Below are 279,876 nucleotides of genomic sequence, written 5' to 3'. Positions count from 1 at the left end.
GGATTCGTGGGAAAAGGGTGGAAAAGGGTGGAAAGTGTCTCGCTGTGCTCAGCACCCACCCAGCACCACCTCCTGGGCGCTGCAGCCTCAGAGGTGGCAGGAGAAAATTCCGCATGTGTGGATGAGGGATGGACAGAGGGACTGGCTCCTGGTACAGACAAGAGGAAATGGCCTCAAGTTACACCAGGGGAGGTTTAGATGGGATATTCCGAAAGGTTTCTTGACTGAAAGGGTGTTCAGGCATTGGAACAGGCTGCCCAGGGAAGTGGTAGAGCCACAGTCTCTGGAACTGTTCAAGAAATGTGTGGATGTGGCACCTGGGGACATGGTTTAGTGGCAAACACAGCGGTGCTGGGTTAACATTTGGACACCATGATCTTAGGGGGCTTTGCCAACCCTACTAATTCCATGACTCTATGCTTTTCCAGCACCAGCTCCCAACCACCCTATTTTGGAGCTGGGTTGGCTGCTGGGAAGGTGCTCCCATGTCTCTGTCCAGCCCCACCTGACCTCATCTCCAGCACACCCCAATGGCACCATGAACAGAGGCTTCATTCTCCATCTGCATTGGTTTTTGCTGCCCCTTAAATTTGCTGATGGTCCTGAATCAAAACATCCTGGAGAGAGAACTCAGGCATCCTGGGAAGCTGCAAAATCACATCTGCTCCCATGGGATGTCCCTCCTGCAAGCCCAGTCACACAGGGCAGGTTTCTGTGTCACAGTTAGGTGACTGAACACCTTTATAGCCAGGAGACCATGAGAAGTATCAAGGTGGGATCAGGGCATCATTTTGTACTTGCACAGATTTAGGTGAGTGTTCACCCTCTCCTCTCCCACCAGCCAACACCAGGCAGGGCTGCAGGCTCAGCCCATCACTCCCAAACTCTCCTCCTTGCTGCACCTAAGGCTTTAAAAACCAATCAAACAAAAAACAAAAGGCAAAACCCAAGAGATTTGATATATCACAGTTTGTGTCCAGCACTTCAGCTGGCGGCTCCCATGAGCTGCACCCGTGGGTGCAGCGCAGGCTCTGCCGTGGCCACCTGACCTTCCCGGTCCACCCATTCCTGTATCACATTCCTGCCCACTAGTCAACATGGAAATGTTTTGAAAGTGTCTTAGAAACCTGCCTGGCTGCCAAATCAGTCGAAAAATGAAGCCACAAAGGGAAACGTGGGGCTGCTTTCCAGGTCGGCTCGCTGGGTATTGCCTCCGTCTTCTGTGCTGCAGCTGCACAAATCATTTGCTTTTCAACAGGATTTAAAACATCTGCCTCTTCCTTGGGCTTGATTGAGCTGCTGTGGAGCTTGGGAAATGGAGATGTGGGGTGAGGGAGGCTCTTGTTTTGGGTCCCCAGGGTGATCGGTGACCTGCGTGAAGGACAGAAGTGAGTAAGGTGGGTTAGGGTTGACACCCTCCTTCCATCTCCCTCACGCCCAAACGAGTGGAGAAAAGTGAGAAAAAGCAAAAGACAGGAAAGGAAAGGTTTTGCCTTGCAGTGGGCAGTGAAGCTGGGAAGTTCCTGCTTTCTGGAAGCTGCTGAGACTTCAATCAGGCTTGGAAAATGTCTGATGGGAAGAGGACTCTCCAGGGGACCACTTCCCTGCTCCAAAGAAGCTTTTAGAAAAACATGTCCTCTGGCCTGCTGAAGCATCCAGCACCGAGCCGCCACGCAGACCTCTCAGCCGGCCTGGCCATAATTAATCACCCCTGGAGATGAGGAAGGCGCCTGCCTCTTGTTTTTGAGTTGTTTGGCTTTATCTGGCAGAGGAAGAGCTGCGGGTGTTCAGACCTTGGAGGACCAGGCTGGGGGAGATGGCGCCAGGCAAGGGCTGCAGAGCAGCAGCGATCACCCCACGGGTCACAGCTCATGCAAGGACGGCAACAACTCCCTGGACATCATCCACATGTCCATCCATCACCTCTGGACACCATCTCTCCTTGGGAGGGTGAAGGATTTGGAGGATGAAACCAAGGTGCTGCGGTTGGATGAACCCAACCTTTGCCCAAGAAGTGTTTCCAAATCCAGGAGAGATGGGCTGAACTCGGCACCCAGGGCACTGCTGGGCAGCTTCACCCGGCTGAGCCTCACTCACCAGCTCTGTCCCGGCATCTCCCTCCCTCTGTGCAAGCAGCAAGCCTGTCCTTCCTCCCTTATCAGCCCCAAATAGCTGTGATGTGATGTATTGTTTTCCCTCCTCAAACAAATTACATCAGAAGAAGGAAACAGGAATATTTTTTTTTGCTCTTTTCTGGCATGGAGGCCCATGACCAAGATCTCTGCAGCACTGTGTCCATGCCAGGAGTTCATATCCTCTAAATGCCTCCTTAGCCAGCTGCCACTTTCTGCTGTTGAATAATAGATGCCATCAGTGTCCTTCCCCTTCTCCATCAGGGGCATCATGGTCCCCCCCCCCCCAGCCATATCCAGGGGGCCCAAGGACCCCCACACAAAATCAGATCCAGCTGGATCTGGAGGATCTGGCTTTCACCCAGGGACACAGATGGGGAATACTCGGGGGAGCGCTGGGGCTCGCTCCGTGCTCGCAGCAGTGGAAAACAACTGGGCCACCTGCACATGATCCAGTGGGGCTGCTCCTGTCCAGGAACCCTCGAGCCCCCCCAAATCTGAAGGTTTTTTGCCCAGGCGAATGAACCCCACTGGGGAGGTTGCGCTGAACCTGGCTCCTGCTTCCCTTGGGCAGCAAGCACCTGTGGGAGAGGGCAGGCTGTGAAAGGGGTGGCAGCCTTCCACAGCTTCCTGCAGCTTCCTGGGAGGCTGTGCTGTGCCAGGACTCTGTGGGGACAGCAGTTCAAAGAAGACGCAGCAAGGAGAAAACCTCGGGGAAACCTTCTGCCGTGTCCTCCTGGTTCCAGCAACAATGAAAAGTCCCTACATCTCAATCCTGGCATCAATCCCGATCCTAGCACCCGTGGGAGTGAGTCCGAACTCAGCCCCAGCTCCATTCCCATCCATGGTCCCATTCACAGGGCAGAGAGGTGGGAGGGGTCCTGTCCTAGTTCTAACTCCTGCCCCATCCCCGGTCCCATAGCCGGGAGAGGATTTGGGGAGCAATCATCTGTCTCCAATGTCAGTCCCAATTCTGATGCCATCCACGCACCTATTTCTGGAGGATAGGGGGCGGGTCTCCTGTCCCAGCTCTTATCCTGGTCCCATTCCCGGAGGAGAAAGGGGAGAGCGGTCTGTCTCCGGTCCCGATCCCATCCCCAATCCCATCCATACTCCCACCTCCGAGGCAGGGAGAGGGGGGGTCCGGCTCTAGCCCTAATCCCGATCCCATCCATAGTGCCATCCCGGAGGGGGAAAGAGAGGGGGCGGTCGGACTCCTGTCCCCGTCCCAGCGCCGACCCCACGCACGTTCCCATGCAGGGAGGAGAACTCCTGTCCCGTCCCCGGGGGAAGGGGCGGTCCCAGCCCCGGGCGGGGCAGTTCTGGCCCGGGTCCTGCCCCGTTCCAGCCCCGTTCCCCGCGCCGGGAGGGCGGTGCAGCCCCACGCCCGCTCCGGCCCGGCTCACACGCGGCGGCCGCGCCGGGAGCGGCGGCACCGGGGCGGGGGAAGGACCAGAGCCGGGCATGGCACGGCCTCCGCCGCCCTCCTGAGCGGGGCGATCGGCGCTGATCCCCCGGCACCGAGCCCGGCACGGAGCCCCCGGCTCGGCATCGCCCGGTGAGCGCGGCCGCAGCGGGCGGGGGACCACGGGGGGAGCACGGAGGGACAGTGGGGGGACCACGGGGGGACCAGAGGTGGATGTGGGGGTGCTTGTCTTGCCCACGACAGGGAGGGACAGGGGACGACACCCGGAGTCCTGTGGGAAACTCGTGCATAGGTGGCAGTGGGGACACGGGTGGGGGAACACGCACATGGGGGGGACACGACACGCCCAGGGGTGAAGGGGACATGCACACACATGAACAGGGGACGCACACACGGGTGGGACACGCCTCCCGCCGTGCGCACACACGCACATACTCATGGTGGTGGCACTTGTTGCTGCCCGGGTGACACGGGTGAGACGGGTGGCACAGGGTCCCAGAGCACCCAAAGCAGGGAGTGGGGCAGTGCACGGACAGAGCTGAACCCCGGCTCTCCTGCTCTCCTCCTCTCCACCCCACAGACTGCCCGTACTGCCACTAAAACTGCCCCAAAAGCCCCAAAGTGCCCCAAGAGAGGGCAGTGGGACCAGCAGCCAGCAGGGAGTCACTGGCATGGGCTGGTGCTGGCACAAATGGTTCAAACTGGGCACTCAGGGAAGCTTCCTGCTCCTTTTGCTCCTCTTTGCCTGAATTATTGGATTTTTAATGCATTAATTCACAATATGATCTTTGCTGCTCATTTCTCCCTTCCCTGGGGAATTCACTTGCTGTTTATCCGGAATTTCCCGTACACACCTCTGGTTAAAGCTGTGGAACTGACTCCCTGCTTTGCTCCGCATGTTTTTCCACCTCTTTGCGTGCTGGGCTCCCTGTGTAATTTCTTTGGGAGTGTTTTAATTTACACTGCAATGGGTGATACTCTGATTTCAAACCGTTTGACTCCTTCTAGCAGCTCCTAACCCCCAAAACACCCTTCATCCCAGAGATGGGCACTGGCTGACATGCAGGAACAACTTTAGGGGAAAAACATCTTATTTCTCTTTCTGTTGCAGTTTTCTTATCAGTTTATTGCAAAAGCCATTTGGCAACCCACTGCCTTCCTGTGCACGAGGTGAGGAGCAGCAAACCTGGCTCTGGAGGGCCACCAGCTCTGGGGGATGGTGGCCCTGGCTCGTGGTCGCTGCTGCCAAAATTGGGCCCTTTCATTACCACCAAATTCCTGTTGTTTTCCCTCAAGTGAAGGGTGGCTGATGGGTTAAGGGGCTCCAGTGCAAAGGGAGAGACCCCAAAAAGTGCTGAGCCCTGAAGCATGGCTGTGTCCCAGGGCTTAGTGGGTTATAAAAGGCCCAGAAGGGTTTCTGACTGTCATGGCACAGAGTGACTTTGTCCTGTCTCTGCCCAGTGCGATTTTTATCTCGGGTTGTTGACACAAAGCCAAAGCCATGAATAGTTCTCTGGCAGCGGAGCGTGCTGCCGGCCACGCCGGGCTCCCTCCTCAGTGCTGAGCAGCCCCCACTGACAACTGAGTGGGAACCACCCATGAAGCAAAGGCCCTATTGCCTCCATGGGATGTTCCTTGTGGAGCAAAACATTATCCCCCAAAGCCCAGCCCGTGTGGGGTTTGCTGGTGGTGCCATGCTGGAGCCTGATAATTGTGTTACCCTGACTGTCCCCCAGAGTGCCTTTGGTTTTCCCAGGGTGGTTGTGCTCGTGGTGGGTGACTCCCTTGATGTGGGCAGGAGGCTGGGAGGTGTCCCTGGAAATGTTCTTTCCCCCAGATACAGAGCTTGTAGGGTTACCAAATTGACCAGAAACTGGTCCCACACTTCTCCCCCACTCTGACTGTTGCTTCCTCCAGTGAGCACCAAAAGGTCATGGAGGGCAAAACCAAAGTCAAACTCCTGACAGAAACACCACCTTTCTGTCTCCAGGAAACCTAAAGGATTCAAATGCCCTGTTTCCCCCATGGCATAAGCAGAACTCGAGGTCTGAGGGCTCAAGTAGGTCCACCCCAATCCCATGGGATGCTGCAGGGCAAAAACAGGCAGGGAGCATCACCTCTGCTGAAGCAGGAAGGAAAGTGTTGGTGAAGGGATTAAATATTGGCCAGGGTTGATGTTTGCTTCCAGGAGGATCCATGGCCAGAGCCCTGCCAGGCTGGGAATTGAGTCAGGTTCAACTGAATGAAGGTGGCCTTCATTACCATTGTCACCAATGGTTTTAATGCTTTTTTAATTCACTTGAAAGCCACAGATTTGGTTAATCCCAATTGATTTCCCATGGTGTGGAGCAAGGCAGGAGGTTTTGGTACCCCTTGGGAAGCGAGGGCTGGAAGGGGGATTGATTCAGGGAGGAATTCAGGGAGTTTCTTGGGGAAAACCAGAAATTCCCAGAAGTCATTTGTCTCAAAGCAAAACATTTTGACCTCCAAACAAAGTCATAAGGTTCTTTTAAACTCATTATATCTTTTGTCCAGACTCTCTCTCCCCTTTTTAGCTTGGATCAAGTTACTGACAAACCCTCTAGGAAACCAAAACACCCCCAGAAAAATATTTTTCGTGGAGAAAACAACTTGAACTCTGCTATTTCTCAGCCTAGCAACAGGAAGGGAAACTGAGGCATGTGGCTGCTTCAGTGGGGAAGCTCCATTTCTGGAGTGGAGCTGCCCTCCAAAGGTGCATTTTTGTAGGGACAGAAGCATGGATTCTTTGCAAGGTTTTGGTTTAAATGAGGTGTTCTGGCTGTTTTGGGGATGGAGGAAGGGGTAGATCACACCCATCAGGGATAAAGGAGGGATGTTGCCTGGCAGGAAGATGGATAAAGCCCCTTAAGCTGCTTGGGTATCCTGGAAATGAACCTTGGAGGTGTCTTGCCTTGGGATTGCTGGAGAGAAGCGCTGGGGATGGTGGAGATGGGACAGCTGGGGATGTCCTCAGCCCACGCTGGTGGCTGGGGCCAGCCCGGAGGAGAAAGGCTCTGAAGGTCACCGTGGCAGAAAGGATCCAAAGGGAAAGGGCAGATGCAAACCAGGCAGTTTGGGCAGGCTCAGATTTCGGCCGGATCCTGTCTCGTGGCTCCGAGCGGCCAGGCGCGGGAGCATCCGAACGCACCGCCTGTTTGCTTTTGCTCACAGAGGGTTTGAACCACAGTCTCAGAGCAGTGAAAAACGATTCCAGGTCGTTTGCTTCCCAGAGTGTCGAGTAGCTCCTGATCCCGAGCGAGGATTTTGATGAGTCTACTAAATGCCTCCGAATTAGGGCAGGGAAAACACCCACGTTCTCCGTGTGTCCTTTGGAAGGGAGTCAGGGAGAAGATGCGGTGAGTGGATCGTGGTTTCAGCCCCCAGCATAAAACAACGGGAGCTGTGGCAGAACCAGGGGCCGCCTCTGTGAAGTCCTGCTGGTAAATTAATCGACATTAATTATTTGGGAAGGCCAATTAAACCTCATCAGCCCGCTGTGAAAACGTATTCATCGCAGCCGTGGTTTGGTTGTGCTTTGTTGTCTTCAGTGACTTTGCTGCTGCTGGCAAATTGCCGAGCACGAAACACGTCTGGGAGGGCACTGGGAATGCTGAAAAATGGAGCAGGAATCAGGAGTCAAGGCCTTTACTTGGCAATTCAGTGCCCATCCTGTGGTCTCCCTATGGAGTGCTGGCCATCCCTCAAGTGCCCGTGACCTTCTCCCGTGACAGCCCCCTCCTTTCCCATATTGGCTGATCTAAATATCCCTGGCAGATACAGTTACAGGAGCATTTTGGGATGCTGACTTCACATGCACATGCCTGTGGGCACTTTATTTGAGGGCACTAATCTGCCCAGGCTCCTCTCATCACCAGGCTCCTCTCCCGTGCTGCCTTCATCCACTGGCACTGATGGTACCTGTTTTCTGGGAAAAAACTCCCATGTCCCATGGGATAAACAGGTCCAAGGCCACACTGCAGAGAGAGAGAGATGGTCCAGCCATTGCAACCTGCACATGGTTCATCATGGAGGAAACTGCATGTGGATAGCTGGAGGGCACACAAAAAGCTGTGCATAGTCACCTGCATCCAATGCCAGAGAAAAAACTTCCCACTGTGACCTCGGAAAAAGGCCAGGAGATGAAGTGATGAGACAGGTGCAGGTGGTTCTCACCACAGCATCGTGGTTTGTTTGCTTTCGGTGATCACAGAAGTCTTTATCCCGCTTGGCACCCTCAGGGATCGCTGCTGCTTTCGCCCTCCCCTCGTCCCTGCCGGGGGCTCAGGGTGTCACAACTGGAGCAAAGGGCAGTGCCAGCTGCCAGCCCTTGTGCCTTCTCATGCCTTGGCTGGCCCTGGCCTCTCCAGCTCGCTCCCTGCGGATGCAGCGGGACTGGAGTGAGGGGGTGGCCTGCAGCCACAGGGCCGGCACACACAGCAGGTTTTGTCCTAGGGATTCTGGGCAAAACTAGGGTAAAAAAGGAAAAAGAAAGGCTTTTGCATTCCCAGAAGGAAAAGACGGGAGAGCACGACAGCAAGGACAAGGCTCCATTCAAACCAGCCAGCAAACACTGTTTGTTCCTTGTCCTGAAGGTGGAGATGAGGAACTTGGCACCTCGCTGGGCAGCTGGAGGAGATTCCCCACCTTGGCTTAGGGATGGGTTTCAAACCCTCTTTTGGGTTTTCTTGCTGGTGTCTCAGGAGCCTGTGGGGAGATGGGCTGGAGTTTGGGGTGATCTCCCCCCATCAGTGGTGGATTGTCTGCAGGGGAGAGAGGGAATGCAGATGGAGAAATCCCATGCCAGGCTGAAGCCTCTGGAACTCTGTAACCCTTCCCTGTGCCTTTTAGGGCATCTTGTGTGGCTTCCCTCGGTCACGGTGGCCTGTCCAACCCTTTTCATCAGCTGCCAGGTCTGCGGGCAACCTCTCTCTGGTTGGCCCCAGATCTGCAAAGCTCACAGGGAAGGAAGAAACTGCAGAGAACAGCAGCTGGAAAATGTTCTCCCATCTGCCAGAGCTCTGTTAACCCTCTCCATCCATGCCGCTGAGGACTTGGGGGCAAAGCTGAACTGAGTGCAGGAAAAGCAAAACCTCGAGGCCAGGACAGAGCAAGATCAGTGCTGGCTCCGATTTTCATCACAGAGTGGTTCCCAAAGTGATATTGGGGTTTTTGCAGATGTTGCAGGTTAGTCGGGGTGCGAGTGTGCGTGTGGCTTCCACCCCCTGTCCTCAGGGAACTGAGCCTCAGCCAGCACTGTTCCTGCTCTGCTCCAAGGGGAAAGCAGCAGGATGGGGGAAGCATCATCAGGGATCGTGTCAGTGCACATCTGGACAGGTTGTGTGATCCAGCCCCTGGAGCAAGGACTGGAGTTATCCCCTTGTGATGGGCTGGAAGCATCACTCATCCCTTCTCTCTCAGCAATGAGTTGTCAAGGTGCTTTTCAGTACCAAAGTGCTTCACTTTGGTGAGAGATCATCCAGGCTGGCAGCTTCGAGGAGACTGTCATGGCCTCCTTCCCTACAGGATCTGAGTTGGAGGCAGGGGCAGCACAGCTCTGGATCAGGCGCTTGTTTTGCAAGAAGGGGCACGGTCACACTGTCCCTCAGCATGGTGGCACCAGGTTAGAGCTGAGCCCTTTACCTGAGAAGGCTGGGATTGCTTTTTTCCACCTAAAATCCTGGTGAGGTTTGGGTCAGGGTACATCCCACACGCTCATTCCAAGGGTGCCTTTCCTCAGACCTTTTGTCATGCAGGAGCTCCCGGTCCTGAGTTCCTGCGCTGGATTCATCTCCCTGGAACCCCCATTTCCGCAGGCTTCCCGTAAGGCAGGGAGCAGCAGGGACATCAAACCGGCTCCTCTTACGGGAAGGGAGGAAATGCATTTTAATTTGATTCCTGACCCATGGACTCACTCAGAGATCAAGTGTCAGCAGGGCCCAGGGCACAAAAGGGCCCTTGTCCCTCCTCACAGACAGGCCAGGCTCTGTGTGTCTGCAGAGACCCTTTCAAGGCCCTTTTTCTCCTCTCAGCTGATCAGTCCCATGCAGAAACCAGCCTTGCACAAGCAGAGATCAGGGCCAGGGAGCAGGACTGCGACCTGGCCACCATCAGCCCAGCACTAAACCCATTAAAGACCCCTCATCCTCATCAACAGCCAGCCCAGGCAGAGTCCCTGTGGTGGAGAACACACTCCTTTTGGCTAGGTTTGATTACAGGGCCTCCAGCTGTGGTGAGGTTTGCCCTACCAGAAGGAGCTGAAGACTTCTGAAATGGGGGCCAATCATGAGGACTGCTTGCTGAAATTCCACTTTCTAATCCTTTCTGCCTGGGATTTAGCAAGATTTCTTAATGGTGCTCAGCTGAGTCACTTCTTGTGGCTGGTTAAACACAGAATGGAGCATCTTTGCTGTTCTGTGATGCAGGAGACCAAGTTTCTGTGTGAACCTGGTGGGAAGGGTGGTTTGGGACATTGAACTGGGCTGCAGGACACCTGAGGTGGACTCTGACATGTGGCCTGGGGTTTGTTGGTGACTTTAGAGCAGCTCAGTTCTTCCTCTGTGCCCCAGATGCAAAACGAGGTTAAATAAGACTCACTTCATCCGCGTAACCATAATTCCTCTATGCCAGGGACCGCTCAGTTGTGTCACCAACGCCATGAGGGCACGGTGTCTGTGGTCAGTGATGTGCTGCCCTCTTGAGCCATTGTCCTTACAGCCTCTTTGCTTTCCCCACAGGGTGATGGAGAACCTCATGACTCCTCCAGCCTGGACCAGAGTCACCAACAGCTCCTTGGACCCTGGTGGCACAGATGACAACCCCTACAAGTGCGTATTTGATGAGGACTTCAAATACGTCCTGCTGCCCGTCTCCTATGGCATCGTGTGTGTGGTGGGGCTCTTTCTCAACCTGCTGGCCCTCTACTCCTTCATCTTCAGGATCAAGACCTGGAACGCCTCCACCACCTACATGTTCAACCTGGCCATATCCGACACGCTCTACGTGGTCTCCCTGCCCCTCCTGGTGTATTATTACGCCATGGGGGACAACTGGCCCTTCAGCGTGGGGCTGTGTAAGATCGTCCGCTTCTTGTTCTACACCAACCTCTACTGCAGCATCCTCTTCCTGCTGTGCATCAGCATCCATCGATTCCTGGGCATCTGCTTCCCGCTGAAGTCGCTGCAGTGGGGCCACGTGCGCCACGCCCGCAGGGTGTCGGTCGTGGTGTGGGTGGTGACCGTGGTGTGCCAGTCCCCCGTGCTCTTCTTCGTCACCACCAGCATCAAGGGTGACACCATCACCTGCCACGACACGTCCAGCAAGGACCTCTTTGGCCAGTTTGTCATTTACAGCTCGGTGATGCTGGTGCTGCTCTTCTGCATCCCTTTCCTCATCATCATCGTCTGCTACTGCCTGATGGCCCGGCGGCTGCTGCAGCCCACCCGGGGCATTTCCCGCCTGTCCCGCTCCAAAAAGAAGTCGGTGAAGATGATCATCATCGTCTTGGTGGTCTTCATTGTTTGTTTTCTTCCCTTCCATGTCACTCGTACCTTGTACTACTCCTTCCGGAGCTGGGACCTGAGCTGTGAGACCCTCAATGCCATCAATTTAGCCTACAAGGTGACTCGTCCCCTCGCCAGCACCAACAGCTGCTTGGATCCCATTTTGTATTTCTTAGCAGGGCAGCGATTTATGAAGTTTGCGGGCAACAAAATGCTAGGGAAGCCTCAGAACGAGGTGGCACTGGGCATCGTGCCCAACAGTCACCTGGGAACCAGCAGTGACACGGACACGCTCTCCAAGGATCTGAAATCCTAGGCCTGCTCTGCAGCAGAAGGGTTTATCCCAGGTGTGAAGGCAGGTCAGGATGCTCTGGGGCCTGAGGCTTTGGGTGTTTGGGGTGCCTGGGCTTGCACCCACTCCAGCATGGTCTGTGTCAAACGTGCTTCTCTGCTTGTTTTGTTGTATTTTTTTCAGGAAGATGCAGCTGTGGTTGCACACACAGACCCTGATCTCTGGCTCTGCATCCCAGCCGGCCCCTCTGATCAACGCTGAGGTGACCAAATCTGTGAAAAAAATCATGCCCTGAGTGCCTTGAATCGTCTTCCAAAGTGAAAACGCTGTAGGCGAAAGGTGCCCCTAAAGAATTCCATCTGCAGATTGCCTGGCACAGGGGGAGCTGGAGTTCGTCCGTGCCTTGTCAAGGCAGGAAAGGCTTTGGGTGGATGAGGAGAGTCAGCTGCAGTTCTGCTGAACAGCTTGATGAAAACGTCAAGGACAAGTATCACCCACAGCGGGAAAGGGTCTCCCACAGCTCTGCATCCCTGAAGAAATGCTCTCCCAGCTTCAAGCTGGCAGAGCAGAGATGGGATTCCCAGCTCCTGTCCGAGGGCTGGCTTCCCATTAACCAGGGTGCTGATGGACATTCCATCCCACCGGAGTACACTGGTAGCAGCCCACCGGAGTTTACTGGTACCATCAAGCAAGTCCCCTGTAGGTTTCTCCAGTGGGGCCAACATCTTCCAAAAAACCCATTAGTGCTTCCCAACAGCAACAGTCACCCTTTAAAAGCTTTTAGGGACCTACAGCTTCCAGCTGCTGGCTTTAATAATCATCTCCAGCTCATTAAAATTTAAGGTGAGCTCTTCATGTCTTGTTTTTAACCCCCTTCCTGGTGACTCATGTTTCCAGCCCAGCAGCAAAGACCAGTGTTCATCCCTTGGCTGAGCTCTGCCACGTCCCCACTGCTGTCCCTCAGAGGTGACAACATTTGCCAGCGCTACACCCTGGGTTGAGGAGCTGCAAGTGGTGCTGAGCTTAACCCCATTCTGGGATCCTGGATTTGGAAAAAATATCCACAAAACATTTCACCAGAAGGTGCTCTTGGTGTTTCTCTCTGTGGCTGTTGGGTTGGAGAGCCCAGAGTCCAGGTCCATGGTCTCCCTGCCAGGAGGATGCTGATTCCTCCCCCCAAAAACGAAAATTGCTTGGGCTGCAGCACTGGACGAGTCATATTCTGTAAAAGCTCTATTTCAGGACTAGGCAAACACGTTTGATGTTGGCTTAGACCAAGACCTCAGAACACTCCTTAGTTTCTCCCATCCTTCCTTCTTGTGAAGTGGTTTGGTGGAGACAAAGCCACGTCGCAATGTCACCGGTTGTGTTCAGTCACAGGTGACTGGGACCATTTAGGGTTAACTGGGAGGTTCCTGTGGTCCCACGCCCAATGGAGAGCTCTTGTTCCAACCAACAATGTCGCAACCACAGGAGGCAAAGAAAGGCACCATCAGCAAAGACAAATAGGACATTTGTAGGGTGGTTCATCCCACCCTCGAGCATGTTTAGGACAGGATTGGGTTAAGACCGGACTTGCACCATGGCAGCACCTTTATTCCTTTGTTCTTGTGAAGGGAGCTTGGCTTGATGGTGAGGGTCATGGCGCAGTCACTGGGGCGAGACAAATAACTGGGAGAAACGAATTCAGCCGGGGCACTGAACTGGTACAAACGTCACTGCAGGCCAGGCCTTCCCAGTCTCCCACACTTGGCCAAAAAGCAGTGTGGACTCGTTACGTGCTCTGAATAATTCAACAAAAACATGCCCAAAGTTCCCTCCTGAGGTCCTGCTTGGAAATGCCACCTCCTCTGAGCTGGCTTCGAGCCACCACCCTGGGCAGCACTGCCAGCGCCATCAGGGGGGTCCCTCTGTGATCCTGATCCCCAAGTGATCCCGCTGGCTGGATGCAGAGAGGTTGGAGAGGTACCAGCTGGAAATCTAGCTCCAGACTTGGTTTTTTGTTTTTATTTGTAAAAGCACTAACTTACACTAGAGAGGAAAAATAGGTGAGTTTTATGACAGTGACTGTACATTTTTATTTTTGTAACGTGCAAACACCTCGGATTTGTGATAGTAAATGAGTTTCTTTCTACTACGAGCACTTCTCTGCCGTCTCCTCTGCTATGTGCAAAGATGGGTATTGGGGTTAGGAACTGGGTTGTTGAATGTTGTGGATGTATTTTAATCTCCAGGTACAGCTGTCCCCTCCTCTGTGATTCCTGATCTCCATCTAATTCGGTGAATTCAATCTCCACTCTTGATTCAGGATTTTCATGGGGCTGATGCCACCAGTTCTGTCAAAACCCAGGTGCAGAGACAGCTCTGTGGCCATGGCAGGGCTTCACAGGCACCAAAACCCCTTGGAGCATGACAAATTCAGTAGCCAACCTCTTTGGTTGTGTCTCCATGGTCTTGGTAGCTTCTCCTAGGCTACTCCTGTTGAAGACTAGAAGAAAATTGTTACATCAAGTAATTGATTAACAAATCTTGAAATAATTAGTCTCCCATTCCATAGGCTTTTTTTTTTTGCTTCTCTGGTTCTCCCAGCCACTCATGAAGCCACCAAACTAAGATGTTGGAAACTTCTTGTTCTCAGAGCTCCTCACCTTCCCCTGCAGACACCAGGAGAAGGTTTCCTGAGCCTAACCACAGTCCCCATGAAAAAATACATTTGGTTTCAATTTATTTTTCATTTGGTTTGCAATTTATCTTGGTCCCCAGCATGGCTTTTGCGGGGCCTTTCTCGGCCAGTGAAACAAGGCTCAGGACACACTCTGCTCCATGGAGGTGTTTATTCCAAACTGTGGCCAAGTCACCTTGCAGTCTGCTCAGGAATAATCTGGGCAGCTCAGAGAGGAACTTCCAAGGGATATGGATGATCTCTGCAAATATAATTTTATGGAAACGCACTGCTCTGTGCATCCGTGGAAGTGTTCAAGGCCCGGTTGGACAGGGCTGGCTCCAGGTGTTCCTGCCCATGGCAGGGGGGTTAGAATGAAGTGATCTTGAAGGTCCTTTCCAACCCAAACCTTCTGTGATTCCATGACTCTCTGGTCCTATGAATTCCTTCACTTTCATCCTATAGCTGATTTCAAATCAGTTTACACTGGATGTCCCAGAAATGTCTTTAAGGTGCAGCCACAGTCACTCATCACCCCGCTGTGGGACAGAAGCCCTTCGTGGTCCCCTGCACCGGGGCAGAAAGCTTTGCTTTGCTTACTCTCTTCAAGAATTTTATAGCCCTTAGAGCTGCCAAAACACAAAGTCTCAAAAGCATAAAGCCAAAGAAATAGCTGTGAGCCTCAGAACTTCTAAATTAGATATCCCAGGATGCACCCTCTGAAAAGTCCCTCTTGATTTTCAGCCCAGGTTCTGGGGTCTCTCTGGGGTCAATGCCCAGGCACCAAGGCCTCACACGTGAATAGGTTTAGTTTATGGGATTTACAGCATCATTTCCAAATCTTTACTGCAATGACTCTGCACAGCTCATTCCAATGCTGAGTCAGCCAAACCAAAGAATGAGAATTAAGGAAGGAAAACAACCACTGATGGGGAGCACAGAGGTTGTGCAGAGAAACAAGCAGAAAAAACCAGCCAGCCACGCCAAGTGGTTACAAACCACTTTTTCTAAATATCCCTCAGCACAGGGAGCAGGAAGCAAAAGTTAAGAGCACTGATGGTTTCCTGCCAAGGAAACAAAACCGCCACATGGCGGGGAGGGATCCACACTTCTGGATGCTGGACCTTCCCAGCATCCAAGTGGAGACCTTTTCCTTCCTGATCATGCCTTTCTAGGAAGTAGACCCTTAATGGGACAGTGGCAGGCAACGGGCCATGTTGTTACTGTAAACACTTGGTGCATCCACTTCTTTTTCCAAGTCCTGTCTCCATTTTTCTTCTGGTTTTCCGCCTTGGGGCTTGATTTTCCCAAGGAACAGTTCTGTCTGCCCCTCCAAGTCATTTCTCATCTGGTTGGCCGGTTTGGTACAGGGACAAAGTCCCCGAGCTCCTACGAGTTTCATGGAAAATTGTGACATGAAGGAAAATGAGCCAAAGGAATTCTCACCCAACAGCTCAAAATTTGTTTTAGACACCAGAGAAATTTCCCCTATGCCAGAGCCTGAAGTGGTTTGGGAAAGTGTCCCTCACACCATCAGCGATGCATGAGGGAAGGTGACAGGCCCAAAGCCACCCAGCAGAGCAAAGTTGTGTTCAAACACGGGGCAGAGATTCCCAAATCCCACAAATTAATATTATTGCAGAAATTCCCCAATATGGAAGGGCCAAGGCAGCAGTTTCTTAGGGAGAAACCAAACCAGTGGGTGTTTGAAGTAACACACCAATCACTCACCTTTGTGAGGAGTTTATTTGAAGACTTTCACAGCTTCAATACCAATATTTGCAGACTCTGACAAATAAGTGCTCAGGAAAACCTGAAAGTTTAAAATACCTTTTTTTAAAAATGATTTCTCCTCAAATACCTGCAGTTTTAAGCCCTGGCTAAGCACCAACATTTTGGGGTGTGTTTTGGGGAGCAGCTGGATTGTGCACACGTAGGCACACATGCATATGTTGTATATAAGTACACAGATGTCCACAATCCCACCTTTCCATGCTCCAGGATTGGAGAAGGGTTGGAACCCTCATGCCTATTGCCTGATCTCCCAAAGGCAGAGGAAAGCATTCAGAACAGCCCAAAACCCCCCAAAACCTAATGTATACAAGGACAGCAGCTCCTCCCACAAATCCTCCAAGGCAGCTGAAAGCTTCCTGGCTGTGGCTCCTCACTCACGAGATGAGCTGCACGGTGTCAGCTCGGCGCTGGAGGCTCCCACTTCTGCAGCACCCCCAAACCCCCATCCTGACTGGGTGGGTTTTGCAGCCCCTTTTGGGGCTGCTGGTGGGAGAGCGGGCAATTCTCCTACCACATCCTTCCCCTCTGCTTTCGCCACTCACTGTGGAAAGGCACCGTGTCACAACCCCATTCTCAGCCTCCCTTAAATCCTGGGTGAGCCTCAAGATGCCCTCAAACCACCGAGCTCCCACCTTTAAACTTGGAAAGAAAGGGGTGAGGGGTTTCCAGCTGAGATCTTGGCCAGTGGGGGACCTTGGCAGATGGTGGAAGGTTCATGGAAGATCCTGGGCCCAGCAGCACAAAACCCATCCTGGGCTGATTTTTAATTGAGAAACAATTTAGCTGAATAGGCTGAACCTGCTGCAGCAGAGTGCTCTGCTGGTGCCAGGGGGACGTGCCAGCAGCAGGGTCCTCGTCCCCAGGCTGGGATTGTGGCACTCACAGCCACTCAAGGCAGGGTCCTGATTTTCATCCATGGGACTTTCCAGGGAACGGGGAAGTTTTCTGTTCTCTTTGAAGTTTCCTTTGTGTGGTTTCTCTTCTCCTCCTGTGATCTGTGGTTTTAGTGACAGGGAAGGAGCCTGGTCACCATCAGCTCATCATCCAGTCTCCCACCTGCTGCTCCAGCTCCATTGCTTCCCCTGTGGAAAGCCTAGATGCTCATTTAATGTCCTGCCATCCTTTTTCTCAGCTGGGGCAAGTGGGTTGGAAGCTGGCTGGACACCTTTAAGAAAGGATGGATGTTTATGGATGGAGGTGGAGGCCACTTGGCGCCCACATTGGGAAGGACCTTGGCACGTGCCCCTCACAGTGGGGCTTCCCCACCATCACTGCCTCTGGAAATGGGTTCATTTCAGAAGGATGTCCCTGATCATTCATGTGGGCCCTGAAACTCCCTGCAAACCTCCTCTGCTGAGAAGCAGGAGGATGGGGTGTCTTTCCTAAGCTTCTCCAGGTAAGCAGCTCTTCCACTCCCAGCCGGATGCGGTCCTTCCCGTGCTCCTGCTCCGTGACTTGGGTGCATTTTGCAGCCTGGCAGCAGGACAAGGCGCCACGTGGGTGCCAGCACAGCCTGTTTGCAAATAGGGTGCAGGTTCAACACCTCTCATGGCCTGTGGAACGAGTCCATCTGGTCCCAAATGAGCCTGAGAGCCTTGGGATGGGGTTGCAAAGCGGGTTGGGAACTCGTGTGTGGTGCCCAGCTCTTTGGTGTCGTGCTGTCACTGCAGCCTGCAGGGCCAAGTAGAAAGGCTGCAAGAAGGGGGAGGTGCTCAGGGGATCCACACTCTTCTGGTCCTCCTTGGGCAAAGGAGTCGAGACAGCCCAGCTGGGAGTTACTAAATGACCCAAATTGTCCCTAAATAGCTTCTGAAGCCCCGTGCTCAGCAAGATGCTGCTACCCTGATGTCTCACCCTCCGGCATCCTCCGAGGATGAGCTCACAGGGCTGAGACCTAAAAATAACCCACTGGGGGCAGCGGGTGGGTGGGCATCGCTGTCACTGCACCATCACCAGCATCAGCATTCCCAAGCCCGTGTTCCCAAGCCCATCTGCGCTCCCATGCCAGCCCCGAACCCCTCTGGCACACGGCGGCTGTGCCATGGCATCCCAGGAACCACGGGGGTTGCCAAGGAAGTCTCAAAAGCCCTGGAGCAGCTTCCTAGCTCGTGCCTCCCCATCTGCTCTTCCTCAGGCAAATGGGCTCCCAGCAGGGTGGTCTGGGCTTGGGGACCCCTCTGTGGTCAGCTCCTGGGGTGTTGCACCAGGTGGGGGGAGCAACAGCAGTGCTGGGGGGGTGGAATCTTTGGGATTGTGGGCCTGGATTGAGCAGCGTGAGGATGGTGCCTCAAGCCAAGGCTGTGGGCAGCAGTGGGTGCCCATGTCCCATGATGCCAGTTCCATGTGGTGATTAATACCCCACTGTCCTGACCCTCATCCAGACTTTCTGAAGTCATTTCCTCAGAACTCATCATCCCTTCCCGGGAAATGCTTCCCAGATGTTGCAACTCATCTCTGCATTTCAGTATCTGGCTGGTGATGTGAGGCAGCACAAAGCCCGGAGCAAGAGCAGCACATTCCAACAACCCCTTGAAGCATCAAAATCCCCCTCATCTCCAAAACATTTCCATTTTTTGTCCCAATTATGGTAACTCTTCAAGTATCCCCCGAAGGCAGCTGGATTGAAACGTGCTGCAAATTTGGGTTTGTAGCAGCTGCTCTTCCTCCTGGTTGCCCGTAGATGGGGGAAGAGCACTGCACCCCTCTGGGTTCCTCCTTCAGCCGCCCACTTGATGAGGGCTCGTGGTGTTTTGGGGTCTCCTCCCCCCTGCCTTGGGCCATCAGGTGCTTGGTTTGGGTGATTAAAACCTGCCCTGGGAGAGATGTTGGCCATGACCTGCACAAGACCCCAGTATGAACCCACAAGACACAGCTCGTCCCTCCAGGACCCCATGGGACCCTCTTGAGGCACTCAAGATGCCCAGGTGGCCACATCCAGATGGGCATTCCAAAAAAAAGAGAGCAGCTTTGGAGGGGTCCGGGTCCAAACCATGCCAGTGGTGGTGCAATGATGCAATCTGGACATTCCCAGCCCAGGGCTATGGATCCAGCTGGTGACGTCCAAGGGGGACGAATCATTCCAGGTGAGCACCACAGGAAGATTTGCCACCAAGGTGTTGTTCTGGTGCTCAGAGACTGATGTTGGTTGAGGGTGGAGATATTTTGGGGGGGAACAGAGAAGACAGGGATGGCAGTGTCCAAGGCCAGGTTGGATGGGAATTAGAGCAGCCTGGGATAGTGGAAAGTCTCCCTGCCCACAGCTAGGGGTGGCACTGGTTGATCTTTAAGGTCCCTTCCCACCCAAATCATTCTGTGATTTCTATAAAGAACTCCCAGAAAACATCTTAATTTTGGGAGATAGGATTATTTCCCTTTCTACCTTTCTGATACAAAGCACTTGACTTTTCATTTCAAAAAGACACTTCTTCAACCAAAAAAAACCCCAAAAAACCCAAACAAAAAATAGCAGCACTCATTTATTTTGCCAAGATAGGTAAGGGTTAAAAGAAATCGACAGAAACTACTCACTTTGACCTCCCTTTGACCGGAATGATGTTTTCCTCCCAAATTTTGGTTCAACCACCCAGTCACTAAATGCCTCCTGCCCCAGCCTTGCCCAGGGCCGGCTTTGTGGGTTTTGTCCGGTTCCAAGTTAATGGGATTACTGTGAAACTGGTGGACGCACACTTGACGTCGACCCTGTGTGGGAGGAGGCATCAGTTGGAAAACTGTAAGAAACCCGATTTAGTAGGAAAAAAAGCAAGAGAAAGACTCAGTGCCCTCATTACCCTGCAGATAAAGTGCTCACAAAAGCAGGGAGGGATAAAAAAATCCTTTTCCAAATGTTTATCCTGCACAATACCAACTGACCCCAGGTAATCTCAGGTTTAATGACATGGTTTAGTACCACTGAAAAGGGCCTCTTTTGTATTTCTCAGGCTGCCATTCAGAGATGTCCCCACCAGGGAATTTCCAACAGATATCTGGAGATATCCTGGTAACAGCAGTGATACTTTTCAAATGCCTTGTGAAACCTGTTATATATATAAATACATATTTATGTATTTTGAGACGTGTTGTGCATTTTTTTCATACATATTTGCATAAGCCCCAGTGCCCCATTGCTGGCAGAGGCCACCGGGAAAGGGACGGGGGAAGGAATTAGCAATGTGATACCTGCTCTGAATCACACCCTGCTTTTGTGGCTGCAGGATTTTGTGAGAAGGAGGTGGGGTAAGTTAGATAATCTCCAGAAAATTTCCCTGCTTTTATAAACTCCACACGTCACACTACCTCCTTCAGGTGGGTGCTGGAGGATGAGTCTTGGTGGCTGGAACCCCCCTGCTCTGTCCAGGTGATCTTAGATCTTGGTCCTGGGCCTTGGACAGGTCTTTTACAACCATGAGGAGCTTAATCACTGTTTGAGATCTTCATTCCCCCTTGGGGCCTGTCACAGCTCCAGCCCATCTCCCTGTGGAACAGCAGGGCAGGGACAGCTCCCAGGAGACGCTGCCACCTCCTCAGCACTGTGCAATTCAGCACAATTAATTTTATCCACCACCAAGCTCTGCAGCTCTGCGCTGTGGGCTCTGCTTCCTGTTAACTCCTTTTGCAGCTTTCAGTGAGTTGCTCCTCGAAATCTTCCACACACTCAAATGGATTTTCACATTCAACTTGCCATGTCCATTGCCTGCTCCATGCCTCCCCCTCTGGACACTACACGGACCTTCAGCAGGAGATTTTCTTTCCTCTAATGACATTTTCCAGCCTGCTGTTTGGACCTGGCTGCCCTCGGCCTTTTTGAATCAGTGCTTTGCATTTGCATCCTCAGCCCACTTTCACTCCCTCTGCAAACATTTCATCCTATTCAGCTGCTTAATTCGCGGGAGCTTCCTCATTTCTCTGTCACATTTCCCTTTTTGCAGTCAAACACTGCAGTGCCAGGAATTTTTTCCCGCTGAAAATACTTCGCAGCAGCTGAACCTTCTCTGCTAAATCCAAATAACTTTCTAACCACGGCCAGGCAGGAGTTTAGCTGGGCCAGATCAAACCCATCAAGATAATGCCCAAGGATGGTCAGCCCTATTGAGTTGGCCATGAATTTGTCCTCTCCCAAGGATGGAGCACTAATTCATAGCTAAATTAGGAGGGATTCCAGAACCTGAGAGTTTTAAAGGCTTTACAGAGGTTGAACTGCTGTGGACTTTTACAAAGAAAAGTCCAGAACATCTTGCAGCAGAAGCATCTCCTGAATGGTCTCAATAAAGGAGAGGAAAGTATATTCTCTCAAATATTGCTGCAGAAAATGGCTTTTTCCGGTATTTCATGGTCTAGGCCAGGGTCCAGAATCTCATCCCCATCAGCATCTTCCCAGGGCAAGGCTGGTGGAGGTGGTGAGAGCCTGGCTGAGCTGGGCATGCTGGGGAACCCTCCCTGACACACACGATGTTCTGAGACAGCAAGGGCTAGTGGGAACCAAAGGGTGCTTCAGTCAGGAACACATTGCTGTGGACATTTCTACCCTGGGGCTTGTGGGTTTTGCCAGTGTGGTCACCTCTAGGTGTCCCTTGACCACTGTCCTCCAGAGACAGCCTCTCTGGACCTCTGCTCCCACCAGCAGACTTGGGGCAGGCAGTGACTCTCCAGACATGTAGCCTCAGTCTGATGAGTCTAAGAGGAATATTTGTTCTGGCCATGAGCCAGGACACTTTAACTTCCCAGCCAGAGCCCTGGAGAGTCACTGGTCAGTGTTGTGGCACAACAAATGCCTTGTCCTGGCTCTGCCCATCACAGCTTGGCCACCCAGAGCTCGGTGGCAGCACCCCGAGCTCATGCATGGATCCTGCAGAAGAAGAGGGAAAGCTGAGGAGGAGCATCCTCAACTTTTAACAGTGAAAGGCTACAAATTTACTTGGCTGGATGGCGTGTCTGCATCCCTAAGATAGATACAGCCTTTTTTTTTTTGCCCAGGAAAGCTCAAAATCTGTGAATTCACGCAGCGGTGTAAAAGTGCAGCCACACCAAAGTCCCTCTTTGTGGTGCCAAAATGTTACGGGGACAGCAGATGCCCCTAACGTGCAGCCAGATCCTATTTCCAGGTGTGTAACTCCTTGCTTGGCTGAGCACACATGAAGAGATAAAAATCCCCTGTGGACAGCTTGGGAGTCCTCAGAGATGAAGCCCTTTCGTAACCACTGTGCTTTCCATCTTCATGGAGAACAGGGGATGGGGACATCTCCGTTGTCCCCTAAATGCCATTCCCCGACACCAGCTCGCCTCGTTGCTGTTGTTCTGTGTGGCCTGAGGGTTTGAACATAATCCAAGGAGCAAAAATGGAAATTCCCCAGAGCCCAGAGGGAAGGAGGATGGAGAGGGAATAGTTCCTGATCTTGTGGCAGCAGTGAGGTGGCTCCTTGCCCCTGGTTGTGCACCAGGCTGTGCCATGGGAAGCCACAGGGAACACTGGGACACAAAGTCCAGGGCAGGCTGACCTGGGGGGTCACATCTTACCAGGCTTTGCTCCTCACCACGGAGGCAGAGGTGGGAAGGGCCTGAAGCGATGAGCCTGGGGTCAGAGAGAGGCAGATGAAACCCTGGGGCCTTGATCCAGAATCCCTGGAAATGTTCAAGGCCAGGCTGGACAGGGCTTGGAGGTCTAGAGGGAAGTGTCCCTGCCCATGGTGGGGGGCTGGAACAAGATGGTTTTTAAAGCCCCTTTCCCCCCAAACCATTCCATGATTCTCTGAAACACACTCCAGTGTGCTGATGAACTCCTGCTGTCTTGGAAGAGCCACCACCAGCCCATCCAAAATCAAATACAACCAACTTTGAGAACACGAGAATTATACATGTTCTGTTACGGCATTCTCTCTATTCATCTTCTCATTACAGGGTTTTTCCAGGATTTTCTAGGCATCCCTTGTCCCTGCAGAGGCCAGAAAGCTGAAACTTCAGGAATTGTCACTTCCCAGTCTCCATACTGAGACAAGCCCATCAAAGCCAGCAGCTCCTCTGCACCCAGTGGAAGGATACCCATTGTTACAGATGTCACTGAAGCACCAGCTCTTCTTTCCAAGCTCCTTGGGATTCCCGATCCATATTTCATCACCGTTCTTGCACTTCTCTGGCACTGTGTCACAAGTGCAAACACCTTGAAGTGCCCCCAGCAGTGCCACTGGCTGTGGTGAGAAACGTGGCTGGCGTCAGCCATTAATGCCTGGTTAAGAGAATCCATTAAAACCAGCAGGGAGGAAGAGTTGGTGTCCTAGGAAACATCACGAAGAGGAGCTGAGTTCAGTGTCCAGGCTCTGGCTCAAATGCTGGCGCTGCTTGTTTGCCCCTGTTATTATTTCCCCTCCAGCCTCTCTTCCCCTCTGCATTTTCCCCTCCCTTTCATCCCAGTCTAGGGCCAGGGGAGCTCTGCAGAAGGAACCCTCATGGGGGAGCATGAAAGGACAAATATTTGGCTTTCTGTGCTGTTTGTGTGCAGTATTTCTGGGGCATTGGTATTTCGCTGGTGCTCCCACTGTGGCTGCCCGTGGGAGGTCACTGTAATTCAGAGGTAGGCAGCAAACAGCTCTGCATAATCCCAAGCCTTGTCCCCAAAAATTCAGAAATCGCTGGTTTGTGGCATTAAGGACTTGCATTGTTCTTTGAAAATGAGCTTTAGCATTGGGTGAAGGAATAAACGAAGAAAAGATCCTTTCCTGAGCCTGAAGGAAAGGGAATCAGGCAAGTCCTCGGGAATGCCTAGACCTGCTCAGTGCACACCAGCCTGGGTGCAAAGAGCAAAGTGGAAATCAAAGAAGATGGATTGGAAGGGAGGGGAGGAGGACAGAAGAGCTTACAGCACGTTATAGAATCAGAAAACCATTGAGGATGGAAAAGACTTTGAAGATCATAAAGTCCAACCATTAATGTTGGACATGCAGGACATGGAGCAGCTAACCTCCATCCAAGGCCAAGGCAGGGGAACACGCAGCACCAGGGGGATTTCCCAAGGGAAACAACCCTGAGCATGGTATTGCATCCAGCCAGGATGCCATGGAGAGCTGGAGAAGGAGCCAGAGCCTGGATCAAGGTGCTGGGGGAGGCTCTGTTATGGTTATTTACAGCTGTGGTTGGAACCCCGGGATGCAAAGGGCAGCGGAGCAAAGGAACCCAGCTAGAACATCCATGATTTTGCACCGAGCCCCAGAGGGGCAGGGTTTGTCCATGCGCCCAGGGCTGGCAGAGTGTGTCCCTCTCCTATCTCTGGTGCAGTCCAGGGGTGCCTGGCCCTGGACGCAGCTTCATGGAGCTGAAACAATTCCATGCTCTGCAGAACTTGCTGATGGCTGTTCTTATCTCAACCCAGCTCTCTGCATCTGTACCAGCCCTTATCTCCCCACAAACACTCTCCCTGTGCTTATAAACTGGGAGAAATTTTAAACTGGGAGCATTTTCAAATTGGGAGCACATTCCTTCCCTGCCAGCTGGGTGTGCAGGTTGAGTGAGCATGGAGGGGCAGTTTGGGGCAGTAAATATGTGCTTGTACCCATTTTTCCCCTATTTTTTTCACCATTTCTCTCTACATTTTCCATTCCCAAACCAGGAGGCTGGATGCACTGGGAGGCACGTCAGGAGTACACTGGGAGGCCTTGCTGGTAGAGAGGGACTTCCAGCCCCCCTGCACAGTGTAGTGAGGGACACAGTGACCCTGTCCCCTTATCCACAGTGGGTAAAATGTTCAAGATGCCCCCGAGGGCACAGCCAAGCAGCCCCGGAGGGCAAGCACAGGCTGGAGCCAGAGTGGGATTGTTTAGGCTAAGGGAGAAGCTGGTTAGAGCTGCTGAAGGCCCTCAGAAAGCTGATTTTGCTGCAGGCCAAGGGTGAGGAGCTGGAGCAGAGGGACATCACCCCTCCTCTGAGCAGCTCCCAGGAAAACATTGAGCTCCAACCCTTTGATTCTCCCTCTGGAGCAACTTTCTCTGCCCCGCTCCCTTCTTCACTCCACATCCATGGGCAGAGAGCTGTGAGATAATTTACAGCATAGAAAGAAGAAAACAGGACAGAAAATTAGATACAAGAAGGGGTTTCTTTAAAGTGAGGGTGGTAAAACACGGGCACAGGATTCCCTGAGAGGTTCTGGATAGCCCATCCCTGGAAACACTCAAGGTCAGGTTGGATGGGGCTTTGATCAACCTGATCTAGGTTTGGACTTCAGTTCCTTCCAACCCAAACTGTTCTGCAATTTTATGAAAGTAGGTGGCTCTTCATGCCACAAATCCTTCTCCAGTTTCTCACCAGCCCAATATTTCACTTGCTTTTTCCCCAAACCAGGTGTGACATGAGAGTGTGGGAGGAGTCTAGAGCATCAGAGAGCAGGATGCTTCCAAGAAACAGCCAATGCCACCTCCACGGATTCAAGAGGAATTTTCCTCTGGAGCCAGCTGCTTCTCCCCATAATCTATAGAAGCAGCCTTGAGATTCAAACATGGACTTCTTAAAACACATCTGGACACATCAAGCCAAGATTAGGATGATCACCTGGCAAGGCTACTCAGACTGTCAGGAGGAATGCAGGTGCTTCCCAGTGCTTTTCATCTCCAGAGGAGCTTGTCCTGCCTTTCCAAACCAGTTGGAAAGGGCTCCATCTCCACGGAGAGCAGGTCAAGCAGCCACCGTGCCCAGATGTTTCTCCTGGACCAGCCCTCTCCCTCTCCTCACCCGTGCCAGTGCTGTGAACATCTGGACTTTGGCACCTGCCTCACAGGGCACAAGTTCATCCAGTGCAGCCAGAGCTTTTATCTCTGATCTAATGACAAAAACGTGGTGCTCATCCTTCCGCGGAACATCTGGAGGATGTCTGGGATTTAATGGGGAGGGGGGAGGAGGAGGAGGATGAGCTCACTGTGTCCTTGCAGGGCCACTGCATGAGTCAAAGGCAGGGGACTGCACTCCTGATGTGCACTGTTGTGTGTGGGAGAAAGCTTCATAAAAAGCCTTGGAAAGGGCTGGAATGAGCAGCCCCTGCACCCTGCAAAAGTGTGGGCAAAGTGTGGGTGAGAAACATCCTCATCACGCCCAACTGTGGCTTCAGGGACTCCCCTCGTCCCCTCCCAGGCATGGGAGAGACTCCCCCTTCCCAGACAAGCAGGCAGGGTTTATTTCCTAAGGATGTCCTCTTCCTTCCCTTCCAGAGGGCCCGAGGCTGGCAGGGACCTCTAGAGACCATCTAGTCCAGTGCTCAAGCAGGGGGACTGGGAGTGGGTTGCCCAGGGCCGTGTCAAGATGGATTTTGAGCAACTCCACAACCTCAGCTGACCACCCTCACAGTAGCGAAACCATTTTCTTCTGTCTAAACAGGATTTCTCAAGTTTCAATGGGTGTCCATCACCTGGACACCACTCCAAAGACTCTGGCTCCATTTTCCTTATTCTCACCTCTTTTGCCTTTGGATTTTTGCAAGCAGGCACAGGAGACAACCCACCTCCTTAGTCCATCAGAGCAAAGGATCCACCCGAGCCAGGACCTTGGGGAGGCCTCAGCCTTCCTGCCCTCCAGCCATGACCCCAAGAGGGCTCTGGGCAGGCTGTGAGGGCTGAGAGCGGCTGGGCTCCCTGTTGTCCTTGTATGGGAATTTGGATGGAAGCAAACGTGTAAGAAGCTGGCCAAAAGGAAATACTCAGCGTGACATGTTAAAGCAGATTTCAATAAATGTTTACAAACCTCCCAGCAGCCAGGAGGGGGAATAAAGAGGGAAATAACTATAGGAAAGGACAGGTTTACTATTTAAAACTTCTTTGATCCATTCCTACCCAAAAGAACAATCAACTCTTACTCATTTTCCTCAAAAATAAGAGACCTCTGGGAGTCTGCAGGACAGGGCTGCATCATCACATGCAGGAGCAGATGGACCCTGTAGTGTGTGGAAGAGGGACCTTCCCAAATCCTGGATGAGGTCTGTGTCACTCTGGGATCCGGGTGGCCCTCAGGGACAAGGTTTGTCTTCTTGGCAGCATCTTTCCATGGATTGTTCTGCTGACTCTGCACTGGGTGAGGAGAAGAGGTCCTGAGCACCAGAGCTGGGAAGGGGAGAAGTTTTTCACCTGCCCCAGCTGAATTTAGAGAGGGGACCCATCCAGAGTCTCCTCCAGGTCCATGTGGCTTTGAAGAGTGAACAATTCCCAAGGCTCTGCTGAGGCCTCTGCTTTTGTGCTTGCCTTGGCACAGGGCCATGGCATGAGTCACCAGCGACTTGCTTTTTGTTTAATGTCCCCATTCTGGCTGTGCCGACTCGCTCAGAGGGAAGTTAATTCATAAACTCAGTCAATATTAACCGCCCGAGGAGGAGGAGGAGGAGGAGGAGGAGGAGAAACGAGGCCATTGCCATCACCACCACACCAGGGACCCTTTTAGTGTTGCCTGCTGGTGTGGCTGTGTCTTCCTCACTGGTCCTAGGATGATGATGTGCCAGTCCCAGGACAATGTGACAATCACAGCACCTACGTGACAGTCCCAGAAGCAATGTGGACATGGTTGTTCCCTCCAGGCCCTGCACACCAACAAAGAATTCCTGGGAACCTCAGGGAGGAGCACAACCCCCTGGAGACATCTTCTTGGAAGATGCCCAGAGAAGTCAGCAGTGGTGACATCTCTGACACCTGGGAGCTTTCCCATGTTAATGCCTGGCAAGGGACAAGCCTAGAGAGGAGGGAGGAGCGGGACTGCTGAGCCACGGAGAGAGGGAGAGGGAGAAGAGCCAGCAGAGGAACACATCCAGGAGCTGGCAGGGTGGGAGCCAAGCCCTTGAGCTGCCCTGCTTGTTTGCAGACTGAAAGCCTTTGTGCACACACGATCACCACACAGGGAAGTGCTGCCCTTGGAGGTCCCTGGTCTGGGAATGGCCAAACCAGACCGTTGCTGTGTTGGCTCTTGGGCCACGTGGTACCTCTAAAATCCCGCAGATCGGGGCATTTGGACACTCACCAGGAGGAAATGGGATGCAGCTCAGCCCTCACATTAGAACTGAGCAGAGGCACGTGCAGGTGTGCCAGGCCAAGAGGGACCACAGGGTGTGTCATGCTCAGGGTCCTGCTTAGCCAAGGGTAATTCGCACCCGCTCTCATCCTGGGGGAGAAAAGCAGCATTTCCTCTAGTGGCTGGGTTAAAGAACAGATGTCCAAGTGCCTGGAAAACAGAGATTTAATGATTTGCCTAATTACAGCCGCCTGGTCTCAGCCCCTCTTGGCCTCTGGATGACAAGGCCCTGTTAGCTGGGAATAAGTCATACTCAGAGCCCTGTGGCAGGGACAGAGCCCACCACAGCACAATCCAGAGAACATCCCATGGCTCCTTCTCCAGCCACCCTGCTGAGATGAGCCAGTTTGGACCAAGGATGCCAAAGTCCAGCAGTTGCTCCTGAGGGCAGCACAGCACCTTCACCTCCCCCTCCAACGGGGATTCGGAGCACGGCACAGTCACATCCCTGCACAGAAGATTCCCTTGAACCTTCCTGGAAACCCAACCAAGTTCTTGTCCGCCATTCCCGTTATTTTTCTGTTTTATTTTAATCTCCTCTCTGTTATTGTTCGGCTTTCCTTTGAGCAAATTTCTCTGAGTATCCAGGAATAGAAGACACAGCAGATAATACCGGGAAGGAAGTGAGAATGCCTAGGATTACTGGATATATTAAATCAAACCCATTTCATCATTTTCTCTGTTTATGCCAGATTTGTCTGAGTATTTACCCCTTAAGTTAGAGGAGTCACCACCCTGCTGAGATGAGGATTCTTGGTTTGACGTGCATGGAGAGAGAGTGACCCAGGCACTGGCAGCTCCCGGCCTGAGTAAAGGGATTTAAAAATAATAACTTGGAATAGAAAAGAATAGAATAGAACCTTGTTTGCAGGAAAATGATTTAAAAAACAAATTAAAGAGGCTAAAACACTGCAAAAGGTGCTGTGAGTGAGGTCACCCACTGCTCCTGAGCCTGCCAGCACATGCAAGCTCCAGGGCAATGAGCTGATCTTGTTTCCCATCAGATTCCCCTCCTCCCTCCCTGCCGAGGTGCAGAAATCAGCCACTGCCTTGGTTTTGCAACACATCCCCGACGGGATGGACCTGCTTGAACATTTTTGGCTGGGGCAGGTCTCAGGTGTCCCAGATAGCACAGGATGGGCTGCTTGAGGGGAGGAGGGCCCTGCCTGCTGCTCCAGGAGGTTTCACCTGTGGCAGATGTGGGACACAACCTTCCGACCCTCTGTTTGAGGTTTTATAGCTCTTACCCAGAAGTTGAAGGCTGGGAATTCATTCTTTTGAGCAACTGGGGAAAGTGAGGCACAGATGGGGGTCATCACAGGAGCTCCCCAGCCCATGCCATCATTCCCAGCAGTGACAGGCACAGACCTCCTCGCTCAGGATGGTCTTACAACTCGTCAAAGATACACCTGAGCTCCAGATCAGCATCTCCTGAGCATCAAGAAGCATCTCCTGGCCACACTCCTGTGCTGGACAGGCACCCGAATCCCACCCACCCTCCCTGCAGCACCCAAATCCCAGGCACATGCAAGCCACCACATCAAAAGAGAAGGTTCAGCAGCCATGCCTGGTTGTGCCCAAACACAGACAATTGATGGCCAGGACCCCCCAGGATTGTATTTTGCTTGTTATGGTTTCCCCCCGGTGTTTGGATGAAGTGTCTGGGCCCTGGCTCTGCTCCGAGCTTTGTTTAGAAGGTGCTGCCAAGGTAATGCTGCTCCCAGCACTGCTGCACGTCCCTGCAAAACTGAGTCCATCCTGGGAAGCTGATCCTGTCCCCCTCCTTACCCTGCACCCCCGGTTCCTGCTCCTAATGTTGCCCATAACACCAAGCAAACCCTACAGCAAGCCCTAAGTGGGTTTGCTGGCTCTTTGAGCCCTTCTCTGCTTGCACAGAAGCGGATCCAAGGGATTTTCTGGTAGATTATATGCGGGAAGAAATGGGAATAATTCCCATTCGGGAATGGAGGACATGGAACTGTCTCTCTGTGGGGCTGCTCCTGGTAAAACCTCCAACAAGTGGTGGTGGTTCAGTCATCTCCCAGCAAGCAGAGCAGAAAAAGCTCTTATCCCTAAATCAAGAGGTATTATTATCTGGGATCTCTCCAAAATCTTCCTATAAATGTTACCATCACGTTTGGTTTAGCTGAGTACAAACCTCAAGCACTGGTAGAGTTGGTTTTTTTGCCCACCTGTGAATGACTGAAGAGAAAACTGTGACTCAATTTCGCCTTGTTTTTGTAATTCTGCTCTTCTACAGAAAAAGGAAAAAAGAAACAAAGCATTTTCCTTCTTACAAGAGAGACCAATTCTTGGAATTAAAAATATAAATCACTTGGGACATGCCTTCCCCTTTCATCTCCAAGGGCACAGTGTGATCTTCTGAGAAGCAGAATCGAAAGGGAGAAGTAAAGACATATGAGTAGCTCCCACAGAAAACATCATCAGTGATGCCAGACATGAAACAGTTTTTTCCCCCAAAATAAATGTCCGGTTTGGTTTCCTCTGCAGTGGAAGGAACAGGGAAGTGTGTTTCAAATATTTGCTGTGGTGGCTGGATGTGATGGACCCACCTGCAGGAAAAGGAGAACCAGCCCAAGACTTGAGCAGATCCCTGCATGCTCCTGGGAAGCAAATGGTCCATGCTCTGAGTTTGAATTCCTGGAAGACTTTTGTCCCTCTGGGAGATGCCTCAGGCCTTGAAGTTATTTTGGGGTCTTGGGAATCCCCAAGGCCTCATCCTTATAGCCCTTGGCAAGGGTGTGGGCCAACTGAGTCAACAACACTGCATTTAATGGTATTAACAAGCAAATGACTTAAATTGACCTGAGAAATGACTTCAGCAAAATACTTAAAATTCCCACTACGGAAATGCACAGACCCTTGCACAGAATAATAATTGCACATCCATCCAGCCGGGTGATTCGATCCATGGTTTAGAAGTCACATGGAAAATTCCTTATTGCTTTCAGAACCGAGCACAGGTTTCCCGGGGAGGCCACAGGAAGTTGCACCAAGTAGTTTTTAATGTAAAGCATTAAATTTGTGTTGCACAAAATTCCTGGTGAAATTCAACCGCCTCATCCTTGTGCTGCCTCAACCCATCCATAAGAGCCAAGTGTTGGATGCCCACATGGTGGTAAATTGGGACAACTGTGTTTGGCCCTGGTTCAAGGCGGTGGACCATGATCATGGAGCTCCTCAGGGTGGCTCATTAACGCAGTTCTTGGTGCTCAAGGCACGAGCTCTGGCATGCCCCAGGTCAGAGGGAGTCCAGCTGCGTTCTTCTGTGCATCGCAGAAGCGACTTCGGGATCAGGAAAGAGCTGCTGGCTGGGCTGGCTAGCTGGCTTCTCGGCAGAGGGAACACGGCAGGAGCCGACGGGATCGGCTCTCGTAGCTCGGAGACAAAAGAAGCAAGAAGCTGTTCGGGTCTGTCTTCTAACAGGTTTATTGTTAGAAGTTTCGCAACCCGAACAAGCTTGGAAGGCTGGAATCCGATGGGAAGTGATGGGATGGTGCCCTGAGGCTTGTCCTCAGTTTTACAGGGAATTTGAAAACCCCGGTGAAAAGGGAAAACACCCAATGAGTTACAAGCCAGGGGGAGGATACAATGTACGAAGAGCCACTGGGGTAAACCGAGAGGCGGGAGTGATAACAGAACCAGTGAACAACCGAGTAAACGAGAATTTTCCCGAACCGGGGGAGGCGGCTTGGACCCGGGCACCGCCCAGGGGGTGCGGCTTAGGCTTCTGAGCCGCCCCTCGACCCACCCTCTGTCTCTTCGCGAAACTGGATCCAGGGGATGGGCTGGGATTGATTGGCATCACGCTGCCCCAGCCCCGCAGTGGGCTGGGTCACACCAACAGCTCATCCCTGAGATGCTGGGTTCCAAGTTTAAAATAACTATTTTCACCCTTGGCCATGTGGTCCCTTTGGCATGGCGGTACCCCAAATGCAGGCATCTCCACCAGCATTTCCACACTTGATCCCTTGTTGCAATTGGGATCAATAATTTCCCAGAGAAGGCTCTCCAGCTGCAGAACTGCCTCAGGTCCAGCAGCCAAAGCAAACAAGCTGATGAGGAAACAACAGTGAGTTGAGGGAAGTTGTTTTAAATCTTTCCTGGATGGGAAATCCCGAAAGCACCTCCAGGTCCCGTATGTTTTGAGCTCCTTATTCCTCCTTGTGGATGCAGTCTGGAAAGTGGAGCTGGCGATCCAAAGGGATGTGGGGTGCTCCCCATCACCCCCAGGCAGCACGGACAGATCCTGCAGGTCTCCAAAAGGATCTGAGCTTGCTTTTGGACATCCTTCTCTCTTCCTGGATGGAAAGAGCCACAGAGAGGGTAAAACCCAAAAGGGTTTTCAGGATGGAGGGCAAGGAGCCAAAGGAAGGATTGTGGCCAACCTGGAGGTATTTGATTTCCGCTCAACCATGCAAAGTTCAGGGATGCCCCTATCCCAGACCCCAGCTCTGTCCTTGAAGAGACAAAGTTGACTACAAATTGTGAAGATCCAAATTGTGAAGGATCCCTGATGGCAGTGGAGGGTGACCAGTTTCTCCACCTCAGAAGTCCAGCAGAGAGATGACTTGTCTGACTTCACCCCAGTTGGCTGCACTGCTCTGACTGTGGTGAACTCTGGTTGCAGCGAGAAGATGGAGGGCTCCATCGCAGCAGAGCTCAGGAGATGAGACTTTCTCCACCAAACACCTTCTCTGCTAAAAATCCAGGGATTCAAAGGCGCTGGGATAGCAGACGTCCATGGGGGTGACCATATCCTTTGCACTGGTTTAAAAAGAGAAAGTTGCCATCAAATCTGACCTCCTCATGAGCAAGCTCAACCAGATCCACCACCCTGGCAGGCTGGAGTTGTCAGGACATAAGAGATTAACTCCATTTCCGTTATAAATAGCTTTTAGATGTAATGAAATTCTTCATGCAAGACGTCTCCGGTCTGGTGAGACATGGCGGAGCCCGAGGCAGAAGGGACCCAGCCTGATCCCTGCATGTCTGTGCTGGGGAACAACCTGAGAGCCCTGAGGAACCCCCCCATGGGGACATCCAGGGTCTGGTGGTGGGGACATCCCAGCCCTGAGGCTCTCACAAAGCTTCAGCATTTGAAAAATGCTGCTTTTCACCTCCAAGGGGTTTTGCACCGGTTGGAGGAGCAGGGTCCCAGTTCCAAACTGCCTCCCTGGCCTTGACCACAGATGCTCCTTTCTACATCCAGCAGCCACTGTGGGATCTGCTGGCAGCTGGAAGCCTGGATGCTGGTGGGAAGGTGCAATCACCCCCGGGAGCAGCAGTGGCAAAGGTCACCTGCACTCAGGAGCTAATGCAGTTACTGGCAACCTCCAGCCGGAGGAACAGAAACCAGGGGCTCAGAAACTCAAATCCAGCCACTGTGCCAGGCCTTTTTGCCAAGGATTAATTCACTCGGTCAGACTCCAAGAGGAACCAGGCTAGTCCCTAACCCCACTTATTTTTCCCAATGATTCAAAAGAATAAAATGAATAAAAAGAGGTTTAAAAACAACACTTTGCTTCAAACCTCTTTTTTTAGCCCTGTCTACTGCCTCCAAATTAGCCTCCCCTATCCCTGCTCAGCCCCCAAAATGTCATTTTTGGGGGATTCCCATTTATTCCAGGTGCTCTAGGGCTGGGCTCGTGGTTCAGTGGAGGCATTTGGAGCTGGCAGGCAGCCAGGAGCCACTGTTGTATTTTCTTTTTTTTAACACTCCCACCACTATTTACAGTGTCCCCACAGCGGGACAGCCGGCTGTTCACCTTGGGGACCTGCAAGGACACCCGCTGTGCCGGGAGGGAGGAGGACACCAGCCTTCCCCAAAGACAGAGGCAGCACTGGAGGTGGGATAGGTGCCCTCGCTGTCAGTTGCTTGGGGGAGTGAGTTGTGCCCATCCTCAGCTGCATTCCCCGGATGCTTGTGGGAAGTCCTGGGCTCCCCATCCCAGGATGTTGGGCTTGTTTGCACAAGGCACGTTTTCTGGGGAAAAGCACATTTCACCCCAGTTTTCTTCTCCTCGTGGAGACTGAGGGAGCGGGGAATTTCACAAGGGCACCGAGCCATTGCCAACCCAACCCCACAAGCCCAGGCAGCCCCGGGATGTGAGGGATGGCTCCAGCCTGGCTGTGGTTGCAAATATTCGTGTCAGATCCTGCCAGAGCCCATCTCTCCTGTGGCCACGCTGCCCAGCTTGGCCGTGGGCTCGCGCCAGGATCGATGAAAGCCGTGTTGTCCACTGCAGCAGGATCCAGGCGCTTCATTGCACTTCACCATCCATTCTCTACAACCCAAACCCTCTCACGGCCTATTTGGGTGCCTGCTCAATGAGGAGACACTGAGGAGCCCCCCATATGGAGTTCCATCCTCTGGGCAGTGTCCCCAGCACCTCCTTCCCTTCCACTGAGACTGAGACCCGTCACAAGCCCCAGAAAGGAAAGCAGGGAATCATTCTGGAAGGCAAAATGGGCTCCCAGGGAAAGGAAGAGCCAAGCCCCTCATCCCGCGGAATCCCAGCATCCCAGTGCTGTTTATGCATCTGCCGTTTCGTACCCAACCCTTCCCCCCGGGGTTCTTTGCCTTATTGCTCCTTAATAGCCCTGCTCAGGAAGCGCGGAGCCTTGACCGCCTGGTTAATGAGTACGGGAGGCACCGACCCCTTTGGCTGCCACCCGGTGCCGCAGGGAGACCCTGTCCCCGACACGCCGGGCCAGGACAATCCAGCTGCTCCCTAGCGCATGGGCATCCCACCCTGTAAATCCCACTTTTGGGGCTGTTGGGAGCCGCCCGACACCCTCTTTGATACAGATGTTCGTCCACGATCCTAAGCTACATGTTTGCCCCCACGCAGCTGCCGGCCCCCCGGCCCAGCTGTTTCTCCCCCCTGTCTCGCCCCAATCCAGCTGTGACCCCTCCCCAGCCCCTCCGGGCCCTCCCGCAGGTGCCGGAGCCGGAGCGGGGCGGAGAGGGGCGGCCCCGGGGCGGAGCGGCGGCGGCAGCGGGGAGGCTCCGAGCGCTCCCTGCCGCGGGCTCCCGGCGCATCCCGCTGCTGGTAAGTGCCGCGAACGGTGGGAACGGGATCAGCCGAACCGGGCAGGATGGGACCCTAAAGGGTCAGACTCAACCGGGAAGGATGGGATCTTGGTGGTCAGAGTGAACTGGGCAGGATGGGGCTGGAAAGGGCAGGATGGAACCCTACAGGGTCAGAGTGAACCCGCTGCCTCCCGGCGCATCCCGCTCTGGTAAGTGCTGCGTACCGGGAGTACGGGACAAGCCGAACCGGGAAAGGATGGAATTCAAGTGTCTCAGAGTGAACCGGGCAGGATGGGACTGGAAGGACGGGATGGGACTGGACCGGACAGGATGGGACTGGACCGGGTAGGAAGGAACCCAACAGGGTCATTTCCCACCAGGCAGGATGGGACCTCAGAGGGTCAGAGTGAACCCGGTGTTTCCCGGCACATCCCGGTGCCGGTGAGTGCCGCGAGTGCGGAGGGGGGGACGGGACAAGCCGAACCGGGCAGGATCAGACGCGAAAAGCTCATCCTGGATTGGGCGGGATGGGTACAGACCGGGCAGGATTGAGCCCGAACGTGTCAGATAAAGCTGGCTCAGGATGAGACGTGGGATTCAGACCAGTCTGGGTGGGACCTGGCAAGATGAGGTCGAACTGGGCAGGATCAGACCCGAGGGGGTAAGGTTGAACCAGTCAGGATGGGATCCAACAGGGTCAAACCCAACTGGGCAGGATGGGGGCAGACTGGGCAGGACTGGACCCAAACAGATGAGATTGAACTGGGCAGGACGAAGCAGAGCTGGAGAGAATGGGGTCAGATCCAGAGAACATCTGTGATTTGGGGTGATCCCAGAGCCACCCCAAATGGAAGCTGCCAGACTTTGCTCTTAGGGAGGTTTTGCAGCTCTTACCACGGAACAGGGCTCAAAATCCCACTGTGATCCCCCTGTCAGGGCTGGTCCAGGGGGGCTTCTTCCCTGTCCCTCTGCTCCCATGGTCTGGGGTGCACCCAGGACGCACCTGCATCCCTCAGGCATTCACAGGGATCAGCCCCATGCCAGAGGTTGTATGGCACATAAATATGCTTAAATCTGCTCGAGGGACTTGGTTTTCTCTGCTTCAGGTGCCAGTAGCCTGGCCTCTACCTTTTATGTATATATATATATGTATGTATATGTGCCTATCTACCTCCAGAGGTATGAATATATTCGTGTATATGAGCATGTCTGCATAGGCATGTGTGTACAGAAGTATCAATATATTTCTGCCCATACGGATGGAGTTATGGATCAGCATGAGTGTGACCCCGTGTGCTCAGGGACACGAATTGGTGTACAGGGGTGTGGAAGTTTGTGGCTGTGCGTGTGTGAGTGGAGACACATATATATATCTGTAAATATGTAATGTGTGTGCGTGGAGAGCCATCAATATGGTTGTATGTACTGAGATGTACATGTAAAGAGATGTGCAGATGTGTATTTATGTATAGAGGTTTCTATTCCTTTCTATTTCTGTTTCTATTTCTATTTCTATTTATAGAGGGATAGGCCAGCTGAGACTGGGCCAGCTCATTGTACCTTCCCTGTCCCCATCATTCCCTTTCCAGCAAGCCCAGATTGCCCAGAGCCTCCCTGAGGTGTTGATTTATGATGGGGCACTAAAGCGTGGGAAGATGAAGGTGGTTACCCAAGGACAGAGTGGCTCTACCAGCACCCTGTGCCCCGTTCCCGACAATCCATGTTTAGCACCCCAAAATTCCCAACTTTGTCCCAATTTTTCCACATCGTTACACCCTTAGGCTTCACGAACTGGAGATTTCCCTGAAAACATCCAAGCCTTGGTCCCCACTGGGCAGATGGGCACCTGAAGATATTTTGGCGCCAGCCAGGAGGGGTTTGGGGATGAGGATGTGGTGGCTTTGGCCAAGTGACGTGCAGGACAGAGCATCCCCCTTCCATTCTCTTTGAAATGTGCTGAGCTGGAGCTTTCACTTCCACCCAGCCCAGCTTTCCAGCCCTGCCAGCGAGCCACAAAGACCAGGATGGGCAGGACAAACCAAGGAGGAAGATTTGCACAGGAGGAAGCCCTCCCCCATATCCCATTCGAGGGCAGCCACAGCCAAAAGCTTTTCCACTGTATCCAGCTTGCAGAACCCCCCTTCGAATCAACAGCAGGGTGTTAATTAAAGATAATTGCAATGGAAAAGGGCTTGGTTTGAAAGCAAAGGGGTTGGAGGAGGCATGTGCCAGGGGAAGCTCACGGCTGCCGGTGATTATTTTTAATCTCTTCCCCATCTGGCCACAGAGCAGCCCCACTTCTCTTTCCTGATCCTTGGTCCTCCTCCGCAGGCACCTTAAACCCCTGGGATGAGGGTGACCCCATCCTGACCCCTCCCAACACCACAGGCACGCCCCTTTTTCCCCCTAAAAGTCTCATTTCCCAATGGATTTCACCCGGTGCCCATCACCGTGGTGTCAGGGCACCAGCTCCTATGGATTTGGGAGGTGCCAACCCCATCACCCCAAGAGCTGGCAGGGACCCCCGTGATGGGTTTTTGGGGTGAGAAAAGGGACTTTTGGGATAAAACACCCAGACAGATGATGAGCTGGGAACACACCCTGGGCACAGCAGCTGGATGAGGCTGAGGGTCTCAGCGTGGTTCCATTAATTGGTTTCATTAATTGGTGGATGATGGCAGACTGTGACTGGGGGTTATGGGCAGGGTACAGTTGGGATGGGGATTCTCCAGTGTCTGGCTTTGCCCTGGGACCAGGAGGGACTTTTTCCTCCTCTCCTCCAGCTTTCCCATCCCTCTAAATGCAGCAGCAGGGGGGTTCAGTGCTGCTTCCCTCTTACAAAAAGGGGTTTTTTCCCTTATTTGCCATTTTGGGGGGGGATCCCTTGTTTTTTTGGCTGCTCCTCCTTTTTTTTTATGCCTTCCACAACTGAAGGCCTATGTAGCCTTGGGCATGGCCCTTAGCAATGCCCAGCAAATACCTCCAAGGGGTGTTTTGGGGGAAAATTCTGTTAAAAAGGGGCATAGGCCACACTGGTTCACTTCAAATTCAGTGCCTGTGCCTCAGTTTTTCTCGTTTGACTGCATCACCTGGACAATTGGAGAAACTTCTTCCTCTTGGTGCCACAGGGCTTGGGACATCCCTGTCCCCAGCATCTGCCCACAGTTGGAAGGAGCCAAATATGAGGGAAGTGAGGCAAAAATGGAGGAAAGATTCAAAAATGAGGGAAAAGGGCCAAAAAATGAGGGGGAAAATGAAAAGAATTGTAGAAAAGACCAAATCATTCATGGTGGCCTGAGCTGGCCACATCCTGGCACCCAGAGGCAGGAGCATCCCCTGCCCTGGTGGCATTTGTGCTGTGCCACAGCCATGCAGTGCCATGCAGAGCCATTCCATGTGCCCGCCCTGCTGGGGTTTCTGTTCCCCATTTGCCCAGGGTGCTGCTGTTGAGAGGAAAAGGGAAGTGTTGCTCAACGGGGTGAGCAGAGCACCCACGGATGTGCCAAGCGCTGGGCACAGCGCTGGGTCCCAGCACGCTGGGGCACCCACTGGCACCCTGGAGCACCCCAGCAGGTAAGAGGCGCTCCCAGGTCCCCCAGGACACCTCTTCCCAGCCACCTTGTCCCCAGTGCCCCTGGTGGTGCTCCTGCGAGCACACGGGGGATGGCAGAGGTTCCTGTGGGTGCTGGGTGGGTGCTGCCCCAACCTTGGGTCCTGGGGGAGGCTTGAGAGGTCCCAGGGGAGGTTTGAGGGGACCCAAGGGACAGGGAAGTTCACAGCCCTGGAGCAGTTTTTGGCTTGGAGGTGGGAGAGGTGAGTGCCGGGAATGCCGGAGCTGGGCTGACAGTGGGGTGCAGTGGGGTGCTCAGTGGGATGCTGGGGGGTGATGAGGGCTCAGTGAGGGGACGGAGGGACTCCATGGGGTGCCGGGGTGCTCAGCGGGGTGTGAGGAGCTGAATGGGGGTGCAGAGGGACTCAGAGGGGTACCAGGGGATAGGCGGCAGGTGCAGCTGCAGGGGGACTGATTCACAAGCACAGAGCACCCCCAAAATTGTGTCCCCGACACTGACACTGTGGCAGGGCTGTGCTCTGGGAACTGGGGAATCCCCAAACACCTGAAATGGGATGGTACAAGCTGACGGGGTGGCCTCTAGACTCGTGCGTCTCTCCCTGGTGCCCTGTGCCCCACGCTCCTGGCTGGAGCTCGGGCACCTCCTCCCTGCCTCAGTTTCCCCTTCCCGGGCAGCGTGGCCACCCCCTTCCAGGCAGGTTTGTGCCGGGGCAGCAGGGGAAGCCCCGTGCCTCCGGCCAGGGCTGCAGCCAGGGCTGCTGGCAGGGCAGGGAGCGAGGGGAGGGAGGAGAAGCGGGTCCCGCTGCACCCCGAGCGTGTGTGGCCGGAGTGCCCAGAGATGCTGCCAGTGACACGGCTGGGCCAGGCGGCTCGTGGGGCTGTGGCACCACATCTGTCACGCTGCTCTCAGCCTCTGAGGAAAGCAGATGTCCTCTTCCCCTGCTCAGAGCAGCCCAGAGGACACTGGATTGGCTCTCTGAGCGCACAGCATTAAGAAGCTCTGGGGTCGTTGTCACCAGTGCCGATTCCGGGGTGAAAGCACCCGCGAGGGTCGCGCTGCGCTCCGTGCGGGTGGCACCTCCCGCACCGAGCCCGGCTGGCTGCAGGGCTTTGGCACCCCCTGCAGAGGAGCAGGAAGCCGTGCCGGCGGCCACCGGCGCATCCTGCTGCAATTTCCTCTGCCAGAGGGGGATGACAGCGGCTTGGCCTTGTGCAAACCTCTCTGTGGGGATGAGTGTCATGGGAAGTGGAGCTGGGATGGGCACCACGCTTTCCTGTGTGCAGCCTCTGCGGTCCCACTCACTTCACCTTCACCTTCTTGTTAGAAATCCATCATCGTGGCTTCAAATCATGGAATCACGGGAGGGTCTGGCTTGGAAGAGGGACCTTAAAGATTCATTCCAACAGCTGCCATGGGCAGGGACACCTTCCATTAGCCCAGGTTGCTCCAAGCCCTGCCCAGCCTGGCCTTGGACATTTCCAGGGATGTCACAGCTTCTCTGGGTCACCCAGCTCTCCCAGCCTGGCTCCAGAGCAGAGGGGGTCCAGCCCTGGAGCAGCTCCGGGGCCTCCTCTGGACTCTCTCCAACAGCTCCACATCCTTGTGCTGCTGGCCCCAGGGCCGGGGCAGCTCTGCAGGTGGGGTCTCACCTGAGCAGGGCAGAGGGGCAGAATCCCCCCCACCTTCCCTGCTGCCCATGCTGGGGGATCAGCCCAGGGCATGGGGGGTTGCACATGACTGCACATGGCTGGGTCATGTCCAGCTTCCTATCCACCAACACCCCCAAATCCTCCTCAGGGCTGCCCTCCATCCCTTCATCCCCCAGCCTGTGTGGATGCTGGGGGTTGCCCCAGCCTACAGAACACTGGTCCAGGTTCATCCTGCGAGGGCATATGTGACACCAGACAGACGAGTCACCAGCTGTCCCCTCTGACATTCACAGGTGCTGCGGAGAGGCCACACCAGCAGAGAGGACATTGACAGGTGGGAACAGCACCATGGCCAACCTGACGGCCCCCGTGAGCCCAGGGAGGAACGCTTGCACCTACCACGAGGAGTTCAAGCAGGTCCTGCTGCCCTTGGTGTACTCGGTGGTGTTCGTGGTGGGGCTGCCCTTGAACGCGGTGGTCATCGGGCAGATCTGGCTGGCGCGGAAGGCGCTGAGCCGCACCATGATCTACATGCTCAACCTGGCCATGGCTGACCTGCTCTACGTCTGCTCCCTGCCTCTCCTCATCTACAACTACACCCAGAAGGACTACTGGCCTTTCGGGGACTTCACCTGCAAATTCGTGCGCTTCCAGTTCTACACCAACCTGCACAGCAGCATCTTCTTCCTCACCTGCATCAGCATCCAGCGCTACCTGGGCATCTGCCACCCCCTGGCCTCGTGGCACAAGAAGAAGGGCAAGAAGCTGACGTGGCTGGTGTGTGCGGCCGTGTGGTTCATCGTCATCGCCCAGTGCCTGCCCACCTTCATCTTCGCCTCCACCGGCACGCAGAGGAACCGCACCGTCTGCTACGACCTGAGCCCACCCGACCGCTCCGCCGCCTACTTCCCCTACGGCATCACACTCACCTTCACCGGCTTCCTGCTGCCCTTCGTGGCCATCCTGGCCTGCTACTGCAGCATGGCCCGCATCCTGTGCCAGAAGGACGAGCTGATCGGCCTGGCCGTGCACAAGAGGAAGGACAAAGCCGTGCGTATGGTCATCATCGTGGTCATCGTCTTCTCCATCAGCTTCTTCCCCTTCCACCTCACCAAGACCATCTACCTGATCGTCCGCTCCTCGCCCACCCTGCCCTGCCCGGCCCTGCAGGCCTTCGCCATCGCCTACAAGTGCACGCGGCCCTTCGCCAGCATGAACAGCGTCCTCGACCCCATCCTCTTCTACTTCACCCAGCGCAAGTTCCGCGAGAGCACCCGTTACCTCCTCGACAAGGTGAGCTCCAAGTGGCGGCACGACCACTGCATCACCTATGGCTCCTAGGCGAGGACAAGGCCACCTCGGGGCCACCAAGGCACAGAGCAGTTTCGGTTCTAAGCTCCACAGAGCAGAGATGGCTTCACTGGGGACATCCTTGGGAGGATGGCATCTCCCAAACTTTCAGCCCATCTCCAGCCTGCAGTGGTGCAGTATGAACCCCATCACAGGTCCAGTGTCCTCTCCCTGGCTCAGTCACTCGCTTGGAGCAGCTCCAAGCCACTGATGCAAAAAAATCCACTGGGACCGTGGAGAACAAGATGGGACCGTGGAGGACACATCACTGGCTCAGGATGAGCTGCTGGGGAATGATTTCTCCCTGTACTCAACTAAAAATTCCCTGATGGGGACAGCATGCAAAGGGTGGGGAGGGTTTGGTTCAGCCCATACTGTGGGGCCATGTGTTTCTCCAGCTCAAGGTCAGTGTCACGGATGTTTTTTGCGTGGTGCTGGGACATCCATATCCCCCAGTGCCCAGAATGAAGCCACACCAGCAAGAGACACAGGCTCACTGGTATTGCTGGTGCTGCAAAATGGTGGAGGAGGTCCTCTGGATGGACTGAGAACAGGCAAAGGGGACAGAAGGGCAGCTGGAACACCCATGCTGGATTTCCCACTGAAGCCATGATCATGGGCTGGGTTAGGCACAAGGCAGCAGCATTGTCACCTGCCTGGGCACCTTCATCTGCATCCAGCTCCCTGTTTAGCCCAGCACCCCAAATCTGGCCCATCCTGGTGTCTGTGTGCCCTGCTGTCACCTCCTAACCAGGATCCACCACAATCAGAGCCAGAACAGAGTTGGGAAACCCCTGACACAGAGAGCTACTCAGCATCCTCATCCTCATCAGTGCACATCCCACAGCTGGCCTGGCCTCTCCACAGGGTTGGGGATTGAGTTTTTCTCCCACAGCCTCTGTTGGGATGCTGCTCCCTCACAGCGAGGAGGGATCTGCGAGGTGGATGCACCACTCATCGCTCTGCGAGCCTTCTCTAACATACAGGATGTATAGAATTAACTCCCTGCTCTTTCTCAGATGGGTGTATACACCCACTGTATGTACAGACATAGAATACATCCCAGCAGAGGGAGGTTTGTGGCCCAGCGCAGGCTCTGCAGTGCAGAAATTCTCTGTCTGAACACAATATATGTATCTATACAGTGTATATATATAAATACATACATGGATAACAGCATTTTTCATGTCTGCTTATACTAATCACATCTAAGTTGGTTTAAGTAATTTGCTTCAAATCTCCAGGGCTGAGCATACCTCCAGCTTGGCTGCCGGCAGCTGGCCAAGCGTGCAGCTCCATCCTGACTTGCTCCCTGCAGGTACACGGTGTCTCTTCAGGTACCTGGCCACCCAAGGACTCTTACAGTGGGGATTCTCTAACACGATGTATCAAACCAGGAGTCCCGTGGAAAAGAAATAGATAAGGACCGATTCTTGCTAGGTGTTTGAGAGCTGTGTGAGAGCTGTTTCAGAGCTGTGTGAGAGCTGTGTGCGAGTTGTGTGAGAGCTGTTTGAGCTGTGTGAGAGCTGTGTTTGAGCTGTGTGAGAGCTGTTTGAGAGCTGTGTGAGAGCTGTGTGAGAGCTGTTTGAGCTGTGTGAGAGCTGTGTGAGAGCTGTGTGAGAGCTGTTTGAGCTGTGTGAGAGCTGTGTGAGAGCTGTGTGAGAGCTGTGTTTGAGCTGTGTGAGAGCTGTGTTTGAGCTGTGTGAGAGCTGTGTGAGAGCTGTGTGAGAGCTGTGTGAGAGCTGTGTGAGAGCTGTTTGAGCTGTGTTTGAGCTGTGTGAGAGCTGTGTGAGAGCTGTGTGAGCTGTGTTTGAGCTGTGTGAGAGCTGTTTGAGCTGTGTGAGAGCTGTGTGAGAGCTGTTTGAGCTCTGTTTGAGCTGTGTGAGAGCTGTGTGAGAGCTGTGTGAGAGCTGTTTGAGCTGTGTTTGAGCTGTGTGAGAGCTGTTTGAGCTGTGTGAGAGCTGTGTGAGAGCTGTCTCTCCCTGCAGCCGCCCGGCCGGGCTGTGCCGAGGAGCTGAGGCCGCCCCGGGCCCGAGGGCCCTTCCCGCGCAGGGAGCACAGAGCAGCCAATGGGAGCGGGGCTGAGCAGGGGCTGGGAAACCCCGTGCCGCCCTCAGCGCCCCTCGCCCGGGGCTGCGGCATGGCGGGAGAAGGGGGACCCCGACAAAGGAGCTCACCAGCATCCAGTGCTGGCAGTTCCAGTGTGGCTCCTTGCTGTCACGAGGATGAGGAGGGTGGTCAGAAAGGTCACAGGCTCTTGGATGATGCTCAGAGATCTCAGCATCACGGCTGGGCTGGAACAGAGAGGGATCATGCAGCCACATTAGTTCAAACCACCTGGTTTTGCAGGAGCTGTGTCCCTGTCCCGATGGTGACAATGACTCTGGGTTGGGCACAGAATGCAATGGAGGAGGCAAAGGCAGTCCTGTGCTTTCCCTTGGCCTGAGCTCATCCACGCCAAAGTCGCCTCTGATGCATCTTTGGGGTCCTGCCATGGAAGGGCAAAACGCTGGGGCCCCGCGAGAGCGGTGGCTGGAGGCAGAGCCCTGCTATAGCGGGGATACTGCAACACGGTGTATCAAACCAGGAGTCCCGTGGAAAAGAAATAGATAGGGACCGATTCTTGCTAGGTGTTTGAGAGCTGTGTGAGAGCTGTTTGAGCTCTGTTTGAGCTGTGTTTGAGCTGTGTGAGAGCTGTGTGAGAGCTGTGTGAGAGCTGTCTCTCCCTGCAGCCGCCCGGCCGGGCTGTGCCGAGGAGCTGAGGCCGCCCCGGGCCCGAGGGCCCTTCCCGCGCAGGGAGCACAGAGCAGCCAATGGGAGCGGGGCTGAGCAGGGGCTGGGAAACCCCGTGCCGCCCTCAGCGCCCCTCTCATGGCGGGGGGGGGGAGGGACCCGGACAGAGCCCGAGCCTGATGTCCCCAACCCTTCCCTGACAGGAGGAAGGTGACGGGGTGGGAGCGCCGGGCCACGCCATCCGGACCCAGGAGAGGGCGCAAAATATTTAGATTTGGAGAAATCCAGCTGATCCGTGGGTGTCCACCTGGCTCCAGGGAGGGAAGGAGGAGCCCTGCACCATCACAGCACCCAGTTCCTGGATAGGACCCATGGGACGAGATGGCCGAAAAAAACTGGACCACAATAAAGCTCCGAGGGGGAAAAAAATTAATCAGCTTCCAAAAAGCCTTTTTGGTGGTGGCTGCAGTGGTGGCTGCAGGGGCTGCATGGGCTCAGGTGGTGACATCCAGCAGCCTCAGGATGATGTTCCTGACACTGGAATCACTAATTTGGAACGTTTTTAAGAGCAGGGGACACACAGAGCTGTCTTTCAGTCTCACCATGTCCTGCCCAGCCTTGGGGTCCTGTCAGCAATTCCCGTGGCCTAGAAGGCAGGGTGATGTGAGTAAAGGGATCCCTTAGAAATGGGGTGAACGCTTTGACAAATCTCCTCTGCTTGCAAGGCGCTCAAAGCCAGCAGCTGCGGAACAGCTCCTACAGCACCAAGTGGGGATGAAATACACGGCTTTCCCAAAATGCCAGCTGGGGGGGACATCATGGGCACATCATCCTTGCAGCCCAGGACTGGCGGAAGCAGGGAAGCAGGGCGGAGGGTGGGAAGGGAGAGCCAGGGAAGCAATACTTGCTGGGGCGGAGCATCTCACGGCATCGCTGCAGGAGCTTTTTAGGTCCTAAGAAATGCATTTACAGGAGGTGATCGGGTTTTTTTTCAGTTTTTTTGTGCCTCAAGGTCAGAGCCAGCAATGTCCTCTACGTGGCCAGGACACTGCTCCAGCCCCACCCGTGCTGCCAAGGCCACAGCTCACCCACCAGCCATCCCAGCCACCTTCATTTTTCACATCCCCAGCGATAAATCTGCTGTCTTGGGGGAAAAAAACGGGTTATATGCTGCAAATAGCAAGCGCTGACAAATGATGCTGAAAACCCACGAGAAAGTCTGTTCACGGGGCAGTGCTTCACTGGAGAGCTTTGCAAGTCGGGAACAAGGTGTTCTCCCTTCCCTGAGATGAGCTGCAAAGCAGGGTCTGGAGAAATCCACTGCGATGGGAAGAATCTCTGGCTGGAACTCACATTTTTGATTATTTATCCTGTTTCCCCCTAAAAAGAAAAAGCTGGGAAGGGATGGAGGGAATCACGGAATGGTTTGGGTTGGGAGGGATGTTAAAGACCATCTAATTCCAACCCCCTACCAAGGGTGGGGACACCTTCCACTGTCCCAGGCTGCTCCAAGCCCTGTCCAGCCTGGCCTTAGACACTTCCAGGGATCCAGGGGCAGCCACAACTTCTCTGGGCATCCTGTGCCAGGGCCTCCCCAGCCTCACAGGGAAGCCTTTATTCCCAGTATGCCATATAAATCTCCCCTATTTTAGTTTAAAGCTGTCCCCCCTCATCCTATCACTATCTGCCCATGTAAAAAGTTGCTCTCCCACTTTTTCATAAGCCCCTTTATATAAGGGAAGAGGGATGAAGGATGCTGGGGGTGGGGGGGTGTGAAAAAAAGGATGCAGGGGGGTACTGATGGATACCAGAGGGGGGTGAAAGATACAGAGGGGTGCGAGGTGTTCCTGCTTATCTTGGGAGCGAGAGGGAAGCTCTAAAGCCGCCTTCCTCTCCCCCCATCCCCTCCATAAAAAAAGGAAAAATTAAACAAATAATAATAAAAAAAAAAAAGGGAGCAAAACTTCAACCCTCCCCCTCTGCGGGAGCAAACCCCGCCTCCGGGGAGGAAAGTTTATTTGAATGCAACAAATAAAAAAGCAGGGGGTGAGGGAGGAGGAAAAGCCAAAAAAAAAAAAAAAAAAAAGAAGTGGTTGGGGGGGGGAGAGAGAGAGAAAACAAAGCGGGAGGGATGCAGCCCGCCGGCAGCCCGGAGGAGGAGCGGGGCCGGGCGGTGCCTGCGGCGGGGCCGGGGCCGGGGCGCGGCGGCGGCGGGGCCGGGGGGCGGGCGGAGGCGGCGGCGGCGGCGGGGGGGCACCGACAATGGCGGAGGGGGGCAGCGGCCGGGGGGTAGCGGCGGCTCGGTGCCTCCTGCCCGCCTCCTCCCCGCCTTCCTCCTCCTCCTCCTCCTCCTTCTTCTTCCCGGGTAGGAAAGTTTCAGCGCCGATCGCGGAGCAGCAACCGGGCCGGGCTTTTGGCAGCCTGGCCCCGTCGGTACGGCAGCTTTCGCTTCGTTTCACCGAGCCGGAGCCGACGGGCCCGGTTCATGCCGGGGCTCAGCCGCCGTCCCCGGCTCCACCGCCGCCCCCGCCGCCGCCGCCGTCGCCGTCGCCGCCGGGCCCGGGGTTAAACGCGGAGCCGCCGCGCTGGCCCAGCGTCCCGGCGATGCGGAAACTCTTCGGGGAAAGCTGCCGGCAGCCGACGGGACCGACCGGGAATGGGATGGGGAACGGGAGCGGGAGTGGGGGCGGGAGCGCCCGCGGAGCTCCCCCGCCGCCTCCGCCCCGCAGCCGCGTCCCGCACCCGGCGCTCCGCTCTCCCCGCGGAGCTCCGCCGGAGCCCGGCCCGCATTCCTGGCATAACTCGACTCGACCGCAACCACCCTCCTCCTCCCCATCACCCCGCTCCAACGGGGACGATGAAGCGGCGGCGGCCCGTTCTCCCCGCGCCTCATCGGGCAGCGAAGGCGAAGGGCAGAGCGCTGCCCACCGGCCCCGCGCCGCACGGAAGAAGAAGAAGGAGGGCACGGCGGATGGCGATGCCGAGGCCGAAGGCTGCACTAGGGTGGTCCCCCGCCACCCGCTGCCCATGGTGGCTCGCGTCTCCAAGGTGAACATCCTGCCCTTCGGCAGCCCCGGCGGGTCACGCAGCAGCAGTCGTTATTCCAGCACGGAGACACTGAAGGAAGAGGAGCAGTTTGGGATCTGTTGGCCCAACCAAGGACGGACTCTCCAGGCAGGTTATGGTATCTATCGATCGCCCAGTTTCGGGGCCAGCGATGGCCTGGCGTGGGGACAGCCGGGGGTTCGTGTCCGCCCCAAGCTGCCCCAGAGCGTGGCCAAGGCAAAACCGGACTATGGGAGCGAGAGCCTGCACCAGCCAGCGCTGGAAGGGGAGCGGGCCAAGCACCGCAAGTCCTTGTCCAACCCCGACATTGCCACCGAGACCCTGACGCTCCTCAGCTTCCTCAAATCAGACCTCTCAGAGCTGAAGGTGAAGAAGAAAGGGGTGAGGATCGGCCTTGACGTGGGCTCTGATGGATGCTCCAGCGTTGCCAGCCCCTCCCCAGGCAGCTGCGGTGCCACTCATCCCCAAAACCGCTGGGCACCGGGCGAGCGGCCAACGCTCAAGGACCTAACGGCCACTTTACGTCGCGCCAAGTCCTTCACCTGCTCTGAAAAATCTGGGACGCGGCGGCTTTTCCTACAGAGCACCATGAAGCAGAGCTCCTCCGAGCTCCTCCTGGCCTCTACTGACAGCCAGGACCGGGTGGCTCCGAGTGGGGGACAGCAGGGGGACGAGGATCCTCTCCCCATGGTCATCCAGGACCAGTACATCCAGGAGGCGAGGCAAGTGTTTGAGAAGATCAGCAGGATGGGTTCCCAGCAGGACTATGGCTTTCCTGCCGAACAGAAGGACAGTGGAGGTGTGGAGGGCGCTGAGGTGGTGGCACCGACAGGGACGACAGACGCAACCCTTCGGGGACAGGTGGAGAGCACACGGTGTTTGAAGGATGTGGAGTCAGAGGAGAACCTCGCTTGCAGTAAATCTGTGGAGGAGCTGTCGGGTCACGAGTCGAGCGTGACAGATGAGGGCATCGTCACGGAGCCAGAGCCCATGGGGATCCCCTTCCAAGGCCTGCATGAAGCTGTGGACGCCTGGATGCTACCCAGTGCTGGACTGGCAGCCGGTGACTCCGAAATGCCACTGCCCGCTCACCCGACGGCAGCGGTTGAAGACCTTCCAGCTGGCAAACCCGAGACGCCGAGCACCCCTGGCAGCCTGCGGCGCCGACGTAAGTTCCCGTCAGCGGGCGCCAATGGGATGGAGGGCGGCAGCGAGGGTGGCACTGAGCCCTACCGCTCCCTCAGTGACCCCATGCCTCATCGGAGATGCTCGGTGGCGGAGGAGGCGAAGAATTTCTCCGTCGACAGCAACCTGCTGAGCTCGCTGAGCGCCAAGGCGGGCATCCCCCAGCCCGCCGCCAGCGCGGGCAGCGCGGGCAGCGCGGGCAGCGACCTGTCCCTGGGCAGCGATGGGCCCCGAGACTACAGCAGCCTCATCCGCACCATTGTCAGCCAGCCCGGCGCCATGGCCAAGCTGGGCGATGACAAGGCCAATGGCAAGACCATCAAGAAGAAGTCGCTGAGCGACCCCAGCCGCCGCGGCGAGCTGGCGGCCGGCGCCTTTGAGGGTCCCGGCGAGGCCATCAGCGAGCTGGAGCCCAGCATCCCCCCGTCCAGCAGCGAGCCCATCCTCTCGGCACAGCCGGCAGCGCCGGGCACCGGCCGCGGCTATGGCTTTGACCCCAAGCTGGCCGACGTGCTGTCCCCTCGCATCGCCCGCCGCAGCTCCAAGAAGCGCTCCAACCGCGCGGCACACCAGGAGAACCAACCGCCCCCGGCGCCCGCCGTCCTCGCCAAGAGCCGCCTGGCCACCAAGCACGTCCGTCACACCAGCGAGCCTGCCACCTTTGTCCCCATCACCGTCCCCGAGGCACTCGTCCCCTCCGGCCACCACGGCCACCTCCCTGCGCCGGCTGCCGGCCGCTCACCTGGAAAATCCTTCCCGACCCTCCAGCCTCCTTCGCTGGAGGATGTCACCAAGCGGTACATGCTGGCCCTCAACTCAGGTGACACGTCCCCCAGTCCTGGGGATGGACCCTGCTCGCCACCCGCTGCCCCACCGCCCCGGCTGCCCCGGTGCTCGCGGCTGCCCGATGAACACGGCCCCAGGACCAAGCCACAGGTGGTAAGTGCCCATCCATCCTAAAAGCACCTTTGTTTCACAGGGTACGTGACCCATCTAAAGCATTGGTGGCCTTGGGGGCCTGTCGTGTGTCCCTTGTGGTGGACAGATTCCCATCTGCGGAGGCACTGCTGGATGGCCAAGAGCCTTCCCAGCCCTTTGCGGTGGTCCCCAAGGGATGAGCTCTTGTTTGTTGGAGCAACCTCCCTGATAAAAAAGCAATTTTTGGATGGGAAAAAAGAAGTTTTCAGGTTAAATAACGCCAAAATTTGGTGGAAGAGGGTTTTATAAATATATATATATCATTTTATGTTTACATATAACATCTCTCTATATAAGGTCCTGATAAATTGACCATCTCTGAGATGCTGAACCAAAAATTGCCTTTTCCTTGGCTGGGAAGGCTTAAACAATCCTCCTGCTTGGGATTCCTCATGTTATACCCCTTATCAAGCAAATCTGCCTTTTCCCCCCAAAAAAAACTGCCATCCCTCCGCTTGGGATCATGAGTACTGCTGTGCTGGTGGGTGGGAAAAAGGGGGGGAAACATTTTTGTGCAGGCACTGAATATTTGATCGATAGGTACAAGTTTGATCCTGTGTGGGGAAGAATTGGTGCAGGCTGGGGGATGTGAAGGTGCTCTGCTCACCCTGAAGCGCACTTGCGTGCTTTGGGATCTTTCCTGGGATGGGTTTTTGGCATTGCTGGCCCCTTGGCCGTTGTTTGAACACGAACTCGGGTTCCCATCACTCCGGGTGTTTGTGCCGGGAAGGGCTTGGAAGCATCACCTCCTGCTGCGGCACAGCAGTGCCAGCACCCACGGGGCTTTTAATAGCTCTGGGAGAAGCCCAGAAATACCCGTTCCCGCGGGGGATCTGCGGAGAGCTCGCAGGAATGATGCTGGCAGGGCTCTCTCCCCCTGCTCTGATGCCGATTTAAGAGGATGGGCTGGACCATTCCCTTCCAGCAGCCGCTGGCAGCCAAGCGTGAAGTCCCCAGGCTGAGCCCGGCTGTGTAACCCTTGCTGGCCAGGGCAGAGCCACATGGAGCAAGGCTGGTTTTCTTTGGATCCTCCAAAAATCCAGATCCCTGCAGCATCTTCCCTCCAGGATGTTCTCTTGGGCTCTGGCATCCTCCTCACAAGATATTCTCTTGGGATCCAGCATCCCTGCAGCATCATCACTCCCAGGATGTTCTGGGCTCTGGCATCCCCACAGCATCATTCCCCCAGGTTATTCTCTTGGAATCCTTCATCCCTGCAGCAGTATTCCCCTCAAGATGTTCTCCAGGGGTTTCTGCTCGCCATCCAGCTCCTTCTCCCGTTGTTGTCCCTACTGCCAGGCAACAACCATTGGTGGCTGAGAACAGGGAGCTCTTGGCCACTGTGTGAAACATCCTTGGGGATGTTTTGGGTGAATTTGGGGTGAGTTTGGCAGCAGTTTTTGCCTGATGGACCAGTTTAGGTACAGTTTTTTGTCTTCTCTCATCTTGGGCTGAGATGTGCTATGGAACCATCGAGCATTATAATTAAAATGGGTTAATGAGGAACCTCCTGGAGCTTTGGCTGGTGCCACCTTGGGGATGTTGGCAGGTCCCCAAGATGAGGCTGTGCACCCAGTGGCATTTCTAAATAATTAATATGCTTAGTTTATATAATATATGGTTTATTTTAATAATTTATGGAGAGACATTTCTTACTCAGGCAGCTCCCTGTGGTGTCCTGGGGCCGGTACCTGATGGCCCCAGTATCAGGGATGCTCTGCTGACCCCACACCCCGATACACCCCCAGCCCTGGTCTGATCCCAACTTTGGGATGATTTTGGGTGGGTTTTTACCAACTGTTTGGCCGAGCGTCTCCCGAGGTGGATGGGCCCCCCCTGTGGAAGCAGACCCTGAGGATGCTGCTCCTCACCTTGCCTGAACCCTCCGGCCCTGGGGAAGAGGGTGCGAATTTTCCCTTTTAAGGGCAACACCAAAGCTGTATCTTCAAATCTCTCTCCTGCCTTGGGATTTCTTTGTGCTCCAGCCATATCCTAACTGAAACCAGGATTTTTATTTCTCCTTTTGATTTACTAGATAGTAAAGAGCTGGGATGTTTTATTTCAGATGGCACCAGCTTTGCCTGGGGGGGCGGAGGGGGACCGAGCCCTGCAAGGGAGTTGCTTTAATTCGAAGTGAGAGCACTGAGGACTGGATGTAACTTGGCACTGGGATGGCTGGCTGGGAACAGGGATTTATGTGCTCCCTGAGCAGCAGAGAAGAAATAAGCTTTATTTTTTACTTTTTGATGTTTTTTCCCCTCCCTAACTCAATGGAAAGGGCCGGCATTGCAAGGTTGTGAGTCTGTGTGGGGAAATGGTCACCTCCACTTGGGAATTTTGGGGGGTGGGAGCATCCATACCGTATCATGTGATGGTCTGTCCATCCTGGTGTCCATCTCCAGCTGACTGTACTGGGATATTCTCTTGGGGTTGAGTGTCCCTGCAGCATCATTCCCCCAGGGTATTTTCCCAGTTCCCATGGTTTGGTGGTGGCTTTGGCAGAGCTGCATCTGGCACATCCCACCGAGAGAGGTAACATGCTGTTCTCCCTCGGGGGCAGCACTGTTTGTCCTGGGTGCTTTCCAGCAATTCTCCATGGGGCTGGAGCCAACCAAGCCATCCTGGGTGCAGAACTCCTTCACACCATGCCTGATGATGGGCACGAGGCTTTTAATTCCTCAGGGGTCATTCCTTAATTCCTCAGCAGCACGTCCTGCTCTGGCAGATCCTGTGGGAGAAAAAACCCAAAAACTCAAGATAAAGACTTCTTCCTGCTTCCAGCGTCCCAAAAGCTGCTGGAATGGGCAACACACACAAGCATGTGTGTACACCCATGTGCAGCCCCACAAAGCCTAGCACCAAGGCAGGATGCATTTAGGATGCATTTGGGATGGATTTGGGGTCCATTTGCTGCTCAGCGAAAGTATGAGCAGGATGCCAGACTGGCAACCACTTGGATCTTTCTTCCCCCCATGGCTGAATCCGTCTGGGGATGGAAAATTAGGTATGTTCGCTGTCGTGCTGTGTTTATTGACTTAGCAGCAGTTGGATTAAACAGGAAAATATTGATTTAAATATAGCACCTCTGGGGAGCACGGGAGTCGTGGGAACGCGGCCCCCGGCGCCCTGGCCGCTGCCTTCCCCACCTGCTGCTCCCCGAGCGGGGCGGCCGCACCCCGGAAAAGCCATCAGGGATGGAGGGGGATCCCGGAGGGAAACGCTGGGGTCGCGTTCCCAGGGACGCTTGCGTAAACCACCCCCTTTCCTCCCCAGCATCCTCCCTCCCAGCTCATCCTCCAGGAGCTCCTCCTCGCTGTGGGGACAGCTCAAAGGCCAGATCCGTGCACCGGCCACATATTCCTAAAGTTTGTCATCTTTGAACTTAGTTTCCCTCCGTTCTCTTTGTGTAAATCTCCACAGAAACCAGGTTTGGGGCTGTGGCTGGGAGTGTTCTCATTTTTTGGTGTTACTGGAAGTCTGTAATTAAAGGAGCTGCAGGGGAAAGGTGGGAATGGGCAAATCTTGGCTTTCCTCTGCCTGCTCCGATGGTTTGCCTGAGTTTTGCGTCCCTGGATCCGCCGTGCTCAGCAAAATGCTGGAGTGGGAGGAGACTGAGGCACACAGGCAGCCCTTCAGAGAGGTGAGATGTGGGATGGAGTGTGGAGAGGTTGGCTGGAATCAGGTGGTGCTGCCTGTCAGTGGCATGGATTGACCCTGGGATCAATGGTACAGGGCCAGACAACGTGTCCAGGGGGGTGACCCAGCCCAAATCCCCTCAACTCTGCCCATTTTTGCCCTGTCCCTTCCTCGCTGCCAGGGCTCTGAACAGGGCTGCTTTGTCCCTTGTCCCTCCACTTTAATTAAAAGCCTCTAATTAATTAGGCAGCGAGCTCCACCAGAGAGGATGATCCATGTGGGATGTGCATCCTTTGAGGGCTGTGATGGTGGTGTGGGGCGGGATCCAGCCTTGGAGCGACAGGGTTAGCGCTGGGCTGAGCTGGTGCTGGGGGCTGGCCTTGGCCTGTAGCTGCCTGATCCAAAGGTCAGGCTCTTGGCAGGATCTGGGATCTGCAGCGAGGGTGGGAGGCTGGAATGGGCTCAGCAGGAGCTCAGCTTCCAGCCTGTGGAGAGACCCACAGTCCTGCATCTGGGATGCACAGGGAGCTCCCTGGGGCTGGGGTGGACATGGAGGGGTGCACAGGGAGAGGCTGGTTCTGGAGCTTGTGCATCCACAGAATTCCCTGGAGCTGGTGTGGGTGGGCATCCCTGCACAGGGAGTCCTGGAGTGCAGGGATACACATACAGGGGGTGTAGAGAGGTCCTGGTGCAGGGGTATATTCCCAGGGATGCACAGGGAGATCCCTGGTGCTGGGATATATTCCCAGGGATGCACAGGGAGATCCCTGGTGCTGGTGCAAGGGTGCCTAAAGGTGCAGGAATGCATGAAGAGGTCACTGGTGCCAGTTTGCACGGGCACAGAGGAACAGGGATCAGTAGTGCCACCTGTATCCTGGTGTGGGGAGATCCCAGGTGCGGGGGTGCAGGGATAGATCCAGGTGCTGCTCCCACTGCACACAGCTGGATGCAGAGGGAAGGAGCAAGGCTGTACATCCCATGGGTACATTGCTCTGCATTCCTGGGCAGCCTGCCTGCACCCTGCCTGCATCTGTGCACAGATGCCTGGGCTTTTCCATGGAAAATCACATGCCCCCAAAGCCTCTGGGAGGAGGTGGCCTGGTTCTTCCATCTGCTCTTGCCAGGGAAGCAGCAGGTCGGTCTCTCTGAGGTGTAACCTCCAGGTAACCTCCTGCCAAACCCAGCTGGAATGGAAGCTCAAAGCTTCCCAGGGCTTGTTCCTGCAGCCTTAATCCATCATTGCAAGGGCTGTGGGATCCTTGGAAGTGTTCAAGGCCAGACTGGATGGGCCTTGGAGCAACCTGTTCTAGTGGGAGGTGTCCCTGCCCATGGTAGGGGGCTGGAACAAGATGAACTTAAGGTGCCATCTGGTCCAAACCATTCTGTGATTCTGTGATTCTCTCATTTAGAGCCTTTCCCAGGGATATTTCTGAAGTGGGAGATTTCCCCTGGATATTGATCCCTGTGGGATGGGAGTGTCCAGAGAGGCAATGTGCTGGGGTCTCCCCTTGCTGTGAGTTCATTGCTGAGCTCCCTCACCTGGTCACAGCAGGTCCCGTGGGGCATCCCACAGCTTCAGAGCTGCAGCAGGGACTTCTCCTAAATCCAGGATGGAGAAGGAGGTGCCCTCACACGAAGGGAAGGTGCAGCAAGGTAGCCCTGGGGTTTGGCCAGTACAGTTTCCTCTTCTCTCATGCCATGCGCTGGAAAACAGGGAAAGAGACTCCCATCCTCCCATCCATCCTCCTATCCATCCATCCATCCATCCATCCATCCATCTCCATCCATCTCCTCCCATCTCCATCAGCCTCCATCCATGTCCATGCTCCCATCCAGCCATCCCCCTCCACCCATTCCCACCACCCCTCCGAGACAACAGTCCCCACACGCTATCCAGGCATGGTTTTCCAAGAGAACATGTCCATCTGCCAGGATGGCTCCTCCTGAAGGCATCGAGCCCGGCTTGCACAGACAGAGCCCATAAAACGGAACCGTTGCCATTTCCACCATGGTGCCTCCAGGCCAGGATGTGTCCAGTGAAGGAAAATCAGCCACTTCCAACCCCCTCTCCCTCAACGTGGCTCTTTTTAAAGCTCTGGTGGTTGATCCCGGTGGGGCTGTTTCTCTGGACTCCCTTGGTTTCCATGGAGAGGATGAGGGAGGAATTTCAAAGGGAATGGCTCCAGTAAATGAACTCTTCTCTAAAAATAGTATGTTTGCTTTTGGTTCTTTGGGAACTGTGGCCCGGCCAATGGGAGGAAGAATGAAAATCAGCATCTGGGTAAAAATATTCCAGTAACTCACTCTTTGTGCAAATTCCCTTTGGAGCCGCTCAGCTTCCGGGGGACAGGAGGCTGGTCCCAGTCTGCCCAGTTCCTGCCCTCCTGACCACCATTCCTGGGTGCAGCTGGGGGCTGTCCCCAAGCCTGGTGCTCCCCTGTACCTTGTGTAGGGTATTTCGAGTTGAATCCCTTTAACCCCAGCGGTGGCAGGACTGATGGAGGCAATTGTTGGGCTTGTGTGACCCCCATGTCCTGCGTTGTCCCGGAGACCCCGGGCACGTCCCTTTCTGGGAACCAGGAGATGGCCACCACCACCTTCCACCCCACCAGTGACATCCAGGACACCCATGAACCCCACCAGGACATCCCTGCATGGATGTGCTGGGAAAAGGACACCTGTGGTAGGATCCCCCACCAGGTTTCCTCTGGAGGAGTCACTGTCCCAGTGAGGGGACAGCCACCACCAGGTCCCCTTGGAGAAGCCACCATCCTGCTGTGGGGCCACCAGCATCCCTGCATGGTCCCTGGGGCTGGAGAAGGTTTCCTTGGTGGTGCCGTGGAGTTGCTATTTGTGACTGCCTGTTCCCGAGCCCTCCAATACTCTCCAAAAAAAACAAAAAGGGAGTTGTTTGCATGGGAAGATTGGCATCTCCGAGCCTGGGATATGGTTTCCTGCTTTTTTTAGCTGGAGTAGCAGCAGACTCGTCGGCCTGCCCTGATTTGGCATCCTTCTTCTTGCTTTTTTTTTTTTGGAAGAGTTTCATCCTGACCCCTCGGCAGAAACACCGTCGCTAGCGGTAGGGGATCAGGTCTGGTCCTTTTGATTTCTTTTGGGTTGCCCAAAACCCCGGTGAGATGGGATGTAGATGGCTCAGAGCCTCGGTGAGCGGAGAGGCAACTCGTCCCTTGATCGACCGAACCTGGCGCAGGTCAGTGGATGCTGAACCCCCCCTGTTCCACCCCCTGCCCCCCACCCCAGGGTGCCACCGTGACCCTGACAGGGCAGGGAAGCTGTCACCTCTCGCCTTGACTGTGACGTGATGTGGGCTGTGGGCGTTCCTGGCGAGGTCTGTGGTCCTCCCCCCCACCCCGAGCTCCCTGCTGTCCCACTTGCAGCCGGCTGAGGGGACCCACGGAGCATCAGGCACCGGGAGTCTGTGGGGCACAGCTGGGTGAAGGCTGGTGGTTGTACCTCAGCTGCTGCTGGACATGGATCCAGGCAGGAGGGATGGGAGAAGTCCTGGCAGGGGCATGGAATGGGATGTTCAGGGCTCCTACCTCCTCCATCAGCTCCTGGGTATCCATCAGCTCCTGGGTGCTCCACAGACTCCTGACATCTGTTGGATCCTAGAAATCCAGCAGCTCCTGCATCGCCATCCCCTCTGGGCACCCATGGACTCCTGGGTACCTGTTGGATGCTGGCCATCCATCAGTTCCTGGGTGCCCATGGACTTTGGATGCCCACAGGTTTGTGAGTGTCTGTTGGCTCCTGGGTGTCCTTCAGCTCCTTTGTGCTTGTGCATTCATGGGTGCCCAGAGTCTCTTTTGGATCCTGGGCGTCCATCAGCTCCTGGGTACCCAGGGAGTCCCCGCTGGCTTCTGGGTGCCCACAGACCCCAGGGTAGCTCCTGAGCAACCATCAGCTTCTGAGCATCCATCATCTCTGGGGTGCCCTTTGACTCCCGGATACCTCTTGGCTTCAGGTGCGCTTGGAATTCTGGCTCCATGTGGAGACCTGGATCCCCATCAGCTCCTGGGTACCGAAAACCTCCCGGTGCCCATCACTCCCTGCATGCCAGGCTGGCTCCCTCCTGGCTATCCCAAGGCCTCTGGCCCCATTCCACCAGGCAGCTGGGGCACCTCCACCTGCCACTTGTGCCAGGCTGGCATCCAGTAGTGATGCCCAGGGGTGCGAGCATCGGGCACCCTTCTCCCTGGCTTCCCTGTCCCCCAAAATCCTAATAACTGTTGCTTTTGGGGTGCAGTGGGATGCGGGGTGAGGCTTGTGCCAGCAGCAGAGGATGCTGGTGGGGGATCCAGGGATTCCAGTGAGTTGAGGGGGTGGAATTTACTCCTGTCCCGGTGGGTGCAGGGCCAAGCCCACTGGGAGGCAGCAGGGAAGGAGCAGGGGGAGGGAAGAGGAGCTGGGCTGACCTCAGCATCTGGAAAGCTGCGCTCTTGGGCCGTGGCCTGCGTGCCGAAAACCGGAGGCAAAAAAACCTTCCATATTTGGTGAAAGTTGCTCCAGGACTCGGCAAGGGCTGGCAGCAAACGGGGGGCCACAAGCCCCCAGCTCTGCCCTGGACCACTGGTTTTGCAAGGGCTCTGCAAACGTGCCAGGGGATGGATGGAAATCAGGGAGGGTTAAATTGGGGTGAGCATCTCCGATCGGGTGGCAAGGGGGGCATGGAGTGAGGGGGATCCATGGGATGCTGCCAGCAGTGCAGGGCGGATGTAGGAGATGCACCGGCACAATCCTGAGCCTCGAATTTTGGCAGGGGGGGGACTCCTCACCCTCAGCAGTGCTCGTGGTGCAAACCCCGATTTCAAGTGAAAATCCCACGGGAAAAGCCTCACTGTGCATTTAGAGGAGGAATTTTTGTTGCTCTGGGAAATGAGTCTCCTACCTTCTCCCCACTCCCCATCCCACTGGCACCGCTCCTGCTGGACAGCACGGGGATGCCCAGCATCCTTCTGCCCTGCCCTGGAAAAATTGCCCCAACTCCTTTATTTTTTATTCCCCTTTTTTTCTCACACTTTAAAAGCAGAATGGCAGCCAGGCCGTGTCCTCCCGGGATGAATCACCGCAGCCGAGAAGTCCAAGAAGGGAAAACAACTGAATTCCCGTGCACTGGGGCTGAAGCTGCCCTGCTCCTCCTCCTCCTCCTCCTCCTTCTCCTCCTTCTCCTCCTCCTCCTCCTCCTCCTCCTCCTCCTCCTCTTCCTCCTCTTCCTCCTCTTCGTGCCCATCCCGGAGGCGGTGTTGCTGCTGGGTTTCTCCATGGGAGCATCCCTGACCAAATCAATGCTCCTCTGTGAGCTGGGAGCCTGGGAAAAACCACGACCGAGGGAAAAGCAAACATCTCCAGCCCCGGGCCTGCGAATAAACACAGGAATATTATTAGTAACTGAAGCAGGGCTGAATCAGAGCTGCTGATTTATGCTCTTATTTCCTTTCAAGAAGTTACTCTTTGGAGAGCAGCTCGGACTCTCCTTACCCGTGGGAGAGCAGGGAGAGGCTGGGCAGGGAGGGAATGCAGCCCCGGATGTGATTCCGTGTGGCGTCGGGCAGGCTCGGGCACGGCCCCTCCTCTGTGCCACAGGTCCTCCTGTTCCCATGGGAGTGGCTTCCCCAGGACCTGGTGGTCCCAGGGATGAGTGAACTGTTATTCAGAGATGAGAGGCTGGTAGCAGGGAGGGAGAGATTGGAAGCCAGGGATGAGGTGGTGGAGGAAAAGAAGGTGGCTTGTGCTCAGGGATGGCAGTGGCCGGTACCCAGCGGTGCCAGTGACTGATGCCCAGGGGTGGAGGTCAGTGGCACCCAGGGATGGGCTGACATGCCCCAAAAAGGTGACTGGTGCCATGGAATGGAGGTGGTTGGTACCAGGGATGGCAGTGGCCGATCCTCTCCTTGGTGGCTGCCGTCCCCCGTCCATGTGGCACGTGTGGGACATAGGGCAGAGCATCACTGATCCCAAGGGAAAGGCTGCTCGGGTCTGCAAGCCCTACAAAACCCAGTCAAACCTCCTGCTTTAATACATCCCAAGAGGACAGAATGTGATTTTTTCCCCAAGTGGTTTCCTGCCAGAGGCTGAGCGATTGAGGAAATATGGGATTGGATGGAATAGCATCATCCTCTTTTGGGAGATGGTGCCAGCCAGGGGCTTTTCTGGCTGCACGAGGAAGTTTTACGTGCCAGGATGATGCTGTTTGTTGCACAGGTGTTTGCTCATTGCATTGGGATGGATGGAAGCAGGTCCAGTTTATTTCCAAGCCTTTGCTTTCCAGGGTTTTGGTAGAAATAGAGCTGAGGATGTGTTAAAATTGTTAAACTTGGGAATTCACCATGCGCTGTCCCCGTGGACCAGTGGCTCCCACTATGTCCCAGCTCCCTCTAGTGGGACCTACCCTAGGAACAAGCATACGGGGAAAGAAAAGGTGCAGAAATTCCGGATTCTTTCAAACTGGGAATGGTGGTTTCAAGGAGGTGCCGAAATTCGGGTAGCTCCGCGCACAACCCTACTGTGACACCCTAGAGAATCTCTCATCAGGAGCTGTGATTCCTCATGGAATGTACATTCCTGCTCTCCCTCTGGCCTTTGTTTGTTTAAAAAATGGGTGGTTTAGGACTTTCCTCCATCGATGCCTCTTTGTTCGCGGGGGTGGAGGCAGGACACAATATGCCATGGCCTTTTCCAAATATTTTAGGATGTTTGAAAATCCCTGGGGATGCTCAAACTCCTCCTGCATCGATATTCCTGTGCAGGGGAAAGCAAAATGGTGGAGTTGCACCCTGAGCCTAATTAAAAAATAAAATAAATCAAGATGGGACAGTTCCCATCCTTCTTCAGGGTTGTATTTCCAGTGTCAGATGGAAAGCTGGGGGAAAAGCCCTTTCCTTGGCCCCCCATCCCAGGTTTGGGGTGCTGCTGAATCACCCCCAAACTGCCAGTGCCGGATCCACTCCATCTTTAGGTTTTCAGGAGCATTTTGCCATGCTGGCACAAGCCTTTGGGATGGGGGATGAGTCCCGTGGCTCCATCCCAAGGAACTGGCATGCTCTTCCCAGGAGGGTTTGGGGTTTTGGGGGAGGAAACACCCAGGTCGGGAAAAAAACCAACAGGGGCTGGTCCGAAAGGAAATCTAAAGGTGTTTACAAAGAGCCGCGCTGCTAAAAATAACCGGCTCATATTTTAGACAGCCCTAAAAATAGGCAGCGCTGTTGGAGTGGCCAAACACTCCCAGGAATTTCCTGTGGGCTGCGGGCCGCTTGCAGGGGGGTCCGGGCTCGGCTGGCCGGCAGCGCTCCGGAGTTTGCTTCCCTGGGTGATGGAGAGGTGACCCCCACCGGGCCCCCGAAAGCACAGCGGGATTCGGCCCGGCTTCTTCTGCCCTGCGCCAGGCAGGACGGGCTTAACCCTTCTCCAGCCATCCTCCCTCCCGTGCCACATCTCGAGCGATTGGGTGGCTTTGAGGGGGAATTCCGAACCCATGGGAGGAAAGCTCAACCTCTCCAGCAGACACCGGAGAATCTCCTTGCAGTGCTCCCGCGGGGAGATGCTGGGCTGGATGAAGGGATTGAGGCAAGCCAAGGGTGGCGTTCAGGGAGTAGGAAGGGCCCTCCCGGCATGGAGGGATCGCCCCGGGGACAGGCGGTCCCGGGGGAGGGCTCGGGGGCGTTGCTGCGGGCGGAGCCGCCGCGTCACGGCGGCAGCGGCGCGGCAGCGCCGGGGCTGAACCGGGGCAGGGACCGCAGCAGGAATGGGGCTGGGATTGCCAGGGGAATGGGATTGCGATTGCAAACCAGAGGGATTGGGGATTGCAATGCAGATGCACCCAGGTTTCCGTTCCTGATGGGTCCGGGATTGCCGCAGGAATGGGGTTGAGATTGCAACCCAGATGGATCTGGGGTTACAGCCCTAACGGGTCCAAAACTGCGCCCCAGATGGGTCCAGGATTCCAACAGGAATGGTTCTGGGATTGCAGCCCAAATGGATCTGGCATTGTAATGCAGATGGACTCAGGTTTGCTTCCCTGTTGGGTCTAAGATTGCAACAGGAATGGGGTTGGGATTGCAAAAGGAATGGGATTGGGATTGCAGCACAGGTGGATTGGGGATTGCAGTGCGGCTGCACCCAGGTTTGAATCCCGGGTGGGTCTGTGATTGTAACCCAGATGGGTCTGGAATTGCAAAGGAATGGGTTTGGGATTACAGCCGGATGGGTCTGGGTTTCGAACCCAAATGGGCCCAGGATTCGAACACAGACGGGCCCAGGATTGCGAACCAAGTGGGTCTGGGATCGCAACCCCGAGTGTTGCAGTCCAGTTGGGCCTGGATTTGCAATCCAGGTGGATCTGGGATTGCAAACCAGGTGGGTTTGGGATTACAACTCAAAAGCACCCAGGATTGCACACAGAAGGGTCTGGAACTGAAATGCAGATGGACCTAGATTTGCAACCCATTATGTTCTGGAATTGGACCCCAAATAAAACAGGGATTGCAACAGAAGCAGGTTTGCAATGGGATTCTAGGGTTGTATCCCTGATGGATCCTGGATTGCAATGCAGATATGCCCAGGATTGCAACTGAGATGGGTTTGGGATTGCAGCCCAAATGTGTCTGGGATTACCACCAAAATGGATCTGGGATTGGAACTCAGAACAGCCCGGGATTTCAATCCTGATGGCTCTGGGTTTGCAATGCAGATGGATCCAAGCTTGCAACAAAAATGGTTCTAGGATGGCAGCCTAAAGGAATCTGAGATTACATCAGAAATGGGTCTGGGATTGGATCCCAGAAGAGCTCAGGACTGCAATCCAAACAGATCTGGGATTGCAAACCAAATCAACCCAGCATTCCAACAGCTGGGGTGACCAGGGCACTGCAGTTGCAGGAGCTGCTGCCTTGCAAACAGCGTCCTTACCTGGTGGCAATTAGCTGTCCCTCTTCCCTGATCCCTGCGTGCACTGATGGCTGCTGCAGCTCTCATTACATGCCCCGAGTGGTCCGTTCTCTGCCACGCACCCTTGCCGGGGTGGGATGCTCATCATCCTCATTTCCAAGAGGAAATTTACTGGCTGCAACGGGAGGATGCAGCCCTGCTGCACGCCGTTGCTGTGGAAACAGGGTGAGCGGCTAATTAGATTTAATTAACGAAGCAGGAGGGGAGCGTTACAAACATATCTGGGCAGGATGCATCACCCGGCCAGCAGGGATGTGGGTGCTGAGGTGATGATGCCGCGGGGAAAAGGGGGTCTGCCTCAGTTTCCCTGTCTGCAAGGTCAGGGAGGGGGATATTGGCAAGGACGGAGTCCCTAAGGATGCTAAGCACCCCAACACCATCCGCGCATCCCCCCCTCCCCAAAAATCACACGCCCCAAGAAAGCATCAGCTCCCCCCACCCCACCCCCACCGTCCTCCCTGGGCAAAGCCCTTCCAGCAGCATCCCCCGGCAGGATCCGGCCCTGCCCGCATCCGCGCGTGTCTGTGTGGGCACGGCTCTGCCTCCCGCGCTCCCACCGCTGCCTCCCGCCCGTGCCTGGGCAGCTCCGGGCCCGGGGACCCTCGCGTCGCCACGGACGCAGGCGCAGCCTCGCACCCCGCAGCCGCTCTGCGGGAGGGCTTTTTATACATCCCCGTAGTTCCACATCCACACCGAACCCCGGCGATATAAATAGCGCCTCGCTTTTATTCCCCTCCCCGCCGCATCCCGGCGCAGCGTTCCGGCTCGGGCGGACACCTGGGGTTAGAGATAGAGCGATAGAGAGGGAATTTCGGTGCGATTCCTTGGGCCGCGTGGGACGGACCGACCCTCGGGACCCGCATGCTGCAGATGGTGAGGACTCTGGCGCAGTTCACCATCGCGCTGGAGGACATGCGAGACATCGGGGACGGCATCGACGCGGCCTTCGCCACCTCCGGGCTCAGCGGGGCGGCCGAGGAGCTGCCGGAGAAGGGCTGCGGCAGCCGCGGTGGCACCGAGGTGATGGCAGAAGGGGTCCCGGGGACGGAGGGGGGGGGACCGGTGAGATGCGGGGGTGAGGTAGGGGTGCATGGATGCGTCATGTTTGGACACGTGTGCAGAACCCGGCACCTGTGGGGTCTGGATCGCGATTGCCGTGGCAACGGTGCCTCCATCCTCATCCTCAGCTCAACACCCCCGGGATTCTCTGGATTGCGGGGAGGGGGTTGCTCCCGCCCGGAGGGGGTGATGGGGGGGCTGGAGCCATCGCTGCCACCGCCCCCCCAGTGCTGATTTACACCGCGGAGGCGTCGGCTGATGGGAAATACCCCAATTCCCATGGCGGCAGGGGCTGATCCCGAGGGTGCTGAGCACCTCGGGGGCGGCAGGATGAGGCCGGGGTGAGGCGGGGGCGTCCCCAGGGAGAGCAGATGGATAGTGAAGCATTTTCAGCCCCCCAGCGGAGAGGCTTTGCTGGGATAGGGAATGCAGTGGGACACATCCTGCCTTTGCCCACGGATCGCTTTGCCCTGCTGGGATGGTGCCTTACCCCCAGCTCCTGCTCATCCCAGTGGGAATTTTCCCTTGCCGGGATAATACTGGTGCTGTAACGGTGGAACAAATCCCCTTGCCAACAGCTGGGCCTCATCCTGCATCTCCCCACTGCTGCAAACTCCTCAGCTGCTGGTGCAGTGTGTGGTGCTGAGCCTGTTCAGCTCCTGGGTCTGACCCTTTGCTTCGGTCCTGAGCTGGGACGGCTCCAGGAAAAAACAGGAGCAGTAGGGAACTACAGGCTGGGCGAGGGCTGGGGAAACTGAGGCAAGGTGAGGGGTCAGGTACCCCTAAGCTCCATCCTCCGGCGAGTGCCCTTCATCCCATAATTGCAACAAATTGATCCGGCAGTGAGAGTGTTTCTAAACCTTCTAACCAAGTGGGGAGGTCTCAGCTGGTGTCCCCGAGGACTCCAGTATCACCATGGTTTCCTGATTCCCTGGAGAGACTTGGACCTGTCACCAATATTTGGCTCTAGACAACGATTTCCTGCATGCTTGACTCCATCATCAGCCTGCTGGGGAGCAGGGAAACTGAGGCACGGCTCTGTCCTCGAGCACTGAGCAGGATGTGGCCAGGATTGCTCCCCATTGCTCCCTGGGGACCACCAGGGACATGGTGGCCTCTCTCCACGGTGAGGATGGTTGGGCTCAGACTTCTTCCTGTGGCTGCAGAGCAGCTTCACCGCTCACGTGTCCCCACTGGGGAGGACACAGCCCCATGTGTCCAGGGGACAGGGGCTCATCCCACAAGATTGAGGACATTTGGGGTGTCTCACATCCAGGGTCTTGGAGATTCTACACATGCAAAACTTTTGGGGTATCTGTGCCCCCCAGGCACTTGGAGCATCCCTGCACCAAAAGCTTTTGGGATTTCTCTGCACCCGGCATCTCTCGGAGCACCTTCACATGCAAAACCTTTGGGGTGTCTCTGCACCCAGAATCTCTGGAGTGTATCCAAACACAAAACTTTTGGGGTATCACTGCACCTCTGGAGCACTTCTGCATCCAAAACCTTTGGGGCCCAGGGCTCTTGGGGCATCTCTCACCAAAATCTCTTGGGGTGTCTCACACCCAGAGACCTTAAGGCATCTCGCACCCAGAACTTCTGAGGTGTCTCTGCACTCAGAGCCTTTGGAACATCTCACAGCCAAAACTTTTGGGGTGTTTCACGCCCTGGGCTCTGGAGCACTGGGCCCCCAGGCTGAGCTGCAGGGGGTGCACTCAAGGGGGGTCTCTGAGCCCCATGGCCAAGAAGACCCCGACCCACCCGCTTCCCAAGACCGGCGGGCCGTCCCACACTGCCACCTCCCCGTGCCCCCCACCACCCCATCAATCCGCCTCCCGTGGGGCCACAGCCCAGCTCCAGGGTGCCCGGGGTGCTGGGCGGGAGGCAAATTCCTACGGGTCCGCTCGGAGCGGAGCCGCAGGAGAGCCAGAGGGCTCCGGGACCGACCCATGTAGGGCTGTGAGCTCCAGGGCGGGCTCCTGACGCGGCCGCGGAGGAAACCAGGCGTCTGTGCGCTCGGTGTCATGTACTTCCTAATCCTCCCGGATTCCTCCATCGGGGTGGAGAGGGAGCGCAGGGGAGCTGGACGCCAGCCGGGCTCCTCCGGTGTTCAGCCTTCCCAGCCAGCCCCGGTGCCGGCCCCGACCCCCGGCACGCAGCTCCCCCGCCCCGGGTCACCCCAAAACACTCGTGTGTCTTTTTCCCTGGGCAGGACATGAGGAAACACGTCATCATGACGCTGCTGGACACCGAGCAGTCCTACGTGGAGTCCCTGCGCACCTTGATGCAGGTAAGGTGGCACGGCCAGGGTGTGACACCCCAAACCACAGCATGGGGTCACCGTGGTCACCCCAAGTCGGACCCCCGGCTGCGGGTGCTGCACCAGGACCTGTGCGGCACAGGGGTGGGTTGGGGTGGTGGGGGGGACGTTGGGGACAGCGGGAGCAGAAGTGGGAGCACTGTGACAGCAGCGCCATGCACGGGGTGTGGGAGTTACCTCCATCTCCAAAGCGAGCCTGTGACATGCCCAGTGTGTTGTCACCTGGCAGGTATCATGTCCCCAAATCTCCTCCTGTGCTTGCTTCCCAAAAGCTCTTCCTCATGTGGCACCCCATCTTCTGATGGGCCTGCCATGCTGGGGCACCCCTGAGGTCCCCTGTTCCCACGTGCTCCTGCTTGGATCAGCACCTGCAGACCTGGGCCAAAGGTTTTTCCCAGGCTTTTTTTTGCTGAGCTGGTTCCAACCCCCCTGGAGCAGCCTGGCCGGAGGGTCCACCTCACGTTTCAGATGTTAATGAAGGTGTTTCGGCAGGTTAATGGTGGTCAACGCCCTGGAGAAGTCACCTGGCGCTGCGCGCCCCTGCCGGGGGAAACACCAAAAACTCTGAGCTCTGCAAAAGCAGTGCCTGTGGGACATCTTGTGCCACAAGGGCATGGGGAACACCATCCCAACACTCTCATGGGCTCTTGCCATAAATCCTCCACAAGGGTGCCCCCATGGTGGACACAGATGTGCTGCAGGAGGGAAGCACCCTCTGAGGCTGCTGCCAGTGCAGACCTTGGCTTAGAGAGGCAAGAGGATCCCAGCTCTGGGCCTGATTTTGGGGGGAGCTGTACAGGGTTTGGGGTTGGGGGCCTTCCCTGCTGGTGTTGGCACGGAGAGAGTCTGTCCCGTGGTCTGTGCATCCTCTGAGGTGGCATGTGAGGCTGGTTGGAGAGGACAGCTCTGCTGCGACTGTCCAGTTTCCCTCTGGAGGGAGCGGTTGGACACGGCTGGGAGCCACGGGCTGTTAATGCCTGAGCTCTTGTGCACAGGACCTGTCCTGACACAGCGCAGCTGGGGGGACCTGGCTTTCTGGCAGGGATCACAGGGCTCCAGGTGTCCCCAGCTCCCTGTCTCAGCTGGAATGAGGTGCTCAGATCCTTGACATGGCTTGGTGGCACGTGGCATGGTGGCTGCCAGGGACAAACATCACCTTGGAGCATCATCTTCCAGCCAAGCCAGATGGTGCATGGATAAGCCCTGCCTGCTGTCCCTGTGTGCTGCAGCAAGGGCTGTCTCCGTGCTTTTCATCCCCGTGTGGAAGCACAGGATGCCACAGTCCATCCCAACTCCTGCTGGAGGTGCTGGACATATTAGGGCAAGGCGAAGGGGGTTTGGAGCCTCAGGACGGATTTGGTCCTTCTAACTTGGGTCTCCACGAGATATCTGGCATCAGCTTGAGGAACCTCATTCCTGGGGAATGACTCCTCCTTCACCAGCTTGGTTGGAGATGTCCAAAGCCACTTGAGATGGGTCCTGTGCTCAGTGCTCAGCTGCGTGGTCCTCCCAACTTCCTGAAAGCCACCGGCACCCTGTGCTGATCAGATTGAGGGGGTGGCAAGGCTTGAGAAGACCTTCCACATCCTGCTGCATCTCCTGCAAATCCATCTCTCCTGTTCCAGGGGCACTGCTCCACTCTGCAGCTCTGGAGGGAGGGCGGGGGTTTCATAGCAGAGCCACCCACCCAACCTTGCTGAGGACCTGCTGGCCCTGCGTATTGCCCGTTGGCCATTGTGTGGTGGTCCAGGGCATGATCCAGTGGATGCATCCTGCTGGCTCCAGCCCCTCCTGGTTCCAAACACCCTAAATCCCACCAGGAACACACTGGCATTTGGATCCTGGGGTCGTGTTGCCATCATTTCCAAGCTAGGTCAGGCAGATTGAGGCGACAAAGGCTCATGACAGCAAAGGTGGCTCTTAAGGCCGTGGGACAGAGGGTCCAGTGCTATGCAGCTTCCTTGTGCAGACCTGTCCCCCTCCCCACACAGCCATGGGTGGGATGGGACCCAGGGAGGCTGGGTTGCAAAACCTGTCTGGTCCTGCTGGTGTGTCCCACAACCCAACATCCCATGGAGGAACCCCCTGCTGCAGGATGCCATCCATCCTATCTACACGGACTGAGATCCGTGCTGGGTGGGGTGGGAGAGGAAACCTCCGTGGACCCCGGTGCCTCTGCTTGCCTGCAGGGTTACATGAAGCCGCTGAAGCAGCCGGAGAACTCCCTGCTGTGCGACCCTTCGCTGGTGGATGAGATCTTCGACCAGATCCCCGAGCTGCTGGAGCACCACGAGCAGTTCCTGGAGCAGATCCACGACTGCGTGCAGAACTGGCACGAGAAGCAGAAAGTGGGCGACCTCCTGGTGCAGTCGGTAGGTCCTGGCAGGGTGGTTCCCCCCGGGAATGCGGGTGTGCCCACTCCTGGGCACAGCCCCGGAGCAGAGGTTTCGGAGCGGGAGGCAGGGGAGTGATGAAAGGATGGGCCAAGCAGGCCTGGGATGGAGAACAGGAGACAATCTCCAGGCCTGCTGTCTGCTTAGCGTAAGGGTGGGAGCTGCTGCTCCCGGCTGGCTCTGCAGCTCCGCGTTTCTGCCTCGGGAGCACAAACGTCAGGGCTGAAAAATCGAGGTGGGCGGACAGTGAGCCCTCCGTGCGCCAGCCCAGAGCCAGAGTTAACCCTTGGGGCAGCTTCTTCCAGGCTCTCCCAGTATGGCCATGCTGGATCTAGCCCTGTTTTTCCCTCCCAGTTCTCCAAGGATGTGCTGGTGAACATCTACTCTGCCTACATCGATAACTTCCTCAATGCCAAGGATGCAGTCAGGATCGCCAAGGAAGCCCGGCCGGCTTTCATGAAGTTCCTGGAGGTGGGTCCTGGTTCCTCTCTCCACAGATCCTGGCCAAGATCTTGAGCCAGGCAGGATGGGAGTTAATGGGAGTAAATTTATTGCCAGACTGGGAATTTTCCCCCCGCCTTCTTGGTTTTGTTGCAAAGAGGGTCACTTGGGATGACCCAGAATCACTCCAGATGGTGTGGAAGGAAGTGGCCCAAAGCCAAAATGGGTGATCCTGGGTTGGTGGGAGGCTGGGTCCCTGCTGTGTCCCACCTAAGGGGCCCATCCCTGTCCCTCTCCGGTGTTTTGCAGCAAAGCATGCGGGAGAACAAGGAGAAGCAGGCCCTGTCCGACCTGATGATCAAGCCGGTGCAGAGGATCCCGCGATATGAGCTGCTGGTGAAGGTGGGTGACACGGGGGTGGCAGTGTCACACCGGGAGCAGGGGACGCCACGGCTCTTTCAGGGCTCTCAGGTCTCTCCTGACCCCTTTTCCCACCCCTTGTCACAAAGTTGGTGTCCCCAGGTGTGCACATGGCTCTGCCCTGCTGGAGATGGTCACTCTGAGGACTGTCACCCCACTGCCCCCCCACTGCAGTCCCTTTACCCTCAGCCTTTCTGCTGGACGCTGCGGTGTCATTTTGGGACCAGTCCCATGGCCACCCCCTCCTTGGGGCTGGTCTCCATCCCCTGCAGCCAGAGCAGCATGCGAGGGGCTCGGGCAATGACATTGCCAATGTCCAGGCTTTGCCAGAGGTGACACCCCGGCTCTGTCCTGCGGCAGGACCTGCTGAAGCACACGCCAGAGGACCACCCCGACCATCCTTTCCTCATCGACGCCCAGCGCAACATCAAGCAAGTGGCTGAGAGGATCAACAAGGGCATGAAGAGCGCAGAGGAGGTGGAGAGGAACGCTCGGATCGTGCAGGAGATCGAGTCCCACATCGAAGGGATGGAGGATGTATGTATGGGGGGGCCTTAGATGGGGGTCAGTCTTGCCTTCTCCACAAAATGTCCTCATTTCTGCTCTTTCTGGGTCATCCCAGGCTGGGTGGCTTATTTTCTCCTCTGGGTCCTGCTTTCCCCATGCCTTGGTGGGCTCCTGGAAGGTTTGGGAAGGGACTGGGGTCCCAATTCTGAGCGAGGGGATGCAGGGGTGGGGATGAAGCCCATGAGGATGGGATGAAGCTCCCTGCCATGGCTTCCCACCCACGGGTCTCTTGTCCCCACAGCTCCAGGCTCCGCTCCGCAGGTTCCTGCGCCAGGAGATGGTCGTGGAAGTGGTAAGAGCAGGGTCTGTGGGGCCATGGGACCACACACTGGGTGGGGCAGTGGGAGGCTGTGATTGCGGGTCCTGGGGTGCCTGTGTGCCCATGGGAAGCTACAGATGGATGGATGGACGGATGGAGGGAACAGACAGATGGAAGGGCAAGGCAGCACATGGGGAAACTGAGGCAGGGCCCTCTCCCAGCACTGGCACAGAGGGAGGGATGGTCATTAACCCCCTGGTGTCTCCCACTGCCCCACAGAAGGCGGTGGGCGGGAAGAAGGACCGCTCCTTCTTCCTCTTCACGGACCTGCTGGTGTGCACCACGCTGAAACGCAAGTCGGGCTCGCTCCGCCGCAGCTCCATGAGCCTGTGAGTACCACCAGGCTTGGGGACAGCCCCTGGGTGTCCCTGCCAGCTGGCCTGGCTTTAGGGGGCTGTGGGTGTGGGTGCAGCTCGGCCATCCCCCCCAACCTCCCAGGTACACGGCGGCCAGCGTGATCGACACTGCCAGCAAGTACAAACTGCTCTGGAAGCTGCCCCTGGAGGACGTGGACATCGTCAAAGGTCTGTCACTGCCTGCTGGAGTGTCCCATCCCACCCAAAGCCTGTCAGTCCCCCCAGCCAGTGATGCCAGGGAGGGAGGGTTTAATGCTGTGCACATGTCCCCACACAGGTGCCTCGCAAGCCACCAACAGGGAGAGCATCCAGAAAAGCATCAGCCGCCTGGATGAAGACCTCAACACACTGGGGCAAGTCAGCAAGCTGTCAGAGACCCTCAGCTTCCCCCACCAGGTATGGGGATGGCGGCCCTGGAGCTGTCCCCTGGTCGGACACGTTCCTAGTGGGACCGAACAGGATGTCCTCAGCATGAGGGGAGAACATATGGAAGGGCTGGTGGCCATGAGTGTCCAGCCCAAAAGCCACAAAAGGGGTTGGAGCAGCCTCTGAAGGATGCCAGTGGATGGACGGGGGATATCAGGCATGTGGCTTGTGGTGGCCCATCCCTGAGAGCTGAAGCATTGTCCCCATCCCCAGGGCCTGGATGACGTGATCAAGGACCTGATGGCCGCCATCCACCGGGAGCTGTCGGAGAAGCAGTCCCTGTCCTTCAGCATGGCCTTCCCCCCCAACAAGGTGGAGCTCAGCACCACCAAAGCTGACGGCACCGAGTCCTTCATCTTCGAGTTCCCCAACCCCGACGCCCGACTCGGCTTCGAGCAAGCCTTCGAGGACGCCAAGAAAAAGCTGGGTAACAGCGGGGGGGGAGGTGGACATGGTGGTGGGCTTGGCATCTCCCCCACCCTGCCTTGGTAGACCCCCTTCCTCCATCACTTCTACATCCTCCAATCTGATTTTCCCAGCTTCCAGCAAAAACTGCCTGGACCCAGAGTTCCTCAAAGCCATCCCCATCATGAAGACGCGGAGTGGGATGCAGGTACTCAGAGGCTGGGTTCAAGCATCCCACAGGTCCTCTCCATCCCAGATGCTGACAGCTCCTGCATCAGTCCTGAATAACCCAATCTTTTGCTCCCTTGCAGTTCTCCTGTGCTTCGCCCAGCCACGGCAGCCCGGAGAGCTCGCACGAGGTTTGGGTTTGCAACAGCGACGGCTACGTGGGGCAGGTTTGTCTGCTGAGCATCCGCAAGGAGCCCACGGTGGAGGCCTGCATCGCCGTCTGCTCCGCCAGGATCCTCTGCATCGCCTCCGTGCCCGGCCTCAAGCGCACCTACAGGTAGGACATCGCCCGGCCCCGCGGAGCCGGCGGGCGCGGGGCGATGCTGGAGCTGCTTCTCTCCCCTCCCCGGTCGCGGCAGGGAGCGCGGGGAGCCGCTGGGCAGCCCCTCGGCGGAGCTGGGCCCGGCGCAGCCGGAGGACGCGGGGCCGCAGCCGTGCCTGCACATCTCCATCTCGGGCTCGTCGCTGGAGCTCTCGGAGCCTGTGGACGGCGGCAACAGGGAGCTGGTGCCCTTTGACAGTGATGACACGGATGATGAGTCCTCACCCAGTCCCTCTGGGACGCTGCAGAGCCAAGCCAGCCACTCCACCATCTCCTCCAGCTTCGGCAGTGAGTCCTCCCCAGCCCCTGCTTAGGGAAAAATACACTTTTTAGCCCCAAAATTACGGGCAGCTCCATTGTTTTGGCCTCTCTGCCTTGTGTTCCTCGGGGAATCTGCAGGTGGAGGCTTTTGAGCCTGGGAAAAGAGATGTTGAGAGGCATCAGCCCAGCACTGGTACTGGAATGAGGGGGCTTTGGGTAAATCCTTGTGGGTTTCGGGCCTCAGCATCCTTACGCCCTCCCCTGGGCTTGACATCACCCCCAGTCTCTTCCCCATGACTTTGGAGGGTGTTGGATGGTCATGGTCTGACCCCTTCCTTCCTCCTCCTCCTCCTCCTCCACAGATGAAGAGATTCCGAGCTGCAAGGAGGCAACAGTGGAGACGACGAGCTCGGAGGAAGAGCAGGAGCCCGGCTTCATGCCCATCGCTGGCACCTACGGGCAGAACCGGCACGGCGAGAGCCCCACGGACGGGCGGGCCCTGCGCCGCTCCAGCCGCGGCTCCTTCACCCGCGGCAGCCTCGAGGACCTGCTCAGCCTTGACCCCGAAGCCCATCAGAGCTCCATGTGGCTGGGCACCGAGGATGGCTGGTACGGCCCCGGGATGGGAATTCCTGCGTGGGGAGGGAGCCGATCCTGGGTGAGCCTGAAGCTTTGCTCTCCTCCTGCAGCATCCATGTGTACCAGTCCTCGGACAACATCCGGAACAGGAAGAACAGCATGAAGATGCAACACGCTGCCGCCGTCATGTGCATCCTGTAAGTGGGGAAGGGGGACTTTCAGCTCTGGGGGGGCCAGAGCAAGGGGGTTTGGGGTGGCTGAGCAGGCTCTGCAGCTGGATGTCAAAGGCGGTCTGCCCCCACAGGTACCTGGATAACCAGGTTTTTGTGTCGTTGGCCAACGGGGAGCTCGTGGTGTACCAGCGGGAAGCAGGTGAGGTTGGATTTGGGACATCAAAAATGCAGCCCCAAAGTGGTGGCTGTTGGGGGGTGGCTTGGGCAACCCCCTGGGGAGGGATGCTCAGGGTGGCTTCCTTGCTTCCACGGAAAGGGACATCCCTGGAGGGATGCTGGAGACACCAAAATCAGAGGCAGGTGGAGGTGGGCATCCTTTTCCTGGTCCCTGCCTGCCACTGGAACCGCATGGTGACATCAGTTTGTGTCCCTTCTGAGGGCTGACCTGGAGAGAGTTGTCTTCTGCCACTGCACCCCATTGTCTGTATCGAGTTGGACTTTTTCTGGGAATGCTTTAACTACCCACCCCACTCTCCCCACACTCATAGGCCGCTTCTGGGACCCCCAAAACTCCAAGTCCCTGTCCCTGGGCTCACCGGGGAGCCCCATTACCAAGATGGTGGCAGTGGCAGGGAAGCTCTGGTGTGGCTGCCAAAACCGAGTCATCGTCCTCAACACCACCACGCTGGCACAGGAGGTACCGTGGGCGCCGGCGGGAGGGCGCGGTGGGAGGTGTGACGAGCATCGGTGGCATCACCGCGGCACCGCTGTGGCTCTGTCCCCCGCAGCACACGCTCCAGGTGGGGCAGGACGGCGGGCGCAGCGTCACCTGCATGGTGAGCGCGGGCACGGGCGTGTGGGTCGCGCTGCAGGGCAGCGCCCAGGTCCGGCTGTACCACGCCACCACCTACGAGCAGCTGGCAGAGGCAGACATCACCCCCCCGGTGCACAAGATGCTCGCCGGTAAGTGCCACCTGTGACACCGCTCCAGTGGGTGCCAGCGCCGGCTCCAGGGGTTGCCAGCGCCCCTGGAAAATGCCCCGCAGCATCTGGCGCCACCAGCCAGGGGGGTTGTGGGGTCCCTTCCCCATGTGCCATGTGCCACAGATACCCCTGGGAATGGCCCCCTGTGGGTTGGGGGTTCCAGCCCCGTGCCGGGCAGGATAAGGCACTGATGGTTGGGATGCTCGGCAGGCTCGGATGCCATTATCCGGCAGCACAAGGCCGCCTGCCTGCGGATCACGGCTCTCCTGGTGTGCAAGGACTTGCTGTGGATTGGGACCAGCGCCGGCGTGGTGCTGACCCTGTCGGTCTCAGCCAAGGCAGCCCCCACGTTGGTGGGGCTGTCCCAGGGTCACACCGGCCACGTCCGCTTCCTCACGGCCATCGAGCTGCCCGACGGCTTTGATGTCCTCTTCCCGCTGCCCAGGGACACGGGTAGGTGGGATGAGTGGCATGTCCCAATCACGACATGTTTCAGGGGCAGTGCATAGTGTTGTGGGGCTGGGAATGCTGTTCCGGATGACCAGGAGTAGCCTTGAAATGTTGTCGGAGTCCTTGTTCCATCCTTCCCTTGTTAAAATCCAAGGTGAAAAATTGGCAGTGGAGGGTGGGGGAAATTGGATGCTAAACTGCCCTCCACCAGCATGAGCAACCCCAGATTTCCCAGGGAGACCCAAATTCCCATGGGGAAATCCCTGTGTGGGGTGTCACCCAGCCCAGCTCCAAGCTTGGGGTGGGATGGGGAGAAGAAGGAGATGGGACAGGGGCTAGCAGTTTTGAAGGGAGGAGCTAGCATGGGTTGCAGGGGCCAGTTTGGGGTGGGAGGGGCTATTGGGATGAGAGGAGTTTTTTGGGGCCAGGATGTGGTACCTGGGAAAGTGGTGGAGGGGTGATGCTGAGCTGCTGCTGGTGGGGTGCTGGAGGGGACCAGCGGAGTCGCGGGGGCACAGGTGACAGCCTTCGGGGTTCTGCGCTTGGCAGGCGCCGAGAAGCCGAGTGAGGCCGAGAAACGAGACGCATCCCGCCCGCGTGCCCCCGCCCTGGCCCTGTCCAAGCCCAAGATGTTGGTGATCAGCGGCGGGGACGGCTACGAGGATTTCCGGCTGACGAGCAGCAGCGAGACCGTGGGCCGGGACGACAGCACCAACCACCTCCTCCTCTGGAGAGCGTGACCAGCCACGGCCCCCCCGGGCCGCCCCGGCCAGGACGGGCGGTGCTGGCCCCCCTGTGCGCAGAGGGGGGTCCCGGCCCCCTCCCCACCGCCCCCCGCCCCAGCACCTCTCATCTCCAACCCGGCTGCTCTCTGTGTGCTCGGGGTTGGGGGGGTGAGCCCCGGTCCTCCCGCCGTCCCCTCGGCCGCCGCACTGGACTCGGGGGGGGGACACACAGCGCTTCGGGGGCCTCCGGAAGATGGGGAGGGGGCGGGTGTTTGCTTGGGAAGGCGCGGAGGAGGAGGAGGAAGACGTTACCGAGCATCCCTGGGGACCGGCCGGAGGATGCCCAACAGCCAGGAACCTGCCTTGCTCTCCGGTTTTGTGTGTGCCTGCTTCACGGGGCGGGGGGGCGCGGCCCTGCCACCCCCCCGGCCCCCGGGACCCCCGGCCACGCCGCGGGACCACCCCAGGGACAATTCGCCCGCGGTGTCCCCCCCGGCCCGGGCCTCCCGCTAACCCGCTCGCTCCATCGCCAGCACCCAGATAGCTCTGTTTGTTTGTTCGTTTGTTTTAAATATATATATATTATATATATATATAAACATCCTTATTTATTGGGGGGGTTCGGGGGCATCAGGAGCACCATCGCCTCGCTGCCAGTCCCTCCACTCCGGAGCTGGGGGATTAAAACTCCCGGTTCATCGCCCTGAGGGAGAGCCTGACCCCACTGGTGGAGCTGGACCACGCTGGTGGCGGCGGGGAGCTGATGGAGGGGGGGTGGGAAGGAAATCGGGCCCCCCCTCCTTCTCTGTGATTCCCAGGGGGGTTTCGCAGCCTGGGAAATGGGGGAAGGCGCTGCTGCCATTTGAAGCATCTCCGGACGAGAACAATCATCTTCACATTCCCTGCCAGCCACCAGGGCTGTCCCCCCACCCTTAAAATGGGGGTGACAGTGTGGGGGACCCTAAAAATGAGGCTCTGCTGGACCAACCCTCCCCCATTTGCCCTTTTTCTCCCCCTTTTTCCTGCTTTCACCCCAGGACGCAGGCGAGAGCAGTGCTCCCAGACTGGGACACCCTGTTGTCCCCATGGGAGACGTGACAACCGTGGTGGCAGGGATGAATCAGGGTGTCCCCAATCCCACACAGCTGGGTGAGTGACGGGAATGCTGCCATCCCACATGGAGCCATCCGTCTGTCCGTCAGCAGGGTGAGTGGGTGTGTGCTATAATTGGGATGATGAGGATATTTTGGGAAAGGGTGGGGGGGAGGATTTCGGTCACTTGGGGGCTCTTTGTTATTAAAGGTCACGCGTGCCGGAATGATCCCAGCGTGGTCTCATCCTTCACCTCGGGATGGGGTGGCAGGGACAGGGTGAGGACGGGCACGGCTCCCACCGCCCATTGGCGTCACTGGGAATGTCACCCACCGCTGCCACTGGTGATGAAGACCCCCGGGGGGAGGAAGAAACTGTTTCCACTACTGGGGTGCAGTTATTCTGTCCTGGATAACCCTGAGGGGGATATCGGGATATCCATCCCGTGTGCCACAGCGCATCGGGATGTGGCACTCCCTGGCTGGACAAATGGGACACCGGACAGCTGGAATAGGGGACACCAGGTCGTCCTGGGGAAAACTGAGAGGAACAGAGGGAACACCCGGCCTGACTGCAACAGGGTGTCCCCACTGTGGGAAAACTGTCCCCCCTAGGGAACAGGACAAGGACAAGGCACGGCATGCTGCAGGACAGGTAGGAAAGCGGGGTGCAGCACTCCTGGGTGCCCCCTGCGAGTCCATTTGGGGGAGAAAAAAAAACCCTTATTTTTTTTTTTATATTTCCTGCTGGGCACGTAAAACCCACCCCGATCAGGTTGTTCCCGTTTTCCCCCCCCAACCCCTCCGCGGGTGGGATGAAGCCCATCCCCTACAAATCCCGCCCCCGGCCCGGTTCCCGCCCGTAATTCCCGCAATTCCCGCGGTCCCCGCCTCGGCCGGCAGGGGGCGCTGCCGGGGGCGCTGCCGGGGGCGCGGTCTCGGCGTGTGACGTCACGAGAGCGGGCGGGGCTCGCGGAGCCGCGCGCCCGCGGGTTCATTCATGAGGAGGAGGCGCGACCGACGGGGCGGCCCCGGGGGGAGCCCAGGGGCTCCGCGGCGGGGACAGGTAAGGGACACCCCGGCACAGGGACACCCCCTCTGCCCGGGGCGGCTCGGATGATTCCGCCTTAAAGGGTTATTCCCCCATGGGGGGGTCTGGGGTTGGGGTTTCTGCAGCTTTGGGTTGCGCAAGGAGAGGGCCTGGTGCTTTTTGGGATGCTCGACCCCCGCTTTGCGCTAAAAGAGGTGGGCAGTGTTGTTGTCTTGGGCTTATCCCTAAAGTGGGGCACGGGGGGAGCTCCGCCTGGAGCGGGATGCGCTGGGGAGAGCTCCGCGGGTCCGGGAGGCTGCGGCTGCTGCAGCGCCAAAGTAGGTTAAAATAAAGGGGGGAGAGGAGGAAAAAGTAGGTTAAGGAATACTCACCTCCAGCTGCCTGGGAAAAGGGTAGGAACCGTGTCGGGTCTCTCTTTTTTTTTTGCCAGAGCTGGAAAATCCCAGGGCTCGGAGCCAAAGGGCTGCATCAGCCGGGATGCTGCGGTGCGGGGCTGCACCCCGAGACGGGGCCGGGACGTGCCGCTGCCGCGGCTGTGCGCGGCCCCTGCGCTGCCCCGGCATCATTTGACTTTAATGCTGGAATTCTGTGGCGGCTCGGTTGTTCCCACAGCTCCGATGGGGCCCGCGGGGTGCGATGATTTCGCTCCATCTGCCGGACAATCCCCTCCTTGTCCCAGGCTGTCTCCAGCAGCTGCTCCCCAAAGTTTTTCCGAACAGTTGCTCCTTTTTCCCTCTGTTTGTCTGCAGGAGCCATCGGCTGAAACCCTGTTCCCCCACAGGGAGGGGAAACCCTCGCTGGAATCCCAGCGGGCAGTTTTAGGTTACAGGCTGTGTTAAGGGGAATAAAGGGCTCGTGTGACCCGGAGGGATTTGGGGAGGTTTCCAAAACCAAGTCGCCTTTTCTGGTATATTGGCATTGATGCACCAGTCAGGTGGAGTACGGGGGTGGTGGAGCTTGGAGTGTCCTCAAAAGCAGCCAGGTCTGGCACTGGTGGGGTTATTTTTTTGGTTTCCTCTGGTTCTTGGAGGGGCAAATCCTGTCGATTTTAGGAGTGTGTGAGGGCAGCTGGGCATTCCAGCATCAGCAGCCGAAGATTTGTGCCTGCATCCCCCAGCCCCACCTGGGATCGCCCCAAGCTGCCCCCAGCCCTGGGATGGCTGTGACTGGGCAAAGCCCCGGTGCCAACCAGGAGCTGGCACCCTCTGGTCCCTGCATCTCCTCCATCCCCATGGCAGCGTCTTGGGCATCTGAGGGATGTCCTTAATCCTTAGATTAAGATTGGTCTCAGATCAACTTTACGCCTGCTCCTGGTGGTGTTTAGATCCAGTTATCATGATCTGGAATGCACCGGTGAGCCGGGATGCTCGTGGTCCCTCAGCCGCGGTGGGACCTCCCTGTCCCCTCCTGAGGCCATTTCTTCTCCAGCAGAGCAGGTCCCCAAACAACTCGGTGTGTCCCTAAAGTGCTTGAACTCCATCGCCCCAGAGGATTAAAATGCTTCATGTTAGGCTTAAACTCGAGTTTATTAGTGCTGGATTAGAGGGTGGAGAGCTCGCACGAGTATGCTGGAGAGGCGCATCGCAAATCCCAGGGAGATTCAGGAGCTGGGCCGGCTGGCTCCATGCTGGCATCCTGAAGGGGTGCTCCTGTACTGGGAGCTACTGGAGGGAACTGGAGCATGGAGGATGCTCATTTCAGGTTGTGCCATCATGTCTCAGTCCATGTCCTGTGAACACCCAGCTCAGCCCCGCTCGCCACCAGGACCCCCCTCATGTGTAACTGGCTGCATCTCAGGGTGGTGCCGGCCACTAATTAGGAGAAACTCGTCAGGCACAGGCTGTAATGAAGCTCTGCCGGGGCTCTCACAGGACCGTGACGACCGGGGGGGAATTTCCATGCGGGCAGCAGGATTTCCATGCGGAGGCTGGATCCGGGTTTGGGTTGTTATTTATTTGTTCCTTCCTTCCTTCCCATGTGCTGTCAGCATAGATTTTAATTTTAACAGTCAATTGCTGGGCCCAAAGAGGGGGGATGAGACTCTGGGAAACACCTTTTGTTTTGTCCCAGTTTTTATTTAAATACTTCTTAATTTTTTTAGTGGCTTCACTTCCTTGTGACAGATGCAAGAGGATTTCCTCCGGAGCAGGAAAAACCTTTCTTTGACGTTTTTCAGCATCATCTGCTCCTTACCCTGCTCCTTGCATGAATGGTGTGGCTCCACGGCTGAGGTTGGTCCCTCTCTAGTTTGGGATGGAGCTGGGATCTCCAAGGGAAGGGGTGATGCCGGGCATTCCATGAAATCTCTAAAAAAACTTCCTGGGGGATGGTTCAGGACTGCTGCTGCAGGGATATTTAGGCAGATGCCTTGGAGCATCCCACTGGGGAGAAAAAGGGCCCCCATGTTACTTTTCCAGTGGGGTTTTCCCTGGATGATGACCCCGGTGCTCTCCCTTGGGCAGGTCTCCCCTGGTGATGAAGAGGAGCGGGATGCACTGGTGGCTTGTCACCGTCCTGGGGGTGAGTATGGCCTCGTCTGCCCCATCCCACCCCTCTGCTTCTCTGATGCTCAAACACCACCCCATAGCCGTATAGGACATGGAGATGGGTTTGCATCCATCGTGGTGCATCCAGTGGGTTCATACCCCACACGCCACTGGTGAAGGGGGTCCACTGGCTGTGGGGCAAGCGAGAGGGTGGCACCCATGGCATCACCTGTGACGGGATGGCATCTGCCACAGTGCCACCGGAGCCACACCACTGCCGGCACAGGCTGCTGGGGAGCCGCGGCAGCCGGCACTGAGCGCTCTGATCCTCCCCCAGGTGCTGAGCAGACCTGCCCAGGGGGCCGGGAGCTGCAGTCCCCCGGCGCGGGGGCCAGCGGGATGCCCGCCCGGAGAGGAGCCCACCGGGGTAAGCCGTGCCCACCCGCGGCACCTCCACCCGGAGGGAAGGTGCGGGGCCCGCCCGTCGCTCACCCCCCTTTCCCTCACCGCAGGATCCAGCGGGGACGTGCCGAGCTTGTCCCCCCGGCACCTTCTCCCTGGGGGACGCGTCCTGCGCCGCCCACACCCAGTGCGGCGCCGGGAACAGGATCCTGGTGGCAGCGGGGACAGCGGCGAGCGACAGCCGGTGCGGAGCCTGCCTGCCGGGGTGAGCCCAGCCGGGGGGACGGCGAGCCCAGCCCCGCCCTCGCTCGGGCCGTGTCCTGACACTCCCCTCCCACCCCGCAGGTTTCACAGCCCTGGAGGGGAGAGGGAGCCCCGGGGCCGGTGCCTGCCCTGCGCCGCTGCTCCCCGCGGCACCCCGGGGTGCCCAGGTGGGTGCTCGAGCCGGAGGTGTCACCCCGGGGCTGGGGGTGATGGAGGAGCTTGTGCCGGCCCTCACCCCGGGGATGCCACTCGGGATCTGTCCCCCCCAGGGATGGGGCACGATGTCCTGCTGGGATCACCTGCAGCTGAGGACACCTCTGCTCATGACACACGTGGCTTCTGCTTCCCTGGTCCAGGGCTCCTGGGGGAACAGGATTTAATCCCAACAAAGCCCCTCTCTGAGGCTCATACTGTGCCTCCTTGCAGGCCACCGGAGAGCCCGCAGCCCCGAAATGCCGGGCCGGGCACTGGGAATCAACGGGACGCGGCTGACCCTGCTGGGTGAGGAAGAGGAGGAGGCGGCAGCAGCGCAGGCGGCCGTGCTGACCATTGTCCCGGTCTTCTGTGCCATGGGATTGCTGGGAATCCTGGTCTGCAACCTGCTGAAGAAGAAGGGTTATCACTGCACTGCCAGCAAGGAGCCCCAGCCCGGCGGCACCGGTGAGCCCCAGTTGGGCTGTGACACCTTTGGTGATCCCACACCCATCTCCTCTCGCTCAGCCCATTCCTGTGGCTCCTGGTCCTCACTGTCCCAGGGCATCCCGCTTGTCCTTGGGGTGCCTTATGCCCCATCACCGAGTTTTCCCTAACTTCTGCCTCCAGGTCCCAGCTCCATCTACCAGCTGGAGGATGCCAACGAGGACACCATCGGGGTGCTGGTGCGGCTGATCACGGAGAAGAAAGGTCAGGGGGTCCCTGGGAAGGGGGAAGAGGGGGTGACCTGGGCCAGAGCCCCATGACCCGCAACTCCTTGGTGTCTTCCCACACACAGAAAATGCAGCGGCGCTGGAGGAGCTGCTGAAGGAGCATCAGAGGCAACAGCTGATGCCACCAAGCTGTGCCCCCCTCAATAAGTAAGAGTCCCCCTAAGGCTGCACTGAGGATCCCTCATGGTGGGACCACCCCCACACTGATGGCATCTCCCCCCTCCCCAGGCTGCACCTCCTGCCTCAGTTTCCCCCCGCCTGCCACCACCAGCAGCACCTGCACACAGTGCAGGGACCGGCCCCGTGCGCCCGCTGCAGCCAGAAGTGGCCCGAGGTGCTGCCATCGCTCAGTGCCACCAAGGTCCCCAAACCCAGAGCTCATCCCAGCGAGGTGACCATCCTCTCCATTGGCAGGTAAGCAGGGACACCCCCTGGTGTGTATCCCCTCTGCAAGGGGGGACAGGCTGACGTGATGCTCTCCAACAGGTTCCGGGTGTCCCGGATCCCTGAGATGAGGAGTGAAGCAGGGGGAGAGCCCCTCCGTGGTCCCCTCCCCGCCAGCAGCGGGATGTGACCCCCGTGGCTGAACAGCACCGACGGCCCCACGAGGTGAGGGGGTGTGCAGGGAGGGTGGTGGGGAGCCCTGGGGGCCCTTCCTGGAGAAAGGGGTTCTGAAGGCTGGAGGATGGAGCATTAGCGCTGTAGGGACACAGAGTTAACACTGTGGGGACAGCGAGGCAGGAGCGAGGGGGTGTCCCACGCCGCAGGGTGCTGGCAGGGCCTGGCACAGGGTGGCACGGCCGGGGGCTGCTCCGTGACTCATGGGCAGCTGCACGGGCTCACGTGCCCTCGCTCACGTCCCCCCATCCCCTCCTCCAGCAGCGCTGCTGCTGTGACCATCCGGCTCTGGCCCCCTTCCGACAAGGACACTGAGGGGCTGGAGCATGTCCAGGGAAGGGAACAGAGCTGGGAAGGGGCTGGAGCCCCAGGAGAGGCTGAGGGAGCTGGGAAAGGGGCTCAGCCTGGAGCAAAGGAGGCTCAGGGGGGACCTTGTGGCTCTGCACAACTCCCTGACAGGAGGGGGCAGCCGGGGGGGGGGTCGGGCTCTGCTCCCAGGGAACAGGGACAGGAGGAGAGGGAACGGCCTCAGGCTGGGCCAGGGAGGGGCAGGTTGGGAAGTGCCAGCCATGGATGAGTGACACCGAGTGACTCCTGCCACCTTGGGTGGTGCAAAGGGCCCAATCCAGGCTCACCTGTGGTACATCCCTTGTCCTCCACAGCAGGCACCTCCACAGGGGTCAGTGACAGCCACAAAGACCCCGTGGAGGGGATGGAGGACACTGCGCATTGTCCCGCTCAGAGCTGTGAAGTGCTGGAGGTGGCAGCTCAGCTTCTGCTCCTGCCACCAAGGTGTCCAACAGCAGCACAGCAAATCCAACATCTTGCTTGGCTGGTGAGAAGGATTCTCTGTCCCTGAGGTCTGGTGGTGGTCACAGTGTGGTGGCCTGACAGATAATAACTCCGGGAGCTGCAATGCCGGGGGTGGTGGCCACAGGAGTCATCATCTCTGGGAACCATGGTGCCACAGCACAGCTCCATTGGAAACACAGAAGACACTGGATGCCATTTCATGATCACTCTCTGGGTCTGTTGAACTCTCCAGGACCATCATGAACTCCCAATTTCTCTCCATCACCAACTGCCAGCACTCAGCATCACAGGATAATGAATCACTGGAGCATGCAACAACTCCCCCCTTCCCAACAACCCAGATGGGGCACGGATTGCTCTGGGCAAAGCTGGTCACCTGCATCCATCCATCCATCCTCTCTCCAAAGTCTCAGTTCAGGAGGACACGGTGGTGATGATCACCATGAAGATCACACACTTCACATTTCATAGGAATTGCTTCTGTAGGATCACGCTGGCTTGGCCATGTTGGGACCACTGGGATAAACCACCCAAGGTTGGGTTGGAGACCATCAACCTCAACCACCAACCCAAAAAAAGGGTTTATGGCCGGTCTCATTCACCTCTCCACTACATCATTGTGCCAAAAAACCAACCACCAAACCCTCCCAGGCTCTTTTATTTATTTATTTAATTTTTTTTGGAAACATTTTAATAGTTACCGAATGTTCTACATCTTACAGTAAATATCGTACAGTTACAAACTCTTGGCTGAAATCTGTCAGGGAGATCACGACCTGATCTTCAGAACCAAAACCAGAACAGAAAACAAACGGGAAAATAACCCCAAATTCACACTTCTGATGGACAAACTGAGGCTGTGGGGCTCCCAGGGCATCAGTCCAAGGCCATGTTCCCTACACACCTGTGAGATTTAGACTTGGAAGACGTGGTTACTCTTGGGTTTAATTTTTTTTTTTTTCTTTTGGGGAATTTCTTTTGGTATTTATTTTTATTTAAGAGGTCCAATAGTACTTAAAAATGAGCTAGTCTGGTGGTCAAAATTAATTTAAAAATTAATTACATAGAAAGAGGGGTGGGAGCCTGGCGTGGGTTGAGGCCGTGTTGTGGGAAGGGGAGGGTTTGGGTGTGATCCTGCACCTCACCATGCTTCCCTACAAATCCCTCCCCTGATCCTGAACCCCTCTGCCCCCAGGAAAATTCCATCTCCCAGCTCCATCCCTTGCAGGAGGATGCAGGGAGGCTGCAGGTGGCCATGTTGCATCAAGATTATTCCCTACAAGCAGCACAATCAAGCGTTTCCAAACAGGAATCACTCCTGTCAAACCACGTATTTTGCTATTCCTGCCCTGCAAACATTCCCACAAGTTCTTTTACCTGAATGCCAGAGAATCTCCAAGTGCCATGGTGCAACATGCCACAAAAACACCTTTTCCAAGGTTTCCTCCATCCCAAGCTCCGTATTTATTTTCCTTTTTTCCCTAAGGGAATGCTAACGCACAACGGAGAAAATATTTGGAGGCTGATCCTGGCTCAGGAGCGAACGGAAGATGGGCAGAGGGTCACCACAGTTTGGGGATGAGAGTTGGAGGGCCTGAAAACATTGGCAATTCAAAAAACAACCTAAACCAAAACCACATGGATTTATGGGTATCCAGCAGCTCTTATTGCTATTGTTGGCTGGTTGGATTTTACCCAAAATAAAGCCTCAGATGTTGTTTTGCACCCCCCTAAAAAACCAGGATCCCATTTCATGCCCCCCAGCTGGGAACCACATCATCCCACATTGCCTGCGGGGATGCAGGAGGAGAGGAAGGGGGCAGCAAAGGGGGGTGTCTCTTGGGGAAGGACCAGGTTCGGCGGGAGGCCGGTGGTTGGAGGAAAACCCAATGCTCTGAACACCCCCCATTAAAACAAACCCCTTAAATAATGCTTCCTGGGAATTACATCCCAGAACTGCAACAATGCTGAACTGGGTGATTTATTATTCATAAAATGCAGGAACAAATCCTTGCCCGGAGGGTTCAGCCACTTGGAGGCGTGATGGCTTCAGGCTGCAAGGGGCTCCTGGGGTTTGGGGGTCACCACCATCACTAAAATCCTATTTGCCCCCAAATCTTGCATTGCAGCTCGTGTTTAAAGCACAGGTAAGGGCAGGGATGGGTTAATAGTTTGGAGTTACTTTCCTTCCTCTTTAGCTGGAATTTTAATCTCAGACACTTCAGTGGCTGCTAAGGATGGTTTAACCCCTCCCGCTCTTCCCCACTAATGCCCGATGTGATTCTTCACCATGGAAAGCCCTTTTCCTTGACCAATGTCAGCAAAGCTTTGCTGGAATGAAATATTTGAGAAGCTGGTGGCCTCCACTGTGACCTTCCCATGACCCTCACTTAAGCCATGACGTGACCAAGGGAAGGACTTGGGATTAAGGAAAGGGCAGGAAGCATCTCCCCACCACCACGGCAGCCCCATGAAGCCACCTTGGGAAAGAGCTACCCAAGCCTGGCACCGTGTGGTGGTCCCAGAGCCATGTGGTGGCCCTGGTTCCACACAGTGGCCCAAGGCTGGTTACCAATGCCCTCACTAAAGCCTCTGGTGCAACAGGTGGCAAATATTTCACCTCTCCACACCTTGGTTAATGAGTATTTCTGCCTGGGAATAATGGGGTGAGGAGCACTGGATCTGCTATTGATCCAAGTGAAGGAATTAAAACCCAACTGCCCCATGTCAGGTCTCATCAGTGGGAACCACACTCAACTCCTGGGGCTTTCTCCCCCACCTTTAATGTTTTTTCCTTCCAGGAGAAAGCCCATCTCCTTTCCACACAGCGGCCAAAACTTAGCAGTTGTTCCTAAGGTGGTGCAGGGTGCCTGGGACAGTGGTGGGAGGATGTCTGTTGGGAGAGGTCCTTTGCAGAGCCCAGGCTGGGATCCCAAAGCTCGTTGGACCCTGCAAACCAGAGTGCTATTACGTTGGGAGACCTGACTCAACGCTGACAGACAACTCCTGGTACGTAACACAAAGTCAACATGAGAGGAAAAAAGGGGACCTCAGAAGTCTTCACTTCCTGGGATCTACTGGGGGTTTTTTGGCCCAGGTTTAACTGCAACGTGCTACAAACAGTGGAAGGACAATGTAGTGGTGTTATTTCCCAAGGTCCTGTTGCTCTTTACTAATCCTAGCCTTTGCCAAGCCAAATGGGGAACCCGCTGATTATTGGCTCTTTTTCTCTTTTTTCCTTTTCCTTTCCCTCTGTACAAACCTGAAGTACAACCCAAGGGTGCCCCTTCCCCACCTCACAGCACTGCTGTGCAGTCTTCCCCCACTTTGTTCCCTTTGAGGCTGAGGAGGTCAACCAGAGCTTTGCTCTAGATTTCCTTTAAAACCAGCAGAATCAACCAAATTGACCCCCAAACAGAAATGCCAATGCCAACACCCAACCTGACAAACCACCTGGGACCAGCCAGTGGGAGAAAAAGTCCTCCTGGGATCCCTTGTTACTCCCCATCTGGCCCGTGCTCAAGGGAAGCAGCTCCAGGAGCTCCTCCCAGTGGCAGCAGAAGCCAAGCTGGGAGACACCACAGAGAGCATGGAATACTTTTGGCACACTTGAGGCAAAAATCAAAACCCAACCAAGCTTTTGTCTCAAAAAAACAATAAAATCCCAAAAACCTTGTTTCTATGCTGGGTTTAGTGACAAGGATTTAAAAACAAACTGGCCACAAGCATTGTCTGCAAATCCAAACTCCCTCTGCTGCCCTCGAGACAACTTATTGCTCTACTTGGACACCCCAAGGTGGGATGTCACCAGCTTCCTGTCCCCATGTCCCAGGGTAAGCCAAACCCCCCCAAAACAACCCTGGTGTCCACAGCCTCTGCATGCCTGGTGTCCTCCATCCTGGTCCATGTCAACTGTGGATCACCTTCCCTGCTGTCACCTCTTCTCAGGTGCCTTCCCGTGAAGAAGGCGACATGTTTATTGCTATTGCTTCCTCCTCTCCCACCTCTCCAAGCAGAGCAGCCAGACATCATCCCCCTCCCCGGCCTTCCTCTATGGTACTGGTATTTGTGCTTGGATGAACATTTCTCCTGGAAGTCTTGGAGCTGTAACCCGAAGAACGGGACGGGGATACCTCAACTGCCACAGAGGCAGCACAGTTTGGTCTCAGCCTTGCCAACACCATGGGTGCAAGATGAAGCCACCCATCTTCCCCTCGCCCTGCCTTGAAGACCCATCTCCCTCAACCCGATGCCCTCTTTTCCCATACCACCATACTCTGGAGAAGCTCTTCAGACCAAACCCTGAACCGGGAGAAGCTCTTCAGCCCTACCTTTGGACATCTCCTTGCTTCCCTCGGCAGCTGCCCAGCACATCTCTGCCTGCAAACAGCAGCCAGCAAGGAAGGAGCCGCCTTCTCCCTCCCACCGCCCCAGGATGTGGCTGAGCGGGAGCATCCCGCTTTCCCAAGAGGTGCAAGCTGCTCCCAGGGCACGTGTCTTCCCGCTGCTCCCTTCCCATCACCCACGATCCGTTTGCCCAGTTGGAAAAAGCAGACCAAAGACCCGCTGGTGACCAGTCCTCGTGCTTCCTAAGACAAGTGTGTTACGTTGCTAATTATATTTATATTCTCTTACTCCTACAAAAAGAAGGGATGAGTTCAGAATTCCACTGCAGATAATGCATTTATAATCTATCACGACAGCTATCTGGAAGACACCAATTTTCTCGTAATATGTTATGGAAGATTGAATAATTTATATTCTTCAACTAAAAATACCCAAACCAAATCGGAATAAGCCTGCCTACCAGCGCTGTGCTTTTCACATAGTACCCTGAACATCAACCACTCTTACTAGCCAAAAAAAATCTAGGCTCTTGTCAACAACGACGACAACAGAAAAATAACAAAAAGAACCCAAACGAACAAGAAGTGGGGGGGATCTTTGCACCACTCAGCTGGGCAATGCTGGAAAAGTGAAGATTCTGAGCTTTCAAATGATAGGACCAAAGAGAGAACTTGACTATTGCTCAGTGTCAGTATGTGTGTTACACAATTCATGTGGGAGAAGGAGAAAGGGGGAGGAGGGGGGAAAAAAAGAGGCAGAAGATTAGAAAAAGCAGCTTTTACAAAAACCACTAAAGAATGCATAAAGTGACCCTTGCACTTTTTTTTTCTTTTGTTCTTGCAAACAGACAAGGCGCTGCAGCCCAGCGGCCGCAGCACCGATGTAAGACTTGTGTAGTTGCATACAATGTTTGACTCCGGATCTGGAAGAGACCAAACACAACAAAAACAGGGAGTTAGAAGGATGTTCCCCTCCTCTCTGCATCCCTGCACCACATGCAGCTGATCCATAAGGAATTTAACCATCCCTGCGGGCGATTTCTCAGGCAAGGGAGCTGGGAAAGCAGCAGCTCGCCGGTGATACCCAATGCAGGGGATTACAAACATGCAGATGGGATGCTCCCTGCTAATTGCACACCAATTTGGGAGGGGCAGGATTAGCCCAGCGTAATTTGTGTGGCACAGAGATTTTAGATAACCCCAGGGCTGGATGGGATCTCTGCTGCCTCCCTGGGCAGCACTGTGTTCCCATCAGCTGCCTGTCCTGGTAATTGGGCATGATGGGCCAAGGGCTCCTGGAAGAGGCAGTTGGGATTTCTGGGATCCTGAGCATGACCGGAACACACAGGCAGCCGCAGGCAACGCCGGTGCTAACGAACAGCATGATCTCCCAGCAGGGGAAAAGAAATATTCCAGTGACATGAAGATGGGGAGGGCCTCTCTGTCAGGGAATGCAGTGATGGGCCTGGGGTAATGGTTTTAAACTGCCAGAGGGCAGGGCTAGATGGGATACTGGGAAGGAACTCCTTCCTCTGAGAGTGGGGAGGCCCTGGCACAGGTGGCCCAGAGAAGCCCCATCCCTGCAGTGTCCGAGGCCGGGCTGGATGGGGTTTGGGGGCTCATTCAGAGCAAGAGGCAGCACTCACATGGATTGGCCAGTGGTTTACCAGTGTGGAGGTACGTAGCTGTAGGTGGGGGTTCCTTGAGCCCTGTACGTTGGCACGGACACGGGATGTGCTCCGATGGCAGTGTGTTGGGGGGTGGTCAACAAGGTCCCTGCAAGGACACAGAGGAACACTTGTCACGGAGCAGAGGAGGTGGCACCCGAGGGTACAGTGGGGCAGGAACAGCACCAGTGCCTCCTTTTTCCTTTTCCCAGATATTACTCTGCCTATCAGACGTGAATTGAAGGTGTTGGACCCACGTGACTGGGATCAGCCAGCACCACTAACAGAATAAAAACACCTGAAGCTCCAGCAGATCTTCCATGCTACCTTTGGCCCTTAACCTTAAGGGTTTTCCTTGATTTTCCCAGTGTTTCTTGTCCCTAAAGACCGGCAGCAGAGCTGGCCACAACCTGCTGACATCTACCTGCTGAAAGCACTGGGCTAAACTGGGACAGCAAATCACTGCACAGATCTGAAACAAACTGGAAGGGATGAGGGATGCAAAGCAAGATGAGGAAAAAAGCCAACAGATCTCCAGGGGAAAATAAGATGAGCTTTTTTTTTTGGTCTGCAGTTGGCCAACAGAGGAATTTCAGGTCAGAATTGGCACAGTGCCTTCATGGGAAGGGAGAACAAAGCCCTGGATTACTCTGTTCTGGGAGCAACTGGGTACTCAAACCAAATTCTCAGTTTCTGGGTATCTCTCTACAAATGTTATTAATGAAATTCTAACACATCCCACGTGCATTAATTACATTTATCCACATCTCAATAGAAGCAACAGTAAATCTCTCAGAGTGGTTCTTGTCACATCCAGGCTGCAATATCTCTCTGCTTGGAATAGGGATTGTGTCCCATTACAGACTCCTACTTCACAGCTAATGCAGATGCAAAAGGATGAATGATGCATTTCTTGGCATAATTCAATATACAATCCTAAGAATTGTTAAGGAGAAAAATACAGGCTTTGGAAAAAATAAAACCTGCCCCTATCCTTACTTAATGCACTATCAATTAATTGCAGATAGAATCTGCCCATAAAATGTAGAGGAACTGGGATAGATAAACCAAGGTTAATATTAATTTTGTCAAACAAAAACATGACCATAAGTGTCTTGAAAACTGGAACTTGAGAGAAATACAACTACTTGAAGATGGACCAACCTGGTTATTCCTTCACTTAAGGAACAGACAGAGGAAAGAATAATATATTTAAGGATACAGAATAATATATCTAAGGACACAGGAGTGAACCAAACCAAAGGTCTCCTCTGCTGAGTCAGATCAGGATTTTGGGGCAAATTACTGGATTTTTGCCTGCAAAGGGGCAGTAACCAGCATGCAAAACCAGCAGGTGAACGGTGTATAAGGGCTGAGGCAGCACGCTGGATGCGCAGAGAACTCTTTGTGCAGGACTCAGAGCACGGGAAGGGTTCCCTCCTTACCTGCTGACATCGCCATGGTGGTGCCAGCGACCATGCCCATGGCCACGCCGTTGGTGCGGGGCGCGGCCACCGGGGCCGGGTAGATGGCCGAGGGGATGCTGTTGGGCTGCACCACCGTGGTGTGGTGGATGACGTGAGGCTGGGCCGCGTACACGGGCTGGGTGTAATAAGCTCCCTGTTGGAGAAGGGAAAACAAAAAATCCCACCATCACTCCAGGTTCTTTTCCAACCTAATGATTCCTCGGTGCTGTAATTCAAGCCCTGCCGAAGGGCTGGTGCTTCCCATGGACAGCTCCTGTGCCTGGAGACCTGGACCAGTGGATACATGGAATGGATGAGGAGGGAACCAGCAGTCGAAGAGTCAATCCACCCAGGACAAACCATGCCACCTTCATCCTTTGGTGGGATGAAACAGGGCCTGGACACAAATGGCTGCCGGTGTAGAAAAGGAACAAGAGATGGAAGAAAAGGACAAGCCATGGCTCTCGGATGATCCCAAGGTGCTTGGAACCTTGGGACCAGGAATTGTGTCTTCTTCTTCTTTCCAATGGGGCACCAAAATCCAGGCTGCCAAGACTCACAGGGTTTTGAAATAAAGGGAGAAGGTTGCATGGGAATAAAAGGAGCCAACAGAAAAAGCTTCACGTGCAAAGTAATGAAGGGCCTGAAATGAGGAGATGCATGAGGGAGAGAACTGCTGTTCCCAGGCAGCAACACTGTCAGGACCTGCAAACCAGGGATGGGAGGAAAGAAAACAAGGATTTCAATCAGCAAAAGGGAGATTTTACTGTGTGTTAGTGAAAGCTGTCAGAGAACCTCTGAAGGTCTGGATTAAGGGGAGAAGGAGGTGCAAGGCAGCTACTCCATCACTTCTTTCTTTCAGGAGCTACAAAGGTTGACAGGACAAATGGCAGATGCTGTGGCTGGGATCGGAGGAGAACCAGTGTGCAGGGGCGGGTTTGGACCCCAATGGCTTATGCGGTTTCAGGAGAGGCACTGGAAGGTGACATTATGCAATGCAAGGTGACAGTGGATCAGCGAGATGCTCCAGTCTCAGCAAGGCACGGGGAAATCACTCCATGAGACTGCAGCTGCTGGAAAAGTTGGTTATTCAACATAAAGGAGAAGAAAAGCCAGGGAAGTTGTAGGGCCACATTGCTCTGAGAAGCTCCGGATTTTCCGTGGGAAGGGATATCAAGGTGTTACCAGCACCTCCATCACACCAAGATGGCTCAGCCCTGAGTGCAAGGATAGAGCCCTGCAGGAAGCTCTGGTGACAGGAGGTGGCACCTACCTGGGTGTACAGGTTCTGCTGTGGGTAGGCACTTCTGATGGGGTACATCGCCGTTTGGTACGGATTCGGAGACGGCGAGTAGGGAGGAGGGGCGTTGTTGCTCTGGGTCGGTGGCACCTTGTAGGGGGTCCCCGCAGTGTACCCTGAGAGAGACAAGAGGGATCCCAGTCAGGGGCTGGAATGGCTGCTGAGGAATGGTGGCCAGGGCTGGCAGGAGGGCTGGGAGAAAATGGGCCCCAAAGACTGTGTGGGATGGAGAGGAGAAGTCAAGGCTCAGCCCAGCCGGAACACTCCAATATATTTAACTTAGGTACTCCCACCACCAGTGTTCAGCAATTAGAGAAGGCCAAGATTTCAAGTCTAATATCCCACATCTCCTCCAAGCACTGAAACAGCACGAAGAACACATGGAGCATTTAGGAACTCCCAAACAGCATCTCACCACTTCCTGATTATTGCAGGTTGGAAGAATAGGTGTTAATTAACAAGGGGAATAGCTGTGACCCTTTTCCTCACTCACATTAGCAGGAGAGCAACCATCTTTAACTGAGAGGTGGAAAAGGTTTGAAATACTGATCAGTGCAGAAGTGGAGCCTCCTCCATCAGGACTCCTCCAGGAACCCAACGTCACCCACAGACCAACCAACCTCCTGTTTTTCCATCTAATGGATTTTTTTCTCTGTTCTGAGCTCGTTTTTTCAAACAAAGACCTGGGAGGCTGCCAGTTCTCATCATCACACTTCATTTCTGAAGGGTGTCTAGAGGTGTGGACCTGCTCAAGCCTGTGTGGTTTCACCACTTTGAATACCAAGATTTGTAGTGGTTTCCCAGTTGATGAATCATGGACAATTTATCTCCTGTACTAAAAAGGTATTAAACATAATAGCCCAGGCAGATGTAATCTGCTGTGTTTATAAACTCGGGAAAAAACAGAACAACCTGCAGGTAAAACAATGTGAAATCAAGGCTTAGTGACACAAGATGATGGAGGCTCCTCTCTGTCTGGCAGCTAATTTTAAAACCTAATTATGACTAACACCTTATTAGGATTAGGCTGGCGTGGCCCGTGCTGCTGCCGCTTTGTGGTTCAGCAGCAGTGAGCCCTTCAGCTCCAGCATCTATTAAAATTGCTGATTAAATCCCTCATGTCACTCGAGAAATCTCAGCCTTATTGATCCTGCAGCTCACAAGTGCCCTGGATTGCACAGAAATGCCTTCCTATAAAAGGCTGGTTGGGGGGAAAAAGAGCTAAGTGGGGAATTTTGTGTTGCCACCTCCGCTTGTTTCCAGGGTTCACCACAAGCAGGATTCCTCAGCTGGATGAGGAACTGACTGGATGTCCACGTCCAGATTCTGCCCCTGTGCCCTGCTCAGGTGAGACCCCACCTGCAGCGCTGCTTCCAGCCCTGGGGCCAACAGCAGAAGGACGTGGAGCTGCTGGAGGCAGTCCAGAGGAGGCCCCAGAGATGCTCCAAGGGCTGGACCGTGCCCGGTGTTCAGCCCCTATCCCAAGGAATGGTAGGGACATCCCTTTTCCAAGAGAAAGTCTCCCAAAGGCTTGTTAAATTTTTTTTTTTTAATAACTCTTTTCATTAAAAAAAAATTATATTTCTTCTTCTCACCTTGCTGTGTAATTGATTTAATTTAGCAGGAAAAGGGAGTCTGGAGTAGCTGGAAGGTGAGGAACACTCTGACCCCACACCACTCATGTCCCAGATTTAGCAGGGAACAGTCAGGCAGGGGCCAGAGGACACCCCACATACCAGGGAAAGCATCCCAGGGTTTATCAGGGAGCTTATCAGCCTTCCTGGAGGCATTACTTACCCTCTTCAGGGATGAGATGACAAGGCTCCACTGGAAAAGCCTGTTTGACTGCGATCCCTAAACAGCACCTCCTCCCCCTGCTCATGCTCAGCCAGGCTGGGTTAAAAGGGGGGAGTTTCAACCGTGTTCCTTGAAAATCAGGCTTTATTTTGGAATTCTTTCAGTTTTAAGGGAATAGGGAATAATCTCCCTTTGGAGATGAACACCTGTGAACCATGCCAGGTTGCTCCCAGCAATCAAACACTCAGCTAAGAGAGAGGTTTCACCTTCTCTACTGGAATTCCTCCTCTGCAGAAGCAGCAGGAGGGTCAGTACTCTCCTTTTCATGATCCTTCATGGTTTTAATCCATCAAAGCCAGGTTGGATGGGGCTTGGAACAACCTGGTCTAGTGCAAGGTGCCCATGGGGGTTAGAACAAGATGGTCTTTAAGTCCCTCCCAAACCAAACCTCCCAGTCCACAAATCAACCCACAGCAGGGGAGGCAAACGGGCACAAACCAGCCCGGTAAAACCCCAGAGGAAAAGGTTTATTTACTGAATGCTGCAGAAGAAGCCTGGTAGGTTCTGTTCTCGGTGCCAGTGTCCACTGGGAGGTGGAAGGTGCCCTCAGTGGCACAGGACGAGGAGGTCTGGGGCCAGGCCTGTTTCATCAGAAGTGTGGCTTGAATGGAACAGAGAAGAGGTGTCACACAGAGAAATGACAGACAACTTCCTGCATTTATGTCACATTGGAAGCACCTTGCTAATCTCTTCCCCCCCAAGTTCCTATCCCTGGGGTGCCGAGCCCCACGGAAGGGACTTCACACCTTGGTCGGGGCTTGGAAATCTTCCTGCAGCCCCAAGGCCGAGCAGAGATGTTCCACACCCTCCACATCTGCTCAGACCCTGAATTAACCCTCTCTGAAGGTACCGCTGTAAATCTGGAGTGTCACAGGGCTGGAAGTTGGGAATGAGGGACTGAGGAGGCTGAGGAGGAATTGGCAGTGGAGACACAGCCCACAGCAGCACAACACATCCTAGTGGATGGAAATCCACTTCCCAGAGAGTGCAGGGAAGCACTGCTGCAGGTCTGAGGTCCACCAAACCCTCCTGAGACTCTCCTGGAGGGGGGCAGGAATGGGGAGCATGGAGGACACCCAGCAGTGCTGCTTTACTGGCCATCATCAGCTGGGGAAGATATTCCTGGGTGTGACATCTACCTGGATGCTGCTCCACTGCTGGAGATGTGGAAACCTGCTCCTCCCTCCTCCTCCTTCAACAGAAAGCCAGGAGGTTTGTGGGAAATGAGAGATTCGAGCCCAAGTTCTCCTCCACTCAGTCACTGATCATTTCCTGCTCCAAGTCTCTGCCCTCTCCCAAAGGTTTGGGAGTTATTAAGGATTTCCAGGTTGCCTTGCTTTATTTTCCATGGTAGGCTGCACTCAGGAACATCACACTGGAGAGCAGCTCCCAGTGCTGTGACAGAAACTCCTTCGCTTACGCTTTTATTCAGAATCAGATTCATTTTTGCCTCTGCATTTCACAGAGGTTTTAATCTGCGAGACTGATGAGACAATTCATTCCAATGTTACACGAATCCTTCCTCTGTGGTTTTCCCTCTCCACATTAAACCTGCCACAAAATCAAGGCAATTTGGGTTGGAGATGGCTGGGAGATTGCCACAGCTCTGCATGTTCTTTATTAAATCACGGATCCTCGGAGAATCCATCACCTAAAACTACACAAAACATGGATCAAGGTGGCTTCCAGGACCATTAATATCTCCTGGTCCTTTGCAGTAATTCCCAGGGATCACAATCCAGCCATGACTATATCGTATCATTTAAGGGCTACCTCCAACCAGTGCCTTGTGCATTTGGGTTATCCTCTCGCCTAAAAAGAAATTAAATTAAAAGCTTTTACTCATTACCAGCTTAATCCCTGGCAAAGCAAGGGGTGGGAACTGAGCAAACAATGTGAGCTGCGGGTCTCTGCAGCGCTGGGACTGCTCTGTTTTCCTGACAGGACCTATAGTCAATGTGGGAATGTTCAGGACATATTTTAAGTGGAAAAGACAAAAATATGAACCCTTCCAACCCAAACCATTGTGGGATTTCTTGCTTCCCTCTGACAACCTCATTTGAGATGGATACAGCCTCCAGCCCTGAACAAAGTTTGCAACAAGCTAAATTCCCCAGGCAATCCCGTGCCTGAGTGCCTCAAAACGATGGGAGCACTTATCCTTGGAAAGCCTTGCGAGGCACTACAGGATATTCACCCCTCCAGACCCCAAGATACCCCTTTGGGGACCCAGTGGTGTCCCCAAAGAGTCAGTGGGCCCCCCTAGAGAATGGCTCAGAGCACTGCTGATGCTCCAACCTCCTGCAAAGCAGCATTTCCTGCAGGCAGGATCCAGAAGCAGGAATGGGGGATCAGAGCCTCGGTCCTGTCCCACGACATTGCCACACGGATCCCTGATTTCTGAGGCTGATTTCAGTTCTGCTCTGTATGGGCACCACTGCAAAGCCATTACTTCTGCCCTGCATTATTAATAAACACAGCTCCAGCCTCAGCCAGCCTACACGAGCAAAGTGTGTGTCCTACTTTCAGGAAAATAAAAAGGGAGGCTTTAATGAAGGAAGTTAAAACAAAACAACCACGAGGCAGGCAGAATGCCTGGGAGGGAACATGCACCAGGCTTAATGAAGACATACATAATTTTATTTTTTTAAATTGTGTCTCTGCAGCAGAGTGATTTTAGATGCTCATTTTTGCATACTTAAAAGGGATTTTTTTTGTTTTAAAGAACAGTGTCCTAAAAAACCAGGATTATTGCAAGCCTGAGTTTGCAACGCTGGTGTTTTGCCTTGTGTCTCTCCCTCTAAAAACTGGAAAAATGCAGCAGGAAAATCACACAAGGCAAGAACTTGAATTGGAATGGAAAGGAATTCATAGAATCACAGAACATCCTGAGTTGGGAGGGACCAACAAGGATCATCCAGTCCAACTCACGCCCTTGCCTGTAGGGATAATCTGTGGAATAATCTAACACCTTTTGAGCTCAAACACCAGCAAATATCCACTAGAAACCTGGCACTGGGAGAGGGAGAAATCAAGACTAGCTCCAGTTACCATTTCCCTTCCTCACTGGTGGTGCTGGACCAAGGGGACTCCAGATTTCTCCAAGGTCCTCTCCTTGATTCCTTACCCATTTCTGATGCTGCTACAATGTTTAGGTCACTACACTGTTAAATTTCCCATGTGGATGACAGGATTTTGGGAACCATGAGGTCAAAAGAGCATGACCTTTGCTGATTTGCAGCTGGGCATCAGGGAGTGTTTGGAGAACAGCAGGGACAAAAGCAGGTGGCATTTGAGAACTGGATTTATCTTCACTCAGGGGTTGATCTCCTGCCAAGACTTTGCATGGAATCCCAAAACAATTCATGAGGTTTGGGGCAAGAGACACCTAAGGAGCACCTTCAGGGTGGAGCAGAGAGGATGATCAAGCTGGGTCTGAACAGTTCTGTTCAAGACCTTGCCTGCAGTTACATCCCACAAATCCAGAAGCCACAAGCAAGGGATGCTCTTCCCACCCTTTCCAACCTCTATTCCAAGCAGTACTAAGGGGCACGTTTGCCTGGTTAATTGCCACATGGCCAATCAGATGAACCCTTGGTTTGTGATTGCTTCTTAGTGAGCTGGAGGGATTTCTGCCAGCAGGTACCCCCCCCTCCCCAGCCTGGGAGGTTTGGAACAGGACCTTGTCCATGGATGAGATGCTCAGGAGCAGTAATTCTGCTGGGAATGTGCAGCATCTCTTTCTTTTTTAGACTCAATGTCTAAAATCCCTTAAAAACATACTTAGAATTAGTCTGCTGTGTCACAAGTCCAAGATTTTAACCCCCAGGCCAATTCCCAGTGTGTTTGAAGGACACCAGGAGCACGTTCCTCTCCAGGTTGCCTCCAGCCTCCTGTGTGACAGCAGCTCCTTCAATGTGAGGAAACACTCTCCATACTGATGCAGGTTTTAACTCGGCCACTGAACCACAGGATTAGTTCAGCCCAATTCCATTTAACACAGTTGAGGATGCTGTCACTCTGTCCCATGTCCCCACTGCTGGGAGATTTTATGGTGCCTCTTTTCTATCAGTTATCTCACAAAAGCTCTTATTTTTTTTTCTCCTGGAAGTCTGTTTTCCATTGAGAAGGGACCACTGGATGTGGTGCTGGGAGGTCCTGAGCAGCAGAGCCTGCTCCTGCTTCCCACAGTAGTTAAAATGGTTTGATAGCCTGCTGTGATATTAAATTGTATTGATTTCAAGAGCTGCAAAATTGTTTATAACAGAACCACAGACTGGCTTGGGTGGGAAGGGACCTTAATGACAACCCAGTTCCAACCCTGTGCCTTGGGCAGGGACACCTTTACCTGGACCAGGTCTCTCCAACTTGGCCTCAAGATTTATGGGAAACTCTATAAAAGGTTCAGCATTTTAACCCCAATTTTAATTTCTGAATCTTAATCTTCATTGTTTCCTTGCGAGTTTAGTGCTTAGCTGTGTTACCCACTGCAAGGCTTTTGCTCTCCATGCAAAACAACCTGTCAGCTCTCTGGACATCAGGAGATTTCCAAGGTGGAAATTATTAAAAGCATTTTTTAAGGATGAGAAACAGAGGAATGAAATTTAAATATCAAGTGGCCGTGGCAGCTCTCTGGCTTGAGCATTAAGCTGTGCAACAAAGAGATCTGGTGAGGGGGGACAAAAATGATCAGAGGATTTTTTTGGGGAAAGCAAGTCAGGAAAGATTAGGATTGCACTTGAGAAGGGAGCATTGGGAATGAACAAAAGGCTGACTGGCACAAAGAAGACTGACCACATCATGCAAGTCTAAAGCAACAGACAATAATTGGCATGGCTTTTAAAAAAAAAAAAAAAAAAAAATCAGCAACTCGAGCCTTAATGAATCTGCAGAGCTGCTTTCTGCAAAGGACTGCAGTGATAAAACAGAGCAGAAATCAAAGCATTTTTCATGAGAGGACCCCACAGCCACGGGGACAAAGGTAGGGAACAACCAACATCTTGGAAAAGCTGCTGACTAACAAGGTTTGCGGGGATTATTGCACGTGGAACAATTGTGAGGAAGCTTCTGAAGGCTGTTTTCAGTGAGGGGAGACCAGGGCAGATGGAGAGCTTGGCTCCCACTGAGTGTCCCTTCTGCTGGGTGGAGGGGGCAGGCTGGAACGATGGGGTTCCAGAAGGGATGTCCAAGGGTTTGCTGCTGCCTGCCTGGGAGAACCCCAGTTTTCAGGGTTATCCCTGTGTTTCCTTGTTCTCTCCTGCTTTTCTCAACTGTTCAGGTTGGAAGGGACCTTAAAGCTCGTCTCCCTGCTGTGGCCAGGGACACCTTCCACTATCCCAGGTTGCTCCAAGCCCATGCAACCTGGCCTTGGACACCTCTTTCTGAGGGCTGTTTCAGTTTGTTTTCTAATGGAACCTCCACCCTCCCAAGGACGGTGTCTAAAATGTACAAGAAGCAATACAGACCCCCCCAAAAATCCCTATCCTGCAGTGATTTGGGGTTTCCTCCCACTTGGGTGCTCCCCTGGCCATCTGCCCACTCAGTGGAAGAGCTGCTGCCTGCATGACTGGGGACAAGTGACATTTTATAATATCCAGGCCAAAATGCTGGAATGCTGCAGTATTTACATTCCTGGCTGAGCAGGGAGGACGTCGCCAGCCTCTGGCAGGACAAGCTACTAATAAATTTATGGGCTTTTTCTTATTCTGTGGAGTTGTTTTCATTTAATTCCTCCCATGTTTTCTCCTTCAGGGGAATTTGAGGGTGGCCAGCACACATCCAGGGGAACAAAACTTGTTTCATGTTTCATGTTAAGGCTTTAATGGGAAGAAACACAGCTAAAGACCTTATCAAAAACACATAAACCCAAACCAAACACAACAGATCCCTTCCAGAATCATCCACAATAAACAGTTTTACGGAATATGTGTAAACTGTGATGTGGAGAAGACAAAATCAAAAGATTTTGGCAACAAACCCCTCATTCCTGTTTCATTAGCCTTGGAAAGTGCCTGAGCCTGGGGATCCACTGATTTTATGACAACTGAGAGACTGAAAACTTGGCAATTAAAGGGAGAGAGGGTTTAGCAAGACTGGCACGAAGTCCAGCTTTGTGTTCCTTATGCAAGCAGCTCTTCCTGCTGCATGCTCAAAGACGGCTTCATTAGCAAGTTTTAAAATCCTGTGGCTCCTCTGAGGCAAAACCATTCAGAATAAACATCCCAAGCAACCAAAAGTCGAATGGGAGGGTGAGATACTATTTTTCATCTCCAGCATGTGCTTGGAAATGAATGAGCAAGGAACGTTTTCAGGCCCTTTTACGGATTTTTACCTGGGGCGTAGCCAGGGCTGCTGGTTGGATACATGTTGGGATTGTAGGCTGGGGCAGCGGTGGGATAGCCTGTTGGATAACCTGAAATGAGAGAAAAACAGGAATTAGGATTTTATCAACCAAATGGCACCCCTGGAAAGAAATAAACAACCTGTGTGAGCACAGAAGCCACCGAGGGAAAATACAGGTGGATTCTCCAGGAGTAGGAAGGACCATGAAGGTGCTCCACAGACTTACATGTGACATCATCAGTATTTCCCCTTTATTCCTGTAGGAAACAAGGATCAGAATGCAGAATGCATGAATTCTCCTGTGCTTTGGAGAGAGCTGCTGGGAAAATCCATACTCTGACCATGGAATTCAGGTACAAAACCCCACCAGTACAGCGATATCGGAAAGGTTTTCCCAGGCTGCATGGCAGCACTTTGGAGAGCTCAGCACTTCCATTAAGCAGAGTTTCGTGCTGAAGGGAAGGCAGGGATCCTGCAGGAAAACATGCCAGCCCTGTATTCACCCATGACTGCACAAGTGCCATTCCCAGGAGGCACCCGATTACCTGCCAGGCCACCTGGAAGGAACGCGCTCGGACCCTTTGGAGCCACGCAGGGTTTAATGGGCACTTCGGGGAAGGTTGCAGAGCATCTTCAGTTTCCACCAGCCTCACTTGGAGCGGTCAGAGGGAGTTCAGGGGAATCGTGTGATGGAAGTGGGGGGCTGGAAATCGTGGCACACCCCAGAGCCTGTGTGCACCCACACAGTGCAGGTGTCCAGCATCCAACTCCTACTTCATTGGAAATCTCTCTCCTCCATGGAGAGCACAGACACAACCTCTGCACCTCGGTCTGCTCCTTTTCCACAGAATCACACAATCTCCTGAGCAGGAAGGGCCCCACAGGGATCATCCAGTCCAGCCCCTGGCCCTGCACAGACACCCCAACAATCCCACCCTGGGCAGCCCTGGCAGCGCTGTCCAAACGCTCCTGGAGCTCCGGCAGCCTCGGGGCCGTGCCCATTCCCTGGGGAGCCTGGGCAGTGCCCAGCACCCTCTGGGGGAAGAACCTTTCCCTGATATCCAACCTAAACCTGTCCTGCCACAGCTCCAGATGTTCCCTCGGGTCCTATCACTGGTCACCACTTTGCTTTTTGTTTCCTTCAATTTCTTGGAAGTTTTCCCTCCTGAAAAGAGTAACACCCGAGTAACTCCATCCTCCTCAGGTGCTGCTGAGTAAATCGCCCCGGCAGAGTGAACGGAACACGTTAATCCTGCTTTGCTGGTGGAGAATTTGGCTTTGCTGTGCGTCACTGCCCGGTTTATCTGTGCGTCCCCTTGGCCCTCATCCCAGAGCAGAGCCAATGGAATGACCCTTGGAGAGTGTTTACATGCCAAGCCCCACTGATACTGGCTGCTGGCTGCCAGCAAAGGCTGGAAGGAGGTAATCAGCAGTGGATTTACACCCACCTTTTAAAGTAGTTTATTTCATTAAATAAAAGCGAGCGTGGGTCGGTACTCCCCCCGCTGAGCACCCAAAGAGCCACAGCACAGTCCCCCCTCCCATGCCCCAAATCCCACTGCTCTCAAACCCTGGCACCACTGACTTCTGTGGCAAAATGTTGAGGTTCATTTGAATAAATCTAATTCAACAATCATGACCACTGTACTGGAATAAATGACTGGATGTTCTACCCTCTCATTTTCATCAGTGATATATTTGGCTTCTAAATCAGGTTAATTAAAAATTGCTGTAGTTAATGTTGGATAAGCAGCAGTTTAACAGATTTTTTTTTTTTTCCAGGCTACATGGAACTCTGTTGTCATCATACCCAGGAATATCTAAAGCCTTTCAGCAATCAAGAAGCTCCTCAGGAAGTTATTTGCAGATCCAGTGATTGCAAGCAGAGCATTAATGATGAGGATCTTAAATCAGAAATATCCCTTCTCTCCACTTCATTAGAAGATAACCATGTCTTTTCCGGGACATTCACTGCTCCACACTCTTCCCATTTCCTCCTGACAATCTGGCCAGGGCTGTTAAACCAACTCCAGCTCACTTCTTGAAGCATATTTTCCCTAAAATTCTCCCACCTGTGTTTCTCCATGGGGTTTTACCGTCTTGGCACCTGGTTTGGTAGAATCCCAGACGGGTCGGGATAGGAATGGACCTCAAAGATCATCCTAATTCCACCCCCTGCCACGAGCACAGATGATGTTGGCTCTGTGTGTGCCATGGTGTTGGGAAGTCCCTTGCTCATTCCCGAAGGATTAGGATCTAGATGACAGTCTCTCAAGTTCTTCTCATCTCTGCTGCTGGAAAATCCCCCCAGATAAGCCCTGAGTCCCACAAACTGCTGCAGTCTTTAGTAATAATCCTTAATTAACAGTCCTTAGTCACCGGCCGCGACAAACACAGTCCTGTGTGGTCACAAATGTTTCACCTGTGCCCTCTGAGGTGCCACCAGCACTCACCCACTGTCAAATTCAGGAAAAAAGCCCTCCTTTACTCGGACTGAACTTTGCACCATTGGAGTTATACGTTAAAAAGGGCCTGAAATAAATCAAACCACAGGAAAAGTGTGGCTTTGGGTAAGATTTTCCATCCAGACGGATATTGAAGGGTTTATTTCAGGCAGATGGAGGCAACTGTGTATTTATAGAATCACAGAGTTGTTTCACTTGGAAAAGACCTTTAGGACCATCAGGTCCAACCGCTCCCCAGCACTGCCAAGGCCACCACTAACCCATGCCCCAAGTGCCACATCCACACCTATTTTAAAACCCTCCAGGGTTGGGGACTCAATCAGTCTTTCTCCTTTTTTGGGGGTTTAGTTTCTGCTTGGCAGGACTCTTCCTTACCGTGGTATCTTTTGTTGTCCTGAAGGTAAGTTAGGGCTGGTTATGGAATCATTTCGGCTCGAATAAATACGATTTCTATCAAGGAAGCTTTAATAGCTTTGGATGCAAAAAGAAGCCCTGCTCTGCACTATCTTCCACTCTGATCTCATAAACTTTGATAAGTGCTGACCTCCAGCAAGAAAACTTGTCCTTTCTATTTTAAGGGGAAGCAGAGATGGGAAAGGTACAGGAAAATTCATGTGGTTTGCTCCTTTTTTTGGACATAGTGAAAAATAAGAAAGTAGCAGAATCTGGGGCAATTTGTGCCAGGAGAAACATGCCTGGAAATTCCCAGCATTCAAAATCAGCAGGTTAAAAAATACATGAGACATTTTTTATTTAGCGGGGCCTGTTGTGATTGGACAAAGGGAAAGGTTTCAAACTGAAGGAGGCTTGATTTAGATTAGATGTGAGGAAGACATTTTGTACAATGAGGGTGACAAAACACTGGCACAGGGTGCCCAGAGAAGCTGTGGCTGCCCCTGGATCCCTGGAAGTGTCCAAGGCCAGGTTGGACTCCGGGGCTTGGAGCAGGCTGGGATAGTGGAAGGTGTCCCTGCATGTGGCAGGGGATGGCACTGGATGGGCTTTTAAAGGTCTCTTCTGACTCAAACTACTCCAAAATCCTATAATTTTTATATTCTACTGGTTTTGAGCCTCTAGGATATTTTTGTTGGCTCTTCTTCATCCCCAAATAATCCCAAATCAGCTCCCGCATGGAAGCAAAAGCTGTGGTCGCCCATGACGGTCCCCATGTCTTACATTCCCTTGGGTACAAGGCAAAGTCTGGATCCAACAACCAGGAATGAGCTCAGCAAAGGTGGCAACACCAAAGCATCTGGCATCCTGCTCTGATTTTCCCCCTGGAAAACCTAAGAGAGCTCCTGTAAATCGCTGTTCCTCCTGCTGACACTGCTCCCCTCCTGCCACGTCTGTCCTGCCTCGTCACCTTGAATGAAAAATAACAGCAAGAGGCTCAAACCCACTTGACATGAAAATGTCAGGAGCAGAAAGAAAATATCCTTTACTTTCTATGGATCTGCACATGACAGGACTCTGTCTCTGCTGGGGCTTGGGGCTTTGCTGTGGTGCAGAAGGAAAGAAAATGAGATGAAAAATATTGAACAAAATTTATTCGATTCCTCAGAATATCCAAAGATATTTTGTGGCTTATTTTAATTTAATATCATCTCCACAATCAATAGGAGTAAGAAAGGCAGTGTTCATTTAATCTCCTCCCCAAGGAAAACACGCAGCACTCCAGCTCTGGGAAGCACTGACTGAGCTGCTTTAAAAGTCACCACACAATAACCGTGCAAAGGGAAAAGCACATGGGGCTGCATAAGTAGGTATTTTAAAGCCACCTTTAATTTTACATGCATTTTAAATGTTTCTGCATCAAAATCATCTAATAACACCCAGCCAATGACAATCCACAAGTGCTCAGGCTCTGAAGCACTTGGTTCTCTCGAAATCCTTGAAAGAGAGTTTGCTTCTCCTTGGCTACAGGGCCCATGCTTTGGTCCATGTCTCAGCCTCCCACCCACTGGGAATTGTCACTTACAATACTCAATTCCAGCATGTGCCATTTCACTTTTTCAAGAGTAGTTTCATTGACCATTATCTGATCAAGGCCTTAATTGCTACAAGCAGCCGACATTAATTTGCAAGACAAAATATTCTCCTTCATTCTTTTTCTTAACGAGTCTCAAGCAGTGCAGACTCCTGAAAGTGGCCATGTCACAAGGATTTTTACAGGGACAGATGATAAAGTCCCTTATCTAAGGGCAGGACAAAGCACTATAAAACCACACTTCAACTCCTTGAACCGCCAAGGACTCCAGCGCCACACTTGCTGCAATTGAGAGCTCATTAACCACCAACACACCCTGGAAGGAAAAGCCAGGCAGCCACACAAAACTGTCCCTCTTGTGGCATTCATCGCTCCAAGGTGGATAAATACAAGAGATTATTTGGGCCCCTCCCAAAAAGAAGGACCTTGAAGGGCTGGAGCGTGTCCAGGGAAGGGAACAGAGCTGGGAAGGGGCTGGAGCCCCAGGAGCAGCTGAGGGAGCTGGGAAAGGGGCTCAGCCTGGAGCAAAGGAGGCTCAGAGGGGACCTTGTGGCTCTGCACAACTCCCTGACAGGAGGGGGCAGCCGGGGGGGGGTCAAGCTCTGCTTCCAGGGAACAGGAGGAGAGGGAACAGCCTCAGGCTGGGCCAGGGGAGGTTTAGATTGGATTTTGTGAAAATTCCTCCACTGAAAGGGTTGTCCAGCCCTGGCACAGCTGCCCAGGGCAGAGGTGAGTCCCCATGCCTGAAGCCATGCTGATGTGGTGCTCGGGGGCATGGGTCAGTGGTGGCTTTGGCAGTTCTGGGGGAATGGTTGGACTCGATGGTCTTGGAGGGCTTTTCCAACCTGATTCTGTGATTCTATTTTACCAATTCTCCCTCTAAACCCTGTTAACCACTGTCCAGCCCTCTGTTTCTGCTGAGTGACAGACAGCTTTGGAGCTGCAGCAGCCCCAGGAACATTTCTGCTTTACAATCACCTCCTCGGGTCAGCCAGATGGAGCCAAAGCATTTTCCCCTGCAAAACACTTTCATGTTCTATTTTAAGCCCATCCAGCATTTCTCATTCTTTATGGCCCAGCCCTCAGAAACTCTTCAAAAATAGGATTTACAAGCACCTTCTCAGGACAAAAACGTGAGAAACTTCATGCCTTCAAACTACACGCCGCAGTAAATCCATTCCCTTTAGACCGATTGGGAATTTATTCCTGCAGAAAATCACATGTTGGGAAATGAATGTGCAGATTTAGTACTTGAGGAATTACCCCAGAAGTGAGAAATGAGAGAGCAGACACCACGTAGGCTCCCTGGCACAGCTCCACCAAAGCCTCCACCAGCCAGACTCGCAGCAAAGGCTCTTGAACGTTGATTGCTGGGAGCAGTGACACCGGAAAGAATGTGCCTGGCTATGTGATGGAGAGGGGACACAGGGAAAAGAGCTGAGAAGGACATCTGGGAACTAATTCTGCATCGGAAACCAGCCTCCAGAGATGAAGAGCTCCAGCATTTCCGAAAGGACTCACAGCAGGGGTGCTGTCAAAGCTTGCTCTCCCATGGCATGAGCCAATCTCATTCCAGAAGGATCTTCCCAGCCTGCTTGGCTCCTCACACAGCTGCAGAACTCCAGGCTTAGGCCATGCATCTCCTCCTGCCTTTTGGGGAGCTGTCCCCAGGGAATATCCCTTGGCACATGGGAGTTAGGCAGGTGACCTCTGAGCAGCTTCTTACATCTCTGAGTGAACCCTGCTCTGCCAGCTCAGGGCAGGAAAGTCAGGACAACCTTTCCCTTCTTCCCTCATCACACAGATCCATTTGTGTGATGGACACATTTCCATGGCAAGTTCTATCCAAACATCTCCTGAGTCCTCTCCTTGGACAAGCAGCCAGGTAAATGCACCTGGATGCTGCAGGAGCCCAGGAGCTGGAACAGGTTTCATTTCACACTGATCATCCCACATAACCACAGCTACCCCATCACTCACTCACTGCCTTGCCATGAAACTATTCCAGCCCACTCATGCTAAATGGATATAAAAATAGAGGAAAAGCTGAAAGCAAGGGTGGGACTGTTCTGAAGAGCAAGTTAATGGATGGTTGAGAATCCAGCATTTCTGAAGGCTCTGAGGGTAATAAATACATTTGTTCCCATGAAAAAATGCCACCCCCTTATTACTGTTTCAAGCCTCATCAGCCCAAGAGTGGAGCAGTCAAATGAATGTGGAATCACCAGACACAGCAACGGCTTTAATAAAAGATCTGCTCTCACATTGGACAACCTCACTCCTGAAGACCTTTTACAGGTGATTCTTTTTTCACCTGAAGGGTCCTTCCCTTTACATAAACAGCAACCACATCCTGCTCATTACCCAGGGCCATGCAACACCAACCTTCCCAGGCTGCTCCAGGCCCCGGCCAACGCGGCCTTGGACACTTCCAGGGATCCAGGGGCAGCCACAGCTTCTCTGGGCACCCTGTGCCAGGCTCTCAGCACCTTCACAGGGAATGATTTCTTCCCAATATCCCATCACTCCAGCTCCACATTCCCAGGATTGTGAAGACATTACACAGGGGGAGGCAGGCTCCCCAGGAGGGGAGGCAGCTCTGGACTTGCAGAGCAGAGGATGAGGTCGAGTGCAGGTCCTCTCTGCTGAGAAGACGTCTGTACCTCTTTCTGTCTCCTTCCTCTCCCTCCCCAGGATCACAGCTTGATCCAGAGCGTGGTGAATTCCAGTTGTGTGAAAGCACACACTCCTTAAGGAATTCTCCTTGTGGGTTATCCACATTTTACATGGTAAGCACAACGCTTGGATCCCAAGGACAGGAGCTCCACAGGCATCATGGATAACACAACCGTGCTGCTGCAGCCTCACGGACAAACCCAACCACCCCAAAATCCCGACAAAACCCACAGGAATCTGGCGGGAAATATTTTCTTTTGATGACCATTTCCTTTATACTGCACAGACTCCTGAGAAAGCACGGCTGAGAGTGCTGGGAGTGGCAGAGGTGCCTCTGGCATGGGGTGATGGAGAGAAAACCTCCAGTGTCTGGCAGGACGGCTTGGACACGTGGCACTGCCTGTTTGTCTCCATTCCACAGGGTCACAGCGTTGACACAATGGGGTCCTGCCTGCCTGGAGGAGCTTTTCCCAGCTGGAGGTCAAAGACAAGGGGATGGATGGTGGGGCCTCCCTGCCCTGAGGAGCTGCAGAGTCCTGGTTGCTTGGGAATTCAGCTGCAAAAGCAAAGATTTTGCACAGAATTCTGAGCTCTTCCATGCAACGACTTTGTGGTTGCATGACGCCATACGTCAGCTGGAAGCTCTCTCCTTCATCATGCCAGGAATTAGGAGAATTTACGAGCCCAAAAAGATATTAAGAAAATGACAGAAGCACTGTTTTGGACTCACATTGCCCTGATTTTCTCTTGCTCAGACAAAACTGGCTTTCAGACTGGTTTCTAAGGTTCAATACAGTTGCAAGCTATTGGACAAAAGAGATCATTCCCATTTCCATTCTTATTTCAATTCCACCTCAGTTTTGCTTCCCACCTACGTCCAAAACAAACCTCCCAGGCCTTACTGCAGCTGTCTGCATACGGGATGCATTTGGATGAGCAAAACTCATCCTGAAAACTAGGAGCAACTGTCCAAAAATATTAGAGAGATTGTTGATTGCTTAGTGCACACACTATAAATAAACCAGAGTGACAGAACTTGTCAGACTGTCAATCAATATCACTTCTGGGCCAGAGACATGTGTCGCATCCTCTCCTGTGTTCAGACAAGGCTCTGTGGGAAAGAAGTTCTGGAAAAGGTTTAATGTGTGCAATATTGATTCTCCTTGCAATGATTTACTTCCTTCTGTATTTGAAGAATCCAAAGTAGGATATGAACAGCCCCTACTGATAAAATAGAAGGGTTTGTTGCTCCACAGAAAGGGGAAGCCTGAGATAAAGAAGCTCTTTCACAGTTTTTCTTAAATACTCAACTGCGGCTCAACCTTATCCAACAATGATCCCCAGGGAAATATTTAGCTGGAAAGTCTTAAAATAAATTAAGATGGCAGAAGAGTGCTCAGCTTGAAACAGACCATGTAGTATTAGAATCCCAGGATGGTTTGGGTTGGGAGGGACCTTAAAGCCCATCCAGTTCCACCCCCACCAAGGGCAGGGACGCCTTCCACTATCCCAGCTTGCTCCAAGCCCCATCCAGCCTGGCCTTGGACACTCCCAGGAATGCATTATTTTGCTTTTCAATCATGAATTTGCCATTTCCCTGGATTTGTGGAGGGCGAGGAGAGCCTCACCTGGACGCTCCCGATCTGCTCTGACAGAGTTTTTATGGCAGCTCTAGAGGGGTGTGAAGGCCCTTCCTGGAGCAGCTGGGAACGTAAATGCAGGCAGGACTCCACGCTCTCCATGCCCTCAGGTTATAGGTTACAGCAGGGTATTTACAATAACTGCCCAGAAAACAGCCCTTTGTGATGTCCAAAATGCACTTGTTCATCTGGCTAATTTTCAATCCATCCTTTTCAGCTCTGCTCCCAAGCCAGGAGCTAAAAAGAGAATCAGCTCAAGCCCCAGGTTTTTGCTCCAGCTGTAATTCCTGCTCTGTCACAGACAGTGTGGTCCATGCAAAACCTCTGTGCTTCCAGCTAAGGAAAGGCAACTGCTCCAGTCTGCATTCCTGATGCCCTCCTAGATCCTGGAACTGGGAATTTGCCCCTGTTTTCTATCTATCATAATTCCTTTTTTCTGGGGCAAGTTGGTGTTTGCAACAGCTGGTACAAAATAAATCCTGGAATGGTTTGGGATGGAAGAAGCGATGGCAGAAAGCTCCTTGCTTTTAGTTTTTCTTATTCAAGACGCTTGAATTGAATTTGCCAGTGTTGGAACCAACTTTAAAATGGTATTCCAGGTGTGCTGCCAAAGCCAAGGTGCCCAGCAGTGCCCTGAGCATGACCAATTAACACAACAGGAACTCCCCAGTAATCAATCAATTAATTGACTAATTAAGTCTCTCTATAGCACAAGCGTTGTCCCGGCTCCCATCTCTGCTTTTTACACTCCACATTCTCCTCTGGCACTGGCAGCATCCTCCTGACTTCATCCTTGATTCACACCCTTACACAACATCTCCTGGGGACACCAAATTTCCTATTTCAGCTCATTTTAGTAATAAGCAACTCCAGAACAGTCAAAACAATGTTACAAATCAAATTACTGCCCCAAAGGGCCAGTTTGAAAGCATGAATGCAGTGATTTTCGTTTGCAAAGATAAAAATTCAAAATGATAAAACATTTAGGGTTACCAGAAGAAGCCAAACTCAGGAAGACTCAGGTTTAGGGATCACAAGAGCCTTAGATATTGAAAATTTTAAATGCTCATTAACTTTCAAATGTCCATATGGTATTTTGGACATTTTGGCCTCAGACCGGAGAAGTGAACTGCTCTCAAATCCATTGGCTGTGGACAAACACAGCAGCAGATGGAGCACACAGAGAATATTAACAAAAGCAGGGTTTGGGTGTTAAAAGGCTTAATGGGTCTCTCACATGCATTTGGGCCAGGAGATTGGATTCAAATTGTGCTTGGGGGAAGCTGAGAATCCCTAATATTTGAACTGGCAAAACTCCACCGTGCTGTTTAAAAAACGGCTCCGGTGGAAATAAAATCTGATTTCAGCAGGAAGTGCAAAGGTTCTGTCAGAAAGGCAGCAGGGATACAGTGATCCCACAAAGATCCCTTATCCCAAGGTTTTTGTTATTGATTTTCCAGCCAAGAGCTGGTATGAGATTCCCTGACTGTTACACCTGGCCCTTGAGAATCCCACCAGCTCCTGCCCAACTCACCGAAACCCAGGGAGGAAGAACAGCACTGGAATCACAGGGCTGTGCAGAATTTACTACTTCTGGTTCATAAACTGAATTTTTCAACTCCTAAAGAAGTGTTATAAACCATGTTCGTGCCCTATAATCCCTCTCCTAAAAAAAACCCCAAGCCCAACCAATTTCTGGGAATACTTGAATTGGAGTTATGTTTTTGCACCAGCTGTTCTGGTAGAGCATTGCTTCAGAAAGCTTGGGAAGAAAAAAATAAATCCAAAAAAGCAAATAGAAATCCCTTCCCTCCATCCTGTAAATATTTTATTCCTTACAAAAAGCCTGCAAGAAACTCCAAATGTAATAAACCCCACACAGCTGAGGGGTGACAGCCTGGGATGTGTTAGCAGAGTTTTTATTTGCTTGCTATAAAGCAAGGATTTCTACGCTGGTCCAACTCAGCAAAGCAATTGCTTAATTAAATAAATTGCATTTTATGGTTGAGGTGCATCTTCCTGGTTGCTCACACAACTAAAAAGTGATAGATTTGTGGTAGGTCCTCTTTCGCTTATTTTTGACACAGGGAAGCAGCCAGGCTTGTTTAAAAAAAAATTCCAAGATTAGTGTGGGGCAATTATTTCACATGGATAACTGGGAGACCCCTGTGACTCTCAGGATGGGTGGCAGATGGAGAGCGAGGGAGGAGGATGGAAAATTTCTTCATGGAAAGGATTTTCTGGGCTGCCCAAGGAAGTGGTGGAGTCCCCATCCCTGGAGGGATTTAAAAAAACAGGTTGCTCAAAGCTTCATCCAACCTGGCATTGGAGATTTCCAGGGATGGGGTGAATTAAAGGCCCTTGGGGCACTCTCTGCCCCCTCATTTTAGAAGGGCAGTGTTGGGTTGTGTTTAGGGAATAGTTGTGACTTTAACATCCTCCAAGGATCTGGGGATTCCATGCTGTGCTCCCAACAATCCTCTCAGGAATTCAGTCCAGGAGCCGACTTCTCGGCAGAAACGTGGGGATTTGGCAAATCCAAACTGAGTCATCGTGCTGCAGGTAGTGAGGCTGCCTTAAAAATAACACATCCAGCGTGGCTGGGAAACAGCAAAAAGGATCAGCAGCTCCCTCCAGGAGCAGCGAATTAGAGTAATGGACTGGGATGGAAAAGGGAGAGGAAAAAAGAGAAAAGCTCAGAAGTTGAAGGAGCCAAAGGCACGATGTCGAGCAAAACAAAATCAGAGGGTTCACATCACCCCCTCCTGTACTGGGGGCTGCTGGCTTGAAAAATCAGCCTACAAAAGGGAAGATGACTAATTATGGTTTGGGACTCAGCAGATCAGCAGGCTCGGTTTGACCAGCAGAACCTGAGGGATGATTTAAGCAAGGAGCGCAGCGAAGGAGAGGGAAGGGGCATCCAGGGGAATCTCACAGATGGACTTTAAAATTGCAACCAAAAAAGCCAACACTATAAAACTGCCATTGACTCGTGGCATCAGATGTACTTCATAAAATATCATTTGAGGCACCTGAAACTGAAAATAGCAATATATCCACATAATTATGGATTATGGACAGAATCATGGAATGGTTGGTGGAAGGGGGCTTTAAAGCTCATTCAGTTCCAACCCCCTGCCACGGGCAGGGACCCCTTCCACTGTCCCAGGCTGCTTCAAGCCCTGTCCAGCCTGGCCTTGGACACTGCCAGGGATCCAGGGGCAGCCACAGCTTCTCTGGACACCCTGTTTTCTCTACAGAGCCAAAACTCCTGGCAGGTTTTTTCTTCTGCCTAAAAATGTTAACGGGAACAGTTGAGAAATAAAGGATCGGCCGAGGTTGTGTCTACATTTAAAAATAACTAAAATAGCTAAAATAAACCAAGTTTGTATTTACCCTGGCACAACATGACTGGCAGCACACAGTCCCTCACCAGCGCTTCCGTAGGCAGCGGTGCTGCTTTCCCTTTAGAGCCCCTGAAATCCTCCTCTGCCTCCCACTCCATCTCAGCACATGGGAGACCTCCCATCATCCACAAAGTCCTGGTCTACTTCCAAGCAGGGCAAGCATAAACTACATTTATTTTATTGGAGAGGGTTATTTTAAAAGCTCTGTGTGAAGACTGCTTTTAAATTATTCTAAAGCCTTAGCACTATAAAACATGGAGACAATTCCTCATCTCTCTAAGCTCTTTATGGATTCACACATTACACTGCCTGGAGAAGCTCTGGCTGCCCATCCCTGGCAGTGTCCAAGGCCAGGCTGGACAGGGCTTGGAGCAAGCTGGGATAGTGGAAGCTCTCCCTGCCTGTGATGGCAAAGGAGGCTCTGAGGAAGCCTAAAGAATGGCCTAAAGAAATCAGCAATTTCCTATAGGAATGTGGTTTTCACAGACTGATGGGAAATGGAGCAGCCTTAGGAAACACTTCTAAAGATTTTGCTCCTTCTTTTAAACACAGGCAAGTGCCAGGTCCAGGTCACCTGGCAAACATCAAACGCAGTCCTCGGTGCACGGTGACATCTCGGGTGTCCTTGCTGGCACAAAGTGACTCATTTTGGTCAAATAACCACCAGGCAGCTGGTCAGGCAGTGCTCCTGCTCAATGCTAATGAACTTCTGCAGATCTCCAGGACAAAATCAATGCATTACAATTAATTTATCCCAGTCACTGTCCTCACTGCAATAAATTGAGGGAAGCCATGATTGAACATCAGCTTCAGTTCCTAGGTGGAATTCTAACGGGTAGCGCCCACCCCCTGCTTCCCCAGGTCAACCACAGCTCAAATCTAAGCTGCTGTCCTTGAAAAAAATAAAATGAGATCTTAGATCCAAAATCCAGCTGAAGTCAAGCAGTGCCCCAGCACTGCCATCAAGAACTGGGCTTTCTGCCCCAATCCTTTTCAAAAATGACAGGACCAACAGCAAAGAAATTGAGAAATATAACAGCAATTGAAAGACTCACTTTTAGCATTTAATTTCCAGTAAAACAAATTAATGAGAACTCTATTAGGAGTCTAGAATTTTCTAAATTTATGCTGGAAGCATTTCAGGAAATGTATTTGAGTTCAAAGCATCACAGAATCACAGATGGTTTGGGCTGGAAGGGACCTTAAAGCTCATCCAATTCCACCTCCCTGGAGTGGGCAGGGATGCCTTCCACTATCCCAGGTTGCTCCAAGCCCCGTCCAACCTGGCCCTGGACACTTCCAGGGATCCAGGGGCAGCCACAGCTTGGAAAATGTGTCTGACTTGCAAATGTCAAGGAGAAGAAATGACCTGAGGCCAGTTTGTCACCGTCACAACTCTGGTTGAGTAAGTTTAAAAATGCATGAAGACAATCATCTCTTTTTGCAGCAGGTTTTTCTCCCTATCAAAAATAAACCAACACAGGTTAATCTAAAATAGCATTATAAAGGGCTCTTACAGGCTGTAAGTCACAACTAAAAATGCTTTTAATGCCATAAAATAGGAAGCAAAGTTTTATAGCAGAAGATTTTGTATAAAATTCCAGACTGGTTTGGGCTGGAAGGGACCTTAGAATCATCTCATTCCAACCCCCTGCCATGGGCAGGGACACCTTCCACTGTCCCAGGCTGCTCCAAGCCCCGTCCAGCCTGGCCTTGGACACTTCCAGGGATCCAGGGGCAGCCACAGCTGCTCTGGGCACCCTGTGCCAGGGCCTCCCCAGCCTCACAGGGAACAATTCCTTCCCAATATCCCATATAATTAAAGTCATTCCATGATCATATTCCTGTGAGTTGTAGTGCATGGAGAAAGCAGGAGAAAAAGTTCAGTGTTCAGAACTGTCACCAGGCACATGGCAAGTTGCTGGAGAAATCTGTTCCAATAAATACAGGCCTTTGGGACCCAAAACAAGAGTTTGATCACCCTGCCTTGGACTGGTCCAGGGTTATCAGCCAAGTGAAGGAAAGGAATTTCCAGAATGGGTTTATTTAACAGCAGAAGCATTTCAGGAAGAGAATTATTGTGGGTATGATGTCACACATTCCAGAGAACACTTAGATGTGCCCACTAAAAGGAAAGAATGGAATGGAAGGAATAGAAGAGATTAGAGTGGAATTGTTCAGTTGGAAGGGATCTACAACAATCAGTCCAGCTGCAAACTGGGTTCAATTCAAAGGTTCAGTCAGTATAAATTGGTATCAGCAGCTTCAGTGTTTGCCCTGCAGGAACCTGAAGAACTGGAGAATAAAATGTTTAGGAGAACAGCTCTGGGAAACTCCCCTTTCCGCAAAGGTAAGAGCAACAGCGGGATCCTGAGAAATCCATCCCACACACACGGAGCCCATACCCCAGCAGCATCTACTTATGTGCCCCTTTGCCCTTTCCACATGGACAGCTTCCACAGGGCTTCCACAGACTTTTCTATCCCATCCCATCCCATCCCATCCCATCCCATCCCATCCCATCCCATCCCATCCCATTCCATTCTGTTGTGTCTTTCTCTTCTTCCCAACACCTAAACCTTTTTCTGGTACGATCCCATCCCAAAAAGCCAAGGTAAACAGCCCTCTGTGCACATCCCACCTCCCTTCCCACCTCTGATTCACCCACAGAATACCCTGGCTACACCCAGACAGGTGACACGTGACAGGTCACCAAGTCAAAACCCAAAAGCCACCCCCAGCACGTTTTTCCCCACTACTCCCCATGATCCTCCTGTCAGCTATGACAGATTTTGCTTCTCAGACCACTCCCCAACCTCCCAAATTCCTGCAGTTCCACACCTCTACAGCAGAGCCACCCAGCACGGCAGGCACTGCCTCACCTGCCCCCTCTCTCCTGGCCTCCCTTTATTCCAGGCTGGGAGCTGCAGGCTCTCCCTAGGGACACACACTCGAGTCCATGAGGATCAAGGAATATCCATCTCTACAGACAGAGCTATTAATAGTCACTCACCTCCCCAACTGCAAATTCCAGGCTCTTCACAGCCAATCCTCACCCTCCTTAAATGTCTCTTCTCATCACTACAACCCTCTCAGCCTACTGAAACCCCAGTATTTTAATCTTGCGATATTAAAGACGATTCTAGCAGGCACTTCAAAAGAAAAGGAGCCAATAAGAAACAAACAGTTTGAGGTCAGGGTCTTTCCCTGCTCAGCTCACAAAATAAAGAGGTGAGATTCCTTCCTCCTTCGATTCCTCTGTGCAAATTTTAATTGCTTTTCTGACATCTACAGAATGTAATCTTCTTCCTGTGTTGTTCCTAGGATTAGGGCAGGACGAAGGTAAAGCTATTTTTGATTAATATGGAAATCAGAAATTACTTTCCAGAGAAAACTGGGGACTGTTCCTAATGCTGCTTTATCTTTGGGGAATTACAAATCTGAAGAGTAACAAGAGGGAGCTGGCAGCTCACTGAGCCTTCCAACCTGTGCAAAATATGCTTAAAGACTTTGAAAAATCTCTTCTGATGGAAATATGTGATTAATACAGTTAGGGGAGTGTTCAAGATGAAGACAAAGAGAGTTAAATCCCCACAGAATGGGGAACATCAATTTATCTGGGGGAAAAAAGGTGGGGGTGCCACACAGTGCAAAGAAACCTTCCTATGTTTTAAGAGGACTTTAGTAGTTCATTTAATGGTTAAATTTATTCCCAGTTCAAAGCTGTTCTTGCTGAAGTACAAATATTCCTCATGACCATTCAGCTGAATTTCTTATGGGTGAAAATGTGAAGAATCCGGTGGCATCCAGCTCCTTCTCTTTGTGTGCTGGGAAGAATCTGGAGATAAGTACAAGGGGGTGAAGTGAAAGGACAAAGGGAATGACTTTCAACTGAATGACGGTGGGTTTACATGGGATATTGGGAAGGAATTGTTCCCTGGGAGGGTGGAGAGGCCCTGGCACAGGGTGCCCAGAGAAGCTGTGGCTTCCCCATGCTTGCAAGTGTCCAAGGCCAAGTTGGACGGGGCTTGGAGCCACCTGGGATGGTGGAAGGTGTCCTGCCTATGGCAGGGGGTGGAATGGGACAAGCTTTAAGTCCCTCCCATTCCAAACCAAGCGGGGATGTTGGGATTTTATGCCTGGGGATAAAGACTCAAAGGCATGTCAGCAGTCCCATCTTCCTGCCAGGAGTTCCTGCAGGAGTAGGAAACTGGAGATGGTTTAGGAGTAAAAAAGGGACATCCCCGCAGGATGGGAAATTTCCCTCCAGTTCCCTGTGAAGTCCCCCCAAAGCCCTGCTCCCACAGAGCCATGAGTGTTCACTGAATAATAGGACACCGGTGGAAAACCAACCATATACTGTACTACTTTTTTATGTTATCGTTGGATGCATGAGATTAATGGGATTTTCAAATGGAATGGCAGCAGTTCAGCTATGCCCGGAAACAAAGGCATTTACTCTGCCTACCAGAGAGGAGTGAAAAGGAGACAACTGCATTTTATCTTGAAAGCCCTCAGACACTTTCAAACAGATCCAGGAATCAAAAGCTCTGTGTAAAGAGAGGGAAAACCCTCCAGGACCTGTTGGGCCGTGCTCCCGTTTTTAAAAATGACAAGATGTGGGAGTAGGATATTTAGTGTAAAGATACAGTGTGGGAGCACGAGGCTTGGCATGTCCAAAATTGATTTAGATGTGGGAAAATACTGAAGCCTGCAAACTCAGAGGTTCAGCTTTGTGTGCTGGAGAGAAAAAATACACAGTGACATTGTCATGTTCAGTGGGGATGCAGCAGTACAACGGGTTTATATATACATAAAGCCAGTCCCTGTGTCCTGTCCCTCCAGCCCTTGTCTCCAGTCCCTCTGCAGCTCTCCTGGAGCCCCTTTAGGCCCTGCAAGGGGCTCTGAGCTCTCCCTGGAGCCTTCTCCTCTCCAGGTGAGCACCCCCAGCTCTCCCAGCCTGGCTCCAGAGCAGAGGGGCTCCAGCCCTGGAGCAGCTCCAGGGCCTCCTCTGGGCTCTCTCCAGCAGCTCCAGGTCCTTCTGCTGTTGGCCCCGGGGCTGGGGCAGCTCTGCAGGTGGGGTCTCACCTGAGCAGGGCAGAGGGGCAGAATCCCCCTCCCCTGCTGCCCACGCTGGGGGATCAGCCTGGGACATGGAGGGATCTGGGCTGCTGGAGCACATGATTGGATTCTCCCACAGGAATACAAATTACACAATTATAATATTATTTTAGCAGTTGGCCATGGTGACATTTCCTGCTGTTAGGTGGCTCTGGTCCTGCCAGGATAGATTAGCAAGGCTCACCAAACATTTTGTTTGGCTAAGGAACAGCTGAAGGGCACTGCCTCCTTATTCTATTAAAAGTGCCGCAGGAACTCGGTAACATTTTCCTGTTGATCTCCACTGCTCTGATAAATGGAAACCTCATCCCTTCCTCCAGGAGGAGAGGAGACATTTTTAGGAAGGGAAACCAATTTCCTCTCAGTGTTATTGAGTTAAACAAGGTAGTTCAGTTTTCAAAGGTATTAAGGTCGTTTTGTTATTCTCCCACCGAGCACTCATTGAGCTGTCGGAACAGCCTTCAGGAATGGAGACACAGGAACTTCAGCTCTGCAGGCAAATTCCCACAGATCGTGTGCTGCAGCAGAGAGGGTAGGGTCAGCACATACATCCTGACAGTGATGGAATACATCTGAATGCATGGAGCTTAGAACAACTACTGCTGAGCAGCCCTCAGCACGCCAGGAGCGAGAGAAAGGAAAAAAACCCAACCATCTTCGGAGAGATGAACAATCCTTCTCATTATCAACACTTCATTTAGTATCTTAGTTGCTTAAACCCAATTATATCCAGAAAAGACAACTATGAATGAAGAGGATCTGAGCAACCCCAGATAATGGGAGAAGATAAAAACCCACTCCAAGAGTAATGACCTGATTTGGCATTCATCAGTCGCTCTGTAATGAGCAAACGCTGATTTCAAATCTAAATTCATGTCAAAGGCTTCTGGATAAAATTAACTCCAAGCATATTTCAAAACACCCATTCAAAGTGTCGCTGCTGCTTCCTCCTTTCCCCTCCAGCAGACCAGACTCTCTCCTCTTCCACAGCTCCTGCTGTTCCTCCTTCCACCACTTGCCACATTTTTTCAGGCTCTGGTCACGGAAGTGCCCAAGGCCAGGCTGGACGGGGGGGCTTGGAGCAAGCTGGGATAGTGGAAGGTGTCACCGCCCATGGTGGGATGCTTGGATGAGATGACCTTTAAAGATCCCTTGCAGCCCAATCTGTCCTGTGATTTTATGACTCCGAAAGATTCCTAATGATCATGGACACCCCACCCTCTGCCACTTCCCAGTGTGCTGACCCTCCGAGCAGCAGCTCCGAGGGTGCCTCAGCAGAGGAACACCCTTGGCACATCACACGTACAAAGAATTTGCATTCCATGCAGGCAGAGACAGCCTTGTATTTTGTTTTTATACTAAACAATAAATTCAGGGCTTTAAAAGTGCAGCACAAGTGAAGACAGGCCGGGGTGTCTCCCAAGCTCCTGTCAGGGAGTTGTGCAGAGCCACAAAGTCCCCCCTGAGCCTCCTTTGCTCCAGGCTGAGCCCCTTTCCCAGCTCCCTCAGCAGCTCCTGGGGCTCCAGCCCCTTCCCCAGCTTCATTCTCTTCCCTGGACATGCTCTGGTCTTCCCAGATCCCTGATAGTGTGGTGGAAGTCACCTAATCACAGTTGCTGCAGCAGGACATGTGCATCCCTGGACAAATATGGCCAGAAACCCTTCCTGCCCACCATGGCCACCATTCCCAGACGTGTACATACAGATGCCAACAAAAATTACAGATTTCCATTAAAAATAGCCCTAGCATCGTCCTGCAGGGTGATGAAGAATTGTGGTAAAAGCTCTCACCACCATCTGGGAACACCACAGTGTTTGCAAAGACCACAGAACACCTTTCAGACAGAAAACTCCCTTAATTCTGTGTGCAAAGACCGGTAAAAAAAACCCTCTAAGCCTGCAAAGTGGTCGTGGGAAGGGATTATAGGAACAAAAATGTTGTGGGCCACATGTGGAAGACAGGAGCCAAACCCAGCAGCCTCCAGAGGAGGCCTCAGTGCCCTTGTTTCCCACTGTTCCCTACAACTTAGCTACTTTTTGACCTTAAAGAATCCTGAAGCTCGTGGGTAATCCAGCTGTGATGAGATTTCCTACTCCTTGATAAGACATTTGAAGCTGCTGTTCAGTTTGTTAATGGATCCTTTTATATGTCTGAAGCTGCTTTTTTCCTAGGGTTTCTTTGAGGATGAAGGGCACCCAGTGGACACCCAGCAGGGACTGCGCAAGCTTCGGAATAACCGTTCTGCCAAAAGCAGGAAAGATCTGACAACAGAGGCTGTTTCTCTCTCCTTCTTCAGCCATTCCTCCACTGACTTTTTGTACTCTGGACAGTCAGGCTCCAAATCAAGAAGTGGTTTCTCCAACTTCAGCTTTTCCTGAAGGGGAATTTAAAGCTCTTTAGTCCCTAAGAGAAAACTCAAGTGGTGTCTCCTACAGACCTGCCCCATCCTGTCCAAACAATCCTTCAGCTTGTGTCCATCTCCCCAGGGACATCAGGGATGCCAATCCATCAGCTGAAGCTCTCAGAGAGTAGAAGTACAGGAGTTTTCTCCACAAGCTCTTGCTACTTCTCCATCAACTTCCAGCATCTTCCCTGTCCCTTGCACCTACAACTTCATCCCTGTCTTCGACTGCTGGTGGGAGATTGCAAACTCTTCATGTGTAACATCCTTAAACACAGCCTTCCCCATCCATCCAGGAGCCAGAGCCTCTCACACCTCCACTATCACAAGAGCTTTTCCTTCAGCCTTGACTAAAGCTTTGCTATTCCACCACTGTGTACTCCAAGTACTGCTGGAAAGATCATTTCCTTAGCACATGCCCTTCTCCCTTCACCCAACTTGACTCTCTTTCCTCTACCAAAAGTAATGGATTTGTGCTTTATTTCAAGGTTCTCCATCACCTAATCCTCACTCAGCCTCCCTTTTTCCACAGTGAGGCACCAACTCCTTGGTTCCCCCAGCACCCCAGCCTTGCTTGTGCTGCTCTCTCAGAGCACACCAAAAAGCAACTTTGTGTGCTCCATTTCCCAGTAGGAAAATCCAGAAGTCCTCCTAAATATCCAACATCTCTTCCAAAGGCTCCTTTGACTGTACACTTCCCAAAAGTGATTCCAGGCTCCACTTCTCTGAGGCTCCAGGGCAAGGCCTGGGTTTGCTCTGTGCTTGGGGTGCTGCCTGAAGTAGATGTTGAGGAATAGCCCCAAATGCCAAGGTCCCACTAAAAATACAGGAGAGCTGCTATTTCCAGAACCCTCCATACCCTTTGGCTGGCTCTGCAGGAACACAGGTGAAGGAGGGGAAAAACACAGGTTGTAAGCACAGAGCCTGTGTTGTGTCAAGGTTCCTACAGGCCCTGCCACTTCTGGGGGGGCTCAGAACATCCCTGTGAGTCAAACACCACTTAAATCCATACAGGCCAGGTCTGGAGGGGTAAAATCCATGCAGGGAAGGTTTGGAGGGGTAAAGTGATCTGCAGAAGCTCATTCAGCAGCCACAACCAAAGCCCCGAGCAGAACCTTAATCCACCATCCACCCTCACCTGCCCCAAACAAGATCCTCTTATCAGCCTGGCCTTTTAATACACGAGCTAAGACATTGATTGTAAAATATTTCTTACTTTTCCCAGCCTCAAACTACTGCAGCAAAAGCAATAATCCACCTGCATCCCCAACACCCAGGAAGAAGCACTCCTGAGATCCACTGGTTTGTAGATGAGCGTGGGACCAACTGTTCAGTGATGCCCAGGAGGAAGTCGGGATCGTGAGTACCCAAAAAAAGAAAAAAAGGGGAAAAAGTAAAGAAAGGAAAAGTAGGTCAAGCAATTCACATTTGCTGAAAAGGACAAAGAACACTGCAGATTTTTTATTACCTTATGCAATTGCTACCAAATATCTGAAGCAGCCTTTTTTATCTGATTCAAATCCCACATGAGTAATCCATGATTAAATTTAGTGGGTGTGAAATTTCATTAGGTCGTTCAATTTTAAGCAGATTGGATAATGAAGTTCTGTCGTCCTTCAGAATTAAGAAAAAAAACCTAATACCGTAATTTTTATCTCATTCCCAGCCTTCCCCCATCTGTGAGATTATTCTCATTCATGTAAGACATCCATGTCCTGCAGCTCCATCTTTGAGGCACGTGACCTTGGAGATGGAGAGAGGGAACTGCTCGGAAACACCGGCAAAAGCCAAAGCCAAACCCAAACCAGATTTCACCTGGTGCTTTTCTGGGATAAGCACAGGCCAGAAATGTGAGTTTGCCCAGAACAAAGACACGGAGCAGATTCCAGAAGGGATGTCTCCTAAAAGATTGTGATTTCTCAAAAAAAAATTCCTTTGGACTAATTCAGTGATATCACAATGGGAAAAATGTTAATAGGTAGCAGACGCTGCTTTAAGTCTTTATTCCCTGCTCCATAGAGCCAGATAATTCAAGAAGAAGCCACCAGCTTCCTTCATGCAAAAAGGATCCATGTGAAGACAAAATGAGAGGTTTGGAGTTTTTCTTGGTTTTTAGAATTCTGCTTTTTTTTTTTTTAATGGTTTGAATTCAGAGTTTGTATGGAATTCCTGATGGGTTTTTAGAAGAGCATCAGTGCAGTGATGGGCAGTGGACTGTGCAATCCATGAGCCCCTCATTTCACTGTACCTCACCCTGTGTTTCCCATGCAGGACCAATAAACTTTGTTTATCCACCCCCCTAGAGCTAATAAATCCAATTAAATTTTCTATTTAATCAAAAATTTAATTGTATAATCCTTGGGAAGAGCCGGCTGGGAAGGAGTTAAACAACAGGCCTGATTCATCTCGCTGTGTTTTCAGGCAGCTGAAGCCACTTTGTGCCAGTACAAATAAATAATATCTCTATCCACATCACAACAAAGTATTTTCCTCTTGATGTTGTTCACCAAAGCATGATGACAAATGATGGCTGGAGAAATAGAAGTTGTCAATTCTGCCTTAATCGTGTTTCCTTTCGGGCTTGACAGGGGTTGCCACATTCATCCCTTTCCCTAAACGGCCACCAGGTACTTCCAGCAAATGAACTGAACACAGCAAGCACCAATCTGCCTTCCATGGTCTTCTGTGCTCTGCTGCTGGATAGGTTTGTCAGGAAGGAAGGAAAAAAACTCCCAAAAATTCAGTGGAGAAGCTGGAGCTTCCCACATCTAGAGAACCCTCAAGGAAAATACACAACTGGAAAGATGACATTATTTGATGGGACAAGATCAACACATGTCAGCCTCAACATTTATTGGAAGTACATCCCAATATCACCCACCTATGATAAGCAACAGCACAAGGATGTGGAGCTGCTGGAGAGAGTCCAGAGGAGGCCCCGGAGCTGCTCCAGGGCTGGAGCCCCTCTGCTCTGGAGCCAGGCTGGGAGAGCTGGAGAAGGCTCCAGGGAGAGCTCAGAGCCCCTTGCAGGGCCTAAAGGGGCTCCAGGAGAGCTGGAGAGGGACTTAGGACAAGGGATGGAAGGACAGGACACAGGGAATGGCTTCCCATTGCCAGACGGCAGGGCTAGATGGGATACTGGGAAGGAATTGGTCCTTGGGAGGGTGGTGAGGCCCTGGCACAGGGTGCCCAGAGCAGCTGTGGCTGCCCCTGGATCCCTGGAAGTGTCCAAGGCCAGGTTGGACAGGGCTTGGAGCAACCTGGGATAGTGGAAGGTGTCCCTGCCCATGGCAGGGGGTGGCACTGGATGGCTTTAAGGTCCCTTCCAGCTCAAACCAGTCTGGGATTCTGTGAAACAAATCCTACTAGGAATTAATTCAAGGCTCTCTGGAGTAGGTGTTGCGAGACATCAGTCAGGCATCAACAGCAAAACAAATTAACACCACAAAACAGTGAAAAACAGGGGAGCCAAACCTGCATCTTTAAATAGCCCCAGAGAGCTTTTCCTGTCAGCAGCAATTTTCTGGCCAAGTTCCACCACGTCCTCCCTCTACTTCACCCAAACCTGCATTTTTCCACATGACTAAAATGCTCATCCAAGTCTGGATCAGAGCAACCCTCAGACTATCTATCTCTCGTGCAGTTTCACGTGCACCTTCTCCACCCCACCTCACCTTCCCTGCCTGTCTTGGATGCTTTCCCTGCCCTCCTCTCCCATGGAACTTCACCACCCACATTACTGGATGTCTCAAGAGTTCAAAGGGCAGAAGATCGACACTGTAGGGAGCAGGAAATCCAATGACTCCAAGTAATCCAGAGACAAATGTGCCGACACCGGTGCTTTCTTGTGGGTCAGGAGTGCAACTCCTGTCACACTTGAATGTCCCAGAGTGGTGGCATGTGCAGGCTGAACAGATGCCATGGATCTGGAGGAGAACCCGGAGGAGAAGCAGGGGAATGAAGTTATTTGATGATGTAGGCAACACTATAGGACTGGCTCTGGGAAAAAGAAGGAATGCCATGCGACGATGGAAAGAGAGAGAGGAACAAAAATGAGGAATATGCGAATTTCCAGTTCAACAGGCTTTGGCTTATTCAGAGGATCAGTGGGATCCTGTGGAAAGCTGTCCTTGGGTCTGTGAGAGCGGAGTCTGGAGAGTGAAGTACAACTGTTGACAAAGGATGGATGAATTACAGACCACTTAAACAATGTGCACATACACAAGTCCATGGTGCCAGATGAGATGGGCCTGAGGGCGCCAGGGGAGCTGGCTGGTGTCACTGCCACTCTGTCATCCCCGAACGGTCACGGAGATGGGGAATGTCCCTGGTGATTGGAAAAAGGGCAACATCACACCCACCTTCAACAGGGGAAATGCCAGCCCAGCCAGCCTCACTCCCTGCCCAGAAATCCATGAGGCAAATCCTTCTGGAAACCACAACCTTCCAAACCAAATTATTCTGGCACTTACTACCCAGAGAGTTTCTGACACAGAATTATTCAATAATTGCTATTTTATGCTTTCTCTACTCCTCTTCTGCACTTCAGATCCTGCTGCTTCTGTCTCCTCTCACCTGGAATGGTGTAAATGTTGTAAATTTGCAATTACAACAAGCACAAGTTTATATATATGAGATAGAAATATATTTTCCACCTGAATTTGGGCACTCAGAGGTGCTGGATTCATTCTGGGCACTGTGCTCTCAGTGGTGCCAAGGACCTCCCGTTATTGGAAGTGACACTGGGAATGAAGAGTGTGGTGGAGGAAGAGCATGGAGTCAGCATGGGCTCATTTGTCTGCTAATAGGGGATAAATTAGAAATTGAGAACAGCTGAAGCTAATTCACTCTTGATGTTTTGTTTATGCGGGCAGTTCTCCCCTTAATCTTAAAGAAAAAAGTAAATAAACCAGAGTGGAGCAATGAGAGAGGGGCTGAGCTGTCAGTCAGAGCCAGAGCTTCTGTATCCTCTCCTAATGATTTATAGGAAAGGGCTGTCTTAGACCCAAAGATCCAAACCACAAACACAATTCCCACAGGGGGTTACGTCTGCCAGAAAATTACACAAAACGGAGCTTTATGATTCAATGCAAGACTTGTAGATCAGAAGAGTTTTTCTCCCTGTCCAAGAAGCTGCAGATACTCTGGAAAATTAACTAAGAATTGAGCACAGACAGTCTGGCAGAAAAAAAACTAAGAGTGCAATGAGAATGTACTTAAATTAATCTTTGGCAGGGGATAAAGGAATGAGAGGCAAAATAAGGGGAGAAGAGTTAAACTCCAAACTGACGAATCTGCCCTCTGCAGCATCCTCATCCATTCCCGTGGGATCCGGCCACCAAATGTTCCAGACGCTGCTGCTGCTATCACTGGGCACTTCCATGAAAAGATATCAGCTCCCTGCTGGTTTAAATGGGGGAAAAGGCTCCTTGCCTGAGCTGACCCGGGCTCGGTGTCCTGGACAGGGTGTTCTGTCTGTCTCCTGCTGCAGCTGATTTGTGCTGGTGCTGTGATATCAGCGATCCCTTGGCTGGGGGAGGACACTCCATAAATTCTGTATTAATCCAGGGCAGCACCACATCTCTATTAACTTATGGAAGAAAACCAAACCCATCAAAATTGTTTGACATATGGATTAATAATGAAAAGTGAGTGGGAAAATAGGAAACCTGCCGGTTAAATGTGTTAATAACACCAGCCAGGCCAGAGAGAGCACAAGGAATATAAGGGGAAAAAACACCTGCACAAAGTTGGTGAATAAGCAAAACGACAACCAACAAAATCCACCTGTGACAGGTGTAAAATAATTAATATTGGGGAAAACACTCCAAAGAGAGCTGGACTTAGGACAAGGCATGGAGGGACAGGACACAGGGAATGGCTTCCCACTGCCAGAGGGCAGGGGTAGATGGGATATTGGGAAGGAATTGTTCCCTGGGAAGGTGGTGAGGCCCTGGCACAGGCTGCCCAGAGCAGCTGTGGCTGCCCCTGGATCCCTGGCAGTGTCCAAGGCCAGGCTGGACAGGGCTTGGAGCAGCCTGGGACAGTGGAAGGTGTCCCTGCCCGTGGCAGGGGGTGGCACTGGATGAGCTCTAAGGTGCCTTCCAACCCAAACCATGCTGGGATGGACCTTGGACACTTCCAGGGTCCTGCCATGGAGAGAAGGAACCAGGCGGACTCTGAGGACCTGCTCCAGGCTGGTAATTCTTCAGCTGTCAGCCTGTCCCATGCTTGAAAGACAAATGTTTATAATAACATAGGATGTGAAACGAGGAAAACATCTGAGAAATCCAAGTATGGTTTCCATCTTTCAAGTAGAGGTCAATAAACAGAGCAACTTCTTTCTTCATGGTTTCAAACAGCTTGGTAGGATCCTTTTGGTGTTGGTAAATCAAAAGATAAAGAGATTATGAAAAAGAACATAAAAGTGAAGATCTGAAGAGCTTCAGCAGAATCAAAAAGTCCTCCTAAAGCTTCTGCAACAGCACACAAGTTTTATAAATGGCACAAATTACCTCATTTAGCTTTTTGCAACTTTAGTTTGTTATCTTCCTTCCAGACTTCCACCTCCCATTTTACCTCTCTTCATCCTCAAACCACCCTCCTAAGATCCCTCTCAGCAGCCTGTTGACTTGTCTTAATGATTCGCACTCCACTTTTTCAACAAACATTCCCTTTTACCATCACCCCGAATTCTCTGTGATTGCATCGTCAGCTTCCAGCTTGCTCGGGGCATTTATGTTCCAGACCAACCATCTCAGGTGACACCAGCTCCTTTCATGAAACTTATCCTTCCCTATCCCTTCCCAAGGAATCATTGCCTTTTCCAGTAGAAAATTACCACTGGCCACTGCCTGGTGATCATCCCTTGGAATGAGGTACAACACTGTCAGGATTACAGGGAAGCGAATTCCAATCTACAACTCCCTGCGGAGGGTGCAGCTGAGGGGGTCAGGCTCTGCTCCCAGGAAACAAGGGACAGGACAAAAATAAATGGCCTCAAGTTGTGCCAGGGGAAGTTTAGGCTGGGTATCAGGGAACATTCCTTCAGTGAAAGGGCTGTCCAGCCCCGGCACAGCTGCCCAGGGCAGTGGTGAGTCCCCATCCCTGGAGGGACTTAAAGCCATGTGGATGGGACACCTGGGGACAGGGGTTAGTGGTGGCCTTGGCAGGGCTAGGGAGGGTTGGATTTGATGGTCTTGGAGGGCTTTCCCAACCCCAATGATTCCATGATTATTTTACAGAGAAGAGGAGATGCTCCCCACACAGTTTCAGGTACTGAACAGAGCAACAAAGCTCTGTCTCAACATCATCACATCTCAGCGGAGCAACAAGGTACACAAGTTCAGGGGTGTTCTCATGATTAAGGGCACCAAAAAGTGACTCCAGTTTCCAATTTCCACTCAGGAGAGTGCAAGAGAAGGAAGTGCTGCGGTTCCTACAGTACCTGTCTCCTATAACCATCCATAAGCTGTGTAAGTCAATAACCTGTTTTATTGGAGTGGATAATCAAATCAGTGTCAGCGCTGAATTCATTCTCCACGACAGCGAGACCTTGCCTGAAGTAGGTTGAGATGTGGCATTTTTAGTCCAAATCTCAACGTGCACCAACCATTCCACAACTATTTTGTCTCCTGCTCATATTTCTGCAGGTTGAAGTTTGTTTTTTTTTAAATTTATTATTTTTATTTACTAAAATTAGTATAGCGAGCTGGGAGTGTTCACCTGGAGAAGAGAAGCTGCAAGGAGATGTCAGAGCCCCTTGCAGGGCCTAAAGAGGCTCCAGGAGAGCTGGAGAGGAACTGGGACAAGGAGGGACAGGACACAGGGAATGGCTTCCCACTGACAGAGGGCAGTTAAGTGGGATATTGGGAAGGAATTGTTCCCTGTGAGGGTGGGAGGCCCTGGCACAGGGTGCCCAGAGCAGCTGTGGCTGCCCCTGGATCCCTGGCAGTGTCCAAGGCCAGGATGGATGGGGCTTGGAGCAGCCTGGGATAGTGGAAGGTGTCCTTGCTCCTGTCGGGGGAGGGGGGAAGGAGATGAGCTTTAAGGTCCCTCCTAACCCAAACCATTCTGTATATGGAATATATATATATTATATAAAATATGGCATTAAGGATGTCCAGGGAAACTACTGGAACAATCTCTCAATGTTTCACATAAGAATTAAAAGGAAACAGCTCCAAAAGATGAGTGTGCCTGAGAGCTGCTCTCTTACCTGTCAGAAAATACTTTAAAGCCATTTTCTGTCACCCTTTGGAAGGAATTTGTGCAGACCTTTGATTGAGTCAAAAAATGCAGATTCCTTTCAAAGGAAACAGAAATGAGCTAAAACTAATTTATCAGTGGTCAAGGGCATAGCACAGCTAAGTAAGATTTCAGACTGAAGGTTTTTAACAGAAACTTTGGGAGGAGGCACTGTAATTACTGTAAGAGGAATCAGCTGGATCTCCTGCCCAGTGCTGAAGTAGATGCTTTCAAATTGTCTCATTTACATAGGGAAGAAGGTCAGGAGGGATTAAGAAGGTAAATATATCACCTGATTAGGTATGCAAGTTCAGGGTGTTCCAAGGACTCATGCCATGAATATTCAAGAAGGTCTTTGCTTCCCACAGGTTCAGTCATAAGCAGTAAGTTGAATATGCAGAAGGAGTCCGGTCAGAAAACCAAAGATGCCACCTGTGTGCATCAGTATCACCTGTTCCAGTGAGATCAGGCTATGGAATTTGCTTATTCCCTTTTACCTCGTGAAAATAAAGAATAAGGAGAATATACACAGGTGAGGAAGGAAAAGCTGGGAGCTGACAGGACACCTTCACCACTCCCTGGACGTGCATTTTTAACAGGAGCAGGCAGAACTTCCTAATTATTCTCAATTTGGGCAAAATTTCACACAAGACAATATCCCAGTGCACTGATCCAGCCTTCCCTGTCCTACTTGGGACAGACAGCACAGGGACACGATATGACCATCACCTGTTTTCTTGGATTCGTACTTTGCTTCCAAGGAAGAAGATCATTAATTAGGAAATTAAAGTCCAGATGAGCTCAACTGCAAGACCAAGTCAGCTTTCCAGGAAGAAAACTGAGCTGAGTTTCTGCTGAGTGATGCCCTGCTTCACGCTGACAACCAGGAAGTGTGCCTTGGACAGAGTGAAGGTAGGAAAATGTTGGGCAGTGCTCTTGGGAGAAGGGTGCTCTGCTAGAGAGCAGAGATGGATCCCAAAGAAGAGCTGAGATGGCTCTGGGAGAAAATCCTGCTTTTCTTGCAGCTTTTTTTTTTCCTTCCTTTATTCCCTGCAGCCCAGAACCCGCCATGTTCCGGGCTGATCCCCAGCATGGGCAGCAGGGGAGGGGGGATTCTGCCCTGCTCAGGTGAGACCCCACCTGCAGAGCTGCCCCAGCCCTGGGGCCAACAGCAGGAGGACCTGAAGCTGCTGGAGAGAGCCCAGAGGAGGCCCTGGAGCTGCTCCAGGGCTGGAGCCCCTCTGCTCTGGAGCCAGGCTGGGAGAGCTGGGGGTGCTCACCTGGAGAGGAGAAGGATCCAGGGAGAGCTCAGAGCCCCTTCCAGTGCCTAAAGGGGCTCCAGGAAAACTGGAGAGGGACTGGGGACAAGGCATGGAGGGACAGGACACAGGGAATGGCTTCCCACTGCCAGAAGGCAGGGCTGGATATGATACTGGGGAGGAATTGGTCTCTGGGAGGGTGGGGAGGCCCTGGCACAGGGTGCCCAGAGCAGCTGTGGCTGTCCCTGGACCCCTGGCAGTGTCCAAGGCCAGGCTGGATGGGGCTTGGAGCAGCCTGGGACAGTGGAAGGCGTCCCTGTCCATGGCAGGGGGTGGAATGAGATGAGCTTTAAATGTCACTTTCAACCCAAACAGTTGCACGACTACAATTCCCACTTTCTCTCAGCTGTTACTCTTTCATTTGCTATCCCAGAAACTGTGAGCAGCACCAGCTTTTTGTATCCCCACTAATTGCACATCCTTGGAAAACAAAACAAAGCAAATGTTCCTCACACACAACGCGCAGCATCCCAAGGCATTGGTATGAATGAGGATGTGTTTGGGATGAGACAGCACTGCTACTCCTTTCCTGTTCCTGCCAGGTGACTCATCCCCCTGAATTTGGGAGGATGTGGAAATCCATTGAAAAAGTGGCACCAGCTGCAAAAGCTTTGTGTCCACACATTCTGCAAACTTTGGGAAAATAATCCCAACAAAACAACACAAAAAATAAATCAAGCGACCCAGTGTGCAGACTGCTATTGCAGCAAAGGATGCTGAATCTGCCCATAAAAGCCATAAAATTTTCCAAGGAAATTTGTAAGGATGAAAAGGAAGAATTGTGTATTTGTAAGGACTAAAAGGAAGCTTTTGGTCCCGCCATGGAGGAGGAAATAGGGCCAGTTTTGAAGTGCTGCACTTAGATTACCACAGTGCCCACCTTATTCCTGCTCTCTCTCTTCCCCCTTGTCCTGTCCCTCCATGCCTTGTCCCCAGTCCCTCTGCAGCTCTCCTGGAACCCCTTTAGGCCCTGCAAGGGGCTCTGAGCTCTCCCTGGATCCTTCTCCTCTCCAGGTGAGCACCCCCAGCTCTCCCAGCCTGGCTCCATGGCAGAGGTGCTCCATGTATAAAAGTGCACACATGCAGCTAAAGCTGGACAACATCCTGGATCCTCTGAAGATCTGTGCTTTCAAAACCTGGCAACAGAGCCAGGAGAACTTCCTTCAGCAAATCTTGAAAACCTGCCAAACATGTGGCTCCAAGCAGTGGAAATCTTCCTTGACTTCTGTCCACTGGACAAGGCTCTGACCAACCTGACCCCGGCTGGACCTGAGGATTTCCACAGGTCCTTTCCAACCTGAATTATCCAGTGACTCTGCTTCAAATTTATGGGACAAATTCGACTGGAAAAATATCCTGAAGACTGAACTTTGTGGACATTCATTTGGACTCTGGTCCCGTTCCAGTGCTAACGAAAAACGGAGCAGGAGCCATTCTGGAAATCTGTGATTTTATGAAAATTAGCATCTCTCTGCCCTCTTCACTTCCTTTAATTTCCTCATAAATGAATGAAATGAAACATTTGGAGCTGAATGAAATAATTTGTATTAAACTCAAGCAGACTGGCTGGCAGGCAAATGGGGTGTTGAGGCAAGAATAAATATTAATTATTCCTTAAATAGAATGGAATTGTTTTTATGTTTTCACTTTATTTGCCAAAAGAAATGTAACATCACTGTCACATCCTGAGCTGAACAGGCAGGAAAAGAACTGGGCTGAACTGGGACAAAATGGGGAGTTGCAGGAACCCCAGCCCTGAGCTAAGACCTCAAGGAAGGCTTGGAAAAGCTGCTGAAGCAACTCAAGGAGGTGGAGAGGGATTTTCCTAAGCCCTCTGGGGTTTAGGAACAACTAGAAACACCAGTTATTCAATACACAGCCTGGAATTAAAACAGATTTATTTACCCATTAAAAACACCTTTCTTTTTCCTCTCAAAATCACCACGACCACAAAGATTTCTCTTTCCTTTTTACCCTGTGATACATTTTCTGTGTTTTTTCCACAACCTGCTGAACACACCTGGAACATTTTTAAAGGAAAAAAGCCAATCTGCAACGCTCTATTTCAATTTTAAAATGATGTCGTGCCCTGTTCTTAAGAGAATCCTATTTGCTCACACAGAAAAAAATTCGTGGTTTATACAATATTTATAAAAGGTGACGTAAATCCACAAGCAGGGAAGGGAAATAAATGGGAAAAAAAATCAGTCAATGGGATTAAAAGATAAGGAGAATGTCAGCGTGGATATGGAACTGGAAGGAATAATACCTGCAAGGCTGAGCCCCCTGAAACTGCTGCAGAGGAGCCTTAGGAAGGGACAGGAATGTAAATATCACCCCAATGACAGCTCCTAATGATTTTCCTGGAACTGCTTGTAAAGGACAACTCTTGAGAACTCCCCACCTGCCCTTGCAGGGAGTCCCTCCATCAGGAACAAAATCCAGGAAAGCACTGCTGTCCCTTGGGACTGTTTGCAATTAGAGATGTTCGTTTATCTTCTGACAGGCCCAGAAAAGCCCGGAATGCCAGCGGGACAGGAGCTGTGGGTGCAACGCTTGCAGGACGTTATCAGGTGTTTCTGGCAGCCTGTGCCCTGCAAGCTCCCTCCCCCAGACAATAATAACCATTCCCAACAAGTTCCTTATCTTATCCCAGCAGCATCCCTGCAGGAGATTAGTCAGGCATCCCAGCGTCATGTTTTATCTCTAAAGCCTTGGATTTAGGCAGAGCGTGTCTCTAGACCCAAAAGCCAGGTGTATTCCAGTCAAACAGATGGGGATCCATAAACATTTCATTTTTTTAATGATATGCACCAAGTTTTCAAGCCTGCTTTAAATCAGCCACAGTTCTGACATTCTGACATAAACTGGCCAATGACTAAAATAAGAGGGAAATGTTTAAAATCAGGGAAACATTTCCTGAAAATAATTTCAATATGGTTCATGTGCAAGAGAAATGTGGAGTTTTCCTTGAAAACTGCCCCAGTGTTCTGTGGAGGGCACACATTAATGCCAAGGATTTCACCTGATCCCTGCCCAGCACAGCAGAGTCCTGGAGCAGCACAAAGCAAGACCTGGGATGAGGCTTAAAAATCAGGTTTTATAGAAAGGTACAATCACAGAATATCCTGAGCTGGAGGGGACCCCCAAGGATCCCTCCAAGGATGGGGAATCCAGCACTGCCCTGGGCAGCTGGGCCAGGGCTGGACAGCCCTTTCCATGAAGAAATTTTCCCAAAGTCCAAACTAACCCTCCCCTGGCCCAGCCTGAGGCCGTTCCCTCTCCTCCTGTCCCTGTTCCCTGCGAGCAGAGCCCGACCCCCCCGGCTGCCCCCTCCTGTCAGGGAGTTGAGCAGAGCCACAAGGTCCCCCCTGAGCCTCCTTTGCTCCAGGCTGAGCCCCTTTCCCAGCTCCCTCAGCTGCTCCTGGGGCTCCAGCCCCTTCCCAGCTCTGTTCCCTTCCCTGGACACACTCCAGCCCCTCAAGGTCCTTCCCAGAGTGAGAACACACAGCAGCAGCCCCTCTGTGGGATCTAAGGGGATTCAAAGTGAGGAACCCCAACTTGCTGTTGTCCATGAGGAAAATCCCACTGGTGGGGATGGGAAAAGGGAAAGATGAGCTGACAAAGCGGCCTCAGAGCCGGGAGGAGTTGAGGAGGGAAACTTGTGCCTGCAAAGCCCTGGGGATGAGCAGACCATGACCAAAATGTAATTTATATGAAGATGTTTTGAATGTCTTCCAGCTACTTCCAGGTCACCAATGCAGAACAGCTCCTCGCTGCTTCCACACAAAGGTTTCTGCTGGGAATATTGCTGGATTATAATTACAGGCCAGCATTTAACATTAATTACTGCAATAGCCCACGTTCAGGTGCACTGTGCAATGTAATCATGGCAACCCTTGCTGTCCATAGCACCTTCCTCATCCTGCAGCCTGGAAAATGCCCATCCTGGCAAGATGTGGTTAACAAAACTGCAATGTTTTGGGGTTTGTCTGTGGGGTTTTTAATATGAGCATTTAAAACTGCTGCTGGCTACTCCATCCAGGATGAGCAAGGACAGCCTGCACCACTGGAGCATGAAGGATCTTGGTTCCTGCTCCACCTTCAGCCACAAAACCACCCTACGGATGTGGAGTCTCTCAGTGGGGTTAATGACAAAGCAATGGGAACAAAGTAGCACCACTTCTCCAAACACCTTCTCTGAGTGTGCAGCAGCATTTGTCTCAAAAGAGCTCTCTGAGGTGTCATTTTTGTTGATAAGTCTAATTATGATGGTCATGTGCCACTCAGCAAGGCTGAAATCCCATATAGGAAGAGGAATTTCAATGAACCTACAGCAAAATTAATAGCAAAGCCCCAAAGATTTTCTTCTTTTAAAGAGTAACAAGGGATACAGGTGAAAAAAAATACTTTGAAGGTTGTTGAACAACAAGAAAAAAATGCAGAGAAATACCAAGAAATTCCTGGTTTAATAACTTCACAGCAAAGCTGAATTCTGCCACTTTGTCCCACCTCGAGGACTAACAAGGGAGTTTGATGTGAACCTCAGGGAAACCTGGTGGGTTTTCCAGCCATGTGTGTCCTTCACTTTCAGATCAGTGGGATCCCAAAGAAAAAGGCACTGTAAGCCTCAATAAATGTGCAAATGACTTCAAAAGGAGATTAAAGCCTTTCTCCTGTTTATGTGATGAGTTTGTGCACCGGTAACCAAAGGGACGTCGGCTTTCTTATTTTAACCATTCCTTGAAGGTCATTTCTGCACAGAAATGGGTTTTTTTGAAGACCTAAAAACTTGTTATATAACAAAGGCAGAGCTAAACATCAAGCCTGTGGCTGGTTGGAATTAGTTCACCTGTATCCCCCGCCTTCCATCAATAGGCACAGCTGAAGGAACCGGCTTCCTGGCTGGAATGTTAATTATTCCCCTCCGCTTCCAGGAACAAGAGCATGGCATGGACAAAAAGAGATTCCTTTCTCCTCCTCTCATTAACCAGTTTCACTTGCTCAGCACATTAATGCAGAGCTAAGGATGATTATACAGGGGCTCACATGAGCTGAATAAATCTGCTTCCCGGACAGATGAGCCGAAGGCACTCGGGAATAACGAGGGCGATGCCGGAAGGAAACCCAGCGGTCCCTGCCAGAGCATCATCCCAGCCCCACACAGCAAAGGCAGGGATAAACCTGTGGGGGCTCGGGGTCAGGGCTTCACCTTAATTCTAAAAATAATCTCGCCCCCAGTATTGATTTTAAACTGTGGGCAGGTCCTCTCCTCACCTGAGGGATTGAAATGACCTTGGTTCTGCTGGAAAAATGTGTTGGGATTGACAGCAGGAAAGGAAAGGCTCGTGGTTAGCGACTGGATCAGTAAACTGGGGACATGGAATGTGTGCAGTGCATGGAAATATCTGGACACCTCCCTGTGGAGGCTCTTGATTTACACCAGGAGCGAGAGCAAACTGAAAGATTCCTCTAAATATAGGGAATAATAAAATAAAAGACTCTAACATTGCCAAATCCCATGGAACCTGCACCGCTTGCCAACAACATTAGAAGTCCTGCCATCCATCAAATCTTCCCGTTCTGGAGAATGCCAAGTCCTCCCGCTTGGCGAAGGACGATAGAGAAATGCAGGGTGACATTCCCTGCCTTTTGAAGGTGACTGGTTTTGCATTTACTTTGGAAAGTTGCTCTGAAGAAATATGTCAGAAGCCTTAACATCCACACTTCCTAAATATCCGGGAGTCGGGCTCTTCCAATAGGTGACGTTTGCTCCCGTTGCTCCTTGTGCATTTGTTCAGAGTCAAAGCCATTCCGGACCTGCAGACTGACAGGAATTCCTGGCCGTTGCAGTACCTCACCTTAAACACTTCTGAAAGCAACGATTTTGGGATAAACTTCCCAGGAGAGGTTTCTCCAAGGCCAGAAGAGGGCCAGATGGGTTGGAGCTGCTGCCAGATGGACCTGCTGAGAAGCACCTGGACCACCTTGAGCGGTCAATTAGTCAAGGGAGCCCCAGGGAGCTCCAGGGGTGATTTAACCATTGCTTAATGTGAGAGCTGGAAGGCAAACAGGGGGATGGATCGATGGCAGTTGAGTCAGTGCCCGGCAGGATTTGATCCCGAGCTTAACACAAATGCCTCCGGAATTTCCCTTTGCTTGCACACCAGTTCTTCCCACTTTTTTGCACCAGGCTACGATCCTGAAGACTTTTTTCAGAGGAATACAGGCTCCTTTCCTTAAACAAGAACACACATGGAGATTTAGACCACTTTGTATCTTCCCAGTGTGAGAAGAAAATGTCCCTCCGGAAAAACGAAAGTGAAAATGTTGTCCCTCATTCTGAGCTTCTCCAGGAAGCCCTGGGAGAGCTGACCCCAAATTCAGTTAAAAGCAAGGATGGAAACATCTCCTCAAGCTGGAAATTCGATGTAGTGTAATTTTGCTAAAATATCAAAATAGGCTGAGGAAACCAAGCCTGCTTTTTGGGGTGTCTCATCACAGAGAGAAAATCTCCTGGATGTGTAAAAATTTTGCACAGATTTTTTTTTGTTCCTATATCTTTGTTTACTCCCAAAGGCATTGGAGCAGGATCTGCCTTTAGGAGAAGTTACAGAATCCTGGAATGGTTTGGATTGGAAGGGACCTTTCACTAGGTCAGGTTGGTTTGAGTTGTGCCCAGTCTGGCCTTGAACATTCCCAGGGACGGGCAGCCACAGTTTCTCTGGGCAATTCCTATAGGAAAATCTGAAAAATTCCCCCTTCCTTCCAAAATCACGTTACCTCCTGATTTTTCTGCTATGTACAAGTGGAAGGAAACTCCACTTTTCCATGCCTGGAGATTTATCATTGCACTTCCCTGTAGCTGCTGGTCCCAAAGTTAGAGAAAGAACAGATCATGGTGGATTTTATAATCAACACTGTCTCATAAAATTAATTCACTGGTCACAGAAATGCAAATAAAAACCAAATAATAATGCCCTTAATAACATAATCAGCCCTGAATTAGGCAGACAGATGGATGAGATGATTGTTGGAGATCCCTTCCAACAGTAATAGTCTATTCTGTTCTGTTCTATTCTATTCCATGCCATCCTAAATAATGTGAAAAGAACAAAAATCTAAGGAACAAAACCCACTCCATCCCAAAAACATAAGCAGTGTTATCAATACCTTGCATATATTACATTAGTTATAACCTTTATTGCCAATTAACAGCCATTAGAATGAAACAGTGATTGGGGAAAGCTAAATGGCCTCTTAACTACACATGGAAAGGGCAAAGGAATTATTCTGGGAACAGCACGTGGCCAGAATTCTGTGGGAACACTTAAATACAGCCACACACCTCACAATCAACATCAACACAAAATCAGGGTAATTATGCCACGTCCTCTACAAGTAGCAGTGCAAAAAAAAAAAAAAAAAGGGATTTATAGATTATTATTTCAATTAAGTGCTCCAGCCTCAGCATCAGGATTTATCTTCCTTGCATCTCGCAGGATGCTGAGCAACATCCCCATAAAAATCTTACCACCACTGTTAGTGCTACAAAAATCCACCACATTTCATACTCCCCCTTGCATCTGCAGAGTAGAACTGAGCCATCAACCTTCCCAGGAAATCCTGCTGCCAAAATAACCTTGCAATCTTAGAGATGAGGGCTGGGTTATGCAGAAATCATGTTTTATTTGGAGTCGGCATGGAAAATGCAAACTCAGACACACCAGAGAGCAAAAGGACTCTGATGAGCGTTGAGATTCTGCAAGCAAGAGGCATTAAAAACTCTTCTGATTGCTCTTATCAGCTGTAAAAAGATTCAGAGTCACCCTAACAGCAAAAGGATTTCATTATCCCAGAGAGAGAAAGATCTTACACCATTTAAAAAGAGATTTTTACCATCAATGATAAGCTCCTGAGCCTCTCTAGAGGTTTAAAATTATTGATAGAAATAGTATCTGTATGAGAGGCTGTGGCTGCCCCATCCCTGAAGTGTCCAAGGCCAGGTTGGAAGGGGCTTGGAGCAGCCTGGGATAGTGGAAGGTTGAGCTGAGCTCAGAGTTCAGCTGCTATTAATGACAACAATTTAAGATGTCTAAGAAACTACAGAACAACTGTAACAGTTATTAGATGTGGAAAAAATTCCCAAGCTCAGTGCAAACCCTCACTCAAGGCATGATGGATACAGATGAAAGGCCTACAGAGCCTCAGCCACCTTCCAGAAACACTTGGGGAAAAAATAAAAGCCCATGGACAAAGGAGGATCACAAAGAAGTTTAATATCCCTTTTTACCCGAGGTGATTTGTAATATCTTATTTATTTGTAATATATTAATTATAAGCCAGTAAATGTTGAGCTGACTGAGCAAATGTCACTCTGGTAAAACTCCTTTGTAAATTGACAGACAGAAAAGTTAATTTCTGTGTGGATTTTTTCCTAAAACAACCCAGCAACTAAAAATTATCACTTCATGTGTTCCCTGTTCAAGCTCCTCTATAGTTTTTCATTTTCCCTTGTAGATTTTTTTCCCCGGTGGCCTGTGCAAAATGTGAAGTTTTCAGACAGAATTTAAATGCAAAAAAATAGGGTCACATGCAAAGCATACGATAAAAAATAGGGTCATAGGCAAAGAATGCAAGAGCTTGGGCACTACAGGAAATGTAAATGTGAAAAATCACACGAGAGAACATAATAATAATAAAAAAGAAGGGCCCACAATACAACAAAAGCAGCAGCAAAGCGACTGCACCGAGCAGCCCTCAAGGCTGACGGAGGGATGGGTTGACCTCGGGGGCCTCTGCCTTTCCTGACTTCCAGACTTCTGTGAGGCTCATTAAAGGCTCCAAGCACAAAGCATCAAACACTTCAAGGAAAAGTTGGTCTCCATGGGAATAGAGGACAAACTAAAAATAACCGTAAGCTGGCATTTTAACAATTTTGCAGGAGATTGTCATGGCAATGAAGAGAGTTGTAACCTGTTGTCATGATAACCAAAGTTTTAAATTAATGGGAAAGCACTCCACTTCCACTTCATCTTTATTCATAACAGATCCAACATCCTCCATGGGAGAATTCCACGTTAGTGCTTCAAGGAACCAGAGAGCTTGGGAGAAGCAAGGGAGGGATAAAGGATGGTGGGGATTAAAAGAAAAATTTAAAACTCCACGGCCAAAGTGAAGCACCAACAGGAGGGAAAAGAACCCAGGGATGGAAATCCTTCCACACATGAAGGATATTGGGTAGGAATTCTTGGCTGGGAGGGTGGGGAGGCCCTGGCACAGGGTGCCCAGAGCAGCTGTGGCTGCCCCTGGATCCCTGGCAGTGTCCAAGGCCACGCTGGACATTGGGGCTTGGAGCAACCTGGGACAGTGGAAGGTGTCCCTGCCCATGGCAGGGGTGGCACTGGATGGGCTTTAAGGTCCCTTCCAACCCAAACCATTCTGGGACTTTGCGAATCAAGTCCCATCTTGACAATCTCTTCTCAAACCACAGTTCACAGCACATTAAATATCACAGAATATCCAGTTTTTCAGGACACCCAAGCTAGGGGAAAATAATCTTGATTTCCAGTCCAGAGGAGGCCAGAGGATGCTCCAGGGGCTGGAGCCAGGCTGGGAGAGCTGAGGGTGTTGGGTGTAAGTCACCAACCTGCTGCTCGTGCATTCAATGAGACCCTCATTATATTAATGGGCTCAGAGCAAACCATGCCTTGTTTGATGACAACATAATTGTTATTTTTGTGGAAAATTGCTCTGTTCACCCTGAAATTACTATGATAGTCCATTATACTACTGTTCCCTTAACTGTTTTAAGGGGAGAGAAAAACTGTTCGGGCAACAGAGTGCCTGAACAGAACGCTCATCTTTACACCTTCAACCCAGCACAGAATGGTCTTCACCTCAACAGAGTCCCTAATTTGAAATAAAAAGAAACTAGAAGTAAACAGAAGTTTAGAGCCTACACACATTCACCTTTCTGAATGAAATTCTTCATCGTTCAGCTGTAAAATCAAGGTTTTCCCCTCTCTGATTTCATTTACAGTCACCATGTGCTTTGCGTCTCCGGGGAATGCCATGGAATGGACCTCTTCTCCCCGGAGATGGATGCCATTGCTGCCAAACATGAGGTCTCTGATGACGAGGCACAGAAATGTCATTTTTAAGTGTAAATACACGGCAACAAATCAAGCATAAAGTGGACACTTCCTTTGCTTACTTACTAAAGAGAATTTTGTAACTATGAGCTCCGAAGTTTCTTCACCTGTTATTACTCCAGGGCTTCTTCCTTGTACTTCTCCTCCCAAACCCTCCTCTTTGCTGCTCTCAGTCTTCTGAGAGCTCATCTTTTCGGCCCAATTTCTTCTTTATTCTTCTTGTTCCCGAAAGTTATTTTGTTGACGGAGTGAAACAACTCAGACCTGCTCTTGGGAAGGGCTGCTGGGCTGACAGTTCTCTGGAAGGAGGGGCTGGGGAGCAGCTTCAGAGAGGAGCATGGCCAGCACTGGCGTGGTGGACACACGCTGCTGCTTTTCCCGGGAATACTGAAGTCCTGGCTTTCTTTCCTCAGGTCACTGCTAAGACAGGACCTCAGAAGAGGAAAGACAAGACTGCTGGAGCAATTCCAGAGGAGGCCCCGGAGATGCTCCAGGGCTGGAGCCCCTCTGCTCTGGAGCCAGCCTGGGAGAGCTGGGGGTGTTCACCCGGAGAAGAAAAGGCTCCAGGGATGCCTCAGAGCCCCTTCCAGTGCCTAAAGGGGCTCCAGGAGAGCTGGAGAGGGACTGGGGACAAGGCATGGAATGACAGGACAAGGGGAATGGCTTCCCACTGCCATAGGGCAGGGAGAGATGGGATATCGGGAAGGAATTCCTCCTGTGAGGCCCTGGCACAGGGTGCCCAGAGCAGCTGTGGCTGCCCCTGGATCCCTGGCAGTCTCCAAGGCCAGGCTGGACAGGGCTTGGAGCAGCCTGGGATAGTGGAAGGTGTCCCTGTCCATGGCAGGGGGTGGAACGTTTAAGGTCCCTTCCAACCCAAACCATCCTGGAATTCCATGATCTTCCCTATGTACCATCAGTTCATCACCAGGAGCCCAAGCCTTCCACCCTGCCACAAAAGCTGATTTTTTCCCAGATGAAGGATAGCCGCTCCTTCTGGGAATTCAAAGGGCTTTCCATGACGAGCCTGTTGACAAATACATTCCTGTAAAAAGACACGGAGATGGCAATTCCTGCAAGGAAACGAGCACTTCTCACCATCAGCAGAAACCCAGGGGTCGGGTGGGGGAAAGGAGCGGTGGGGGCGAGGGGAGGGGAGGGGAGGGGAAGGGAAAAAAGGCTGCAACACCAAAGAGTCTTTCAGGACTCATTTATTCGAGCAGTGCCAAGGCAGCTCACTGCTGCAATATTTTCTTCCTGCACTCAGAGCCAGGGCTTTGGGATCTAATAAATCATCGCTGGCCGCAGAGACATTAAAATTCTAGCCCAGTACTGCATCAGATGAAACGAGGCCGAGTGCCAGCGAGCACAGGGAGAGGGAAGGGCAGCCACACACACTTTAAAACAAGTATATGAATGCATTTGCATATAAGCAACACCTGATTTTGGCTTCACACCAGGCTAAATCTAATGAAACAGAACAGCGAAACAGATCTGCAGCTGGGTGATCTTTAAGGTCCCTCCCAACCCAAACCATTCCGGGATTCTGTGATTAATAAACTCAACCGCTCCACTTCGGGAAAGCTGATCCCCATTAAATTAGAAATAAGATATTAGGTGTAAAGCACAGTAGGAAAACAGACTCAGTAATTAACAGATCTGGTACAAACCAGGGAATTATTTCTGAAGCTTATAAAAGTCTTTTCCAAATCTGGCCCAGCTCACGTTTCTGTCTGTACAAACCTCTGTGCTGGATCACATTGACTGCGCCCGGTGTGAGAAATAATTGTGCACCAGGAGGGAAGAAAAACTCAATATTTAATCTGAAAACATTTTTGCAGAAGTCAAGCCACTAAATTTTAATTTATGACCTCCAGCCTGAAAAAACATAACAAGGATCTGACCACTTATTTTTCTGTGCAAGATGGAAAAAAAAGGTGTGGGGGGGAGGAAAGGCAGCAAATATTAAGGGTTTTCAACGGATCACGAGGCAGCCTTGGAGCTTATTTGCAACCATTTAATTGAAGCACCTGGGGATTTAAGAGGTATTGAATGTGTGGGGTGCAAACACGCACGGAGAAAAACAAGCCAGGATATGAATTTGAACTGCAAGTGGCAGAAAGAAATATGCAGGAAAAGGCATTTATTTTAGACTGGGTGCGATTTTAACTCTGGCTGAGAGATTCCCCGAAATGTGGGGTGCCAGGGCCAGGAGACGTTTCCGTCCTGGTTTATGAACAACCCCCATCTCCGACTCACACAAGGACAAGTTCACCTTCCAGCTCCATGGGGTCTGTGGCAGAAGTTCCCAAAGCCTCCATCCCTGGAGGGATTTAAAAGCCACGTGGATGTGGCATTTTGGGACATGGGTCAGGGTTGGCTTTGGCAGTGCTGGGGAACATCTGGACTTGGATCACATTAAAGATCTTTTCCAACCTCAATGATTCTGTGAGGCTGAAATAGCCAATGTGATTTTGACTTCCTACACAGAGGCTCCTTGTTCAGGAGCAGAGTAAGAGGAACTTAGAGGAAAAGATATGGAAGTGAAGGGAACATGCAGAAAAAGAGATTTTAAATGGTGGAAAACAATTGGCCATGGCTAAAACAGAGAAAAAGGAGATGGCTCGGAGACACATTAGAAATTAATAAGCCACCCAAACACAGTTTCATTCTCTGATATGCAAACACTAAGAAAGAAGACAACAAAAAACCCCTTCAGTTACCAATTTTAATACTGAATGTGTATTTAAAGGGCAAAAGCAGTGGCTATAATTTGTCTATATGCAATTTAAGACACAAATTTGGGAGGGCTCATGCTTAAAAATAAAGCTTCTCTTTTCCCCAAGTGAGTGAAGAACTTCACAAGATGTGCCTGTACTCTATAAAAGCAATTGAGACACAAGAAAATTCTCTGTTCACCTTTTATTTTCTTTAAATGGAGCACTTTTCTCTTCAAAACATGTTTCCAAGGCCATTTTTTTCCCCCACCTATGCTTTTTTGCTTCTCTGCCTCACAGTTTTTCCCTCTTCAAGCGTGGCCATTTAATCTTTTCATTTCTTTTCCACCACGAGGAAAACCAAAATCAATATTGCAGCCAAGAAATGAGGCAGAAATAAACCAGTTGCACGGACTGACCCGAGCCTGGAGGAGGAGAAGGCCCACAATGAGGTCATTTGGGAAAACAGAACATGAGTTTTGTTTGCTTTTAAGATCCGAGACTATTCAGTTTCTTTACAACACAGGGAAACTCAAAAGCCTGTAAAACCGTCTCCAAACAGTTACAAAACAAGGGGTGAGGGATGTTTCCCAAAGTTTCTATTAACTCCTTGGAAGGATGGCATCAGTTGGACCAATCCCCAAACAAGTTGAGTGGATGTCATGGATTATTTTAGCACCACAGAGTCATTAAGGATGGAAAAGCCCTCCAAGACCATCGAGTCCAATTGTTCCCCAGCACTGCCAAGGCCACCACTGCCCCACGTCCCCAAGTGCCCCATCCACACGGCTTTGGAACAACTTCAGGGACGACGATTCCACCATTGCCCTGAGCAACCTCTGCCACTCACAAACATCCTTAATCTGACCCAAACCCCCTCTGCTTCCTTCTCCCCAAACAAAAAACTACTCCTCCCTCCTTCCCTTAGTGGTTTTACGCTTTCTACAACCTCAAGGAAGTGCCTGAGTTAATTCATTACGAAGATGGCCATTTATCCTTCGCTGATCTCAGTGCTGAAACTCAGCAGCTTCCAACACTGAGGAATGCAGCAAGTTGTTTGGAAGTATTCCCGTACTAAAATCACGCATTTAAACATAAAAACAACGAGAGTCTACACAAGTCACAGCTCATTCTTCTCCCAGTCAAGTAGGATTTTCCTGTCTGCTCTACACACACCAATTAATAAACATGAAGAAACGCCAGAGGAAAAATATTCACTGTATCCACTTCATACATTTTTAATCACCCTGAAATCAATTCAACACCCTGAACACGGTTTAGAATTCCTGTTTTACAGACCCGGTAAGCGATGGATCGCCTAATTAAATCCAGGAGTGGCATTTCCCAATCAATGGAAGGGGCTGACATGCATGCACACCCTAGAGCAGAAGAAAAAGTAAGGAGACAGCACCTCTACCCTGCCATTTGCCTCATGTTCCTCAGTGCTCCTCATGAAAATGCTGAGGAATGCCAAAAAGAAAGGGCAAAAATATAAAGTTTGTCCTCTTTGACTGAGGAGTTGTGAAAGAACTTGGTTTGTGAGGCCAAAGAGCTGATCTGCCATCAAAGGCCCAGCATTTCCGAGAATAATACAGCCAAATTACAATTGTAAGTTAATAAGGAAGGCTGAAATCATGCCTAGAATTATCTTTGTCCCACAAGACATATGCAAAGGAGGATTAAAAGCTGACAGCAGAAGTTCTATCGGAACATCCTTCCATCTTCTACAACATCAAAGGCCACTGACTCTCAACATCCCAATAAATGAAAGGAACAGTCAGGAGTAAATGAGGTCACTCTTCATATGTGCAGTTTTCTCTGAGGTTCAACACTGAATACAAACGACAGGGATTAGGACAGGGACACACGTGAGAATCCTTCACCTCCTGTCCTGCCAACAAAACCAACGGCTGGAGGGCGCAGATTCCCTCTGTTCATCATCATGTCCAAACAAATGTTGTGGTTTCACCTCGGGGAAGAAAAAATGACAAAACCTGGGAATTTTTAAATTGGGAGTGCTGCAAACAGCCCGACTCAGGGATGTGTCTTGCTCTTCAGGAGCATGCAGGGGTCCTGTGCAGGGAAAGTCCCTCTGCTCTGGAGCCAAGCTGGGGGTGCTCACCTGGAGAGGAGAAGGCTCTGAGGACCCATCAGAGCTCTTTTGAGGGCCTAAAGGGGCTCCAGGAGAGCTGGAGAGGGACTGGGGACAAGGGCTGGAGGGACAGGACACAAGGGAATGGCTTCCCACTGCCAGAGGGCAGGGATGGATGGGATATTGGGAAGGAATTGTTCCCTGGGAGGGTGGGGAGGCCCTGGCACAGGGTGCCCAGAGCAGCTGTGGCTGCCCCTGGATCCCTGGTAGTGTCCAAGGCCAGGCTGAACATTGGGGCTTGGAGCACCCTGGGACTGTGGAAGTTGTCCCTGCCCATGGCTGCGGATTGGAATGAGATGTTCTTCAAGGTCCCTTCCAGAAACCAGTCCAGGATTCTGTGAGCATCTCTTCCGAGCCGCAGCATGACCTGAGAAATGCCGTGTGCTGGAGCGATGTGACACAAAGCCCTTGGAGATTTCCCAACCAGCTCTGCATCTTTGGGCCCTTGGATTTTATTACCATTTATTATTTAGGAATAACTCCACCGACCACAGAGTCAGCCTAGCGGAGGTTCATGAATCACAGCATCTTATCAGCATATTAATCAGCTCCTGGGAGGGAGAGGGAAAATGGTGTGAGCTATCACAAACACTTTATAGCTTCACGCTTGAAGTCAAACAAGCTCCAGGAGAGACTGATTCTTCACCCCTGATTCCACACCAATGGGCTAATCTATTTACTGCAGCGCTGGTGCCTTCCTGGAGTGGGTGCAAGGAAATGGGAAGGGTAATGTGCCAAAGGAAAACCAGGTGGCTGAGCAGCTCCCATTTGGGGCAGGTAAAGTGAATTCTACTAAGAATAAAAAAAGCAAACTGGAGGCCTTAAATACATTTCAAAATTAGCCTCAACTAAAACAACAGCTTACATGAAGATCCAACTTAATTACGGTCTGGTTTAATTAAATAGTAAACAACACCGAAACACTGCTGCTGACGGTCCAAAATCCATGGAATTAGCAGAGTGGAAGCCGTCACCAGCCGGGCATGAGGAGCCAGGACTTGGAGCACAAACCTGGCATTGTGCAGATGTAGCTCTGTGTGCAGCTGGAATATTCTCCCCATGTCACCTTCCCTCAACTCAACAGCTGCTCATCCAGCAGCAAGGAACACTGCCAGCAGAAGTTATTCTCCTCCTCTTTCAGTTTCCGATGGAAAATGGGAAGGAGGGTGCAATTCAACAGATCTGGGAGTTCTAAGCACCCCAAAAATGAGACAGAGGAGAAGCCACCAGTGCTTAATAAATCCCTTAGGCCAAACGCAGGGATTGTTTTCATAAACATTGCTCTTATGAATTGAACAATTCTGATTTTATCTCACCAAGTAACTGTATTTTAAAACTTCCTTTTTTAAACTTAATTATTATTTTCCATAAAAATCCAGCTAATCCAGACCACACCTGAGAAATGATTTAGGAAATAACTGTCCTTCACACTTCCATTAAGGAAGATCAAAATGGAAAAATGAAGAATCTGAATAAACGGATGGTTCATCAAGTACTTGAGTATGTGCCAAGGATTTCCCATTCTCCCTAACACAAGGATTTCCTATTTTCCCTAACAGCCAATCTGGCAGAAAAAATTGGATTATTTATTTTGCAATGGACCTCTCTCCCTACTCCACCAGAAAACAACACAGAAATGAGAATGAGAAGAAAATCAGATTAAAACTCATTATTTCAGTCTGAAACTACCAAATAAATAAAAATAATGAACCAAGTATTAAGTAGTATAAAGCATTCGCATTTAGCACAAAAACCCCCCACAAAAGCATAGAATTCAATCTGCCAGTATCCTGGTTACCATCCCTGCTTTCTTTCTGCCTCTATCCCACCTGAGTTTTATTCCACAGCTCTTTTCATAGCTGCTGAGACCACCCTCAAGAGTTGCCTGTCTTTTCTCTACAGAGGATAAAATTTAAATTTTCTCCTCCTTCTTTGCTACAGAACTTTGGGTCTTTCATTACATATTCAAATAAAGTCAGATTTAAAGGGGTTTGTAATACTATTTGCCCAGGAAAAAAACCCTCTTCTGTTAAACACTTTTTAACTTCTATTTTGGAACTCCACTGTAAGAGTTCAGCCCACTGACTCCTTACCTTCCACCTGGGCAATGGAAGAATCCAGCAGGAATATTCCTGCTGTGCTGTCCGACATTTATTTCTTTGTTTTACCATTGACAGAACTGAGGACCTTGTTTTAATTTTTCCACTCTGAACTGCCTCCAGCTTTTTCCTCCAACAGTATCCTGCACATCCACCATTGCTTTCTGTGCATTTACCACAAATTCTGGAAGACAAACGCCTGAAGGACGGTTTGGGATGAAACCGGTCTCTGGGGGCCACCTCGTCATGATCCCTGCATGGATCAGAACAGGCACAAGCTGGCCAAGTCAAATTTTACAGATTTAAGTGCACAGTAGAAACTTCACAGTGATCAACCAGCAGGTTATTTTAGAAGACAGCATCCCATTAATGTTGGCACTTGACTTATTCCAAATGGAGTTCTGCAGAATTCACGTGTTCAAGCCCAGGTTGGATGGGGCTTGGAGCAACCTGGTCCGTGGAAGGCGTCCCTGCCCATTGCAGAGGGTGGAATCAGATGAGATTCAAGGTCCCTTCCCACCTAAACCATTCTGGAATTCCATGAATTCTTTCATCTAAAGTAGATTTCCCCCTCTAAAATTCTTCTAGAAAGGTCAAGGTCCAAATTCTGACCAATCTGCACCTCAATATTTAAATAAAATTGTCTTATCAAGTGCCAGAAAGCAGCTTCTAAGACACCCAGGATTGTCTGAAAGCAGATCCAGAAATGTACACTGAATGGATATTAAGGCGGAGCTTTAAGCACATGCCAAAAAAAATCAAAGTAAAGTGGGAGAGAAGTAGCCTTTTGTGCTGGAAAGCCACAAAATTCCTGTTATTTGCAGAGCAGGAAAATAACTGTGCACTTATGAGCTCATTCTATCACCCAAGCGCTGCTGGAGTCCACAGTCCTCTCACAATGGGGAGATTTTTGAAGAGACTGTTTCACAGAGATTGTTTTTTTTTCAAGCCTCTTGTGCTTTCACTGTGAGACCAAAGTTCCCCCAAGCCACAGTATCTCCAACAAAGCAGCTGCATAAATTGGAATGGGAAAGAGAAAGGATGAATAAAAACGGGGCAAAACGCCTTTGAGGAACTCTCTGCTCTGCAGAGTCTCAGACAAGGCTCCTCACAGCCCCACTGATCCACCAGCTGGAAGATCTGCCAAACTCAACCAGAATATTCCATGCACAAAGGAGCTGAGAGTATTTGATGCTCATTCCCATTTGCTGGTGACCACCCTCCTCCACAAAAGCACATTCCCAAGTAATTCCACACGTTAGGTGAAAGTCAACACATCCAACCGGTAACGCAAATAGAAAGCAGGAAGCCCTAACACAACATGATACCCAATAGCTGATTACATTCCCCAAAATGGCATAAAAAGAAGTTTTCCAGGGCTGATTTTGTAAGGGGGTTACAAGATCAAAACAACTCGAGGTGAATGTAATCCACAGGGAAAACCGGATACACCTGAACTGGGATTTTCTTTTTCCAAAGCACCATTTCTCTCCCAGCTGAATTCTTTCCATATCAGTACGCTTTAGTTCCCCACTAGTTACATAATTATGGCAAACATCTTTCAAGACCTTTTTGGAGTGTTAAGGAGTACATTTTTAGACAAGTCAGTTCTAAAGAAGGTTTCAAACGGACATCAGACTTGCTCTTCAATTTAAGATTAACTCAACCAAAGCACAACTTGAAATTAAAAAAAAATCACTCAATAATGTAGCTTAAGTCACCACCTATCACAATAACTGGATGCTCTCCAGCCAAGGGGCTCTTGGCTGTGGGATGTTCATTTCCACAGCTGGATTATTCCAGCACGTGCCTCCAAGTCACTCAGTGCAGCTCCAGAGGGGAGCCTTCCCACTGACTGTCCCAGCACCTTCTTGCACGTTTTGTTAATCTAAAGAAAACCCCTTTGGATCCTTTTCCTTAGGATTTCCAGGGCATCCTCTCTGCGTGAATTCAGGCCCAACTCTTCTCACCACCCTTGCTATGCTGGCTTTGCTGAAGGGTTTTTGCCACGAGTCACATTCCCATCCGGTTCTCTGATGTGAAATCTTTCTCCCTCATTAAGGGATTAACCACCACCACACACAGACATCCAGGAAAAGCCACCAACCCCTGTCCTACCTGTATAGGCCATGTTCTTCGGGTTTCCGTAGGGAGCCCCAGGTTGGACGGGGCTGTAAACAGGATTCATGGTGGAAGATCGGGAACTCTGAGGACAAAAGAAAAGCAGAGTTGAGACGGTTGCCTTACGTTGGCTCCCGAGCTGCCACCTGTGCAGAGTCCTGATAGCATCACCCTGTTAGAATTCCAGACACAGAGAGCTGTGAAGGAAGGGATTTACAACCAGATAGCATATTTAATAATTCAAGTTTTGGATCTCTCCGTTAATTCCCACAACTTCTCCGGTGCTGCATATTCTGCCTACAAATGTACCCGGAGCAGATTCATCTTCCACATCCCTGCTCCAGGGCAGCTCAGGATTCATGACCTCACTTCCAGCTTGCAATGAACAAAGAGGAGGAGGCACAAAGTCAGGCAAGGAATTCTCCCCCTTGGAAGAGCGAACAGTTCTTGGGTGATAAAACCAAGCCCGCTGAAGACCTGACTTTTCCAAAAGCAGCAGATAAAAGGCCATTTGCCGCTGGCGAGATGGAGAAGGGCAAGTATTGGTGAGCTTTCAGCGTGAGCTGACTGTGAAAACCTGGAGGCCAAGGCTTGGATCCTGTGTGGGGCTGGGCCACCCCCACAACCCACCCGTGTCCCACAGGGAATCTCGGTCACAGAGCTTACGTGAGCAAGGAGATTTCGACAGCCCTTGTGCTCCTTTCTCCAATAAAGATGATGAAGCCGGGTCAGCCTCTTGCGGGTTTTATTAAGAGGAAAGCAAGTAACTTGGGAATTTGTGTCTCCTAACTGTCAGTTAAGCAACTGGCTCACTTAATTATCTTAATGAAGCACATTCTCAATTCTGATTAAGGGGAAAATCAGTCATTAAGCTTTATTAGGCGACGCATTTGTCTCCACAGTTATCCAGTGGTAATTTCACACCAGAACCAAGCCCATCTTGCTTCAAAATCTGGGGGTTTTGTTAAAATGTGTTATTTTACAGTTCATAAATAACAGCATTCTCTCCAAACAAGTCCCTCATGATGGACACACAATTTGTTAGATCATTAACTCCTTTCGTTTTACCTTTGGAGAGTAAACAAGTCAGACATTAAATGTTAGCACCGATTGACTTGACAACAATTAGTGCTTAATTAATTAGCTGTCCCTCCACCCCCAAGTTAGCACAGAAGGAGCCATTCTCAAAGCAACGGAAATCATGGTTATAAAGCAAGTGGGAGGAGAAGGCTACAGGGAGACACGGAATTCCATCAGTGGCTTCACTAACACACAGCAGAGCATTAAGAAGATCTTTAGGAAAATCAGTGTAAGACCAGGCTGTCCAGAGCAGCTGTGGCTGCCCCATCCCTGGAACTGCCCAAGGCCAGGTTTGATGGGGCTTGGAAAATCCTGATCTAGTAGAAGGTGTCCCTACCCATGGCAGGGGTGGGACTGGATGAGATTTAAGGTCCCTTCCAACCCAAATAATTCCATGATTTTATGAAATAAAATTTAGGAGGGTCACTCTTCACCTTTCTCTTGTTCCTCCCCAGAAACCACCCAGTGACAGCTGGACCTACTCCCAGCAGGGCTGGAGTCACAGCTGCTTTTCTAAAGTGCCTTTTCAATGCCAGCATCATTTCATTTGTACTCTTGTGTGTGTAAAAAGTACAAAAAACCACATAGTTTTGGAAAAAAAAAAGACTGTGTATGTGTGGCTTGCATTAGGTGTTGTACCAAATGGTAAAAGCAAAACACTCTTATTGAGAAGGATGAAAGAAAATGCTTTTTATCCCAGATGAAAAGGTTGCAGTCATGGTGGGGACTTGAGAGCTTGTGAGGAAGAGGTTTGTGCTTCCTCCCTGCTTTCTATGCAGGGTGCGATTTCCAGACAGCAGGAAAGAGCCCCTGCAAACGGCACTTGGGAGGGATGATTTTCTCTCCCATTCTGCAAGACAATGCCATCCAAAAATACATTTGAAATTCATTGCAGGCACCATGTTGTGGCATTGAAACAGCTACACTGAAATGGGAATAAAACAGGATTAGCAAAATTAAACCTCCTGCACAGCCAGAACCTGCAGTGTTTGCTTGTGGCCATGAATACCCAACAAAAAGAGTACTAAAAATTAATTATAAACAGACAAACACCAGTGTTGCTCTATTGCAGGAGCTTCCAGTGCTTCCTAATCTCTGAGACAGCGACGCTCAGTTGCTCTGAGAGACTCCAGCAAGGAATAACTCCAGCAGGAATGCCATGGGAATAAGCTCCTAGCAAACAGTCTCGGGATACTTGGTGGCTGTAACCTGGTTACGTTTTCATCTATTTTATCCTTCCTGTGAAAGTGCAGGACACACTCCAGTCACATGAGGGAACTGCTCCACGTGAAGGGCAAACAGAGCCACAAGAGAGGTCAGGAATGGCGCTGTCACTGCACCGGCACCGGGACAACGCGCCCAGGAAAACACGCCTGTGCCGGGGATTTTCCAGGCAGCAGGGAATGGAAGTGTCTGTGCTGAGAATGCTGAGCTTGAACTTGGTGTGCTGTGAAGTGGTTGCAGTGCTACTCTGGGATGGTTTTCACTCAGAGCAGAGTTGGGATTCATGCTCTGGAATTGCGCTCTCCCGATCCTGCCAAGCAAGGGGACAACAGGAAACGGCGTCCAGCTGCAGCACGGAACGTTTGGGTTGGCTATTGGGGAAATGTCTTCACTGAAAGCGTGGTCAGGCATTGGAACAGGCTGCCCTGGGCAGGGGTGGAGTCCCCATCCCTGGAGGGATTTAAAAGCCACGTGGATGTGGCACTTGGGGACATGGAGCAGTGTGGCCTTGGCAGTGCTGGGGAATGGTTGGATTTCACGACCTTGGAGGGCTTCTCCAACCTGAATGATTCTGTGATTCAATCAGTGCGTCCCCAATCCCTGGGAATCAGGAATCGCCACGTCTCCAAAGTCCTACAGACACAGGACACTGGGAACATCTCATCCTGTTGTTTTCCTCTGTCACTGGTTTACTGTGTGCTTTGGGAAACACCATGCCCAGATCCCCCCATCCCCATAGAGGGGTTTGCAACCCCCATCATTATGGTTGGAAAAGATTTCCAAGATCATAAAATCTAACCTCTGACCAAACATAAAATCTAAAAGAACAAAGCAGGCATGGAAAATCCAGGAAGGTAACAAAGTTATTATCAGTACCTTTTCAGAATAAAGGAATGAAATCTTAACAAACAGAGAAATAAATATATTTTACAGGGCTTTTAAAACAGTGACATGGACAGGTGAGTCTTCCAGGCTCTCCAAAAATTAAATAGTAGCTCTGAACTTGACAAGAAAAGAGTAAACAATGGAAATGGGAGCTGTTCTGAACGACAGACATTTTTCCCTTTTCTTTCAAGTCACTCCTTGTGTCAGGGTGATTTTCCCTTTAAACTCCCTTTGCCTTGTTTTTTGTGGCACTGGGATGCAATTGCTTTTGAGAGACCCATTCCTTACACTCTGGAAAGAGGGTGGTATTTCTTCTGTGCCAAAAGGCATTTATTTCACATCAGGTAGCACAGAAACAACATGAGAGAGGGTGAACAAAGAAAAGAGATATGTTTCTTCCTTGATCTGCACATCACCTCTTTAAATGAATTTTATACAAATTGCATGCTAATCATATTCAGCCAAAGTCTCCTTGAACATGAAAAGGACTCCTGACCTTACACTCCATGCAAATTCCACTAATTTTCTGACAATTTTTCACTTAAGTCGTTTGAAGTTTGACCCTCACTTGGGATCCGCCAAACAATAATTAAATTACCTTCCAATTCATCTGCTAAAGGTTAATGTAGGCAAGTTACAAGGATATATCCCACCTTTCCCCAAAAAAGTCTGGGACAGCACACACAAGCTTGGAGATTTGTTTCCGTAGCGAGCAGCTTCTTCTTTCATTTATTCTCTTTTCAGCAACACCTTAACTAAGAGTTGATTGAGCATCTCTCACGTGAAACAAAATATTGAACCTGTTACAGAAATGTAACAGGTTTTTATAGAAGGTGAACACATCAGGCTGACACGTGGAAACCCAGACTGGTTTGAGTGGGAAGGACCTTAAAAATCATCCAGCTCCAACCCCTGCCATGGGCAGGGACACCGCCCACTATCCCAGGTTGCCTTCTCTTCTCCAGGTGAACACCCCCAGCTCTGCCAGCTGATGTCAACCTCCCCAGTGGAGGGAAAGAACTAAACCCCATGGAAATGCCTTGGAGTGAGGGATTTCTCTACAGCACTTCACCTTCCTCATCTCAAAAACCAGCAAAGGGAAAACAAAGCTGATCCTGAAAACCTACAGTCCTACAGCATCTTCCATCAGATCCACCTCCAAACCAGGACAGGAGCACTCAGCTCTTCACTGAGGAGACACAGGAGAGTGTCCTGGGAGACAAAACCCTAAGGAGCCACATTTGCATCACCTACTGCCTCCTCTGAGATAAAGAATTAAATAAACACGCACACTTCCAACCGAGAAAAGCCTGACATCTCTAACAGCGACAAGCCCTTTTGTCTTCGTTGTATGAAAAACGAAATGGATGATTTATAAGCACAAAGCAGCCCTTGACTTTGGAATTTGCTGACCTCACACTGCCCAAAACATAAATGCTGAGGCAAGAAAAATCTCAACCTTTCGTTTGCTGAAGTTTACGATCTGCTTAAAAGCCAGAGGATCAAAAAATGATAATTCAGTTATTAATTCAATTTAATAGGCTAGACTCCATACTGAAATATAGTAAAGGAAATCTCTGTCCTCCCTGGAAAGGACTAGGAAGATGGGGTCACTTGTTGCACAGGTGAACCTGAACGTGGGTGACAAAATATCTGGACATTGTGTTTGCCTATTTTAATTAGGCAGAGCTTACCCAAACACCCCTTCGAGCCTAAATAAATGAGAAGTGATTGGATCATAGACTCACAGACTGGTTTGGGTTGAGAGGGACCGTAAAGCTCATGCACTTCCAACCCCCTGCCATGGGCAGAGACACCTTCCACCAGACCACGTTTTTCCAAGCTCTGCTCAATCTGGCCTTGAACCAGTTCCCTCAAAAGAAATTTCAGAATGAGAAAAACCAAAAGATTCTGGCACAGCTGGGGTTATATTAACTTGTTTCCAGAGACGAAAATGTCTTAATGCAGATGAATTCTGTGCTGCAAATTCCCAGCTTTTTATCTGCAAGTCTGATGGGTTTCACCAGCAGGTAACCAATAAATACATGTATTTTTTAAAAGATCTAACATATCTGCCCCAGTGTGTCCCAAACCATTCTCAGCAGTTCTCAAACGACTTCCTTGATATATTCCTATTAATTTCTCTAACTTGAGGCCTTGCTGACTTCCCCATTGGAGATGAACCCTGCTGTACTCTTGTACTCGGTGCTCTCCAACTGAGCCACGGCCTCCTCCAGCTGATGATCTCCATTCTTTTATCCTCCCTATCCTACTTCATTATGTTCTGCTGAAAAGGCTTCTTGGAATACGCAGCTTGAAGACACTTCTCTCTGTTCCTCTCTTTCTACAAGCACTGCTTTGGGAGATTTGGGTTGGCCATCAGGAAAAGCCTGGATTATAAACATCTATCCCACAACATCACCCAATCCCTACAAAAAACCAAACAAAATATTCTTAGTTTTCTTTCTTATCTGAGCCTTCTTGAGCTGCTTTAGACCTTTCTCCCAGTCAACCATTGCTCCTCCTAAGAGAAGCTGCACTGTAAGAGTCAGACAGAAAAACCAGATACAAAAGTAATATCCATAAAAAGACAATTTATGACACTAATAAATATATTCTTCCCCTCTTCCAAGCTCTTTAAAAATATGAAATAATTGATCACCTCTTTGGCTTTGTTTTACAGATGCAGAGAAGATGCAGAAGAGGAATGGGCTCAAGGGTGAGCTCCCAGGAAGCACTGGAATAGGTGGAATAACCATCCCTGGAAGTGCTCAGGGAACACGGGTCAGTGGTGGCCTTGGCAGTGCTGGGTTCACAGCTGGACTCAGTGGTCTCAGAGGACTTTTCCAACCTAAACAATTCCATGACTCTAAGGTAAACCAGACCATACTGGCAGGACCAAGATTCAGGTGTAATACATATTTTCCATCACATTGTCCTCAAACAAGCTTTAATTTATGTTTTGCTCCAAAATTTCCAACCACTACCACTAAATACTCTCCCTCCATTTTTATAATTACTCCCCCCAAAATGGGAGAATTCCTTTGCAGCCAAATATTGAAAATATCACTCCTTCCCACAGATTGCAGCAGGATAAAGATCTAAATTTGTCTGGGAGTCGATCACACCATACAAAGTCGGCACATCAGCAATACAAGATTCCTGGAATTAAAATCAGATGAGGGCAGAGATGTCCTTTTAATGCCAGATGGGTCTGGCTTCCCTGGGCTTTATTTGGTCAAATCCACTGTGCTGCAGGTTTTGGCTGTGATTTGTCACTTCTAGCCATGGCTGTTCCTCATTGTTCTCTAACAATCTTCTCCCAGGTTCTGTTTTCTGGTCACTTCTGGGATTTCTTCTCCGGTCAAGACTGGAAACCCAAGGCAGGGTTGAGGGGCAGCTCCAGCCCCACTTTGCCATCAGGCAGCACAGCAAATCTCTCCCTGTCCTCTTCTCTTCCTTTGCTCATGTTGACGGATGGACGCAGATGGGGTTTAGAGACTGGGAAACAGGAAGATGAAGAGTGCAAATGGAGGGGATCAATCCTCCCTAATAGTCCCTTCTTCCTTAAATATTTTGGAATCTTTGTTCTGAAACAAAGCAGTACCAGGGAAGATGAAGGAGGGCCCAGGCTAAATCTGTCAGCAGAAAGGGAGCTTTGGCAAGAAGTTTGTTTATCATCGTCTTTTTGTAATTTCGTGTTGGCAAGAGGCACTGTGTTAACGAGCCCAGGAGCCTGAAAGTCTTTCCCATCCATAGGACAGGCAGACGCTGGCATTCCCTCACTCCATTTGGAAACCAAGCTGCATGGAAGGAGAAAAACAGACTCCAGATTTATGCTGGGCTTGATGCGCCCCGTGCTATTAAGGACCACCAAAATCCAGAAAATATATGGGGCAACTCGGTACCACTTGAAAAATAAGCAAAAGAAGTTGCTGACTTTTTGGGGGAAAGCTGCCAAGTGATGAATAAACAGAACTCAAATTAAGAAATTAAGAAATTCACAACAATCACAGGCAGAGCTCAGGCAGGGGTTTAACTTCCTAAGGAAATATGGGATAGCACAGGCTTAAAAAAAAATAGGGATGTGCACCCAAAGGCACTGGTGTTGCAATTATTAATGCAAGCCTTCAAAATAAAGATTGCTCAAACTGAAAATATGGAATTAAATAGTTGGTTTAGATGTTAAAGACTCACTTCATCACTTCCAGCTCTCAAAGACTGAAGTGGAGTGGGAGATCAGGTGTTTTACAGCTCGGTGCCCACAACAGCTTGGCACCATTTTCCTGAAGGTTAAGCAGTGCTGGTGGGGATCACTGCCTGGTCACCACATCCCAAATCCAAAGGTCTCCATGACCAACCTGTGCAGTGCTCCTGGGCAAAAGAGCCATCTTTCAGCATCCTTCTCCCTGCCAGGAATGCTTACATCCTTCCAGGCCAGGCTGGAGGGGGCTCGGAGCAACCTGCGCCACTGGAAGGTGTCCTGCTCATGGCAGGGGTGGCACTGGATGAGCTTTAAGATCCCTTCCAACCCAAACCAGTCTGAGATTCCATGATTCTGCACCTATGCCCTACTGCTCTAGTATTTCTCCAACTCACATCCTATTGGAATTCTGTCCTACTTGGCATTTTGTTCATAAACTCTGAGCCTAATCCTGCAGAAATAAGCAGTAAAACAACACATAACCAGCACAACAGAAAGAAAGCTTGCACAGATGACCATGACAGAAATCTTTAAACAAAGGCTATGGATGTCTCTAAAGCTGTCCAAGGCCTCAAACACAAGTCGAACATTCCGTACAGGAATTACCAGAGGTTAGTGGCAGGCACTTTGTTAGAGACAGGAGCCAATAATCAGGGCATGCATGGCATGATTCTCTAACACATGCAATATGCACTCAATTAGCATATTCATTTCATAACCACTGTTAAAGCCAAGAATTTTCCAGCCTGCCATTACAGAGGATTTTGCAGTGCTTTTATTCACCTACACACTCGTTCAGCTTTCCAGTGAATACACCCAGCCCAGGAGGCCAAAACCAGGACTGCTTTTGCAGCAATACAAAGGAAAGGGCTGAAAGCCCACAGCAAGTCAACAATTAACACTTTTCACAGATTTCTGGACATTCCTTCCCAAACTAAAGAATGGGAAGAGAAGTTTGAAGGAGCTTACAGCTTGCAGTTTATATCAGGAAAAAAAGAACTGCTAAATCCCTAACCTATGATGGCTGGAAAACCCGGCTTTGCTTCCCTGTTTTCCATCAGGGGGATAAGACTGGTTTGGGGAATGAATGGCACAGCAGAAATTGGAGAGCAGCCATTCCTTCCTTCCTTACAATAACAGTGAATGCTGACAGCATAAAAACAGTTTTAAAAGTCCTGGGAGTCTCTCGGAAATGTTTAAAAAGAAAAGCTTAGTCTGAAGCAGCCAAGCAAGTATTGGCCTTCCCATGTGAACATTTGTACTCATCTCAATTCGATTCCTCCTGGCTGCAAGGTCAAGGAGCCAAGGAGCCACTTGAACAACCAGGGCTTCAGCATCCGTGTGTAGGTTAAACAATCACAAAATCATGGAATGGTTTGGGCTGGGAGGAACCTTGAAACCATCCAGTTCCACCCCCTGCCACAGGCAGGGACACCTTCCACTGTCCCTGGCTGCTCCAAGCCCCAATGTCCAGCCTGGCCTTGGACACTTCCAGGGATCCAGGGGCAGCCACAGCTTCTCTGGGCACCCTGTGCCAGGGCCTCCCCACCCTCCCAGGGAACAATTCCTTCCCAATATCCCATCCATCCCTGCCCTCTGGCATTCCGTGTGTCCTGTCCCTCCATCCCTTGTCACAAGTCCCTCTCCAGCTCTCTTGGTTCAGTGCCAGGGGAACATTTGGACTCAATGTTCTTGGAGGCTGTTTCCAACTTTAACAATTCCATGACTGTACCTATGACTGATAATTTAATTATTCTTAGAATTCAGTGTTGATTTTACAACACACTCAGGTGTAGCCAGAATAAACCCACCTGGTTTAAGCACACAGAGCTGTCTGTAGCCTCACCGCTTCATATTATAAACTCCACAGAGAAAAAGCCTCTTTATATCGCACAAAAGATCCCAGCACACATTACACAGCAATTCCATGATTTACAGTGCACACCCTTATTTGTGCCTTTTTGAAAAAGAAGAAAAAAAAACAGGCCTTTGATTTGCAACCAATTTGTGACACATTTCTTTTCATGCTGATAAGCCTCATCTCTGCACATAATAAGGCTTTTTTCTGCCATCATTTCTCCCTAACAATTCAATTTTCATCTTAAATGAACCCTATCAATCATACAACAGGTGCATATCACCGACTCAAGAGACAGATTTCCTTTCTCCAGATTTCTCTGTCCTCTGACAATGCCCAAATTGATAATAACTGTGATAAAACCTCCAGTCTGGTAGGGGACTAATTTTGGTAAGATTTGCTCTACTTTTTAATGAATTCACAAGTTTTTTTCCATGCTTGGAAAATAAACTCAGTATTCCCAGAAGATGTTTTGTGAAATGCTGGTGGCATTTTTTTTATTTCCTTAATAAACAACAGAAACTGAGTTCCTGGTTTCTGTTCAATGATTAATTCAGCTTTAAGAGATGATTCCAACAGCAAGGAAGAACTAACAGGGGATCTAGAAGGAATGAAGTATATAATAAGCAGCCCAGTAGGCAGCACATGCTGCGGGTAAGACAGAAACCAGGCTGGATGTGCATCCTCTGGAAGTGCAGTCCTAAGATGCTGGACAACGTGATCGGCACAAGGGACACAGGGAAAGCACAGAGCAGGGTCTGGGCAACCTTCACAGGAATTGCCAGGCAACAGGAGCGAAAAAAATGTCGTTGAGGGACAGAAAAGGAGGGCAAATTGTGAGAGTAGCCACGACCTCTACGATCTGGAGAGCCTGGGAATACACACTTCAGAAAGAACAAATGTTACACAGCAAGACACTTCCCCAAGGTCCCCCCTTTCTCTACATTTTTTCCCAAACTGACTTCTTTCAAAAACTATAAAATAATCTGGTTATTCCTTTTCAATTAATAATATGCATTTAATCACATTTGCAATATATATTTTATATTTTCATTTCTTTACCTACACAAATTTAAACAGAATGGTGCCTGTATTGAGAATCAGAGCACAGTGAATGACACTCCACTAAGTATTTCTATAGAAATTTCTCAGGGCACAGGTGCCCCTGCATTACTGGGGCTGTGCTATCCCATCAGCATCCCTCAATGTGCAAAACACCCCTAGTGCAATTCCAAAGGAAGATGGAAGATACACAAAACAAGGAGAGGAAGATGCACTTCACACCTCTCCATTTTCTCTGGAAATTAAAACCCAGCTGTGCCCAGATTTCGGTATCAGCACAACAGTGTCAGATTTGTCCTCCCAGTGTGGCTGAGGGCTATGGAAATGTAATTACAAAGCATTTTAGGGTGGCACTTCTAATTTCCCCCTCAGGCAGCCTGTTTGCCACAGGCACCAGCTCATGTGTGCGTTCTGTGGGTGGTTAAGCCTTTGGCAGAGGAAGCCCAGGTTTCCCCCTGCTCCCACTCTCAGTTTTTAAATGAACACAAGCCTGCAGGTATTTCCACCTCGGTGTGGATGAGCTGAGGTGAAGCTGCCATTGATGCTCTCACATCCCTCCTTTGTTCAGCCCAGCCAACACTGAAAGCAGCTCTAAAAACATGAAACATGTGCCTGCACCTCTCTGGTCTTTCATCTGATGTAAAATACCTGTCACTGGCTGAAAAGAGAAAGGGAGGTCTGATACTGAAGGACAGGAATGACATTTTGGAAGGATTTTATTCTGCATTTTCACAGGAGAACACAACATCTTGGCAGAAGCAAAATATTATTACTAGGGAAAGGTTCTTCACCCAGATGGAGAACTGCCCAGGCTCCCCAGGGAATGGGCACGTCCTCAAGGCTGCCAGAGCTCCAGGAGCATTTGGACAGTGCTCTGATGCACAGGGTGGGATTGTTGGGGTGTCTGTGTCCTTGTGGGTTCTTTCCAGCTCAGAATATTCCATGATTCTATGATTTGTCACGGCAGCCTTGTAGAAGGAACGGAGCAGAAATCCCATCCCCACCACAGCACCAGCTCCATAGTTACACTCCTCAGCTCTTGCTGACCCAAGACTTGTAATCTCCTTCTGCTGGAGTATGTTTGATACAAATGCTAATCCTCCTGATTTGCAATTCACTGTTGCCATCTGATCCTGAAAATCTTCTGCAGACATCAGAGCAGGAAAACAGAGAACTGAACATGAGACAGAACTGCTCAGGCTGTGCTGCCAATTACCAGCAATTAAGAGGGCACTCAAAAAAATCCTCATCAGCCACTGAAACACCCTGGAATTCGGAGCTGGCATCACTGACAAGCTTCCCGTGTCTCTCCAGCCTTGTGCATCCTGCTGTGTGCAGCCTGTCTCAGCCCGTGGCTCTTGGACAATGCGTGCCGTGAGTTACTGACTCCAGCCAGGCCACGGCCCTCAGCACGGCCCCAGCAGAGGACAGTCCGTGCTGGGCAGGAAGCTCCCGAGGAGCTTTGCTCCACAGGGGCCATGTGGAAAAGCAGGATCTCCCTAGAGCTCCAGAGCACCCAGAAGAACAGTGCAGTTCCAGATCTGCCACGTGTACACTGAAATGCCAGCTGAGGGCTTTGTGACAGTCTAACAGCCAACCGGATAGGGTGCGTTAGGGAATCCCAGACTTCGGACTGGAAGGGATTTAAAGCTCATCCAGTGCCACCCCCTGCCATGGGCAGGGACACCTTCCATTAGCCCAGGGTGCTCCAAACCCTGTCCAACCTGGCCTGGAACACTTCCAGGGATGGGACAGCCACAGCTTCTCTGAGCAACCTGTGCCAGGGCCTCCCCACCCTCACAGACAGAAATTCCTTCCCAATTTCTAATCTAAATTCACCCTCCTTCAGTTTAAAACTGTCCCCCCTTGTCCTGTCCCCTGTGCTGAATTCTTCTTCTGCTGCCAATTTATAAAATACTGTGACAATCTTGAAAATCCTGGGATCAATAGGAAAGCCATGTAAACTGAAGAAAGCTCCTTGAGGAATGCAGGGGGACCAGATTAGAAACTTAGAGGGGGAAATTACAGAGGCGGAGGGAACGCAGAAGCGGCAAGTGCATCTCTGAATCCAAAACCAGGAACAGAGGCTGAGTCATGGCAGCTATATTTGGTATAAATCCAGAGGAATCATTCCTAAAATAGGTTAACGAAATACTAAGAAGCAGCAAAAGGAAATTCCATCTTGAATACAGAGTGAAAAACTCCATCTCGGAGAGTTTAACGTGGTAGGGAAAGCCCTGGGGTCACCAGCATCCAAAGGGAATGAAATACTGGTGTAGCTGAAGAGGATCTTTGTTAAACATAATCCTGGAATTACAAAAGAGCCACATAAAAATACAACTCCATTTCCCATCTTGTAATCCAGTATTTAACACTTGCTTTCATCAGGAAAGAAAAAGCATCCTGTTCTGTTGGGCTTTTAAAGGCTGTGCAGTGTTTGCTCAAAAAACAAAGTAGGGCTTTAGATGACCAGCAGGAACTCCGGGGTTTACTTTCCCAGGGGTGATGAGAACAGGGAGTATGTGCAGCCCTGGAAAGGTTTGGGAACTCTCAACATTCCCAAAAAAAGAAGCTCACAGCTGCTCCAGCAGCTTCTGCCCACAACCTCAGATCATTTCCTGCTAAGCCCCTTCGCTGGATGCTCTCCACACACCCTGCTTGGTATCCTACACAACCTGGGCAAATCACTCAATTAAGTGGCTGTTAACCATGGCTGCACATCACTTCTTTCTCAGCATCAGCCTTGGGGCAGTTACACATCTTACCCTGCTCTAGTTGGTGTAACCTGATGGCTGTGCCCACATCCCACTTCCCAGGAGAGGGCTGGAAGTTGTGCTGCAGCTGGGGTGGGTTTGGCTCCCTCCTGACCAGGATTTTGGGGTGATTGGGTTAATGAGGTGATCTGCTGGTCCATATCCCACATATCCTACATATTCCTGACATAAGCTGGAGACTTCATATGGGTCTGTGTAATCTCTTGACAGAGCCATCACCAGTCAACACAAAGACATCAACTACTAGAGGTTTCAGGTTAATCCAAAGCTGCTCCATAGAATTAAACTTGTCCAGATTCCTGAACTATCTCCTGAAACCTTTGCTGGGGAAACCTATGCAATAAATCAGGAATATGGATCTCTGTGAAGCACAAGCACTGGTTTAACTGGAAGCTACACACCCAAAGGTGACATTATACATGAAGTCCCAGGTCTAGTTGAGAGGAAGATGGGAGAGATGCACTGAGCAGGCCCTTCGGGCATCTAAAAACTTATTCCTCTCTTCAGCAGGGAGGCTGAGGAAAGCCTTCCAGCCAGGGAATCCAGGGAATGCCACTGCCGGCGCCTTGGCAGCTCCCCCACTCTCACCGTCAGCAACTGCCAGGGCTTGCTCTGCTCTCTCGGCTGCTAACAGCCTGGAGATGAATCATTATGGATCTCTAGACTTGCAGAACAAGGGATCATTTTTCCAGCTCCAGTCTTCTGTAACTTTTGGCTGGCTGGATCAGCAGTACCATGCCAAGAGCAAGTATTTCACCCAGAGATGCTACAAAGATATTTCCAGGCCTGGACTCAGTAAGAGAGGTATAGAATCCCAGACTGGTTTGGACTGGGAGGGATGAGAAGGATCAGCCAGTGCCACCCCCTGCCATGGGCAGGGACACCTTCCACTAGCCCAGGGTGCTCCAAGCCCCGTCCAACCTGGCCTTGGACACTGCCAGGGATGGGGCAGCCACAGCTGCTCTGGGCAGCCTGTGCCAGGGCCTGCCCAGCCTCACAGGGAAGAATTTCTTCCCAGTATCTGGTCAGAATCCACCCTCTTTTAGTATAAGTGTGATTTACTTTGCTTTTCACACCTCTCTCAATGATCACTGAAAATTCACAGCTTAGCAAGTAAAAAGTTCTTGTTCACAGCATTGGAACCACATTAAAAATATCCGTAAACTTAAAGCAAAACTCAAAAGAAATTACAGAGATCTGCTTTGTAAAATACAGAAATTTGGCTATTCCTAAATGATAGGAAGAGGCTACAGAGATGCTCCCAGGGCTGGAGCCCCTCTGCTCTGCAGCCAGGCTGGGAGAGCTGGGGGTGCTCACCTGGAGAAGACAAGGCTCCACGGAAACCTCAGAGCCCCTTGCAGGGCCTAAAGGGGCTCCAGGAGAGCTGGAGAGGGACTGGGGACAAGGCATGGAGGGACAGGACACAGGGAATGGCTTCTCACTGCCAGAGGGCAGGGAGAGATGGGATATTGAGCCATGGAGTCTTAATCCACACTGAGAGCTTCAGAACAGCCCATCAACACTTGGTCCCTCTCACTCCCTGCTTTCCTTGGATCCACGGAGCTGTTTGGGCTGAACGAGCAATTAGAGTATGAGAAAACAAATGGCTCCATTTGGCAACTTCTTGCAAAGTGTCGTTTTGAGACAAGCCAGGTCATGTCACCACTAAATGACTCCAGAATAACTGCCTTCAGGAGAACTGGAAAAAAGGGATGAAACTCTTCAGGCAGCAGAGTCTAGGATGGTGAATCAGATTGCACCAATTCAGCTTCCATTGGATTTTGTAATTAACAGCAGAGTTGACCATTCCTCATTATCAGGGCCACAGAATCATCCACAGATTTGGGTGGGAAGGGATCTTTTCAAGGTATTTAGTGATTGCAGAAAAGATGCACATTGGGTAAAGTATTCATATGCTGAGTGTGTCTATTTCCTTTTCACTTTTTATTCAAAATCCCAAAGCTTTTCCACATACGGAGAACTAATCCTCTGCTAAAATGCCTTTGGGACCACAGGGATGCCACTGGCCTGTTGCACTGCTCCTGGGCTAATCCAGACAAATTTTTAGCAACTCTGAGGGCAGGAACTCCAGTGTACAATCAATCCAATGGTGCTACAATTAATTCTTATTCTCTTCAAAGTGTTCTTGGTTCAGAGCAGTAAAACAAGACCAAAACATACTAAATCAGCCAACTGCACCACTTAGAACTCGTTCCCTGGCCCAGAAATCAGCTACAATCTGAGAAAGGGCTCGTGGCTGTCATGGCTTTGTTGGAATTCACTCTGCCTGATCCCTCAGATTTCTGGTATATCCAAGGCACCCTGGACAGGGCAAAGTTTCTTTGTGCTTCACTGAGATGCCACTTTGGGACAGCTGTAAGAGCCCCGCTATTCCAGAAGTGTTCCAGTGGTTTGAGCAGCATAAACAGTTGATGTTTCCTGGGATGAGACCAGCTGGGATGACCAGTAAACACCGTCCTGTTTAACTGCTGCCAACACGTGTTTCAAAGTCCCCTTCTAAATCAACCAGCACAACCTGAACTTCCAGAAACACAAAACACATGGGGGAATTTTCCACTGGATTTTATGTTCAGCAGTTGCCCACGTCACACAAACCACCAGAAAAACAGACAACAGGGCCCAAATCCATCCTTCATTCACTCAGCCATAGAAGGGCACCGTGAACTCACTGCTGATTTCAAAGCCAAAGCTGCTCTTTACAATTCAGATGAGAATCTGGCAAACACCCTTTTTTCCAAAGCATGAATCCTGCTTTTCCACTGCAGTCTCATCACAGACAGGGCCAGCTGGGGGAGAGGTAACTGATATTTTTTTCTGAAAGACAGGACCTGCATTCTATGCAAATTAATGTTTAAAGTACAGTTTTAGGCTAGAGTCTGCAGTTTAGTGATGCCACCTCAGAGAATGTTCCTTCCCAACCTGTCACTGCCAAGTGAGTTCTGGCAGCTCATTTAATGCAGAACTAGAAGAAAATTGGATTCTTTAACCTGAATTTAATATTCATAATTAGCTTTTAACTTCAAAACGAGTTAAAGATGAAAACCAATTTTAAAATGTAATTCCAAGAACATATTTACTTATGGCTTTTGAGCTATTCCAAGGCCAGAGATTGCTGGGTCCTTATACTAGGAGCATGTCCTACAGGGTATTTACCAAGAAATTCCAGGGGATTTCTAGTTATTAGAGAAAGACAATCTGACCTGACAACTCCCTTTTCAAAGGTTTCCTGAAGCACAGGTGAAAGAGCTGGGAGTTATTCTGGGAGAAGGATTTAGCACCGGTAGGGTTACAAAAGACATCCCAGCATCCTGAGGTTCAGCATCCAACTGGCACCAAGAGGCTTTGCCAGCCCCAAATAAAATTGTTAATACAGCAGCCCTCACCCCCATCAGTGGCACTTTCCTTAGGTATCCTCACCACAGTAACCCCAAAAATGAGGAATTTTAAGGCTAAGTCAGAACACTCAGTTCAGTTGCTTAAGGAACTTCAGATTCTCTTTTTCTTTCCCCAACTTCCTGCAGGTTTCTCTCACGATGTCCTTCCCAGCCAAGAGCAGCAAATGGAAATCTGCTCCACATCCGTGTGAGATAATGGTCTAATACAAGTGGAAAGTATTTCCTTATACCAGGAGAAAACAGCCATCAACAAGACAAATAGGTGGAATTGCTCATTCCTAAGTGTTTCCGGATGAGCAGGAAAAGGAAGAAAAAGAAGCTCTGGCTCTCCCTGAAATGAATCTGAAAGATATCATTTCTCCCACATCCCAGAATCAAATAAACTGCCACCAAAAGCCACACGTGGTGTTCCCATCTTGGGAATACTGTACATCCCCTGCTTTATTTCGGGATTTCTGATGTATTTTTGCAATAGCAAGAGCTGTGTTTACCGTGAGGACTCTGAGGGCTGAGCATGCCGTCAGTCATCCGGAAATTCTGCAAACAGCACCTCAGCTCTTCCCTGCCAAGAATAAAATCCTGTTTGGGACAGGGGAAAAGCCAATGTTCCCTAAAATGAGTAGGGTGACATGGAAATCTGCATCTGTTCACTGGAGGATTTAAAATATGGATCATTTCATGTAAGAAAAGTCCAAAGGTGGGAAAATTAAAGGCAACAGACTCTGCCTGTGGTCTGCTTGAGGAATGTGAGAGAACCTCCAGTGGGAGAACAGGAGAGCAGGGAGGCGGATGCTCACTGGAAAACAAAATAATGGGAAACAAATGAGTCAAAATCCAAACCAAGGAGAGCTTAAACAAAACTACAGAATACCTTAAACAAGCTAGAAAGTACAAATAGCAAATATGGATGTGTTCCATGTTTATTCCCATACAAGTGTGGAAAGATTGGGACTTTCCAGAGAATTCAATGAGGAGAGAGAAACCAAATCTGTATGGAAGTCAATAAAACCAAATACTGTTTGCTTAAAAAGTCAGGAATGTCCTGTCCGTGATGTGCCTGAAAATCTTTATCGCATTCAAATCGCTTACCACGTAACAGCAGAAGATTTGCCCTTATCTTTAACAAGTGTCCTAAGGATTATCATGGAATTAGCCAATGTCTCCTTTCCCATGAAGCAAAGTGGCTGGAATGCTGCAGTGCCCGCACTCAGATAAACAGACACAGCACGGGAAGCAAAATAACTCAACCCAAATCCTTCAATTGCGGCTAAAGAGTCCAGAACCGGGGAATAAACCACCTCAAAAAGCTACTTAAAAAAGCCCCAGTGAGACACTGTTAAAAAATTAAAGCTACAGGACAATAGGAAAAGGGAATGTTACGGATTAGGGAGCAGCTAAGCAATAGGAAACAGCCTGGTATTAAACATGGGATTTTCAGGCTCCCAAAAGGGTGACAGCAAGGTGCTCCCAGAGCCTTTACAGGGACCAGCAGCTGAAACTGCGAAAGAGACAGAAGAGACAAAGCAATGTTTGTGGGGATTAAATTATTCATAATAGTCATAATTAAGTTGGGAGATTCAGAGAGACCTGAGAGGAGTGCAGAGAGGGAAATCATCTGCTGAGAGATGCAAGGTAACGTGTGTGTGCTGAATAAAATAATAAATCCTGCTCCTATTGCAGTGGCTGACGTTTTAGAAAGATCCCCTAGAAGCAATTTTTTGGCTATCCAAAAATCACTTGTGATGGGGCTTCTGGAATGCTTGATTGAATGCTGTAATTTTTGTATCCATGCAATGAAAACCAAACGGCCAAATGATTAAAAAAATGCATTAAACACTGCACTTAATTATTTTTTTCAAAATGAACAGCATTTCTGAGTTAAATTCCAGGGCCTAAAGGGGCTCCAGGAGAGCTGGAGAGGGACTTGGGAGGAGGGATGGAGGGACAGGACACAGGGAATGGCTTCCACTGACAGAGGGCAGGCAGAGATGGGATATTGGGAAGGAATTGTTCCCTGGGAGGGTGGGGAGGCCCTGGCACAGGGTGCCCAGAGCAGCTGTGGCTGCCCCTGGATCCCTGGCAGCGTCCAAGGCCAGGTTGGACAGGGCTTGGAGCACCCTGGGCTAGTGGAAGTTGTCCCTGTCCATGGCAGGGGGTAGGACTGGATCATCCTGGGATTCTCTAAAATCCAAAGGTGAGGAGGTTTCGTGTGTTAATTTGATCAGGTGGCACCACTGGAAAAAAAAAATCTGAGGGAAGAGCAGCATTTGAAACTGGTTTGGTTCTTAAAAAAATCGCTTGCAGCTCAGCTCTGGAATTTTCCAGATGACAGAACTCCAGGATGGGTCAGGCTGGAAGGGACTGCAATGGCTCGTCTGGTCCCAGCTCCCTGCTCCAGCAGGGCCATCCCAGAGCACAGGGCACAGGATTGTGTCCAGAGGGTTCTGGAATATCCCCAGGGAGGAGACTCCATACCTCTCTGGGTGATTTGTTCCATGTGTGGTCACTGCCCAGGGAAGAAGTTCTGCCTCATGTCCAGGTGGAACTTCCTGGGCATCAGTTCCTGCCCGTTCCTCTTGTGCCATTGCTGGGCGCCATGGAGCAGATGTGAGATACCCTTCCCCAGATGCACCTTTACCTTTTAATTCCCTCTGCTTTAAATTCATCAGCCTGCAAAAACATTTAAGAGTCAGTAAAATCCATCTGTGTCCATTCTGAGGCCAACCCTCATTTGTGAGCCACAGCAGAGCAATACAAAAACCGGATCATAAACCTGGCATTTGGGTTTTCTTTTTTTAAACCACACCTCTTTCGCAGGCGGGACTGGAAAAGGATAAAGAAAATGGCACAAAAGATGACAATGGTGACAAGAACTGAAGGTTCAGCTCTGTGTGTGGCTTTCTGAGGAAAAAGCAGAATCAAAGGAGCAGGAAAGAGGAGGAACTCTATAAAAATACACACAGTGGAAGGCAGAGCCACAGGGAATCCCGCAATGCTCTCTCCTTGTGCTGGCAGCACGCTCTGGAGCAGGGGGATGAGAACAAGGACAACGTACGTGTAAGGATAATTTTCTCCTCTCATTTCACCAACAGATATTCCTATTATAAACTGATTTAGTTAAATTATCAGGAGAAAAGTGATGATCTTACATTGCCCACTCTGCTCACATTATTGCCCATCCCCACGCCTCGGTGAGGTGCTAAAGGCAGCACACCACAACAATTTCTCTAAGCAATATTTGACTGATAACCTCCCATGTCCAAGCAATTCTGATTTTTCTTTTAAAGCAACATTTGCACCAGTCAATTCCTACATGGCATTCAGCTGGGATCCTACAGACACAAAACCTTCATAAAACAAAAAGCGCTTTTTTTCCCTCAATGAATTATTTTAAGGTCGCGAAAAGAAATTTTTTTCCTCTTAAAGCAAGTTGTCTTTTTGTTTGAAGGAAAAGAATACACACATTTCCTCTTGTGTGGAAGATACTCTGATTGCACTACAGAGATCCTGCTGATGCACTTGCAGTGCCAAATAACCCTCAGGAAAATGAAGTTTTCAAACAGTAAAATCTATGGATTAACAGTTTGGAACACCCACACCCACTCTGTAACCCCCAGGGCTAAACCCAACAAATTCCTAGGCTTATTAATTAGCTCCCATGCAGGAATGCAATGCCATGGATGCAATAATGTGCAGTCAGGATGTGTTTTATCAGCGCGGGGGCTCCGACAACAATGCAGCGCCTTGGCAGAGCGCCGCAAATTCCGACTGAAGGCTCTCCAGCCCGGCCCGCTGGAGCTGCACGTGACAAATAAAGCAATGATTCACAACTGAACTGCAGTGAGATGCTCTGGGAGGCCACGAGCACCGTGGGGATGGGAATTTGCCATTCCTGCACTCTGGCAGCTGGAGGAAGGGAGCCTAAGGGTGCGCTGGTGACATTCCAGGGTCATCGTTCCACCCCAAGAAGAGGATAAATGGAGGGGAGGAATAACGGTGAATAAGCTGCCATGGTCTTCCCATACAGCACAGTTACACTCAATTACTGTTCCCAGTCTGCAAACTCTCTGCCTGTAATCCTTTGTAAACCAACAAGAGAATTGGCTCCTCACTCCGAAATCCCACGTTATTTCAATATTTAATACAAAATATTTAGGGGTCCAGCCCGAGTCCACCAGAGGAACCAAAGCTATCAGCTTGTAAATCCCTATCCAAGCCTTTAATGAACTGACAAAGATAATCCTCGAGCAGTACCTGGGAACAACAGCAAAGCTTTACTGTTAACTTCCGATGAATAATCAGCTCTTTTCCAGGTACTTTTGCTGAACAAACACCTTTCAAACCAGACCTACCCAAAGACAAGGCAACAGCAGCGCCACGAATGTAGAGTGCCACTTGTTTCCATAGAATGCCAGAGTGGTTCGGGTTGAAAGGGGCCTTAAAGCCCATCTCACTCCCATCCCCTTCCATGAGCAGGGACACCTTCCCCTGGACCAGGCTGAACTCCGAGGAGAGCCTAGAGAAGAAACAAGGAGCTTCACTTTTAAGGTGGCTGATGTTATAAGTAAGTAATTATCCCCCAATTGCCATAGCCCTCGAACCAAGACACCTTTCATGGATGAATGACTTTTTAGGGAGAGAATCCTGGACAGAAATCCTGCTGATAAGGCCTCACATAAATATAGAACAAACTGAAAGTGCAGTTACTGACTTCCAGCCCTGTTCTGCTTTTTGACCTTGCAATCTTGACATTAAGATGTCTTATTTTTAACTTGAAATGACACACTCAACTGTATAGAACACACAAAACACAACCATTCTCCTTGTTCCCAGCTGTGACAGCCACAAAGACTGACAGACAGGCATGAGGAGCACGCTGAAGTGCCAAGGAATCATCAGCCACAGTGTCCAACAGGCAGTGACCTGTGCTGGCACAGCTGGGATACCTCCAGTCCTGGGGGCCTTCCCAAAAAGAAGGACACTGAGGGGCTGGAGCATGTCCAGGGAAGAGAACGAAGCTGGGAAGGGGCTGGAGCCCCAGGAGCTGCTGAGGGAGCTGGGAAAGGGGCTCAGCCTGGAGCAAAGGAGGCTCAGGGGGGACCTTGTGGCTCTGCACAAGTCCCTGACAGGAGGGGGCAGCCGGGGGGGTCGGGCTCTGCTCCCAGGGAAAATTTCTTCCCCAAAAGTGTTGTCCAGTCCTGGCACAGCTGCCCAGGGCAGGGGTAGAGTCCCCATCCCCGGAGGGATTTAAAAGCCATGTGGATGTGGCTCTGAGCAGCATCTCACCTATTTGCAGATCCATGCCAGCCACGGGGCTCAGTGTGGGGCTGAGCATGGCCAGCTGCTTCATGGATCTGACAGGAATTCCTCATGGATGTTGACAAACTGGGAAAAGCATTTTACACCTGTGAGAGGATCCATTGACCATTTTGGTTGAGGCAGAGAACATTATTTTCACACTTTAATACAAAAAATGGACAATAAATGTGTGTAAGGAGCCCAACTCCAAAATGAGAGAGAACTTTGGGCAGAGAGAATTTGTGATTTTGCTCTGCTATAAATTTGTCTTCAGTTTTCCCAAATTTTTTGTACCTAACTTCCTCTCCATTACACAATCAGACCACATCCAATGCTAAACATGATCCTAATGATCTCCCATTAGCTAAACTTCCCAGCAGAACACTTCCAAAGAAAGAAGAGGTCTAAACCTGCCATCAGTAGAAGGAAAATTTCGAAGGACCGGGAAACCAGCTAAATTTCCTTTTCCTACTCCAAATCTGTAGCTTGTAAGGATCCATTCCCCCATGGAAAAGCTGCACAACGTGGACCCAGGGAAAGGGAGTCCTTCAACCATATGGTCCAGTAACCATAAAAGAAGTAAAAAAGCTTAACAACAGCTGCTGTGTAATATCTCCTGACTGGATACAGCATCAAAATGGGAAAAAAAGAGAGATTTTAAATGCTTGGTGTGTACAGCAGTAAGAACTCACGCATCGTGTTTCACTGACTCTGCTCCAAAGGGGCACAGACCACCAACCCCCAAATTGGACACATCCATCCCCAAGTGTATGGGGGATTTCACCCACTGAGCGACGGCAGATTAGGAGGCTTTGAGGACAATTATGTGGGATGAAAAGGAGAGAGAGGGAACCCTCAGCCTTGAATGAGCACATGGAACACCAACGTCTAGACAGTGCTGACACCTTTGTCTTTGGGAAGAGGGATTAGGGAAGCAATCTGGCTGTGCCGTCCCTTGTTTGATATGAAACCAGAAGACACTTTGGGCTAAAGGCCTGGCCCTGTTCCAGAAACCACTTTATTATGAAGGAGCTGAAGAAAAGGAGGTCTGTAAGAGCGAGAGTGAGGTTTCTGCCTGGCAGTCACAGCAATTAAACGAGCTGCCTTGACGAGGAGGTAAAAACCATCCGGATAAAACCCAGAGGCTCCAAAGAGCAGAAGAAAGTAATTTGAAGAGTAGGTCAAGCCTCCCGAGGGGATTTCCTTTCCAGTTTGAGACTTAATGCTGGAGACATGCTTGGGAAAGCTGACCAGAGAGATCCTGCTGATCCCACGGATGATCCCGTAACGTCTGGATGCTCCAGCACAAGTCAAGTGTTAAAAGGGAATCTTGAAAACCGTGTGAGTTAGGATCAAAACTGGCAGAACTAGAAGGTTCCTTCTCCTTCCTCCCATCCTCCCTTTCTCCCTGCATCCCTCACTCCCTTCCTTCCTCACTGTGAGATTGCTGGGTTAAAATGTGTCTCATCGAATCCCAGATCACATAAGAAACTTGAAAGATCCACTTCAAAGAGCTACTTTGGCAAACAAAGCATTTAAGTCAATTTAATGCTTCTCACACTGGAAAGAACCACTTCCTTCAATGGGAAAGGAAAACAAATAATGGAGATTCAAAGCCGGGAACATTTGTGGGAGCTGGGAATAACCAAGCCCAGGCTGTGGCTGTGAAGAGACGGGGGGCTCACGCTTTCCTGGCTGTTCCAGTGCTTCCAACACGATGGACTTCTCTCCAAGGATGTGCTTGAGAGTGAAAAACTAAACAGAAGCTCAAAGGCTTTCACTCTTACCCAAAAATCCATCTGCCAAACACAGCAGACGCTGGAAACTCACTGACCCAAGGACCTGGATGTGTTCAGGGAAGGCAGGAGGGAATACAGGTCTTAGGCACCTCCATGCCTCTAAAGATATTTGTCATTTCAGATCTGTGCTGCTGTTAGTAACCAATTTTTGCCAAACATGTGCTTTAAAGGCAGTTCCCATTTCCCTGAATATCCAGAGGGTATTTCCGGTTCAATACTCCGAAGTCCTCTGGTACCACCATCACCCCTCCAGGCATGCCGGAAGAAGGAAGGGAGAAGGAACCTTCTGGTTCTGCCAGGAAATGAAGGCAGAGCTGGAGAATGCAACTGTTGGCTCCTTAAGGACAAGTTGGGATGGAAACCCAATCCAACCTTCTTTTTATGGAGCAGTTAATGTGATAATATCTGAGAGAGAAGGAAACCTTACACAGACAGAGGGAAATCTTAATTCTCAAGCAGACCAGAGGCAATTACCAAAACTATAGCAATGGAATTGTTTTTTTGCAGTCAAGCATAATTATGGAAAGTGTATTGGAAAGAAAGCTTAGGCTATGATTTGCATTTCAACTAATTTTCAAACTTTTGTGTGGAGAATTGATGGACAGAATTGGGAAGTACAGGAACTACCATACACTGAAATACACTCATCAATGTTATAATGTAGGATTTCCAAGGATACAACAGACAGTGTTCCAGGGTTTAGGGGTTTTTGGTTTATTTTTCCCATGAGCCTGTAGAAAATGGATAAAGATGCAGAGGAAAAGAAAAAAACCACCAGTGCTACCACCTGGCTCTGCTGGGTGGCACAACAGGATGAGAGGCAAGGGGAAGAAACTGGAATGAAAGAAATTCCACCTGAAGAAGAGGAAGAACTTTACTGTGAGGTGACCATGCACTGGAACAGGCTGCCCAGAGAGGGTGTGGAGTCTCCTTCCCTGGGGATAGTCAAAACCCAAAATCCCAAGGATGAAGGACACAATCCTGAGTTACCTGCTCTTGGGGATCCTGCTTGAGCAGGGAGGTTGGACTAGATGACCTTAGGTGTCCCTTCCAGCCCCAGCCATTGTAGGATTCTGGGATTTACATGCAGCTGAAGCACTGCACAATGGGCAAATCCAAGGCTCCTGAGAATATTTTCCTTCCTGAGGTTTACCAAGGGTGCCCAGGGCTCACAACTAACCCTCGGGATATCGTTCCTGCCAATCTGACAATCCCAAGTTATCACATCCACATGTTAAAAAGGAACATTTCTGTACTGAAATATCTGTAAAGTTCTGCCCAATTGCTTTACAACTTTATTGGTTATAATTGGCTCTTGCTCCTTCAGCCCAAGAATTTCACACAAAATTCCAATTATACAATCCACCATGAGACAGCCAGAGATACAGACCCTCTAACAAGCTTAGGCAAAAATCAAAGGGCTAAATCAAAAACTGGCTCACACCAACTCTATTCTTTGTGCAGTCAACCAAGACTAATTAATGCTTTTAATGGCAGTTTACCCCTTTTGGCGCCATAAATCAGAGCAGGCAGCTTTTCTGAATTAACAAAAGAATCTGTGAAAGGTGTAGCTCATTAAGCACACTCCCAAATTCAAATGCACTTAATCAGAACCAGGTACACTGAGCAGGACTGTACTCCAGGAGCAGGGTAATCTGCAGGCTGTACACAGGGAACATTCATTCATCAACACAAACAAGGCTGGCACACTGGGAAGAGAGGCTGAATTATACATCTGAGAGAAAGGCCCCTGCTTCCAGCACGGCTTTTGTCAGGGCAGGAATGTGGAGCACACTGCGGGAAGGCGCTGTGGAAAGGTGGAGGGAAAGGGGAGGATGTTTCCCATATCCTCACCTCAGCCACAGAGTGCTTGAACGGAGCACGCTGCTGCTGCTGAGCTGTTGGAGCAGTTCCAGACAAGGCACCAAGTTGATCAGAGGGATGGAGCTCCTCTGCTTCGAGGAAAGGCAGAGAGAATTGGGATTGTTCAGCCTGGAAGAGAAAAGCTTTGGGGTGACCTCATCGTGACCTTCCAGGACCTGAAGGGAACCTACAAGAAAGACGGAAAGAGACTCTTTACAAGGGCCTGGAGTGACAGGACAAGAGGGAATGAAGCTTACTCTCAAACTGACAGAGAGGTTTAGACTGGATCTCAGGAAGAAATCCTTCCCTGTGAGGGTGGGGAGGCCCTGGCACAGGTTGCCCAGAGAAGCTGTGGCTGCCCCATCAATGGGAGTATTCCAGGCCAGGTTGGAGCAACCTGGGATAGGTTGAAAGATGTCCCTGCCCATGGCAAGGGGTGGGACTGGATGGGCTTTAAGGTCTTTTCCAACCCAAACCATTTGGGGATTCTGTGATGCACCTAAATATGCTGTAATATCACATAGGGAAACTTCTTCCTCACATAAGGTGATGAATTTATAAAGATTAATGACCCAGGATTTCATCCTAAGAAACGCTCTTGCAAATACTTTTCTTAGTCAGATCCACTCCTCTAAAAAAATTCCCTTTTAAAGTGTTTTTGCTACAGTTTCTTTCTGAAATCCCATCTAATCCTGCCCTCTGGCAGTGGGAAGCCATTTCCCTTTGTCCTGTCACTCCGAAGTCCCTCTCCAGCTCTCCTAGGGCCCCTTTAGGCCCTGCAAGGGGCTCTGAGCTCTCCCTGGAGCCTTCTCCTCTCCAGGTGAGCACTCCCAGCTCTCCCAGCCTGGCTCCAGAGCAGAGGGGCTCCAGAGCAGAGGGGCTCCAGCCCTGGGAGCAGCTCCGGGGCCTCCTCTCAACTGGCTCTAGGAGCTCCACGTCCTCCTGATGTTGGGGGCCCCAGAGCTGGACGCAGCTCATAACTTGGCTTGACAGAAATCATTTTCCATATCACATGCTCTCTGAAAAGAATTTTGCTCTCCAAAACAGAGCTGGCAATGCAGGAAAACTTCAGATCTGTGAACAAAGGATTTGCTCCTGCACTAAAAAAATTCACTAAATGATGTTCCCAACAGCATGGAAGTGTCCAAGAGCTGCTGGCAAAATGCTCCACTTCAGCACTGGCTTCAGTGCATCTCCAGCCCAGTGAAGACCCCACCAAACTGGCAGAAATGCTCAGGAGACTAAAGTCCAGAAATTTTCCATATGAGTTCAGAAATGTTGAGGAGCAGAAGCATAAAGTCCAGGCCCAGTTCCAAATTCCACTCACACACACTGGATAAAAACCAGCCTAATGTAAAAGCACATTTAAAAATATTTACATCAAACCAAACCATTACAGAGATAAGAGAGGTATTCATAGAAACACATGGATTTTACACACACGCCATGTTTAACTATTTAATTGCTGGAATTTCAATCAGGATGTGAGGGAGTGGGGTACTTCCCAAGCAGGAAACAACCTAAGTAAGCTAAGACATGGAGCACTCACACATTCAGGTTTAACTCAATTTCCTCCACCTTTTGATTTCTGAACGAACACCGAGTCTAACAGGGAGGGGTTCAACTCAAGACAAAGTCACCCAAAAGTAAATATCTGGAGTGGCTGTTGGAGATCCCCAGCAGGGCAATCACAGCCTGGAGAGCAACCCCGATCTGCTTCCTCAGCCAAGTCTCCACAGCCTCCATCAATTCCACTCTTGAGCTTAGAATTTCTTAATCTGGAGCTGGATTGGACCAGGAACCCTTGGAGCAGGAGCTTTCTCATGCAAAGCCAACATGTCACATATTCCCACTTGAAACACCATCTTGTTCTCTGGATTTCCCATCAGTTCCAGCCTTGCTTTGTCTCCCTTCTCCCATGTCGCCACCCACCAAACCCACCCTTGGCTTTGCCTCTCCCCTTCCACAGCCCTGGATTTCTGCTTCTCAGACCCCAAAAAAGCTGCACAGCCCCAATGCTGTGGGAAACCATGCAGAAAAAAGGGACAGGAGCAGCATCAAAGACCCTTTTTTTTCAAATGTATCCTTTTTTCTAGCATGAAGAGGAGAAAAGGGGGAAGCAGGAGATGAACAGATCACTGTTGTTGCCTCAAGGCTGGCACAAGCAAGGAAAAGCTTTTCTGAAATCCTTGGCATTTTCTGTCCCATCCCACCTAAGCTGGGGTGAGCTGCTGAGGGCAGAAGAAGAAATACCCAGATTTTGTCTGTACCCAAAGAGTAGGCATTGATTTAGGGCAGCTTTTCCCAAAGCAGGGCTGGAGTGCTAAATTATTGTGAGGACAAGGGTCAGAGTGTGCCCAAGGTTTGATCCCAATGCAGTGCAGCGGACCCAAGAGCAGCTGACACTTAAAGTTCATGTCATTAATGAGCAGCAAAACATATAAAATGGAAAAAGCATAGAGTCAACCCTGGTTTTTCCATACTCCTGCACAAGAGCAGCTGGATGGGGTCAGACACTTCAGCCACCCCACTGTTTTCTCTGTCCAACATGGAAGTGTGAATCCCTAAGGGAAAATTGAAGGGCAGGCACACAGGGACATTTTCCCAGCATACTTTCCAGAAGGATTTCATTCCTGTATCACAGCTCCTGTAGATCATGTTCTCCCACTGTTATAACATATTAACATATTCTATTCTCATATATATACATGTACACACACATATGCATATATACATATGCTCAGAGGGCTTGACTGGCTCAGGTCTCATCAATCATGCTGGGCACTATAAACCAAAATAAAGAGTTAAGACAGAACCTGCTCCAACCAAATTACACTGCAATGTTTCCAGCTTTCCTCTCCCAAGAAATAGAAACTATTAGAAAACAATTTGCCTGTCTTCAGGAAATGACAGAAGTTTCTATGCCTGGGCCAACCTGGGGATTTTGACCCAGCTAATGAACACAAGTCTCCTTTTTAATATAAAACAAAAATGTATTATTTACTAGGAAGATATTAAGACTAATAAACACTAAAAAAAGAAACCCTCTCACAATTCTTTCTAGGAGCAGCACGTAAGTACTCTGTGTTTTACTCAGGCTGCTGAAGACCTGATGCTTATTAACTTTCTAAATCAACACAATAAAATACACCAGGCACAGAGTGTTGCTGGAGCTTCAGCTTATGCATTTCTTGACCCAGAAATCACTTCTATTCTAAAATGTAAAATGCTTCTGTAGCAAAGTTCATTTAATAGACAGAAGAGTCCAAACCGTATCAAACAGCAACACCTACAATCCCCACGGCATCCAAGGTTTCCTGTCTGGAGGGAGCAGGGAAAAGGTCTTCGGAGCAGTAGCTAAACTAAACTGTAGCTAGAAGTGCTACAAGTGAAGGGCACAAAGACAGGATGAATTGGTACCTCTTGGACACGAGCTTCCTTGGGATGGAGATAATCCGGAGAGGAGTGTGCCTGGGCAGGGAGTCTTCACAGCATTCCAGAGCTCTGTGGCAGCAAGGACAGAGAGAGAGAGAGAGAGAAACACCCGTGAGGCTCTGCAGAAAACCTGCCGGAAGAAAACACGGCTCTTCCCAGCTCAGAGTGCTCTTCACCTCCACTGGGGCAGAAGGAGGAATGGGACATGTAAGACATGCAGGCAAGGAAAGGAGGAGCGCTGGAGACACAGGATGAGAGGAGAAGGAAGGGGTACCAGAGCTGGCAGTGAGACCAAGGCCTTCCCAGCTTTCCAGAGGGAGAAAACAAAGTCCAAGCTTTCATTTAAATACTTGTTTACCAGCTGCTTGTCAGGATTTGGGACTAAACAGGTTTTAGCCTAAGTTTTACAGTTCCTACATTCTCCCTTCCCAGCTGACACAAAAGCGCAGAGAACTGAAAATGAAATCCCTCAAAATAAAGTACAGCACCCCGAAAAAGCTCTCAGGGCATTCCACATGCTTTATGCATTATAGGGAGGAACAGAAACCCTACTGTTCCCACAGCAGGACCAGCTCCTCGGAACAGTTGTTTATTTTAATCAACCCAGTACCAAAAGGTTTACATTAAATATTTTTTCATGGTTTCTAACCACTGATCCTGTATTAGTTTACATTCACTCAAAAAACACTCTGGGGGAGAAAGCAGGAGGCAGAAAACATTGAATCCAGTACAACAACTGAGGTTTTTTTTGGGAGTGCTGGCACATCCCATCCTTCCCTGTAGAATTACACCACGAGACCCTTCAAGCCAGCAAATGAAACAGCACGAATTTGCAAATGAACAGAAAACAGCAAAATCTTCATTTTTATTGAATCTCTTTTTTTCCTGCCTCCTGCAGGAAGCCACCACCTGCCATCAGAGTTGGCATCCTTGCAGAGAAGTCAAAACCCACCCTGCTGATGCTCCAGTGTCCAAATAATCCCAACACTGGTGCTACCAGGAACATGAGCACACTCAGGGAAACAGGTCAGGAACATCTCCGCTCGTTGCTTCCACAGGTGCTGGACTTATGTATTTCTACATTATAAGAAGCATATTCATTGCTTGGATTTTAATTCTGGTTTCAGGCTTTTTGACTTGTTTTCATGGCCCTTCAATTCAAAGACAGAATCCTAAAATACCTTCAGGAGAGAAAGAGTAAGTGAATTTCAGCAGAGACAAGGACTTGACAAATCTCATCCCACCAAGCTCTGCAGTGGCAAATTAGTCTCTCTCTGAGCACATTCTGTACTCAAAGTAGCCTCAGTGCTTCAGGAGGTACCGAATATAACACAGCTCCATTTTAACTTCCTTCCAGGAATACACACACTCATTTATCAAGAAGACGTGGGCTGCAGCTCCACTTCCAACAGCTTCAGTAACATTTTGTAAAATTAAACAAATTACTCCTTTTGTGGCAAGAAAGAAGCCAAAAATAAGTTCAAGCAAATGGGGGAGAAAACCACCTCCCTCACATCTTCCTCCTCCCTTGGATTTCGGGAAAGCAAGCCTTGCCTGCTGCACCAGGCTCAGCATCAGCCACGGGATCACCAATCACTCCTTCTGCTGCTTTCACACCTTAATCCCCACACCTTTATCATTATTATTTCATTTCAGAGCTGCTTTGATAGCTCAATTTGCTCCAAGTCCCCATTTTGGAATACTTTTACATCCTTATGTTTGTATAAACCAAGGAAGTCCATAGGCTCTTGCTTACAAACACTAAAGGTGTGTGTCCAACGGCACTGAATGTCCGGAGGGCTTCCAGGATTTGGCAGGAGGTCAGCACTGCCTCAGCCTTTAGTGCCGAGGGATTCTCCAAACATTCCCCCTTTTGTTCAGCTCTGGGTGCTACAGGAGAAGAACAGTCCCCACCTCTCATTAACCTCAGCAGTGGATCTCTCTTTAGCTGCAGCAGCCTCAATACCCACTTGCATTGTGCTGCCACTCAGCAGATTCACCCTTTTGGGATTTTTTTTGCTCCTTTTCTGTTTTTTCTTGACCAGAATTCAAAATGATTCAGTTCAGAGTAAGTGGATGCTGCTGCTGCAGAGAGAAGCTGTGATGAGCTGCAGAGAAGGAGGCTGTCCAGCTGCCAACACACATCCCTGCCCTCTGCCACCGCTCAAAAACCAGCAGGGAACAGCCAGGATTGACCAAATTTGGATGTATTTGCAGAAAAACAATCAGTCCCAATCAGTGTCTTTGAGTGGAAGTGCAAAGATATTCATTAAAGAACGACAAAAACCAAATGAATTTGTGAGGAGTTATTAATTTGGAAAGTGTAGGGGAATAGCAGAATGTTGGGAAGTCCTGCTGGCATTAAGTCCCAGATTACAGGCAGGGAAAACTTCAAGAACACAGAAAAACAAAGCCCTACTTGTGGGGCACCCTGTGCCAGGGCCTCCCCACCCTCACAGGGAATTATATATTGGGGTATTCCTTCCCAATATCCCATCCATGCCTGCCCTCTGGCAGTGGGAAGCCATTCCCTGTGCCCTGGCACTACAAGCTCCCATAAACAGCCCTCTCCACCTTTCTTGTCAAGTGAAGCAAAGAAACCAAAGGAGGCTCCTGCAGCCCAGAATTCCTCCCTACCCTCCCACTTCCTTCTTGCTATGAAAGAGATTAAATCCCTTAATATTTCCCAAGATTACTGCAGCTACTAAGTAGGGAAGCTTGTTCCCTAATATCTTCATTAACTCCATGTGCTATTTCAAGCATTAAAACAGGATTTTTAATTCTATCCTCCCTTCTATGCCCCAAATTTAGTTTTCTTCTTTTGTTTCAGTAGCTACACTTTAATGATGATCTTATTACAATTATTCTTCTACATTTCTCCTTTTTTATCCATTGTTTTCATTCTTCTTTCCATAACATTGGACTCCAGTGGTAGGAGCTGGGTAGATGGATTATAAAATAGATTGATTTAATTAGGATGCAATGATTAAAACACCTGCTTTGGTAGATTGCAGAGGGTTCTGATAAAATAGTGGTAGCATAAAAATACACTCCACAACTGCTTATCAAATGAAGATAAAACCATTCAGCAAATGTCTGACATTCTGCAGGGTCAAATCCTAATCCGCAATATCTTGTGTTTAGCCCTCTGAGCAACCAAACGCCACAAAATGGAAAGGGAAAAGTTCCCCAAAAGTCAATGTTCAATTTCTTGAAATTGAACATTGCTGAAACTGAAATCTGTTGAAAACTGCCTGTTTTCAACAATTTTCCCAAACTTCTTCTAGAATTGACTCTGGAATAATTATTCTCACTTGTGTAATTTATATATTATAAGGCACCTCGGGGTTTCTAAGTCACAAACGACTTTGTAATGAAAAGAAAACAGTTTCATTATCTAAGATTATTGTTAATTGAAGGACATATTAACTGTGCTACTGACAACAGTCAACCTCCAGAAAGTGCAGCATTAAAAATTATATGCAGCCGTTGTCTTAGAAATAAAAATAAACCTTTCAGCAAGAGCAGCCTCAGTGTGACCCTTTCCTCTACTTAAAAAAAAAAAATAATAAAATCGAAGCAAAACACTCCAACACAACCCTTCCCGGCATTACAAAAGAGGGATTAATGAGAATCTATTTGGACACTGGGAGAAGCCCTGGCAGGTTCATTGTGAAGGTTAATTCAGACACCTTTACTCACACAGGGAATAGAATTAAAGGCACAGAATTCAAAGGCGATAGTGAAGGGTGTGGTGTTGAGCTATGAGCAAGAAGACACCACAGAGAAGATACCAAAGACATTTGTCATGGAGCCTAATGCATTTAGGACCTAAATTCTGGAAGAATAGGGAAAAACGTTAATGAATATATACAGATTATCCGGAACGGACCCGAATTCCAGTCTGCTCCAGGCACATTTAAAAAAAAATTTTAAAAACCTGAAATCTTGAGAAACCAGAGTTATTGGCAAAAAAACCTATCCAATGAGATCCACCTGGAGCAACTGGAAGCGAAAACATCTGTGCAAATACCTAGCAGGAAATAAAGGCATGGAAAGAAATAATTTTGGAAGGCAGAGAACATTGCAGGAAACCACAGGGTCGTTCCTGGCTGGAAGCTCCTTCCTGTCTTCCCTCTCCTTAAAAACTGGCAGTTGCCTTTGTGCCACCAGGACTGCCCCAGAGCCTTACAGAGACCCGGATTAGGGAAGGCATCGGGGTTAAAAATAACCTGGGTTTGCTGTTCCCTGATCTGGTTCACCAGATGGCCCTGGCAGAGCTGGACCGGCACATCCCAGGCAGCTCAGCACCGGGAACAGGCAGCACAGGAGGAGGGAAGCTCCCAGGGAAAGCTTCACCCTGGAGTTAGGAAATACAGGGCACAGCCAGGAGAACTGGCATGGAGCAAGAAGGGTAGCACCAGCAGGAATTCATCCCTGGATTCCCCAAACACTGATGCTGCTCAGGAGGGAAAGGCTCCCTGCTGCTTCCAGCTCCTGAGCTTCCTCCTGCCAAAGACCCATCCCCAGCACCCGGTGGAAGAATTGGAATTGTTCGGAATCACCAGCAATGGCTTTGGCCAGTCTGGACAGGAAGGAGCTTTTAAGGAAGAGGATGAAAAGAGCCATGTGCTTCAGCAGCACCTTGCACACATCCACCATGGGAGAACATCCCTCCAGGAAAACTCCATGGAAAAACACACAATGATTCAGCGTCTCCAGGTGTGCAAAGAATTCCTAAAATTAGAGGGTTCTGCAAACTCTGGAGTATTAAGTATCCCACAGAGCCACCTTGGTTTTGTACAGGCAGGATAGAAGTGAGAACTCAAGAGGCAGGAAATCATTAAACTGGAAAAGTTGGGCATCGTTCTTCCTCCAAGAACATCCCGTTGGCTCGGCCCCCAAGACAAGTGACACGTGTCAGGATTCTGAATGTCACCCCCAACCACACCTCCCTTTGACATCACTTCCACTGTATCCTTAGAGTAACTTTCCCACTTAGAGGATGCCAGCAGAAGGCCAGAAGGGCAGAGCGAGCTTAGGAAAAGAGGCAAATCCCATCCGCATTTTTACTTACTCACCAGTTACTGATTAAAAAAAGGAGTCTAATCCCCTGGGAAACTGGAGGGGTTGCTTTTGGAGCCAAAGAGCAGGAAAAGGACAACTGCTACTGACATATCAGCACTGGGCTCCCTGCTCCTGTTGAGCCCTAGATTTTCAGATGCCAAGCTGGGAGTCGATGCAGCAGCAGGATGGGTGGATTGAAGATATTAAAGTCAGACACTCTAATCTGAACTCCTATCAGCAGATAAGAGAGACTTAAACAGAGGGAGAGCTGGTTTGCTTTTATATTTAGCTCTATTTAAGAGAGACTCATTTCTCCAAGGCCAGTCTTTCAAACCTGCCAGTTTGCCAAGAAATACCGCTCTGCCCCACATCTGCCAAAGTTTGTAATCCAGAAAAACACACTGGAGATAAACGCCCTCATTCTTGATTTTCACTTCATTGGGCTCAGAAAACGAAAGGGGAGTAAATTCTAGTCTAGTTTAGTAATCTGGTGCAATTTACACGGGCCAACAAGGCAGCATTGGAATCTTTTCTCCAGTGTCCTCAACAGAAACATGCCAACAAAATCAATTTGGAGATTTTTGTATTGACAGAGACACTTCCTGCTGCAGTTATTTCCATCTGAAAAACCAACTGAGCCACACTGATGAAAACATTGTTTAAACTGTGATTCTACAAGGAAAATTCACCCATTCCAGTTCTCATGTATGTCTTGGGAAAAGGAGTTCTGGGCAAAAAAGGGCTTCACAAAACTGACTGGTTTTATTTTTACTTATCCATAAACTTTCTCAAAGCAACAACTGACTATTTATCAGGAGTTTTGCCTTCCATTATACCCAAAGCACACACATTCTGCCATACCTGAGCAGCATCCCTGCGCTGAACCACACTTCATTAAGTAATTAATTGAGCGATTCAGACAGATTAGGTAGCAATAAAAATTATTTTAAGGTGAGTAACTGCCTTTCCATAAAGGTGTTCCCAAAGTTCCCCACAATCTTTCAAGGCCTTTAATTACTTTTCAATAACAAACTCACTTAAGAGCTTAAAAGCAATTAAAAATGAGTTAAGTCAACATTTCTTTCACTGGGGTTCATTAAGCACTTGTTTGAAGCAGTCCCAATCTCTCCTTCCTTTAGAAGTCACTGGCAATTTCTGTCACTGTAGACTTAATGTTTATTCACTTAATCCCCTATGCCACACAGGGACAGGTATTACAGTGTTGGTGGAAAACTCACCAAAATTCAGAGTAATATCCCCCAGTCTTTGAAGACATCATGGGGGGCCCCCCCAACACTCAACTACTTCACCTTCCTGAATACCGCACCTGGATTATAAAAATTCCTGATAATATTAGAGCAAAATAACGAGCTTTCCTCCAGCTTTTGCAAAGGACTTTAATCATTTCCTGTTCCAATCCCAGTGCAGACCTTGCCTAAGGCACATTAATCCTTACCCCACACATTTGGTTCCTGCAGTCGGGTCAGGTCACCAAGCAGGCCAGAAATGGTCCCTTATTAATTATTTAGTCACTGCAGAGTGTGGATTTCCTCATTTCCGGCGCTGCCATTTCCCAAGTTTCTGGTGTCTCGTGGTGCTCCTGAACTTTCCCGTTGCCTCCAACAAATCCACTTTCTCATTCCAAACCACTCCGCTCTGCCAACATCCCCCCAATGCTGTCCTCCTCTGTCCTACCCCAGACCTACATATTCCACATGCTCCTCTATTTTATTTCCCAGTGCTGACTGCTATTTGAAAAGCACTTTTCCTTGCACAAAAAAACTCCCAGACTTTGATTCAAATAATTGCTAAAAGTGTATCTTTTTCCATTCTCCCTCACACAACAGGCTGTGTTTCAACTGTCACATGATAAAACAAGGGGGAATGGCTTCCCACTGCCAGAGAGCAGGGTTAGATGGGATATTGGGAAGAAATTCTTCCCTGGGAGGGTGGGGAGGCCCTGGCACAGGGTGCCCAGAGAAGCTGTGGCTGCCCCTGCATCCCTGGAAGTGTCCAAGGCCAGGCTGCATGGGGCTTGGAGCAACCTGGGATAGTGGAAGGCCTCCACTGCCACTGTTCCACAGGAATTCCTGTCCAGGCTGTTTCGGTAGGGGTGATAGGTTCAGCCATTTTATGCTTTCAGCAATCAGAACACAACTCCATTTTATTTCATGCGCTGCAATCAGAGTTTTGCCCTTAGTTTGGCAGCTTTTTATACCATGCAATAACAATTAACTCCCTTTGGCATAATTTATATGAATCATTGATTTAATACAGATAGCAAGGAAAAAGAAAAGACCTATTAAGTCATCTAAATGACCCAAGCAGCACCGCTGGATTGTTCTCAGCAGCACATTTGCTGTGCTTGTTTGAAATGTGCTTGCGCAGCACAAGTACAAAAACTGTCTGCAGAGCAGACACGTTTCACTAACAGATGCTTTAAGTCAACATGGCTTGGAAATCTTTGGTTTATAACTAAATGTTGTACTGCACTTCCACTCCTCCAAACAGGCTTTACTGTTTCTTGAGGGGGTGAGAAGGGGATATCTGTATTTCAGTAGAAAATACTTCCCTGACGAATTCCAAGCTGAATCTAAGGCTTGCATGTCCGAAGTGGTTCCTGGAATATCCTGGGACCATCTCTTGAGAGGATGTGGATGCACTGCAATAGGATGTCCAGTTCTAGACATATAAATAATACAGACATGCAATGTATTTTCAGGATGGGTTTTGGTGGGGTTTTTTGGTGGTTTTTTTTTTACCTTTGGAAGAAAACAAGGTGGGACTTCCCTGATGGAATTCCAAGAGCCAAACTCCTGGCAGATGTGTTTTCTAATCTAAATCTCTCTAATGGGGATTCCCATGTTTCCTCAGGCAATAGCTCAGGTTTGGGGTTGTTTTTCCTGCCTCACCACAAGCTTTCCTTCCAATTCATCCATGGGTTTACAGATGGTGCATCCTACCCCGCCTACCAAACCCTTGAGAGACAGAGTTTAGAAGTGCTGGTCTCACTGTGAACCCACACACATCCTGAGGGTGGGATTCATGGTGGGATCCTTGGGGTTGTCCTGAGCGGGGCCAGGATTTGGACATGATGATCCTTGTGGGTCCTTTCCAGTTTGGGATATTCTGTGATTCCATGATTATATACTGTAATAACCAGCCCTCTGGGTACATCAAACCACTGACTTTGACTCATCCATCTCACGGCCCACCACTCCTCAGGATGTAGAAAACCTTCCCAAGTTCAAGGGAATGACATCCATCCTCACAGCTGCTTAGCTCCCTACCGGGAGCGATCGAGGAGCTACCAGGAGTACTGAGGCAGGACGAGGGGTGTTTGTAATTAAGCGCCTCTGCACAAATGCAAATTAAAAGTGCCCTGTGCTTTACTGGAGTTTAGCAGAGCCTGACTCTGCTCTTGCTGGCATAGCTTGGAAAGCTGCGACCCAAGGGGAGGGAGCAGAGGTTTGTGCAAGAAGTGCTAAAACAAAGCTAAGCAAAATCATTTCACAGGCCACTCCAAAAGCTCCCCTCTGTGTGCTTCCTTAACCCACTAAAAGCCTTCTGCAATAAACAGCCAAACGCACAGATGTCCAAGGCCCTCCTGCAGAAACCATGTGCACTGTAAACAGCACATAAAGTGGGGGGGAAAAAGCAATGCTGTGAATGTGCAAGAATGAAAAGCCCTAAATTTCACTTTGTACCTCACAACGTGGTCACTGTTCCTTCACAGACTCACTGTTCCTCCTTATGAAGGCTTCCAAGTGGAGATCGGTGATTTGGCAGGACCTCGAGAACCACCACGGGAAGAGAGACCAAAAACCAGAAAAGTGGCTAAAAGCAAGTGGTACATTAGAACAACAGCAAAGAGCAAGGGAATGATCAGGAAAAGCCTGTCAGGAGTGATGCTGAAAAAGGATCACTGTTATGAGAACCGAGATCACCAGATGACTGCCAAGACAAGGAGTTATTGGGAATAAATCACCTCAGAGCAACATAATCAATGTCTGTCTCTTCTCACAACACTGACGACATGGTCCCTCTGCCACCATGGCAACCTGCAAAGCTTTAGAGCAAAACCTCTGGGACAACAAATCTCAGATAACACTGACTGTGTAGAGCATATCCAGAAGAAATTGGACACACTGCAATCTTGCACTGGATAATGGGAAGAAAATATTAATGACCCCCAAATTTTGACTGCAAGCCCAGAACAGCATGAACCAAGAGCAACACACAGAAGTGTCCACGAACACCAGTGATTCCTAAGCATCACCACGTGCCCACCTGTGCATCGGGATCAGAAGTGCTTCCACTGGACATCGGCCACAATTCCCCAAGCATGGACAAACACCTCATCCCACTCCATGGGTCAGCTCCTCCCCACTGCCTTCCTCAGCATCCTCGGGTCATCACCACCACCAGACTGACAGGGCCTTGCATGTCACGTTCTGTCACATGTCATCAAATTGCTTTCACTGTACTGTTAATATGATTATCACCATGGGTCCTGCTGCAGGTTTGGGTTTTTTTCCCAAAGGAAAACAAGTTCTCTGCAGTCACTTGGAGACACTGAGAGAAATGAATTGTTGGTCTCCTGAGTATAAATCATTGTCCTTGTCACGATCATGACCACTGCTGTGTCAGAATGCACAAGAATTAGCTCTAGAATGTGTCTGTACCGTAAATTTTAACACTGAAAAAAGCCTCAGATCCTTACAAACCTCTTTGCTCAGCTACAGTAAGGAAGAAGACACAGAGAAAAAACTTGTATGAGTAATAGGAGCGATGTTCAGTGCTACAGATAATGCAGGAAAATTTATCCTCCCCCCTTTTACACAGCCCAAAAATGAGTAATTATGTGCCAGGAGATATCATCTACTCCACAAATCAAGTCACTGAAACTACAGACTAAAAATTGTTTTTAAGAAAGTCAATTCATTAGCGATTACTGTGCAGACAGACATATGAGTGCTCTTGTGTACTTGCTGCATTAACAACCTCTCAAAAGCCACAGGAAAAGGAAAATCAATACTGTGTATTTTTTCTCACATCAATTTATCTACTGCTGAAAAAAAATCACTCACTTCTGTGTATGCCACACATGACATATCCCAGGTTTCCTCTGAGCAAGGAAAATAAAACAAGCTTTTGCTGGTTTCAACCAACCAAACCCTGCCTTGCTGGACTCAGATTTTGCTTTTGATAAAAGCTGAAATAAGACTTGAACAAACTCAGAGCAGTCTCAGGCAGCTTGGCACTGGTACACAGAGCCTTTTGTTACTGATCCTGTGGTGCTGGCGCAGGGCTGGAGCCCATTAGCAGTGAACGGTCCACTAAATATTTCATGATTCTGGATTTCAGACATTTCCCAGGACAGGTTCTATCACTACAGATCCTACAAACGGGCATGACAGTTGCTAAATAAAGGATATTATGCAGAGTAGCCTCTCCAAAGCACTCCCAGAGGCCCCACCCAGGAACCAATCTCTATATGTTTTACATATATATATATATATACATATATATATATATCTCAAAGGTATGTCTTTTTTCTCTCTAATTACAAAACACAAATTTTCACTGCATAAAGCCTTTCAGACTGCTACCTTCACAGGAATCAAAATAAATCCCAGGATGGCATTCCCTGTCGAGCAGACTAATCTTGTTTCCTTCGTTTTCTTTTTCCAGGTCACCAGTTTACTTCCCTCGGCCAGGGGCTCCCCACAGTCTCTGGGAGGGCATCTTAAAGAGCTCTGCAGCCGGAGCACTTCCCCATCACTGAATCCTAAAATGTTTCTGCCAGATCCCAAACAGGGCAAAGTCCTCTCCAAAACGAGTGCTGCAGCTTTTATTCTCCAGGTTGGTCTGAGTCGCAAAGACACGGCCTTGCTGCTTCTCCACAGCCGGTGGAGCCGGGAATGCAAGGCCGCAAAGCCTGCCCAGGGATGGCAGCAGAGAACGTGGCCTTCACCAGCCATGGGCCAGCAGATGTTTGTACAAACCCACCCAAATCTGTAGGAAGCGGCCCTGCAGACAGGGATTGGGGATGCTGGTCAGCTGGAGCCAGCAGTCAGGGCAAACCACAGCCTGCGATGCACCAAAGAGCTGGGCAAGAGAGGATTGTCCCACTGGCCACTTTAGACTGGACATTTGGAAGCATTTCTGTACCAAGAGGGTGGTCAAATGCTGGAAGTGGGTTCCTGCAGAGGTGGTCAATGCCTCAAGCCTGTCAGTGGCACCTGGACAATGCCCTTAAGAACATGCTGTGCATTTGGTCAGCCAGGGGGTCTGGATGATCCTCGCAGGTCCCTTCCAACTGAACGAGCCTGTTGGATTTTAAAGCAGGAGAGAAACCCCAAGGACTCAAGCTGATAAGCTCAATATCTCACCTGCGCTCAGGCACTGACTGTGACACTGAGGTGCTGGTCCTCCTCCCCAGAGACACTTCCATGCCCACTTGGCTCCCACAGCACTCTCCCAGCCAGCCGGATAATCCTGCCCGGAGCCAGGCTCCTTAAGGCAAAGCAGCTTTGTGGGCCGCGAGGAGCCACTCGCGCCTCAGACAAGCTTCTCGCCGGCCTTCACTCTCACGGCTGCCTTAAGCTCATCTAAGCTCCAAATAACATGGCCAAAAACGTTCCCTAAGCCTTAGTGATCCACAAATGGCCATGGCAGCACAAGGAGAGGTGGGAACAGAGCAGAAGACATCCCCTGGTGGGAGCCTACCGAGTGACACAGAGCAGGCCGCTCCCTCAGACAGGGAACTACGGCAGCCTGCTTTTGCCATAATTTTTACTCTCTACAGTGATATCAGAGCTCACACACCAGCGAGGCACCCACGTCTCCACCCCTCCTGCTCCCATGCTTTCTAAGACCCCCTCTCCCTCCTCTGCCCTGCAGTCAGTGCCTGCAGCCACGTGGTCAAAAAGGAATCACTGAGCTCCAAAGTCAAATGTCCCCATCCACCAAACACCAAAACCTGGAGCAAAACTTGGGTTTTAATTGAAATTTGGCTGAAGTTGACCCCTGCACTCACAACCTGTGAGGAAGCAGCCGATGAGCAGATGTCACTGCTGGATAAGCCTTGTTTCTTTAGGAAGCTAAAAATGGAACCAGCCATCACCACCATCATCTATGTTTAGGCCCAATTTTCTAAACAATTCCTCTATTTTTTTTTTCCCCTCTCCTGAAGCTATCTCTGGCAGAAGAATTAAACAGCTGCCACTGAGAGCAGGAATTGAGTTAAAAGCTGAAGAAATGCAGCGCTGGTAGCAGAGGTGACGCACCAGCTGGATGCATTCCAGGTCACTGCAGCCTGGCAGGCTCTCCAAGAGGACATCCCAGCGGATCTCGGCAGCACAGTTGGATTTTTCTCCCACGTATGCAAACGCTGTAACTCCTATGGAGCCAATCATTTCATGCTGGAAGCCCTGCAATTCATTTTTTAAATGGTTTGCCAATCAGGTTATTATGTTCAAGCTAAGGGAGAAAAAAACCCTACAGAAAGACTTTTCATGGGGAAAGCATTCCGCTTGGGATTTTACTTGTCTTCCTGTGCCAAATTGGCAGGAGAGCTGTATAATTACAGTGCTTTTGCAAACAAAATTAATGTACAGCAAGTCTGTACACGGCCACCCTCCCATCCATGGATTTTATGGAGAACAGAGCAAAAAGATGCCAGTTTTATTTCACAGTGAAACCACTCTTCCACAACAGTATTTTTAAGTAAAATCCCTGTGTGTTGCCAGGGACTGTAGTCCCCTCTTCCATTTTAAAAGGCAGACAAACTTCACAATGCAAGAGCCACAGAGAACAGGGACAGTATCCCTCAGAACTGTGCTCCCACACAGGGATCAGGATGCAGGATGCCCAGGAGTGGCATCAACACATGAGATGTGGCTATAGAGACAGAAGAAGGGCTATTACGGATGTTAAGCATAAAGCCGTCTTTTCTTATCTGTCTGACCAGAAGACGCTATTTTTAGACTAAAATATAACCAAATGCATGTATCAAAACCCAATTCTCAAAAAAGGCTGCTTTATTATATATTATAGGTTTATTTCCCTTTAATATAGCAGCATATCAGTCCCATTAAGATCCACAATCAGCTTCCAAGAATCCTTGCTGCTGTCACAAATGTTCATTCTGTGGATCCTAATTTCTCTTTGTTTTCCCTGTCACATTCGATGTATCTCCCGTTCATGAATTATAGACTTGCCTGATTTCTCTAGCGTCACCCAGGAGTCTGCAGTAATTCAGGAACCCAGCAGAGGCTGGAGAGGTCCGAACCCTGGGTGCTGAGACTCCTTTAGGATGAGAACAGACTAAGGCACCTAATTCCCCCCTGATTGAGCTGGCCACATTCCTTTCCCTTATTTTCCCTCCAAAATTCCACTCCTAGCAATTCACTCTTGATGAAGAGATGAAGATGACACACGGGTATGGTCCCAGACCTGCTGGCATAGGATCCATAGGATACCTCACAGTGCATGCTCCAAAGCCATGCCAAACCATTTTACTCCATCAAACCACTGCTCCTGAAAGCTGAGCAGTGCAGGTGACACTCCTGAAGGACAGGGCCATCCAGAGGGACCTGCACAAGCTTGAGAAGCAGGACATTCATGGCAATCGTGAGTTTCAACAAGGCCAAGTGCTGCACTGGCTTGGGGTATAAGAACAAACTGGGAGAAGAAGTCATTGAGCACGGCCCTGTAGAGAAGGATTTGGGGGTGCTGAGGGATCAAAAGCTGGACAGGCCATGGCCACATGCACTTCCAGCCCCCAGATTGTGGCCTTTGAGCCTGGAGGAACCAACAATAAAGATGGAGAGACACTATTTACAAGGGCCTGGAGGGACAGACCAAGGGGGAATGGCTTCCCACTGCCAGAGGGCAGGATTAGGTGGGATATTGGGAAGGAATTGTTCCCTGGGAGGCTGGGGAGGCCCTGGCACCCTGAGGTTGCCCAGAGAAGCTGTGGCTGCCCCTGCATCCCTGGAAGTGTCCAAGGCCAGGTTGGATGGGGCTCGGAGCAACCTGAGATAGTGGAAGGTGTCCCTGCCCATAGCAGGGGGTGGCACTGGGTGGGCTTTAAGGTCTCTCTCAAACCAGACCATTCTGGAATTCTGGGACATGATTCTATGATTCCCTATTTCCCAGCAACATGAGACACATCCCCTTTTGCTCCAGAGTCCCAACCCAGATCTTTTTTTTTGGAAACAGAACAAGATCTGTCATTTCAGCAGCACCCCCACAACACTGGGATCATTGAAGAATTTACTCAGTGACCTTTCAGCTGCAGATAAGCACATACACTCCTTAAACATTAATTCATTCCAAGCCCTTCTTAATTTTAGCATTTTTTGGACACTTCAATGATACTGATACAACTGTAATTTAGAGCAACAAATGTCAAACATGTTCCAGTGCTTTCTTCAGCTTGTGAGAAGCTCAGCACGGCAATTAAACCACACGTGTGGAGTTAAACCAAGCTCCAGAGCTGCTGCACTGAGAGCTTCTCTCCAACTCTTCATGGCCCTTTACCATTGTAAGAGGCTTGGTTTTTATTGTTTGGGGGGGCTTAAGTCATCTTATATATACTTCTCTGGCAGTTCTCGGGGGGGGGGGCAGTGGGAAACATCTTTTTAAGAGGATTTTAAATTATTTTAATCTGAAGAGCATTATAAACATTTCCCACTGTACAGCAAGAACAATCTGTTGTCGTTGGTACATTAACCCTGGCGAGCACTTGAAGGGCAGAAACACAACGGGGTGAAATTGTTACAGATGGCCTCAGGGTTATTCCAATACTTGAACAACTGGAATAACGGGGTGGAATTAAAAACATGGGCCCAAGTGTAGGAAACACCTCACGATAAGATCACAGTGCCCAAAAAGAGGAACATAAAACTGTTGAAGAGGAGACAGCTGTAGAAATTAAAAATGAGCCTTGTAAAAGCACAAGAAGTATTTTCTAGCCCAGATGGGAAAACCATCCATCCTTTTCCACTCAAAAAGAAAAGAATAACCAGCAGGAAGATGATCTTTCTTCCATTTGGACAAATAAAATTTCACAAGGTTACTGTAGAGAACAACCCAGAACTGGCAAAATGGAAGAGAGGAGAGATAATCTAATAGGCCTTTTCTATCTAATTTTTATGATTCTTATGAAAAATGACCTGAATAAGTGAAGTTATTTGCCCTTGTCCTCTTTGTTCATATTGGATTTAGTCATAAGGGAAATCCTGCCAAGGATAGTATGTTTTACTCAATTTACTACCCTTTGTGATTGCTCTATAAAATATTGGATACATGATAGGAAAGGTTAGGGAGGTTTGGGGCGGGGGTTTTTTGCAACGGAAAAAGAAGGAACACATTGAGCACTTGCTGGCAATAAAAATAAAGACAACAAGAACTGATGGAATTTTCTGAGGAGAATGTTTATCTATCAGTCCATGTTCAAAGGATTGTATTTAACCCGAATATGGTATAACTTTAAAAAAAAAGCAATTGAGTATTAAACAAACAGGCTCTTGCAACATTTCAGTTCCAAGTAGGTCACAAATAACACTGGAGTCAGAAGCTCCATCTCTCTGCTGCACAGACTCTGTAATTGCCAGAAGCTGAGGTTTCCTTTGAATTCCCAGTATTTATTACCCTGCTACTTTTGGACTCTCGCTGTTAATCATATGGTTACACTGCTCCTGCTATTGCAGCACAAGGCAAGAAACCAGAACCTGCTCTTCCAGCCTCTGCATTTGTTGTCGCTGACTGATCCTACACTGAGCTGTGAGTCCCCTTTGCCGACTCCTTCTGTGGAATCCATCCCCAGCCCCAACATCTGTGCCGACAGAACCTGGGTCACGCACAGTGCAGCCTGTGAGCCATAAATAACACAGAGAACTCTGGCAAAGCCCAGGTGCAGCTGGTCACGAGCACCACCAACCCGTTCTTGGGGACTCCAACACACTGAGGTTGTTTCCTTAAAGCTATAAAGGCCAACCATAATGATGCAGGATCTGTTAAATCCTGGGAACGTGTTCCCTGTGCACCCCACTCCACATCCAAGCTGTGTTGTAAGATTCCAGGGAGACGTTTGGGCATTTCTCTCTTACCATTCAATCCTAGCCCAAAAACAAGAGCCTGGGAACTTGCAGCTGTGCCATATTGTAATAAGTGGTGTCAAAAATTCCAAGCAAATGAGTACCACATGTCTGGGAAGCAGACCCTTTTCCTGGGCTGACCTTGGAGGCTGAAGGGCTGCCCCTTTCCTGACAAAAGGATTGCAGGAAGAAAAACATCCCAAGTGCCGCCATGTAACCGCATGGGTGAGATCCTGCAGCCCTTTGCCACAGAGAGCACGAATTGAGTGTTCGGGATGAGAGCGGATCCCATTTCTCAAGAGCTTCCCTAAAAGCTGAATGGACTCCCACAGAGTGGCTCTTAGTACCTCACAGACTTTGGTTTTTTATGGGGGATTCTCTAAATCACTGCTGCTATCGCATCCCCCATGGATTTATTAAGGCTGTTCTTGGAATGCATACTGGGAGACAAAGGCAGAACAGAAGCCCTGACTCACCTTGTGGAGGTTGGATTTTTTGCTGCCATTGGAAAGATGGACATGCTCCTCTCCAGCTGTGTCAGACATGAGCATCAGAAGGCCTGGAAATTATACATGTTACTCCTTAACCTCTTTCACAGCAAGGTCCTCCTGACCCTTTACTTGGGATTAAATTACACACATTTACAAAAACTAATTGTCTACAACGTATTCCAATTACAAGGCTAATTATACTTATCTAGCTGTTGCCTGACCGACTTGGTGTGGAATCAAACCATGCTTTTTGCTTTATTCCATATTAAATTCGGCTGAAAGGCTTTCTGGAGTTCTGCAAGTTCAGAAATAGATAAAATAGAAGCATCTGAAGTCTGAGCAGATAAAAAGCCAGGCCAACACGGAAGAGCTTTCCAAGCGCGCATCAGAAGGATCCATCAGGATTTAATAAATCTTGGACTCAGTATCTTTATTTGAATATTAATTGTTTCCAAAAGACAAAAAAAACCTGCTCAATTCCAAGCTTCAGGAGGGTCTTTCATCTGACCAGAGGATTATGTCAGTCCCTCCCGATCTTGGAACATGTAAATCCATTTTACACTACTTTGCTTTTTGGAAACTCTGAACAAGTCTATCAAAACCTTGCAGTTACATATTAAGGCAATAATTACAATCAAACATTTGTGTCTAAATGGGTTTAAAGCAATATGGACCACTGTGCTCAAAGGACAGCAGTCAATGACTCCACATTCAGCTGGCAGCCAGAAACAAGGAAAACGGGGCTGATACTTGGGCTTGTCCAAAACAACCATCAATGACTTGAGTAACACCACAGGCTGATGTGAGGAGGAATCACGGGATGGTTTGGGTTGGGAGGGACCCTAAAGACTGTTAGAACTCCAACCTGGCCTTGGACATTTCCAGGGATCCAGGGGCAGCCACAGCTGCTCTGGGCACCCTGTGCCAGGGCCTCCCCACCCTCACAGGGAACAATTCCTTCCCAATATCCCATCCAACCCTGCCCTCTGGCAGTGGGAAGCCATTCCCTGTGTCCCGTCCCTCCATCCCTTGTCCCCAGTCCCTCTCCAGCACTCTTGGAGTCCCTTTGGGCAGTAGAAGGCTCTGGCTGGCCAGTCAAGAGAAGTCATTAATGCCCCAAACTGCACACAGCACAGGACTTAGGAAAACCAGGTGAGGAAGCCAGACTTCTCTGATCTGGCAAGGAGGAGATTAAGGACAATCTAAGCCCAGCCTGCAGCTCCCTAAACAGCAGCTACAAAGGTGACAGAGCACTGGCATTGCGAGCTCTGCAGGAGCCTCTTCTAAGGCAGCCCAGAGCATCTTGCCCACCGTGCTCAGGATCAGCCCGAGGATCAGATGAAGTCCAGGGAGGAAGGGATGCCATTCCCTCTTTGCCTGCTGCATGGACTATGCCCCAGTGAGCATCAGCTATGCCCCATCAGAGCAGCCTCAGCAATTAACACCCTCTTCTCACCCATCAGTTCCTTGTGACAGAGTTCATCCCATAAGGAATCACAGTGCGCATTTAGTTTTCGGCTCAGAATTTGCACCATCTAATTTACTCATAATTAGCATAGATGATCTAATATTCCCTTCTGATCTTAATTCCCACCAACCCATCAAATTCAATCTCCCTTTTTGTACACAGACTACAAAAGCTCGAGTCATTGTAATTCCTAACTGGTTCCACAGTGGTGTAAACAAGAGACTTAGACCCTTAAATTTCCAAAGAGCTTGAAGGCAGCATTGCATTAATGAACCTCCTGGAACAACCATGTGTCTGTGAAGAAGAATGTCAACCACTTGTATGGCAGCCTTTGAAGGTCTCTCCAAGGAGGAAACGAGCCATCAGCCCGGACAAATTCCCCAGCTGGGTTTTGATGGATCACAAGACAAACAGATCTGTACAAAGAGACGCTGAAATTGTTTTACAAGGCCTGGTACCCCTGACCTCGGCCCAATTCTGTCGTGCTCCGCTCACACAGCCTGCTAAAAACCTCGTCAGGTGGGTACACAGGGATTTGGCAATGCAAAATGTTTGTGACAAAATCCAAGCACCAAGAGAGCACTTCAATATCTGGGTAGAAGAAGGGAGAAAAAAGCAACATCTTTCATGTGGGCGATTTGGTGTTTATCTTCCACGCCCTACAAGCTGAGACAGGTTCACACCTTATACTTGCTAAAACAATCCAAAAGAGGGACTTTGCACAAGGACTTTGCTGGAAGGACAGAACAGGGGAGAATGGCTTCCCACCGACAGAGGGTAGGGATAGATGGGATATTGGGAAGAAATTGTTCCCTGGAAGGGTGGGCAGGCCGTGGCACAGGGTGCCCAGAGCAGCTGTGGCTGCTCCTGGATCCCTGGAAGTGTCCAAGTCCAAGGCTGGACAGGGCTTGGAGCAACCTGGGCTAGTGGAAGGTGTCCCTGCCCATGGCAGGAGGTGGGAATGGATGGGTTTTAAGGTCCCTTCCAACCCAAACCATTCTGGGATTCTATGAAAACACCTGTCAGATCACTCCTGCTGTGACATCCCAGTCTGTTGTGGGAGAAGGCTGCCGCTTTTCTCAGGAATTCATCAAGTGGAAAGTAGTTCTATGAACACAAACACTTGTGCACCTCACGCTGCATTAATGTGGATTCCAGTTTCCAAGGGAAGTTTGACATTAGTTCCTAGCACACATCATCACTGAAATGTATCACTGTTTCCTACATAATAAAAAATTAAACAAAGACTCTCGAATTACTAATTAGATGCCATTGCTTAAATAAGTGTGCAGAGAAGCAGTGACCAAAATAAAGGAGTTCTAATTTTAATGGAAGGACAACAGTGTACAACTGATATTTGACCAAGCAGGGAGTAGAAATTTCTGTTAGGAGAACAAAAGCACAATTTAAAAAACCAAAAAAACAAGTTGACAAACAAATTTTTAAATCGGCAAGCTGGGATTCTTGACTTAAATACAATTAAAATCAGCAACAGATTTAAAAAATAGATTTTAAAACAGAAGTAGGTAAATGAAACAACCATTTCCTCTCCCAGCAGACAAAGCTCCAGGATCCCCTTTGCCAAAAAAATAGGAAGTTTTAAGAGAAATTGAGTATTTAAAAGAAATGACACCTACTGCAGCCCTTCCTCATATAAAATACAATAACAATCCAAAATACTGATTACAGAAAACAATAAAAGGAAGGCAAAAGCTACCTTAAATAGGATGGTAAATGGTAAAATCCAGCTCTCCCACCCTTCCCCACCAGGAATGCAGCCACATGCAGGCTGTGTCTGTACCCAGGAATACAAGAGGAAAAATTAAACCGGGTATAACGACAACAAACAGAATGGAAATGGAATCCATTCAGATCCTCCCACTATCGAATTCCTTGGATGACGACTGTTGCAATGGGCATAAGTTCAAAATACAGAAATCCAGAAGATTAAAGACGTCGGTTCACTGCCACTCTACCTTTGCTAGGGCTGTGTGAGGCACTCAGGGAGTTCAGAGCATGATAAAACCCAGGTTTTTCTTCAGTGCTCACCATTACTTTTGAGTGGCACCAATGCCAAACCCCAGAGCTACAAGGGCTTCTGTGCCATATAACTAATCCCTGCAAAATTTTTATCCAAGAAGCCTGAAAACAGCCTTGCAAGGGAAATATCAATCATTCCTTTCCAGGGACATGGAAAACAAAAATCCAGACAAACTACAGATCTTGCCCCAAGTCACACAAGAACTCAGCTCCTGTGTCATGCACAGTCCATGCTGAGTCCCTGCTTTTGTCTTTCCCTTGCCTTGATGGGAAATCTCTTGCCATCTCTTCCCCTTAAAACTAAAAAAATACCTTGGCACACTGCAAAAGAGTTCATTTCCAAGAGAGAAAAACATAAGTTTGCCTTTGACAACTGTTTTTTAGATTGAAATATCCTCTTGAACAAGAGAATTTTCCATACTGGAAAGGTGTGAAAAGCTCTCCAGCTTCTCCTTGCCAAGTTTTAATCAGTATAATCCAGGACTAACTTCCCAAGCATAGACAATGGGGAGGTTTTGGGTTTTCCCAGTCCCACAGGGAGTTCTGCTGAGGGATGAATAAAACAGGTCAACTCTTGCTGCACTCTGTGGGCTCCAGCAGCTCCATCCATAATTCATGGTGTTGACACATCTACCTGCTGCTTGGGGAAGATGAGCACAGGCAAACATGACATGGGGAAGAGTTTTTTTCTTCTTACACTCTCATTTCCACTCTCCCAACAGAAAATAAAAAAAAAATGAAGAAGCTGAAGAAGCAGAGTAGGGATTAATCCCAGAAGAATAAATTTATTGCTTCCACGCAAGCCCCTGGCTGTCCAGGAGCACATGTACACTCACAGAAAGCAAGCCTTACATATTATATTTAAGAGTTAAACATGGCCATTTACCTTTGTAATAATCGGTTTGAAACTTCAGGGAAACAGGCATCCCTGTGAAATGGGATACATCCCTGGGAAACGTCAACAGCCAAGAGTGTTTAGATGGTTCAAAACTTAATGTTGTCAAACATGGAAAACTTCTGAAGTCTGGTAAGTGGGGAAAATTGACTATAGGAAAGTGTTTAATTTATACAATCCCAGAATGGTTTGGGTGGGAACGGACCTTAAAGATCACCCAGTTCCAACTCCTGCCATGGGCAGGGACACCTTCCACCAGGTCAGGTTGTCCCAAGCCCCCTCCAGCCTGGCCTTGGACACTGCCAGGATCCAGGGGCAGCCACAGCTGCTCTGGGCACCCTGTGCCAGGGCCTCCCCACCTCACAGGGAGCAATTTCTTCCCAATATCCCATCCATCCCCGCCCTCTGGCAGTGGGAAGCCATTCCCTGTGTCCTGTCCCTCCATGCCTTGTCCCCAGTCCCTCTGCAGCTCTCCTGGAGCCCCTTTAGGCCCTGCAAGGGGCTCTGAGCTCTCCCTGGAGCCTTCTCCTCTCCAGGTGAGCACCCCCAGCTCTCCCAGCCTGGCTCCAGAGCAGAGGGGCTCCAGCCCTGGAGCAGCTCCGGGGCCTCCTCTGGGCTCTCTCCAGCAGCTCCACATCCTTGGATGTGCTGCTGGCCCCAGGGCTGGAGCAGCTCTCCAGGTGGGGTCTCACCTGAGCAGGGCAGAGGGGCAGAATCCCCCCTCAGCCCAGGGCATGGGGGTTTCTGGGTGCCAGTGCACGTGGCCAGAGCAGGGCCAGCTTTTGATCCCCCAGCACGCCCAAATCCTTGTCCCCAAGGCTGCTCTCCAGCCGTTCCCTGCCCAGCCTGTGGTTGTGCTTCACGCTGTGTTAACTCCAGGAGGGCTCCCTCTCCCCCGAGCAAGCGCCGTGGCCATTAGCACACGATGACAAGCTGGGGTCACGCTGTGGAACACTCCAGCATGTGGAGTATCACGCATTTAGTTTGTATGCAATTAAGACCATTTCATTGTCTCATCAGGTTCCCTGCGATACCCAATTAAGTAATAACACAAGGAAAGTGCTCTTAATTAATGAGGAAAATGCTCTACAAGCTAGACACAGGTGTGTGTATCTGAAGTATGGCCTGAAACAGTTGAACAGATCATTTAATCTTTATTAAAAAAATCCCCACTCAAATTTGTATCTAATTACCTCAATAGCAGGATTCTTTCTGATTTCTTCCAAGGGGGTTAAATTTCTTTGCAATATTCAACAATCAAGTGGTTTACAAAAGACTCAAATTAAAACTGACACTTGGAGTGCAAGAGCGATCACAATTTACACATCGTTATTCTGGGGATGGTTTAAACCATCTTTCTCCTTGCAGTGTTTTTACAAAATCAGTCTCCTCTATTGATATTGAAGGAGCACATTCATGTTTATTCTTATACCAGCTCTGCTATTTGGGTTGAGCTAAATGAAAGCCCATCCCCACTGTTAGATTAGTCAGGGCAACATCTTTTAAAGAAAGATACCGAAAAGGGCAGAATATCATCCTAAGTCTCGTCCTTACACGCTTCAGTGAACGGAACAGCAAAATTTAACTGCAAGAAATGACATTTCCATCAAGTGCAGCAGTTCTGTACCCCAATTTCTTCAGCTAAGTGAAGTGGACATGTGTCCTTCAATGCATTAAACACACAGGGCCATTCTACAGAACTGTAGGGAAAGCTGTGTAGCCACTGGAGCTGGTATGGATAACTTGGATAACCTTTATCTCCCATTTCCCATTGCTTGGTTTCAGTGACATTCCAACCCGAATCAGTCGGAATTATTCGAGCCACAGTTTTCTACCTTTGTGTCTCACTTGTTCTGAATGTCACAGATTTCAGCCCTGGAACAGGTCTGACTCTTCTGAGACAAAGGACTCTTCCATTCCCCTACAACTTAACCAGGAGCTATTTCAGGATGTTGGAATGGAAATCACACACAGGAAAGTCACAAGGCCTTATCTGAGTATTTTTTTTATCCAAAAATGTGATTACCCTGGGTTCCAATCCAAGATATTCCATGAACTCTGAGCACTCCTGTGTCCATAAGCTCCCCTGCTCATTTCCAGCCTCGTCTTTCCCCTCCCTACCAGACCACCACATCTGGGTGCAACACTCAAACATTGGCAAAATTCTAAATTTCTTCCCCCAACTGAGAATCAAGCATGGAAACAAAGTCCTAAATTCTGATTTTAGGAGCAGGAATTGCAAGGAGCATTATTTGCAGGGAGTGAGGCACATAAAAATCTGCCCTTGCCTTTCTTCCCAGATCCTCAGGCACAGTCACCTTTCCCTAGGAGATCAGCCTTCCACCTGTTCAGCTCTTTTTTCCCCAGAGAGCAGAAGAAACCAGCTTTCTAGAAACTCAGATCTTACTCACAGCACAAGAAAAGTCTTTGATTTTTAAAAAATACTGTAAAAAAATTTCAAAGTACCTATCCAGGCTACAGCAGCCTGTCCAAAATCTTCTACAGCAGATCCCTATGGGGAAAGGTTGGTAAAGAGGACAGAGCTGTCAACCTGTACTTTCATAACCTCCCACCCTAGTTTTTCATCACAAGGTTCTTCCCTAAGCTCTGCATTTCTTACTTCAGCTGCTCATTTTCAGCTCTTGAAAGTTTCGGTACAAAGGAGCCACGGAGACAATTTTTTCTCTTTGATCAATCACATCCCACTGTTCAGAAAACAGGCTCCAAACCATTAATCTTGCTTATGTTATCCAAATGCTTGCTAGGATCTCATCTTTCCTATAATTTATTTAGCACTGAGTCCCTTGACAATACATCTGAGGTATTCTTAGATCACTTCAAACATCAGTCAGGCCAGGAGTTCTGATGGCGAGGCAGAACTGGCAGGGATGAGTTTTAGATGCAGACAAAGACTGATCAATGCACATGGCACTTTTTCTGGGAATGCCATGAATAGTGTCCAGCTGTCCCTCGGTGAAGTCTGGCTTCAAGGAGCACAAGGGATCACCTGGAGACAGCCAGGTACTACAATACATCACCTGGAGCCAGAGGATTTCAATAGAAGCTTTGTCTTGCTGCTCACAGGATTCTTGCTGCGTCGTTTTACCTGGTGCTGACACACACTTGAAACTCCATTTTATACAGTTCCCTCAGTTATTTTCCTAGGACACAGCAGCCAGAGGTGAACACTCGGGATGAGATCGATTTGGGGAGAAAGGAAGTCTACATATGGTTTGCATACAACAGCAATTATAGCGGTGGTTGCACCACATCAGTCCCTCCCTCAACTGGTCCTGAGTGGAGACCCACCAGACACCACCCACCTCATCATCACATTCCCAACCAGCCCAGGTTTCCACAGGTATTTCACAGCTCTGAGAGATTCTCTCATATAATGAGGGAGCTGGGGAGCAAAGGAGGCTCAGGGGGGAGCTTCTGGCTCTGCACAACTCCCTGACAGGAGAGCGGAGCCAGGTGGGGTCGGGGTCTGCTCCCAGGGAACAGGGACAGGACAAGATGAAACAGCCCCAAATTGTGCCAGGGGAGGTTTAGATTGGATATTGGGAAAATTCCTTCCAGAAAGGGCTGTTCAGCCGTGGTACAGCTGCCCAGGGCAGTGTTGGAGTCCCCATCCCCAGAGGGATTTCAAAGCCGTGTGGATGTGGCACTTGGGGACGTGGGCCAATGGTGGCCTTGGCAGTGCTGGGGAACGGTTGGACTCCATGGTCTTGGAGGGCTTTTCCAACCTGAACAATTCTGTGATTCTATATAGGGGGATACATCTATCATATAAATATAAATATAAATCTTTTTAACCTTCACTCTCAGCAATCCAGTTCTATTCCCATATTCACCATGTGCTCCACAACATTTTCGGGCTTGTCTCCAGCTCCAGTTAATTTGAGCCATATCCCAAACCCACCCTTCCCACAGTGCCATCCTCCACAGGAATTTTCAACCAGAACGAGGTGGTAATTTTACCGTGAGGGTTGGCCCACTAAATAGAATCAAATGCTTCAATCAGCGAACTCCATCACCCCCTCACACAACCCCTGTGCCACGGCCAGGGGTGAACGGTGCCTGGTGCCTTCCTGCAGCTCTTTCTGCCCAGGAAGAAAATACTGTTCGTATTTTCAGCCATTTAAACGTCACCCACAACCAACCTAATCCTTGACAAGAACATACCCTGCCCTGGTCTCTGTAGTTTTAAAGGAAAAGTGATCAATTTTAGATATAAGTGCTCTTTTCCTTGGATCATCCCTCCCAAAAGGCAGTTCACCTTTAAAGGGTTCCCCTTTTAAAACTCCAACTTCCTTGGATGTATGGGAGGGCACTCGGTGCCTGGAATTTTCTCTGGGATGCTCCTGCAGTCAGACTCTCCCTCTGATAAGCCAAGCAAACTTAGCTCTGTGTTTCTCTCTGTGTGTTTTTTCTAGTTCTCAGACTATTTTTGCGTTTCTTCCGTTCCCCTACAACTTAACCAGGAGCTATTTCAGGATGTTGAAATGGAAATCACACACAGGAAAGTCACAAGCACCAAATACAAAAATGAAATCTGTTCTCTTCTAAATATTTTCTTGCTCATACACCTAAAAATTTTTTTTTAAAAATTTTAATTGCCCTTTTTTTTGCTACAGCATCGCTGCTGGTGTTTACATCCACCTGCTCTGAAATCCCTTTGAGCACCACTGCTCATAAAGCAACTCCCTCCAGCTCTCTCAGAGCCCCTTCAGGCACTGGAAGGTGCCCTAAGATCTCCCTGGAACCTTCTCCTCTCCAGGCTCCCAAAATCCTGTTGCATCCACTGTTAGTTCCTTGAAACCTTTCTAAAACCCATCTATCTGACCACAATAACCCCTTTTTAATATGATTAATATAATATTTATTTGCTAACATCCTGCCAATTTTCTCCATCAGAATATCACTTGGTACTTAAATGCTTCCCTGGATCCATCCCAGAGGTTCCAGCAGGGCACCAGGTCTGCAGGAAGGCAGGACCAGGGTGAGTTCTCAGTTCTGCTGCTCTGCTTTGAGCTACTTAATTGAAAACAGTAATTTAAGCACAGTCAACTCGATTTAATTTCCTAGTGATGACAAAAACTGGCAACCGATTTAGGCATCATTAACTTAAAATTGGTATTAACTTTAAGTAGAAATCAGATCTGCTCTAGCAGGACTGAGTTCAAGCCTTTAAGCTCCCCTTTATTCATTGGGGTTTGGCTGTCTCTGGGTGCTCTTATATAAAACCATTTTTAAGAGATGTTTATTGTAGACAGGGCAGAATCCTGAATGGTAAATTGAAATCAATAACCTTTGAAAAATGGATTTTCACAACTTTCCTGATCTATGGATTTAAAGAGACACAAGTTTTGAGAAACTAAATAACCCAAAGTGAAAATCCACATAAGAAAAACAACCATGTCTTTAACCTCTAATGATGGCTTCTCACCCATTCTGTAAAGACTGTATTCAGAAATAAATCTCAGATAATCTGGGATGATGGACATGAAACAAAATCTTTTCATTTTCCACTTTATTTTAGCATGTGAGAACAAAATTCTGAGGGTTTGCTAATAATGTGTATTACGGACACGCTGCCAAGGAGGAATAAATTATCCCTGTGTAGAAGAATCCCTCTAAGATGAAACACTGAAGGAACAGCAATTTTAATGGATCAGCTCGATTTTCCGGGCATTTTGGGAAACAAAAGCGGCTTTAAAAATAAGGTATCTACACACTTTTTTCTTCTGAAATTAGAGTGACACAGTTATCTTGAGAAAACTATTTTTAAAGGCTTCCAGCTCTCTAACTTCCCTGGGTTATCTGATAACGCTCTGGCTTCACTTCCCAGTGTTAATTCGGTTTGTTCCTGCGCTCCTGTGTGCTGCCTACAAATACAAAAATGAACCAAATCAGGCAGAAACCATCAGGGTTAATTATAATCAGTACTAGCATCTCGAGTGCTATTTGTGGCAGCAGTGGATTTTTATTCGCTCTCAGAGTATGAGCCACTCAGTAAAACAAACACAGAAGGGAACTCAGGAACTGTGTCCCCATGGATTCAGGTGCTTTTTGGGAAGGTTTAAAACACGCTCTCTGAATCCTCTGAGCAGAGTCTCTGTTTGCCCAATTTTTGTGGCTTCTTAACTGTATCCAGCTACTTGAAACGAATGTAAAATGCCTGGGGGTTTTATAACCTCTCATGCTGCTGATCCTTCCTACTGTTACCACTCTGGCAGGAAACACGACTCCCAGAAAACTGCTCCAATTAAAACAGATTTCCGCTCTCCGTACCAGGAATAGACTCTGGATACTCCCCAGTAACTTTAAAATGGATACTCCCATTAAATTATTTCGATATAAAAAGATTTGCAGACAGGACTGATATCCAACTAAGCATCTTCATGAGAACACATCTTAAGCAAATTTAATATCTGGGGTTTTTTCCACTCCCTCTTTACTTAATGGCAACATCCCTAAAAGTACGACAGCTCCTGGTGTCTACCTTGAGGCAGGAAAAGAAACACTGCCCTGTTTTCTCCTCCCTCAGGCCAGCCTGTGTTCCTGGAACCCTGCCGGTATCTCCAGAGGGCAGGCGGAAACCAAAAGCCAAAAAATAAGGGATTGTTTTCCCCAGCGCTCTTCCCACTATATTTGGGTCAATAGAAACACCCACAGAAAGCAAGGAATATGAAAAAATGTGGAAAAAATCATTAAAAGGTAAAAATCATAGGAAAGTCAGGTAAAACCTAACCTAAACTGAAGACACAACTTCCTCCAGGAAGAAAACTCCATGATCCATAAGCCCCATGGCTTATCCTGATAGCCAGAAAATCCTGATAACACCAAGAAAAACATATTCCAGAATCAATGCCCTCCCTGCCCCAGGAGGAAACTCTGCTGAGGTCCTTTCAGATTTAAAAACAAGATCATCAACGAAGTAAAGCCCAGCTAATCCTGACTGCCAGCACAGTCCTGGGGAGAGAGGTCTCACACAGAGAGAAGATTCAAACCAAGGTTTTCACAGATCAAAGGCAGCAGCCTGAACTGCAAGCCTGAGCAAGGGTGACACCAGAACAGTCCCCACAGCCCTGATGGCACATGAGAGACATTTCCATGTGGCAGGAATCAATTGGCTCTGAAACCTGTATAAAACTATATTTAAAGTTAAAGGGCACAATAAAGGAGCCCAGCCACAAAGAGTCCAAACCTTCCCATTCCCTCCTGTGGCAGAGAAGGGGGGAAGTTGTCACCATAGCATCTTCCAAAGTTTCATTTATCTATCTCAGCAAGTACAGACATTACCAACCCTTTTTGCCCTGTTCCAAATGGGAAACTGAGGCACTGCTCATGCAGTTTGGGAACTAGAGAGAAATTTGGGGCATGGAAAGGAGCAGATGCCAGTCTTCCACCGTTGGATCATGAGGCCATCGTTCATCCCTAGCAAACTACGAGCCACAACGTAAGAGGTTGGAGATTTGGGTTCTCTGGCAGAGAGATCTCTCCTGAATGAAAAGTTCAGCATGAGGCTGAAAATTCATCCCAAAAAAATCTCCACTGAGGACAATTCTGCTACGTGGAATTTGGTTAAAGCCAGCAACACTGGCCACAAACAGAGGAAAGAAAGCTTCCCAAGGGCTGAACACAAACACGGAACGTCAGGCTTTGTGTCAGGAGAAGGGGAAAAAACACAAACTGCAGGGAACAGGAGGGAATACGCACAGTCAAGTGCCAGGAGCGTCAGTGAAGAGCACCAGGAAAGCAGGAGAAAGTCAAGGACATCCAGGGAAACACCCGTGGTGAAAGTCACACTAAACTCTGCGCGTGTGCTTAGTGCTGGCGGGAAAAAACGACCTTGGATTATGGAGAAAAATGGTTTCCTGCTGTTTTCTCCAGCCTGTGTTCAGAAACACCAGCCTCTGCAAACATGCTTTGTGGATCAGCACCATGGCCTCCAAGAAATACCTGGCTGCTATGGATTTCCTCTTCCCACAGATGAGCACCAATATTGGCTGGTTGCTCTGGTCACAAGCAGTAACTGCGCCTGCTGGGAGCAGCGACAGCGTCAGCTGGAACCAAGCAGGTGAGAAAAGATTTCAGGGATCCGGGAAAAGAACTCCAAGGGAAAGTCTAAGTCAAGGTCTGGCAATCTTCACACGGTGCCATGCCAGGCTTTTCCTTCCCACTGGCTTGAGGGTGCCAAGAGAAGCTGAGGAGGAGCTGGTAGGAGCTGCCTCTCAAACCAGCAGGAATCTGCTTCCAAGCAGGACAGCGGCTTTTGCCGAGCCTGGAGCTCAGGGAGAGGCAGGAACTGCAAGCTGCAAATTCCTCTTGCAAACCAGTGCCTCAAAATGCCAATGCTGTTTGCTCCACACTGCATCCACAGGCTGTCAATCCCTGAGCTAAAAGATGCATCCGGTACCAGATACAAGAGAAGGCCCCAAAAGAATCATGGAACTGAACAAGGCTGCGTGACTGATGAGAAAATATTTGGATCTGAGTGATGGAGCAATACTGGAGGGAAGGGAGAGACCATGAATTGCAGAGCCAGCATCTTTCCAACTAATAAGACACCTTCCCAGATGAAACTGCTGATGCATCCAGGAAAGGCACAAGCTGAACACAGGAGAAGGACACTTAGAAGGGGAAATGAGGCACAAAGTCAGACAAGAGCTTTCATTAAAAAAATGAATTTTCTGTTGCTATATATGGATGCAGGGAGTCTGGATAACAAGCAGGAACAAATGAAATCCTGGCCAGCAGTAAGAAAAAAATGAGCACGTGACTGGACTTGAAAATCATTAATCCCATGGTGTTCAGCTATGAAAGGAAGAGATGGCTGCAATGTATCCTGAAAAAAAAGGTGGGAAGGCTCACCTCTCTGACAGTTATCAACACTGTGGGAAAACTGAATTTCCAGGGCAGAAACTTGGTGTGTTTTAATGGGTGAAGCCAGGAGGAGGTTCTGGGAAGCACCAAGAGAGGTGAGTCCATACAGGGAAAAAACCCTTGGGGGGTTATGGAGGAGACAGGAGGGATGCAGAAACTCTCATGCAGCAAGTAATTACAAGAGATTAGTTTCCCAAAATCACAGGTGACAAGTTGTAACACCAAGTAACTGATTTGGGCCTCGTTACAAGCAATAAAGCTGCAGAAATCACTGGACTGGAAGCCTTGACAGTGCAGAAAAAGAACAGGCTCATATTTAACTATATCTAAGTCTCGTAGTTCAATCAAGATTGCAAAATGTCTTGAGTTCAATAATTGATTTTAACCTGTACGATGTTTGTACTTTTTAGTTAGCATCTTAACAAAATATCAACATAATCACAGGCTCACAAAACCATTTGGGTTGGAAAAGACCTTTAAGATACCGAGTCTGACTGTAATGAAAATTGGCATCACTTGATTTGCCACAAATACAACGTAGCACAGGAAAAATTAAGGAATTTGCATATAGATGATCCACTCACCAAGTTTCAAAGTGCTTTTGGGATCAAAAAGGAAACAGCTCCAGAGTGAAGTTTGAAAAAGCTTCTGAGGCAAATCAGAGCTTGCACTCCCCTCACAATCAATGGGAAGACACCAGAAAGATTGTTTAACAATTTATATGAAAGCAATTACAGGATACAGCAAAAATGAAACAACATGGATGAGTCAAGACCAAAACAGCCCGGTGAAACCCAATAATGACGAGTGCAAGAGCAGTGTACATTGTGCAGGTGGAGAATTCCCAGCTGGACTGATGGACAGGAGAAAACAACCCCGAGGGGATATCAGATCACAAGTAAAATGTCAACAATACAATGGAATTACCAAAAAAAAAAAAAAAGAAAGAAGGGAAAAAAAGGCACTTCAGATTGTTTTAAGAGTGCCATGTGGAAACCAGCATTATTTCGTTTTATACAATGCTGACAAGGCCTCGCAGTGCCAAGTCTGAGGAGGGAGAGAAGTAAACACACCAGAGCACAGAGGAAAGCTGAGGAAATAATAAAGAGATTTGGATACAAAATGATCCATAGGAACACATTAAAGGACCTTGCCAGCCTGGAGGAAAACAAACTGGAGGAGGATGTAACATGCTCCCATCAATGACAGCAGAAACAAGGGGATGTGTTATTCAAAGCAAAGTATCTTCATTTCTCAGAGATCACAAAATCCCAGGATGGCTTAGACTGTATGGGGCCTTAAAGATCATCCAATTCCACCCCCTGCCATGGGCAGGGACACCTTCCACTACCCCAGGCTGCTCCAAGCCCCATCCAGCCTGGCCTGGAACAATTCCAGGGATCCAGGGGCAGCCACAGCTGCTCTGGGCACCCTGTGCCAGGGCCTCACCACTCTCACAGCCAAGAATTGCTTCCTAATAGATCTAAGATATTGGAAAAGCTTTTAACCAAATTGGTTAAGCACTCACTGCCAGCTTCCTGAGGAGGCTTGCACCTCCAAGACTGGAAGATTTTAAGTAAAAATTAGAAATACATTCATTAAGGCTGCTCTAGGGACACTTTAGCTTGCCTTGAGAAGGTGAATGGACTGGGAAGTCCCCCAAGGTCTCTACCAGCTCTGCATTCCAGTATGGAATGATGCCCCAGAAGCCCAGGATGTTTGAAAATCATCCTGGGAGTCCTCCAAGAGTCCTCCAATATTTCAGAGACCCCAAGGGCTCATTTGCAATATTTTTCAGAATGCAGGAGAAAATTTGGAAGACAAACATCTCCAACCTGGCTACATCATGGGAGGGCAAAACACCAAGTAAACACCAATCAGTCTGCCAGACATAGGCTCTGGACAAAATAAGGGAAATCTGAATCAGACTCGATCTGGACTTAAAAAGAACAGGAGTGAAATTAATGACAGTCAAGTCAACATTATGGAAAATAGGCCTTGTCAAGCAAAGCTGACTTCATCCTCCGAGGAGATCCAAGGTAATAAAGGCAAATGCTGCAACGTGACAGGCAACCTTTTGAGGATGACATCCCAATTAAAAAATTACCACTGTATGTGTCAACAAAGCAGCTGAGCAGATTCAGAGCTGGCCGACGGACAGATGACTAAAAGCAGCCACGCATGGAAAATCACCAGCAAAGTGAGCTGCAGTGGGGTTCTGCTGGGCTTCATCCAGAGCCCAGAACCATTCCAGAGGTCCACTGTAGACCTGGAATCTAGGGAACAAAACTGGAAAGCCAGAGCCCCACGAATGGAACCTGCCCAACACTTTCCAGGCGATGCTGCGAGTTTAACTGGACCACAATCAAAGGCCACTTGGTTGTGGAATTAAGAGTTCCCTCCAAAGGGAAAAGTTATTGGGTATCAAAGGACCTCTGCATTTAGACAAGAATTGGCTTTTGGAAGTAGTAGTTAGAAACCAATTGAAATTACACCTTGGACACTTCCAGGGATGAGGCAGCTACCACCTCCCTTGGGCAATCAGCTGTGCCAATGTTTTACCACCCATACTGTAAAAACCTGTTCCTTCTTTCCATGCACGGATCTGCCACGCTCGGTGGAGATGTCCCACACTTCCTGGAATCACCCAGGAACCCACCCTGTCCCTGGCATCTGCTCCAGCAGCAGCACGGCTTCCCTGGAAAGCAAAACCACGTGGGCGAGATGCTCCTGAGCTGTTCTGCCGTGTTTGCTTTTCCAAGGGCTCAAACAGAAAGACAGTCAAAAAATTCTTATACAAAGAAACATTTTCTTGAGCTCCTAAATCCATATTAGAAGACTCAGCTATCCAAGAAAGTTCAACAGCTGGGATTTGGACGCTACAGTAAAGAAAAAGAACCCAGTTCTCCATTTATGGCACTGCATTTTAAGGCCTGAAAACTTCTGTTGTGAATGTAAGTCAAGTCAAGAGCAAACTGGAAAATATGTGGAATGCCATCATCTTGTAAAAGCCATTAAAAGTCTCATTAAGTGACACCATACACAGAAAACCGAAGAAAATTATTTGTAGAATAAACTACTACAGAATCAAATGTTTATACAGGGACCTATTCCAGAGTAATTGCATTTCAAATGCTCACAAGCTTCATACAAAATACTCTTCAGCAGGGAAAAGCCCTTAGCACCTGTCTGTCCATACAGACATGACAATTATCCTGGGTAAAATGTCATCAGGAACTGGAATGAACGATCTTACTTTGCCCAGCAAATTGGCAGGAGAAGGTAGAATCATGGAATTGTTAACAGTGGAAAAGACCTCAAGGATCATGGAGCCCCCCAGCACCACCAAGGCCACCACTAACCCATGTCCCCAGGTGCCACATCCACATGGCTTTTCGATCTGTCCCAGGATGGGGACTCTGCCCCCACCCTGGGCAGCCCACGGGACTGTGGGGACTCTTAGGACCTTGTTTAAAATAACCACACAAATCCCCTTGTCCATCAAAAAGCGAGTTGTTATTGCCTATAAATCCAAGCATAAAGAGCTGAATGGAAAATGGGGAAGAAGACGACCATGCACAAAACTTCTCACCAGTCTTCAGGATGTATTTCTAATCTCAGAATGACAAAACCGACTCATTATCAAATTTAGGGAGCTGGTATCTAACAGCAGAGAAAGCAGAAGCCCAAGCACTGGGCTTTAATTTGTGGCAGATAAAGAGCTTGATGCCATAAAAGAGGCAGATCTTTTTTATTAAGTTCTACAGCAAATTAGGAGGAAAAACCCTGCGGACCCCAAGATGTTATGGTCTGTTTTAACTTTTGCTGCAGTCGGCAATCTTTATCCATTTTATCAAAGAATTAGACATGCCTAGCAGGCATGATGGCATCTATTCTATTTTTTTTTTTGCCAGTTTAGTACTTTTCCTCTCATAAAATACTCTAAGCTTGTCTCCAATAATCCTCCCAAATCTCTAACCCTTGCTGAGACAAGGAAGGCAAAAACGATCAGCCTACAAATACACTTCAGCTTTAATCTTCCTATTGAGAAAGTTATTGTACCAAGGCCACGATAAACTCCAGTTTTCTGCTCTGACTTCTCATTTTTCCACTCTCCAGTTCTCCACGTGACTGTTTCAGCCAAGCAGAGGAAGGAGAGACAGGGTAAAGCACAAACAAATACAAACCAGAGGAGGGGAATGTGGGTTTTTTTCAGCTTTTATAAGTCCTATGACGATAATCTCCTAAATGGTTTGCTGGGGAGCGTCAGCAGGCCCACATTTTTTCCTCCCAGAAAGCACAGTCACTTGAAATTCCTGTGCAGTGCTCAGGGTTTTCAGCACATCCATAGTAAACAAAACCCAGAGGAGCTTTGGAAAAATTATCCAAGTCCCACTCACACTCTAAAAATCCGTGCATCCCCGTCATCCTCAACAGAAGATCATTCCCTACATGGTTCTTAAAAATAAACAGCTTCCACAAATTTCAGATCTGCAAGTGCTGGATATGCCTTATAAGTTGGATCTTTGCTGCCTGGGATCTTAATTACAGGTCTGGGATTGCTGCTTCAGATGCTCATGGCACACTTGCCCCTCAGCAGAAGAAAATCCTGGAAATTCCCAACTGTTGCTTCCCATTCAAGCTAACAAATAAACATAAAATCCCACCTCAAGGTTATCCACCTAACAAAGCACTGAAAAATCAGAGCACAACACAAAATGTGTATCGTAGACATGTTTTCATATTGATTTCATTCTCTCTCTGCCTAGGTGGGAAGTGCAGTCACATCATCCCACATTTTCTCCAAAAATCAGGTTTACACAAATTTTACTGGGAAAAAATTCCCCCCCTGGGAGGGTGGGCAGGCCCTGGCACAGGGTGCCCAGAGCAGCTGTGGCTGCCCCTGGATCTCTGGCAGTGTCCAAGGCCAGGCTGGACATTGGGGCTTGGAGCAGCCTGGGCTAGTGAAAGGTGTCCCTGCCATGGCAGGGGGTGGCACTGGATGGGATTTAAGGTCCCTTCCAACCCCAGCCATTCTGGAATTATGAATTTGCATAAATAAACACAGCCCTGCCATGACATTCTTCCCTCATATTTAGGGATATCAATGTTTTTGACACAAAAATAGGAACAAAGTGATTCAGTTGAGTGGAAGGAACTAGAAGGTGACACAATTTAACAGCTCTGCAGAACTGTGTCTGTCCAACTGGTATTTGAGTCACACGGAAATAATTCCTGAAAATTTATTCCCAGTTTTAAACAGTGACAGATAAAGATTCAGTATTTTTTAATTCAGAGACTGAAGAGACCATCAACAGGTAAAAAACCAGGCTGGTGGGTTTTATTTCTCGTCAGTGAAACAAAAATCTTCATCTCTTCACTGAAGGGATGCATGGCATGAGCATCCAGTAGCATCCAAAGGGACTGGCATTTGAAACTGGCAAAAAGAAAATACCACAGAGTATGACAGGAGCCCTTTCCTCACTCGGTCATTTCGGATCGAATATTCCTATGGACTGGACATGAGAACCTATGGATTTTAAGCAGCAAACCAGAGCCCAGCTGATGAGGAGGATCACAGCACAGGCACGTCAGCGAGCATGAGGGAGCTAATTCGGGACAGAAACAGGGAGAGGAATGCCCCGGCACACGGAGAGACTTCAGGAATTGCAGAGGAAACAGAAAGTACACTGAGCACTTGTGCTGCGGAAAGGGAAACCGGGGGCCTCTGCAGATACCATCAGGCCCCAAAGGCAGGGCGGGAAGACAAATGAAGATCATAATCCGCACTGAAGGGAAGAGCGAGCTCACAAAGGAAGATATAAAAGTTGTGTTTCCCTTTTGACAGCCTCGACAACTGCTTTCCAGAGAGCTGGGAGGCTGCTCCGAGTTCCCGGCTGGAAACACGGGGGGGTTCTGACTACCTGAGGAGAAGGCTCTGAAGCACCTCTGCCCCAGCAAGAGCAGCAAAACCCCTGGATTCAGAGCCAGATGGAATTCTGTTCATGCCACAGCTTTCACAGCAGGTGACCCAGCAGCGACATCCCAGCGGTGAATGTCCCACTTCCCTGAAAGGGAGATCGGTGCCAATCCCACGCCTTGGAGAACTTCCCAAAAGCAGGCACTACCCTGGATTCCACACACACCTCCCCTGCCTGAGGTGGCTGCGTTCGCACCTCCGTGTCCAAGCTGAGCTCTCCCAGGCAGATCGCATAATTCAATTTAGCCCCCATTCAATTACCATTTTAATTACGCTTTCAGTGCAGGTACCGAAGGCCTTTCACAGAACTGCTGCTCCAAAGCATTCTCACTCTCCTAAGAAATGTTGGCAGCAGCAGCATCGCCTCTCTTCCCTGTTCTTTCCCGGTATCCCCGTGGTGGGTTACGGATCACGGGGACCAGGAAAACTTAACTGCAGGGTTTAAAAGTCCCTGGATAGTTCACCTGCTGCAATGCAGGCTTACCATGGGGTTTGACAGACGAGTATCAACCAGGATCAGAAAGCATCTCCCCAAACATCCTCCCTCAGTGATTGTATCCCAGTTATCCCACATACATTTTTTTGCAATCTAGATTTCTCACTCCAAGGAATATTTTCTGAACAAATTCCAAACACCTCCACGGCACACATTTTGCTTCCAGTCCCTTTGTTCCAGAGGATATATATCTATCTGTCCGAAAAAGTGTGTCTTTGCTGACAGCCAGGAATTTTAATCAGCTGAAGAATACACCCCAAACCCCCCAGATCTGGACAATAATATCTGTAACACTTACCCCACGCTCCCTAAAATAAAGCACGTGATTTGGGAGAGAAAGATTCCTTCTAAAAAACATCCACATTTGCCTTGGTAAATAAAAAGTTGGGATGCATAACTGGGTAAGTTGGTATTTGCAACTCCCAGAACAAAAAGTTAATCAGATTTAATGCAAAATACACAATGCCGGCTGATATCAGTCCTTTTATTACCTATATATGTATAACAAGAATACAGATACAGATCATAGTGGCTGTTGGGGTTTTTTTTTAATAGACTCAACCATAAAGGTCAAGAGAAGCCACGAAACAGTTAAAATTCAGAATCAGAAAGAACTGAAAAAAAAAGAAAATAAGCATTTGGCCTCTTCACACTAATTTCCTTTTTCTTTACATTGCTCAACATCGCTCCTCAATTTGAGTTCTAATCAACAACCACTTCACAGCTCACATTTTATGAAATAATGCAGTTGATGCAATCAAGTCCAGCAAAATGTTTCCCTAAAGATGTTTCCATCATTCACATGCCTTTAAAAAAACACACACATGCACACAAAAAAAGGCTCTGACTTCCTCCATCACTAGTTAACAGCAAAAATAAACACACCACAGCATCTTAAATCATATTTTCATTAAAACAAAAATAGAATCTTTCTGGGGTTTCTTTCTGCTTAGTACAACATGTCTTTGTCCAGGAGAGGGGGGAAAAAAATACCCTCAACCTGCTCATTTTTCTACACTTGACAATAATGAGCACCAAATAAATAAAATTCAGCCTATGGAAATACAAACCATAACCCAAAAGCTCATCACGATGTGCAGTGAGGGGAGAAAATGCCCCCCAAACCCAACCCGGTACAAAAGCTCTTTCTGCTAATGAGTATTTATTTCATTTCCATACTTCCAGGCTCCTCTGCTTTCTATAAAGGACGGAAACCAAGCTCCTTTTTGGCATTATTCACCCACAATGTAGCGATGGACTTCACTGCCCTGAACACCACAATGCCAACAACAGAGCATGCAAACAATCATTATTAAAAAGAAATTAAAAAAAAAAAAAAGAAGGAAATAATCCACATTTTCATAAAAACGAACGGAATACGCATTTTATACAGGCAGAAAAATCCTAACACCGCCTTGCATTTCCCAACCTGGATGTCCCTGCTTTCATTCCTGTGGATGCTGCGCGCCGACATCCCCCCGCTCACCAAACCCTCTAACCATTTTATAACCATTTAAAAAGCATTTTAACCCCCCAGCAGGGCTGCGGGACGGGGCTGCCGGCCACAGCTCGGCCCTTCCCACCGCACGGAGTTGCCGGCGGGCTCGTCAATATTCCCGGCATCTCTCCTGCCGGCCCCACGTGCCCCTCGGGATATTTTGGGGGGGTTCGCCCATTCCCGGGGGGCACCCCCAGCCCGCGCATCCCGTTCCCTCTTTCCATGGATGGCGGTGAGCCTGGGATGGGGGAACAGCCCCTGGAGGGGCAACAGGCTCTGGGGGAAAACAGCCCCTGGGAAGGCGGGACAGCAAATTTGGGGGGCAACAGGCTGGGGGGGGGGGGGGAATAGCCCGGTGCGGGGGCAACAGGCTCCACTGCGGGGGACACACACAGGCTCTCGGGGACAGCAGCCCCGGGGGACACGGCCCGGGCGGGGAACAGGAGCTGTGAGAAGGGGGGACACACGACAGGCGCGGGGGGACGGGGGGAACAGAGCCCCCCGGGGGAACGGGCTGCGAGGGGACACGGGGACAAGAGCCCCCGGGGGCAGCAGGAGCCCGGGGGGACACGGGCTCTGCCGGGCAGCGACAAACCCGGGGCCGGTCCCCCCGCCCCAGGGCTCCGCTCTCCGCTGCCCCCGGCCCGGCGCTCCCGCCCCTCACGCCGCTCCCGCCGCGGGGCTGAGGGATGCGCCCCCCGCCGCCCCCTCCCTGGGCGCTCTGAGGGAGCCCCCAGCCACCCCCCTGCATCACCGCGGAGCCCCCACGCCGCCACCCCTTTCCCGCCGCTGTCACCCGGGGGTGTCCCCCCTTCGCTTCCCCTCCCCTTACCTGCGGCTGCTCGGGCGGCGGCGGCCCCTGTGCCGGTACAGCAGCTCTCCCTCTCCTCCTCCTCCTCCTCCTCCTCTTCCCGCTGCTCCCACAGCCGCCAGCCGGGAATGGGGGGGGGTAGGGGGGGCAGTACCACCAGCGGGACCGTTACAGCCGCCGCCGCTGCGGGGACTACAGCTCCCGGCAAGGCCCGCGCGCCGCCGCCGCGGCTCGCCGCTGGCTGCCCCGCGCGAGGGGTCATGGGTGTTGTAGTCCGCGCGGCTGGCGAGGGAAGGACATCAGGCGACAGGGCCCGGACAGGCGCGGGGCGTGCTGGGAGGTGTAGTACAGCAGGGGTAGAGCCGCCGGGCATGGTGGGAGTTGTGGTTCAGCGAGGCATGACGGGAGCTGTAGTCCGCGAAGGCTGAGGGAGGGAGAAGGCCGCTACGGGAATCCCGCTGGGATATGCCAGGTGGGGCTTCACGGCGATTCGGGATCTGAACCCGGCTCCGGGAGACCCTTCCCGGGTCGCCTGGCGAGCGCAGGGTCGCGGGCCGGTAGCGGGAGGGGAGCGGGGAGCCGCGGGGCCCGGCCTTGCCTGCACAGCCCTCCGCCCGCCGTCTCCATGGGGCTCTGCCCCGTCCTTCTCCTCGCACCGAAACCAGCCCCTCACCCTGCTTAGGGCAGGAAAGGAGTATTTTGGAAAGAGATGGAGAATTCCTGTGGATCTTCACCCAGGGACTGGGACGAGCAGGGCACCCATGCCCCCCGCCCCCCCTTCACTCCCTCACAACACTCGTTGCTGTTCGAAGTATTTTGCTGCGCTTTTTTTTGGTGGGGATTCACGCTGTAAATTGTGCTTCCTGAGCCATGGATGTGGAATGCCTCCCTTGGGAATCAGGGAACTGGGACAGGGATAACAAGGGTCTGCTTCCCACCCCTGGGACACGCAAGGATGGGTGTGGAGGAGGTGAAAAACATGTCAAAGGAAACATTTCTCCTTGTGCATTTCTCCTGCAGGATTCCAGCGGCACCAATGGGACATGCTCATTACAGGAAAAGGAAAATCCCTCCAGAGGGACTTGCGGGGTGTTTAACCAGGTGCCGACCTGTCCCGAGTGTGGGAATGACAGAAACAGCAAATGCTGGGAGTGTCACCTGCAGCTGTCCCCAGGTTCAGCTCTGAACCGCCAGAGCTTCTGTCTCCACAGATCCACAGCACCGGGAAACCTGGGGAGACCCCCTGTGGAAGACATGGATTTCCTGAGATGCGGGAAGAGTTTCAAAATTCCTTGGTTTCCTACCCAAAACCCAAGCCTGTGGCTGGGGTGGGGGAGATCCCCACCAGGCACGAGCCACTGCAGACAGAGCTGGAGGAAAAACAAACCAGAGACATCAAAGTTCATAGATTTTATTAAGCAGTGCCCAACTGCTATGGATTTGGCTCTCCTGAGCGAGGGACAGAGTGTATTCCCACATGGCATCTCTCCTTTCTCTGGCTGGAAACAATGTCCTGGCTCTTTGGATCACTATTTCCACCCAGCATGTCCCAAATTTATCCTATTGAACATAAAAAACCCCACCCTGGTTTACAAAAAAATTAATAGACCAAGCCCCCCAATTCCCACACTGGCACCATTTCCTTCCCAAGAGGAAAACCACAATGGAAAAGTTTTGAGAACAATTAATTCCAAACTGACACGTGTCTGTATGGAGAGGCAGCCCAATACATCCAAATTCCAGCCCATATCTCTTCCTAAGGGAACTTTTTCCTGGACTCATTGCAGGACAAAGTCTCTGGCCCAGCCAGATTTCCAAATAATGTCCCTGATTTTGGAAATATTCAGCACCACCAGGATGTTTTGCAGCCCCATAACCAGCACGGCGGGATGCACAAGGCTGTGAGTGTGGCCAGGCTGAGGGGGTGATTCCAGTTCAACTCCTTCGCGATCATCCAGTGGGCTGCTGGATTAATTTAATTCCTTCTGCTGTTTACCACAGTAAAGCCAGCGCTGGAAGGAGAGGAGGGGAAAGGGCTTTACATTGAAAATTCTGCTGGAATATAATTTTTTTCGTATCTTAAGGGTTGCTGTGTGCTCAATAAGCATCTTTTATTAACAGCCCAGCCTCAGCCATCACCTGTGTCTTGACTTTCCCAAATAATCCAGCCTCGTGTCCCAGAGCCCGGGACAGTTCTAATTCCGGCAGAAGCCAGGACAGACCTTGATTTTGACCTAGAGGATTGTTCACTCCACTTGGAAATTTATTTCAGACGAGCACTTTGGTGCTTAAAACTTGGGTTGTTCCTGATTTATGCTTCTGGCATGAAACACCTCGCCAGACCCATTCCCAGCAGCGGAGGAAAATCCTGCATCCTCCAAGCATCGCCTCCCCGTGCCCAGCTCTGTGCGGGGCAGCAGCCCCCCCCGGACGCCCGAATTCGGGGGTGCCGTTCTGGCTGAGCCCCCTCCCAAGAGCACCCACACTCCTGGATGCGCTCCTCGTCAGGAGCAAAGGGGGGGGGGGGGGTGGATTTGAGGAGAAAGTGAGCATGGGAGCTGCTGGATCAGCCACGGGCATCCCAGGTGGCACCAGCCCGGCAGCATCCCAGCCGCGCAGGCGCCGGGCGGCGGCTTTTTCGGGATAAACCGCTGGAAAGCGGGATTCTCCCGGCGGCCGGCACTTCGGGATGCTGGTGCCGGACTACAGCTCCCGGCGAGCCGCGCGGGCGGGCAGAGCCGGGCGGCGGGAGCGGAGCGCAGCGCATCCCGCAGCGGGCACCGCCGCCTCCGCCCGGTGAGGGATGCGCGGGGCGGCTTCGGGGGGCTGGGGGCGCGGCGGGACCGGGGAGGGGGGACCGGGGCAGGGAGAGTGCCAGGGGGCCGGCACTGAGGGGGGCGGGTTCCTGAGGGGGGCAGAAACGGTGCCACAAAATGTGGGTACGGAGGGGAAAAGATGCCAGGGGATGTGGGATGAGGGCACCAGATGTGGGTACCGAGGGACTGTGACTAGAGTGGGATGAGGGTGGCACAGGGACGGGAGCGGAGAGGGATGGGGTACCCAGGGGTGCGAGGGCAGGAGGATGAGGGTGCCAGGGGATGGGGGTGTCCATGGGCTGTGATTTTGCGGGGATGTGGGCAGGGCAGGGTGAGGGTGGCAGGGGATGGGGGTGTCCACGGGCTGTGATTTCCCGGGGATGTGGGCAGCGCAGGGTGAGGGTGCCAGGGCTGCAAACTCCATGGGGACCTGGATACTCAGGGATTCAGGCACTCGGTAACGCAGGCACAGAGGTACTGGGGGGTGTTTGTGCCTTGCCGTGCCCCTAGAGCTGGTGGGAGATCCTGGAGGCCATCCCAGGGTATCGAGTTCCCATCACTGGATGCTGGGATTCCCAGCTGATGGTGGGTATGGGGGCTGTGGCCAGGGAACTGCTCCTGCCTGTCCCTGGGGTGTTGGCTCTGCTCGGGGACCTGGGGAGCGATGACTTCATGGCCTTATTAAGGACTAATTTCCATCCAGGCAGGGAAAATAAACAAGTGTAGGTGTCGTTTACCATGGAAAGTTACTGGGGCTGTGGGGAGGCACTGCCTGTTTTCATCCATGGCCCGGATTTCTCCATTTACCTCCATGGGACGATAATCCCTAAATCCCGATGAGATTAAAGGCAGAAAGAAAGGTGGCCGGAGTGCCTCCTTCGCGATGTTTCCCAGATGACGAAATCCCGCGTCTGTCTAACCCCGATTAACCCGGGCGCTGAGCTCATCCCCCAAAAATACCAGGAGCAACAAGGGTGAATCCCCATCCCACTTGGCCCCCAGAGGCTGTGGGAAGGTGAGAGCCATGGGCAGAGCCGGAGGCGAGGCGGGAGCTGCTATTTTAACCCCGTTATTCTTCCCATCCCAGCAGATCCGGCGAAGCCTGCGGCAGCCATGGCGTTGGTGAAGAGCGGTTGGCTCTGGCGGCAGAGTAAGTGCCACCCTTGAGCTTTCCAGGTTGGGAGCCCCTCGAAAAACCCGGAGGGGTTTGCTGGGAAGAGGTGGGGTGTGGGGGACACAAGGAGCCCCAACCTGGGCGGTTAATCCACAGCAGCAGGGAGATTGTGGCTCAGCCACTCGCGGATTTACGTAAGCGGAGAGAGGGGCTGCCTGCCATGAGAACAGACACACGGCTCCGTGTCCGGGGCTGGATCCGCTCCCGTGCGCTCGGCAGGGTGGCACCCAATGCCCTGATGGCTTTTTTGGCAGCCTTTTTCCACTTAAAGCCACCTGGCCACGCTGCCCCGGATGCTCATGCCAGGCACGGGTGTCCTGTGGGATGCAGCAGCTCACAGGAGCTGGAGATGGATGTTTGGAGGATGACGTTGGCTCTTGTGAGCGCGCTGGCCGTGTCCCACCGGGCTCGCTGGGCTCCTTCACCTGCTCCCTGTCCCACCAGGCTCCATCCTGCGCCGCTGGAAGAGGAACTGGTTCGTGCTCTACCTGGATGGCAGCTTGGTTTACTACCACGACGAGACGCAGCGGGACATGGACGGCCGGATCCACATCAAGTACAGCTGCCGGGACGTGCGGATCGGCCGCGAGTGCAAGGGTGAGCAGAGCCCCTGTTCCCGAGCCCTGCATTCCCAACCCCATCCCACACAGGGCTCTCCATGTGGCTGTGCCCCTCTTAAACGACGCACATCCAGCATACCCCCTAAATAATCCAGGCTCTCTCATTCACCGCTTCTCGTTCGCAGCCAGGAGACGCTGGATCGTCTCTGCCATTGCTTTTCCTGGGGGAAGGAAGGAAGGAAGGAGGAACTCTCCTCCTGCTTTGTGCTTGTAGCAAACAGGATCCCACGGCCCTGACTCATCGCTCACGTCTCGCACAAACAAGGGGAACAAAGCAGCAGCTTGGCTGGGCCCCGCAGCCCACGGCCGCCGCACAAAGCTCCTTTCTTGGGCTGGGAGCGCCGGTGGGAGCACAATCCCGGAGCTTTGTGCTCACCGGAGGGTCCTGCCAAGCCTGGAGAACGGGGGAAGATACATGAGCCTCATGGATTTAAGATTTTGCTCTTGCTTGAGCTCACAATCCCACTCCAGCAATGCGCATCTCCTGTTGCTACAAAATTTGGGTGTGCTCTGGCAAGTTCAAAGCAAAGGCAGCTCGGCCTCGTGGCCTCAAGCAGATTTTTGGCAGTTTGCTGCCCTTCCGTGTTCCTTCTGCCACGGGGGTGGAGGTTTCTGCCCATCAGCTCATTCCTTGGGTTGGCTTTTAACCTGTGAGATCCTGACCGCATACTGCACGTGGAGACGGAGCCGAACCTAAACCCACCAGCTCTCACGCCAGAGGGAATTTGGGGCCCAGGGAGGGTCTCTGGGGCATCTCCCTGGCTGAGGCTGGATCCCACCCCATCCCTTTCCTTCCCTTCCCAGACGTGCAGCCGCCCGAGGGGAGGAGCCGGGACTGCCTGCTGACCGTGGTGCTGCGGGACGGCTCCAAGACCACGCTGTGTGCCCAGAGCGAGGACGACGCTGTGTAAGTGACTTTTGCGTCCCAATTATCCCAGCCTGGAAAGAGCCTGGGCCACACGAGAGCCCCGTCCTGCTCCCACCACATCCCACCGTTGGCTAAATCCGCCCCCAGCCTGTTTTCTCAAACACGCTCGCAGGGCGAAAGGCGCAGGAGGAGATTTGGGGTTCCCACTGAATAATCCAGAGCCAAAAGCAGCTATTTTTAAGCAGTCTCCTGAGGGAGGGAGGTTTCCTCATGGATGAGAAATCCCCTCTTGGCCTGACTGAGGAGAAGGGTTTTCATCAGTGTTTGTAAATAAAAACTGTGAATGTGAAGCCCTCGCTGGCTTGAGGCAAACTGCCCTTTTTAGCACTGTTCCCCTTCTATTTATTTCTAAAAGAAATTAGAAATTAAACTTTAAAAAGAGTTTTATTTTATGAAAATTGATTGTTTTAAAATAAAACTTTTAAAAATTAGAAGCGGCAAACATTCAGCTGCACCTGGATTGAGGGAAACGTTCAGCTGTGGCCAAGCAGAACTTCCTCAACTGAGCTTGACCTCAGCTGAGTGGAAATTCATCCATTACACACTTTTCCCTCCAAACTTAGGTGTCATTTTCCTGCCTGCCCTTGTTTTAGCCGGGGCCATTCCCAGGGACTGCCCTGTGCCCATCTCTGTGGTGTTGGGCACCTCCCAGCACATTCCCAATCCCAGCTGTTAGCCCAGCACTCATTAATAGGGAATTAAAGATTAGTGCCAGCCCCATGGCCACATCCAGGTCCCCGTGGAGGGGAAAAGGGACAGTTCCCACCCCTGCAGCACCTGCCAAAAATGAGTGCCTCTGTTTTGTTTGCAGTGCTTGGAAGATGGCTGTGCTGGAGGCTAAATCCACCCCGGTGAGGCTTCGTCCCCCTGAGCAGGGACACCATCCTGGCATGGGATTTGGGATTCAGGATTCGGGCAGGGGGAGGTTACCCCAACCCTGGTCCTTCCCAGGGCTGACACTGAGCTTGGAGAGGCTCCCCAACACCCACTGTGCAGCCTCAGGGCCCAGGGAGTAAAGTCCCTGGAGCCACAGGGAAGAAGGTGGGAAAGGGTTGGATGTCACCACTGATGGCAGGTGACAGAGCCACGGGAACCCTGTGCACTGGTGGGGGGTGATGGGAGTAGAGTTAAGGCGACAGGGACACTGTTAAGGGGAATGGGGGCAGAGCTGAGGTGACAGGAACACAGCTAAGATGACAGAGACACTGTTAAGGGGACAGGGACAATGCTAAGGTTTATAGGGACACAGTAAAGGGACAGCGACACAGTTAAGGTGACGGGAACAGGTGAAGGGAATGGGAGCAGAGTTAAGGTGGCAGGGACACGGTTAAGGTGACAGGGAAGGGGCAGTCAGGGTGACCTGAGCACAGGCTGCCCCCAGCCCTTGGGACTGTTCAGATTCCCCACCCAAGGGACCCAGGGCCCTGTCACCCCTGGGGGGGCTGCGGCCCAGCCCCACAAATTCACCCCACCCCCCGCTGCTCCAGGTGCACGTGTACGACCCCTACGACGACGACTACTACCAGACGGTGCCTCTGGACTCCCACCAGGCCGCCTACATCAGCTCCGGCCACTACGGCCACCAGTACGGAGGTGGGTGGCCCGGTGGCCCCGGGGGGTGCCCGAGGCCGTTCCGCACCCCGCTCACGGCCCTTTTCCCCTGCAGCTCCCGGGGTGACCCACGTCATCGTGCGCGAGGATCCCTACCGCGTCTCTGGGGACCAGATGGCCCTGGGGCTGCTGGCAGGGGCCGCCACTGGCGCCGCCCTGGGCTCCTTCATGTGGATGCCGTGCTGGTTTTAGCAGCCCCCAGGCCGGGCCTCGGCCCCCCCTTTGCTCCCCAGCCCGGTCTAACCTACCCCTGGCTTCGAACCTGCCCTGAGCCCACCTCAGCCTCCCCAAAACACCCTGGGGACAGAGACATCCCCACACGCCCTCCTCCCAGCCCCAGCTTCTGCATTAAATAACCCCCAAGTGCTTCAGAGCCCCCCCAAAACCCACTCCAGAACCCCACAGCATCCGATTCCCATCGGCAAAGGGCCCGGGGAGCTGCCGGGGCTGTTGGCAGAGCTTCCCCACCCCAAATCTCCACAGGGAGCTGGCTGCAGAAATACCGTGTTTGGGAGCGAGGGGGAGTCAATATGGGGGGAAGTGGCTGGATCTTTTTTGGCTGGGTGAACCCCACAATGCAGAGGCTTTTTAAGGGCTGTTTTTGGGAGAGGCTCCAGCACTGGAGCAGGAGCTGACACAGGGGGCAACCACAGGGATGCTCAAGAGGTGGGTGAAGGATTAAGGAGGATGAAAACCTTTGCAGGATTTCCACCCCTTTCCAACTCTCACCGGTTTCCCGGGCCTGGCCAAGTTGGCGAAATGGTGCAAAACCCTCAGGAACTGGAGTTAAACCCTTGGGAACCAGGCTGAGAACAGCCCAGGGAATATCCCAACCTTTCCAGCCAAGTGGGAGGGACACACAGCATCCTCAGTTTCACCTTGATTTTTGGGAGGGCGAGAAGGGCAGCTCTCCATGGGGACAAGGGATCCTTTCTGGCAGCCAAGCCAGGATCTTCACAGCAGGGATTTGGGATTGAGGGGGGACACACGGTCAGGCCAGGGGACAAGCAGCAGCTCAGGGTTTTGGTAGGGCAGCACCAGGGAGATGGCGATGGAAGGGGTGAGGAGCAGCTGCCGAGCATCACCCCCAGAGCCAGGATTGTATCCTGGAACCACGACTGATACTGGATTTAGGAATTACAAACCCCATAGCTGGATAGAAAACCACCAGTGATACCAGCACCCCAACCTGCTCTTGCCTTTAGAGCCCCGGGTCAGTTCCTCCCTGTGCCCATCGGGGGACTGGGACATCCCAACACACCATCCTCATCCTCTCCTGCATTCCCTGCCTCTCTCCTGCTATGCATCCGCTCCCAGAAAGAGAAAAAACAAACAAACAAACAAACAAACAACCTCTTTGAAGTCTAATAAAGGCAGCAAAAAACCAGCCCTGGCCTGCGGGTGAGTGAGGATGAGGAGGGAATACTCAGCCTTGGCCACCTCCAGGGGTGGGAAGGACTGTGTCCTCCTGGAGAGCTGCCCAGGGATGTCCCCAGCTCCTCTGCCTCCTCCTGTGCCCCTTTACCTCCCTCCCTTTCCCACTGGGAGCTCTGGGGGTTCCACCTTCAGCCTCTGAACGTGGTACAGTGGCCCTGAAGAGATACGGAAGGGACAAAGCTGCCCCAAAAATCCTCTTCCTGTGCACGAGAACCACCGTCGTGTGCTGGCAGAGCAGCTCCTTCTTTTGCACCACGGATTCATGGGATGAGGCGTCTCCGCCTGGGACAGGCCCCGCGCAGTGTCAGGCACTGCCAGCCCCGGGTTAGGCCTCGAGGTGGCTGAACAGAATCCCTGGTTCTGTTTAATTTGCAAAGCAGGAGTCACGCCTGGCTCCCACTTCTACGCCAGGGATTCAGGCCCCTCCATCCCTCTGTTAATTCCAGCACAAACACCAGCTCCCAAGGGCTGGAGAGGTGTCGGATCCAGCCCCACACACCCCATTGCATCCTCATCCCTCGTGCCTGTCCATGACCCCGGCCAGGCCCCGCAGCGCTCACTCACCGGCACCTCCCTGTGGCACCGCCGCTCCTGGGCCGCTGATCCAGCACCCACGGCTATTCCTGCTGCAGGGGTGGGCACAGGAATGAAACAACTCCTGTGACGGGGGGCACTGTCCCCATTTCCAACCTGTGACACGTCCCAGCCGTGTGTGCTGGCATCCCAAAATCCCCACGTGCTGGGCTGATCCCCCAGCGTGAGCAGCAGGGAAGGGCAGATTCTGCCCCACTCGGGTGAGACCCCACCTGCAGGGCTGCCCCAGCCCTGGGGCCAGCAGCACAAGGACCTGGAGCTGCTGGAGAGAGCCCAGAGGAGGCTCCGGAGCTGCTCCAGGGCTGGAGCCCCTCTGCTCTGGAGCCAGGCTGGGAGAGCTGGGGGTGCTCACCTGGAGAAGAGAAGGCTCCAGGGAGAGCTCAGAGCCCCTTGCAGGGCCTAAAGGGGCTCCAGGAGAGCTGGAGAGGAACCGGGGACAAGGCATGGAGGGACAGGACACGGGGAATGGCTTCCCACTGCCAGAGGGCAGGGATAGACGGGGTATTGAGAAGCTTTTCTGGGCAGCCTGTGCCAGGGCCTCACCAACCCCACAGGGAAGAATTTTTCTCTAATATCTAATTTACCAATCCAATATCCATTTTATGATTCACCAGCCAAAGTGCATAATCCCAGGTGAGACACATTGGGAGGTGGAAACATCTGAAAACTTGTCACCAGTAGCAACACAACCTAGAAACTGTCCCTCATTCCCATGCCATATCCGGCTGCTGACCTGAGAAAGCTCCTTTTCCCCAGCTCAGACACCCATGCTCCTCATCCCTGAGGTACCTGAACATTCCAAAGCTGTTCCTGCTTCTCTCCTGCTGTGCTGGTCTCCCAGAGATCCAGGGACATGGAGCAATCCGGGCAAGGACAGTGGTGGACCAGCACATGCCTCCAGCAGCAATTCCCAGGGTCTTCACGCCGGTAGGAACAGCTGGCAGCAGCCAGGCCCTGCACTAGGGAGCTAAATGAAGGAGCAATTAAATATGTTATAAATAATACTGGGAGCGCAAACAATTGAACCACAGCCCTCAGAAGTACCTGGCTTGGTCTGCTCCGCCCGGGAGGGGCTTCCCAGGAGCTCGTGGCGCCGACTGAGAGCGGCACTGGGCAGGACCAGAGGGACCAGAAGTGCTGAGGGACAGAGCTCAGGGCTGACCCGCTCCATTCCCAACTCCAATCCAGACTCGCAGCACTCCTCTCTCCCAGCAGGGAGAGCTGCTGAAGCTCCAAACACGGAGCAAAGCTCAGAACAACTCCAAAACCCCTCAGAAAAACAGGATCCGCAGTAAGGAGCAGGCACAAGCCATTAACACCCATCATGCGCACAAACCGCCTGGAAAATGAATCCCACAATATCCCATGGCACAGGAATCAGCTGGGGGCCACGTGACCCTCACTGTGATCCAAACCCACTTCTCTGGAAATCAAGCAGCTCAGGAAATGTCAGGATCAAACCTCCAATTTCCATCCAGCCCCTCTTCCCGAGCTGGGATAAATGCAGGAAAAGTCAGGGCCAAGACACCAGTGCCGTGAGCGTGGGTAAATCCCATTTTCTCCCTTCCCTGCCCTGTATCCGAGGACACGCAGCGCCGTGGATGGACCCACTGGCTGTGGGAGAGACACTTCAGTTCTTTAATTAGCAATAACGTTAATCAAGCCTTTAATAACATCCTCGTTCCAGACGTGCTCTCCGGGTGGCCGACAGCGAGCACTCAAAACGGCTCTGATTTATATCCAAATGCTTGGAAACAGGTGGCAAGCCTGGAAAATTCGATCTGGAAACAGCACCCCTCCCTCCCAACCCAGCAGGGCAGAGCTGTGGGGCAGCAGGAGCACCATCACCCAGCTGGCCCCAGCCCTTCCCTACCCCTTATCCTCCCGGGAAGGGCAGAGCTGCAATTCCACAGGCGTTTGATTCCCGACACACCCGAGCCCGGCCTTTCCAGCATCGGTCTGGGCAGTCAGCTCCATTCTGCTCCTACAAGAGGATCCTAAATATTTTATAAAAAGCCACGTTCGACTACACCATGCACTCGGACCAGGGTGGGGAAGGGAAAAATGGTTAAAGAGGGGGGGAAATAAAATCGGTATTTTTGCCAATTGATGAAAAATCCATTAAACTGATGACAAAAGAATTACAATGGTGAAACCCCAAGCCCAGCAAGCCTGGAAAGCCCGGCTCAGGCAGCAGGAGAGCAGCAGAGGAGAAGGCAGCACAGATGGGAAGGAGAGGCTGCTCTGAGGTCTGGGTGTCTGCAGCTGCCTCTCTGACTGCGGGAGCGCTGGCAGCCTGTGCCGCAGCCTGCCCACCCCATTTATCTTCCTTCGGAGCTGGGACATGCCCAGCATGGAAAAAGGTGCTGCTGCAGCAGGTAGGGAGAGCCCTACCTACTTTGGTGTGCTGAGGATTCGGGCACTGCAAGCAGAACTGCAGCAAGGCTACGGCTCGGCTGCTGCAGCAGCTCTGCAGATGCTGCCTGGAGGATCCTTTGGCTCCTCCAGCCTGGAAAAATCAGGGCTGATCCCACCAGTGAGCAAAGAAGCCATCAGCACCCTCCAACCCCAGCCAGATACTCCCTCTTGGATTTTGGAGCTGGGCTGGGAGCACAGCTTGACCCACTGCAGCCACGAGCGAGTGGCCAGGAGCACCCTCCGGAGCTGGTGGGTGCCCCCCCCCCCATTCCCTGCTCCACGGCAGCCCCGTCTCTGCAGTTTAATCGAGACCCCCTTCACCAGTGGCAGCCTGGGGACACCAGCGGGAGGTGACGGTACCAAGGCTACCCACGGCAGCAGCCAGGAGGAACCGAGGCGGTGACTGTGGTGTTTCCAGAGGCTCCCACCCAGGGTGGGACCTGGAGGTGCCAGGTACAAGGAATGGAAGCTCCTCCCAGTGACAAAAACCTTCTCCAGGGACTCGTTTCCCCCCCACAACTGTTTCCATATCCCTAATTCCAGCACATCTCCACAGCTGCATTCCAGTTTCACAACCAATTTATTCGTGGTCCTTTTAACAACAAAGAGCTTAACCAAGAGACCAAGGTTGGGCTGTTGGTGTTCCCACACCAAATCCAGGTAGGTAATTCCCCTCCTCTACTCGCCAGGTTGTACAGGGCTTGGAGCAACCTGGGCTAGTGGAAGGTGTCCCTGCCCATAGCAGGGGGTGGCACTGAATGGTCTTTAAGGTCCCTTCCAACCCAACCATGCTGTGATTCCACGATTCTCTCCTTCAGGAGAGCAAAGGATAACTCACCAAAGTGCATCTGTTACTCACCTCCCTGGCCCTGCAGACCTGGCTGCCATCTCCAGCAAGGCGGCTTAAGGAGGATCCTCCTCAGGGAAGGTGGGCTTGGTGCACCCGTATCCCAGGGAAGCTGAGGCAGCGGTGAGGCCGCACAAAGCACCCGAATCGCCTTTGGGAAGGGAACGGAGGAAGCAGCTGGCTGCAGAGAGCGGAAAGGAGCAGAGAGGCACAGCTGCCTCCCTGGACAGGCTCCGTCCCCGGCATCGCTCGTCGGGCGCTGCAAACAATCGCAGAGACACTGCAGCAACAGCAAACACACCCCTGCACCACCTTCCCTCCGAAACAGAACCCCCTAAAACTCTTCCTGCCCTCACAAAAGCCTCCTGCAGCACCTCAGCCCCCCGTGAGAGGCTGCGCCTCCCGCCTGCGCTGCGCTGCACGTGCTGAGAGAAGAGACCCAGAGCTTTCCAATGAGACAGGTATTTATTTAGTTCAAGCGCTAAGGATTTGTTCTCTTGTTGTTGTTGGTTCATATTATCAAACAGAGCTGAGGTACCACTGACATTCCAACATGAAGAAAAGGAACCTTTTTTCCCCTTACACAATTTCTTCAACTACTTTTATCAAGACAAAATGTGAGGCATGGAATAGCTGCATGATGGACTGTACAACGAGCAAGCCAGAGCAGGGAGGAGAAAAGAAACAGAGCCGAGACCTTCACTCAAAAAATCACACGAAAATCAGCATTAGAAGTCTGTGCCCATGGTTCCACTGGCCACATCCACGGAGCAAAAGAAAATTAAAATCTAAAACCTGACAGATGCATGGTGCAAAAAAAAAAAAAAACCACAAAAAATTAATATAAAGACCATGTTGCTCCTGTGCTCACCCTGGAAGTGTGTGCTCTGTGGAAAACTGGGATGAGGACAGGACTGAGCCCTGTGGTCACATTAAGCACAGACTATCAGCAAGGACATGCACGGAACATACCTGGCTGTGCTGAGCAGCCCCAGGGACGTTGTCTGGAAGTGCCAAACCACAGCCTCACCCGTGCTCCTGCAGCCCCCTGGCCGTGCTGAACACGGAGCTGTGGGAATGCTGCTCTCCAGACCTTTGTTCCCAGGGAGTTCTGGACAAACCTGCTCTCAGGTCTTCCAGGAAAAGCAGCCAGGCTGCTGGTCCACTACAGCCCGTACGGGCTAAGCCAGCTCCTTAAATCCAGTGCTTAAAGCTTGGGACTGTGGGAAGCAGAGGGGGCTGGTTCTATCAGAAGCAAGAAAAAAAAAGGATGTCCTTGTGGGGAACAGCCAAATGAGGACCAAAAGAAGCTGCACGGAGAACCAAAGGAGACAAAAGCAAACCAAAGCAAAGGAAGAAGCAGCAGGATGAAGCATTTCTGCATGGTTAAGAACAGTACAACAAAGGAAAAGCAGCCAGGTTTCCTTCCCCCAGAGAGTTTCTTTTAAATAAAGAATGATCCTTTGTCACATATCATTGATGTTTATTTCAAGACATGCCACGTCAAAAAAACTCGCCTTTAATATTGCATTAGAAAAGCACTTTTACATCTCGTTCTGCCTTTAAGTTATTGTTGTGCAGAGCTGCTAGAAACCCAGGGCAGGGCACGAGCCTGGCATTCACCTCAGGAATGAAGAATTCCAACTCTTTTATGCCCGCTTCCTGGGGAAAGTGGTGGTGAGGATGATTCCCTTCCTCTCCCCCAGGTGGTTATTTTAGGTGGTACAGAGAGGGGCAGAAGAGAACCAAGGAGGAGCCTGAATATTCCCTTGCAATTGTCCATTTAATTCGCAATCGCAACACAGACTCGAGAATTCCTTCCTGCACTGTAACTCGGCCAGAGTCGCCCAGCAAACAATGTATTTACAATTGTGTTTATTAACTTACACAGCAACTTCACAATGACTAGTAAAGATTAAAAGGGTGCACTTCTAGTGTGTTCCATTCCGTGTTTCTCGGGTAGCTACATCTCGCAACATCAGCAAAGCTCTACACAGATTCCTCAGCCCAAGGAAAACAACAAAATCAGCACTGAAAAGAGTAAAAAAATTGAAGCCGAGAAATAAATATCAAAGAAAAAAGGGTTAATTGTGAGCCTAATTCCATAGAAAACTAAATTACTAATTACTTAACCAAACTATACAGCTCTAGAGAACCAAACTAAACCAACTTGGAAGACTGAACATAAAAAAAAAAAAAAAAAAAAAAAAAAAAAAAAAGCTAAAAAATAAAGGCATAAATCTGCATAATCAAAAGTTGGTTTCCATCCTACTCCAGTCCCTCCCTTTCCATCTAAGATGTCTCAACTAGGATTCTGCAGGATCAAAGTAAACACCCCTTCCCCACGGACCTATGCCCACGCTCTGGAAAAGCGGGTGCCATTCCCCCTCTGCTGGGGCAGCCAGCTGCTCTTCCGTCTTTGTCCCAAATTTCCAAGGTTTCAATTGGCTTTGGCAGGTTTTAATGCCAGCCCTGATTTCAATATTTCCCTTAAAAAAACAAAGAAGCAAAATGCTTTCTCCTCCAAACAGCTGAAACGTTACGTTCCCATCTCTTGGGCAGTAATAATTCACTTCATTGGTGTTCTACTTAAAAAGGAAAAAAAAAAAAGCTCTGAAAATTCATTTTGCACTCGAAACATTATTTCCCTGTTTCCTGCAAGTGTTTTGCTAATGCACATCCACCCTTTCCTTCCCCCCCCAAATCCTCCAGAAGCCACTCATCCCAAAGAGCCCATCCGTATTTCCCACTATGCGTCCTTGGAAATGTGTCCCCGCTGCCTCGGCAAGAATTCCCAGCTCCAGCAGCCGGCGGTGACAAAGCCCCACTACGGCCGGGCTGGGTCTGGACACCAGGCAGACTCGCTCTGCTCAACGCAATTAAGAGCTTGGGGTTAATTTGTGTTTAATTATCAAGGATAAGTGTTTAACCCTCGGCATCTGCCGCCTCCCCCTGTGATTCCGCCTGCTGTCTACGCATTCCCAGTTTCTGAGAGAAATCCAAAGGGCCAGATTTGCAAGCCTTCTTCTGCACATACATCTCGTCTAGGTCCAATTCCAAACTTACTCAGTTGCCATCCTTTCAAAGTGCAATATCATAACATATTAAAAAAGGAACAAATATTAAGAAATTGTACCTATTTTTGTTTGGATTTTTTTTTTTTTTTGCTTTTGTTTTTTTTTAAAGTTATACCTAGAATACGCTGGAATATTTTGGCTTTTTTTTTTTTTTTCTTATAAATAATGAAGACACTGACATTTTGTTGGTGTGTGTGTGTGTGGGGTGTGCTTGTGAAGCTAAAGATCATCTCCACGAGACAGCCAGCGATGATGAACTGCGATACGTTATTACGGAAAGGGGAAGGTTCAAGCCAATATTCACACTGCAGTCAATGAAGAGGACAGGGAGGGAAAGCAGTGATGTTCTGGAGAAAGGTGGAAGCCACATGGTATTAGCAGGAACAGCCTCCTTCACTGACAGGCTGCTCTTGAGGCTTTTCCAGTTTTATGTCAATCACTGGAAGGAGGAAGTTAAGGCAAACAGATCTCCAACTCTGCTTCCCTACCAAGAGCAGGATTTTGAACGGCACTTTCAGTGCTCCCCACTGAAATGCTTGGAAAGACCAGCTCCAAACCGAAGGTTTCTCACCTGCCCCTCCTGCCCTGGCACTGGCACATTAAATATGCAGCAGAAACTATGTCGGACCCCAATGCTTGTCTCCAACCAGTCTGCTCTTCCCAGCGATCCCACTGACCTCTTGCTGTGGGAATTAAAGATGCATGGATACACCGAAGGGTCTGATCACTGTTTCTGCACAACCACAGAATCATTCGGGTTGGAAGAGCCCGCCGAGATCTTCCAGTCCACCTGCTCCCCCAGCACTACCAAGGCCACCAGTATCTCATATCCCCAAGTGCCACATCCACGCGACTTTAAATCCCTCTGGAACTGGGGACTCTACCACTTCCTGGGCACCACTGCACACCGCTAATCCCCGGAGCTCCGGCCGTGCCATCCTGACCTCCCCATCAATCCGTGCTCAGTTAAACCTCTCTGCTTCCACCAGCAGCCAACAAAGCCCTGCCACCAGCCTGAGCTCCCCCTTCCAGTGACAGCTACTGTCCCACAAGGTCACTGCAGAGCTGGCTGCTCAGAACCTGCCTGTGATAAGCGACTCCCTCTGCAGCACTCCAATTCCCAGCGGATGCCCTACAGTTACAGCCTCACGGAACTTTGCCCAGGAGGAGCTTTGAATGCTAATCCCCAGCTCAGAGCTGTTCACCACAAGTCTCCAGCGTTCCCCTTATCAGAGAACACAGAGGCAAAGAGATCACACAGCTGGTACTTCCAACTTATTTCTTTAGGGGGTTGAAGTTGCTTTTTAAAGAGGTTTGGAGAAAATAAACATGGAAAGAGAAACAAAAGACCAATAATTCATCTCCAGTGTTTGGTCCATTTGGCTGATCTAAAGCTTGAAGTGTGTTTAAGTTGGAGATGCTTGACATGAGCCTTGACAGCTTCATCTCAGAGCACGAGTGGGTCAAGATCCTTGAACCCTCCATGTTCTGCAAAAACGCCCCCGTTAATCCTAATGCAGCTGCCCAGGAGACAACGCTATTCCATCCCTGCTATCTGCAGGCTGCAGGAAGCCAAATTCCCAGTGCCCTTGCTGCACTCCCGTTTAGACACTGGTGATCAAACTGCCTGACACAGCCCCTGCCTGTGCACTCTACCCCTCATTAATAAAGATTGTCGCTCGTTAACCTTTCAGGGACCTGCATGACGAAGTATTTCTGCTCACTCAAGTCCCTATCACACAAAGCTTGTGCCTCAGCAGCTGCAGCCCCCAGCTTCCCAAATCCTTCTTTCCCCCATGTATCAGATGCTCTGATGGAATCTCAAGGCCTGGCTTGTCTCACTCCCACAGTTGCTGGGACTTCTTTCCACCAAGATACAATTTCTCCTCTATTTACCAGCTCCATGATCCCTGCTGCAAATAAAACCAACAACCCTGGAAAAACTGCTATTCCAAACACACCCACCTGGCCAGGGCAGTGATTCCAGTGTAGCCACACTGCTACATCATGCCTTTTCCATCCCTCATGCCACCTGCTTTCCCTTGGCTAAGACTGATCGCATCAGTTGAGTCTTCTCCCTCCCACCACAGAGATGCTGCCTGGGGTCCAGGCCATGACAGGCTGCCCTGGGAGGTTATGGGATCTCCATCCTTGGAGATTTCCCAAGTTTCCCTGAATGTGACCTGGAGAAACTGGCCTAATCTGGGAGTCAGCCTTGCTTTGAGCAGGAAGGTCAGAGAAGGGGCCTACAGAGGTCCCTTCCACGACAGTTTGATTTTGGATTCTGTCAGCCAGATGTGCAAGAGCCACATAGGGGGGTTTTTTCAGACCTCTTTGCAGCTGTTTCTCCCACCTCCCTCCCCACATCCCACACGTTCAAACACCAAGCAAAGAATCCTTTTGCATCACCATTCCTTCCCCTGCTGCTTCCACCCTCAACACCCCTGCTCCCAGCCTTTCAACCCACCAATCCTTCTTCCTCAGCACTTCAAGCTCGAAGGTTACTTGCTCCTATTCCCCCTCTTTTTGGGATGTCCACGAGCTGCGCGAGGGCTGCAGCGGCTTTTCCTCGTCCAGGGTAACGCCTGGCACAGGCACAGAAAGGATACTGTCTTCTCTACTTTTGTCTTGTGTGCTTTCCATCCCAGGCAAGGCAGCTGCCACGCGTCGGAAAAGCTGCAAAGAACCACACAGGGAACAGATGAAAACAACGGCTCCCCCCGGCTGAGACAGTTCAAACAATGATTCAACACATCCTGCAGCACTATTTACACTGCTCAGCCCCAAAATCCTGACACCAAATATAACCTTTATTCCTAGGAAAGGGCAAAGCACAGCTCTTGTTAGTGGAGATCAAATGGCTGCGAGCAGCAAACCTCCTGCACCTTCTCTGCAAATAGGATGGGAGGGATCCAGCACCTCACCTCATGTATGTCCTGCCATGTATGTCCATGGACCCCAACAACTTCCCCATGCCAGCTGGGAATTCCATTTTCACACCTCCCCAGAGGATTACAAAGGAGCATGGACATGCTGATGAAGGCAAACACACCATCCAGGAACCTGTCACCGTATCAGCTGAGCTGACACACATGGAAAAGTGTCAGAAAATGGGAAGTATGGAAAGGATTTCTTCCAAGCTTCACCCAGCTGTGGCTCAGGCTCCTGTAAACCAAAGGAACGTGCCCAAACCTAATCCTCATCTTTCGGTGCCCACGTCATGGTTATCCTATGTCCACATTCAGGGCATAAAGCACAGAACAAATGCATCCAAAGCCTCTCACTTGAACACCACCTCCAGTTTCCCAGCAAGGTCTGAGCTCCAAACTCTCCTCACGGTTTTATTCCGCTTGAAGGAGGCGAGATGGAACGGAACTGATTTCCTCTCCTGCATTTCCTGCCTTTGCCCCTGAGGCTCAGCTTTGTAATTCCCACCACACGGCTTTTCCTCTGGGTGAGGACCCTACAGATGTGCCCACTACTACTGCAGGAGAATTGCCCTGGATCCAGCTGCCTGTCCCCCCCAGCACAGGATGCTCTCCATCCATCGCTGTGCTCCCACCGCATCCCTGAGAGCCGCGCGGGAGTCCTGGATCGCCCGGTGCGGGTCTGACGTCAGCCCTGGTGTGTTCCATTACTGCACATTTTCCTGCCTCTCCTCAAATGACACAAAGCTAAACCACTTATTCCCAGTGACCCACTTTCCACAGAAAACCAAGCCAAGCCACTGCCAGCCTGTTTACATCAGGAATGTGGGTACCCGACCAGCCCTGCGGGTCCCTGCCCAAGGGCTTTCCCCGCTTTGGCTCCCAGTGTCCAAATGATGCTGGAGAGACAATTAAGACAACTTTGTTGGCTTGACAGCCCCCTCCAAGCTCACCATGAGCAAGCCCCCAGGCTTGTCTGGGACCTTTCCTGGCAGGAATCTGGCACACAGTGGAATCTGAGCCAAGGACAGGGGTCTGAGAAGTCGGTCCTTGACGTAACTCCCTGATTTCAGCCAACAACTTGGAAGTAAACAAAGCTTAGTACACCCCCCTCTGTGTTTCTGTGAACCTCTGCAATTAACCTGGACCTTCCAGCCTTCCTGAAAACCTCAGGGAAATCCTCAGAGGCCAACCAGGACATAACAAAATTCCAGGTGCTAAACTGTACCTAAACCAACAGCAGGAATGCCCACGCAGAGGAAGGGTGAGGAGTCTTTAAAAAATCCTCAGCTGATGGAACCAACTGGAATTCCTGCATTTAAACCACAGTGCTGACAAAAAGAATTTACTGTTTAAAATACAGTAATCCTTTCTTTACATTAAGACCAGGAATAAAATGATGCTTTTAGCAGTATTTCTCCCCTAAATTATCGGACTAAAAATAGGAATTTGGCAACTAAGAAAAATCAACTTTCTTTCTTATTAACGTTCTGCTTATCAGCCCCAGCATATGTGAGTAAATCCAATTAGGGAAACTTCCTGATGGTTGGAAAGCAGCCTTCCCACAGGGCCCTCCGAGCTTCCTGGTGCTGTCAGCCCCGAGCCAGTGTGTGTCTACACACACATGTACATGTTTAAATGTTTGTGTGGGTATAAAAACACAAGTATTGATGAGCATCCAGGACTTTTTTTCCAAAGCAGGAGTTAAATGCAGCAGCTGAAAGACTAAAAGCCACACAAACGCTCTCTCAGCGTTCAACTCTGCAATCTGCTTCCTGATAGAAACTCTGGAAAAAAGCCTCATCTCTCACCATCAGTTTCCAGCCATTTGCCAAACTGTGCCTTTCCTGCTACTCCAGCCAATAAATCCCAACAGATCAGGGTCACAAAGGACTGCAGGCATAAACCAGTTTTCAGCCACAGTCCAGCAGCAATATGGAAAGGACAGGAGGATCACTGTCCAGATGGAAAAACCGGGCAAGAAACCTGTTCCCCAATGCAAGGCAAACAAAAATCTTTCCCTAATTCTCATTCTCTGCAGCTCTGAGGATAATTCTTGCCCATCAGATGGATAAGAATCAGAAGACAGGAGAAAGAGCCCAGCTCTGTGAGAACAGGGTCACAGAGGGGCTGTGCTCAGGGAGCTGCTGCCGTGAGAAAGTTCTTCTGCCAAGGACCACATTCATCCCCTGGCTCTTCCAGGGCCAGCGTGCAGTGTGCCAGGTACTGCTGGAGGGAGGAATTCAAGGGCTCTCCCTCCCCTCTCTTTCTACAAGACAGCAAAATGAACCCTGACATATTCTGGGCATGAAATCCACGGACTAACAATAAGATTCCCTGAAATACAGACTGCCGAGCCAGAGCAGGAATCGCAAAGTCTTTTAAAGCTTATTCAGGGCTGACAGAATGAATCAGAGACTACGATTCTCTGCATTAAATGGAGCAAGTTATCTACTTCTCTTCTCCAGCTTAAGGCTCCCCTGGCAATCAGTCTTTGCAGGATCCAAAAGCCAATCTTTTCCCCTCTGCTGCATCAGTTTAACCCCACAATAACACCACCACCGCTTTTATTCCCCAGTATCCACTCATTTCTTCTTCAATAGCCCCTGCCTAAAGCCAGAACAAACAGCAAGTGTGAAGGACCTTGGGGACTGCAAACAGCTCTGCAGTCACAGATCCAACAGTACACAGCACTGAGGTGCCATCCTCAGAGCTCTCCCCTTTCCTGGCACAGGGAATGGCAAAAAAAGCCTGGCAGCAGCACGGTCCCCTCTGCTTCTTTGCTGGTAGAAGATGCTGGCACTGGAATACCTGCTGTGGCAAGGACAGAGCACCTCACCTACTGCGGTCCCAGCACAAAGCCAGGCCCTCTGGATTTGCAGGGCAGCTGCAGGGAGCACAAAGCTGAGGGCAGTGCCCTTCCCTCTTATCCATGCTGCCTTCCACCGGAAAATGATGAACCAGAAGCTAAAAGCAGCACACAAGGACCAAAGTCCCCTGGATTCCCACTGATGAGGAGGAGCTGGGAAAGTCACAGCCATTCCCTCCCCGAGCAGGACAAGAAATTCAGCTGTTTCTGTATGAAAATTCTGTATGAAAATTAACTTAGACAGTGCTTGTTCTCCAGGCCCAGAATATATTGTGGATAGAAGTTACCAGCTATGGGAAGGTCAAATTTGCATTCAGCTTATTAAGGATTTTACACAGGTTATGGGTAGGGGATCCATTCTGCAGTTGTACTTTCCCCTTGCACTGGGAGAGAATTTATTGCTAAGTTACTAAAATAAATTCACACAATTCAATAGAGAAGCAGCAAGGAAACAGGAAACCATCTAAGTGGTGGCATTAAAGGTCTTATCCTTTGATAATTGCTTAAACAACTATTTATTAAACTAATAAAAAACTGAGAGTTACAAATATTCTAGAGTATAGAAGAGCTTTGAAACCCTTGAACATCCCAGCCCACGCCTGCAACATCTGGATCAAAACTTAGAAGAAAAATCCACTTTTAATTCTTTTTGAATATCCACTCGTGTCTTTGCACACCATGAAATCCTCAGGGTTCCACCCGGCCCTGAAAGCCACAACTCCCTCACAGGCTTGGCTATAGAACCTCTGGAAATGTGGCAGGGCACAGAAACTCCCTCAAGGAAAGAAGGAGTGTAGAGCTGCTGCTTCATCATCACCATCATCATCACTCCTCTCAGTGAAGCAACTGCTCTCAGTGCACACCCCCAGGTCTAAGCACTCATTAAGGACTGCAGCACAGAATCCAAACCTTAATTACAAGGCAGCCTCTGTTGTGGCAGGATAATTGGGGGACCCTGGAAGCCAATACGTCCATGGTGGGTAATGCAGTGAAAGAGCTCTGAGTTAACACTGCTATAATTATCCCATTATATAGGGAATCATTTTGCTACTTAGAGACAAAGTCAAGGGACATTTTAATAACAGACCCTTTAGTCCTGTCTAGAACATAAAGTAGTTTATAATCCTGTTTTATTACTCCTGGTACCATTTCTGCATAGAAACCATTTGTGTAACTACATATATAAAATATACATGGAATGTCATCCATACACAGAGAATCCCTGATGGTTTGGGTTGGAAGGGACCTTAAAGCCCATCCAGTGTCACCCCTGCTATGGGCAGGGACACCTTCCACTGTCCCAGGTTGCTCCAAGCCCCATCCAACCTGACCTTGAAAACTTCCAGGGATCCAGGGGCAGCCACAGCTTCTCTGGGCACCCTGTGCCAGGGCCTCCCCACCCTCACAGGGAACAATTCCTCCCCAGTATCCCATCTAGCCCTGCCCTCTGGCAGTGGGAAGCCATTCCCTGTGTCCTGTCCCTCCATGCCTTGTCCCCAGTCCCTCTGCAGCTCTCCTGGAGCCCCTCTAGGCCCTGCCAGGGGCTCTGAGCTCTCTCTGGAGCCTTCTCCTCTCCAGGTGAGCACCCCCAGCTCTGCCAGCCTGGCTCCAGAGCAGAGGGGCTCCAGCCCTGGGGCAGCTCCAGGGCCTCCTCTGGACTCTCTCCAGCAGCTCCACATCCTTCTATTCCCAGGGGACAGGGAGCTGAACACAGCATTTCACATGTTTGTGTTTGCTCTGTGGAGACACACAAGAATCTATGTCTTTTCCAGGTCCAAATTTAAAGAGCCACAGCTCATCTCAGGACATAAACGCTCATTTTTCTGCAGTCCCATCAGCTCAAAAGACCTTTCACTGCTTTCCCCAATTCAAAAGCAACTCATCATCTACTAGAAATAAATAGCTCTGGCTATCCAGGAACATTTGCTGTCACTTGCAGTGCCTTCCAACAGAGTGGGAACAGCAGTTCCAGTGTCCCCCTGTGCACTGGAAGCGTTTTAAGCCATCACGCTCCTCCTTCACTGGTTTGTTCATTCACTGAATAACAAACACTCCTCAGACCTGTGTTTTCCCAACTTTTTGTCTCACTCTCAGTCCAAACACCGAATCTGGATCACCAAAAATCCAGGAAGGTGTGATTTTGTACTCACAAAGCTTCTTCCATTACTCCTCTATTATTTAAGGGGAAGGAAGCCCCAAGTCATTTGATGCAAGGTGAGGGATCCTTCAGAACCTCAGCCAACAACTCTGAGGGGTTGCTTGCTGTGTGTGGACTACAATTCCCACTGGCTCCCTTTGCCAAGGCCTCCCAATATCCAGGGAAGTGCCACTCACCTGTTTTACATTGTATCCTGCTTTTGCACTAGTTTCAATGAACATTACATTCAACTCTTTGGCTTTCCTTTCTCCTTCCTCGATGGACACTTGTCTGGGGAAGAAAACACAGAGTTAGGGAAAAAAACCCAAATCTGGACAAACACCTTAATAATTAAGATTTATTACAGTTCTGAAAGCACTTAATGGGTTTTTTTCCTGATTGGAATGCAGAGCTGCAGAGAGATATCACCACTTCAGGTACCAGACCCACTTCCATGGCACACCTGGCTCCCAAAGCAGAACTCAGCATTCCAGTGGAACAGCCAAGTGTTCACCCCCAAATCCCTGTCCAGGAGGCTGTGCTTTTATTTTATTTTTATTTTATATTTTACAATTAGCAATCACAGTCCAAAAATAATCATCAAAACCATACTGTTTTAAAAAAGGTCCAAGTGTAACCATCTCATACGGGAGGAATTTTGTCCCGTTTTTCCCTGGATATGCGTTCCATCCATTAAGCAGAACATTATTAAGAACAAATATTTGTAACCAGTTTATTCATTCACTGATGTGGGCTGTAGTCAACAGCCCCTTCTCTCCTGATATCTGGACAAGTTGGTGATGGTTTTTCCACTCATTCACAGCACTGTGATGGAAATTTGGCTTAGCCAAAAGAAAGCGGGTTTAAAATTGAGATTTCTCTAGTCACAGCCATCTCCAGAAAAAAAATACATTTAAATATACTCCTTAAAATAGAAGCAAACAGCAGCAGAGTAAGAAAAGCATTTGAAAGCTGGATTATTCCTCCATACCTCTTATCTGCTAGATCTGTTTTATTTCCCACCAGCATGATGATGACATCGCTGCCCCGTTCCGTTCTGACATCATCGATCCACTTTGTGGTTTGCTGGAAGGAGTTTACATCTATCAGAGAACAGTGGAGAGGGTTATCACTGCAGGTGTCCCTCACAGCTCACCAGGAAATACATCTGGACTTGGAAAGAGAAGCTTCATATTCTGTGGAGTCGGCGGAAGAGGGTGATGAAGAATCAGCAAGTGGAACCCTAAATCTCCCCCACTAAAGGACACGGAAAGTCTGGCATTAATTTCAGGTGGGCAAGGGCTTCATTACAGGTGGATTCAAAGCCAGGGAGGGAACTGAGTCCATTTATAATTTGACAGCACCTAAAATGAAAAGGCTTATCACTGTGTTTCAGTTCCTTATTTTTTAGTTCAACATGAAGTATTTTCCATAGGGAGTGGGGATTAGTTTTTGCACTCCACACTGCTCATGGCTTGTGTACCTACAGAGGTTCCTACGATTCCACTGCTTCTCAAAATCCTCAATCCCAGCCTTGCATTTTGTACACTTGAATGAGTAATTTTTATTTTCTCTAGGGAATCCCAGGGTTACACAACACAGCAGCAACTCCTGTGGCACTGAACGCTTGCCTTCAAAACAATTTCTAAATCTTTGCATAAAACCAGAAGCAGAAATTTAACCTCTTCACAGGCACTTAATTAATTGCTACCTTCTTAAAAGCTGCAAGGTAAGAATTCAGACTGTATGGTGCTTGACAAGTCGCATCCCACAGGGAAAAAGGAGTTGGAGGAAAGCTGCCATAGAGCTCAGCATTTGCCAGTTAGTGACACAAAGAGCATATGAGCAGCCCAAGTAGTTTCAGTACTTAAAAAGGGGGGGGGGGGGGGGGGGGGGGGCACTGCAGCAGTTCTTGAAAAGTATTGATTTTTTTTTAATGGCTTCTACTGCAAAGTAATATAGACAGCCACGACTTGATCACTTGCCAGCATCTTAATTCTCTTTACTGCTTGGCAATATTGAATTTGCTGGGTCAGGAAAAAATTCAGAGTTCACAGCTAACCTGTAATTTTAGCTCAAAGTAAAGTGCCATTTTTAACAATTAGAGCTTTTCTAGGTAAAGCCCCTATTCCCGCTGTAATCTCCTCGTATTTATAAATCAAAGGACAAGAACTTAGGCATTTGCGTAGAATTAGGCCATCGTTCTCAGTCAATTCTGGTTTAGAACTGAAATTGTCTGAAGGCCTAGCTCCCCTAAAACAAAATTTCTGCTCTTTGTCAGTGCAGGAACTGGTAAGTTAAGGGGTGTCTGGACTGAGGGGAGGGACAGAAGGAGCAGGGTTGAAGAAGCACCAATATTTTAGTTGACAAAAATGTACATACCTTAGTAAGAAATGAAAGAGCAATTGTTAAAGGGTAAGGGCTTAGTGGTGAGTTTTACATCTTGCAGCACATGAGAGTGGCTGATTCCAAGGAAAATGTGATGTTAATGCGTTCTCCCCGCCAGCCCGTGCCCAGATTTTGTTCAGTGGGGGAGGGTGAATGAAGTGAAGCAAGCTACAACAGCCTCCAATTTGAGAATTCAGATACCCATGAACATGAAGACCAAAAGTCACAGGTGATGTTGTAACCAAAAGGCAGATGGAAGAGTGCAACGAGAGCAGGCAGGACTCGAGGACTGAAGAAAATGGGATAGGGAAGGGTTAAAATGATGTTTCTGAGACAGTTTATAGATCACAACAGCAGCAACCACGGGGCTTGTTTAAAACAAGCAAAGAAACCACGCTTTTGTCATGCCAGGATGAAGCCCAAGCAGATGACGTGAGAGGACATGCAAAGCTAAGCTAGAGGATGAAAAGGGCAGAGTATTAGAAATGCAGAATTCCCCCCACTCACTTGTGATATCATAAACAACAACTGCAACAGTGGAGTCACGAATGTAGCTAGGAATCAAGCTCCTGAACCGCTCTTGACCTGCTGTGTCCCATAATTGCAACCGTACCTAACAAAATCAGTCAAACAAGCAAGAAAAATAAGAAAAAAGGTCAAACCCAGTGCAAAATACCTACTTGTGATATCGTAAACTACTACAGCAGCAGCAGAGTCACGGATGTAACTGGGAATGAGGCTACGGAAACGTTCCTGACCCGCAGTATCCCACAGCTGCAACCTGATCTGTGGGTGGGAGAAAATTAAAAAAGCCAAACTGCCACTAAAAATAAAAGAGTAAATAAATGCTTTACTTTTTCCAAAAAAGCTAAATGAAAAGGATAAACTCATGCAGGAGATGCCTGGGGACTGGGAGCAGCAGGATACCGTCTGCTTACAGCAATCTCTCCCGAGGGACAGTAGCAGCCAAACTGGGGGGTGCAGCTAGCTCAGCTTCCCAAAAAATGCTTCCCTTCCAAAAGGGGAGGGGTGGAATGGCTCAGCTTCCAAACTGAGAGGACCAACAAGAAAGCTACGGCTGAAGTGATGGAATCACCATCCCTGGAGGTGCTCAGAAGCATGTGGATGTGGCACTTGGGGACGTGGGGCAGTGGTGGCCTTGGCAGTGCTGGGGAATGGCTGGACTTGATCTTGGAGGGCTTTTCCAGCCTCAGTGATCCTGCGATTCTGTGAAATGTTCACCTGCAATTCTCCCTACACCAGAGTTTCATGCTCTGCTCTCCGTCCTCAGGACTCACACAGGCAACCTCCAGCAGCATGGAGGATGGTTGCTGGTGGAAAAGCTGGGAAAGCTACTCATGTCAGTTTTTCAAGGATAAAATGCTCTTTATAACTCTAAACTGCAAAGTAACATGCACAGAGAGGCTGAATGGCTCTTACCAGCAAGGTTCTGGAAGAAAAGGCAAGACACACTAAAAGCAACATGTATGGCAAGGTGTGTAAGAGCCAGCTTGTCCATGGAAAGCATATCTCATCCCTCAAGCACTTTCCATGCAATCCCATTTATTGGGGGTTTATCCAGTACCATTTATTGGGGGTTTATCCAGTACCATAAGCTTCTGCAGCACTGCAGTTTTGTTTCTGCAAATAGCTCAACTGAGGCTGAATTTCTTAATTAAGAATCTGAGCTCATTTTAAACCACAGCTTTGCTTGCACAGAGGAGTGATTTCACTTGAGGAGCTAAGACCGCACCAAGCTAAGAAACGAATCTCATTTGTGAACTCATCAGAGGCCACCTTCTTTTCAAAAGAGGAAGAAGATGGAGCCAGCTATTAACTGGCCACATCTGGCAATCTGTATTTTACCTTTCTGTTTTGTGGCATCAAAAACTGAAGGGGTTAAGCATGGTTCCCCTTTCTCCAGATTCCCACCACCATTCACCCCTCAAATTATCTGTATCATCTCTTTCTTCAGAGAGGATGACACCAAAGCACCTTGTGCCACTCCCAAACTGCACCCGAGAGCCCTGCACACATGAACCAAGTGATGATTCCCCATTCCCCACTTCCCATTCCCCACTGCTGTGTCTCCACAGCACTTGTCAGTCTGGAAGCAGCTGGGAGATGAAGGCTCAGCCTGTGCTTCCAAGTGATCTCAGAAGTGTGGGCTGCACAAAACCAGATGCTGGTCCTCATTCCTACTGTTCAGAGAGAAGAGCAACAAAATCTTACTCACTGTTCGATCCTCCAAGTACATGGTTTTTGATAAGAAGTCAATGCCAATTGTTGCCTGTAAAGAGATGAGAAAACCAACAGCTCTTAAATGAAATGTCAGAACACCTGCAGTGATTTTCAGGGGAGCAGCAGCAGCTGAAAGAGAAACAGCTTGGGTTTCTTATTCTTAAGATACAACTCGATTCAATAAGCAATTTGTTTAATATATCACAACTAGAACAATTCCTTAAAGCACAAAAGGCTCTAAAGCTCGGCTTCAGTTCATGCATATTGACAGTTTAATCCACACATTTATTTGGGTAGCAGCAGGGATTTTTATGCATGTGACAAATTGGTGTCCCTCAGCTCAACCAGGATATGTGGGCACATTGTCTTCTTCCCAATTGCCAAATATCTCCATGGATCTTCACTTTCCCAGGCAGATTAAGGCACACACCTACATGATCCCTAACAACCACTACAGCTTGGTTTGTCCTAAAGCAGCAGCATAACTGCACCCAAATGTCCAGACACCAGTGGGAGTTTCCTGGAGAACATCCTAATGGCAGTGGGAAGCCATTCCCCTTGTCCTGGCACTCCAGGCCCTTGTCCCAAGTCCCTCTCCAGCTCTCCTGGAGCCCCTTTAGGCCCTGGAAGGGGCTCTGAGCTCTCCCTGGAGCCTTCTCCTCTCCCAGCCTGTCCTACCACGACACAGGAAAGCAGCAGTATCAAGGAGTGGATTCCAGCATTCCCTACACCCCAGACTTTTACTAAAAAATAGATCTTCTATGATATGTTACATATGGTGCCACAGCACAAGGGAAATCATTCCCAGCATGTCCATGGAGGGGAATCACTCCTGGTAAAATAAACAGATCCAATTGCATGGTTTTATTTCAGGTGTTTGGGTTTCTGACACAGTACAGCAAGTTCTTGTTGATAAGACAGAGGGACACAGCTGAACTCCTCTCATCCAGCATCAAGCAAAAGGAATCCAATGCACAGCACGGATTTTATTAAATGGCAGCTTTCTATTTTTAACAGCTGAACATAAAAACCCATGTTCAAATGATAGGTTTCAGAAAACTACGCATTCAGAATCTGCCAGAAACGTCCAGAACAAGCAGATTGTCCCTGAACTCCCCTCCGGCTCCAGTTACCCATGATCAGGGTGTGATGTGCACTGGCATTAAATACTGGGCTCTGAGGGGTCTCTAGAGAATCCTGGGCATCCAAAAATGTCTATTTTGGCAATGTGATTTTGGCCAAATTCCTGGAGCTTTTGTGACTGATTCCTTCTTCCAGCTCCAGCACAATAGGAGGTATGGTCCCACCTCAGTCACGACTCCAGGAAAACCGAGGGGTTTGGTTGAATGGCTCTGACCCAAGTCCATTAACGCCCAAACTGGGCAGGCAGCACTGATGCCTAAATCCAAGTTATCTTGGAAGCCCTTAGGATTTCTCACTGTTCTAAGTGCCACTCACTGATTTTGCAATCATTTAATGTATTACAACAGACCACCTCTCCTGGCGACACCCGTATTATCCTAGAGCACATAGGGTCAAACCTCCTCAAGGAAGAACTAGGACACAAACTCCGTAAGGAAAAGGAGCAGTCCTAAAAGAAAAAACACTGGGGGGGAAAAAAAAAACCCAGTTTAAATAAAAGAACTGCCTTCAATGTCCATGTAATTACAGTGGGAGGAATCAGCAAGGATGTCTGCTGCCTCGGGAGCAGTGACGTGTGCTCCAGCCCTCCCACACTATGGAAGCGTGCCTCTTCCCACAGCTCAGGGAGAACTTCCCATCTCGTTTTTCCTAGCAGCAGCAAGGAGGAATTACTGAAGGAGGCAGGAGGGAAATCACTCAGTTCAATGAGATCCTTAGGCAGACACTGAGGAACGGGAGAATCACGTTTTCCTTTTTTTTCCTTTTTTCTATTACCTCCTCCTCCCACCCCCCTAAGAAAACCTTCCCAGGCACCAGGGAACAGATTTTTCTCAGTTTCGTGTATCCAGAACATCACCAACTGTAACCAAGTCATGAAACAAGTTCTGCTTGGAGGAGATACACTTTAGGAAACTGAAGTACTTTTATATCTTGCCACATTTTGAGCTCATGCTAAATTCTGGCAGTGGGCAACAGTGGGCAACTGTTCTCCTGGATTGCACAGTGCTAATCTGTAAAATTGTTTTCTAAACTTCCTACATTTTCCTTTTTTTTTTACATTTTATATGATTTTCTAGCTTGTGTAAACTTGTTGTTTAAAAGAGCTGGGTACCTGCTATGTTATCCACACACAGGGATTAGATCTGTTGATGGTCTGGTAGAAAATGGTGGATAAAAAACCCTTAGCAGACTTAACAACTGCTATTCCCTGGCTGTGCCTCGGGTATTCCTTTAGAACCACAGCTCATCCTGCTGCAAGCAGCAGATAAACTTCTGGAGCAGAATCCAACCCAGAAGTGCCACTCTAGCAGGTGATTAAGATCTTACAATTGGGAATTCCATGGTCAGTGCCCCAACTCTTATGGAATGACTTTTCCTGCAATGGAAGACACAGCAGCAGAGGAGTCTTACACAAGACAAAAATACTGATTAATTTACCTGGTAGGTGTTGTCAAAGCTGTCATACATGAACCTGGTGATCAAGGAAGTCTTCCCCACTAAAAGAAGAGAAAAAACCATGGATTCAAGGACCAATTTCAGAGCAAATTTTAAGCAAGTCATTTTAAAAGGGTTTACTGTGTCCAACAGATCCATAGTGTGCACTTAAACTTCCCTCAAGGACAAGAGCAGTTATTTGACTTTACAATTGCAAGGTCACTTATTTTTTCGGTATCATTCCCAAGCATCAGTTTTACTCTTATATATTTGTGATTTGGGATGAAAATGAATTTCGTTGCTCCATTTTCTACCAAGTCATTCAGTAATTTTAGTTGAACTGAATGAATTTAACAGCCCCTACAACTAATTATTAACAACAAAAAGCTCTTCTCATTCATAAAATACGGGAATTATTCACTTTAAAACCCCACCATCCCCACAACACTTATCTTCTTCTCCTCTAAGACCAAACAACAGAGCTGAGCTGGGCCAAAGCCTAACTCATACTTCATAGGGTTTTTCCTTCTCCTCCATCTTCACCTGGAAGGGATCAGCAAGATACACAGGAACTGGAATATCTCCAGCTGCCTCATTTTGATGTGTATAAATCCTCTTAACTGTAGGCCAGTTATCTGGGAAGCAACTGAAGTTACTCAAGGCTACATCTCCTCCCAGTGTTCTTTCCAACCTCCCTGCAGCTGGAATTTGCCATCTCCCACTGGCAGAAGAGAGGAACTGTGTGACTTGTGTCGGATCCCAAACACTGCTGGTGCAGATAAACGGCAGGAAGAGTGCACAAGGCAGAGCTTGTGTTCTCCAGGCAATACTCCAAGGATTTTAGTTCTTTGCCCGGGTGACCACCCAGTGAACACAGGGATTTAAGGCAAGATTAAGGTCCCTTCCAACCCAAACCATTCTATGATTTCTGGGGTGAGTTTTGGGGGGTTTTGTTTGTTTGTTTTAAATCTTAACGTAAGAGTGTCACCAAAATCTCCAGTATCCCAATTAAGCAGCATTTTCATCTTCAGTGAACTCTGAAAAAGGGCTAAACAAACAGGAACCCAGCAGACAGCCTTGGAGAGATGAGATCTTCCCAAGTCAAAATCTGCATTCCCACATGAATTTCTAGCATATTCTGCTCTGGAGGCAGAGTCAGGTTTCCCATGAAGCTAAAATGCTGCCTTCACGAAGGTAGAGCAAATATTCCCTTCTCTGAGTAGGTTTTCGGAAGCGGCGCACCCCAGACGGGAATGATTCCCGAATCCCTTACTCAGATTTGTCCCAAGAATGTGCTGAACAGCTCGAGCTGGTGCAGGACAAACAGCCACAGGCTGCTGTGAAGGGAGGAGGGATTCATTCCAGACCCAGTGACAATCCTCAGGAGACACAGACAAGCAAACCCAATCCCTTCCCGCTGCAGCACAGGCTGAATCCCAGGAACTGATTTGCAGCGTCACAAACAAGCTGGTTTTCCTCACGTGGCCACTGATGCAAATAGGCACATTTAATTCTTCACAGGTCCAATCTCACCCAGGAAATCATCTGCTTTGGTAACTCACGACCCCTGAAGGACAATGAAGTGTTCCAGCAAATTCTTCCCTTCTGAGTGACATGTCTTGGACGGGGTCTGACCACAGACTACAAAATATGAAAATATTCCGTTTATTCCTGGAACCTCCCTCCCTACCCTACCTTCACTCATTTCACAAAAAGAGGGGGAAAATAAGGTAATGCTTGGCTTGTTTATATTTAAATATCTGCTTCAACCAACATTTGGAGAGAGCATCCTAATGGACTTAGTTCCAAGACATTTCTTCTCTGAACAGACCCAGGTTTATGTTGACAGGCACCAGATCAAGTTGGTATTAACACCAACTGCTCACAGTTTTAATTCCATGAATACTGAGGCATTGCCATTCCTCCTTTTAAAAAACCCAAATGGATTCCTTTTAGAAATCCTGGCAGGAAAGAAAGCCCACAGTTCCCACTGTATCTCTGATTTCTGTTTCGCCTTGCTGGCCATATGTTTCTCGAATTCCCAAAAGGCATTAATTTGGGAGTGATTGCAAGCAAGGGAGAGGACAGAATCAGAATTTGAATTCATCTTGGAAAATGCCAAAATGACCTCAGGAGGCAAATGAAGCTCAGCAGGGAGAAGCAGAACAAGGTAGTACACAGAGACAAGAACAACCGGCTGCTTAAAATGCAAATGGGAAACAACTGGATAAGTAATCCAGGGGTTATAGCCCAAGGAACAGATAAGACACTCAAGACTTCAGCTTTGTTTCATTAAGATGTTGGTTTGGGTTTTTTTTTTTTAATCTAGTGAGTTAATTTAATCTCTTGGAAAAATTTCCACACACGAGTACGTCCAGGGCAGCATTAGTCAGCAATGCAATATCCTTTAGGCCAAAATATCCCTGGTATGCTACTGGAACAATTCCAAGAAAAAGGTCAGTATCACATCCTTGGAGGGACAGAGGTGGGGGAGGAAGTGCTGGGAATGGGGTTTGCTTTGACTGGAGCAGGGAGGAGGGTTCTGCTGGACACACTGACAGCTGTGCTACAGGAAGCCAGGGAAAATCTCAAACAATTCAGGAGCTGAGAAGGAACTTTTTGGCAAAAAAACCAGGCAGCTTGCATAGCTCACAGCAACCAGCTGAAAGGTGAGGGGCAGAAGTGACTTACTGCTCAGGAAAAGTTGTCTGCAGCCACTTTTCCCTCTGTAGATCAAGACCTAACAGCTAAAAGCGAAGTCCAACCACAATCCGAGCAGAAGGGCATGGAATTGGGAAATTGAGGCAATTAAACTCTAAAATAACTTATTCAGCTGGGCAGTGGACTCTCCTCCCTTCCTTGGCACGCAGAGTTGTCAGATGTCATTCCACTCCAGGAATTTACATCTAAGGCATCCGAGAGTGTTTTGAAGAGGAGGGAAGCCAAGTAAGTAAGTGATTAACCAAAGAAACCGTTTGTTTCGACACTGCACCTGAACATCAATTCTGGACATTTTTCTGTCATTAAGAGGCTGAACAACGGCTTCACCAGATGAGTTCTTGGCTCCTTCCAACTTTCCGTCCAACAAAATCGGCACATCAAACAGCTCCTAATCACACAGCTGTGCCTCAGACACCACTGCTTAAGTGCTGTGATTATAAAATCCTAGGTTTTGGGTTGGAAGGGACCTTGAAGACCAGCTCATTCCAACCCCCTGCCATGGGCAGGGACAACTTCCACTATTCCCAGCTTGCTCCAAGCCCCATCCAACCTGGCCTTGGACACTGCCAGGGATCCAGGGGCAGCCACAGCTGCTCTGGGCACCCTGTGCCAGGGCCTTCCCACCCTCATAGCCAAGAATTCCTAATATCCCATCTAGCCCTGCCCTCCGGCAGTGGGAAGCCATTCCCTGTCCCTCCAGCCCTTGTCCCCAGTCCCTCTCCAGCTCTCTTGGAGCCCCTTTAGGCTCTGGAAGGGGCTCTGAGGTCTCCCTGGAGCCTTCTCTTCTCCACCTGAACACCCCCAGCTCTCCCATCCCAGCTCCAGAGCAGAGGGGCTCCAGCCCCCAGAGCACCTTCTATCATCTAATTATCAATGTACACTTCTGAAGGGGTCCAGCTCCAACAGGAATTTTTAAGCTCGGATCTGACTTGTTCAGATGGTTTTCTTTGGCTGGGTCAGCTCTGGAAGAATCTGGAGCTGGTGGCTCCCATCATGAACTGGCTGCTCACCCCATCCACGTGAATTCTGGAAGGCTGCAATGTTTTCGTATGTTCTGGGACAAGAAGTCGGCTGTTCTGATATATAAAATTAGGAAACTCCTAAAAGGCAAGGTTTGATCACTGGTTCAGCACAGAAACCAGCAGACACCCACGAACACCAACACCCTCCCAAATACCAACACCCTCCTGAATCAGCAACTGAATTGTGGCAGCAAACAGCCACGTGTCCAAACATGATTGAGTTAAAAGATGGGAAGTCGTGAAGTTCCTATAAGTGGAACTGCCATCAACCAGGAGGGGCTAAATTCCAAGCCTTCAGCTCACAGAGTCACCCTGATCAATACCCTTTGTCTGGGAGCCTTGAGCCACTGCCTGGCAGGGATTTCACAGAGAGAAGTCAGCTGCAAGATGGAATCAATACGCTGACCTCGTGCTTCCAGCCACTTTGATCCGACAGCAGCCGCTGGAGAGATTCCAAGGTCGTTCCATCTGATTCTTGCAGGCTGCCTTTTTCCTGCTCCTGGGGAGATCTGTGTGTCCAGCAGCAGCCCCCAGTACTGACACTGATTCACGGTGGGCTCCCACAGCTCCCACAGCTCCCGCAGCTCTCGGTGCCGGCGCGTGCGGAACAGCCCCGGCTGCAGCGCTCTGTGCCGGGCACTCTACCGAGGCACTGAGGAGGAGGGCACAGACCCATGAGAGAACACAAATCACCTCCCTGCCAGCATGGGATTAGAAGGTCATTTGTTGCCAGAGTCTGCAAAGGGCTCAGGCACCAGCCAGGAGTGACCTCCAAGGAAAAGTAATTGGGACTGTGGCACTTGGACTGTGCGATGCACGAGGAGCAGGTCTGACATCCCCCTCTCATTCTCTTAGGCAGATCATACTAGAGATTCACATCTTGTCCATGGATTCTTCTGGAAAAGTCACATTTAAATTGTTGACTTCACCTAGTGGTCGTTTAGAACCTTCAAAGCATCAGCAACCAGGAAAAAAAACAAACCGAGAAATATTTGCAAAGCGAAATAACCTTAGAAGTAATCAACATGTCCTGCCTATTCAACTGGAAAACTGCACTTGGCCTCTCCCAGCTCTCAGAAGCAGCCTTGGCTAGAAGATCCAACCTGCTGAAAGCCAGAGGTAAAGGGAGGAAGATGAGGAAAGCCTTCTCCTCACAATAGCAGATAAATTGCAGTGTAATCCCAAAATTTCACTTGCCCTTCGCATGACTCCTTTCAGATTTGACTGAAGGATAAACCCCAGTGACACTACAACTTTCTTTCATAGATAAGCTCACCTCAAAATCTTCACTGGAATTATTTTGCTGGGAAAAAAACCAACCCAAGGCACCCAGAGGAAAAGCATTGCTAAGAACAATATACTGAATTATGAATGCCTCAAAACCATTTTTAGATTTGTGTTTAAAAAGAAGCCCCAAAAGGAAGATGCACAGAGTTGACTTAAAATGATCTGCATGAACCAGTAAGAGTATTTTTAGGTATGTCATTCCCAGCACTGGAAACAGAAATGCTGCATTAAAGTGATTAAAGCAGCTTCTTTAAAAAATAATAAAAACATCCCCCATCCTCCACTGCTCTTTGCTGTCAAACTATGGAAATTTCACCTGGCTCCCTCCAAGCAAGAAACAGAACTCATTCATTATCCGAAGGCACTGACAGAGCCAGCAGACTGCATTCATCCAAGGAACTCTCAGTCAGGTGAAGTTTATCCCAGCCACAGTGAGGAACTCGGGGGATGGAATCCAGTCTAGTCCCAGGGAGCAGAGGCAAAAGCCACAGTTGAGGAGGTCTCATCTCCTCACTCTAATTAAAGGATGTTTTTACCCTGATTTTTTTCCCTATTGATTGCACTCCTGCTTTGCTGTCAAACCTATTTCATTCTGCCATTTCTTTCCTGATGGGATATAAGATCAGACCAAAGGACCACCTGAGCCAACTCCTTGCAGTTTTAAGTCCTGAATAAATAAAAAAAAAAAAAAAATCAAGAAAAAATAAAATCAGTAAAAAGCCTGCAAGATATGAACCTTCTTGAAATCCATGCATGGACCACTCTAAGTAGAATAAACAAAAGGGTTTAAACAGCCCCTTTTAAGATAATTTATTCCCAGCCTAGTTAAAGATCTAGGTTATAAATTATTCTGTCATCCTATTATACAGATGTGCTTCTTTAAAAGAAGGAATTTAAGATTCTGTTTAGGAAGTTAACATAGAATATCCAGAGAGTTACAGGGAAACAAGACCCACAAAAACATGGAACAATTTAGGTTTGATTATATACCATTTTTATAATTCAAGAGATGCTCCATCATTTTCTACCTTAAATACATTCCATTTCATTCCTCCCAGAGAACAACTCACCTTGATTTTAGCTGATTCTGGGTTTGATACTCATTCCAAGCAGAACAAACAATGGCCTAGAGCTCACGGCAGAGATCAAACACGGAGATCAGGCAACGGAAATTAAAGCAGTGACAGCGAATCCGCCGGCTTCGGAGGGAGCGGAGCACAGGGAGCACCCTCTGAACACAGCGTCCCTTCAACACAATTCCCGCAGTTTTATTCCTTCTATTTTAGCAGCTGCTCCTCTGACAAAGGACATTTGCAGCTGCAATGCTTCCCACAGAACCATGGCCCGTGAGGACCTGCACACAACGTGCTGATGCCAAATATTGGTATTTAGGTATTTCTTTGGCAGTTCAGGACACGTTTTGGTCCATAAGGATACCTCTAAAAATGCAAAAAAAAAAAAAAAATCACAGAACATTTTTGGCTGGGAAAGCCCTCCAAGATCATGGAGTCCACCCATTCCTCCATCACTGCCAAGAACATCACTAACCCACAGCCCCAAGAGCTGCATCCAGAGGGCTTTAAATCCCTCCAGGAATGGGGATCCAGCAGCTCTCACAGGGCTATGAAACAACACCCACATGGCAAACCTCAGCCCCAAAATAAGCCAAAGCCCTTTCAAGAACTTACACACAGGCTGCAGAACCTGCTCCAACCTGCTCTGAACCTCCTCCAATGAAAAACAGCCACAAGGATGCTACTGGCAGGAGTTTGTCCATGACTGTTGGGGAAAGGAGGACAGGCAGCAGAGCAACCACATCTGAAAGGGGTTTTTGGCAGTGTATTCGTGGAGGTTTTATGGTATCCTACCTCGAAAAGGAACTCTAGAAAGGCAGACACAATCAATAACAATGTCAAACAACTGCAGCTGGCCTTCTTAAACCAATGAATCCCTGCCAATCCTTTATTTCTTTTCAGGTCACCACCACAACAAAGCTTTTATTTTGCCTTTTAATTAAAAGCACTATCGAAAACTGTTTGATACAGTCCTGGATCAATTACTTTGGCTTCAGGGATTGCTGGCAGGCTGGAGCTCTGAATTTGAGAATCGCTGGCCTGTACCCACAGAGCAGGGGAAAAAACACACAGAAATTCAAGGACTGGACGTGGAGGATTCCCAGAGCAGCCTGTTCAGCCTTGGTGAACTACAGGGAAAGGTGGACTTGGCCTTTCCCTGTTTTCCATTTCCATTTGTTAGCCAGCAGTTGACAAAGCCGAAAGTAGTAACTCCTCACAGCCATCACCACAGTTATTCAGAGACTATTTATAGCAGAAACAATCAAAAATAAAAACTCTAGAGAAACTGACTGGACAACATGAGAAACTTTTGGAAGTTCTGGATTACCTCAAGGTAACCCTGAAGCATATGGATGCCCTGGAAGTGTCCAAGGCCAGGCTGGATGGGGCCTGGAGCAACCTGGGATAGTGGAAGGTCTCCCTGCCCATGGCAGGGGATGGGACTGGATGAGCCTTAAGGTCGCTTCCAATCCAAACCATTCTGGGATTCATGAGAGAATGCTGAGCCTCTTAAAATTAATTTATTTCCTTAAAACACAGGTTTTAACCCCCTTCCAGATGATCAGTAATAGCACTGTCCCAGTGCTCCACACAAAATGGAGATGAATTTAATGAGATGCAGCATGTGATCAATGAACCAGTGGAATAACCAAACTGGCCTCTTTCCTTTGCCCTCTGTACACAGCCCTGAGTATTTTAAAGTACTGAGAGATCCTGAACAAAAAGTTGATTATTTGCTCATTGTAAATTCAATTTCCTTTATCCTTACAAAGATTCTGTCTGGACTGGACTTTTCAAGGCAAGATGAGACAGTTTTATTAGAGCTGAAGGTGGAGAGATGAGTTTTACTCATTCAATGAAGCAAGAAACAGCACAGCCAGAATTTTGCTGCTGAGGAAATTTCCATTTTCCTTTTACCCTGTGACAATCAGGTGCCTTGAACTTCAGTCAGCTCTTTGTGATGGGAGAATTTCTGAGCAAAACCTTTTAAAGCCTTAACATCCCAGCAATTCCCAGCAACTTCCCAAAGCAGAAAGTGTGACATCAGCCTTAGCTCCCCAGCCAGCCGTCAGCACTGGTAAAAAAAGCTGCATTTAGCAAACTGGAACAGACCCTTAGCCAGGGATAGGAGCCTAAATGGATGGTGGGAAGCTCACATGAATATTTATGAGTGTCTGGTGCAGAGCAGCAGGAAGGGAAGCATGGAGTGGAGTGAACTGGCATGATGTAACAGGGAATAACAAGGAATGACACCTACCCAGCAGATGAACACACTGAAAGCTGTTCTGGGAATGGCTGGGATCATCTGCAGCTCGTTCCCACGTGCTGCAAGAACAGGGATACAAAGGAAGGAGCCAAGCCCTTTGCACAGGAGCACCATTTTAAACTCTAAGGATGGGAAGAGCTGCCCTGATCCTGCATTTCACATGCTTTTCCTTCCCAAGACAAGGTATAACTTGATTTTCCTGAGTTACACCAAAAAATATCAGCTCTATTTGTTACAGCCCCAGGAAAACAGAGAAGTGCAGCTCCTCAGGGCTCAGGGAAATGTCCTCAAGCAACACCAGAGCTGTTTGTCACCAAGGAGGCCAAGATTCAGCCCTTCTCCCTGGCCAGCACCAAAGGCTCATTTGTAACGGCTTCTAAAAGAAATTTGTAATACTTATTTAAAGCCATGCTAAAAATTAAGTTTCACACACATTTGGGATTGTGTTTTAAAGACCTGCCCTTGCTACTGAGAAGGAAATACAAAACAGGATTTTGTCACAACCCAGATGTCATCAGAGCAAAGGGGTTTTACTTCAAGTCAATCTCTCTGGGCAATAATCCATGGAAACATGAGTTTTCACGCCTGCCCCTTCCTGTCAGGCACTTCCATCATTTACAAAAAGGGACCAATTACTCCCTTATCTACAACAACCAGTAATCAAATGATTAACACTTCAGTAACTGCCTTATAAAAAAGATGACTATGAAAATATGTGTTAGCCTGAAAAGCTCATTAATTCTCATTCACTGCTCTCTTTGGGTACCTCAGAGCATGTTCACGGTGTTGTTTTCTACAATAATTCATCCAAGACAGAAGGAAATGGAGGCTGATGCACTTTTCTGACCTATTACGTGTTTTTTCCCAGGGTGTTGCTGCCAGGCATGTAACTCCACTCCCTCACTTTTCAGTCAAATTCAGTACAATGCAGAAATCAAAGATTTCTTTTCTCTCTTTCCAAGAGATGCTTTCCAAAACCTACCGGTTCAAGGCTGGTTCATGTCTTCAAATTTGAAGTTCTCAGCCTTGTTTTAGATTACATATACCCCTGGACAGAGACACACACTTGGGATTCAATCTAGCTGAACATTAGTCTCTGTAGCTAGGAATGCAGAGCTAATTAAAGTTATTAAAAACCTGCTCTCTTTTTCTTTAAATGAGAAAATTTTCATTTTATTCCTAGTCTTGCAATATACATTTTCCTGGTCTAATTCCTGCTGTACACTACTGCAGTTTGCTTCAAGTAAGTATTTGGCAAGAGTTACCACAGAATGGGTTGAGTTGGAAAGGACCTTTAAAGATCATCCTGTCCATGCTCCCTGCTGTGGTTTTTATTCTGAATAGCTCAGGTGAAACTTCCCTTCCTCAAGGGAACCTGAACAGTATTTCTGCCACGGCAAAAGATGTGAGCAGACAGTGACAAGTGGGAAAGTCTCTTGCTCCTCATGGTCACATCTCACCTGGAGATTTCTCCTCCCACTCAGACAGCTGAGCTGGCTCACTGGTATTTACTGGTCCATCTCCAGTGGACAAGAAATTGCCTCTAAAAGGCAGAGCAGCAATTCTCCCAAAGGATCCTTCCTTTTATACAATCATTCCCAGGCATACTATGTAAAAACCCAGGAGGGTTTTACAGCTGACAGCTACACATTGAAGGACAACCAGATAAAAGCCTGCTCTGCCACTGATCCAAGTATTCAGTGCCATATGGATGACTGTATTTTATGCAGTCCCTGGGCATTTTAAAACCAGCAAGAGAAGCAAAGAATTGTCACTTGTGTTTAAAGCTCAGCAGTAGCTAAAGGGAAAAGGAAGAGGCAGAAGAGAGTATTTTCTATTATCCATCTTTTTCTAAGGCAACATCAGGCTGTTTGCTGTCTTTAGGCAATTTAGAATCCTATTTCATTTAGCACTACACTTTTTTCCTGAGGGAGATGCCAGTTAGTTTTACCTGGTATCTCTGTTTCTCAGATATAAACTAAAGCACAAGTTAAGACTGCTCATGACTGGCCCCAAAGTAGAAGGCACAGCCTGGACACATAAAGCTGGAAAAAGCTCCCCTTTGCACTTTGGGATGTGAAAGGATCACACAGATCAATAAAAATGTGTGGAGACTCATTTAAAAGTTTAATGACAAACTCAGAACTCTTTCCTGCTAAGCAAATCCTAATCAGCACTGGCAGAGTTGATAAAAGTAGAACAATATCCATGATTATTAATGCACAGGAAAGATTTCCTTTGGGATCTGCACCAAGCCTTGTGACAGGGACAAAAATACCCGGTGATAAATAGCTTCATTAACTCTTGTGGGTTTTGTCAGTAATTAGCAAGACTCTTCCTCCCAAAATGGGAAATAAATGAAAGAGCACAATGCAAACAAATCTTGTTCTGTTTGCTCAGTCACAGCCACAAAGAAATGAAACAGTAAAACCGGGTCAGCCTCTGGTTCTGTCTCAAAGTCCCACTTTGGAATTTTTTTAAACTATTAAGGTGCACACTGAAAAGTTTTCCTATAAAAACTGGGGTGTTTTTTACCATCCCATTGTACAAAAGAATAAACAAGAGGCAACCCCTCACTGCTGAACACGAAGGAGCAAATCTATTAAATATAATAATTCAATTACTCTGTCAATATAGCAAAATAAAAAAACACGGAAATGTTACCTCCTCAGCACAGCTATAAAAATTCATTTTAAAATCTAAGCCTTATGTTCTAGAGATGAAACCTCTTGTCTGGTTTTCTGCAGAGGAATTCCAAGCCAAGCCTGTAACATAACCAGCGCTATTTTCACAGTTTCAAAGGTTTCCAAAAGCAACAGAGCCAAAACGAGTGTCTCAAGCAGAAGACCTCCAGGCAATCCCAGTTCTCCTCCCCCACCATAACACCAAGCCCCTGGGAAGTGACACAATGCCACGTGAGGAGCCAGACTCCCAGTTTTCTGTTGGAGGGAACAGCTGTCACCTCTCATGTTCAGTGCTCAATCTCCCATCATTTCGTACAGAAGGGGCAAATATTCTGCTTAAATATGGCTGAAGGTAACTGAGGTCTGAAGAAGTAAAGTCCTGCCCATTTCTGAATGCTGGGTGGGTTTTTTTAAATTTAACTGAGGTTAAACTGGTGTGGAAGTTACGAACTGTCTTCAACTTCCTATAGCCAAGGAAAGTAGTTTTGACTTGGAGGAATAGCCTTGGAATGCTGGAAAGAGCTGCAACCAAAATGCTGCAATGGGGTGAATAAAACATGCACGTGAACACCTGGAACAACGGGGAACAGCAGGAGCAGGAAGGGAATCTCACAGTGTGGTAAATGTGGTTTCACTCAAATGAGGAAGAACAAACCCAAGATAAGGTAACCAGAAGATCAAGATTTGCAGTAATTCCGCAGATAAGGAAAACAAAAGAACACGGAGACACAAGAATTTTGCCCAAGCCATAAGGGATGAGACAAAGCACCTAAAGGAAAGGGCCCAAACAGTTTTGACTCCTAACAGGCACAGGACAAGTGGCACAAAAGCATGGAAAACCCAAGCCACGATGAGCATCCAGCTGCGTCCCATCCTGTGTCAGAGCATCTGGGCAGAAATCCCGGCCCCTTGTAGGACAGGGATCAGAGTGGATACTTAAGATCTACTCTACAGTGACTGTGAGGGAAATTCAGATTAGGATGCCTTTCACTTCCATGCAGATGAGTTTAAAACCAACCAGAGAACAGGAATTGTGGATGATACACTCACGTTTTCATGGATATTAAACTTGGTTAATTAACTAAAGGGCACTCACAGGCCACCTTTACATTTCAGACACTTCTGTGCAGTCTCTCATTACTTGCCAGGAATGAAAAAAACGCCAAAATTTACAGACTCACGAGGATATTTTTTCACCACAGCCTGAGGATTTTGCTTTCCTTCATATCTTACATAGTTAATTTTTTAAAAATAGTTTCCAAAGAGGCTTCAAATATTCTCCAAAGGACTTTATCTTTACTGCTCACGAAATGCCTCAGAACCCTCAGCCATAAACATTGGTAACACAAAGCAGCACTTCACAAAACTATCACAACACTTGGAAATATTGTAAAGCTCATCCCAGGGATCTTCTGACCAGGTGTGGATGACCATGGAGCTAAGAAGGAAGAAGGAAGATTTAGTAGTCCAGATGTCCATGTGATCACAGTCTCTACCCAAAACTTCTTAGGAGCAAGGCACAGCAAGTGGAGGAAGGAGCTCTGGAGCTCTGAGCTGTGACATTTACTATTTCCTTCTTCCCAAAACAGCCTGCTCATTATTGCTCCAGTAATCCCAACAGCACCACTCCAGATAAACATTGTCTTAGCAACTCAATTTTTGGACAAAGTATCAATTTTGGATTGCGGTGTTTGAGTTGAAATTTCAGAACAATTCAATTTTGTCCCAGGTTATTACAGCTTTGCTGCGAGCACAATGCGACAAATTAAATGGTTTTAGAGACACCTCCAAATATTCTATTCTATTCTATTCTGGCCCACTTGCTTCTCACACAAAAATTTGACCTATTAAGTTTCAGAGCCCAGTATTGAAGTTTTATTGTTGTCATGCAAGGGTGGCTCAATATTCACTTTATATATGACAGCAGTTAAAGCCCATGGGGGTGAAGTCACTTTTTGAAGCATCCACTGCTTCCAGGCTCTATCATTCCAGCACTCCATTAAAAACCAGTGCAGGACTGCGCAAAAACCCACCAAGAGGCCTTCAGTAATTAATCATTCATAAGATCCAATTTTTACATCCCAGTACTTTATTTTTAAATACCTAATTATCTGCTTGTAAAAGGCTTTAAAGATATAAAGTGCTACATATGGAGATCAAAAGTAATCAAGCCACTGTGGACAGACATTATGTTGGGAGGGTGGATTTGCTCAGCCAGGAGTGGTTCTGGGAAGTGCAAATTCCACATGGGCAAAAGAGGAAGGAGCCAAGAGCTCCTCCATCACCTGAAGCACAAGAGATCCCTTCAACTGATTTCCAGATTTACAGCCACTTTAAGTTCCCAATTTAAGTGAGAAACTAAATGCTACCGAACCATTTTGGAAAGAAGGAGCAGACATTGAAAACGCAATTATGAATTTCTGATTTAAATACCTTTACCACAGAATTTGTTCCCATAACAAACCATATTCATGGGCAGTTTAGACAGAAATCTGCATTAAATCCTCAAACAGAACAACGTTTTCCAAAGTAACTTTTGTTAAATAAACTGTAAATGATAGGCTAATGCATCATCTAATATGGAAACTCTCTCCTGGATTCCTCAGTTATATTCCTGAGGCAGGAGAAGGGAGGCAGCAGAGAGCAGCAGGGATAAAACTGGCAGCCACCTGAGGATGCCTTTCTGAAGGGAAGCATTCCCTGCTTTGAGCACTGAGCGCTATCCCAGTGCAAGCTAAACCAGCCGACGCCAGCATCCAGCTGAGGGAATCCAGGCATCGCTTCCCTAGATCACATGCCAAATGGAGCCCTTGGAACAAGCTCCTGCTCTCTTCCCAAAGCTGTTTTGCCCTTGAAAGCACAACAAGCAATGCTAAGTCAGCCATTTCCAGCGAGGAATTAGAGAAGTTTCAGGAGACCTATTAGAATGCAAGGGATTACCATCCCCTTCCCTTCCCTCCACCATTTAGCCCAGTTAAATTTTGCCTAATGTTTCCCCAGCACTGTTATCCCACTGGCAAAACAAGCAAGTACTTCCTCCTGCTCCCTCCTCTCTTGACTACCTACACTGCCACATAGAAATTTCTGCTCTCTCACACTGTGGTGACAATTTTCCTGCCTGGGGAAAGGAGAAAAGGAAAAGAACAAAAAGAAAGAAAGGAGGAGGAGAAAAAGAAGAAAGGGAAGGAGGAGAAAAGGAAGGGAAGAAGGGGAAGAGAGCTCCATATAGCATCCTCCTCAGCAATTCCACCTGATTCCCACAACTGACCATCTCCTGGGCAGTGCTGGAAGAACTAAGACCTGCTCTTTCCACACAGGAGGTGCAGAACAGCTTCCACAGGAGCTCCCTCAAACTCATTCTCCAGGCAGACACACAGGTGAGTGCTTCTTCAGAAGTGAGCTTGGACAAGATCCTAAAATAATCCTGATTGAAGGTCGATGGAGCCTGGCTTATGAAGAGGCAGCTCGTAGGGAAAAACCTGCCCAGAGTACATTCATTAAGCACAGCTCTCCTCCAGGCAGCTGCTGATCCGAGCTGACAGGGATGGCTGTGGAGAACACCTGGGGACCGGTGCAAAAATAACCGGAGCTGCACCAGCACACACGGGTTTGTCCACATGATGCAGCTCCCCAGCAAGGCAGAGGGAGAACAGCTGGTGTAAAATATAGGACACTGACACCAGGGCGTGTGCAAGGGCAGCACAGAATCCTGGGGTTTTGCACCAAAAAAACCCCAACCACAATTTATTTTTTAGCAACAGAAACCCAAACCGTGTAGAAACTGAGATCAGCACGGCTGAAGGAGCTGCAGGCTCTGGGCTCCTCAGACACCTGTATGGGTCCAGGCAGCACATGGCTACAAATCCCTGAAACTGAGGACTCAAGGGAAGCATGTCCTCACACCACACTGTTTCTCCTTCACATCTCTGCTCCTGAGCTGTCCCAGCTTTCCTCTTGGGAACTGGGGCAGGACAGAGGCCACCAGACACTCAAAGCTCTTGCTGCCTGCACTGCCTGGGCTGCAAGTTAAGAACTCCAAGCTTAAAGCATCTTAAACCATTACATCAATTCCCAGCTTTTCAATGGGAAACTTCTCCTCTAAAATCTTCCTCTTTTCCTCTAAAATCTTCCTAACTGACCTCTCCACATGGAGTTTCAGACAGCTGACAATAAACCCGTTCCTTCCCAGCTGTGCTTCACAAATGCCTTGGAAAGAGGTCATGCAGGGTCTGCAAACCCAAGGTCTGACATTCATCTATAAGAATTTTAAAAATAAAAATAGCTAGTCCTTAAAAGGTAGAAATTTGGTTCCAAATAGTAAATGGAACAAGTTTTGTTGGTGTTTTATTCTGATCTTTTCTAGATGAAAGGATATTTCAGAGAGAATTGTGGGGTTCAACTACAGAAAAAAAAATAAAGTGGTTATTTGAGAAATTGGGTTTGGAGTAGAAAATTCTTTAGAGAAGAATTATCTACACTCCAACTGAGATACAGTGTCTTGAAATAAATACTCTCCTCTAGCAGTATTTTCCAGAAGAACAATTCCTTTCTATTAAGGACACATACTAGTTAAGTTCCTATTTAATTGTAATATTTACTCTCGAAGACTTGTTTCTAACTTGAGCAATTCATTGTATAAATGCACACAGAAAATATTTTGGGGTCTTCAGGCTGCCCTACCTAAAAACCAGCCTTAAGTGCACCACAGGGTTGGCTCTGGACTCAAGTTTTTAGGCAAGTAGCTGAGAAGCACCAAATCCAGGGGAAAGCACAGAGCTGTTTTGAGACATCTTAAAAACATCTCATGTAGAGGACACTGCTTCCCCTCCTCCACTTTCCAAAAGGTAAAGCTAAAAAGCCTTTGCTCTTCCTGGGATCTGGAACCAGGCAGGCAAAGGCAGATCTCACATCTCTGCCTTGCTCTCAGCTGTGCAAGGCTTGCACAGACAAAACATCAGCCACACAATTCCCCAGGGAAATTTTTCTCTAGATGGCAGGATTTACTGGAGGGAATGTGTAGTAATTCACACAAGGCTCCTTTTGAGTTTCCTAAAATCTCTCTTGCATTTTCAAGTGAAAATGTAAAATTCCTAAGGCCAAGGAATTTATTTTTAACTGTAAATTACTCACTGTGACAGTACAGGGTCCACCAAGCCTAGAAACACAGGCAATCTATGAGCCCTTTACATTTCAGCAGAGAGGGGGGAAATATTTTAACACCAAACCAGCTGATGAGTCAAGATTGGAAAAGCTTTTTTCACTGGGAAAAGCTTTTTCAAGTCTGCTGTTGCACTACAGCATCCAAATAAAGAGGTCAATTTTATGGGACACGAGTGTTTGATCTGCCTACTGTTTATGCAGTGTCAGGGAAACAAAAAGCCATCCTCTTCTCCAAGTCACACTGTGGTTTAAGACCAACTAAAAACAAAAAAAAAGTGAAAGAATTACGGTCATGACAGTGGTGGTACAGCGGTGGATAAAAGCCACTCTGATGACTGTCCAGTGAAAAAACGTAACTCAGCTAGGGAAGAAAAATGGGAAGCTGGAAGAACAGAAAGAATAGGAACCTAACTATGATGTGAATATATAAACATTTAATATTAAGAGGCAGCTGGAAAAGCTGAGAAGAAATTACAAGAACCAGTGAGTGAGTCTGGAAGTGAGGGAGTGGAACAGACCAACCCTGTGAAAACTTCTTTGTAAAGCACTCCAAGGTCAGGAAAAAAAAGGAAAAAAAAAGGTTGGGATTTCCTTGTCATGATACTCCAACTGTCTTCAGCCATCAGCCCCTCCTCCAGCTGTGTCCAGCTGCTCTGCTGAAGGATTCACCTCCAGCATTATCCAAACCAGCAGCACAGCTCAGCTCGAGTAATGTCATCCTGGTTTTTATGTGGACACAAGTGACTTTTCGGCCACTTGGAGTGAGCCAAAGACAAAATGCCCAAAAACTTCTCCAGAAGCAAGCACAGGGAAGCGGAAAGGGAAAAAAATAAACAGGTACTATAGACAAGACAAAGAAGGCAGCAAACCTCTAGCATGAAGACCTGCCTAGTGCTGCCAAGGAAGGTCAAAAAGGAGTCAGAACTTCCTTTGAGAGACAATGTTCTCCATCTCCTCCACCACCTCACACATCCACTGGATGATTCCAATGCCCAGCCAGTTCAGATTTCTCTGCTAAGCCTTCCTTCCATCAGGCCATTCAAAAAAATCTTCCTGTCACTGACACCAAGGGTTCTCACAGCCAATTCTGTACCAGCAGAGGAGGACAGGAATGAGTGTTTTCTACTCCCAGAAAAGGCAACATCTCCATTAAAAAAAAAAAGGAAGCTGCAGAGAGACACTTCTGCACTCTCATTAATCCAATGATGCTTGCCCACTCCTGTGCAGCTCCAGAGCCTCTGCAGGGCCAAAGCCCCAACGTGTTAGCAGGAATTCTCTCTTCCCAATTCCAGCAGCAGCTACCTACACCCCTTGGCAAAGACCACACTGACAGGCATCTTGTCAATCCTGCATCAGTCACTGCTTGGAGCTTTGCCATGGATGCTGCACCCTCCAAGGACCCCTCTCCTTTTAGCTACACATCTATTCCAGCTTTAATCCCCCTTCGCTTTGTGTTGCACATATCAAGAACATTATGAAAATTAACTTGCTGTAACTCAAACCTAGACAGGGGCATGGACAGGAAGCACAGCAGGAAGCATTTAGTGGAATGGAATAAACTGGCCCCTGCATTAATTAGAGCAATGCTGGAGTGGGTTGGTTTTTTCTGCAGCAATTGCTGATTGCTCCTGAAGAAGCAAACCATTAAAGAAAAGTCACTTAGCAGGATAAATGGCACTCGTCTATATGGTGCAAATGTTAATATATAGAGGTTCAAAGGGTCACAATTCAAAACAGAGAAAAGACCAACTGAAAGTTAGGACATTTTCTCATTGGCAAGTTTAGCTGCCCCACCTGGTTCTGGCCACGTCTGAAGACCAAATACTGCTCATCAGTATTGCTCCAGTATTCCTTCCCAACCCTTTCAATTCTGGGAAAAAATGCTTTAGAGTTAAAGCAAAGCCTTAATTCTGTGTGTTGGTAACACCTACACGTGTCTGGATGAGAGAACACTACGAGCCTGCGAATCTTGGAATAGCTGGGTGGCATCTCCAGGGGATACTGGCAGCTACTCAAGGCATGGAGACTCTTCCAAGTGAGCCCCAAAATCCCTGCTCATTAAAATGGAAGCAGCTGACACGGGTGACATCAGCACGTGCCTTGTGCTCAGCCAGGCATCTGCAGGCATGGAAGAAGCTCAGGTCAAGCAGGATTTGCTCCTGGAGCTCCCAGTTAGACTCCAAAGCAGCAAAGAGTGGCATTTCCAGCCCTGGTCTCTGTGATAGGACTAAAGGAAGAAGTGCCAGCGGGGACAAAAATGCCCTAGGAGAAGGAGAGGGCCTTTGGAGAACATCCCCTCTTAAACTGGTTCTAATCACTATCAAGAACCTCAAGGATTTTGTGTTTGCCTTCGTAAAAATACTTCAAAAGTCAAACTCCAAGACACCCCAGGATGTGTTCCTCAGCTTCCTGTGTGCATGCTGTGACTAAACCAGTGAGGATCACACTGGGATGCCGCAGTCCAAGGGACTGGGAAAAGCACACCCTGGCACCCTGGCAGCACAGACCCATCCCGGTTTACAGCGGTCCAGCAGAAAGGACGTGCGAACTGCGAACAAGGAAAGGGAAGTTACACCCTCACTCTAAGAAGTCAAATTAATTAAATGCACTGTTGTGCTGGACAGCTGAATAAGGACTTCCTTCCCAACTGGAAGGCTGAACTCCTTTTTGCCAGACCCAACAGGAGGCAGCCAGAGGCAGGCAAGGGGCTTGACAACTCAGAGCTCACACCGAATTTATTTACATTTAGTTTCACACGATATTTGCTTCCCAGATTATCTTTTTTTTTATTATTGTCATGCACTAGGCTTCATTTGGATAAGAGCTAAATAGTACTGAAACACACAAAAAAGTCATTTTTTCCAGTTAATATCACTCAAATATTCCAGGACATGGTTTGAACATAAAAGGAAAATATCTGATATAAAATAATTGATGGAATTGTTCACTGTCCCTGGGCCTTTCATTATACTAGAGCCAGAAGAGTTGGGTTTATGCTGAGGGGAAAACAAAGAATTCATTTAGCTTTTCAACTTCGTGTGAGCTCAGCAAATAAATCAAGCAAAGAGACCTGAAAAATTTGACTTTCACTGCAAGTCCACATTTTGGCTGCTGTTTGTTTGCCAAGACACGCGTTTTTCATTTAAACTACTTCCATAAATAATTTATATTAACGTGTCAAACCCGTCATCATTTTGATGGCATCTGTAATTTTCAAAGTAGTGCTTTTACAGAAGCTCAGAAGCATCTAGATTGGAAAAGACCTCTGAGATCATCAAGTCCTTGATCAGCCAAGGGCTGGACTCAATGATCTCGGAGGTCTTTTCCTTGCTCCATACTAGGAGACATGCATCAGCATTTCCATACCTGTTCAGAAACATTCATACATCACAAGGTTACTGTTTTTACAGGCTACAGGCCTCACAGGTAAATTCTGGAGGTTGACTTGAAAAATCTGATGGTATTCATGTCGAGACAGCAAAGTGTGGTTTTTTCTGAGCCACGTTTCAAAGCACGTTTCAAAGCTGGCTTGTTTTGGTTGGGTGGTTTGGGGTTTTACAATCATTAGTGTACACAACAGGTACTTGTATATGCATGAAAACAACAAAATGCCTTTAAACATCTGGACTAAATTAGCAGGTAACTAAAAAGCAGCTATTTCCTCACAGGCTGATTACAGACGACAGATTTTTAACCATCACTGAAGCTGAAAAAAATGGCTATTGGCTCTCATAATTCCCAAATGCCACATCGCCTGCTAAGGTGGCCTCAGATGAGTTTCCCTGCCTTTGTTTCTCCATTAGTCCCACTTACATTTTCAGCAAAAGCCTTCAGACATCTGCTCTGCAGAACCTGGATCCAGTGCCAGGTACCACCACCACCCCGAGAGCTGCAGATAGAAAATCCATTATGTCACATCGAGGGAAAAGATGACCATTTCCTTCCAAATCACAAATTATTTCTGAGATGCAGAGAGAAAAGCACAGCAGAGAGCAGAAAGGCACAGCTATTCCTCCTTTCAAGAATAGGCACAGCTCCTTCAGAGGCTTCCACAAATAGACAGGGATCAAAAGGCACCGTGAGAACAGGCACCGCAAAACACTGATGTCTTTTTCTCTGTGCTTCTTCCACACGTTGCTGGAGGAAGGGATTTTTCAGAGATGGAGAAGAGAAAGAAGAGAAATGGTGGAGTTCAAGACAGCAAGGAAGGATCAGACACCAAGCACATCGCACTGTGAAAGAACCCCAGAATGGTTTGGGTGGGAAGGGACCTGTCACCAACGAAGATGTTCGACAGTGCTGATCCCATCACTGACCCCTGAAGAACCCAGGTGAAGACTGAGGCAAAGCAAGTCACTGAGTACCTCAGTCTTCTCCATATCCTGGGTAACCAGGTCTCCCGTTTCCTTCTGGAGAGACCCCACACTTTTCCTGGTCTTCCTGTATCGCTGCAAAAGCCTGTCTTGTTGCCCTTGATGACTGGCCAGATTTAATTCTATCAGGGCTTTAGCTTTCCTAACCTCATCTCTGGCTGCTCAGACAATTTCTGTGCATTCCTCCCAGGCTACCTGTCCCCACTTCCACCCTGTACAGGCTTCCATTTTGGGTTTGAGGTTGTCCAGGAGTTCCTTGTTCATCCATGTAGGCTTCCTGGTGTTCCTCCCTCATTTCCCCTTTGTTGGGATGCCTTGCTGATATTCCACCTCCAGATGTGAAGCCCAAATTTCAGAACTCATGGAAAATTCATACAGTCCAAACAGAACCCCAAATATCTGGAGGCCCAGCCACAGGAAAACCACAACATTAAGAAATTAACAGGAGGGAAGGGGATACGCTTTTAAACCACCAGTGCAACAAGGTAATAGCTCTCTGGAGTTTGTCAAGCTGAGAATTCCTTCGAAAGAAGGGAGTTTTAGGTAGCACAGGGATGAGAGTGCGTGCCTACTGTGAGCAGCGTTACACCAGCCTCACGTTACACACCAAGCACCTGCAGCTCCCCAGTTATCTAATGAGACACATCACACTGCTCAGCAGTGCCTGTACCAACATCATTATGCAACAGAACAGCTCATTAGTGCTTTCCAAACAGTTATATTTCAAAAGTTATTACACTGCACTTATCAGTGGGTTTTCAATATTAAAAATCTCAGCTCCTGATAAAAAAAAAAAAACAAAACACAAGTGGCTCTAATTTCCTTCAAGATCTTATGCAGAAGTGCCAGCAGAAAGACAACAGGGAGTTCTTTTGCTTTCTGTACATGTCGGTGCCCTTCAGACCTGCTCGCCAATGAAACCTGCAATAGAAACTCACATGAGGAACAAATATTTCTGTTGAGATGCCCCAGCATCCAGTTCTGCCCACTCAATCAAAAAAAAAATCCATTTATTAAGAAGTAGAGGTGCTCCTATGCAAAGCAGAACTAAAATGGTTATTAATGTTTGAATGTGAATAATATTTACTGCAAGCTACCCCAACGTAGGTGATGTGTCCACTCCCTGATGTGACCCAGAAATCAGAATTCCTTAAACTTGAGGTATTAGGACTGATGAAAATCACCTGATAAAAGCAGATCAAAGGCAGTAAGAAACATACTTCCCCACACACAATAGCTCTATCTAATCCGTCAGCACAGAGCTCTCCCTGCCTTTTAGCAAAGATTAGCATTTTTAAAACTGCTAAACTCTGTATAATCTTCAATCATTGAGAAAAGTAATTCAATTAAGGAGAGTGCTGGTGAAGCTGCCTTCTTGCTAGCCAGCCAGTGCTGTATCCCTGCACAAGTTTAAAAAAATAGAGATGGAAAGAGAGGAGAAGATTCTTCTGGCTGGGCACGGATGATGTTGCAGGCTCGTGATGCACCCATAGCACATGCAGCAAGTCCCCAGGCTGGGCCTGGGAGGGGCGTGGGGGACACAAACCCCAGAGACAAGGAGATTTTGGGGATCGAGGAGCGAGGAAAATCAGCACCTTAGCAGGGGAAAGCACATCTGCAGCTAGTGATGAACAGCACGAGGCAGAGCCACTGCAGTCCATGAGAATGCTGAGGGATACGGCACTGAACTCCCACAATATGGCTGAGGAGAGCGGAGAAAAGCACACACTGCATCCACTGTGCAGTCCCACTTTCAGATGGAAATAAAACACCCGGGGATGCTTCCAGACCTCCCATGGAAGGGATGCAAAGCCTGCCCAGTAAGGAACTGCAGTTTAGATTTCCTCAGCCACAAGACACACGTTTATAGGCGAGGCTGTGTACAGTCAGCGCAGGTCTGCCAGCAGCCAGCTCTGGATGCTGAGGCAGCTAATGGCCATCGCAGCCCTTTGTACCATTTCATTTGTCATCCTGAAGTCCCTGGATGTAAATGAATCCAGAGCACTCAGCCTCCCCACCAGCAGCAAGAGGGTATCTTTAATTATGGCTTTCCAACAGGGCAGAGAACCTTTCAGCTAAACAGGAAGCGAATGCAGCAATCCAGCGCAACAGTTGTACAAAGATCTCCTGGGTTATGAAAGCTGCTACCCTAAAAACTTTTATTTCTGCAGCTCCCTTAACCTTCCAGACAAAGAACAACAAGGTGTGAGCAGAGCCCACTCCAGCTCCCTTTTTACAACACCAGATTCTTCTGCAGTTTTCTCCAAATATTATGAGGGTGTTTATTCTTCCAGGAGCCACTCAGAACAAGAGCTCTGCATCCTTCGGGCAGTAAAAAAATAAAAAATTAGAGGGAATGACATCATGACAGAGACATCTGAAGAGCTTCAATCCAGGAAGGGACGTGTCTCCATCAGAGGCAGACTCACGGAGCGCCGTGTCGGAGCATGCCCACGCTGCAGCACCCGCGGGATGCGCGGACACGGAGCCGGCACGGAGTCATCGCCCAGCATCCCAGACAAAGGCAGAGCTGGAGCCCACCCTGCAGCTGCTAGCCCGGCCCTGGATTCAAATCAGCTCCCACCCAGCACTAAGCCCCAGCTGAGGCAGCAGTAGCACGGCTGGGAATATTCCGTCAGGAGGATTTCGCTGTGCTGTACCCACAGAATCCCTTCTCCCCTCCCTAGGTTTGATGCTATGACTGGGAATTATTCAAAACCTTCCAGTATAAAAACAGATGATTAGCTGAGAAGGAAAAAAAATTGCTAGAGGAAGCAGATATCTGACATTATGTCAGCTAGAAGAGACAAGAAATCCACGTGTAAACGAAGAGCTGCTGAGATTTAAGATCTGCAGCAGGTGCCACAACCTTCCATGGAGGTATTTGAAAAGCTTCACAGTATTGAAGCTCAGAAATACAGGCAAACAAACCAAGGATTTTGCAAATGCATTGCTAATATTTAAGATTCCTGTTATCAAATACCTGGGGAAAAATCAACCAAACAAAAACCCAAAAAAACCCCCCAGCATTTTCTACACATGACTCTCATCCAAAATCCTCATAAAATGGCTGGCCAAATAGCACCTTACCAAGCAGATCAGGTGACTTACCCAAAAAATAATAAATAATCAAGTTGAACTTGTGCTCCCCGAATCCCTGATATGAGAAGAGCTGTTTCAACCCCAAAAACACAAAATAAAAAGAGAACGATTCAAGGAACAGACTAAAGGAAATTGACAACGTACAGGTAAATAATTTCAACAGCAGCCTTATCACCAAGCTCATCCACATCTGAGTGAGGAAACACCAACATACAAGTAATTTGGCCCAAAAAAACCCACCAAACCAACAAAAACCAACTAGTGTTTCATCATCTCCTACCATAGGGACCAAAGGTGGCTGAGGGAGCAAATACCCCGCCCTGTGACAGAAAATATTTTGTACCTATTCATTACGTCAAAGATTGCTCAGCATCTACCCAGGATTACACAAAGCATCTCATAAAGGAGCTTGCTTTTTTTTTTTTTTTTTTTTTTCAGAAAACTCTTCCAAGGGAAAGATTTGGAATGCAGTATTGGAGATAGAGGCCTTCGGCTGAGGAAGGAGGAGACATAGGTTGGGGGTTTTTTTCATTCCAAAGACAGGGAAGAAAACCTCACTGACTGAATTAAATATTCAGAGCGTCGCTCTGCCAAGACATAACTCCATTATGGAAAAACGCTGTATGTACACAGAAAACACTGCGGATTGAGACTCCTGCTCCCCCAAAAACCAGAGGAGCTGGGATCGAATGAATCAGCAACTGTTTCTGGAGATGGGCTTTAGTGGGTGGGGGGGTTAACCAGAGCTGAACCCCGCGGACCCCCATGAGGCTGGGTGGGTGTCGAGGAGAATGAGGAGGGACTCTCACAGGGGAAGGTGGGTGTCGGGAAGGGTGAGGAAGGGGATCCTCTCAGACCTCCATGACGGCGGGTGCGTGGGTGGGTGGGTGTCGGGGAAAATGAGGAGGGGGATCCCATCAGACCCCAAGAGGGTGGGTGGGTGTCAGGGACCCTCCCAAGGCTGTCGGAGAGGATGAGGAGGGGGTCCCTTCGTGCCCCCCCGAGGGCGGGCGAGTGTCGGGGTGGGCGTCCCGCCCCGCTGCCGGCCCGAGCCGGGCGGTGACTCACCGCTCTGCTCGCCCAGGAACACCAGCTTGAATTTCCGCAGCGGGTTCCCGAAGTCCCCGCCCGACGACATGATGGAGGAGCCGCCGCCGCCGCCGCCCCGCGCTCGCTCCGCTCCCCGCGGCGGCACCCGCGACCGCTCCCGCTGCTTTCCGCCTCCGCCTCCTCCTGCTTCCCCTCGTCCTCCTCCTCCTCCCCGGCGAAGGCTGCGGGTCCCGGTGAGCTGCCGGTGTCGGTGCCGCCGCTTCGCCCCCCCCGCTCTCCCGGAGCCGGCGCTCCGCCCGCCCTGCGCACGCGCTGTGAGCGCTTCCCTCTCCTACGGACCGGGAATGGTTTGGGTTGGGAGGGACGTGGAGAATCATCCCGTTCCACCCCCTGCCATGGGCAGGGACACCTTGCACCAGAACAGGCTGCTCCAAGCCCCATCCAGCCTGGCATTGGACACTTCCAGGGATCCAGAGATCCCGGGACAGCCACAGCGTCTCTGGGCAGCCTGTGCCAGGGCTTCCCCACCCTCACATCCTCAACATCAGTGTAAGGTCTGAAAGATATGCCCAGTCCTTAAAACCAAAGGCTTAATCCTAAACTTATAGAGATATTCCTTTCAGAGGAGCATCCCTGGGGAGCAGATCCCTCACAGAAGGGTGATGTTTCCCAGGGAGGTCAATGATCCTCCCTGCCATCCTTTAAGAGTGGCTGAGGGCCCTCCACCTTTCGCTGGAGGGGCCAGCTTTCCCTTCCACTATTTTTTGCCCATTTTCCCCTATTCTGCCCTCAAAGTTCAGTGGTTTAGGAAGTTTCCAGGTGCATCCTGGCCCCTCCTGTTTAAACCTTGGCTGGGAGATTGTTCCAGAGCATCTCTGCTCTGATAGTCAGGGAAATGGCATCTTCTGCATGTTTAGTCCCCCATTTTGAAAGCCTTTCTATTTTTGATAGTTTCATTTATACTCCCTCGATGTGATTAACTGCTTCTCCATGGGTAGTTTTGTTGGGTTTTTTTTACCCAGGCCTTGAAGTGCCAGTGAACTAAAAAAAGAAAATGTGTCTTTAATCAAGTGATTAAATTTAAACAAGTTTTAGTAGATATGAGCAGAATCTCCCATGCAGCTCTGCACCCAGCATCTGGGAGCACTTCCACACCGGTTGTGTGGCTGCTCTCCTGCACCACGGAAAAAGGGAACCCAGACTGGCAGAGACTGGTCTGACATTATTTCAAATATTAAATACATATATTGTCCTTGTTCCTGTGTCAGGGTGCATTCCAGGATCTTTCCCACGGGTCCCAGGGAAAACAAGGCAGAGGAGGAAATAGGCGAACGAGGTTTTCTTCTAAAGTCTATTTGAACACTTTTTGATTGTTTTCATCATGGGATGAGTCTGAAAAGAAGTGGAGGCAAGGCCAGGGAAGCCTTAAAAAGGAGGAAAAGCTTCCTGGAGGTTTTTTTTGTGTGATAAAGAAAAAGGAAGTCATCGAGTCACCTCAGCTTCTCCATTTAAATATCACAAAAAAAGGTTTGGAAGTTGTGCTGCTGCAACAGGGATTCAGTTTCCTGGCTGTGAAACGATGCAAAAGGCAAAAAAAAGGCACATTCTCGTTGGAACTAAGGGCTGTGTCCTAACAGAGAGCGTGCTCAGCCACCAGAACAAGCTGCCAGGAGCAGCACTATCTTTGTATCCAGGGAAAATCAAGAGCAGGAGCCTTTGTGAGAAAGATGCTTTCACCGAGAGAGGAGTGATCTGCTTCCATAAGGCCATAAGTCACTGGAAACCTATTGACTGCGACGTGCAGGAGACTGAATTCCGTGATTTAACAGTCCCTTTTGGCTTTAAAATGTATCCGTCTATGATAGATGTCAGAGACATTCCTCAGTGGAGAGATGGACTCGTTTCTCATGGAGACACAGAGGACAACAAGTCATTGGGAGGGGGATCCCTACAATCTGTTACTGCTGTACCCCAAACTCAGCCTGGGGCAACACTCCCTCCTCAGCCACGTTTTGTGGGTGGAAGAAAGGTGAGTCCCCAGGAGGTGCAGAGAGAATTAAAGGGTGCAGTCCCACTCCATGGGCACACAGCACTGGAATAAGGGCATGAAATAAGGAGTCATCCTGGACCTGCTCCTAATCCTGGTGCTCATCACAGCTTCCCCTACAAATACAGCACCAGCCAGTCCCCTCCAGTCACAGCAGCCCCTCCTCAATTTCCTCTGGGGCTTCAAAGATCATGGGAGGAGAAGCCCAGGTTTCCTGGAGTGGGAGTGCCGGCTTTAACCCAGCTCAGACTCCTGCAGTGCTCCTTAGTCAAGTGTCATTCCGAGGCTGGCCCTGCCTGGGGCTCGCCAGGTGGGATCAAAGGGCAGGATAACATCCACGTGGGCAGTTCTGTCCCATCTCGGGAGCACCAGGAAAACACAGCTTGGAGCTGGGAACACGTGTCCTTGCATTGCGGAGCAGAGAGCAAAGGTGCCGTGGATCCCCTCTGCCCTCTCGATGTGTCGGGCAGGTGGAGACACAAACCTTGTCCTTTCACATTCCTTCTGTCCCCTCCGTGCCCCAGGGCAGAGGGGATGAACATCAGGGGTGTCACATGTGTGTCTGGAGCTCCAGGCACTCAGAAATGCAGGACGGGACTGGATCACAGAGCAGGAAATGAACTTGCCACGTGGATGAACTGGAGGGAGAAAGTCCATCAGGAGCTCTGACAGCTGCAGCAAGAGCAATTGGAGCAGCCATCAGTCAGCAGAGCAGGAAATCCTGACACAAAATCCAGCTGCCAGGCAGGGAACGGCTCCGAGAAGGGGGCTCAGGGATGTGGGCTCCAGAGTGAGCATCTGCCATGGAAAAAGGGGGAAACTGGAGCCAGAATGGAGAGAAGGGAGCTAGGAGGAGGGATAAGAGCCTGTGGGAAATTAAGGTTTGTGTGGCATTTTGAGGCAGTTTGGCACGGGATGGATTTTCCTGAGCCAATTCCAGACTGTCAGGCCTGGGGAGCACAGGACCACAGGCCCATCTCTTCCCAGGCAGACCCCCTGCCCAGCTCCTCTCCCACTGAAAAATCAGGAAGGAGGTCCCCGCCAGCCCAACCTTCCTACGCTTAGGATTTAGTGATTGTCAATAATTTTTTTTAAAGTGATACTAAAGGCCTAAGTAAATGGCCGCCGTGACGCCACACTCAAGGTGGCCACTGCACCCCGCTGGGGCGGGGCCCGGGGGCGAGCTCAGCACTGCCACGTGGCTATGCCACACTCAACATGGCCGCCGCGCCGTGATGGACGTGTCTTGTGGCCAATCAGTGTGCGAGGACGGGCGGAGGGCGGGCCGTGACTGGCGGGGCCCGCGGTGATAGGCGCAAGGCAGGGTGCACTGTGCAGCCGTTTCCGTGTGGCGGCGCTGCCCGCTGCGTGTGGGAGGCAGGAACGAGGTGTCCGCCATTACTGCCCGCACCCCCGCGCCCTCCCCGCCGCCTTTAGGACACCAGGGCCCCGCCGGTACCACGGGTTGTCCCAAAGTTGTTGCCTACGGGAGTTCTCGGGGGGCTGTCCGAGAGTTAGAGCTTCCGGGAGGCATCGGTGGGCGGAACGCGGGGAGGGAGCCGCGGGACGGAGGGAGCCGATTGGGGGCGTACCGAGGCACTGTGGGGGAACGGTTTGAGCGATGGACCGCGGCGCCGGATGATGGCGGCGATTCCGAAGGTACCGGGGATAGCCACCGGGAAGGGGAGTGGGAACGGGGAAGGACGGGGGGACACAGGGAAGGGGAGGAACAGGAACGGAGGAATAGCTTTGGTCCTTGAGACAGCTGAGACAGCCCCAGCCCTGCTGCTGGAGGCCCTGATCCGGCCCTGGTTTGGTTTCGGAAGGACGTGTGTGTGTGCGTGTGTGTGTGGGGGGGGTGATCCTGAAGGGATCCAGACCTCGAGATCGTGCCCTGGATCTGTCTTGGTGCTCCTGGACCACGGGCAGAGGTACCCACACACCCCTGCTCCCCATCCTCACACACCTAGAGGTCACCTCAACTCTGTTAGAACCCTCGTCTCCTGGCCTTGGCAGATCCCTGTCCCTCTACATTGGGACATTTGGGACATCGGTATTTATCCCCCATCCTGGTTTGGCGACAGCAAAGCTTTTTGCCGGATGGATGAACTGTTTCCCTCCATCCGTGTGGAGGTGGGACAAGCACGAGGGTGTTCACAGGCTATCCAACCACGTCCGTGAGAGCGTTGGATAGTCCAAACGCTCCTGGAGCTCTGGCAGCCTTGGGGCTGTGCCCATTCCCTGAGGAGCCTGGGCAGTGCCCCATCTGGGGGGAAGAACCTTTTCCTAAATCCAACCTAAAGCTCCGTTGATGCAGCTCCAGCTGTTCCCTCGGGTCCTATCCTAGAGCTGTAGTAACTGGAGGTGTTGGTGAAACTGCTCAGAGGATCTGCCACGCTGTTGTATTTTAACCACTGCAGGTGCTGTGCTCGGAGAAGGGAGTGTTGCTCAGGCAGGTGCTTGCCCTCAGCAGGTGAGAAAACATACACGACCAAAAATTTGCCTTTTTTTTTTTTTTTTTTTTGCCAAATCTTCTAATAGTGGAGGTAAGACTTTGAGCTGGGAGCTGAAAGGGCTGTGGGATGGGAAGAAGGGGAAGTCCTTGTGCTTATGGGATCAGGCCGTGCCTTAGCAAGAGCATTTGCAGAAGGACATTGGCCACATATTTCCCATAGGTCAGGGAAACCAGAGTTGTTAATCATTATCTTGTTTCCTACAGATTTTTAATCATTATCTTGTTTCCTACAGAGCAGCAACACCCAGACAAAACCGTCTATGTGCTGCAGGTAAGGTCTGTTGTGAGTCCAGTTTTGAGGCAAAAATTCACTTCCGTCAAATAAATATTAAACATTGGAGCATTTGTGTTTAACTTTGGGGGGTTTTAGCCAATTTTGAACTGGTTAAATAACCTGAGCAGGTGTTCTTCCACTTTCATATGGTTTTTTCTAACATTTTCTTCTTTTTTGCCTTGTTCTTGGCTAAGCAACTGGCACCAGCCATGGTGTTCTGTAACATCAGTATGGGTTTGGGGCTCTCAGAGCACCTGCAGATGTTTGTTTGCAGCTGGAAACATGTTTGCTCTGCTTTCACTTTAAGGTGATGCACTCCTGAGTTGCCACAGATCCTACAGATCCCGACCTACACATGGAATTGGGAAGTTTAAATACCTGCTCCCAAAGGAGGTAGGCAGAAGGACTTCCTTCTGTGTTTGCTTTCCCAAGGTAGTCCTGAAGCATATGGAAGGCCAGGCTGGATGGGGTTTGGAGAAACCTGGGATACTGGGAGGTGTCCCTGCCCATGGCAGGGGTTGGAATGGGATGAGATTTAAGGTCCCTTCCAATCCAAACTATTTGATGATTCCATGAAGTACCCACTCACCACACTGCAGAAATGCTTCATTTTGGCCAGTACATTCCTGTGGAAGTTAGTAGCTTTGGAAGGGAGGAACCTCTTCCTGATGTTGAATTTAACACCTAAACTCTTCCAGAATATTGTGAGCAGGTCTTATTTGCATGTAACCTCTTCACACTCCCTGAGACTTGGAAAGACATCCATTTGTGTGGAAGGAGGAAACAACAACAAGTCAGCTGCCTTTTAGGCAGGAACTGAAATAAACAGCAGGTTTATTTCTACTGGTTTTACTCCTTTCTTTCTTCCTCTGGAAGAAATTAATCACAGCATGAGTGTGTTTTCTGTGTGATGCCATCCAAGAGCCGAACTTTTATTCCCAGCATGGTTCAAACCAGATACTTTCTATTTTATTTTATTGTATTTTCTTTTGGAAAACAGGTTCCAAAGAGGAGAAAGGAAAAGGTGCAGATGAAAGAGATCAGTGCTGGCACTGAGTACCAGTATGGAGATGTCAACATCCAGATGACTTCCTATGATCTGTGCCTGGTGGAGCATTTTGCTCAGTATGTCCATAGACTCTGCAACCGGCTCTCAGTCCAGGTCAATGAGAGGTAGGGGGAAATCTGTGCCTCTGGATTATGACCACCTGCTGATCAGGGCACACTCCAGTCTCCCTGAGAGATTCCCATTCGGATGTAAATCCAAATCTCTCACCTTCCCTGTGGTCTCTTTTTGTGTGTCTGTACAATTTTGGATGCTGTATTCATGACAGGAAGGCTGAAATGGAGTTTTTCAGGCACTGACTTGAGCAGATTCCATGGAAAAAATAGCTGTTACATTTCCTTCCTCTGAGGAAAAGGCTTTAAGCCTGTGGGTGCAGAGCCTGGGAGTTGCTGACATTTGCTGCTGGTTTTCCTTCCTGGTCTGTGATCCAGGCTCTGCACATCACCCTGGTTATCCAAACTGGAATGAGCTTGGGAAAGCCCTGAAGGTGCTGGGTGAGCTTCCTGCTACTTCAGTTTAGGAGGAGAGGATGCTTCAGGAGCATCCTAGATCTCCAAAACAGGCGTATCCCAACAGCCACTCCACTGGTTTTAATCCGAGGAATGTGAGACAGCATCTTGGTGCCTGAAGTGCTCTCAGGGAGCTGCAGGCACTGGGGAAAGCACTGAGGGAATAAAACCAGTGGTGACTCTCTAAAATGTGTATTTTCACTTGTACCCTCTGAGGTTGGATGTGGTTCAGTGTATAGAGAAAGAAAGGATTTGCCCTTCAGACTGGAAATTGAGGGGAAAAGGTGGGCAGGAGGATGGAGCTGGGATGTAGCTGTGGGAATAGGGATGAGGAGGCTGAGGTCTCTGAGTATGGGGCAGAGTCTGATCCACTCCCAGTCACATTCCCATTAAATCTGAGCTGTAAACAATGTATTTTGAGTGGTGCATTGCAGCAGCAGTTTCTAGCTCTGTCCCAAAAGACAAAATAAGTCAGAACTCTTGCTTTCCTTGAACTATGAAGAAGTTAAAAGTTCTCAGGCTGGTGTTCAGAGCTAATCCAGGTTTTTGCTGGCAGCAGTGCTGCAGAGCTTCCCCCTTATCTCCTTCCAGCAAAACAGCCGGCCTCTACCAGCGTCTGATTTGCAAGATACGTCCTTTGCATAATTAATTTCCCATGAAAAGTTAATCTCCTTTCCCATTCTCTGCTGTGGAGGTTGATTCATCCCTGTAAAGTAGTGCAGATATCCTGCCTGTCCTAAGCACTGCCCTCTGGCTTTTGCAGCTATGCCATGCCCACCAAAACCAATGAGGTGCTGTTCCTGGAAGAGAGGGGATCCAAAATGCAGCTGGATGCAGTCCTGACCACCCACCAGAGGGTTGTCCAGGTAGGAGCTGGGATTTGCTGACAGCGCTGGGCCTCTCCTGCAGCACTTCCCATCACAGGCTCCCCAAACCCCTCGAACATTTAACAGATGAAAGGCATCATTTGGGCATAAATGGAAGCAAAAAGTCTAATTACATTTTCTGCTGAGTGTTGCTCCTGAACTAGAAGCCCAGGAGGGTTTCCTGGCTCTGTTTTTCAGGCAGAAGATTTAAGATCTATTTTCTGCAGAATAATTGATATGAGGGGTAGAAAAGTCATGTTTAGGGATGAGTCATCAGAGAAACTCACGGCGTTAGATGGGATACTGGGAAGGAATTGTTCCCTGGGAGGGTGGGCAGGCCCTGGCACAGGGTGCCCAGAGAAGCCGTGGCTGCCCCATCCCTGGGGGTGTTCAAGGCCAGGCTGGACGCGGCTTGGAGCAACCTGGGATGGTGGAAGGGGTCCCTGCCCATGGCAGGGGGTGGGACTGGATGATCTTTAAGGTCCCTTCCAACCCAGACTATCCCGGGATTGTTCTCCTGCAGCTCTGTCATTTCTGCTTTCAGATCCGTGGTTTGAGTTCAACGTTTGCTCCCATACTCCTGGAAATCATTCAGAGTAACCAGCCTGAGGGGGTCCATCTGTTAGTGAAACAGGTACATTTACATTTCCCAGTGCCTTTCCCTTTAGGAAGCAGAGATGATCCATGCCATGAATTTGCTTTGAGAGCACAAACCTGGTCCCGAGCCTACTGTCTGCTCTAGACTTGGGGATACCAAGAATCCCCAAGAGCCAGGCAATCCCTGATCCATGAAAATCCATTGCTCCTAATTCTCAGTAAGTGTTTCATTTCCCATTTAGCCTTCTCTAATTAGTGCCACAGGAAGTGCCTTCCCAGCCCCTCCCATGGATCCGTAGGAAAGGGCAGTTGCAGGTTCCTTTCCTTTGCTGCCACAGATTCCCTGTGAGCCTTAAGGAAACATTTCACTTCAGCAGTGCTTCTCCACCTCTTCTCTGGGAATCCCCAGGAACATCATGGAGCAGTTGATAGCAAGGCTGGGACTGGAATCCCAAATGCTATGCCCTGCTTTGATGGAATTCGCTCCAGGAGGAGCATTCAGCTTGTTTTCTGTTGGAAGCCCAATGGTTTTCCAGCACTGAGTGACTTCCCACTGGGGCTTTCCACTCCCTGGGTGCAGTGGGCATTTAAGCCTTTAGTTTTTCCACTCTCGAGGGGTTCTCTTTGGGAAAGGGTTTGCGTGATCCTCACTTGTGATGGTTTTCCCTCCCTCTGTAGCACACGGAAGCCGATTTCAAGAGCCGACTGAAGTCTCGACCACAGCTGGAAGAGCTGCTGGCACAGATGTCCTGAGGTGAGGAACAAGGTGCCATCCATGGGCTGTTCCAGCCTCCAGAGGGTGCTTCCTATGCTTCCTACTGATCACTCGGTGAATTGGAAGGAATTCCCAGTGTCAGCAACCAGCTTGTCCCAATAAAAAAAATAATGCATTTGTATCTGACTGGTTTGTACTGGGAGCAAAGGTGCCACAATGGAATGTGGGTTTGCTTTCCTTCAGTTTTTTGTTTTTTTTTTTTTTTTTAATACCTGCCTATTTTCCTTTTGATAGGTGGGGGTTTCTGCAGAAATCTCTGCGAGTGAATAATGCTGTGCTACAACAATCCCAGGAATTGTTACAACCAAATTTGATGGATGCCAAGAGAAACTGTGCCAGAAACTGGTTTGTTTGGAGGTTTTTCCTCCCCCTTTCTAAGGAGTGGCTCGTGAAAAAGACAGAAAGTAACTCATTCATTTACACTCTCCCCCAAACCGGGGCTGTCCGGGTGTTGCTTGTGCTTCCATGCCCGCTGTGATTTTTGGCCAGCAGTGCTGGAACCCAGCCCCTCGGCATTCCCAGCACCCACAGCCCTGGCAAATAGCCTGGAACGTTCCTTCTGGCAAAAGCCATGGGTGCTCTTTCT

The 279,876-nt window shown here is 50.0% G+C and overlaps 8 protein-coding genes and 2 long non-coding RNA genes across 23 annotated transcripts; 6 read left to right on the top strand and 4 right to left on the bottom strand.

Moving 5' to 3' along the window:
• The first annotated feature begins 3,511 nt into the window (after positions 1 to 3,511).
• Positions 3,512 to 13,510, top strand: P2RY2 (purinergic receptor P2Y2). Of its 2 annotated transcripts, XM_048295172.1 has the most exons (3): positions 3,613 to 3,690; positions 10,314 to 11,437; positions 11,554 to 13,510. In XM_048295172.1, the coding sequence occupies exon 2, from the start codon at positions 10,318 to 10,320 to the stop codon at positions 11,392 to 11,394; it is 1,077 nt and encodes a 358-aa protein (XP_048151129.1). In that variant the 5' UTR covers positions 3,613 to 3,690; positions 10,314 to 10,317; the 3' UTR covers positions 11,395 to 11,437; positions 11,554 to 13,510. The 2 variants fall into 2 exon arrangements, with proteins under 2 accessions (XP_048151130.1, XP_048151129.1); XM_048295173.1 differs by having other exon boundaries at positions 3,512 to 3,690; positions 10,314 to 13,510.
• Positions 13,511 to 34,847: 21,337 nt separating this feature from the next.
• P2RY6 (pyrimidinergic receptor P2Y6) lies at positions 34,848 to 42,654 on the top strand. 3 transcript variants are annotated; one of them, XM_048295494.1, is made up of 2 exons: positions 34,848 to 34,923; positions 40,419 to 42,654. In XM_048295494.1, exon 2 carries the CDS (start codon positions 40,474 to 40,476, stop codon positions 41,464 to 41,466), a length of 993 nt encoding a protein of 330 aa, XP_048151451.1. In that variant the 5' UTR covers positions 34,848 to 34,923; positions 40,419 to 40,473; the 3' UTR covers positions 41,467 to 42,654. The 3 variants fall into 3 exon arrangements, with proteins under 3 accessions (XP_048151451.1, XP_048151450.1, XP_048151449.1); XM_048295493.1 differs by lacking the exon at positions 34,848 to 34,923 and adding an exon at positions 34,934 to 35,113; XM_048295492.1 differs by lacking the exon at positions 34,848 to 34,923 and adding an exon at positions 38,250 to 38,477.
• Positions 42,655 to 46,463: 3,809 nt separating this feature from the next.
• ARHGEF17 (Rho guanine nucleotide exchange factor 17) lies at positions 46,464 to 75,054 on the top strand. The gene is made up of 21 exons (XM_048294047.1): positions 46,464 to 49,398; positions 65,309 to 65,386; positions 67,606 to 67,788; positions 68,164 to 68,280; positions 68,560 to 68,652; positions 69,031 to 69,207; positions 69,479 to 69,529; positions 69,776 to 69,885; positions 69,995 to 70,080; positions 70,190 to 70,308; positions 70,552 to 70,765; positions 70,878 to 70,951; positions 71,055 to 71,248; positions 71,331 to 71,581; positions 71,917 to 72,163; positions 72,244 to 72,330; positions 72,438 to 72,505; positions 72,855 to 73,003; positions 73,095 to 73,269; positions 73,501 to 73,743; positions 74,290 to 75,054. The coding sequence occupies exons 1-21, from the start codon at positions 46,471 to 46,473 to the stop codon at positions 74,478 to 74,480; spliced, it is 5,835 nt and encodes a 1,944-aa protein (XP_048150004.1). The 5' UTR covers positions 46,464 to 46,470; the 3' UTR covers positions 74,481 to 75,054.
• On the bottom strand, positions 51,043 to 58,135 carry LOC125321349. Its single transcript, XR_007201521.1, has 3 exons — positions 56,634 to 58,135; positions 54,613 to 54,776; positions 51,043 to 52,165 (listed from the first exon to the last, which is right to left on the bottom strand). It is a non-coding gene; the product is annotated as an uncharacterized LOC125321349 (long non-coding RNA).
• On the bottom strand, positions 58,293 to 80,260 carry LOC125321348. Of its 2 annotated transcripts, XR_007201519.1 has the most exons (4): positions 80,171 to 80,260; positions 76,979 to 78,988; positions 61,999 to 62,189; positions 58,293 to 58,451 (listed from the first exon to the last, which is right to left on the bottom strand). It is a non-coding gene; the product is annotated as an uncharacterized LOC125321348 (long non-coding RNA). The 2 variants fall into 2 exon arrangements; XR_007201520.1 differs by lacking the exons at positions 76,979 to 78,988; positions 80,171 to 80,260 and adding an exon at positions 62,488 to 62,598.
• RELT (RELT TNF receptor) lies at positions 76,539 to 82,859 on the top strand. 3 transcript variants are annotated; one of them, XM_048294050.1, is made up of 11 exons: positions 76,539 to 76,622; positions 79,070 to 79,127; positions 79,431 to 79,520; positions 79,606 to 79,760; positions 79,841 to 79,926; positions 80,186 to 80,419; positions 80,582 to 80,662; positions 80,751 to 80,832; positions 80,914 to 81,099; positions 81,172 to 81,294; positions 81,966 to 82,859. In XM_048294050.1, exons 2-10 carry the CDS (start codon positions 79,083 to 79,085, stop codon positions 81,257 to 81,259), a joined length of 1,047 nt encoding a protein of 348 aa, XP_048150007.1. In that variant the 5' UTR covers positions 76,539 to 76,622; positions 79,070 to 79,082; the 3' UTR covers positions 81,260 to 81,294; positions 81,966 to 82,859. The 3 variants fall into 3 exon arrangements, with proteins under 3 accessions (XP_048150007.1, XP_048150006.1, XP_048150005.1); XM_048294049.1 differs by lacking the exon at positions 76,539 to 76,622 and adding an exon at positions 78,747 to 78,838 and having other exon boundaries at positions 81,969 to 82,859; XM_048294048.1 differs by lacking the exon at positions 76,539 to 76,622 and adding an exon at positions 78,747 to 78,838.
• FAM168A (family with sequence similarity 168 member A) lies at positions 82,769 to 214,378 on the bottom strand. Of its 5 annotated transcripts, none has more exons than XM_048294055.1 (9): positions 214,360 to 214,378; positions 176,482 to 176,565; positions 147,596 to 147,683; positions 99,084 to 99,164; positions 93,228 to 93,353; positions 90,869 to 91,011; positions 89,575 to 89,749; positions 88,109 to 88,238; positions 82,769 to 87,385 (listed from the first exon to the last, which is right to left on the bottom strand). In XM_048294055.1, the coding sequence occupies exons 3-8, from the start codon at positions 147,663 to 147,665 to the stop codon at positions 88,126 to 88,128; spliced, it is 708 nt and encodes a 235-aa protein (XP_048150012.1). In that variant the 5' UTR covers positions 147,666 to 147,683; positions 176,482 to 176,565; positions 214,360 to 214,378; the 3' UTR covers positions 82,769 to 87,385; positions 88,109 to 88,125. The 5 variants fall into 5 exon arrangements, with proteins under 5 accessions (XP_048150012.1, XP_048150009.1, XP_048150011.1 ...); XM_048294052.1 differs by lacking the exon at positions 214,360 to 214,378 and adding an exon at positions 193,148 to 193,230; XM_048294054.1 differs by lacking the exon at positions 214,360 to 214,378 and adding an exon at positions 187,959 to 188,047.
• Positions 214,379 to 217,930: 3,552 nt separating this feature from the next.
• PLEKHB1 (pleckstrin homology domain containing B1) lies at positions 217,931 to 223,725 on the top strand. Of its 2 annotated transcripts, none has more exons than XM_048295824.1 (7): positions 217,931 to 218,035; positions 219,143 to 219,205; positions 219,674 to 219,826; positions 220,654 to 220,756; positions 221,589 to 221,628; positions 222,265 to 222,370; positions 222,444 to 223,725. In XM_048295824.1, the coding sequence occupies exons 2-7, from the start codon at positions 219,169 to 219,171 to the stop codon at positions 222,578 to 222,580; spliced, it is 576 nt and encodes a 191-aa protein (XP_048151781.1). In that variant the 5' UTR covers positions 217,931 to 218,035; positions 219,143 to 219,168; the 3' UTR covers positions 222,581 to 223,725. The 2 variants fall into 2 exon arrangements, with proteins under 2 accessions (XP_048151781.1, XP_048151782.1); XM_048295825.1 differs by having other exon boundaries at positions 217,935 to 218,035; positions 219,146 to 219,205.
• A 4,405-nt stretch (positions 223,726 to 228,130) lies between these two features.
• On the bottom strand, positions 228,131 to 270,923 carry RAB6A (RAB6A, member RAS oncogene family). 2 transcript variants are annotated; one of them, XM_048295823.1, is made up of 8 exons: positions 270,660 to 270,923; positions 245,904 to 245,962; positions 243,319 to 243,372; positions 241,763 to 241,868; positions 239,686 to 239,797; positions 238,892 to 238,985; positions 233,371 to 233,437; positions 228,131 to 231,200 (listed from the first exon to the last, which is right to left on the bottom strand). In XM_048295823.1, exons 1-8 carry the CDS (start codon positions 270,727 to 270,729, stop codon positions 231,136 to 231,138), a joined length of 627 nt encoding a protein of 208 aa, XP_048151780.1. In that variant the 5' UTR covers positions 270,730 to 270,923; the 3' UTR covers positions 228,131 to 231,135. The 2 variants fall into 2 exon arrangements, with proteins under 2 accessions (XP_048151780.1, XP_048151779.1); XM_048295822.1 differs by lacking the exon at positions 241,763 to 241,868 and adding an exon at positions 241,590 to 241,695 and having other exon boundaries at positions 270,660 to 270,919.
• Positions 270,924 to 274,050: 3,127 nt separating this feature from the next.
• Positions 274,051 to 279,632, top strand: MRPL48 (mitochondrial ribosomal protein L48). 2 transcript variants are annotated; one of them, XM_048294333.1, is made up of 9 exons: positions 274,051 to 274,347; positions 275,109 to 275,161; positions 275,437 to 275,474; positions 275,785 to 275,870; positions 276,478 to 276,650; positions 277,816 to 277,918; positions 278,463 to 278,552; positions 279,194 to 279,269; positions 279,525 to 279,632. In XM_048294333.1, exons 1-8 carry the CDS (start codon positions 274,327 to 274,329, stop codon positions 279,266 to 279,268), a joined length of 639 nt encoding a protein of 212 aa, XP_048150290.1. In that variant the 5' UTR covers positions 274,051 to 274,326; the 3' UTR covers position 279,269; positions 279,525 to 279,632. The 2 variants fall into 2 exon arrangements, with proteins under 2 accessions (XP_048150290.1, XP_048150289.1); XM_048294332.1 differs by lacking the exon at positions 279,525 to 279,632 and having other exon boundaries at positions 279,194 to 279,409.
• The last annotated feature ends 244 nt before the right edge of the window (positions 279,633 to 279,876 follow it).

The sequence above is a fragment of the Corvus hawaiiensis genome, chromosome 2 (genome assembly GCF_020740725.1).
Source record: "Corvus hawaiiensis isolate bCorHaw1 chromosome 2, bCorHaw1.pri.cur, whole genome shotgun sequence".
NCBI classification, from domain to species: Eukaryota; Metazoa; Chordata; class Aves; order Passeriformes; family Corvidae; genus Corvus; species Corvus hawaiiensis.
Note: the sequence above shows the minus strand (reverse complement) of the source record. Positions and strands in the feature narration are given on the sequence as shown.

Bases quoted from the DNA above. Each gene is read 5' to 3' on its own strand.
- P2RY2 (XM_048295173.1), top strand. From the start codon at position 10,318: ATGGAGAACCTCATGACTCCTCCAGCCTGGACCAGAGTCACCAACAGC.
- P2RY6 (XM_048295492.1), top strand. From the start codon at position 38,284: ATGCAGAGCCATTCCATGTGCCCGCCCTGCTGGGGTTTCTGTTCCCCA. The intron at 38,478-40,418 runs GTAAGAGGCGCT...TGACATTCACAG, and splicing joins ACCCTGGAGCACCCCAGCAG to GTGCTGCGGAGAGGCCACAC.
- ARHGEF17 (XM_048294047.1), top strand. From the start codon at position 46,471: ATGGCGGAGGGGGGCAGCGGCCGGGGGGTAGCGGCGGCTCGGTGCCTC. The intron at 65,387-67,605 runs GTAAGGTGGCAC...GCTTGCCTGCAG, and splicing joins CCCTGCGCACCTTGATGCAG to GGTTACATGAAGCCGCTGAA. The intron at 69,208-69,478 runs GTATGTATGGGG...TTGTCCCCACAG, and splicing joins ACATCGAAGGGATGGAGGAT to CTCCAGGCTCCGCTCCGCAG.
- RELT (XM_048294049.1), top strand. From the start codon at position 78,813: ATGAATGGTGTGGCTCCACGGCTGAG. The intron at 78,839-79,069 runs GTTGGTCCCTCT...TCCCTTGGGCAG, and splicing joins GGTGTGGCTCCACGGCTGAG to GTCTCCCCTGGTGATGAAGA. The intron at 79,521-79,605 runs GTAAGCCGTGCC...CCCTCACCGCAG, and splicing joins CCGGAGAGGAGCCCACCGGG to GATCCAGCGGGGACGTGCCG.
- FAM168A (XM_048294055.1), bottom strand. From the start codon at position 147,665: ATGAATCCTGTTTACAGCCCCGTCCAACCTGGGGCTCCCTACGGAAAC. The intron at 91,012-93,227 runs GTAAATAAACCT...TGTCTCTCTCAG, and splicing joins GGCTTCTTCTGCAGCATTCA to GGTACACTGCGGGGACCCCC. The intron at 88,239-89,574 runs GTAAGGAGGGAA...GTGTCCTTGCAG, and splicing joins CACCATGGCGATGTCAGCAG to GGACCTTGTTGACCACCCCC.
- PLEKHB1 (XM_048295824.1), top strand. From the start codon at position 219,169: ATGGCGTTGGTGAAGAGCGGTTGGCTCTGGCGGCAGA. The intron at 220,757-221,588 runs GTAAGTGACTTT...TTTTGTTTGCAG, and splicing joins CAGAGCGAGGACGACGCTGT to TGCTTGGAAGATGGCTGTGC. The intron at 221,629-222,264 runs GTGAGGCTTCGT...CCGCTGCTCCAG, and splicing joins TGGAGGCTAAATCCACCCCG to GTGCACGTGTACGACCCCTA.
- RAB6A (XM_048295823.1), bottom strand. From the start codon at position 270,729: ATGTCGTCGGGCGGGGACTTCGGGAACCCGCTGCGGAAATTCAAGCTG. The intron at 243,373-245,903 runs GTAAATTAATCA...ATCTCTTTACAG, and splicing joins GCTTTGACAACACCTACCAG to GCAACAATTGGCATTGACTT. The intron at 233,438-238,891 runs GTGAGTGGCACT...GGTTCTTTGCAG, and splicing joins CAGGATACAATGTAAAACAG to CTTTTCCGACGCGTGGCAGC.
- MRPL48 (XM_048294333.1), top strand. From the start codon at position 274,327: ATGATGGCGGCGATTCCGAAG. The intron at 274,348-275,108 runs GTACCGGGGATA...TAACCACTGCAG, and splicing joins TGATGGCGGCGATTCCGAAG to GTGCTGTGCTCGGAGAAGGG. The intron at 277,919-278,462 runs GTAGGAGCTGGG...TTCTGCTTTCAG, and splicing joins CCCACCAGAGGGTTGTCCAG to ATCCGTGGTTTGAGTTCAAC.